The 284440-nt window shown below is 48.8% G+C and overlaps 1 protein-coding gene across 9 annotated transcripts; it reads left to right on the top strand.

Annotated features, from left to right (window-relative positions):
* Positions 1-115880: 115880 nt before the first annotated feature.
* Positions 115881-283898, top strand: CADM1 (cell adhesion molecule 1). 9 transcript variants are annotated; one of them, XM_080366920.1, is made up of 13 exons: positions 115882-116128; positions 230834-230980; positions 232072-232224; positions 235904-236041; positions 237914-238069; positions 248871-248970; positions 251950-252122; positions 256204-256275; positions 266787-266819; positions 272787-272840; positions 274821-274874; positions 281987-282118; positions 283540-283898. In XM_080366920.1, the coding sequence occupies exons 1-13, from the start codon at positions 116023-116025 to the stop codon at positions 283656-283658; spliced, it is 1437 nt and encodes a 478-aa protein (XP_080223046.1). In that variant the 5' UTR covers positions 115882-116022; the 3' UTR covers positions 283659-283898. The 9 variants fall into 9 exon arrangements, with proteins under 9 accessions (XP_080223047.1, XP_080223046.1, XP_080223045.1 ...); XM_080366919.1 differs by having other exon boundaries at positions 274821-274901; XM_080366921.1 differs by lacking the exon at positions 256204-256275 and having other exon boundaries at positions 115881-116128; positions 274821-274901.
* The last annotated feature ends 542 nt before the right edge of the window (positions 283899-284440 follow it).

Here is a 284440-nt window from a genome sequence, read left to right as displayed (position 1 = left end):
GAAGCGATAAGTTTGCTGGGGTCTGAAAATAGAAAACTTTTAAGTGTTTTTCTATCTTGCACTTTCAATGAAAAAGCAAATGCATTTCAAAGGTGATATGGAAGAATAAGAACAATTAAAAATTTATTTCCTGGGAGAAAAAGGAATGATTAGGACAATCAGAAAAAAGTTCACGTGCCTATTTTCAGACAAACTTCTCTTGGCTTTAAAGGTAGGTGATCGCATCTGGTATGAATAGAATTGCACAGGGTCCTTTTGTGTCATTTGAAGATGGAGAGGGGAGTCTGCCTAGGGATGCAGAAAGGCTTTGCTGGCACCTGACATTTGAGGCAATCTGCCCTTTTCCAAAGGCAAACGCCTTAGAAGTATTTTCATGAGCAGTAGTGATAATCAGGCTGAAATCCCAGCTCCCCTGAAATCAATGGGCTCTTTTGCAACCATCGTAATGGGGCCAGCATGTCTGTCTTAATCCTGGCCAGGGATGTGGGCAAGTGTCAGTGTGGGGCAGGGCTCTTGGAGGGAAAGACTGTGGCGATGCCTGGAGATGCTTCGTGCTCCTCAGCCCTTTGGCAAGCAGCCCCCAAATCTGCGGGCAGAAAATGCAAAGGAAGGAGTGGGGAGAGGGACCAGGGAGAAAAAGGAACACACTGAAGGGAAAGAGGTAAAATGATTACAACAAAATAATTTCATGTGCTACAGAGGACCAGAAAGAAAACGCGGGCATGTGGAGTAGGACAAAGCAAGCAAGGCAAAGTCCAGGCTTGAAAGACCAAAAGGAAAGGCAGACCTTGACCTTATCAAAATTCAAGGAAAGCTGGAGCAAAAGGCAGCCTTGAAGCCGAGATGCTGTTGAGGATGGAGGGGCAGAGCCTCCCCAGCAATGAGGGATGCTGCGTGAGGGGGAAAAGCCCCAGGAAAGGGCACGTCACACTTCAAACAACCTGCCACCTGGGTATCCACCCCGAATTTCATGATGCTTATTTTACACCCATTAAAAGCAAACATAGCTTCTGGCTGTCTTCAGTACCTAGGAATCCACTAAAGCTGCATGCCTGCCATGTAATTAAGCAAAAGATTTAAGGGCAGACCATGACCTCTCTCCAGGACTAAGACAAGTCAGAGCAAACCTCGGGCAGTGCAGCCCATGTTGGGCGAGGGGATCTCTTCTGCCCACGTTGCCTGCAAGCATTCAGCCTTCTGCCCACTGTGTCAAGCATCGGGAGCCTGGGGCAGGACCAAACACAGCTCTGGCTCCTGCCTGGCCTGCTGGGGGCTGTCTCTGCCTGCCTGGGCTCAGCCCAGAGCAGCAGCTGCTTTTGGAAGTGCCTGGGTCTGTGTGTGCGTGCAGAGCTGATGGGAAGGGCTCCCCCAGCACCCTTTTGCTCGTGCACCACCCATCCCTGTGCTGGTGTGATGCCTTCTCTCCAGGATCTGCTTTTTCATCCTCTCTGCTAACCAAGCATGACCAGTGTCAACCATCCCTTGCAGCTCGGCAAAAGACACCTCTTGATCCCCCTCTGGTTTTCTGGCCAACAAAGTAGAAAATTGCTAGTCAGCGTGCAGCTCTCTGCCAGTGATCTGCTCTTGGGTGAGGGTCCTGGTGTAACTGGCACTGCCAACTCACAAATTCCTCTCCTGCGGTGGGCTCTGACCATCCTTGTGTGCAGGAGAGTAGCCCCTCTGCCCTGCACCCACCAGGTGTGGGACGGCAGGTTCCCATGGGAATGCAGCCTCCCTTTGTCACTGGAGAGCTCTCCTGTGGCCCTTCCCTCTGGGAAAAATTCAGCATCTTGCTAAAAATGCAACATCTTTCATCCAGGCAGGCAGCAATTATGCTTCAGCCAGTGAGAATGGCTTTGCTGGGGGAGCAGGATCCATGCTTTGCCATGACTGGGTAGAAATCTCTTTCTTCTACTTGGTGAGCGCTCTGGTTTTCATCTTGTTTCCAAGGGATGCTAATCGGCAGGGCATAAGGTCACTCTCAACTCCAGTTCAGTTGAGAGGGATGAAGAGGAGACGTATGGCAGCTCTGTGCTTTGCTGTTATCCCAGCCCAGAGCCCAGGGTGGCTTTGCTGGCACCACCCGTGCCGAGCCCGCAGCTCCCAGTGTGTCCCTGAACCCAGCGTTGGGAGCACAGTGCAGTGAGGAACAGCAGTGGGATCTGGGGGACTGGGATGTGTGGTCTGGCCAGAGCCTTGACGGATCTTGCTAACAAAAGAAATCAGCATTTAAAATGAGACAAAACTGAACGGCCCTTTGCAAAGCAGGAGCAGCTGGCTCAACTAATTAAATGTTAAAAAATCCAGCAAGATGAGCCTACTAGAAAACAAACAGGCACAACAGCCAGGATGGGGAAAGCATTAGAAAGAATCCGTGCAGTTCCCTGTATCTCCCATATGTGTCTGTATAGACAGCGGCAACTGTGCATCCATGTGTTCACATGCCCGTGTTTATGTGCTTAAATGTGCATTTTTCCATATTGCTCTGGGGTGATCGGAAGCTGTAGGGTCGTGCACCCCCACGTCACCTCACACCTTCTGTGCCTGCGTTCACATATGCAGCTGGCTATAGAGACGTGTGGCGCTCACCTTCCTGAGCCGGCCGCGCTGCCCGGGTGGGATGCTCTGCCTTGCCTGCCTGTGCTGGGAGGCATCTCCATCAGTCTTTATTTAATGGCTTGGGGGAGGAGGGTAAATATTTGTTAGCAGTGGTTTTGCAAATCGCCACTTTGCGGAGAGGAAATAAGAGCCATCCATTTGTGCTAGCGCTATTAAAGATTTTCTATAAAGTGCCTACATTTCCAGTACAGCTGAATGGATTTCACTGCAGAAAACTGCTAGGACAGAGAGGCACAGTGGAGGAAAATATCATATACAATGATTCACAAACACATAAAAATACCCTTCCCAGCTTGTCTATTCTTCCACCGCACAACAAACACCTTGTGACTCATTCTAGAATGTACGGACGTGTTTGAAAATGAAAGTTGGATTTGAACATTATTCATTAAGACCTGGGATTAGTTCACTTCTCCATTTAGCCTCTAAAAGCTAGCATGCCAAGTCAGGCTAAAACTCATTTTAAGGCTGTCTTGGTCACAAGACAGCTCTAACAGCCATGGTATTTTTCTACATTGATGTTTCTGTATTCAGCTTTAAAAAAAAAAGGCTTAATTCCTTGCTCCTTGCATTGAATTAATCAGATATCTAAAGGTAGGTGGAGGAAAAAAAAATCAACATTTTTCTTGGCAGGCACATTTAACTTGAAGGGCCGTAGCTCTTCCTGTGGATGACAAGATCACAGTGTGTAGAAGATAAAGAAAGGGGATGGAGGGCATCCATGGAGTGACAGCCATTTGAACACCCTGCCGCCGGTAATGGCAAAAATCAAGATATTAGTAGAGAGCCAGCAGAATGATTTACAATCACACATTGATGCAGCACTTTTTACAAACGCGTTAACTCCCACCTTGGAAGAACCGTTAATGAAAAGTTGCATCAGCTATTCCAACACCTGTCATACGTCAAGACACTGCTGAAGGCTGCTGGACGTCGTAGTTGGAGCTAAGGCTGGGAACAGCACAGGGCAACGCTGCCACCTGTGACAGCGATGGCGCTTTACTCGGTGCTGCTGTGCCCCAGGGACCCTGCTGTGCGTGAGGGCCGGCGCATAAGGACCTTCTCGTGGGCACACAAGGGCACTGGAGAGGAGTGTGGCACAGGGAATGGCTGAAAGGATCTGAGTCGCCCAGCGAAAGTGGCCTGAAGCAGACGCCGATGTAGTTCGCAGCTTCAACGTCGGAATTTCAGGCAAGTGTAACTGGCCCTGCGGTTGTGTGTGAGGCTGCAGCATCCTCTCCTTCCTCTGCCAGCGGGGAAAAACAGCACAGCTGTGCTTACTGCTGCTCCTAGGCATATTTAGCCTCATTTAATGACAGTATGGGGCAGTTTGATACAAACACGTGGATGATGTGACCAGATTTCGACAATTACTCAGCTAACTGGTTGTTGTACCTATCCTTCTGATGCCCAGTTTTGCCTTGGGGACTGGGAACAGCCTTCCTAGGCATGCGGGTAAGGTCTCTATTGACAATGCTCTGCCCGTAGGAGATGCCCTCAAAGGTTAGATTTCTCCCAGGCTATCAGCAGAAGAAATACCATGTGAGCGAGGCACCTAATGGAAAGCAAGCAAGCAGCCAGCATTGCAATGCTCGGAGTGTTGAAAGCTCGCTGCCAGCCGGCTGAATGAGCTCGAGGCCAAGGCGGCAGTTCCCCTGCATAATTTCACAGGGCCAATACCTTTGTGAGAAGCACAAGCTGCTTGTGGGCAAAGAATCAAAATTCATAGAATAAATTATATGTGCTAAATTATTTGCCCAGCTTTGTTGATTATCTGCAGTTAAGTTGGAGAGAGCTGAGCTCCTCCATGCACAAACACCAGGCAGATACTTGTAGGCAGGAGGGGCCTGGGTCTGGCATAGAGAAGAAACTGCAGCCCCGGAGAGGAGCAGGCTGCCTACAGACCCCCTCTGAGGTCAGGATTGGTGACAGCCCTGTCACACAGGCAAATGTGAAGCTGTAGTGAATGGCCTGGTGGGGTTTACTACAGCATTACTCAGCTAGCTGCAGTTTGATGGTGATGCTCCTGTGTGTGAGAGGGATTTACTGTTTGCTAACTGAGTGAGATGAGGGTTATGATGTTGTCTGTATGTTACGGAGCATTTAATGGCATAAATATGCTTACGCTGAACAGAGCAAGCACTCAGGTTGCTGTGCGCTGCCTTTCCAGCCCTTATCCCTAGAAATAGTGCCCATCCTGTGAGAGAGGTTGCAGGAGAGGGGCAGAGGCCCATGGGAGCGAGGCAAGGATTTCAGAGATACTGAAGTTTGATCTATCTATTTCCAACTGAGCTGCAAGGGCAAGGGTGATCAGGCAACTACTTGTGGAAAACTGGTTCGTGCTTCAACTCTGCTGATAGACAAACGCTGTGAAGATGCCTGAATATCCTCCAATACACCGGCAATTCTCCAAGCTCCGTGTAAGGCACCAAACGTGGTTTTAATTGTACCAAAAGCATGCCCTGGGTTTTCAGAGCAAGCCTCAGATGCCCCGTGCAGAGAGGTGAAGGGTCCTGGTCCTCGTGTGCCTGGCCAAACTCCGACTCTCTCCGCGAAGTGGAGGCAGCATGCGGTGGGTCAGTCTATCGAAGGTCTTTGATTGAACCCGATGATGAATCGCAACTTGATGACTTCCTCTACATCAATGGAGCTGAACTGGCTTGAGGAAACTGTTTGATGTAAGAAGAATAGGCCTAATTTTGGAAGTGCTTCACACCCATCAATCTAAGTGAAATTCATTTATCTGAGGCACAGCTGATACGTCTCCCATTTACATAGTACTAAGTGCCTCACAACCCGTGATATATTGAAGCTCACGGCAGGGGAACAGGATAGCATCGCTATCCCCCTTTTGCAGATGGAAAAGAGAATTTGCAACGTAATCAAATGAGTCACAGGAGTCAAACCAGCGCTCTGCCCTGGACCCAGCAACGGCATCCACCTCCCGGGTACACTGCAGCTCCAAGGCTCTGAGCTGGTGCAGGCAAAGCAGCTACGTATACGTTTGGGTGTGACACACATGGGGGAATGGACAGAAGGAGGCTTCAAAGCATTTTCCATCTCCGATCTGACACGGTTTTATGAAGTGTTTGCAATAGTGTCTCAAAGGCAGGATTGGAAGGGAGACTGGGGATCACAGCGGTATCTGATGGAAGAGGTATTTAGAGGGAAGAGACATATGGCATCTTAAATAAAAAGAACCTACTCAGTGGTTAATCTCCACTTGAAAAACATCCAGGACAGGCTCGTCCATCTACCGTTGCACACCCCACCACGCAGCCTGCTGTCCAAAGATGCAGTCACCGCTGTGAATGCCGTGGCTCTTCCCTAGCACCGCCTGGCTGGTCCAGCTCCTTCCAAAAGCTGCCCCAGCAGCCCAGAAGCACTTTCCTTATGGGAGGGCTGAGTACCCTGGCAAGCCCCCTCGGCCCCACCACCCAGCTCCCCGGGCAGCTCTCCAGCCTGCTGCTATGATGCAGTGGCAGGTGGAGGATGCTGGCCTCTCTGGCCCCAGCCTGGTGATCCTGGCCACGCACTGAATGGTGTTACGCTTGGGAGGGAGTGGGACAAGTGATGATCTGGTGCTCACCGCAAAGTGCTGCAGTTTCACCGGCTGGTGTTCCCCCAATGCTGGCTGCTTGCTGCGTGCACTAATTTACAGTCTGGCTTGAAACGAGCGATGCTGCTGTACATCAGTGGCGAGGTGGGGGTCTGTCTCCACGTTCTGCCAGCCAAGGAGCAGGTTATTGATGCATGCCCATCTGCAGGTCTGATGTGAAAAGAAAAAGCCAGGTCACCCGACAAAGGAAATTCCCAGGAACCCTCAGCCTGAGGGTTGGAGGAGCAGGGCTGGGGTTTGCATGGGAACTGAAACTCCTTTCCCAGCTCTCAGTGGGTCCTGCCTGGGCACCTCTGGCAACTCCAACCTGAGCCAGCAGATCAAGGCAGGGAGGCTGGGGGGCTGGCAGGGGCAAGAGGATGGGGACCCTCCTCAGCAGCCTCAATTTGTCAGCCTCCTTTATGGCTGTCTCGTTGGTGGCCTGAAAACAGAAGCAGGCAGGAAAAACAAGTGCCTCCTTCCCACAACTCTCCATGGGCACTTAGGACAATGATGAAATACTTGGGCAATCGCACAATGTTTATTTAATGCCAAAACTATCCCAGCCGCTTTATAAACAAGCATGAGTAATGGGAGAGCAGGGGGTGGGGGGGCAGAAGTTTCTCTCTCTTCCTCTCAGATCTTCTAAGTATGCATTTCTGCTGTGATTTATCCTTGTTGCAACCTTATCGACTCACTGGGGATGTAAATCAAGCAACCCAACATTTTACCCGGAATTCCAGTTATTTATACATAGATTGAAAGGGTATAATTATGGCTGCTAAATATGGCCCGGCAGAGAGGAGAGACACAGGTGCCCATCTTCTCGGAGGTTAGGGATGGAAAAGTCCATGCTGGCTCCCTGCCCGTCTCTGCGGATTAGAGGCTCTCTTGCACTTTTGCTGCTCTGCTGACGTGGAGGATGGGGGAGCAGAAGCCCTGGGATGACATGTGGAGCGGGGATATATTTAGAGTTTGGCAATTAGTCTGTCGGTCTTTTGGAAAGGACCTGACAGTGGCTCTTTCCCTTTTTTCCATCTCATATGTCCAACCTGTTCCGGGAAGAGGTCTGGAGAGGAGAAATTGATGAATCCTAGTGTGATTCTCTTCATCTCTCCTCCGGGAGCCAGTGTTTCTCGGAAGAGGTAGTCGTTCTGTGCACTTGCTGTCACTGGGTGTTTGTTAGCACGCACAGGGTTTGTGGACAGCATCCGTATGTGCTGCATCCCTGCTCCTCACCGCTTCCAGCACCTGGGACTGAGCTCACTGCCCTTGAGCTCTCCGTGCAGAGCCCATGTGAAGACATGCAGAGGGGCCTGGGGAAGCTGCCACAGTCTGCAAATACCTTGTGCCCCTGTGGGGTCTGCCCTGGGGAGGTGGTGGGTCTGCCCTGGCCACCGCAGGATCCTCAGTGCAGCATCACAGGTGACAGCATTGCTGGTGACGGCTCTTCCTCAGCTGGGTCTCCTGGTGGAAGCTCAGGGAGGTCCTGCATCCCTGGGCACAGGCAGGATCCCTCCCAGATCATCTCATCTGAATGTAGCATCCCAACCTGATTTCCCTGTGGATTTAATTTGTGGTTGGAAAAGGAGAGCAAACAAGGGCATGAGTGGTGTTTTGCTTCCCAGAGGAGGACCCAAGGTTATCAGGGAAGCAGCAGCAGCCACCATGGCCAGTCTGTCAGCGCTCCTGAAAATCCACATGCCATCACCTTCATTAGCTGATTTGCTCCGGCTGGTGGGAAAAAGCTCCTGACAAGTGATTTAGCATCCTGATGGAAGCATGATGCAGTGGGAGACATCCCCAGCCGCTGGTGCCTGGCTGCCAAGCAAACTTTCCTTGCTCCTCTTCTGGGTGTTAAACTAGTCTCTCCCCGCAGAACAGCAATCTGTTAATTAAAGGATACCCAGAGGTGACACCAACAGCCTGGGTGGAAAGTAAAACATGTGAACGCTTTTTCCTCATTGTTTGTTTCACCTTGTTGGCTCACCCCACCTTGCCCCCATCCTGCACCCCAAATTCAAGTTCCCCTGGCTGGGGCTTGTAGCAGGGAGGCAGGAGAAAGCCGGTGTGTGGGCCGCCCATGCTGCTCCTGACTGCGTGCCGGTGGGACAGCACATTAAAATAAAACTGTTACATGCTCGAAGGGGTTTCAGCTATGGCTGGGATGGTCGGAAAGAGATTAACGGCGCTGCTTCCCCCCTGGCACCAGCTTGACTGGCAGCTTGGGTAAAGAAGAGCCCACTCTAAACGCTCCCAGGGGTCCCGGGAGAAACTCATTACGTCTAGACCGGCAGTAGCCGGCAGTTCTGCTTTGTGAGCTGTGAAACTAATGTTTATCCACCACTCAGATTCAGAGCCATTTAAGGAGTCCAGGGTATGAAGCAGGAGGAACGAGAAGTACATTACCCAGTGTGCTACTGAAGCAGACTGCGGTGCGGAGGAAGGGAGAGGGACCCCGTCCCAACAGCCCGGCGCAAGGAGTGACAGGGAGGTCTGCAGGGTCTCCCATCCCGCCCACGCTTTGGCAAGGCTCATTCCCTGACAGCATTCCTGCACAAACCCACTGCCAAATTGGCCTTCAGCTCGAGGCAGCCGCTGCCTGTTTCATCTGTAAGTTGCCATGTACTTTAACAGCATCTCTCTGATCCCTTGTAATCTCATTTTTTCCCACCACTCTGTCATCTCTCCCTCTCCTTCCCTCTCTCCTCCTGGCAGCCGTAGAGCCAGCAGCAGCCACACATGCCTATTAAAGGCTGGAGAGCATCGTGGCAGCACCCAGGGTGCCCAAGCATCCCATGGCTGGGTGAGCTCTGATGGTCCAGCAGACAGGCTGAAGCTACGTCCCTACGGGATGTCCCTTGTACAGCTTCACCAGGAGGCGCAGCACAGTGCAGGGGCCACCACACATTTCTCCAAGACACCCTTCAGAGGCCCAGCGTGAAAGACATCTAAAATTCATAAATGTCAAGGAGGAAAGGAAGTGAGGACAACTAAATATAGATATCTAAACACCTCCTTTAAGGCTACAAAAGCAATATGATAGATGCAGCCTAAAAGCCTCCGTAGACTGGAGCCTGGCAAAGCATTTAAGGGCAGCCTGGGCCCCCTGCCGTTTTGCGGGGGTAGGCAGCTGCTGTGCGCCCACTGACCCACCCTCGCCCCTCTCCCCCATGCGCTGTGCGGTGCCTTGTCCCAGCAGCAGCATGCAGGGCTGGGGAAGGGCTGCTCGGGCCGATCCAGACATCGCTGTCCCAAGGGTCTTGCAGGGCTGCGCTTCCAAATAGGACTTCAGAGTCAGACCCCGCCGGCTGCCAGCGCAGCCAAGGAGTGCTGCCGACAGGTTTTCTTCGCAGACTGGGGCTTAAAGCAGGTTTCAGGGATTGCTCACAGCAGCGTGTCTGGGGGAGAAAGCCTGAGGCCGGCTGTGTTGGGAAGCAGTGGCGGGAGAGCCAAGATGTGCACCCAAAGAGATGATTTGAACTTCTTTCCAAATCTTTTAAAGAAGGGAAAAATGGCAAATGCGGAGGGGTATGGCTGGTGTGCTGGCTCAGGAGCCATAGGGAGAGGCTTGCTACATCCCATGCCTTCTTCCTAAGCACAGGGGCTGCCTGGAGCTTCCTCACCGAAACGTGTTCCTGCTGGAAACCAGGGTCTCACCAACACTGGGTTTGCATGGAAAGGTGGAAGTGAAACCCCCTCAATGTTTCTGAATTGAAAAAGTCTTTTCTTTCCCTTTCACAGGAAACATTGCTCTTTACTTCTCCATTCTGCTTTAAGGGGAACAAAACCAGGTCCTGAAATGTCTGGGTTTCCTATGGAAAGGAGATGGTGATTTTTTGAACGGGAACAGCATAGCAGAAATAGCTGAAACCAGAAAAGAAATCCAGGGTTGTCAGGGTCTTCAGTATCTGTTTTAATTATTACTCTGGTGGGATTTTCTCAGAGATTATATTTCCACAGTGAAAACTGTTATCGCTTTATTTTATAGCCTCGGCAATTTGCAAGCCAGGAACAAGTGGGATTGGTGTTGAGAAGAGTTTCCAGGACATGTTCAACAGCAGAAAGTGCTAGCTTTCCTCTGCCCTGCTTAGAAGGAGAACGATGGCATCCTCCGTGCTGGCGTCCTGGGCCTGGATCCCCGCAGCCTGACGGCTGTCCCTTGCAAAGGCTGAAGCCGAGCATGTGCCAAAGCCAGCCAGGCACCGGACACGCTTCATGCTTGAATGCCGTGCTGGGGCAGTGCCTGGGAGCTGCAGAGCTGGCTGCCTCGCACTGCGTGCAGGATCCGGCCCTTGTAAGTTATATGCCAATAGAGCGGGAGAAATGGGATGCCAGGGACAGCTCGCTGCAAAGCACAGCCCGCGTCTCCTTAGTCCCATAATTTTTGTTGGGAAGTTTTATCTTTTTAATTTGTTACATATCATGCATCGTCTGATTAATTATTGCTTCTCTGCAGGGAGGACTAGAGTTTATAGAGCAATATAGCATTAGTGTTAGCTTTATACACCCTCAAAGCCCAGAGGAAGCTCAGCAGAGTACTTATGTGATGTTCTGTCGATAATAATGACTCAGCATTTGGCCGGTTTGTGGGTATATCAGAAGCGCTTTATTAAAACGTACACAGTATGTGCATCGAACATAAATACAGCCAAGAGATGCGGAGCATGCGGTGCCGCATACATATCAGTCGGCGCTACGCTGGGACGGCCTCTCCAGGAGAGCTCTGGGCTGGAGCTGCTCACAGGCAGAGCCCTGCCTGCCTCTGCCTTTCCCTGCCTGCTCTGTGACTCCCTGGCAATGCAGGAGTTTAATTGCCACAGTGGCCTGGGATGCATTGAGCTGCTTGGCATGTCCTTCAGCTCTGCGAATGCAGAAATAGCCACAATAAAATTCCCTTTACAGCCACATCTCTCCATCGGCTGAGCGAGAGCCGTCTCCCTGAAGAAGCCTTCCTATCCAGCAAACGATATTAAGGAGGTTGTAGAACTGATTGGGGAAGGTACTGCGGCAGGACTAACAGCAATGAAATGCAGTTGAACATTTCCAGCGCTGAGTAAACCATATGTCTTCATAATTTGATTGTGCCCCAGTTCCCCAGGTACCTCCCAGCTCTATTGAACACCGATGGAGTTATTTAGAATCATAAATAATATTATCAAAGAGGGTCTGCTGGGTAAACAGAGTCAGTGTATAAATTGTCGGCGCGTGATATTGATTGTTCTGAGCTGACTAATGAATTATTCTCTTTAAAAGCCCATGGAAATAATGCTCAGTGTATTCAAGGCAAGGGCACTTCAGCTATTTCTCCCCCTGGTGCTGCTGGGCTTTGTTGTCCCAGCTGCCAGCAGCTGCCCCAGCACCAGCCCCCGTGGCCAGTGCACCCCAGGTGGCGTGCGGCGGGGGCAGGCAGGGATGTATTCATGATGGGACCTTGTCATGGGCAATTCACAAAACATTTCCCTAACCTTTGATCCCACTAGCTTCATTTTTTTCCTCCTCATTTATCATCTTCCTTTCTTCCTTCTGTCTTTATTTACACCGTGCCTTGCCAGGAAGGGACCCGATGCAAGATTCGGGCTGCTCTCAGGGGTGCACCAGAAGCCTCGCCACTGCCCTGACCCCATCCTGGCCACCTGAAGCTTCATCTCACCGCCTTGCCAGACCTGGATGCTTTTTCCCTGTGTGGGGGGAACTTGGGTGCTTCTCCCACCTGTTGGTATTTCTTAGCTTTTTGGCCTTGCTTCTGTTTAAATTGTTTTGTTTTTTTTTTTTTTTCCCCCCCCAGAGGCATATTAGCTGCCTTAAGCCCTGCCCCAGAAAAAGAAGAAATGAGTTGTTCTTTTTAACAGAACTTGCTTTTTTTTTCCTCGCCTGCATAATACATTGTTAAATTTATAGTTTTTCCATCCCTTTGATGTAAGGGACTCAAAACACTTCCCTGCTAATCTCACACAGCGGTACCTGAAACGCTGAAGGCGCTGGCTGGGGATATGGCAGGGAACCAGACAACAATTATTGGCATTTTGGGGGCTGGGGCAGCATTTAAAGACAGCTAATTTTGAAATAAATAATGCCATTTAAAAGCTTCTGTTCTTTTTCCCTGCTTCTTGGCTACAGGCTCACCAGAGAAGAGGCAAAGCTGGAGCATCCTGGTGGAGCGACCGTGCTGGGTACAGAGGAGTACACCGAGTGTTTGTGGGCAGGAGGAAGAGGAGGGCAGCTTTGTCTGGCAGCAAGCCTCTGCGCTGGGCAAATGCCCCTGCCCACCAGCCATACCAAATATTTGTACAATGATTGATCCATTCAAGCGGGTCACACAAACCTCCCTCGCAAGGTGCTTCCTATTTAGTAACTGATAATTTGCACATTCCAAACCTTGCTTCCCTCTTACATTTGGTGTGGAATTGTTGTAAGTTATTCAAAGTTGAAAGCAAAGGAAAACAGTACTATAATTCTGCCTGCCACGAATTCAAAGATTTGAGGCTTTTGCCAGAGGAAGAGGAGTAATGAGAATGTACATGTTGTAGAGCTCCACATCTTGAAGGCACATTAGAGCTTTACAAAGAGGCTTTGCACAGAGTGTAATTTGCTGTTATTCAAAAGCTGAATGGTAGAATAACATTTTCCTGCCACCAGCCCTTCCAGAGCTGGTACCCAGATGAGTGCCATGCTTTGGGGAGGAGCAGTGGCAGCCGCCTTCCCTTCTGAAGGGGAATGCTAACTGAGACATCAACCTGTCGCCAGCCACAGCCCTTTCCCTGGGAATGGGGCTGCGGCTGCTGTTCCGAGGGCAGAACTTCGGCTCCCTGTAATTAATACCGATTTTGCCATAATACCTGATCTTTTAGTGCATTATCTTTCCTCCTTTCCACCCTTTGAGCTGTGATTGCTACTCCACATTATAAAGGAAGCCCCACTGTTTTCCCTCACAAATAGAGCAGGGTCAATTTTCATAGCCCCTTTGCCAGCCCATTAAGCATTACTGAATTCACCATTTCTCACTGATATGATAGTATTTCTGTCTCTGCTCGCTTTTCCTTTCTTCCCAAAGCTCAGGAAGAAATTTGCTCATAACCATGGGTTTAACACCTAAAAACCCCAAGCATTTGATTAAACTTAAGCAAAAATGTTAATGTTTCCACATTTTTGCCAATGGACAGGATTAGCCGGAGCCCTGGCTTAGTGTCTTCTCAGAAGTGAGCTTGTTCTCTGGATGCAAAGTATTTCGTTAATGAAGGTCTTAGGGGCTCCTTAAGGATGCTCACCCATTAGCTGGGATCAGCGAATGCAGTTCTTTCCTACGAGAGGCTTTGCCCTGTGGAAACATGTGCACGACAGGCTCTGGAGCAGGATGGAGCAGGATGTCGGGGACTGCAGGAGCACGTCCTCGTGTCCTCGTGGGAGCCTGGCTGGACGAGCATGCATGTTTACTCTGGGTGTGCAAGGGCAGGAAGGAGTTAATCCAAGGCACCCCAGGACCTTAATGTCCAGCATGATTCAGGCCATTTAATTAGTGTCCCATGCTTGGGATGTTCGATAGTGTTTTCCCCCCAGGGAGAAGCGCACCAGCTCACATATATTGCCTGTTATCTTTCAAGTACTCGGAGCAGAATGCTTTTTCAGTAACCTCATCAAAGGATAAGCCAGGATTCAGATAAGCTTTTCAAGGAGGAAGTCAGGGTTATAATTTTCAGAGACTTCTGAATGTCACCTCCAATTTTCGGCTCTGCCGTTGGAGCGGCCGTTTTTGGAAGCCACCCAGCCTCAGATATTGAAATGGGTGACCTGTGGACACAGGCCTCCTCAGTTCCTGGTCATCGTCAGTCTGGCAGATCCTGGAGTTGAAAGTGCTTGAGATTTCTGACTTTATAATAACGCGGTTTCTCAGAAGTGCAAATTACAGAGGAATTGGTGCTAAACTCCCCATTAACTATAGAGCCCAAGAAACCCTCAGTGTCCCAAATTACCTGTCACTTTCTCTGTAACATGGCATAATTCTGTCACTTAAAAAAAAAAGAAAAAAAAAGGCCGTAATTTGAAATTTCAGTGAAATTCCTAATGGACTGCACAGCTCGCTTCTCAAGTGTGCCATTCCCCACTCCCAGCTGTAGGGCAGCATGTGCTTGGCATGCCAACACCGACAGTTTCTCCCCTTGGCGTTGTGATGCTCCCACATGGGACCCTGCTGGGGATGCTACCTTCTGGGGTCTCTCTAGGGTGCTGGGAACCCTTCTGCAGCACTCAGCTTCCAGAGAGCGTGGGGATAAGGGTGTTTTCAAGGATGCCTGGGAGTATGGGCACAAGCTTGAAGCTAAACACACCAGAGGGAGGGGGTGGCAGGAAAACTCCTGCTAAGGCTAATTTCAGGGTTAAACCAGCTGCTGTGCCTATAATATACCCACATCTCAAGGGAGAAATTAACTTATTAGAAAGGATTTGAATATAGGAAGGTGGGTGGTTTTCCAGAGTAGGAGACAGGACAGATACAGTTGGTGGCATTGACAAGTGTGTAAGGAATTAGACTCCTAACTGTTTTTTTGAGGGGGATGTTTTGTTGTGAATTAGAAATGGATTTTGGCCATGTTTCCAAGAGCACATTTTTAGCTTTCATTCATGACCACAAGATTTTCACAAAAGATTACCTAGATCAATTAAAAAGGACTTTTACACAAATATGGAGGGAGAAAACACAGGAAAATATAATGACCAAAATGTTTTCTTCTTTGAACAAGCATCTTCTGGGAGCATCAGCAAGCCATTACCAGAGCTGGCATTAGACTTGTGATTTCAGCCTTAAGCTTTGGGGTTTGCTGCACGCCGTGGGCAGGCTGGCGGGACACCTGGCCAGCCCTGGGCTGGGGCTCTGCTGGTCCCATGCCCCACCGTGACCACCACAGGGGGACTGTCCTCCCCCCCGGCAGCTTTGTGCTCATCTGCAGCCACAGCTGTCTCTCCCCTCTTTGTTTTTCTGATGCAATTCCCATGACTTCAGTATAGCTGGTTTGGAATTATCCCAGCAGCGGAAGGAAAACTGGGTCCCTGGAGTCCATTTGCAAATGCACTCCAGCTTTGGTTTTTCTCCCCACAGATGACAGCACTGTTACACTGCTTTCTCTGAGAGATTTTCAGTCCCACCTAAGTGCATAAACCCAGTTCATCTACACTCAAAATTTCACTCCTGCTGCAGTTAGCAGCAGCAATCCCAAGCCTAATTGCTCTCTCTGGTCTTAACTTGTCATCAGTTTCTTATTTTCCATCTCCTTCCCCTGCTTTCTGCAGAGGTTTCCCTGCTATGGCTAGGAGCACAGGTGTGCTCAGTTAGCCCCGTTAGCCACGTCACCCCGACTCCTGGCCCCAGCTGCTCCTGCTTCTCTATAAATGCCTGGCGTGGAGCATTAGCCCAGTTTGGCTCTGCTGGGGACAGGGTTCCTTTGGTGTTGCTGGTCTTGAGGATGGCAATGGGGACAGCCAGGTGAGTCACTCCCTATCCCCCACGTTTGGCTGCGTGACGGTGGGCTGGTGAGAGGCGTCGAAGGCAGGGCCCCTCCATGAGGGCATGTAACCCAGACTGTGAACTGTTGGCCTGATAAGATTAATTGCCAGTGTCCGGCTGTGGTGGCTGCTGTCACCCTCTGTGCTGTCTCATCGGAGGACTGGCTGCTGCCATTCCAGTGCATCTGCCCTGCGTGGAGCTGGCTCCGCAGTCCGGGCAGTGGTGGGGAGCCTTGGTGGTCCCTTTGAAGGGGTGAGCTGGAAGTCAGGGGATTGACTCAGCCGGGTTTTACTCTTGGCGGTGGCTGGTGTCAGACCTCTGCAAGGGTGCTGGCAGGCACCAAGGCTCTTTACCCTAACGCACTGCTCAGCTTTTAGCCCCTGAGGAAGCGTTTCTGATTGTAAAAATATGTAAGCTAAACTCTCAGCCAAATATTCCAAGCAGCTCAGGTGATCCCTGGCTAGGCAGGGCGGAGGGGACAGGGTGAGTGAGCATCCTGATGGCTCTGTGCGTCGCTGCAGTGGTGCTGTGCCTGGCTCCCCTGGCAGCCCGCTTGGCACATGGCTGGAGTCCGGCTGGGGCAGCTGGCGTCGTCCCTTCGCATCCTACCTCATCTCCTGCCCTCGCCCCCGTGCTCGGGCTGCAGGCAGCTGCCTTCCCCTGGGAGACAGGGTGGGAAGCTGCACGGGTTTCACTCTGCAGCTCCAGGACTGAGGATTTGGTGATGGCTCGATGCCTTTTCTTCCCCTCTTTTTTTTTTTTTCTTTTCCTTTTTCCCTCCTGGCTGAATCAATAATTAAGCATATTCTAAGTAGTGCAGTTTTGCTTGAAATTTTCCATTTGGCTTGTGCATCAGTTGGAAATGAAATATTTAGAGGACAGAATATAGTAATAAAGCCAAGACACATTTTCTGCTGGTATATTTTATTTATTTTGTTTAATAATGAGGTTCTGTGTCTGTCTCTACCCCCCTCTGTATCAGTGGCTTTCTCCTCTTCCCCTTTCCTTTGGAGGCAGAAGATAATATCCCCCTTTTAAAAAAATAATAGTCTGGCTTGTCTAACAAATCAGGTCCTATGCTCTGATGTTGTAAGTGTTCAAAGGAGTTTCCCAGAAGGCTTAGGGAGAGGAGTAACCCAGCATCTCTACGCTGATGCTCCTGCTAACTGGTGATTTGTCTGTAAGGGCAAAGCAAAAGGGATTCCTTGACTTAAAATTATTTGTTCCCCAGTGTGAAACCTTTAATAATTCCCTGGGAAGAGAATGGATCCTTTCCACATAGGAAAGCACCCCTCTCACCCCCCATCCCCCCCACCCCCTGCTGTCTCCTCCTCTGTGTCTCTTCATTTCTGCTTGCAACATATATACTGACGCGTTCAGGGCCTTTTTCTTACCTCTGTCTGCAGTGTCGAGATGTTTGCAAGAATTTATTCCCCGGGGAATTTCATGAATATATTAGCAAAGCTAATGGTGGAGCAGGGAGAGAGGGCTGAATGCCAAGTAATTGGCCTGGGGAAGGCTTTGGGACCCGGTGCAGCTCCCAGCCCTTTACGTGCCGCTGTGTTCCTGTCCCGTCCCAGTTCCCTCAGCTGATGTAGGTGGGAAATGGTTGCGTCGTCCTAAGAAATTCTGTGCCGCTTCAACCTTTTTTTCCTGTTCTGCTTTTGGATGTAAAAGCAAATGTAAATCCTTCAAATAGAAATTACTCGAAGGAAATTCCTATCATGTACAGTGAAGTGCTTCATCCCAACAGCTTCAAAATATTTCACTGTGATTTTGATCTTTTCTTCAAAACCTGTTTACGGTTTAAAAAAAAGTAAAAAAAAGTGTGTATGTGTTTGAAATTATGTATGTATTTGAAATGGAGTATTTCTCAGAAGCAGCCTCGGTGTGTAGAAGCTCTTCTTGTCTGAAAAGCAAATGAAGTTTTCCAGCAAAGAAATCCAGAGCTTCCCTGGCTCAGAGTGGGACTGGGGGGAGGCAACTGGCTGCGCTGGAGGTCTGCACATGTTTTCTTGTGCATGAATTTCTCTGTCTGGGCCATGGTCCTTGCCTTGTTTGGTTTTGTCAGGGCTAGGTAGGGTTTGGTGGCGGCTGAGCTGTGTCATGGCTGTGGGGCTGCTTCTGCCTTTGGGGCTGCTGGTGTTGCCTCCTCCACAAGAAGGGTCCCTGGTCCCATGTGGATTTAAGCTGGTGTCAAAAAGGCTTTTTCTGCTGGTAATACTGATCCCCAAAGTTTTTTGGTCATCACTTCTGCTCTGTAAAGGTGTGATTAAATTAAATTAAAAAAAAGCAACCCCCCAAAAAACCTCCAGCCTTCTGTTTTAGTTGTGAAGGTGCTTAGGATAACTAATTATTTGCACAGCTTGCCTCTCTAAGCTTTCTGCACTTCAGATAAACATTTTGTATACTTTTGAACTTGGAAATTAAGAAGAAAGCTGAGCTGTGTTGATCTGTTCAGGATCTCACCATGTTTGAGGAGTCAATCCATTCATCTTCAGCAAATTAGGGGTGCTGAAAACTGATATTTTTCTAATATTTGCTCAGGGTAGTGTCTTGTGCCGTGTACTCCTGGAATGAAAGGCTTTTGCAGGAATTCAATCACTGGCTCTTACAACTTCCTTGACTTAGCAGCTGTGGAGCATGTGAAATAAAGTGGGCATTGAAAGAAATTCACAGGGCCTGAATCTTGCATTACCCTGCAGGGATGCTGTCCCATGGGCCGCTGTCTGTCCTCCCACAGCTGCCGTGTGCCTTCCTGCAGCCCCTGGCAGCCTTACCTTATGATTTCCCTGGCTGGTCTGAATCTCAACCCTATTTCGGACAGCCCAGGGTGAGTTTGGATTTCCCTTCCCGTACTGGTACTGCCAAAGCTGTCCTGCAGACAGAAATGCTGGTTTTAACTCTCCAAGCAAGTTTTGAGCTTGAGTTAAGCAAGGGGGAGGACGGGGGAGCAGATGTCTCTGTTAATGGGTCTCCCTGGTGGGCAGGAGAAACCCTTTCTAGCTGGCTCATAGTTAGTGGTTAGTAGTAGTTCTCACATTGTTAATACTGTTGTTGAACTCCTGCATTCTCGCTGAGTGAGAGCTAACTATAATTAACTAACAGAGAACTTATGAACTTGTCAAACTAATAATAAGCCACAGGGACTTTTATCATTGAGATGCCATTCGGGAGAGGGGGGTGCAAAGCCTTTCTTGATGAGATCTGTGCCTGTGGTGAGCCTTGCCTCTGCCCAGCGCCTTCCCTCACGGGACAGGATTGCACTGCTCCAGCCACTGCAAAGCCCAGCTTTGCCATGCCCTGGCAAAGCAGGTTGCTGGCACTGCAGTTTCTAAAACAAACATGCAACAAAGGCAAACACTTGCCTGCAAATCCACAGGCAGGGCTGCTGCCTGCACATGTGCTTCAGGCACTGCCTGGGCTTTGGCGGTGTGTGAGGATGCTTAGCCTGAGCTTTTCTCCATTCAGCTTTCCTTCCTTTTTCTGGCTGTGTTCTTCCATGGAGGACCACAAGGTCTGTAACGTTCCTGTGAGCTTCCCGCTCCCATCTTCCCTTGGCAGGGAGGTGGGCAGTAGCCTGTCCATAGAAAAGCTTCTTTTCATGTCAATTGTCCCTTCCTTGTCCCAAGAAGACAGGATAATCCAGTGCACCTTGCTGCTGAATCAGCACCAGCATCTCTTGCAGCTTGGTCTCCAGACCAAAGAACTGCACGGTCTCAGAACCTGGTCCTGCAGCTCCCCAATGTGCTGGTCCCCAGGGCTCGAGCCACAGGGGAATGGCCAAGTGCCCTCTGCAGCGCTGGGACCCAGACAGCTGCCACAGAGCGAGGGAGGACAAAGGGCATCTCTGTATTGCCCTGCTGCAAGGGGCAACCTGGCTATGAGCACAGGACAAAGCCAAAAGTGTAGGGTGCATCTCCCCACTTGCAGCTACAAAACCAGCTTGACTTTTCCCTTCCATGTGCTTCAGGCTGCTCATCTCAATCTCCCTGATATGCCCTGAGGTTTGCCTCGAGGGTCCTGGATGCGTTATTCAGAGGCAAGAGCCATTTCCTTAGAGGAGCTATTTATACAGTTGCTAGAATAATTTATATGTTTTGTTCCATGTGTGATACACTTTAGCTCCATGTGCGCATTTATATGTGCACAATTCTTAATGAAACAAGGAATAACAGTGCACTCTTGACTTTATTAAAAGCACAAAGCTTGAAATATTTAAGTGAAATGGAGTTCTGGAGGTCTGACTCTCTCTAGGAGGCGGCTCCAGCAGAGCCTACATTTGGGGCATGGCAGGGATGAATGGAGGAGATGATTTCAGATCAACCCATGAACCTCTGCCATGCAGTCTTCTGGCAAGCAGCCTGCTCACCTGCGGCAGGAGAGAAAGCAGGTGCAGGAGGCACCCCTCATCCTGCAATGCATGATGTTGCCCGTTTTTGGACCAAATGATGCCAGTGAGAAAGTAAGCACTCCTCATGATAATTTCATTTGTGGCCGGGCAGGTTTTGGCTGGCTCCCCTTGAAGAGGAATGCTCACAAGTTGTTGCAGTGACTGCTGTGGCAGGATCTCCTGCTGTATCCTTGCCCATCACTTGCTCAGTGGAAACTGATGATAGTTTCTGGGGAAGATTTTGTTCCTCTGGAAGCTGCCTGTGCTGCCTTTGCTAGGACAGCATCCCCTCCCTGCGCTGACCCCCGGTGTGGCAGTGTGCCTCTCCAGGGAAGCCCTGCGCTAGTCAGCAGCATCGCTCCTTCCTCATTCTGCTTTGCACATCACCTGGCAAGTTTTGCTCAGATATTCTCAAAGTTTCCTCTTGTGCCTATTGTGAGCTTTTTCTCCCGGACAGCAAACAACAAATGGTTCTTTTCACCCAGGAGATAAGATTGTTCATCTTCCAAAGTCACCGGCACTTGTGACGCTGGGTCTGGAGCAGTTTGAATAATGAGCCTTCGGGAGAACTCGTGTTTCTCTTCGTGTCCTTTTCTTAACAAAGACCTGAGGCTCCCAAGGCAGCGGCGGCTCTGCCAGGCACTGAACACGACAGGGGCTGCTTCTGAAGGGCACAAGTTACAGAGAAGATTTTCTTTTCTTCCTTTTTCTTTTTCTCCTCCACTTTTCCAATTGTATTTTTGTCAGATGCTGTTGCCGAACAATCTGTCCTTTATAGAAAAATTCCCACCAGGAGTGACACGAAAGCTGCTGCGCGGATCCCCTCCTCCCTTACAACCACCATCTTTCAGTGCCTCGCATACACATTTCAATCTAAAAAGTGGACCAGAAGTTCCCTATGTCCTTAAAGCCTTGTTTTTGTCGCTCTTGTGTTGTTTCCCACCATCCCTCTGCCTCCCTCCTCTTTTGCATCCCCCAGCTTCTTGGCCCCTGCATCCTGCTTCCCTCTCCCTGCTTCGTCTGTGTCCCTGCCCCATTTCTTCTCAGTCCGCTGGGTGCCTGCCCTCCCGCATCCCTGGGGAAGGACACATTTCTTGTGTGCCTTGGTGGAGTGGTACCCAGGCACTGGTGAAGGCAGAAGTGGGTAAGGTTCCCAGCAGAGAGATGCCTTAGTAAGGAGAAAAAACATCTGTAGCCAGGGTGGAGCGTGCAGCAGCTGGGAGGGTGGCTGTTGTCGGCCACTCCAGTGTCCTCCCCAGCCATGTCGAGAGCCAAGTGACACACTGAAAATGTGGGAGCTACCAAATGTGGTGGCAGTGTTGTGGTGTGGGGAAAGCTCTTCAGTGCTTGCTTGAGACCATCCATTTCAGGGCTCTGTTTGAGCGCCTGCTTGGTGCTAAGCTTGTGCAAGGTCCCCTCTTAGCTGGGTGCGCTGCGGTCCTCTCCCACCTCCTCCTCCATCCCCACCAGTTCTGTCTTGTCCTTTCCCTGTGTGGTCTCATCTCTCAGCCCCTTCCTATTTTGCTGCTTTGCCCTCTTTCCTCTGACCAAAAGGAGTGTAATAAGAAAAATCCATTCTTACAGTGTCTGCATTAAGCTTTGGAGGGGGAAAAAGCATCACGAACTAGGGAGGTTATCCTGCTGTGACTGCGGGGCTTTGGGCTGGGTCCCTGCACCGGGCAAACCCGAGCAGATGTGTCCATTGCCCAGCCACGCTGCTACTTGCTCCTCCCAGAGAGCTGGGGCTGGAGGAGGCCACCACGCTGGGCTTCATCCTCCCTCCTGCTGGCTACTGCTTTCCCAAAGGAGGAGCACAACTGCAAACTGCTTTTTTGACTGCTGGCTAAATGTGCCTCTCAAAAGTCTGCTGGAAAAACTCCTACCAGAGCTACGTGGCCTTTTGCATTGACTACTTCTGAACTGGCACCTGCCGTCACCCTTAAAATGAAGACACATGAAAATATGCAAAGTACAAATAGAGGAAGGCTTTCTCAGCAGTGAGGCCGTGAAAATGAAATTCATTTTCCCCGCTTCCTGGTGTGTCCACAGAAAAGGCAGAAACGCTTTGTTTCCCAGCCACTGAACTTGCAAAGGTGGATCTGAAAACTCAAGCTGGGTTTTTCTTCCTTACATGCCTTCCAGAACCTGTCAGCCACCAAATTCCCCAATTTCTTGAGCAATGTGGCCCAGTCTGACATGTGCTCCCCCCAGGTGACTGACAGGACCATGGGAGTGATGCAGGCGATGTGCAGCACCAGTGCCATCACGCCCAGTGCCGGGATCAGGGAACAAGTAGGAGGAAAAAAAAATCAGCACGGCTGCTGAACTCGCTGGATCATCCTGGATGCCACAAAATCTGCTGCTGGCGGAGATTCCTTTCTCCAGCTGCACCAAGGAAGGGCTCACTGGGACATGCTCAGTGCGCTGTGCGTGCCACTCTGGGGACAGCAGGTCCTGTTTGGAGGCTGTGGAGAGGAGGGGAGCGAGGGGCCACACTGCCCTTGCCAGCTTGGTGCATGGAGGCATTGGGTGGCACATGTGAGCATTTAAAATACATTAAAGGAGCCCTCCCTTTGAAGTGGGAAACTATCTCTATTTAATCAGAGAGAAACAACTTTTCAAAAGAGTGTGAGGGTTTTTTTTCCCTCCTCTTTACCTTCAGCTGTCTGGCTTCTCCTGTGGATAGTACCATGAATAAAACATGCATATCCCAATTAAATCTTGATTTAATTTCTCTTCTTTGCAAAGCTGATGAACTCGAGTGCTTTCATAAAGACATGAACATTAGCATTCTTTTGTGATGCGCAAGCCAGTCTGAGGAACAAGGGACTAAAATAACCATCCACCTCTCTCTTGGCCTTGCCAAGCTCTGTGCTGGCTTGGAGAATAAACCCTGGGCTGGTCCGGTCCTCTGGAGCAGCGCCTTTGTCCAGCTGTACTGGGCTGGGATACAGACAGCCCGGCTGCTTCATCTGAATGAAAACAACAGCTCGCCCAAACCACCTGTAACAGTCATGAGCGTACAGTGAGTGTGGGTCCCGTACAGCCCACCCTGTCCTGGAGAAGCTCCTGAGGTGTCCCTGAGCGCTTGGCACTGTCTGCAGTGGCGGCATGTGTGTGTCCCGCAGAGCTAATTCTTCAGGAAAGAGCTTTAATGTGCCCGTAAAGATGATCAGCAATATCAAAACAGAAGCAATGCAATTGCAAGTATATGCACTGTCAGCTCTCTTACAGCTAGTCTATACCTTCCAATTTATATTTTTATGGAAAAAACAGGTTAGTTGGAGCAAAAAAGGTTTATCATAACTTTTCTCACATATGCAACCTCCAAAATAATGCTGTTCATGTTTATGTAGTCCTGCCCATCGTTTCAGGCTTTTGGCATTAATCGACTCTCTCTAACATTAGTGGATTGAATATAATACTTCAAATTACCTGTTTTTTGTGCTACAGCACATTTGTGTTTTTTCCTGCTGTCTTGGGGCCCCATCATATGAAAATACCACCCTTGTTTATTTTTGCATGGTGAAAGCATTTCCATTGTATCCAATGACCTTATATTGCAGCCAAATACAAAATGCTTCTCTCAGGAAAAAAAAATGGTAAATGGCTCAAAAAAGTTTAATTGCTGCACAAAAACCACACACAAAAATCCCTCTCAAAGGTCCATTCTTAAAGAAACGAAACTCCAAAGACCAGGACACTTCAAACTTTCTTTGTTGGAGACCTTTTTCCTTAGAAAAGTCTATAAACTCTCTCAGAACAAGTTTCCACCAGAAAATTGTTTTTGCCCTTCCATTTTTAATAGGGATTTTTAAAATTCATTTCCTGCGTAGCTCTATATGGAGCTGCTGAAATGTCACCATGGTGATTGTCCTTGTGACATTTCCATTCAGGACTTACAGCAGGAAAACAAATATACCCGCCTGCCTGGAGCAAGGGCTGTCTGGGAGCGACGTGGGAGCTGGGGAAGGGCGGCAGGAGGGGGCTGGACCTGGTGTGGCCATGGGTTCAGGAGGGCTGGGCTCGTCAGCTGCCTGTGGCTCAGTTTCCCTACCTGCATGATGCTGACGGGTACGGTGCAGAGTGCCCAGTTGGGGTGATGCTTGTAATGAAAAGAAATAACTTGGTGGAAGCTGGGGTAAAGGAAAGCTAAATGGGAAACCACAAGGCTCAGGTGGCTGCAGGGTTTTCCAGGCCAGCTGGAGGGGATGCTGGGGGCTGTGGGGGCTCTGTGGCTGGGCTCAGGGACCCCCAGGCAGGGAGGCACAGAGCAGCCACTGCAATGAGGTGCCAGCACCTGCTGGTTCATCAGCCCACAGAGCTGCCCCACAGCCAGCCCTCTGTGCAGTGCATGCATGGTGTATGTTCCCTGTGCCTCCCCTCCTCTTGCGGCTGCTTGCACCAGTCTGATTTACCCACCCTGCTTATCAATGAGTATTCCAGGCACCTAATTTATTTTGTAAAAATAGTGATTTATTTACACCCAAAAAAAGTTTTGCTCAGAGTTCCTTCTGATTTACGGGTGTGCTGTTGTGTATATGCAGCCTTGTAAATATTCGATTTATTGGCTGCGCCAGAGCCAAGTGTGCACTGGCCTTGGCGGCACAAGCACGTATTTTCCCTGGCAGCCAGAGAACCTCAGCCGCACTGTCACTGGCAGGTGGAAAGAGTTTCCTTTGCTTCCCAACTCCTTGTCTGTGTTATGGAACGTGGCAGCCTGTCCCTCCTCTCGCCCTGTAAAGAGCTGCAGTGGTGCCGGCTGCTCCCATGCCCCGGGTTGTGGCAGCAGGGAAGGGCAGGGCGCTGTGGGCATCACAGCCTCCTCCGCTGGAAAGCAAAGGGCTGCAGAAGGAGCCCCCCAGTTAATTGCAAGCAAAGATGGTCTGTGCAGGGGGAGAAAGCAGGGAGGAAAGTGCTTTTACCTGTTCAACTGGATAATTAAAAGCTGCCCGAAGCACCACTAACCTTTTTTTCATCACGGCGTTGTTCATTATAAAACCAGAAAGAATTAGCTATGCTGCATTATCAGATAGAGGAAAATATTAATAGCAGAAATGGGAAAGAGAAAGGAGGAATTTTGGGTAAGTTAATTAAACTGCACATCCTCAATGACTTATTAGGTAGCTGGACAGGCTTCCTTGGGCTTAGCTGACCCCCAAGAGTGTGAGATACTGTCTTTGAGGAAGAAACTTGTCAGCTCAAGCAACTTTTCCATCTGAGAACCAGTGTGTGTGCAGTCTTCCCAGCTCCTGAGGTGGGGTGAGAGCTTCCAAGAGCAGTGCTGATTTTTATCCTGACGCTTTACCTTTTGCATGAGGCAAGCACAGGCGGTTGGAGCCAGAGCACATCTCCACTGGGTGAGGATCTGGCTGTCAAGGACTGCGTTCGTAACACAACTCGCCAGTAACAACACTTGACAGTTCCATCCCATAAACAACCACCGACGGACTCTGCAGCTCCTCCTCGTGCTCTACAGCCTCACAATTTCATATCCAGGACTGCTGCAAACAAACGGGGATGTTTCTCCCAGTGACAGCTGAGCTCTCAAACCCTGATAAATCATGTCACGTAGGTATCGGCTCTCAAACTAACCTTTGGGTATGTGTGTAAGCAGTGGTAAAACACTCTGCAGCCTGCATGGGGTTAATTAAGAGAGGCACCCTTGTGCTGAGTTACAGGGCAGAGCTCAATTAAGTTGGGAACTGAAATGGATAATTCCATTAAAATGGATTTATTCACTGTGCTGCTGCCAATACGCGTCATGCTGAGAAATATTTTCAATGAAAGTTTGCATTTTACCAACTTCGCATTGCTGTCCTTGTTGTCCCCGAATGCTTGCAGAAAGCGAGGAGCCATTAGTATGGCATTAGCCACCAGCGGCAGAGCCACAGCCACCATCCTCCCCTCGCTGGAGCTGGGAGCCTCGGTGGTCCCCAGCCTGGCTGGGGCTTGGCTGTTCCCGTTACAGCAGGCACAAGTCCAGGAGCTGGCACCGGGGCTGGTTTGTCTAGATGCACATGGTGCCTCAAGGTCCCTACTGAGGAGGAGAGATGCAAGAAGCTGATCCTTGGTCTGGAAGGAGGCAAAGCTCACTGCACGAGCTACCCCTAAACAGGGTCAATGCAGCTCTCACTCTACCTTTGATTCACGTCGTTGGATTGCTGCTCACCCTACCTTTGCACTACATTGTTGGATTGCTGTGAGGTTTCCACCCTACAGCCCTGAGCTCAGGTTGTAAAGTGCCGGGGCGGTTTTCCTTCTCCTGCTGGTGCGGTGGTTATAGCCTTGCTGGAGCCCTTTCCCAGTCCCCCAGCTGCCTGCTGCGATGACGCACTGGCTCAGCATGGGAGAGGGACCCAGCGCTGACCGTGCCACTTGCCCAGCAGACAAGCACATCCAGACGGTGGTAATTAATAGGCAATCACAGAGTTAAGCAAATATGGACTGACAGCAGCCCTGTCTCACTTCTAACCTGTGCCTTTGCTAACACTAGTTCTACAGCTAGATCCGCTGTCTGTTGACATGTTGTTTCTCCTCATTAATAAATAACTGCCTGAAACAATTATCCTGCAAGAGACCAGCCTTATTATTTTTACCTATTCTTTTATTTGTTTGTTTGGCCTGGGAAAGGTACAGGAGAAATTACCAGCTCAGGCTACCTTTGTGCACGAGAGCATAGCTGTCCCTGTGCCAGTCGCTGCTGCACAGGCACAGCTTCAGAAAATCTCCAGAAATCATGTTTCAAGCCATGAAGCAGAAGGTATCGCCCCTGCCTGCCGCAGCCCTCTCCTCCCAGCTCCCCCTGCCGAAGTCAGCCTGGAGCAGATGCCTCGGACCCGTGCTGCAGGCTGCCGTGGGTACGGGCTCTGCAGGCAACGCCAGCTCCCGGGAACGGGCAGGTGAGGGCTCTGAGTGCCGGGATGTGCTGGGCACCTTCCTCTGGCCAGCCCGGGCCCCACAGAGGAGCTGCAACAGCCTCTCACCGTCGTCTTGGCTCAGCCTCAGTGCATGGGCTCAGCTGCCCTGGGACCTGGGAAGTGCAAAAAGGTTCACCTTGTCCTCCTTGTGTCCATCTGCATCACCCAGTACCTGAACCCAGCTCCTGAGGCACTGCTGGTCTGGCCAGCACACCCATTCATCCAAGAAACATCAGGCTGCAAAGGAGGAAATAAAAACAAGCCTTGAACATTTAAGAAATGGAATAGTTTCATTCTTTCCAAAGGTCAGTTGCTTTAAACTCAGTTCAAGCCACTGGGGCACCTTTCAGTTCCATTTCTTCTGTTTAATTCTCACCAGTTCGTTAAAGTCTGACCTTCCGTGCTCTTAGCAACTGCTTACGATGGCCAGCAAGAGACAAGCCCTTCTGCTTTCGAGGCTGTTAAAATGCCAAGGATATTTTAGGTTCTTTTCTTAATATTTCTGATAGCAACTCATCAGTCACTATCGGAAACCTTAGCACGCAGCAGAGAGTAGAAGCAGCAGAAGATAATACAAAAGAATAGAAGAGCAAAGCCACTGAATGCTGTTTCTTGTGTGCTGAGGAAAGGTCAGGTGAGATTCTGGACAGTTATCTCCTTGCCGTCACTGATAAAGCACGGGAGAGCTCATAGCCACCAGCGGCTGCCTTCAAACAAAGAGATATTTAATTAAAGCCTGCGAAAAGAAAAGGAAGGATAAGTGACTTCTAGATAAATTCCTAGAACCTAGCCAGGCTTGAAGATATGTGAAAGTTGAGATTTAATCGTCCTGTAACGGCTCGGTGGGGTGCCTGGGCATCAGCTGTGTACTCTGTGCCTGGGTATGACCCGAAGATGTCCCAGGACAGGTTGGTGAGGTCTGGGGGGGATCAGGAGAAAACCTGGTGCTCCCTTGGGGGGTGCACGCTTGTGCTGTTTGTACCATGGGCAGAAGCAGAGCTGGTGTGAGCCAGAGCCCCGGGCTCAGTTCAGAGCTTACACGGGCAGCTCCTGCCTGTGTGAGTGCAGGGGAGCTCCAGGCTTGCAGAAGTGTTACCACGATATCAGTGTCAGAGGCAATATTAATAACTGGTGAAATATTAATATTAAATAGTATTAATAACTGGGGAAAGGGCTGTGAGGATTGTATCCAGCCAGAAGATGCCATGGGAGGAGGCAGCCCTATCCCTGCCTGTGGCTGCCTGGAGACACGTGGGTCTCCAAAGCAAAAGTTAAAGCTGCAATGGGCAGAAAAAGTTCTTTTCTGCATGGTTTTGGAGCTACTCAAGCCTCTGCTTTGGAGCTGGTTGGGGCTCAGCTGCAAGCAGGCTGGGCTGGCTGGGAGCTGGGACCTTCAAGCTCACCATGCTGCACCATGCCGAACACAGCTCTGCCAGCATCAGGGGCAAAGGTAAGAGGATGCTCCGCAGCACCCACCCCCATGCCTGCAGCAACACCAGAGCCTTTCCGAGCATCCTGCAGTGCAAAGTGGTCCTTTGCAAAGGTGGGGGGATTCAACTGCTGGCAGAGTGGAGGCCAGCCGCATCTGGGCATCATTTTATTTATTTGTCTAATTAAGAGGTAGATCTGGCTCTTCCTTGCCCAAGTGTCCAGTGCCGTTCTGTGGAAAGTGTTATTGTACCACTGCAGCTTGCAGTGGAAATTTGTGGAGATCCAGGTCCCATAAGAGTTGCCATTTATTAAAAATACTAGCCTGCATGATTTATCATCTCCCATGCTAAGGGAGCAGTCTCTTTCTCCAGGTAAAAAACACCCTCTGGATCTGCTCTCTTAATTTGCATAGGTAATGGTCATATCATTAACAGCTCATTAGGAACAGAGCCATGTGACAAAACAAAAATTCAGAAACACTGAGCTAGAGAGTATCCGGGTCCCCTGCCTGGCAAGGAAATGCAAGCATACTCCAAACTGTGGGTTAAAAAAGTGAGAGCCGTGTCTGGGAGACAGGAAAATGTAAAGGGAAGAACCACGGGTCATTTAGATCTTATGAAATGTAACGTATGAGGAGTGATTTGCAGAATGAAGGGTAATATTGTCCTGTTGTGGCCATTGCAGCCCTAAACTGCTTGTGACGGGGAGCTTGTGTGCTGCCTTCAAGGTGAAACGGATGGGGAGGAGATAATTGAATTGTAGCAGAGTGGGATGAAGCCAGTGCACAGATGCTGCCAGGCAATTCCCGGCTCTTGCCTTTTCTGGGCTGAGCCAGGGATGCTGTGCCAGGGTCCCTACTAGGGACCGGCAGCGATCTGCCTGCAAGCCATGGAGTGATGCTGCCTGCGGGGCTGGGGCAGCTGGTGACAAGCTCAGTTGTGACTTCGGTTGGGCACTGCTGGTGCCCTGCTTCTCTAAGTGCCCTACGAATTGCCTGGACAATTTAAAGAATTGGAGAAAATAATAAGTTGAATATGAACCAACCTTGGTGAGCAGAGGCTTTTGTCAGGATGGAAAGCCCTGGACCCCTCCGATGAAGGGGTGGGGGGAAGGTAGAAAAAATTATTGGGTAAAAAATAAACTAAAAGAGAATAGAGCTGGTTTCAATCAATAACCCTTGAATTATTGACTGCTGTTCCCATTACAGCCTTGTCCCCCAGCAATCTCATGGAGCTTGGTCAGGGCAGGTGGTGACTGCCGTTGGGAGCTGTGACTCCTTCCAGACCCAAGTGATGGGCACTGCACGTGGATTTGGGGTTTTGTTCCAGAAGTGTCTGGTGTCATGGCAAAACCCATGACATCATTATATCAAAGCCATATTAAACATTATCAAAAGAGTTATCTTGCATGCCGGGGTGAGCTGTGACTGCAGGCAGGAGGGCTTGTTTGAGCAGGGATGTTTGCTTTCCCTTTTGTCAACTCCGGCTCGACAGCTCTCCGTCTCACCCAACTTGCTACAGTGGCAGAGTTTTTCTGATTGAGAAGGGAGTTGAGGGGAACTGCATGCAGTTAGATAAAAAATAAATAAATTAAACCCCCCACAAACCTGTCTTTCAAACATGTGAAGTGCTGACTTTTGTATGAAGGTATTTTGGATGCAAAGTGTGGACTAAATTCCCTGACGCCCTGGGGAACACAGCGCAGGGCTCCGGGGTGCTGCCTGCTGGGGGATTAGATGCTCCCCTACACAAGGGGCTCTTTAGCCACTGCCAGAGCTCGTGGTACGGATCAGGAAATACATCTTACTGCCTACAGAAACTTCTGAGGCAAAGACAAATTTCTGTTTGGGAAGAAAACTTTGCTTAAAGCAGTTTAGGGTATTTTTTTCCCCAAAACTCAACCTCATATTTTGGTTAAAAAAACAACAAAAAAACCCACACGCATCACACACTGCTGATAATGTGTGAACAGCCGTTTTTTTTGTGGAGAATTTCCCTCTATTTCATGGAGGCTGAGAAACAGGCACCTTGTGTTTAGCATCTTGGGTCATAACTGCCTTAGGACAGATGCAAACTTGTGAGATGGCAGTGGAAGCTTCCAGCCTGTCAGTTGAAAAGAAAATAGCAGGTTTTGGATGTCTGAGTGGGAATGCTTCATAGGTGGGAATCTGCAAGAGGGATTGACCAGCTCCTTTGCCTCCTGCAAGGCTAGGTGAGGCTCTAGCAGCACGCGGCTTTCTCTAGGGCATTGTGTCTAAGTAGAAAAGCAAAGGTCTGCTGATTTTTAATGTTAAGATTTACAGCTAGGAGTTATTTTCCTTGGCAGTGCTGTCCGCTGCCTTTATGAACAGCAATTATAAAGGACTGGGTATCCTGGAAAGCAACAGGATAGAGGTGAAACTTTCAATGAATCGCTCAGAGGAGCGCAGGCAGTAAGAAATAGTGGTGTTCATGAGGGTGAAACATGGGGCGCTGTCCTCCTTTGGAACCCTTCATCCCCTGCGCATCCCCCTTGCTGCAGCCCCAAGGGTGCTCGTTTCTTTCAGCAAGGAAGGAATGCCATAAAATCAGGACAGACCGCAGCAGCCCTGGCCAACGGAGACGCCATTGTTCCAACGCAGCCCTCACGACAAAGGCTGTGACCATTTTTATAGCGGTCACACCAAAAGCATCTGCTGGGATTTCCACATTAGCCTCTCAGAGTGTGTTATTAAGGTAATACTTTACCATGAGCTGAAGTAGCTGAGGGGCTGCTCGCTTAATGCATTGCATGAAGATTTCTCCCATTTATAAGCAATAATTCCTTCCCTTTGCCTAACCACAGGCAGAGACAGGGAAATAATCAACAAATGTGGAGGCAACATTTTTGTTATGTCCTTACAAATGAAAAAATGAATTAGACTTTGAGAAATAAAAGATCTTGGGGCCCCCATAATTCTTAAAGCTTGTATTTAAAAATAACCCTGTCAGGGTGCCACTGCTGTTGTCGTGCCTTTGCTCCAGCCTCCATGCAACTCAATATTTATACATGAGAAAGTAAACGTTCAGAAGATAAAAAATAAATCAGGTTAAAGTCCCGCTGCAGGAGCTGGGATTTAGTAGAGGAGGAGGAGGAGAATTTAGGAGCCTTGTTGCTGGGGGAAGCATCTGTGCTGTTCCTTGGTACCCAGAAAGGGCTTTTTGTTTGTTGTTTTTACCAGAGTTGAAACAAATGAGCCATATTCCTTCCCGCTGGTCACCTGGGATGGAGCAAAATAATGGGCAGGCCTTGCCTACCCCCTGTTCCGTGCACGGTCTGAGCCGCGCCGCTCAAAGAGCCCCGGGAGCCTGGTGCCAGCTGTGCCACTGTGGGGACAACCAGGGAGCTTGAGTCTGGCTTGCAAAGCACCCGGGGGGCCTCCAGGGAGGCAGGTCCAGGCCAGCCCTGGGGTGACCTCCCCGGGCTGCAGCCCCTGGGCAGCCCTGCCTGCCTGTAGCTGGCAGCGATGTGCAGAAGCCACTGGTTTGGTTCGTCCTATTCTGCGCTCATAAATTAATCTCCCAGGATTAGACTCCATGTGCCTGTAATACTCCTGGGGCATTTTATTTACACATTAATAATCAGAAGAATAATAAGAAAAGAAAAACAGGGCAAGTTCTGACAACTTTCGATAGTGGTCTGAAATAAAGGCAGGAACCGGCTCCTCACTGTCCCAACGTGATAATTCTCTGCACAGGGGGTTGGTCTCTCTCCTTTCCAGGTACTCTTTTAAGACAATGTTTTCTTTCAGGAAAACACCATCAACCAAGAGGGTGTCTGGCTGCGTCACCCATATCAATGCTTTGATTTATTTCTGTTCATTGTCATTGCTGCTCTTCTCTCCTTTAATTATTGTGTTATTTTAGGACTGAAATGCAGTTGGGGGATTTATTATTTATTGCCGTGTTGCCTATCGGGCAATTCTCTCAAGCTGTTAAGCATAAACCCAATTCTTTTTTGCAGAGATATGTTGCAAACGTAGTATAAAGCTGTCAAACTTGAACTGCTCCCCAGCCCTCACCCCATCAAAGTGGAGATGTTCTCTCACCCTGCCCTTCCTAGGGATGGGTGAGGAGCATCCATCGCTTCTGCAGCACACCCTGGGAAGTCCCTGGGGATCGATGCCCCCAGCGTCTTGCATGCAGAGGGTCTGGGACTTCTCCAGCCTCCCCTCTCCTCTCCTTCTGGCGTTGCTCTGCTCACCTACACAGACCCAGGAGCACCACCTCTTTGGCGTTTGGAAATCCACTTCACCCACCAGCAGAGCACTGGCAGCTCGAAAAGGTTCGGGAGAGTTGGCAGTGGCAAGGAGGTGTCCGGCTGGTGCTTCGCTTTCTGCTTTCCTGCATGCATGTTTCTTCCCAAAGCGGGAATGTTTGAACACCTCCGAAGGCAGAGGAATAATAACAGGCAGGAAAGTTGTACTCCATTGACTGGCTTGCGAAAAAACAGGACTATTAATGCTAAGCTCCAGCCTGTGGAACACTGAAAATGGTATTAAAGGATTTGCTTTTCATGACCATAATTCAGAGTTAATGTACATTTGATGTTTAATGTATGAACCACAGGTGATTTCAAACTGGCATGGCCTTTTCTAAATAGTGTTTTAATCTTAGGGGTTTTTTTTTGGTTTTTTAAGGTTCAGCTACTCAGCCTGTCAGACAAGAGGAGAACAAAACCATGGCAAAGCTAAGTATGAGAATCCAATGTGGGTAGAGGCTTTTGTTCCGTCTTTTATTGAGGTTTTACCTCTAATCTCTGCCTTTTTGATGCAATTTAAGATTAAGGAAATGAAAGGCAAGGCTGCCTGCAAACGGTTATACAAACAGGACAGCCGAGGGGCGCTTAAAGGCGGTTTTGTAAGAGGCTTTGGGCGGCTTTCCCCTGAAGGGAGAAGCCAGAGGCTTGACAGCAGCTGGCTCGAGGTCCTGGGGAGTGGGAACCAGGCACTTCCCACTCACCACCCAACCTCCGCACACAGCATCCCTGGCCCCATCCAGCGGGAAGTGATTCCAGGGCAGAGCAGGCATTGGGGCGCTGAGCTCAAGGGACCTGTGTTCTGACCCGGTGTGGTGCCGCTTGTGAGCCGCAGTCGAGTCCCCGTGGGTTTCTGCAGGTATTGCACACACTCTTTATCATGATAAAAGGCGATGTTTCGGGCTTTGTGGGGAACAGAATAGGCTGAACACAGGTACAGCTGGCTCATGCCCCAGCAGGGTCCCAGCAGCTCAGCTGATGTGTGCTGGAACAAACCCACCTTTCTCTCACCTGCACCATCTCCAGTGGAAATTCCTCTGTGATGTCTTTCCTGGGATGCCCCCATCCCCAGGCAAAAATGCATTGTGATCATGTTTGTATTCACAGAGGGTGGGTGGATCCCTGAAAGGCTCAGAAAACAGGGGGGAAAATACAAGTCCCTGCCAGGAAAAACATCTCAAATAATCAAGACCCTTCGCATGGCACTGGTGATAAATTGGCACTACTTATCTTGACGAGCTGAAAGGTCATGAGCAGACCTTCCAAAATAATTATTAAATAAGTTTGCCATTTGTTCAGGATCAGTTGCAACCTCATTACTGGGACCGGGAGATGATATCTCTGCATCCTGGGCACAGATCCAAAGAGGTCATTAGTAACAATCGTCCCAAATTTTGCTAGGGGAGGGAAGATTTATCTTCAATTAACACATGTAACTTTCCAGGCTTTTGTCTTCCTGGTAAACAATCTGTGAGGACCTGGGAGATCTATCTTCTCTCTTTCTATCATATATATTTCAGTAGCCTTGAAGGGGGCGAAGGGCAGAGTTGGAAAGAAATGTTCTGTCATTGCAAAGCTTTAAGCTCAGCAAAGAATCAAGAACCATAAATTAAAACCTCTTTAGTCCACAGGACTTTTTGCTTTGCCTACCGTGTGCGGCATTGACCGTAGCTGCTCATTTATATCCATACAGATGGAGTCTTCGGGCAGCACGCTGGGGGGACTGCTGTGTCCCCTGTCCTCTGTGCCCAAGACCCGTGGAAGCTGCGTTTCCTCCTGCCTGCTGCTGCCCATTGGGTGCTGCCGGCGGCACCAGCATCGCCTGCACCCTGCTCCACTGCTGGAGCCGTGGGGCAGTGTTGCTAGCGGCATTATCAGCCGGACATGGGATGTCTCTTTAAACCTGGAATGGGTTTCTTGATCAAACGTAGGAGCGAGTTGAGCAAAGGTGGCTTCTTTCAAGTGGAACAAAGATTCCTACAGCCCAGTGTGAGCTCATTCATATTTCTAGTCAAATTAAACACTATTTGGGGCTTTTGTAAGAAAAAAAGAGAAGATAACGCTTCCATGAAGCCTTCCCTCCTCAGCTTGTCAACCAGCCCTCATTAGTCAGGCAACTACAGGTAAAACCCAGCTAGCCCATCCTTATTCCTTGTTTGCAGCTGGTCAGAATTAGGTGGAGAGTGACCGCCGTCCCATTGAGACAGCTTGAACTGAATTTGCTCTTTTTGCAGCTGTTTCCCCCAGTAGATTCCTCCCCTGCTTTACCAGGGTCACACGTCACCGTGCAAGAGCAAGTGAAAGCCCTTTGCAAACCGCACCACAGTGACCATTTTAAAGAAGCCTGCAAATGATAAAGAAATGAAAATGATAAGTTCAGGCTGCAGCTGAAGGAGGCTTTATGTCTGAAGGCATGTGTATCAATAACCCAGTGTCTGTGCGCTCTGTCTCACTTTCAGCCCAATTCCCCAGACTTTGCTGTGCCTTTCTGCGGCTCCTTGGCTGTCTGGATGTCTCCAGCATCCCCCCTTGGAGCCCTGGCAGTGGCGAGGCCAGCGCAGCATCACCGATACTGGGATCAGCCAAGTGAGAGCCTTACTCAAACAGTTTGTCCTTCATTTTTATTGCGCTGAAAATTTAATTGGCTGCTGATTCAAAGAAGAGAAATCCTTCCTTTTTACTTTAACCTGCCAGTCGCTTCTGTCCTCCAGGGATTCCAGCATCGGCCACTGATTCCTCGAGGACAACCAAAACAGTATTAGAAGAACTTCTGATACCTTACATGCCTGATTCGCTTCATTAGAAAGCGTAAGTCACATGCAGCTAGCTGACAGCAGAGCTCCCATCCCAGCGTTCGGCTCCCAGCAGAGCAGAGAGCAGTTCGATAGCTCACCCTTATCGTTATCCAAGTGGATTGTAAGCAGATTGAAAAAGCACGTCCCCACCAACCGCTCGGGGTTTGAGCTTGGCTCCTGCCGTCATGTGTCTGCCCGCCCTGCTGTCTGGTGCTGCCTGTGCGTGGCCCCAGCGTGTGCTTTTGGGCTGAGAGGTGTGGAGGGCCAGGCTCCAGCAGTGCTGGGCTGCTCGATGCTCCCACTGCAGTTCCAGTGCTTGAGGGAGCAGAGGAAGGAGAAACCATTGAGCCTTGCACCCTCCTGTGTTCCAGGGGTCAGATCCAACCCAGCTGAAGTAACTGAGAGCATCTATTGTTTAATGCCCATGTGGTGCCCTGTGCAAAATGTGATGCCCTGCATCTATTTCTGATACACAATTGTTGTCAAGTCGCGGTATCTCAGCAATAGTAAGAAAAACCAAGGCAGGCTCTTGAAATGTCAGTTTAGCACCAAGTTTTTAATGTGTTCCCAGCCTGGTGTCCTGAGCTGACGTGTCTCCTACTGGCTGCATTCAAACCGATATTGCAAAAGATGGGGTTGGGCAATCATCCTGCGAGGTCTTCTAATCTGTCCCTGGCTCCAGGGCTCTATCATCCCACCTAACCGCTCCTGACAGCTGTTTGCCCAGTCTGTCCCCAGAAAAGGGTTTTCACACCCTCCCCAGGCTGCCCATCCCAGGGCTTACCCAGCCATGCCATTAACCGCGTTCAAGGGGTGCTCGTTCTCCTCAAAGCCTTGCCTTGCCATTGGAAGTGCGTTTCTGATATCGAACATGAATACTTCTTGCTGCAGTTTATGTTTATCTTGTCATCCTCATAGCGAAACATGAAAACCTGTTTATTCTCTTTTCTGAGCTTCTCTTTAAATGTTTGAAGACTGCACATCTCCCCTCATCTTTCTTCCCTAGAATAAGGAAATCAAATTTTCCTCCACTTTTATCATGCATCAGTGTTTTAAACTCCCTGTCTTTTCTGGCTGCTCTCCCCCAAACCATCCCCAGTAGATTCCCATTCTTGTGAGCAGCATCCTCTCTGGGCAGCAGTGTGGACAGGGGCAGTAGGATGGGAAGGGGCCTGAGAGGCACTGGGAAGTTTTGGTGTATTCCTGAGAAAAAAGCACCTTTTGTTCCCGCTGATTCTGCCTTTTTCTTGCCCAACTGACAAAAAAGTAGGAGGGTCTCCCCCTTGCTGGTCATCGCAGTGGCTGATGGTGCTTTCCCTGTGGAGCTGCTCGTCACTTCAGGGGAGGAGAGCAAACGAAACCTCTCCAGCTTGTTGCCGGTACAGAGAAAAGCTGTTTGACTTGCTGGAGCCTTTCCCCTGGAGCAGCTCAGTGTGTGGGGAAAGAGGCAGTGGGGAGCGCAGAGGAAGAGAGGGCGGCTCGGGGAGGTGGCAGGGAAAACACACCACCGGAGCTCTCATTTAAATAAAGAGCAAAGTAACATTGTGCTCCATTGATTACACATTTTTTTCTGACTGTTGTGACATTTGCAGGAAGGCTAATTTATTCAAGCATGGAAATCTTTAAAAACTTAATTAAGTTATTTCTGCTATTTCCATGCTCTATTGTTTTGACTTCACATTTAACTTTTATTTCGGGTTAATGTCTTTAAAATAAAAAATAGTAATAATAAAAAAAAACCCAAAAACCCAGAACAAAACCAAACCCAAAAACCTAGAAGGAGGGAAAAAAAATTACAGATCCAATGGAAACCCTTTTTGTAGGTTTATACCTTTTGTGAGTGCTGTTTTGGGGAGCCTGGCTCCCAAGCCCTGGTCCCTGGTTTCGGCTGGCATGTGGGCGCGTGTGCGGGTGTGCAGTCACAGCACGGAGCTGGGTGTCAGTGGGTGACCTTGGCCTTCCCCCTGTGCCCACTTGTTGCAGGCAGATTCTGGGTGCTGCTGGGGCAGCAGCACCGTTTGGACATGGATGAAGAGGGTGGTGTCAGGGAACCCGGAGGAGCTGGTGGGCTGTGCAGTGCCTTCCATCTCCAGGCTCTCCACAGCATCCCAGACAGCAATGGTTTCATCCCTCCTTGGCCGGTTGGGGATGGAGGGGGGGGTACCAACGGCTTGCCTGGTGTGTTTTACTGCTCTCCCCACTACTTGTGTATTCCCTGGGCAGTCGTGCAACCCTGGCTCCTCCCTGCCTTCACCTGGAAACAGCAAGAAGAGGGGAGCAACATTTGTTCTTTGGCTCCGGAGCAGCCGCCTCCACGTTTCCTGATGGCAAAGCTGCCTCTCTCCTCACTAGGGACCTGCCCTGGATGATGTGCCTCGCAATGGCCGTGGTGTTTTAGTTTCCCGTGGATCAGGAGCAGCCATTTGCCCCTCCTGGCTCGCCCTGGGCAGGATGTTGTCCCCATCCCTGGTCTGTGCTGTCCTTGCCTGACCATCTGCCAAACCCCCTGCCTCAAACTGGGCAGAGGTGGGTGCTCCTGGACCCCAGGCAGGCAAAGTAACGGCAGAAAAACACCCCCAGGCCAGCTCTGCCAAGCACCACTGCTGCCTTCACAGGAGCCCGGCTGCCCCGGGAGCCGGTGTTTTGCTGAACAGGAATGTTCTGAAGGGCGCAAGACGCTGCCAGCAGAGCTAAATGCTGCGTTAATAAAGTTTCTGTCAGTAAATTCACTAATTAAGGCTCACAGATGGAGCTAGAAGGAATGCTTGCGGTGAAACCCAAGAAGTGTGAAAATTGCCTGCTTTTGGAGGCATGCAGCAAGTTTGGGAAAAAAAATGGGGGAAAAAGGAAAACCTTCAGGAGTTTCAGAAAGCATCATGTGCACCTCAGGAAAGCGGGGTGAGACCAAAGGTTGGGTAAGGTGGCTGTGAGCGCGGTTGGCCTCAGCAGGCTGGGGCTTGGCCAGACAACACGGCCGTGGTTTTATAGCAAAGCTGCCCAGCAGCAGAGGTTTGAACCGAGTTCAAGTTCCTCAAGTCGCAGGTTAGTACCCTAGCACCAGATCTCCTTTTCTGCAACAACAAAGACACATGCAAGGAGGAACTGCTACTGCTATCAAAGCCCCCAGAGCCGTAAAGAGATCCAGCTGTAAAAGACAAAGTGCTATAAACTCTCCCGGCGGCAGCAGCCGGGGCTGGGGGAAGAGTAATCTCCTTGCTGTCCAACATTTGCCGAGCATTAGGCTAATTTCCCTTGGGCTTGCCAACCAGACGTTCTGTATTCTTGCTGTATTTCTGTGTATTATTTTTCAAGTCATTAGCCTCTACCTCCTACTCCGACTTGAGAACTTTTACAGGATAAATTTATGGCACGTTTCCTCTGAACAGCGTAGTAATTCACAGCAGTGGCAAACACCCGCGTTAATGGATATTGCTCTTGGCTCTTTTTTTCCCCCTCCCATGCTGGAAGGTGCTGGTCAGAGGGGGAATGCTCAGCCCCCTGGGGCTGGAGGTGGCTGAGGAGTGGGGGCTCCCTTGCCTTGTTCCAGTCTCTTCCCAACTGCCGAGGTACGTAGGCAGGAAACAGGACTAGCAGCTGCATGTCGCGGTGCCGCAGGAATTGTTGCGTGCTGCTCCTGGCCGGGAGAGCAGGAGAGCAAAGGGAGCCACGGGTGCCGGGGAGCTGCGCCACGCTCGGCGGGGAGTACGTCTGCTTTCTCCGCTGCAGCATTTCTGTGTTTTCTCCCTCTGTAGCTAAGGCAACATTTGTATTTGTCAGCCTATGGCGATCCTTTGCATATGGAATACATTTGCTTTGGGTGTTTGCCATTAACATTTTCATTTCTGTTTAGCGTCAGGAGTTTTCGATTACTGGCCTCGCAGAGCAGCGAGCTGTTGTTTTCATGCTCTCTTTGTTTTCATTTCCACAAACCACCCGAGTAAATTACAGGACGGGAGCCCTGCCCTGGGGAATGCAGGGAGAAATCCAGTTACTGCACTGTACTTGGGGCTGGCTGCTCTCACGCGGCCATCGGCTTGCAGGGCCTGGCTTTATCCGGACTGCACCATACTTAAGTGAACGAGCAGGGACTGACAAACAGGTTATCCTCTGCCACCAGCCTCCACGCCTGCCTGTGCTCCCCTCCTCTGGGGCTGAGAACTGGGAGAAGCTCAGTGCAGGTGTGTCCCCCTGGCCTGGCAGGAGAGGGATGCCAGGGCTGCGGATGCTCCATGGCAGCCTCCAGCAGGAGATCCTCCTCCTCTCCCTTGACCCAGCCATGCTTTGCTCTTCCTCCACTGTGCCTTTATGTCTCCACTTTATAACTTAACTCCGCGAAGTCAAGTAAAGATAAAATTGCTTTAGCCAGTAAAGAAATGAAGGCCGAGTAAATGCACATCCTGACTGAGACAGCAAGCTCCATATTTCTGAAGTGCCGCTTTCCGAAAATATAATTAAGCCATAATGTTTAGAAGCAAGCAGTTGAAAGAGCAATAAATGACTGCCAGGTCAGGTAAACACCAGAGCAGCAGCAAAGTGTTTAGCAAAGCTGAAAGCCCTTTCTTGTGAGCATACGATGTGCTCGTAAGTGTTATTGCATTACCCGTGCTGGCACCAGACAGTGAGCAGTAAATCACTGGGGACCATGGCAGAGGGTGCTGCAGTCCCCGCACCAGCCCCCGTGGCCACGGGTGGGTGCGTGATGGGCTGAGGGTGGGTTCCCAGCTGAGCTGTGGACTGGAGTGGGAGGAATAGATGCTTAAGTCGAGAACTTCTAGAAAGGTTCTCCTAGTCGTCGTATGAGTAATTAATTCCCCTGTGATCAAGGAGACCTTTCCTGCTGCTTATAGCTGGGGAACAAAAATTCATTTAGCATTTCCCACCGGCCTGCAGATCTGCTTGCAGCATCTCCGGGTCCCCGATTGCTCCGCCGCGCCCGAGCAGCTGTCGGCCGAGGCGCTGGCTGCTGCTGGCTGGCTCTGCTCCGGCTCAGCCACGCTGCACAGCCCATCGCTGCTCTCCCGCCTCCGCGCCTGCCGCGGCAATGTCTGTAATGATACAAAGGGTGCTCGTAGCACAAGTGAACAGGCCAGAATCTGTGCTGAGACTTCTAGAAAAACCTCAGAGGTGGAATGAAAGCTGGTTTCCTTCTTCAGTTTAGAGGCCACTGCCAGAGAGCATGTCTTTGAGGGCACCCCAGGGATGCTCTGGCTGCCCCAGCAAACCCAGCTGGGCTTCCAAGGGCAAGTGGTGCAGGGCACAGCATCCCACTCCCTGCTCTGGAGCTGCTGTGGGACCAGAGAGGCCCTCCAGGGCCATTCCAGTTCCTGTACAGCTCAGGGCTGAGGCAGGAGCCAGGGCAGAGCTGCAGTTTATCCCTGGCCTTGTTTAGGCGCATCAGTGTGGCTGTTATTTATGAAAGATGAGTGACTGGAAGTCAGTCTGTAGGCGGTGGAATATATTGCACTACGCCATTGATATCAAATGCAGTAAAATTTGACTCCTTTCATATAGATCTAAATATTTTGTAAGTAATGCAACATCTCTTTTTAAATCAGCGTGACAAATATTTTATAGCACACGTACTGCAGGCATGGGGAAATATACTGTCTTGTAGCTAAATTTCAGAAGGCAGTGGGCAAACTCCAGCTCAGCGAAGTGAGGGAAATAAATTCAGCAACTACTTAATAACTCTGCATGTGTCACCTCGAACACGCATACCACCTCATACATACAACGGCTGGGCAGTCCCCACGGCCAAACGCACCTACCAACACACCCAGCCTAATGCTCCATGCACAAAAACTCACCGTGTGCCTTACAGGTACAAATTGTTCATTTCCTACCAAAAATCTCAGCACGCTGTGCCCCACTGCACCCTCCGCAGAGCGTACCTCCATCTCAGCAGCACGGTGCAAGGTGCAGCCCCCACCCTAGGATGGATGGAGACAGTATAAGGAAAGGAGACCTTCTTGAGACCTGTCAGCTTTCTGGAACCATTGGGGAAATCCAGGGAAAAGCATGAAAATCACTCTCTGATGATCACTAGCACACATGGGGTGCAAAGGAGATGTTGCAGGATTCCGAGGCTCTAGAGTTTTGTAACTACACCAAATGCTGTTAACCTCAGATTAAGTCTACCTTTCCTTTGACTTAAAATGATTTTAAAGTTTGCTGCACTCCAGCTATCTAATTATCCAAAAGATTTCTGTTAGATTTTTCCCCCCTCTCTCTCCCTTTGTTTCTAAAGCGGGCTTTCTAAGAATGCCACTAGGTTAGAGTCATTATGGCGCATAACGCAAACAGGGCCATTTATTGCATTTTTATGAGGGTAATGCTGCACCATCTAATAAATTTTACAGGAAGAATTCAATACAGAAAGTGCTGAGATTCAGGCACAGCAGGGTCAGCCAACGTGAGCTCTAATTTCAGATGAAAGTAGTTAAGGGGGGAAAATATGTAATTTTTATTCTCGTGTTTTGGAAAGGGCAGGGAACGATGGAAGCTAAGGAAAAGCAAATGGATATAAAGACAGATGAGAGAGCAGATACAAACGAACTAGTTCAAACAGAATGAGAAGGTCCCAAGCTGCCAGTGTAAAAGCTACATCTTAATAGATGTTGTAACAATTGGCTTTTTCCCCCATCAGTTTGCATGTCTTTGTGAGGTCTGAAAGGGCTGTCTTCTGCTTGGCTGTGGGACCGGAATTTTTTGCCAGGAAGGAATGCATGCTTGGTGGGAGACAGGCATAAAAATCCCCAATGCTCATGTAGGAAATCTGCGTCGGAGGCCATCGCCCAAGCATGGTCTGGGAGCCCCTGCCAACCCTGCTGTAACACGCGCCTGGACCGGCGAGCCTCGCTTGTCTGAGCGAGCCGGCTGCTGCCCTTCTGCCCCCACAGAAAGCAGCAGGCCAGACGCGCTCCGTTTTGTAGCTGTGTTTCTCTTAATCAGTTCATTACCGCAAGCAGGGGAATCAATGAGAACAGGTTATTGATCAGAAATTCATAACCTAAAATTGTGCTGCTGGTGCGAGTTCATTTCTCAATGGCAGAGACAAATCTATACCTCCCCTTCCCCGCCAAAACCTCAGCCAGTGCCATTGGCAGTAGCTCTCTCCCAGCACAGCTCACGCATCCTTGCCATCAGAAAGATGTGGAGATGCTGCAATTCAGCATGTGCCTGGGCCCGTGGCTGTGATGAAGACCCCTTGCACTGTTTCTGTCCTCTCAGTTTGGAAAAAGGCTGCTTGGAGCACGTCCACCATGCCTCCGCTCCCTCCCCTCCCTCCCAGCTGGGGGGACGGTGCGATGCCAGTGCACAAACTGCCCTCCGTCCAGGGAGCCACGGGGACAAAGGGGAGGATGCACAATGATGCCAGGCTCCTGCTTCAGCTCGGGCTGCCTGCTGGCACCGTGGCCATGCCATGCCCCTCCTCATGCTGGCTGGTGCTCACGGGGCTGCCGGGAGCTGGGGGTCCCAGAGCCAGCCATGGAGAGCCGCAGCAGTGCTGGGGTGCCTGTCCAGATGTGCACAACCTCTGGAAGTGTGTGGCGTTGAGCTTGTCAGGGAGCACGTGCACGGTGTTGAGTGGTCCCTTCCACGCAGAAGCAGGCGCAGATCTGGCCTGCCGGTGTGACAGCCCAAGCAGGCTGCTGCACGGTGCTGCTGCGGCGGGAGCGAGTGGAGGGTTGACAGCTACGCTGATCTTTCATGCTTCTCTTGTTCTCCTCGCTCGCAACTGATAGATCAAAATTCCCTGCAAATGACCATTTTCATGGGCTGTTTCCTCTGCTGTCAATACAAGGAACTAAGAACTGTCCTCGCCATCCCTCCCCCTGAAAGTGAGAGTTCAATTATTTATCACTGCCTCTTAGAAAACTAATTGTATTGCTAATTGTTTTTTTCCTGGGAGGAATGTTACTTTTCTTTTTTCCAGGTGAATGCCTTCAGGCAGTTTAAGGGTTTATAAAGAGTATTTCATCAAACATGTGATTCAGGAGTGAACTCACCGAGATGACATTTCCTTTCCAATTTTCTGTTTATATTATCGAAGTGGGGATTGCTGGAAGCCTAGGGCTGTAGCTGCTAACCTGATTCATTCCCTACACAGGCACGGGACTCTACGCAGATGAATTTTACCAAATTGGCCAGTGTTTATATGTAATAGTAACAATAATACATTTTATCTATCTCCTGTTGAACTTGAGAGGAGTTTTCCCAGTAAGTTCAGCAGAAAGAGGATCAAGCTGCAACTTAAATTTGTCACTGGAGGACCTTGGGGTAACCTTCTTCCACCACTTCAGGCTCTTGGAAGGGCCGGGAGCAGCACCTTGGATCCTCATGCATCCCTTACACAGGGGAGAAGGGAAAGGTGGTGGGATGCTCCCCCCAGGCACCCGGGGCTGTCTGCCCCAATCAGCCTGATGGGGAGGAGAAGGCAGAACTGGAAATAGGATGAGAGGTGAACAGCTTTGCAGGGTGACAGCTCTCAGGGTGAGCCTCCAGAGAGATGACAGTAGAGGATGGTATTACCAGTGGCCCGTCTAAGGCTTCCTGCAAGTTGAAAGTTAAATTTGAGGGCTTTATTCTTCATGTCCTTTTAACTCTTTTGCTCACTCTGCCAGTCAGAGAACAGAGGAGCAGAATGCTGACGGCCTGATTGGCGTGGAAGACACGGCTGTGGAGCTCTCATGGCAATACGGTGTTTGTTAGCAGTGCAGCCAGCAACATCTTTAAAAGGGGAATTAGAATCAGCTGTTAACACAGCTGAGAGCCAGGGTCCTTGGGGCTGTAAAGCAGTGTCCTGCGGTGAGGCCACAGCTCCGACTGCAGGGAGGGCTTCGGCTCGCCCACCACAATGTACATGAAGGAGCGTGGGGATGCTTGCCCTGGGAGGCACCAGGGACAGGAATATCAAATCCATCCTGCACGAATACATCAGGGTTTAAACGCTTCCTTTTGCAGCAGCTTTCCCACCATATCTTCTGGCTTTTCAGAACCACAATAAATCTTCCCGCTTAAAATACATCCCAAAGAATGACAGCATCAATCATTTATCAGCTGGCATTAGTTTATAACCTTTCTAACCCCTTCCGTGCTCGGAGTGCCTGCTGGCTGCCAGAGAAGAGGTGCATCTATGGAGCCTCGGCGCTGCTTGTCCACGTGCCCATCTCCAGCTCGTCCTGCAGCAAGCCCCAATCCCCCAGGCTGCCTCTTCCTCCCGATGCCTGGCTGGAGCTTCCCGGGGGCCCTCAGAGCTCCCAGGACCAAACCACCCCTTTCCCCAGCCTGGAAAGAAAAGGAGGTATGCAATTCTGTTCTCGTTTTCACAGCGTTAGGAGTAAAGCGGCAGCTTGTGTCAGGCCAATTCCCTTTCCTGATTCTGTACAATGAAATGCAGCAACGAGGGAAACATAACACTTCATTATGCTGCAATACAGCCAGCAATTTACATGCTGCTCCTTTTTTTTTAATGGTGCCGGTGCACCTGAAGATCGCAGTGAGCTGTAAAAACAAACAAACACATACTTATCCCCAAGTCCTTCTGCTCCAAGCCATCACAGCCCCTGCGGTCCCCTGTAGTACCTGCTGGTGAGGAGAAGAAGCTGCTGCAGAGTGGTGCGAGGCACAGAGAAGCCTCTGTTCCTCTCCCAGGGACAGAGGAGCTGGCTGAGGATGCCCAGATTTGGTTGAGGATGCTGAGATTTAGCTGAGAATGCGATCATGGCCCATTTCAGCACAGGTCCTTTACCCTGCCTCTCCTCCACTCCCTCCTTTCCATAGGATGCTCCAGTCCTGATGCACTGTCAGTGCCTGACCGGGCTCTGCCAATCTGAGAAGAACTGCTCCTTATCCGGAATGGGAGCACGCCTGGGGATTCAACGGCAGCAGCATGATCCCACATCTTACAGTAAATCAATGAAACTTCCGCGCATTGACAAGCCCTCACCACTTTAAATAGACAAGAAACAGGTAGGGATGGATACTGTGGGCTCCTGCAGATCATGAAGCATAAATCTCAAGTGAACAGCAGCAGAAAGGTAAAACGCTGTTAGAAACACAGGATAAGATTCAGGATTTGCTTAGAGTTTTTCCTTTTGACAGTAAGGAAAAAACAGTAGCAGCATTTTTTCTGGTGAGGGTTAGCAATCTGTATGGCAGCAGGGAAAGGTAATTTAATGGTGAGCATGGCAGAAACCTCACTACACGTGCCTTCATGCTTCTAAGTTGGGAACTTGCAACAGCATCTTTGACAACCTGCATCTTCGCAACAGCGTCTTTGTCACCCTGGCAATTATTTCAGATTTGCTTAAATAAGAGCCAGGCAGGGATCTCCCCCACCTCCCTGAAGCGGTCCGCTGCTTGGTGTGCTGCTCCTCTGTGGCAGGCAAGGTGCCACTTCAGCTTGCCACACCGTAGGAAAGTTTGTAAGCGTGCTGGTGACAGTATGAAAATGGTTACAGGGCATCAGATGCTAAAATAATGAGCTTGGTGTAATTAGCCTCGATGGATAGGTAAGGAGATAGAGAAGTATAAATGGGAATTAATAGATTGAACAGCCAGATTAGCTACTACTATTTAACCAGTGACTCCTGACCCAGGCTTCCAGCTGCAAGCGATCTGTCTTTGCTAGCTCCGCTATAAAGCAGCAAGGCAGAGCCAGCCGGCCCTTCGCATCATGAGTCGGTTCTGTCTTTGGCAGAACAAATGCTTCTTGTTTGGAAGAACAAATGCTAAAGCCATTACGTCCCTTTCCTTCCCATTCAGAGGGGAGCCAGGCTGTGCGGCTGTAAGTAGAAATGTCATTTCTGAAATGTAATTTGGCTGGAGCCCGCTGCAAGACAGCAGCGGCTGCAGAGGCAAATCCAAATAACACTCAGCACTGTAATTGCGTATGTAAAAAAGAATGAAAAAGAGCGAGTGAAAGCGGTCTCCTCTCCGCTACTGGGTATTACAGATGTAGTTGTCATCCTCTTTCCCTCATGGAGTGGTTGGAGGTGTTCAGCCCTGGTACTCCACTGGGTGTTGTAGAGAGATTGGAATATAATTTCCGAAGCGCAGAGGTCAAGCCATGAGGCTGTACAGGTGCACTGGGGCTCCAACAAGGACTTACCCAGCTTAGGGCTTGATCCAAAGCCCCTCTGCAAGGACGGCCGACCCAGAGGGGATGCGCTGCGCATGCCACAGGAGCTGGTGTAGGGCAGCGGGGTCAGCGGCAGCACAGGACCCCCCTGACCACCCCCTCGGGAGGCTCCTGCCCGTCTTCTCAGCTTTGCCAGCATTTTGGCATCATCCCTCTCACTGTCCTCTGTGGCCTTCCCCAGTGTGTTTGGGATCAGGTGCCTGAGAGGTGCTGGAACCAGGCTTTCACAGGTCCCCTGTTCTTCCCCTCTGGGAAGAGCAGCAACGGATGGGTGTGCAGATCCATTCTCGCACCCGCTGCCCCCCTGACATGACCTGCCTCCTCTCCGTGGTCCACTACACCAACTACATTGCCTGTGAACAACCGGTGCTTGCTTTACGCTAAAATTCTATATTGAATCCCTTAAGGTGCTTTGCAGAAGAAATATAATGTTGTTTTACTGTGTCCTAAATTAGATGGTATGCTTTATATAGACATTAATCAATATATGAAGGAGACACCATTAGGGAAGACAGAGTTCTTTGCTTTCAGATGAACTCTTTGCCGTGTTACATTCTGGATTGTGAGAATTGAAATCAATTTATCAATCTAATTTTCTGTTTGCAATTTATGCGTTTATTTTTCAACTCACTCTAATCAGGCAGCAGAGCTAAAGAAAGCAGTTTCTTCTGTGTACGGTCAATGTCCTCCTCCCAATTTGCCATGAATTCACACTACACCATTCGTGCTTGTGGTGGGGGATGTGCTCTGCTAGATGGGATACAGAATTAACATTTCAACCTACGGGATCATTAGAGTTTCTGTGTTGGGTTTTTTTGTGATGTTAAGTTAACCTGCTCTGGTAATTTCATCCAGCTTCCCTAAATTATTCATCTTTTTCAATAGGCGATGGGTGCCTTCTGCTCCCTCTCCTGTGTGATTTTACAGCAAACAGAGAGTGACTGCAGCGGCGGCTGTGTCCCAGCAGCAGAGGAAGATCTCTGTAGATCTTCTTATCCATTGTGGGGGGTATTTTGAGGCTCGGTTAACTCCCGCTGGCAGCCAGAGAGCCTCCCAAGGACAGTGCTGCCATCCAGAAATATCAAGTGTTGCTGTGATGGACTGAATACTTCTTTCCAAAGGTATTAGCCAGGTAATCCCTGATGGCGCTTTGCTGTTCTACGCGATTCCAGCTCTCAGTTTCTTCAGGTAGTAAATATTTTCTATTTCTAACAAGCTGTGAACCTGATGAAAGCACAGAAAAACCACAACCAGGCAGCAGAAGAAACAAACTGTGCAGCACAAGGTATATTGCTCCTACAGGGTATCTTCAGGTTTGCCTCGTAATGATCCGGCAGCTGTGAATCTATACAAACTAGCACTGTTGCAAAGGGCTGTAATTATTAATCTGCTAACGCAGACACAATACACTCAGCCTTCCCCTCATCCTCTCCTAGGAATGGAAAATAATGCTGTAGTGGCAATTACCTTAATGCAATTATCTCAAATGTGAAATTTCATAACAGTGCTTCGTGTCCTTGTTTTCCGAGAGCAGGGGGTCTCCTGGAGCGCTCACACCCCCGGGTCAGGGCTTTGAGCCCCACTCCCGGTGCCAGCAGGAGCTTGTGTCCCTAGCTGGCTGGGTTGTTTAACACCAGGCCAGAGGCAGAAGCCAGGCACTGCCACATTCCATGGTGCGGTGGCCGAGGAAGGAGGCCTGTGCCTGCACAGAGCATTGCTGCGCTCAACCGATGTGTGGGAATGTCTTTGTGCATCTGCCTGATCACTGCTCTCGCCTCTTCCAGCCAGCGCTTTGGTTCCTAAGTGATGGTTAATGCCGCAGATGTTAGTGGAGTGGTGTCCTGAATAAGGATTCCTGCAATCAGATGGCGTCGTAGGAGCAGTGAAGGCAGCCCTCACCCCAAAGACTGACTAGAAGGAGCTTAGATTAATTTGTCTTGTTTAGACATAGCTTTCTGTAGCCCTTACCAAGGATAAAGGAAATATAGGAAGCCATACTTACAGTAATCCCTGGGTTAATGGTACGCATTAACAACATGATTCCTCCAGCTTGCAGAACCCATAGCAACGCGTCATTAAGGACACTCAGCAGGAAGATCTAAGCTGAAGAAAGTTCCTTGAAACATTTGTGCACACACATAACCAATCGGACAAGAAAATGCTATGCAGTTTTTTCAAGACGGACTTGAAGACTATTTCAGCGTTCTCATCTCCAAGGAAGGAAGAAACTAATTGCAAAGGATTTTTAAAAGAAAGATTGTAACTAGCCCAAAAGAGCAAATGGATTTTACTTCCTCTTCTCTGATAAATATTTAATTATCAAATGTAGTGCAGGGATTGGGTTGTGTTCTTGGTTGTTCTGATAGGCTTTTGTTTGGTTTTACACATAGGTATTTATTTATATTCTATACTTCCATTGTAACTGGTGTCCTTGTGTGGCATCTTCAAGGTGATATCTTTTACAATTAGATGGAACCATCCTTTCATACTGCTAATCTGAACTAATTACTCAATGAATATTTAGCTCCTTGCATAGGCAGAGACGTGAAGCGGGGAAGCAGTCTTCACCGCCTGCCCGATGTGGGGCTGGTTCCGTGTGGGAGCAAAGGGGGGGGTGGGGGTGGGCAGCAGGCTGAGTGGGCCCCATCGCGCAGGAGGGTGCTGAGCTGGTGGGGTCTGCAAGGAGCTGCTTTGCTGCTTTGGGGTCCTGACTGCCAGCTACCTGGAAGCTGTCCTTACTTCAGTACAGCCAAAGCGGCAGTGTGTTGAAGGAACTGCAGGAAAGTGGCTTTCCACTGAACTCCAGAAACCAAAGAGAAAAATCCCTGATGGAGATCCTGAGGCACGCAGGCACAGCTCTGGGCTGAAGGGCTGAACAGCCTGCCAGCCTTCTCAGTACAGTTCCTGTCTCCTGGAGCAGCGGTCTGAAAATATACCGCCTCCCTGCAGAGCCTGCCATCTCCCCAGTCCCATTTCTCCAAGGGCCACTTTTCCCAGTTTGTTTTGTTTTTTCCCCCTTGTATTCTGGTGTAATCCTACATAATTCTTAACATTTGATTTTTCAAAATCTCAACCCGATAAAGTAATCGCTTGAAAACGTTTATGCACTTAAGGGACTCTTTACTGAAAACTCCAGGCTCTTGACTACTAATATCATACATTTACGTAATTGTGCAATTAGAAATCAAATGACAAATGTTTATTTAGGCTCCATGTTTCACTTGTGCCTCCAGTTCGCCCCGCTCTGAGCACAGCGCATCGGGCTCATTTCTGCGAGCCCCTGCACTGGAGCACATGGCCCCGTGCCACGTCACCCCCTCTCCAGCACAGCGACCTCGCAAATGCCCACACTTGGTTTCTCCCCAGCCTGTACTCAAGGCCGATGGATTATTACTCATGCAAAATCTCATTAAAATCTCGGAGAATTTGCACAAATGAAGCACCCCAGGATCTGGCAGAACAATCCTGCTCTGTCTTGCAGAGTCAATACTGGAGCCACATCCTTGGCTGATGTACATCGCCATCGATATGCGCTGCTGGCTCCCAACGACTAACCCCTGCTATATCCCACATACACTGCAGCCTTCCTGTATCTCATTTCGTGCAGCAGGAATTTTCCCAGCAGGATTGATAACAATACAGCCTCGTAAATAATGTTCCCCAATGGGATGCTGTATTGGTGGCTGGCTATTAATGGTCGTGTATTTTTCTTCATAATGTTCAACTGCCTTATTTATGATTAACGGGACTCACTGTCTTTCTAAGAAGTAGTCGAATGGCTATTACTGGCAAGATTGGTGGTTTTTAATGTATTTTTTTTCAAATCAAAGCTGTTGTTGCTGTTAAAGGTCTCTACACATCCTTAAAGCCAACTGGGAATGCCTGTTTTTCCACTCCCTGGCCAGGTGTGAAGTTTATTCCTGCAAAGGTGAGTCTCTCCTGCCATGTGTCTGCAGCACCCTAGGTGCTCCCCTGCTTGGACATGCAGAATATTCCCAAGCAGCACTGGCGTGGAGGGAGCCCAGCTGCGATAAAGCTTCAGTCTTGGCTCCAGTCTCAGCTTTGCTTCTCACTGCATAAAGGTCTCTGAATCTGGCATTTGATGGCCTCAGCCTTATAAGTAGCCATAAAAATGTAAGGGCAACTACACCTTAAGGTATTGTTTCCCCATCTTCTCCCCTTGAGACAGGCAAGCGCCTTGCTATGTGTTACCAGCCGCTCCTGGCTAGGGAGAAATGATGCAGATTGCTTACGAGCAGTGTTACAGGAGGCAGATTTAAAGGTCTTTTCCTCTTTACTCTTCATTAGAAGCCACTTGGATAAGCAACCTTGCTCACATCATTCTGTGTAGCTGAGCTGAGGCGTCAGCAGTTGGAAACCTGTTGGATACAAGTGATGGCACATGGGTCGGCTGCTGCCCAGGCACCCTCCGACACCAAAAGGGAAGGGAGGCAGGTCCCTGGGTACGTACAAAACACGCCATGTCCCTGAGGAGCCACTGGGAGAGGCTTAAAGCTGGTGGGTATGTTTGATGTCAGCTTTCATCGTTTCACAAATCCCACTGCACCTACATCCATCAGTTAGAGACTTTCAAAGTGCAGGGGAATGAAACTCCTCATTTATAATGGCCCCAAAAATGTCTTTTGGCAGCTTTATTGCCTGTCACGTGCAGGGAAAGGAGCAGATGCAGTTTAAGAACCAGAAAGCACTTTGATAATTCCATTAATAACCAGCCAAAGGTAAGGCGAGGGGAGCTTTGTTTTCAGCAAGGAAGCAAGAACAACACAGGCTGCTGGAGCTTGCTGGAGGAGCCTGGCTTGGATCTCAGGGCCACTGCTGAGAGCCACATGTGCTGCTGATGGGAGCCCGGTGAGTAGAAGAGATTCGTACAAGCTGGGTAAACTAGCCCCACGCGCACCCATGGCAGACATCTCCAGAGCTTGCACACTAGTCCCAGGAGGGAGGTGTTAGACCACAGGTGTGACAGCCCGATCAGCGCCGTACGAACTTTACTGCCAGCCTTCAGGGACACAGCAAAGTGCCCCTGGGTCTGTCCGGGCAGTGGTCACAGACTGGGGGCAGCGCAGCAGATCTCTGCCGGACCTGCCCATGCCATCGGTATGAGATGGCATCGAATCCAGCCCCAATGCCTGGCCTCATCCACTGGCTTATCCGCTTCATTGCTGCCAGCGGCACAAGGCTACAGACAGGTCCCTTTCCACCTCTCCTTACGGACGAGTCCATGTCTCATTGCAATTCCCAAAAGCCCCGTGAAACAAGGCAGGGAACTCAAGCCTCAGAAGTGCAGTTTGGCATGCAGGCTGCCGGCGGCGTGGACCCCACTGACCCCCTGGGGGCTGCCATCCCCTGGCTCCAGCAGCAGCCACATCCCCCTGCCCGCTGCGGGACTGTGCCAGCAGATGGGCTCCTGGCGTCCAGATGTTGTCACCGGGAAGTCCTGTCAGAGGTTGCTGGCCGGGGTCTCGTTCTCGCCTGTCAGACTTGACATCTTCAGCGTATAATTAAATGCCAGGACGTGAGCAGCAGAGCAGGTGCATGCTAATGAGGAGATCAATTTTAATTATGATTTTAATTAAACACCCAATCCGGTAGGAAATATGACAAGCAGGCTAGAAATGCAAAATTTGTAATGGGGAAAAAGAGTGGTGAGAGACAGGGAAGATAGAAACGAGGTATGGACACAAGTAGAGCAATGGGGAAACCACTTCGTTAAGCCTAAGTGGTTAATGGGCAGGGACGAGGGGCAGGCAGCTTGTTCCCAGAAGCCCTGCTGGGAATGGGAGGTTGTAACTCATTCTCCAGTCAATGGGGCATGGGCAAAACCCCTTGGGGTCTCCATTCCCCCCCTGCAAAGCATTTGCAGCGACCCTCCCCTGCTCCCTGCAAGCCACCTGAACACCAACTAATTATCAGGGGCGGGGTCGAGGGAACAAGCACAAAACACACGTCAGGTGGCAGGATGGGCAGTGTGGGGGTGATGCACCAGGGCTGAGATGGAGGGCAGCTCGGCTGACTCCTTGGCTCCCACAGCTGCTGCCTGTGTTGCCCTGCCTGTGCCGCTGCAGAGGAGGGTCTGGGCACCTCAGCTCAGCCGCCTTGCCCCCCAGCCATGGGGGCTGCAGGCTCCACAGGCTGCGTGGTGGCTGGCAGTGAATCACTCTGCTCAGCGGGATGCTCTCAGCACAATCAGAAGACAAAAAAAGAAGCTGAAAATTTCTTCTTGTTGCCATAACTTGATGAAAAAAGCTCCCCCCCCCCACCTTTAACATTCTGTTGGTTTTTTTCCAACTCTCAGTTTTTGTAGGCCCTACGTGAACACCATGGTTGGGCCGGCTTGGCAGCGGAGAGAGTGCTCGGGCATTGCCTTTGCTGCTGCCTGACCCCTGCTGCAGCTGTGGCGGCTGGATGCCTCGTGCTGTATGCCAAAGACGATGCTACCACTCCTCTTCTTAAAAACAGATGTGTCCATTTAGACCGAGTGGCAAAACACAGGAGGAAGGGCAAACCAGCTCGATGGGAGCCAGCTGAGAAAGGAGCAAAACAAGGTGAGGAGAGGCTATCTGCCAGGGACTCGTATGCTCTTGTAAACCACAGGGTGTGCAACTGCATGGTAGAAATCAGCTATAAAAGGAATTACCACTAAATGGAGATCTTTGGCAAGAGGCTTTATAGCAGCCTGTGTCACAGGGGGGCTGCAGTTTTGGATCACGGATCAGAAGGAATCTTTGGGATCCCTCGGTGCGCAGCCTGGTACTTTCAGCTGCTCCAGAATGACTCCTGTGTGAACTCAGGCATGCTTCAGAAGAACAAATCCCTCCCTGAATTACAGTCTCCCCAGGACAGGAAACCTTCCACCACTCCTGCTGTGGGTAACTTGCACTGCGTTACTTATCCAAATCTGTCTGGCTCCAGCTCCTGAGCTCGTTACCTTTGCAGCGTTATGGGATACCTGTAACAGAGGGGTGCGTGAACCACTTAAATCAGATTTCTCTCTTCCTGGCACAGGTAGACCAGAGGCAGCTCGTGCCACCGCCATCTTCTTGCTGTCTGTGTCCCTGAACCTCGGGGTCTGGAGGGGACAGCCTGAGGCATCATGTCCCCTCCCGGGTAGCCGGCCCCACAGGAACCGTGGAATGATGCTCTGCTGGTCTGACCCCCCCGGAGACGATTGGGAGCAGTGCGTGCAGGCTGTCTTACTAGAACTGAATGCTGGTAAGCATGTATATAACAAGTCCTGGTGCCAGGAGCAGGGTTTTTAAGCTCATCTGTTATCTGAACTCGCCCCTGGGCCCCCTCCCTCCCCTCAGTCTCCCCCTGACTCTGCAGAGTTATTGATTTTGCTGTTTTTCACTATTACATATTATAAATTGACTTCAGCAACCCTTTTCCCTAACTAATGAGGCCATTAGTGATAGGGCGTGGGCGGACAGGCAGCTCACCCAAGATCAATCAAACAAGGGATCTGCTCGCACGAAGAGACAGCGAGGAGGTGCAGACCCCTGCCGAAATTCAGCACATCCCATGCCTACAGCCTTTGTCATCCACCCATAGCAGGGGGCCAGCCCCAGGAGTCACTGCCACTGGGTCCCGGTCCCCTGGCTGATGCTGCCGGCAGCAGGGCAGAGCCCCGGGGCAACGGGGCCAGTACCAGCATGAGGACACGGAGCCCCGGTGCCAGCGAGCCAGGGCAGAAACCAGCAGGCTCCACAGGTAAACAGGGACTCAGAGGCGGGTGTCGGGGCTGTGCCGCTTGTCGTGCAGTTCTGCCATCGATCGCACCTTTCTGCATGTGCGGTTTGGCTCCTGGCCTCGGTGCTTTGAATTAGGGTGAATTATTAGGGGCTGTGAACAGAGCCGTTTGGTTGCAATACGCCTCGCTCCCCACCTTTCCCTGAAAGAAAGAGGCTCAAAGGAGAAAAGCCAGTGTCCTTCCCGCAGCCCCCCTGCTCCCCCACTGGGCCAGGCTTTTATTTGCTGGCTTGAGGTTTGCTTTGTGGATTTGTCCCTCCCGTTTAATTAGCCGCCTTGAGAGCTCTGGCAGAAACCGAAAAGCCCTGGCCTGTGTTTTTTATATAGCATGAGATCCTTCCTGTGTTTTTACCTTTCACCCTTTGGAAATGTCAGAGCAGCAGGGAAGCTGCACCGCTTTGTTGCCTCTACTGTTTTAATAACTTTACGGCTTGCAGTCCTGCCGTGGCCCCTTCTGCCCACCTCCCTCTCGGAAGAGGAGAGCGCGCAGGGAGATAACAGCCCATCTGATGTAGAGGAGGCAGTGAACAAGAGCACCGCATATATCTTTAACCCTGGGCATCGGCAGGGTCATTTCATTTAGGCAGCACGGTATTTTCTGCCGCCTGAGCAGCAGAGTCGCAGGCACTTTCACACAGCGGCCCAGTAAATCATTCTGGCCAGATAAAAATGAAAAGGATGGTTAGTTACTTATCCGGGGCTCAATTTAAAAGGCGGTGGTTGGGGGGGTGAGAGCGGCTGGTGAGCGCGGGGGCACCTCGGCTCACCTCCGGGAGCGGGCGGTTGTTAGAGCTGAGGCACCTCTGGCTGCAGGAAGCAATTTGTCTCCCAGAGGCTGACAGGGGCTCCTTTCTTCTCCACTTACTCCTCACTCAGAAATAAAAGGGGCATCCGCTCACATGAAAAGCAGGGAAGGCTCCAGGTTTCCCTTGTAAGGTCTCTCCCAAGCTGGCACGGATGGGCAATTTGTACAAATGACACTTCCCCGGGAGGGGAAAAAAGAAGAAGAAGAAGAAAGAGCCACCCCAGCTTCCAATTTGTGCCTCATCAGTCTGCTCCAGTTCCTCTTCCCCCCCTGCTTTCAACCTCATTTGTGATGCTCTGGCTCCGGTCCCCATCTCCCCCGTGGCTGGCCACTCTCAAAACTGGCCAGTCCTCCTTCCTGGGCAAGTGGCTGCAATCACAGGGATAAGCAGAGCTGCCGGGGTTGCACTTTATTCTGCATCGTGCCATGGCCATGCTCCTGTCGGTCCTCCTGCTTGGCAGTGCCCGCTCGGAGCAGACATCCCAGTCCAGCCTCAGCATCGGCGCTTGGCTGGGTAGAGGTGCAGGCCAATGTGTCCACATTACCTTTCAAAGTGGTTTAGTTAAACCTTTGCAGACTCCTTGGTGGGCATTTTTATTCAGTATTAGAGTGGTTCTGATTCGATTTATCTTAATTCACTTACAATTTGCTTATAATTAAACTACAGTGAACCAAGGGATCTGATTTACCCAGCGCACTGAAATCTGATGAGGATTGTGAATCAGCCATCTCAGTTCACTGCACAGTGTATTAATATAAATTGAAATCAATGGTGTTTTACATTAATGCTTTCTTGAATGTCCATATACGTGCACGTCTGGGAGAGGGCAGAGAAGGCATTTGTCTTTGGGGAAAAACACCATCTCCTGGGCTTTGTGCTCATCCACAGCACCCAGGACCAGCTCCTGGGCTTCCCATCCTGCCTCCCTATTCCCCCGCATCTTCTCAGAGAATGCGCAATCCCAAATTATCCTACGTTGCAACAAGAGCTCCCACTGGGCTGTCACGCTGCTAGGGAAGGGTTAAGATGGAGAAACTTGAACCCAGGTGGAAAAATGCTCCAGGTATCACCCCAAAAACCACTTCTAAATCTAGCATTACCAGTTACAGAGTGATAGGTGTGATTTGCATTTTGATGACCTCTGCACTCATCCTGCCAAAGCCAAGCACCTCTTGCAGCAAGTGCAATAGTTTTAACGCATAGCAGAAACAACCCAGCAGAGCAGGAGCAAGGAAAAGTGTGTTGCTGAAATGGAATAGCATCCTTTCCCTGCAAATGACTTCGGATACTTTTGCCTGCAGGCAGCTGGCTGAAGGGTTAAGTGCGGCATCCCATCCCACCCTGGCTCATCCCATCCGTCCCTCCTGCAGGCGGAGAAGCTGCTGCCACAGCCCTGCCCATTGTTTCCACCAGCCCTCGAGGATGCAAACACTGAACACTGGTTTGATTTGTAAGGTAGCTGGTGTAATTGGACAAAAGTGTTAAGGGGAAGAATTTATTCCCCCAAAAGTCTCTCTTAATGGCCCCACCACCTGACAAAAGGGGGTCATTATGACGAGATAATGGACCTTGTCAACATTAAGCTCTCTTAGGACCCTATTCAACGCAGTCAATTATCTCCTAATCAGGGCTATTTTGTCAGAGGTTATTGCCCTAAGGAATCAATTAATTATATATACGTGAGTAATATTTTATGGGAAAATAATTCACATGAAAGTGTTAAACACCTTCACAAACTTCCTGTTCCCCCCCCGCCCCGTCCCCATCCCTAGGGGAAACATGCCTTGAAATTACCTGTGGGCAGCCGGGTCTGCAGAGCAGCTCACCAGGGACACGTGGCTGGCTCCTTTCCTGCCACCACCTGCTGCTGCTCCACTGCATCCCACAATGGGCCATGGATGCCTCCGACTCCTACCTGGCCCCGGGAAAACATCTTCATCCCACAGCAGCTGAGATACCCCTATGAAAGGATGCTCTGGCTTCATCCTGATATTTAATGAGCAGGTTGGCAGCACCTGAGCAGGGTGAGGCCCCTCTCTTGAGAATATATTCCTTGCCTGCCCACAGAGGTGATATGCAGCATCAGCGTGGCTGGAGCTGACACATCTTGTGAGTGAACTTCATCCACGTGTCAGGGAAGCGGCTGTGCTGCCTGCAGCAGGTCCCCATCTCGAGCTCCAGGAAGGAGGTGAGCATTGGAGCTGTTCTTACAAACCCATACCCTGTCACCTCCCTGTACATCTACTCTGAAGTTATTTTCATGCTCCTAGTTATATTTAACTCAAGCCATAATAGTCTGGCACTTAGAAACCTCTCTGTTTTATTAAGTAAGGCATTTGGATACTTGCAAGTAGAGCTGATTGGAAAATGGAACTGCAGAAAATTTCAGAAAAAATGATTTATTGTCATTACCATTTATTTCCAGAAAAAAGTTGGTCCATGCCACCTGGATGTTACCCTCTTCATCCAGGACACCTTATCTTCTGGACTGGAAGCTGGTGGACGCGATGCTCATTGTGTACGGGCATATCACCTGCTGTGATGGGGCTGTGGCTGGGTAAAGGCTTTTAAAATATTGCTTCCATGGACCCGTAACCATATTATAATGGTTGTACAGAGTGCCAAATGTCCCGAACAGCCACACAGTTCAGCTCTTGAGCAACAGCCATTAAAATTAATGTCTTTGGGAGCCTTTATCTAAACATTTCTTTGGTGGGCTTGTGCTGTTGCCATTCTCTCAGATGGACTTCTGTGCTGGTAAGAAGGCAATGAAAAGAATGAACTTCATAGAGGAAAAATGCATATAAAAAGCTAGTAATGCTACAAAATGGTGTGATATTCCTGCATCTTCTGAGATTTCTGTGTGCAAATAAAGAATCTGGCTTTGGTCCCTCTGAAAGACTTGTCAGGAGCACTTCTGAAAGCAATAAAGCTCTTCACAAAACAGTGATGTGGTCTAAGGATGTGAGGTCTCTGAGATGCTTTCACGGATCCTTGGGGTGTCATGGTGCAGAGGCTTCTCCAGGGCTTGGAGGCGCAGAGCAGTCCCTCCGCAGCTATTCGGATCTCCCATCCTTGCAGCCAACGCACAAGGCAAGTGTTTCACATTAATGGGGATTGACATATGGTAGGGTTGTGGTTTTTATTTTTTATTTTTTTTTTAAAAAAAAAGTTCTCCTTGTTCCCTAGGCAGTTTTGATGTGAATATTAATATTAACATAATTTCATGATGATTAGAGAACACAATTAGGGGCTATTAATAATGACACAAATAATGACATTTAAGGCCTCATTTTCATGTGAGTAATACTCTGTCTGGTGGTATTTAAACAGCTCTGTCTAGCACAATTACTGCGGTGCCAAGGTGCAATCGCATAATCGCAGTATCAATCATGCAGCTCCTTGCCTGCGCCTGCCTCCTGCAAAAGGAACCGGCAGCGCGGGGTCTCCTGTTGCCCGCATGGGAGTGGGAAGGGAAGGGGCTGCAGCAAGCCGGGATGCTGGCGTGGAGGAGTCTGGAGGAAGTCCAAGAGCACCATGAAGTCAGCGAGCTGGTTCAGCGAGCTGCTGCTGAGGGAATCGCCAGCTCAATGCATCGATAAGTGTTATCGTCAACCTCCGCTCTCCCGAGAGCCCAGCTGAAACATGAGCGACCTGGCAGCTGGTGGCAGGTCACAACTGGAGCAGCGAGGAGAAATTGCAGGGCAGCGCTGAGGGCTGCCAGAATGATGGGGATGCTCACGGAAGGGCTGGGTGGCTGTTTCCCTGCTCCAGGAGCTGATTCCCATTTGCAGGGCAGCCTCCAGCCAGTCCGTCATCTCCTCGTGCTCAGGGTTCCTCAGCTGTGGGGCTGCTGGAGGAAAAAGCTGCCGTAATCTTAGCAGAGCACTGTCCTGGCGACTGGCTGATCTTCTCCAGGCTCTCCAGAGGCCAGCTCCCACGCCCCACAGTAAAAGCAGCTTAATGGGGCTGTTCCAGCTTAACTCTGCTGAAGTCGGGCATTGAAAACGCCCCATTTCTTTTACAATACGCTCACTGCCAAGCTCGGCCCTTCAAAGTGGCCGTGCTGTGCTAATGTGACTTAATGGAAACCTCTGAATCAATTTTTTCGCTCCCTGAAGAAAATCCCCCTGGTTTATGCAGCAAAAGCTGTAATACTGAAAATGGCCTCAGATTTTTGTGAAAAAAGAGGGAGAAGAGAAGAAAGGTGCATTGTAGTGCCACAAAAAGGGGGTCAGGTGGAACGTTGCCTGGTAAGTGACCGGTCTGTGCGCATTGTCCCCAGGGCGGTACGGGGCTCTGCTGGACTGTGGCACGTCCCCACAGCTACAGAATGGGGAGCTCTGTGGTACCACTCACCCTCCCAGTTACAAACTCCCCTTTACCTGAAACCCCCAAAAATGTGGTGAGCCACCTTGTGCCATGGAGAGGGGGGTGGCAAGGCAGCAGTGGGGTGTCTGCTATCCCAGACAGGGACACACGTAGCGCCTAGCCTGCAAACTGTCACCCCCAGCCACCTAAGGGGATCTCTGTGGCACACAGAACATCCCTCCTAGATGCTGTAATTCGTTTTACACAGAGGAGGTGGGCAGCTGCACAACCCAAGCCCTCCTTATTCAAAGCTGCACACTGATGGTCTCACAGGAACAGCTAGAAGAAAGTCTCATGATCCTGAGGCTTGCCTCCAGCAACCGGCGATTCATGCGCTGCTGGAGTTTGGGCTGTGTTTTACCTGCCTCCCATCTCTACTGTCAGTGCTACCACTACACGAGCAGGAATCCCCCAGGCAGCGGACACGGAAGGGTGCCCCATTTTTTAGGCATTATGTACACCGATAATTCACACATACAACACACTGCAATAAACTAAGCATTTTCATTAAATTCCTAAGACAAACAGCTTCGGGCCGTTCTGCATCTCAATGCACATGCAGACACCTCAGTAACATTCTGCTCATTCAGACTTAGCGTTTAATTTCACAGAGAGCATTTCCATGCAATTGGGCAGCCCATTCTGCATGCACGGCCTGGCACCCGCAGCTGCTGTGCAAGTGTGAAGGCTCACGTAGGTACGTGGGAAGGAGGTGCTCTTGCCTGCCGGCAGCCCGATTTGCAGGCAGAACTGGGTAGGGTTACAGCGGCCACAAAGAATGGAAAGAACTTTGCGGGCAGGGCTTTCAGAGCTCTTGCAATTTGCAGGAGAGCATGTCCAGACACCGATTACCATGGCTTTGTCCACTTGGAAGGTTCTTGATGGAGCCAGGGGGTGTTTGGGCAAAAGGTTGAGCATGATGCTTCCCAAGAAAGCCACCTGGAGCTGGTGTGGGCAAACAGGCAGGAGAGCATCCTGAGAAGGGCAGCCCCTGGGGGGTCCAGAGCCCTCCTCTGCAAACAGCCACTCCTGACCACCAGTCCCCCAAGGCTGCCTGCCCCCGCAGCGAACACAGGGCTGCCAGCAGGAGCGGGCAAGGCTCCACAGTAGGCAGAAAAAGCCACCAAACAAGTTTTTAAATATTAATCAATCAATGCAGAAGGCTACAGAGATAATACGAAAATTTAATGAGCCAGCCTCGTTGGCTTCCCAGCAGAACCGCGTTACAGTAGAAGTGTGGCTCCTGAAAGGTGCCTGGCTTCCAGGTATTACCCACAAACCCTCCTCACTCTGCCTTGTGAAGTAGTTCATTAGGGCTGGTGAAATGAGGGTTTGGTTTTTTTCCCCCTCATCCCACAAGCCAGATACTGATTTATTTTTTTTTCTTTTGCTTTCTCATCTTGACACAATTTATGTGTTCTGGAATTTTGTCTCTTTCTTCAGAGCACAGAAGCAGAAAGGCCTTGCAGCGCAGCGTAATTGCAGACCCTCTGAATAACAGGGACGTTTCATTGATCAAGCAGCCCCCTTCCCCCTCGCCAGTGCATTTGCCTCCATTCTCCCCCAAACAGGGCTGGGGTCCCTGGAGGCAGGCCACAGAGCCCAGCATCCTCCTGCCACAGTGCAACAAGTGGCACTGCGGAGGTCCTGGACTGGCAGAAAGCAGAAACCAAACCAAGACTCTTTTTTTTTTCAGCCCAGAAGATGCTCCACCTCCCAGTTTAGGATGCAGGCAGCATAGCATCCAGAACTGCCCAGCTGCATGGAGCAATTCAAAAATTGTCTTGTTGGACTACAATGTGCCAATTTCTCACATTTACAGCCATTTTCAGTATTACAGCTTGTGGCACTGAAGCCAGGAGGCTTTTCTTCAGGGAGCAAGAATTGATGTGGAGGTTACCATTACTGCGTGCTACCACAGCACGGCCTCTCCTCCAGCTGCTGTAGGGTGGGTGTACAGTGAGGAGGAGATGGGGGAGGCTTTAGCGACCAAATTCCATCAGACCTTGGAGCAGTGGGATAATACCTGGCTACTATAGGAAACGGGATTGCAACGTGCCAGGTCAGAGCACCCTGTCTAGACGGGGAGCAGGGGGGGCTGGCAGTGGTTCCTGCACCATTTTAATATGCCTGGTTGCACTCCAGGCTTAGGAAAGCAAATTAGCCCTTGGGCTGGAGCCAGGGCCCTGGTGCCGGTGTGCTCTGCTTGCAGCTCACAGGAACACAGTTAATTGAGGGACTGATTGCAGTGATGCTTCAGGGTGCTAGGAGGGGGGGTGCCGGTGAGGTGGGGTCCCAGGGGGCACATGTGGTGGCTGCGGCTCAGAGCACCGCAGCCTCATTGCTCCAAGCGAGTTCAGGCGGGGGTGTTCTGGCTACAGCAACGCATGCGGCAGTTTCCCTTGCATCTCTGGCGTAGGTTTATTTATGTGATAGGAAAATGCCATTCACTGCTAAGGCGGGCTTTCCCAAAAATCCCCTAGGAAAGCTTTTCCGGGTACTACCTGGCCCAGCTCTCAGCTGCTGTCATTACCAGCAACACCCACCACAGCAAATAGCTGCGTCTGGCAGAAAGAAACACGGTGGCAGCTCCTTTCACTGCCAGGCTGCGAAACCTGCTGCTCCAGTGGGGTTTTTGTGCCTTCCCCAGCCGGTCCCGTCCCCCTGCTCCACAAGTCACCCACAGCCTCACTTCGCCTTTAGTACTAATTTTTTAGCAAGGATTTATTTTTATTTGCAAACTTAATAATAACAACAATAACAATAACAATAATAATAATTATTATTATTATTACAAAAAAGAGCTCTGCTCTTGCTGCAGGGCAGCTTTGCATGTACTTCAGGGAAATTGGGGGGGGGCAGCTGGGCAGGGAGCAGCGGGTAGGCAGGGCAGGCTGGTGGCAATGGCTGGGAGGTGTGGGACCGGGGCGCTACATAAAGGGATGCACGGGGAGGGGGGACAGCTCTTCCTCGCAGAGGCAGGAGCTGCAGGGAGCGGGGCGGCAGCGGGGGTCACGGCGGGGCCGGGGGCATGGCGGGCAGTGCCTGTGCCCGCCCGGGTGGGCGACTGGACGGGGGGGGAGGGGGAGCTTGTACTGCTAAGTACTGACAGGACGTCGCTGTCAACACAATGTTCCGCCTTGATGAACCTTCATCTATGAAGATACTTAATGAATTAGTTAATTAATGAGCGGCGTTTGATTGATGGATCATACGGAGTTCTCAGCAGGGTGAGCCTGACCCTGGGATATTGCTGCTGTTGCTTAAATGCATCCCCTCGCTGGTCCGAGGCGCTCTGTGTTCTGGCAATTTGCATGCATTAAATGTAGCTCCTTAATAGGATGTAATGTTAGCGAAAAGCCAAAAGCATAGCAGCTGTAACTTAAAAGACAGCCCCATTACTGCAAGCCTTATAATTAGGGTAAGAGGGAGACTTGCGCTGCCATATGTTAAACTCCTTTGAGGTTAATAGCTCTGTAAGATTTTGCAATTTAAAAAAATTAGTCTTGAGGAACGATGACAAGGCTCGTCAATGAGACTGTTCAAATGGGGGTCCAGGGATGCTCTGCCCTGCCCTGCCGCAGCCTCCCTGTGTGACTTGCCAAGCCTGGGAGACGGAGATGCTCTCAGGCATCCTGTACCCTGGGTTACTGCTGTCCTGCCCTCCTTTTCCCCAGCTTTTCTGTAAAAATCCTCATTTATGTCCTCTCTTCCCCTCGCCTGCCCTCCGTGCTGCCCTGGCTGTACCCAGGAGGGGCTGGGCTGTACCGGCAGCGGACAATCTGTGTGAGCAGCCCTTCTCTCCCTGCCCTGCTCTCTTGAAGCCAGCTTGTTTAAATTACAAGTAACAGCTGATGCCTCTAGGTCCCTCGTCCAGCATCTGGCTGATACACTGGTGCAGGGAAAAAATAACCCTTGTGCAATGCTTGTTCAATAAAGCACTTTTCCCAGGTAATCACTGCAAAGTGCCCTCTGCTTCATGTAACTCAAACCCTCGGTGCGCAAGGGCTCTGTGAAGACTGGTGAGTGTTTAGAGCTGGTGTTGGCTTGGGTTTGGAGCGGGTGGTCTCCATTTTTTGCCTAGCCCTGGCAGGGAGGCTGCTGCCCAGAGCCTGAGAGACAGTGCTTGGATTTTTCCTTCGTAACTGCTGCTGCTGCTTTTCTTCCCTTCCCCTGTCACATGGGCAAATTATTCTACCTTAGTAACCTCAATTTCCTCATCCATAAAACTGAAACTAAAAATGTACTCGTTAAGGGTGTCACAGGGCCTTTGGAATCTACAAGGGCTTTGAAGTCCTCTGTTAAAAGTACCGTGGAAGTACAAGTCATTTATTATTATCATTACGTGAGATGGGTGGCTATCAGGTGGCTGCTCAGCTCCTAGGGAGGTCTGCGATGGGCTGGGCACAGGGACCCTCGGGCGATGCTGGAGGTTTGTGTATGCCGCGCTGCAGCCCGCTGTGGCTGCCCAGGTAGGGGACTGTTTGGGTACCAGCTTGTGTTCTCCTGTTGCCAAATGATGGGTGAATTGTCTTTCGAAGTAGCCGGGAGGAAGCGGGTAGGAGTAGTCAGTTTGGGGAAGGTTGTGTGTGCAGCTCTGTGGCAGAGACCGTAGCAAGGCTGCTGTGCCCTGCTGCCCCTGGGCTCTGCTCAGCTGTGTAAGGGTGCGGTGGGTGCACCAGGTGCCGTGTGGGGATGGATGCTGGTGCTCTGATTGAGTCAGCCAGACTTGCTAAGTATTAATGTTCTCAGCTACAATAGTGGAAGGTTTTAAGGTCATCCAGAAATCACTTTAATAATTTCCTTCCTGCTCCCCCCCCACCTTATTAAAGTGTTTAATTGCTTTCTTATTTAAATGCATCAAGATTTCCTGATATGCTAGTCCATTTGGCACACTTGTTCTCTTCAGGGAAGCTGGGGAAATTGAAAAGAGAAAATTATCTGGGAACTCTAGTTATTGGGGGAGATAGGGGACTGTTAAATCCTTTCCATCAGAGTTGGAGTATCATGAAGTATGGGGACTATTTTGATATTGGACTGTGTTTCATCTTTGCAAGTTCGTGATTTGCTCTTGTGCTACGTGGAGAAAGAGGCCTCAGCTCTGAGTGGTTTCAGCTGCCCCATTACTATTGCTTCTGGGACAGCTGTCAAGTGCTTTCTGAGGAGCCTGGGAGCAACAGCTGTGGGTTTGTGCTTGAGAGATGTAGTTTCAGGTATGTCTGCCCCGAAGTGGTCCAACACGGTCAGGCAGGGGTTGTTTCAGTTTTGTGCAGTACTGGGCATGGCAGAGCCCAGGTCTGTTGGGTTGTAGCGGCACCTGTGAACCCACACGTAGCGACTGATAGACATGGTACTCAGCAGCCTACCCCTCGGGAACAGGCTGCGGGCTGCCTTTTTCCTCTTCCCATTGCATGCTCCAATGTCAAAGGCAAAATCACCATCTCTGGATCAATAACAAAGCCATTAAAGTGCATCTTCAATTTCTGTGCGTGACGCTGCTGTGTTCATCACTGCATTGGCAACTGTTTTATAACAAGTTCATGTCTTCTAGTAGAGAGAAATACCTCACTGTCCCTTCTGCGGGCTGGCCATGAGGTGGTTGATCCCTTAGCAGGGAAAAGGGGGCTTAGGGTGATTTTTGAAGCAGAGTAACTATGTGGCTGCAGATTTCCAACATGGAGAAGGAGCTGCCAGCTTACAGCTTGCTCACATGTCAAAATACAGCTGCACTCGGGGCATGAGCACTGCCAAAGCATGCATAACTTGCTTAGACTCCTTTTGCTCAAGGGGACTTAGACATTTGCAAGCATATTCTAAAGCATGACTCTCCTACATGGGAGCATGGAAAACCCTTCACTGTCCTCTTTTGCATTCCTCTCTGAGATCTGTCTAGCCTGTCGTGCTTACAGAGAGCTAGCTGGACTGGCAGGTCCCTTAGAACCACTCTGCTACTGTTCCCCATTTGTTGTTCATCACGTGCCGATGCAAAACATAGGTTCAATGCCTGGACAGAAACTGTTGTATTATGAGATGCTCAGGGTATTATTGGCTTGAGTGCCACAGTGCTGATGCTTTTCAGCATTGTATTGAGAGCCATGACTGCTCACCTGTATGTGTAAACCTTCTCCATCTTCCTATGCTCCCCTTGTCTCCTCTTGCTGGGAACAAAGCTGACCCAGCAGCTCATTTGGGTTTCCATCTGTTTCTTCCACGTTGGAGGAGAATGGTATCTTAGTTGTCTGAGGAGAGACTACTTTTTAATCATTTCTGGTCTGCCTGGGGTTTGGGCCTGGTTGCCAGCTAGTAGAAAAAATCAATAATGTTTGAATTATTCAATGCAAAGCGCTGGCTGCCAGTTCCTCTCCCTCCGAGGCAGCTGGCTCCTGCTGGAGGAAAGGTCTGCTGCCGGGCTGTTCTGGGGAGCCGTACCCCTTCCCACTGGGGCACTGGCAGGGGGCCCTGAAGACAGCCATCTGCTGAAGCAGCATCTGTCCACCAGTGCTGACTTGTCCCACATGAGGTTTTCTTTGGGCTGCAGGAGCGCTGCAGTAGATGCAGAGAGCTGGGTTCCTGGCAAACTTCTGGGGAAAGGTGCTTCTGTATGAGGGTGCCTTGGTCATGCCAATTCTCCCTCCGATGAAGACATTTTGGAGGGATTTGCATGTGAGCTGAGCTTCTACTAAGACTAGTCAAAGACAGTGGAGCTGGGGTATGGGGTACCCATCTGCTGCTGATGCTGGCACATGCCAGCCATGTCCTCAGTGCTGCCCTTCGGGGTCTGGTTTAACAGCCAGTCACGGGGGGCATACAGATCTTAACCTGACCTGCTCTGACAGATGGGGAAACTCACTTCGGGAGCCTGGGAGCGAGGGGCTGACTGGTGTGTGATGAGTGAGGACAGTGAGCGTAACAGGAGGAAACAAAATGGAAATCCATCTTCTGGCGCTGGTTAAATAATGATGGTGTTCTTCGGACAGCAAAGAAATATCCTTTGGACAGCATGACAGAAAACCTTATGGATGCTGTCAAACATGCCCTTAGCTCCTCTGAGCACATCGTTGATCTAGTCTCTCTGCGAGGCGAGACAAATAGCCTCTGCAGCTCTGCAAGTTCCAGTATCCTGTGTCCCCCCTCTAGCTCCATGGCAGGTGCTGAAGCAAATGGGCCTTGCAGAACTCCCATTGGGAATCAGGAATAGCCCAGGTCAGAAGGGTCCTGAGCAGCTGCTGAGGTCCTGAGCTCTTTTTACAGAGATGGGTGTTCTTATCCCAGCTGCCCCATCACCCCGTGACCTCTTGTGTGCTCCTTAATCTCCTCTGTGTTCCTTTTTAAAAATAGAGGATGGTGACACTCAGCGAAGCTGCTCTGAGCAGCACAGGGGCTGCGCAGCCAGCGATGGCCAGGGAACAGACAGGGAGCAGGGGCAAGCTGCACAGGGTTTTTACCAGCTTTTGGTAACTCTTGCTTGCTGTTTTTCCTTCACCCCTGCAACCAGCTCTGTCCTAGCATTGCTGAATGCTGATGAGGTGTAAATCCTGGTCTGACCTCAAATTTCATCTACATTTCCTACGTTGTTCTGAGCGGCGGCTGAGCTCTCAGTTCGCCCAGCAAGCTCTGTGTGTGTGTGTGTGTGCACATAATGCTTTTCACTATTTTACACCTCTTTGCACCAGAAGGTTTCCAAGCCCTTTGCAAATAGTAATGAAGGCAGCAGGTGAGGATTAGTGTTTCTGTTTAACAGACATAAACCAAAAGCTGTGCAGAAGCCAATCCAAGGCCATGCAGCGCCTGAGCTCCAGGATGCGGGCTCTGCAGCCCTGCTTCCCGGACCTCTGGCTCCGGGGGCTGGCTCCATCGGTGCCAGGTTTTTGGGAAGCGTGTTGCCTGGTGCTGGTCCTGTAAGCACTTACTGGGACTTGCTGCTCCTCAGCACTTTCAGGTGTCCTGGAGGATAGGAGTGCCAGAGCAATTAGCTTGCAGGCAAGCCAAGTGTCCTAGATATCTCCTGCCTCTCGGAGCAAAGCATCAGAATTGAGAATCCTAAATACAGAACAACCTGTCATGTTGTGTTCCCCGAGGTTTCATTTCACTTGTTAAATTATTTAATTCATGAGCCCTTTCTTTTTATACATCCACGTTGAGCTCGTTTCCACAGTAACAACCAAACCTGGAACCCAAAGCTTGGAGTCCTATCTGAGTAAATAATGCCAAAACCAATCTTTGAATATTTAATTAAATTCACTGTCATGCCCCTTTTATCTTTATTTTCTGTGGATCTTCTGTAAACAGATTTCATGGAAACATGGACTTTAAAGGAAAGAGTGGAGGATGCCCTTCAGGGGAGATGCCCAGAAGTAGGCACAGGCTCCCTCAGGTCCAACAACAACGTCGTTCCAGGGCAGAACAGCTCCTTCATGCCTTGTAAAGCACGCGTCAGTAAATGCATCCTGCCACGATGCCTTTGTGCAGTGCTGTGGTGCTGTGGACTCATATTCAGTTTGTGACCCTCAGTAATCCCAGACTCATTCCGCAGTCTTGTTTTTTCTAGAGATACCTTAAAAGTTCCTTACCTTCCCCTGGTTTTTAGACCGTATTTCCATTTTCAGGATCGCTATCAATCCTGAACTTATTCTCCAATGTATTGCCACTCCGAGCACAGTGTCATCTGCGAATCTCATAATTCTTCCTATTCCATCATTTTTGGTCAGGAATGAAAATACTAAGTAGTGCTAGACCTCAGACCCCAGCGGTGTCCCCAGCAAATACATCCTTTGGGTTTGACAGCAGACCATTAATAAGTCCTCCTTGCATGCAGTAATTCATCCCATGACGTAATTGCGCTCTCGGGAAACAGTTTGAATGACGTTCTTTTGTACCTGGAGTTTGGTTCCAAAATGTCGTTCCTCCTCAGATGCACTTGGAAGTGGTGGGCAGCCCTGCAAAGCTGTTCAGCAGGAGCTGCCCAGCTCCCGGGCTGCTGGCTGACTTGTGGGGGTGTCTCCCACTGAGGAACCCCTCTGTGGGACTCAGTCCCGGGGGGGATCTGACCTCTCTGGGCTTTCTGATGCTAGTCCTGTGCTCTCCCCAGGATTCGCCAGGCATCTACCTGGCAGTCACGTGGAGCAAACTGGAGCATTGCTGCTGCAGGGTCTGGCTGCAGTGGCTAGAGCCAAAGAGAGCTCCCCCCACTGAACCCTCCTCCCTAGGGAAGAAGAGGATGGCAAGACCTCTGCATTTGGAGGGGGAGGCTTAGGGAACCGCGTGGTGTGTTCTGCCCTGAGTTTACCTTCCCACGCACAGGACAGTGGATGCTGTTGCAGATGCGACGTCAGGGCAAAAAATGGTGATTTGATTTGGTTGCTTGGGGCTAGATTTTCAAAGATCCTGGTAGGCATGTAAATACCTGATACAAATCTGGCCCCAAAGTAAAGGCCGTTAGTCCCAGCACCTGGCCCTGTGGGTGTGATTTGCAGCCAGCTGAAGCAGCATGATTTGTTCTGCCCCCACCCCCAAAATCAAAATTGTTGCAGGGATTTCTTGTCAGAGAAACCCAACTCAGCTTTTCCTGAATGGAACTTTGAGGAGCAGGATGTAAGGGCCCTTTCTGAGAAAAGGCTTTGTCTGTTGCCTGGGTGCCGGGCTGCAGAGTGATTATCCCTTAAAATGTAGTGAGGAAACAACTAAGGCTGACCCTGGCTCCCTGAGCTCACCTGCATGCCGGTTCCGTGCACACCTGCCTGCAATGAGGGCTGCCCACAGCCCCCCAACGAGGGGCCTGCCCACAGCCCCCACAGCTTAAGTACCAGGGGAGAAGAGATCTCCCCAGAGGAGCATAGGGGAACTAAGCAGTTTGGTGGGGTGTGAGCTAGCTATGAAGGTGTGTATTCTGGGGTAGAACTTGGGTGGCTACGTGATTGTATACAACCAGCATTTATGTATGTGGTAAAGGATCTCACCTGGGGTCCGTGCCTTCATATGCTACAGCAGGAAAGGTTTGGGGATGGGGGAGTGTGTCAGTGAGCACTGAGTGGTTTTATTTGAAGTCAGATGAATGGGGAGGTTGTTTTGATAGAGCCAAGGAACGAGTCAGAAATGCAGGGTTGTCCAGGGGCAGGGGTTTAGCCTCTTTTTTTTTTTCTCCCCCAATGCTGCTGCGTGGAGCAAGATGCTTAGCATCGACAGTATTGTCAACTCACGATAATTATCTTGGTTAACCTCTAGGCAGATCAATTATCCCTTCTGACAAGGAATATAATATTAATACCCAGTTGTGTTGGTTTACTTACAATAGCTCTTTGGTGTTCTTCCATGGTATCACAACACATCTTAATCAGATGGTGAGTGGGCTTAATTAGCCAAAGTATAGGTTTTATTTTTTATTTCTATGACTACTTAATCTAATGGAAACACATTATCTGCTCCAAGGTCTGCAGTTTTCCATTTGTAATTATTGCTGCTCCTAATTGATAGTGCATCAGGGGTTGTGGTGGCAATATGGGAGTTGAAATATGTCGCCTTTCTTGAGTATGGCTCCTAATATGTTACTACAAAAGGATCTGTTCTCCTATGTGCTTAAGCAGATGGACTCCTGAGTTTGAGTTGCTGGATACCTGGCTTCTGTCAGAGGAAGGAGGAAATTCTTTGGAACTGTGAAATACTGAGCGTCTGTGGTGCGGGAGCTGCGTATTGTGAAGTTTATCATGCCATTTCGTGGTGGAGTTCAGAGAATTAAAATGCCTGGATGCAGTAGCTGGAAGCTGTTCAGGTAATGGAAGCAAAACAGCTTATAAATTTCCAAAACGAGGCCTGGCATTTATGACTAAAACCTCACATTTCAGGACATGCAGATGGTTGGGAAGGAACAGCTTGGAGGGATGGGCTAATATCAATTTATTAATTGTAGCGATTTTGGTGCCTTTTTTATCAAACAAGGGCTACGGGTGCCTGTTGCAATAGGTGGCAGTTTGATGCAGTGGAGGAAGGGCTGGGGGGCCTGGGGGCACAGTGGCACTAGCTCCATCTCGAGGAGCCACGCGAGCTGTTCCATACGCTTCTTGTGGCTGGGGCTCGCGTGGCGTAGGCACCCGCGTGTCCCTCGGAGGGTAGAAGCCAGGCTGTGCTGCCTGCCGGGGCCGACGCGCTGTAACCTGCTGTGCCGTTTGACAGGTATATGAATGTATATATTTTTAGGTGCGCTTCACAAGTCTTACCATCTTCATGAGGTTTTTGGGTGTTGCCTTATCCAGCTTCTGCCAGCAGAGGGAAAATACAGGAACGTGCCAGACTCTGTTCTCCTCTATTTGCTTCCACTAAGCGGACCCTGCCTAGTTGGAGAGCAGGCAGCAGGGCAGGCAGATACTCTCACCTTGATCTTCCTCTTCGGGCTGGCTGCACCTTGTTCTGGCTCATGCCACCTTGTACTCAGGACCCTAGCGAGGGCCTTCCCGTGCTTACTGGGAGGCAGTTTGTTTCAGTAAAATATTTGCATGGACTCCCTTGTGCCCAGCCTACTGTAGTGACAGGGAGAAGCTGAAGCCTCTTCCCCAGCCTCTCGCAGGGTGACTGATCAGGTAATGTTTTCTAAGCAAATGCACAAATAACATGAATTGGGGTTGGCACTGAGCAGTGAGGTGTAAAAAAAGCAATTTGAGGTGTTCTACGAAAATGCCAGAGTCTCTAAGATGTGATTGCTTGTCAGAAAGCCGTGCCCACGGTGCAGAACTGCAGCGGGCGCTGGGAGTGCTGCTGGTGAGGCATCAGCCCCGGGGGGAGCAGGAGGGCGAGTGTGCGGAGAAGGCACTAGAGCTGGCTTGGGAGACTGAGTTTACAGATCCCCTCTGCAATCCTGAGCTCATCACTTAATCTTTGGCTGCAGTGCCTTGGCCGTGGCAATGTGTTGCTCAATATTGTAAACCACTCGGGGCAGGGAAAGCCTCTGCTGCAGCCGCGTGCGGTGCCCGCACCGGGGAGAGCCGCTGCGGGCAGGGAGGTGGGTGCAGGCAGGGCTTGAGGGCAGCTGATGGCTGAGCCTGGGTGAGAGCTGCATTTCTTCCCCCTTAGCAGAGGCTGAACAAAAAGCACAGAGGCAGAGTTCAGCAGGGCTGGTATCGTCCTCTTATTTTCCACTTGCAAGTGTGACTTTTTGCCAATCAGATTGCTCCACACAAGGTGCAAGATGGCATATGCATGCATAGCTTTGAGCCTGGGACCCATCCCTTGCTGATGCCCGCTCCGGTCGGTTCCTCCTTTGCCCCCTGCTGTGGTGAGTGCTGCTGTGCCTTCGTTTCCGTGTGAGCCTGTCTGGAAAGAGGCAGATGATATCTGAGATGGCAGCCTTGCATTTCTGCTCCATTTCCCTCCAGCCTCTGCCTCCTCCCTCTCCTCCTGTAACATTCATTAGCTGCGGAGAAAGGCAAGGCTGAAGCACTGAACAGAGGCTGTGTGCAACCTCTGAGTAACCTCGCTGCCAAAGCCTGTGCCTTTGCAGCCCTGCCATCTCTTCTCCCTGGAGTAATAAGTCCTCACCTCTGTGCCCCAGCTGCTCCGTGTAATATCGGTGTTCCTCGTTAGCACGGCAGAATCAACATCTGTCTCCTTTATAGTGTCTGTTTACACTGGGAAACTTCTGGGGGAAGCTCTATATTGTTACAAATAAAAGCAGCGTTGTAAGAGGCCTGGGAATTCCATGTTGTTTAGGAATTGCGCATCTTTCAGGTTTAATAGATGAGCTGCTTGCAGCCTTCAGGGTGGCACGGCCACCTGAATGGCCATTAAGGTAAGTGGCCATGTTATGTGGGGTCTCACTGGGTGCAGAGTGCTGGGCTGGTTTGGGACAGCCTCCCAGCTCCAGGAGGGTCCCACGACTCAGATGTGTTACTGGTTAGCCTGCTGCTCTCCGAGGCACTTTAAGGAGAGCCAGTATGTGCAGCCTGTGAAACTGGTCCAGCTCTATATGAAGGATCTATTCCTCACCAGAACGTTCATGCTCGCTTTGCTACCAAGCTGGCATCCCTGCTCCTGTGTCTCTTCTCCCCTGCTCTTCCCTGCCTGGCAGGAGAAAGGGCACTTCAATGTGAGGGGCAATGGTGGAGGTCGGAGCTGGTTTGTATCTGTCGCAGAGAAAGGGGGGGAGCGGGAGGGCTGATGGCACGAGGCTGTGACAAATGAGACCCAAGAGCATTGTGACCCATGTGGAGGGTCACGCTCCCAGACAATCAGGGGAGAACACCGCCCCCCCCCCCCCCCTCCCCCCCCCCGTTCTCTGCAACTAGTCGGACTGGTTAGTGCAGCTGGGTCTGCCGTGAGGGTTTGGCAGGTGGGCTGTTGATGTGATGCACACTGTTCTGCAGGTGAAACCAAAGGTGCCATCGAGGTTTCAGGAGAGCAGCTGGAGAGCTGCCATCCTTTCCAGCCCCTCCTGAATGCTCCTGGTGCTTTCCTTGCACGTCTTGAGTGCTGCTTGAGCGCAATGCCAGGACAGGAGCTAAAATACTCTTGCAGATAAGGAGGCAAGGGAGTTATCTGGAAGCCTGCAGATACTCTATGTGAGGAGGAAGGTCACTGAAAAGAGGGAGGTGGTGGAGATGGAGATTAGGTGATTTGGAGATGGCTTGAGGGATTTAGTGGAGAGGCAGAGCTCCCGTGGAGCATGAATGGGCAGTAGCACCTCTGATGGATTATAGGGAGCCTTGTTCAGAGCCTTTCCATGTCAGTGCAGACACCAGCAGGGAAGAGACAGGGAAATCCTGCGCTGAGAGGAGGCTGCAGAGCTCCAGATAGTGACATCCCTTGTCATTTCGCTCCCCACCCAGAAAGCATGCTGTCACGCAGGCAGAGCTGAAGCGGCCGCCTCGCAGCATGCCAATGGGTGCTGCGCCTGCCTGCCCGTTCAGCACGGCAAAGCCCCGAGGCAGAAGTGTGGCCGCAGGAGGCAGGTGGGGGATAAAAGGCCTTTTCTGCATCTCATGGTGAGATGCTTTTCCCACGGCAGGGTCTCTGCAGGGAAATTTCTGCCTGTCCTTCAGAGCCCCAGTCATCTGTGCCTCGTTGTGTTCATCTCCAGCTTGCGTGAGCTTGTTCTCAGCTCCATGGAGAAAATGCATCCCCAGACCTCCTTTGGCAGTGGCTGCATTGGGGATTTTCCCCTTTGTCCTGTTACAAACACTCTTCTTTTAGCAAAATCATGGCTTACAGTCTTGCCCCTACAGGCCATGTCTTGCTTATATTGTACTGGGGCTTTTCTGCGCCCCTTGGCTGCCACAGAAAATGCACGGTGAGCTGATACTGCTGTGAAATTGCTGTCAAGGATGTGAACCCCAGGTAATCAGCAACGAGATCATATCTTTTCAGCTGGACGTAAGGGGTGAGATCCCTCCATCACAACTGGACAAACTACATCAGACTTTATCCGCTATTGTTAAGGACAAAGAACAGGCATTTGTGTCCCAGACTTAAGCCTTCTCAAATCTCCAAGTATATTCCCCAAAGGCTTTTTCCTGGCTGTGTTTGCAGGGCCTTGTTGTTTTTTTTTTCTCCCAATTACCTTTGTTTTCGATCAGTGTTGCACTTTGTAATATGTGTTTAGTAAACATGAGGGGTATTTACTGCAAACTGGCAACTATGTTTCTCTTTCAAGTTGAGTGATTCCTCTGGGATGCTCCTGCCTCCCCCTCTGCTGGGCAGGGGTTGCCTGGCCAGCCCAGGGCCCAGATACAGCCCGTTCCCCTGGCAGCAAGGCTCTCGGATGCTGCTGGCATCAGTTTGTGCCTCCTCTGACATGCGGGAGGTGCCTGTATCCTGGAGAGAGTGTTAACGTTTAGATCAGCGCAATGGTCTGGGAATAGCATTGAGTTAAAAGGACCTCTCCTGAAAAGAGCACAGCAGGGACTTGACTGAAGAGTTCTCTTATCCCTTCAAGCGTACGCGGCTGCACGGATTTTCATCAGCAGCCAGCTTCATGGTAGCCCATTAGGGCTTGATTTAGCCACCTTTGGGGAGGGGAGGAATGGGCATCTGCCCCGTGGAAGAGCCGCTGGGTCTCTTCTCCTTTCCCCTCCTGGAAGCTTGCCTGGGCCGTGCTCTTGGGGTCCTCGCCATGCCAGAGAATCATGTGAGCAGGTTCCAATGGGGTTTGTGCTGCTTTTGTAGTCACTATTTACGTTTCCCTCGTGAAACTTGAGGCCAAGTTAATACATGTGTAATTACCTGCCCTATGCACGAGGCTGCATCCTAGTCTCTTAATAGTCCAAGGTGCTCTTCAGCTTGAAAGATGAGGTTTAAAATGTTTCTCAGGAACGTTTCACCATGTGTTTCAACAAGCCTGGTAGCTGTGTGAGCACACGGACCCATCTGGAGTCCTGCTAAGCTTTTGTCCTCATTTCTTGTGGCAATAACTTCAGCAACTTAATTACTGTGCTGGAGAAGTATTTCTTTTTATCACCCCGGACTGTCTTCCTACCTGATTTTATTGAAAGCCCCAGTTGTCACATCTTATGAGATGGTGAAGTCCCAGTTTACCTCTTAGGGGTCATCCATTGCCTTTTTGTTGCCTCTTCCTACCAGTTGCCATTCCACAGCTGGAGTCTCATTTTTTTTAATCTGTGAAGGTCTTGGGCAACTCTGAAATAAAGACACCGCTTTCTTCTGAACTCCCCTGTCTCTTTGGTCCCCATTTTGTGGTGGGGAGAACAGATGGGGTGTGGTACCCAGGGTGGGATGTGGGATACAGGAGCTGCCCTTGCAGTGGTGCTGTCCCAGCCTAAGGACTCTTCCTGCCTTTCACTGCTGAGCAAGAGCTTTCAGCAAGCTGTCTGTAACGTTGGCAGCCCCTTTAGCTGAGCTGACAGGATTAATTTAAAATCCCATATGGTAGAAGAGTTGGCTTTTCCCTCCCAGATTGCTCCCGGCATGGATAGCGAGCCGCATTTGGCAGCTTGTTGCCACCTTACCTGATTTCGCTGCTGATCTCTGGAGCTCCTTGGTCTCCCCTGGACCCATTGAACCGCAGCAGCTGTCCTGCCCACATGGTGTTGTCATTCTTGCCTCTTTCTGGGCTAAAAAAGTGCATCAAAGCCTGTAATCGGACACCCCAAGTAAGTATGGGTTTTCAAGATCCTCCGTGTAATGGTCTGAGTGATTTAGGGATCTTGAAGGAAGGGAGAAGCTTCCATCTTTGGCCTGAGTTCTGACAGCAGCAGTTAAAAATAAATAATCCAGTTGCTGGGTGAAAAGTGCAGGGAAATGCTCTGCTGTTGGCAGGGAGGCAGCTGCGGCCCCAAGGTATCGGGGCAGTGCCCCAGTGACTGTGCTGCGTTCCCGGCAGGGCGATGGAAGCTGGATTCTCCAGGGCTGGCAAAACTGGGGCAGTAGCACGGGAACCGATTTGCCTTGCAACAGGGGAGCAGAGACCCAGGTTCTGCTCAGGAGTTTGCCTTGATTTAATATAACTTCAGGCAAGTCAATTAATCTTTCTGCATTTGTTGCTTTTGCAGCTCCCAGCACTGAGGTTTTGTTGGTTAATGTTTAGAAAGTCTTTTGAAATGTGGCTGTTGGCGTCTGGGTCCAACAAAGAGAAGCAATTGTGAACAATAAAAGAATATTTTTCCAAAATACAGCATAGCAAAAGCAGCTGAGATAAGGTCTGCTCTCATTAATTTAAAAAATGATATTTTTCCTTCTTCTTTCAATAAAAACAGTCTGCATGATAAACTGACATCTTTAACAATTGTTTAAGCTGCACAGGTTTAAATATATACTTCCTGCATAGGCTGCTGATGAGTCACTAGTCAAAATTATTTATCAGAAGTGATCGCTCTGCACTAGAAAGCAGAAGACAGAGCTCTTTTCTTGCCAGAGCTACGCAGTTACTGTGAACAATTACAGGGGCTCTAAAGTTCTGCCCATGATTAAATGATTTTCAGTTAGTTTTAACATCTTTGGGAAGCTGGACAAGTTTTCTTAGAAGGGCATCTATGGCACTGAAAATGCAATATTTTCCATAGTTGGAAGGAATAAATGGAGCTTAAGTTGTTCTCGGGAAATGCAGTTAGAAATGCATTTTGGGAATCTCAGCTGCTCAGAGCTCCGCTGTCAATTTTTGAGTGCTTAGGATCCTATTTCTTTTGATTGCAAACACATATACATTCTTCAGCGAATGTGAGAGTAACTCGCTGTGCAGAGCAGAGAACAGACTATACCAAGGGCTGATGGCGAGAAAACTGGTTTAATAAATGTATATAGACATGCACGGACCCAACGAGCTTTTACTTGTGTCAACACGGGATGGTATGTGACAAGGATAAGCATTTTGAGGAAGGAGGCTTGTAACAGATGTACCAAAAGCTGCCTCTGAAGCATTGCTGTGTTGATCTAGAGACTTCATGGGACCAGAGTTGTTGGCATTTGTGATTTGACTTCACGGGGGCCAATATCGGTAATTACAGTGAATCTGGGAGGATGTTCACTTCAGAACAAAAATAGGCTCTGTTTGTGGACTGTTCGTGGGCAAAAGGCTTAAAGGCGCCCTGGGCAAACCTGGATGAGGCAGCAGAAATAACAGAGAGGATGCTCAGTCATTAGAAATTGTTTATGAGCGTTGCTTGGCTGAGCCCAAAGAGGAGCCATGGCACTCAGGGGGCGCAAAGACAAATGTGGTGGGTTTGGGAGGGCAGCTGAACCCGCTGGTCCCTGGCAAAGCCTGCGTCTCTTTGAAGCCCCACTTGCCTCTTGTCGCTGGTATCTGGTGGCAGTGAGCTTTGCGGCAAAATCCATGCCCTTGCCTGCTGAGGCACAGGGTCTCTTTCTTCTGGTGTTCACAGGGCTGCTCTCCTGTGCAAAACACCTTTATTTTCTTTTAATCAAATTGTCACCGGGAGACACATCTGTTCCTGCTTGCCTTGCTGCTTTCATCAGGGGCGAGGATGGAGCGTCCCTTTGAGCATGCCGATACTTATGCAAACGCACTTCAGCCAGGCAGGGCTACTCGGATATCAAAGGCAGAGCCTGAAGAGGTGGCCTGCTGGAATTTGCATATAAAATTGCAAGCTGAAATCCAAACAACAGAAAGATGTGAAGATCAGTGGGAAGGGTGAGCACGAAAAACACTGGCAGGCCTGTGGAAGAGTAGGAGTGAGGGCAGGTGGGGAGGATAGAGGCAGTGAGATATGAAAGAGCAGGAAAAGGAACACACAGAAAGCTTTAACTAACAGAAAAGTTTCTTGTACTGCAGACAGATGATGAAAGAGAGACAGTGAGGAATTATTAGGACAGAAGATAAGGAAACAGCAGAGATAGGAAATAATTATTTTGTATCTGTCTTTATAAATGAAAATGAAGGGCATTAACTTAAATAGGATTTAGATTTTCAGGGACAGAAGGGGATGAATTAGGAAGTGTTCAGATAACAGCAGAAATGATTATTAAAGGTCGGGGGCTCTTGAAACCGACACTGCTCCACAGCCCCCACTCAGGATGTGCGGGAGCATCCCTGGGGCTGCAGAGGTACACCCCGGGGGGGGGGGGGGGGGGCTGCTGTCCCAGAGGCAGTGCCTGGTGTTTGGTCCACTGGCTGGGGCAGCTGGAGTGGGTGCTGAGTGCTGGTGGAGCTGACAGGCCACCCGACTTGCCCAGGGAGGGATGAAGGAATATCCCTGGTGTTGGCACTTGGAGAAAAACTGTAGATTGTATCTCCCTGTTCTTGTGCCAGTCACCCGGGGAGCGGGCATCGCCAGCGTGCCTGTGCTGCTTCAGCAGGCAACCGAGCAGCCTGCCTGCTTACACTGAACTGCTCCAAGAAGAGTATGTGCGGGGTCCATTCTCCCCCTCACACCCCTCGACTGCAGCACGCAGTTCCCCAACAAAGATGATGGTGTTTATCGTAATGATAATTAGGCACTATGTCTAATATCGCTGGGGGCGGGCGAGAAAACCCCAGCCCCTGTAAGAACTTCCTAGAGGTGTGTTTTTATCCCGCTTGCATACATAGAGCAAAACTCAGCAAGTCAAGCATTTTTGTGAAGTTAAGTCAAACAGCCCTCGTCCGTATTACATTTTCATGCATTTAGAAGAGCACTTGCAAATTTCTTTTCATTTTGTACTTAGTTTAATTTCAGATGATGCTTCCCTTCTTTGCATGCATAGCTTTGTACCTGTTGTTATTTGCAAGCGTAAAACCTCATGTATGTAATTGTTTGCCTGGTTTAAGAGAACAAATGGTTCGACTTGAATGCGCCAGTAGTTGCAGATGTGGAGGTTACGCTGAATGATTCATTTGAAACTACAGGTCAAGATTTTCCAAACAAGACCAGCGACACCAGGTTCAATGTCCGAAACTGAGCTATTTGAGCAAAGCCTGACCTTTGGAGGCTGCGTGCTAACTGCTTTCCAGAAATGCTGTTGGAAGAGCTTTAGTTTTCATGTTGAACCTCATGAGCTGCTTCTGAAAACCCCTGCCGCTCCTGTGGCACTGGCTTCCCAACCTGATAGGAACTTTTAACTTTTACCCTGATAAACAACACATAATAGGCTTTAAATAAACCAAATAACAGTAATTTCTCTTAACCTCAGGCTCTTAATATTTCTCTCGTGTGGTGCTCTGATATACTGAACTTCACTGGTAATGGATTTGATGTCGATGCCACCATCGTCCTCATGGGACGAGAAGGCTCCTTTCAGCGATTCTGTGGGGTGGGTTTAAAAAGGTCCTGCCAGTGGGTCCACACACTCTGTCTCCTCCAGGGAGACTGGGGGCTGGGTTTGGTGTGGGCTTTGGGAGCAGCATTGGACTGAGTTGAAGCTCGTCTGCTGACAGCATCAGATAACTTCCTACTACCTTGGTCTGCCACAGCTGGAGGATTGAGGGATGCATAGCAATGCAGCTCACTGCCTGTTTGAGCCCTGTGGGAACTGCACCAAGCTTCTGGCCACGCAGACAGCAAAGGGACGTCTGTGTGATCCTCCTGTTACAATCCTGCATGGGAAGAGCTAGAGGAATTCCATATGTCTGTTGCCGAAAAGAGGAGCAGGATCAGCCTCTTGAGTAGGCGAGTCACTTATTTATAACTCTCCCACCGAGTGTGAGTTTGTTTAATTTTCTGGAGCAGCACAGCACCGGTGAATGTGGCTGTACAAATTTGCTAACAATAGTGCCTGTGCCTATATATAAACCTGAAGAAGACACTGCAGTCCACGGTGCTTTCCAGTTAGCAGGATGATGCATGATATATGGCATGCCATAGGTAATCTGCGACCTTACGTTGCAGCTGGTTTTATCAGTCCTGAAACTCTCTGAAAGCAATAGTTATGCTTCCCTCCTTTATATAGCTTCAGAAAATTTTTAATACCACCTAGTCTTGTCCTCTGCTGTTGCATTTTAGTGTTACCCGATGTGTTTAGACCCGTGCATTGTGGGTGCCCTGGGGTCTTTTAATGCTGGCTCTTGCATGCCATTCGCTCTTACGCCCTGTGAGCCATTGTGGTAAGTCTGCGTGGGATGTCTGTGTTGGTTTGTGCAGCCCTTGATGACGGCGGTGGCTCGTGCTACCAAGCAGAGGACGGTAGGCAGTGGAAAGAAGGGATGCAGGGGAAGGGTGAGATGACATTGCAGTGTGAAAGGCAGCAGTTTCAGCACATCAACAAGCAAGCTGCTCAGGGTTTTTAAATAGACATCACTGGAAAGAGGTTAGTTGTGGTGGGGCTTTTTTAGAGATGTCCATTATACTGTTAATTGCTAATTGATAAAATCTGATACAGAGTGAAGGCCAGAATCTGCATGAGGGAAGCTAAGCTTGTCCTGTAAATTACCCAAACAGAGCTCGAGTTTCTGCCTTGGCTATTCTGTCAGCAAGAATAGGTCTATTCACCTGTTAAAGTGGAAAACCATGATTGAAATGAGATTTACAGCACGGTTGTGGGAAATAATCAAAATGAGAGCCTGCCTTTTCAAACCGCTGCCTACATGCAGAGAGGCGACCACACAAGCACGGTCGCAGGAGCGGTGCGTGGGGCATGTGGGGCCATTGCTGCTGGAGCACGTGGGAGGGCTGGGATGCGGAGCAAGTGCTCCAGGTGCATCTGCTCAGGTGGTTCCCGGTGAATCAATACCCACCAAACTTCGGGCAAAGGGAGCGCTGAGCTGTGGCTGTGGCATAGAAATGTCTGAAGAGCAGCAGAAACACCCACATGGGTGAAGTACCTGTAATTGCACTATTGCTCCAAAAAGGCTTTATAAAAATCAAATCAGTAATAAGCACTCGATATAAAGGATGCTTTCTCTAGGGCGGTGTGGCATTCCTCTTTGTGGAGGAGCTGGTTTGAAATGTAACCTGGGCCTTAGCGAAGGCATTTGAAAGCTCAAAAGAGCAGTCTTGCCTATTACATGGTCTAAGGACAATTTATACCCTGAATAAGCTTACTGGGTGCACGCACAGCCTCTGTTCAGAGTGGCTGTGCTCGCTTGCTGCTTGACATGCAGCAGCCATAGCAAGTTATGCACTGTCTTAATGGAGCAAAGTAAATTCCATCAGCTCCAGAGGCTGCAGACTGGACCTGGGGAGGGGCCGCTCCAACCTCCCGATAAACCCAGTCACAATATCGCCATTTCATGTCATGCAAAAACAAAAGGTGCAATTTAAAATACCATCCTTCAGGTGCATTGAGCAGCGTTTGGTTGTCAGGACTGGATTTCTTTAAGCCAGTGGTCCAGAATAAACTGGTAATGAAGAGTCATTTGACAGCAGGCGAGCTGGAAACATGTATATGAAAATAATACATGAGTTTCTAGTTTATCATGCATTTAGCTTTTTTTTTTTTTTTTAACTTGCAGCTACATACCACAGATGGTAATTCTTCAAAAGTAAGTTGCACACATGTAAGGAGAATAAAAGGATATTCCAGCAGCAGGACATGTGTGTGTGTAAGGAAATGCCTGTGCTTGGTGGACTGCAGTGCTGCCAGGCTTGTCGAGCCACTTCTGTGCATAACTGACTCCTTGGCTTGTTTTGTTGCAGTTGTAGAGCTTGAAAACAAAAGTGTTTTCTTCATACACAGCTGTGTTTGCAGCACAAGTGTTACAGGAGTGACTGGTATCCTCTTGGCCAGGGGGCAGGCGGGACATCTTCCTTGCAGAGCCAGTGTTTGTATTCAGAAATTGCATCTCCTAGCTAGCTAGCACAGAGGATAAATGCCCCATTCCTTGATTTTATTTTTTTATGTCGTTCCCTTGCAGTCTGGAAGAAATGGCTGACAAGACCTATTATTTTTCCGGTTATCCAAACTGTCCACATCTTAACAGCTTCCTACTTCAGCTGAGACAGTCTGAAAAGTTTAATATCATTTCAAATCAGAGCACCAATAAAACTTGACATTATTAATATGATGTCAAGGGGTTTTCCAACTGCTTAGGGAAAAACAACGTGTCCCATTAAACAAAGCTCCCTGCATTGTGAAATATTAAGTGACTTTTCAACGAGTGCCAGCTGGAGCTATTAGTTTTCCTTTGGTGCCGTTGATGTGGAGAGGAGGTCTGGCTGAGAGCCTTTTATGAAGACATTAGCTGAATCCATGCAGTCGGAGAGGCTTTTGCTCTCCAAGGGACTGCGCTCTATCTGGGGCTGCATATGCAACGATGAATTATTAAAGGTGGTAAATACGTTTGGTGGGCTGTGCTTTCTTCCCCTGCCCTTAATGCACTTGTTGCGCTGGGGAGTCTGGATGACCTACTGGGAATTGGATCTGAGATTGTAATAAACTGAACCCGCTTCTTAATCTTCTCCCGCATCTTCCAGTGGGAGCTGAAGAACGGGAGTGTTGCAGGCACCGCCTCCCGCAGCCTGACTCACGGCCGGACCGTGGCAGTTTGTTCTGGGTCTCGCTGGCAGGTATTGCCTAATCGCTGTCCTGCACCTTGACCTACAAAGCCTGGCTTGGTGCTGGACGTTAATTTCTCAGAAAGGGCTTCCAGCAGCCGAACCTGCTGCTGCTTTCCCAGCCAGCTTGTTTTTCTTGTTGGTGCTTGAGCAGATTTCAGCAGGCAGGAGGCCTGATGTTTCTGCAATCTTCCCTTTACCTCCCAGTTGCTGTAAAAGAAAATCACTTCATCTCTTTGTCCAGACTAAACATGTTCTGCAGAAAAAAGTTGAAACATATTTTTTCAGAATGCCTTTGGTAACACACCCGGGATCGAGCAGGTATTTAGTGTGCTTAAGGCTTTGTACAGCACATTAAAGCCTTGTCTCTACTAGATGTTTATAATGGGCATGTGTTGGTGCATGTTCTTAAACATACCTCTGAATTCTGGTCTTGGCTCTGCCTCCGCCTCTGGTTTCCCCACTGGTACAGTAACTATCTCTTTGATGTCTCACAGGGGAAGTGTAAGTATTTAATTTAACTTTTATGAAGTTCTTTTTGACAATGTAAAGAGCACCGCATGTAAAGCAGAGTTTCAGGGAAGTTGAGGCAGTGATGTCCCACTTTTATCTCCAAGAGAGAGTTCCCACATCTGAGCACAAAGCCCTCCAAGCCCCAGGGCTTCCAGCTAACCGCGCTGTTGCCTTAAGGCCATAACTATTTTTGACACTTTTAGCCAATAAAACCGCAAACCCTCTTTTTGCATCCTAATGCACCAGCCCCGCCCTATTATCCTAGCTGTTCATCCTGTCCCACCAGGCACCTCAGCGATGCTCAGGGCTGGAAAAGAGCTGACCCTGGGATCCCTTCCCTGGAGTACCAGCATCTCTGCACAGAGCTGGGGTCTGTCCTGGAGCATGCCTTGGGCCACTGCCCTGGGGGGCTGCTCCCCCCAGCTGGGAGCAGCTCACTGCCCTGGGCCCTGGAGGGCTTCTGGGGTCCCTCTGGGCAGGAGCATGAGGCTCTGCCAGCCAGGTGCTGCTTCTGTTCCCAAATAAGCCAAGCTCCTTGAAGGAAAGCAGTTATGCAGCCTTCGAGGAGGAGGAAGCCTCTCACTGCTTTTTTTCCTGCTGCACAACCTTCCTTCACCTTCCTTCTTTTAATGTCTTAATCAAGTGGCTAATAAGAGAAGTGATCCATGAAAAGGACGGGTATCTTGATAAGGCACGGAAGCTTGTGGCAGCACTTTCCCCACAGATCAGCATCCTCCAGGAGAGGGAGAGACAAAAAAAGGCAGATTTTTGTACCCTTAAGCTTCCAACACTGCAGTTCAAAAGACCAATCTTTACAGAAAATAAATTTAAAGGAGAATTTTTGATGTATATGATGGTCTCTTGTGGTTGACAGCAGTGCTGCTGGCAGTATATGGAGTTATGCAAAGCCAGGGTTGGGATTACTTAAAAGTGTCTGTAGTTCTTTGATTAACCAGTGTGTATTTTATTTTTTATATGGCACAATCACAGCCCTACATTGATAATATCTTGCTATTATTGTTCGATATGCTAAACTCCTCCTTTTCCTGCAGCGTGCAGCTGCTTGTTAGGGCACTTTTTAAAGAATTCACTCTCCGCATATTAAATATGCAGTTTTAAAGGAGGGTTTGTGCACTCGGGTGTAATTTTGGCGTGATGTTGTGCCATCACAAAGGGTGGTCTGTAGGTGTGGGAGCACAGAAAGGGATGGGTCCATCTTGCGAAAACCCTGACGCTTGCTGGGGGGAAAATGCTGGACTGAGAGACTCAGAGCATCATCCTCCCCCACATGAGGGTAGGTATAATAGGTGTAGCACTGTCGCAGCAGGAGCTGTGCTGATAATTTTTGGTGCTCGCTCTTGGCATGATCCTCTGCTGGCTTTAGAAGAAAGGCAGGTGAAGCACCGAGCAGGGATGACTCGCCTGAGATGATGCATCAGGTCACCAGCACAGCCAGGAACAGATGTGAGGCCTCTGTTCTCCTAAATGACTGCATTTTCTTTGTACCCCCTCTCATCAGCTGCCTTGTTCAGCTGTTTCCTGGGTCGGGGCTAAAGGCATGTGAGACGGTTGCAAAACACAGAGATAATAATAGCAAACTCCAAGAAGGCAGAAGTGAGCAATCTGGGACTGGGGTTGCTGGAAGGGGAAGTTCAGCAGCTGAAGTGAAACAAAGAAGGAAAACCTCTGCTCAGAGGGGCAGCTTAGGGGTTCAGGATTGCTGCCACCCTCTGCTTTGTACTGCGCTCTGGCCAGGGAGCCTTCAGCCTCTGGAGATTGCCACTGCTCGGGGGCAGGGGAGGAAAGCAGCAGGTGGAAGAGGCGAGACTTGCCGTGCATCATGTGTGTGCAATTAGTTTGTCCCTGCCCGTAAGCCCTTCCCACCTTTGCAGCAAATGCAAAACTGGAAGCAAGGCTGCAAAAGCAAGCTGAAATCTGAGTCAAGCTTGTTGCTTCTGCCTTTATCCCATTATATATTTTTTTTTTTTTTACTTTTTGTTTCTGGCCTCTCCAGTGCCTGCAATACCAGTTTCTGAATCAGAACTGAGCTGGTGTGGCGTTAATCCGTATGATCCTCTGTGATCAATGTATTCTGTATGATTCAACGAGGCTCTGGCTCTCCCCTCTGCGGCTGCATTGCCTTTGCGTTGCCGAGGGCCCTAATGGCTTGTTCTTGTCAGTTGGCTGAGCAGACAGGACTCCTGGGGTACACACGTAGCCAGAGATGAGCTACATGAAGGTGTCTTATTTCCCCTACAGACTTATCTCCACCTCCCTTTGGAAAGAGGACGGAAAAAAGAAAACCTGGATGAGGATTATTTAGCTTGTTCTTGGGAACCAGAGTGCTCGGCATCACTTCGGCTTCCCTAGCGGAAAGGGCATCTGTTTCCGTGCACTGAGATTACGTGGGGACCGTGATGGCATTAAAAAGCGCTGTATAACAGCCTTGGGCCACAGCCCCTGGAGTGGTCCTGGAATAGATGAGCGCTGCTGGGAGCGAGACCCTGCCCATGGAGACTCTGAGATGGAAAAGGTGGCTGCGGGCTGTGGGATCTGGACAGGTGCAGTTTGTTCGGTGCTGTAGGATCAGAAATGAAGGGGAAAGGGATGCTCAGCCCTTTGATTATTTTACTCCTTTTATAATGCTCTCACTTTAAATAGAAGGTAGAGAGTAAATTTCACATCCAAAGATGGGTGTCTGCTCCTGAATAGGATTGATTTAGGGTCAGCACTTCAACAGCGTGCAGGATTTGGGTTTCAAAAGTTCCCAGCCATTACTGCAGTCAGATTTTTCTAAAGGGCCCAGCATGATGACATTTACAGCCAGATTTTTCAAAAACAGCATAGTACTTCAGATGCTGAACTCCTGAAAATCTAGTCATTTAATTTGTTAAATGAGAGCGAAGGTCTCTTCAGATAATCTCCCAGTCATTGTAAGAGTCGAGCTCTTCTGCAGGAAAAGCAGCCTGTTCCTAACTGAAGTTCCTTTCAGGTTTGGAACACATTAGCCCGGAGTCCCTTTAAAGTACATTTTTAAAGGCAGAGAGGAACCTAAAGAGCACAAAATGTGACCTAATATCAATTAGCTGGAATTTGCATGGCTCGTCACTTAGAGTTGGAGATGTTCGGTCTGTGACAGTGACGTCAGAGGCATCTTGCTGAAGTTAAGCGTGGCATTTTCCATGTGCATGTCCCTGCTGGAACGGGGAAGGGTACTGCAGAAGGCTGCACGAGTGAGTGATGAGTCTCCAAAGGCGAAGAAAAATACTTCTGTGACAATTCACTCTGAAGATTTCAGGCGCATCTTTTCCTTAAGAGACTCCAGTGGGCTTGAGTGCTGTCTGGGGATATGCAACGCTGAATTCATTACTCCCTCCAGCCGCAAACTGCGTGTGAGGAGGGCAAGGCACTTCATCTGCCCGCCCGGCTCCGCAGCTCCCGGAGCCGTCTGCAGTCAGCCCTGGGAGCCTGCAAGGCGCTGGAATTCCTGCTCTGGTCCGTGGTTTGGGTCAGATCCCAACCTCACAGCCCAGCTGCGGGGCGGAGGTTCATCGCTTCTGCCAGCCGGATTGTTCCCTCCGTAGCTGTAACAGTCCTGCAGCGGTGCAGTAATGTCTGGTCGATACCTCGTCCCTTCCGTCCCAGTTTGCACCGAGAGCAGGAGCACCCACGCGCAAACCCAGGCATGACCACAGCAAGATGCTGTCGCCTCTCTGTATGTGCAGAGCAATTCGGGAAGATGCTTCTCTGAACACCGTGTGTAGGTGTAGAGTGTGTGTAAATACCAACTGATGAGCTAAACCTCTGATTGACCTTTAACTACTTGGTAACTGATTCTCTCCGGTAATAAATATCTTCCGCAATTAATAGTCAATTGGTACTTAATTAATGAAGCAATAACAGTGGAACAGAACATTGTCACAGGATAATGGTCTCCCGCAGCCATTATACTGTAGCTGTCCTACTAAATCAAAATTAAGTGCGGTATTATGCGGGGAACGCGGAGCCTTGTCGTGCTGGCTGTCTTCCTGCTGCTGGCCCCAGCCCATCGCTGCCGCAGGGTGCTCCCAGCACTCGTGTCCTCAGGCAGGCAAGGCAAAGAAGAGGCTCTGGTGTGAAACAGGCGGGTAATTGCAGCGAAGGTTAAGAGTACAGAACAAATGGAAGCTTTAAATAATCTTCCCCAAAGGTCTTGAGTAGCCACTCGGTACAGCTGCAGCTGCAAGGGGGGTGGATGCTGGGAGCCGTGGCTGTTAGCTACATGGGGAGCAAAAGCTCAGCTCACACTAAGCCGTTTAATAGCACAGACAGCATGGATCCTGTCTGCTCCTCTGTTCCCTCCTTCCTCATGTTGACCTTCTGCTCTGGCTGGCCAGAATGATGCATACTTCTCTGGCAAGTAGGGTTTTAAAGAGGGATGGAAAAGCCTTTTCCTCCAGGGAAGGGCTTTCTGGGAAGTGAGCGCGAGTCAGCTGTGCTGTAAAACATCCCCTCACTTGGTGCTGTGCCCTGTCCTTTCCTGAAGTGCAGGCTGTTGCATTAGAGGTGACTCCAAGCATGCGAACACTAGATTCCTTTTTTTTTAAAAAAAAAAGTCCCATTTTTCTGTCTTGTCAGGTCTATTTAAGCATTTAATGAGGTGAGATAGTACCAATAAATTTATCACAGAACAATAACTCTGATGTGGGCCACAGCCTAATAAGCTTACATCCTTGGGATGGGAGGGCGATCCAGCTGGTGCTAGATTGCATCTGGTGTGATTGCTTTGCTCAGGTATTCCCGAGGTTGAACAAGGACTTTGGAGGTGCTGAGAGTGTTCACCGAGGCAGGCTGGAGCGGGTTTCCTGAATGTAAAGCTGGTGGCTGTCACCAGGCAGCAGGGGCACAGGGGACAAGACTCGTTCCTCCCATTTCCAGCCCCGCTTTGTCCCATACCCCCTGTGCTGCTGCTCACTTGGAGCTTCCAGGAGGTCTCTGAGGATGCCTCAGCTGAAACACTCAGTGCTGACTTTCAGCTTGAGCTGATTTCTCCCTGGGGCACCATAGGAGTGGTGTCCTCTTCACTCAGCAAGTGACATGTTCAGGCAGGCTCAGCGTGTAGGCTGTCATTTCACCTGGCTCCTTTTGATGCCCAAGTTGCACTGCAGCTCGGTGGCTTGTGGGTGCCCCTGCCTGCACGCTGGAAGGTGGTGTGGGTGTACAACTGTACCCTGCGGTTCACTGTGACTGACCCCAAGAGTGATGGTTTTGGTAGCCGAGCCCTGTGATGGAGCTGAGGATCCCTGGGCAGCTAGCTCAGACATTGTGGTCCTGATGGTTCTGCTGCATCCAGCCTCAGACGAGATTTTTACAGTGTGTTGCAAAGTGTAGAGAGGTTTTGTACTTTGGCTGTGTTGAATGTCTCCTGAATGAATAACCTGACAGATTTTTTTTTTTTTTTTAATCCCACTCACTACTTGCAAATCTGTTTGCAAGCAGCTTGGTTTCTCGGAGGAGGACTTGGAACCATCAGCTGGCTCCTGCATCCCATTTGCTGAAGCATCCCTTCCCGTGACTGGCTTTGGCAATGCCTTTTCTCTTGATCAGAATGGGCTTTTTTGGGTGGAGAGAGCAGGAAAAGCTGAGTTTAAAGCCACTTCATTCAGGGGCATCTGCAAGCTTAAGGCTTATGCTGACTCTGCGGCACACACATTCATGGCTGAAGCAAAAGTTGTGTTGAAGTTAGAAATAATCACCTCTGCCTTTGCATCTGTCTCAGGATTTTAATTGCATGTGTAATCGGATATTGCCCGTTCAGCAGGGGCAAGAACAAAGTAGTAGCTAAATCATCTATCTTTACATGGGTCCTATATATTATAGTGCTATACAGGAGGAAATTATAGGGAGTCTATCATGCTCCTGCTTTTTTTCCTAAGGCTGCGTATAATACGTAAGACATAAACTAAAAGTTGTCTGGTGCTGACACCCTCCGTGCTGGGGGAGAGGCGAGATTGGCATCCATGCTGCCCGTCAGCAGAATCTGGGCACGACAGCGGGCTCTGCTTACGCGGATCCCCTACAAATTCACTTTGTGTTCTTCTCTATTTATAGCTTTCCAATGCCAGCCCATCCTAAAACCCATCATACTTTTTTATAACTGGCCAGACACAAATCTAATTATCCCGAAAAGGGAGGGAGCAGAATGGAGAAAGCACACAGAAATTTCATCATCCAGCCTTGTGGAAATGTGCGTGATTCAGAGCCCCAGAGCCCTTGCTTTGCAGAGCACAGCTCGCCTTCAGAAGCGCGGCTTCCTTAAGGACACGTTTGTTGAGCCGCTTTTTTTTTCCCTGCTGTGTGCACTGTGCTGAGGAACATACTGCAAGTAGTTTATTACAGCTTTCTGTTTAGTTCTGCTGCAGTACAGTAGAAATAATGCAATCATGCCTTAGCTCCATATGGTCTCGGAGGCTGAGAAGCAGAACAACCTTTTGCTTTGCTTGTGTTCTCGCTGCCGGTGCTGGGGAATGCGATGGGGATCATGGAATCTATCGTTCCCACCCCACCCTCCGCTGTGCCCGCTCCCCAAAGCGCCGAGGCACGCTGGTGGCATCCACTGGTGTGGCTGGAGAAGAAACACTGTGCTTGGAAAACAGCCACCATTCAGCTAAATATTTGTGTTTGTGTGTGTGGGCTCCATATTGAAGAGAGCAGGCGCGATGCTGTAGCCTCTCTAGCGCAGCAGGTCAGAGCATCCGAGCCAAGGATGCCTGCCTGGTCCAAAACACGCGAGTGCCTTCCCTCGTGCTGCAGAAAATAACCTCATGCTGCTTGTTAGCTTTAATCGCTGTGGCCTTTGAAGGTGCTTTTACCCTGTGATCTCATCTAGGACTGTGCGAAATTAGGGGTTGTCTCCTGGACTTGGGAGTCGTGGGTGTGATGGGACCTTCGCAAGGAGCAGCGTGGTGGTAGCTGCCAAGGGTCACCATGCCGGGTGGCGAATGAGTTGGGCGTGAGGACAGCAGGCTACAGAAATTCCATGCAGGGTGCTGGGTGCTAGCTCTACCCAGAGCATCCTGGCGTGCATCTGATGCTTGGGTTTATTATTAGAGCAAGCTGCTCCAAATAAGTCCAGGGATAACTCACTCCTCAGCCCAGGGAATCTGTGTTTCAGCTAAATAAAGAATTTAACAGTTCTTTGAACAAAGGGTTGAAAAATGCGAGTCCAGTCAGGTAAGAAGTGATTCAGTATGCAAAAATGCCTGAAATGCTGGGTTTACTGGGCTGTAGAGGTCATGAACTCTGCTAAATTCTTCCAGCCTCTGGTTCTGGAGTTCCATGAAGCAAACCTGGGGGAGAAGGAAAACATTCCCAGTGCCCCTGTGGCTCCGCAGAGCTGCAGCAGCAAATGTTTCCAATTACTACATGGAGTTTGCATACACTGGGTTATTCCACCCAGCGCCGGAGGGTCTGAATTTCCTCACTACTGTGGATAGAGTCTGTCAGCCAACATCTACATTCATATAAAAACATAAAATCCAGCTTTGTCTTTCATCATAAAAAATAAACTCTATCCTGCAGAAGAGATGAACAGAGGGAAAGTGAGTGGTGCAGGGGGGCAGGGATGCGGGGCATGCTCAGGACAGCAACCCCTCTGTGGGGAGCTGGGGGGGGGGGCAGGGGGAGGGGGGAGGCATGGCACTGCACAGCCAGGGACGGGTGCAGGGAGCTGTTCCATGCATATAAAACAGCTTGTCTGACTTGCTGCCTTTGAGAGAAAAATGGGACAGAACAGCTCTAACGGTTTCTAAAAGCTACTGAAGCCCAACTCCGCACCATGCCGTTTTCCCCGAGAGGACAGAGCAGTAAACGGTGTGTGGTAGGTGTCCGTCGCACTGTTTAAATACAGCGCTGTGAGGCATGGGCGGTGTTTAGAGAGACCTTGAGGAAAGGCATGGGGGAACAGCTTGAAATACCAGGAAAGCTTTTGCACAAAGATGGAAAGCAGCATGAGAAAGTGACCGTTGCCCATGGAGCTGTGCAGATGGACGAGACCAATCAGCCCAGCTACGACAATGGTATCGTGCACGTGAAAAATCAGCGAGCTTCGCCTGGGACATGTCGGAGGTGGGGGAGTCTATCCAAGCATTTGAGCAGAGCAGTCCAGCCCTTGGGATGCTGCTTGTCTAAACTCTCTGCAACCCACAGCTATAATTAGGCTGCACGGCGGGTATTTATAACCCTTCCTGAGTGCTCCGATCATGTTTAAAATGTCTAAGTGCAGAGTCATCAGTGAGGAGCATAGAAACTGGTGTCAGAGAGGTAAAGCTCGCCAAAGTAGCTGGTGTGGTGCAGCAGGGTGCCTGGTGCACACAAGTCTGACCTGGCTGTCCTGGGCTGGGGGAAGATATGCTGCAGCCCTCGGGCGCTGATCACCACTCTTGCAAGCTTGAGGCAGGATTGGACCCGATACGTGCTTAGATGGAGACTTGCAAGGGAAAGCGGGCGCACTTGAGGGAACGATGTCGCTTGCGGAGTAGGAAGCGTGGTGCCGGTGATTAACCAGCATTTTGCGTGGTGCCTGGGTGCAGGACTGACTTTGTGACGGTGTCCCTCAGCAGAGTAGCAAAATTTGGGATGTCAGTACTGAAGTTCCTTAAATCTATGGCTTCTTGATACCCAAGAGGAGTCCACTGCTTAGAAAACACTCGTGCTGTCGGCATCACAGCGGTTTTCACCCTCCTGAAGGGGCTTGTGCTTGATTTCCATTCCGCTTTCCACCAAAGCCTGTGAAGTCGGGAGCAGGAGGGTCTCGAGGGGAGTCTGTCTCTAGTTAGGGAATGGAAAAAGTGCTGATAGATGGGGAAAGGGGCTGAATGATCCTTCACGAGACAGAGAAGCTTTGGGAGGCTGTCAGACTGCTGACTCCATTTTCCTCGCTTTGCTACTCAGCAGAGCAGGAGAGTGGGCTGTTGAGAGCTGGCTTAATAGGAGAAGTAAGTTACTAGCAACTTTAGGAGCCTAAAAAATAAACGCCAAAAAACCTGTAGGATGCTTATTTGCCTCCAGTAAGGGTTTTCTGGTAGGCACATTGACAAAACGCATGTAGACAATATTCAGTTTTTTACTGAAAAGTGGGAAGGTAGGGGTGAGCAATGGCGAAAGGAATGCCACCTGGCCCAGAAAGTGGGCAGGCACTCGTGCTGGGGGGACGGTGAAGCCAGCTGTGGGGTGGCAGCCCCCGCTCTGCTGGCACAGCCTGTCTGTGGGATGGGAGCACCCTTCGGGGACCGACTGCTCGGTGATGCTCAGGCGAGGGCCGGCGGCTGGCGGGCGCTCCTCAAGGCACACTCCCTGCTGCGCTGCTAAATGCCCTGCGTATGGATGAGTGTTTCTTTAAAACCTCTAAGAGTAAGCAGCAGCAGAAGAGATCCTTGGCTGCTTGACAACCTAAATGTGGTAGAAATGCCATATGTTTCTGGCTTTAAGCCTCTACAGAATGCCCCATTTTCTCCATGTTTTGATTTTATTTCATTTTTTTTCCACATCAGACTTAAGCAACTCTTCCCATCAGCCCCGTGGCTGGTGGGGAGTGCTCTCCTCTCTAGCCTTTTGTTGCCGAAGCAAATTAAGCAGTGTCTCGGCTCCCTTGCCTTCCCACTTGCTGCCAAGTAAATCCCACAACTTTCTTGGGTGACGACATACATTTGCAATGGTGTTCTACAAAAGCTCCCCACCAAACCAGAGCTGTCTGGCATCCGTAACAAGCTTATCAAAGGGTTTCTTTGCAGGGAGATCTGAGCCCTCCAGGTTTTGATTCATAGCAGGTGAAGGCAGAATGTGCTGAAGCCTGATTGAAATGTGCGAGGTCAACAAAATAGAGCAGAGAGTGCACAATAATTGGGGAAGAAGCAGCAGCCTTGCTTTCTGCATGTGTTCCTGTGATCCCTCAACTGTAATCTCCCATTTCCAAAGGGAAGCCTGTCTTGCATACTTTATTGTAGTGTTCATTTGCACAGGAGGTCTCTTTTTGCAGAAAAGGGAGAAAACACAGAACTAAAACCATCACTGACTTTATTCTCCTGTGTCCTTACATATCCAAAAAGGGAGGCATCTCAAGAAAGATGGTGGGCAGAGGTATGGTACCTGGCTTTCATTTTAAGGCATCTTGCTTCTCCCAGAGTTTGAACATTTTTGCTTACCAAAGTGCTGGTATTTACTGCAGATCAGCAGATCCATGAATGAGGAAGGAAGGGGTTTTCTGTGCTCTTTTGGAAGTTAAAAATCCCTTGAAGGATGAGGCAACAGGGCTGAAATAGCTGGGTTCCCTACGGCAAAACAGATTCTTAGCTTGGCTTGGGAGAATTTACAATTTTGGGCATCTCTGGCCTTTCTCAGAGATTTGGGGAAGAGGTAGAAGGAGTTTAAGTACACCTTTTCCCCAAAGGCTGTAACACTGTTGGAAGCGCTCTGTTCCCTAACATCTGCGCGAATTAAAACCTTCCTTTGCTTTTGAGTGTGTGTTTGGGGGGTTTCCCTTCTCTTCTGCATTCTGTCTCTGAAAGGGGAATAGATTTTTTAAAAAAAAAAAGTATGGAAGGGGGAAGAAATCTGTCCCCTTTTCCCTCCTTCCCATCTGTTCTTTAATCACCAGCTGTTTGTCCTTAAGCTTGGATTACAACCTCTCCATCAGCCTGTTCAGTACACCACCCTGTGCAGTGGGGCCTTTGCATCCCACATGCCGCATTACACGTGCATTGCCAGCCAAAGGGCCACGTCAATGAAAATCTGGGAGAGATTTCGAGCCCATTGCTGTGTCTCCTGCAGAAATGTTAGTTTCTTCTCTCTGCATGCTCCTGCTTGAGATGCCTCTGCTGGAAATGCCCATGTCATGGGGTGCAGGTCTATGCATCTCGCCCCAGGATGCAAGTGTTGGAGGTCACTGTCTTTCCTTCTTGCAGTAAGAGTGATAAGCTGTCAGCCCTTACACACATGTAGTAAATACTGGCTGTTATGGCAGTGCATTATTTACTCCGCACCAGGGAGCAGATAAATAAGGCTAAGTTTCAGGCCCACGGCTGTGAGTGATGCCCGGCCAGGAGCCCGAGAGCCGGCATCCCCTCGCCTGCCTTCCCAGGGCTGGGCTGCGGAGGCTGAGAGGGGCTTTGTGCCGCACAGCTGCTCCCCGTGCGCCTTCCCATCTGGGGTGTCTGACTCGCGAACGGAGCTGTGACAAGCAAAGGAGCTAATGGTGCCTGATGGAGTAAGAAGCCAAGAGTGACGCTGGGTTTTTAGGACGGGTGCCAGCTCTGCCTCCATCTAGAAGAGCTGTAGGAGAAGTCAGCATAAAACCTAGGGATTGCTTAACAAGCTCTTTAGTGCTACTGAATGTGCTGAGCTCATCCAGGGAAGCTGTGGGTGCCAAGTCTTTCTTACTGATGGACTTAATGCTGTAGGATGGGGAGCCATTGGTGCACTCCTTCTGCTTCCTGTCTTACTCTGGGGAAAAGCTTGCTGGCCTAGCGGCCAGCCTTGTGCTGACAGAATGGCTACCCTAGACTGGGGAAGCGGCATTACTTTGCTTCCCATCTCCCTGGATGCTTGCTGCTTGCAGACCAGCTCTGAGTGCAGGGACGAAGCAACTCCATCCTTGGCACCACCTGCGCTCTGCCAGGTTTATGGTTCAGACCCCTGGCCGGTGATGGCAGCAGCAACAAGAAGGATGCAGCTGCCTGAAGACATAGCTACTGGAACCTAATTATCACCAAATCGGATCACTACCTCACTGCAGCCACCAGCCTGATTAACAAACATCCCCTGCCAGATGAGAGCTCCCTCCGTAACCCACACGGAGAGCCTCTGTGCTCCACAACAAAGGAGGTGGAGGTTTAAAGAGGTGATGTCTCTCTGTGCATGTGGCGAATAAGCGCCTGCTAGATCATCATTAGTGATACCAGTATCAAATGTAAACTATTCTTAGACACCTGTGTCAATCGGGGAGGACAAGAAACCAGCAGAAATCCAGGGCTGCCAAACAGAGCATCCAAAATATTTTTATAGATTAGTCTGACTTCTTTTTTCAGAGCAGGGAAAGTTCAAAGGAAAGCAGGGCATGGTAAGCAGCCTGGTACAGAAAGTGGGGAATTGATTGATATAGCTCCGAGTTCATACTTGTACAATAAAAAAAAAAAAAAAAAAAAAAAATCAAGGGGGAAGATGGGACTAAGGTTTTTGGGGCACAGCTTGCAGCAGAAGCATGGTGGGGTTCTTGCTGGTACAGCTGCTGGAGGTGGGATAGACATTACTCCTGTGTGGGACACCTGGGCAGGTGCTGGACATGGTATTGGATATGTTCAGGTGTGAGAAGGGGAGGAGAGGAGAAATGGGCTCCCCTCATCTAAATCAAACCAGAAAGGAGTGGTTAGAGGTGGTGGCCAGGGTTGGTTAGTTCTGCTGGACTGAATGCTGGCGAGCTTGGTGTGTGGCTTTAGGCAGGGCAGGGTCTGATACAGCCCCGTCCAGCTCTGATGCTGAAGTGAATCTCTGGAATAAGGGAAAATCCTTGTTATCTGAGGCATGCTTACAGCTTGCGCCGTGACCACAGGGTCACCTGCCTCCCTGAGCTTCAGGCAAAGTCTGTGAACAGTGGCTTTAAAATGGGGTCTTTTCATCTCAGATTTCCTGGGAAACCCAACCATGCAAGTGCAAGGAGCTGTTTGGAGTCAGGAGGGCCCTATGTACATTGGTTAATGCATCACCAGCAAACGGAAGCCTCATTACACAAGAGCTAATAATTTACAAGCTATACATTTAGATGTGTGGCTTTAAGTTCCTTACTTCATGCCCCAGGTATGTGCATGGGTTTCCTGGCTCTAGCATGGTGTTGCTGGTTCAGTCTTTGTCCCCCTTCGCAGAAGAGATTGGCCGTGCAGTGTGTGGCAAAGCGTTGCATAGGCTCACTGCCTCTTTGGTGGTAGACATCAGTGTCCATCTCTGGAAAGAAAAATCATATTGCAGTGCAGCTGCAAGCATGGTGAATCTCCAGGTGCTTCAGCTTTTAAAAGCATCTGTCCTTCTGCATATGTGAAAAAGGAGTGAATGAGTAGAAACCTCAGCCTTTGACCTGGAGCAGGGCTTTCAGATGTGATGCAGCAGAAGCCGAAAGCCTTAAACTCAACTTAAAGTGTGTGCTTGACCACCAAACTCATTGCTTCAAGGTGCAGGTTTTGCTCCTGACTCCTAAATCTTTGGGTTTAGGTATGCGGCAATGGGTCTGTTTGCCTTTGTGGGGCCAGAGTCGATGGCTGTGGCATTTCAGTGCCGCAGGCTCGGTCTCACCACCGTTAACGTTGCGGTGGGGCACGGCATGCCACCACTGCGCACGGTGCACGCTCCGCTCTGCCAAGGGTGGCCAGTGCCCTGCAGGAGGGGCTCAGCAGACCCTCTGCCCTGCCAGCTCCCCTGGCCTCCTCCTTCCTTCCCTGCTCCTCTCCTGTGCCTCTGAGCTCAGGCCCTGGGTTCCCCTCTGAATTTCCCCTTCGAAGCAGCTATTGATTTTCCTGACTAATGCACTGGGCTCCATTGTGCACCACACACCAAACAAAACAAAGAGAACTCAATCAGCCACTTAAAAAAAAAAAAAAAAATCAAACAAAACCCACTGGCTTCCCATTACAGGCTGGGCAGATCATGCAGTTATAACTTGAAAGGGTTCCCATTGACCCACAGCACTCAGTTAAAATGAAGGTAGCAGTGCAAATACAGGCTGGCGATGCAGGCTCAGGAGAGTTCTTTCCTTACATAAGAAATTTTGCTTTTTCTTTCTTGTTACCTGAACAAAATGCTGCTCTCCTCCACTCTGTGTAGCGTTATTCCAAGCGTACCAACTTTCAGCTCCCTTTTCCCTTAGCTAATAAGTAATCGTGAGGAGGTTTGTGGCCTTGTTTGTTTATATTTGGCCCAGAAAATGTTTTTTTTCCCCTCTCCTCCTCCCCCTTCTTCTTTCAGTGAAATGCTTTCTGAGATTTATTTGTAAGCCTGTAAATACAGAGTAAATAGCTTTAATTTAATTTACTGGGCTACTGTAAGAAACTGTATCTGCAAGCAGGAATTCCATCAGCCTCTGCTCGGGAGAGAAGTGTGGATGCTGGATGCATAAATCTTCCCCCCCTCCCCAAAGGAAGAAGCTGTTTCCTTGCCTTCTGCTGCTCTCTTCTAGGGGCTGCAGGAGCTTTGCTCGCAGGATGCTCTGAGCGCAGGTCAGATGCTCGGTGCCAAATGTGACACACGGCCTCTTTGACCCTGAGAAATGGAAGCTCGTGAGCTGGTCCTTCATGAGGCCCATGCAGTCGCCGCCCCGGCTTGCTTTTTGATGACAGAGGCAGGGAGGGCATTTTCTGCCTCCTGCCAGCCTGCTCTCCAAAAGACGTTGTTTCCCCATTTTCTCACAACTCTTGGAGGCTTCCTGGTTTCTGGAAAGTACTTGGCAGACAGTGCTCGGTGCCTGACTATTGCTGTAAACGGTGTCTCTACAGAGATGTGACTGAGGTGCAGTTTTATGAATGGGGAATATCAGTGGCATATGGGAAGAAATGCTGAGCCTAAAAATGTTCATGAGAAAAAAAGGGATAGGATGCGAGCTGACATTCAGCAATGGCTGGAATGAGCGAGGCTCCTGCCTTACCTTCGGTCTGGATGGGTGCCTGGGTGCTTACAGAGCCTGGCTTTAAGGGACGGCTCTTTTGGTCTGTAGCTTACTACTGCTGCTACATAACAGAGATGCTCCCCAAAGCTGTCTAAAGCTCGTGGTTTGCCAAAGGAGGGGGTCGGTACCAGGAATCGGGGTAGCAGCACACCTTCCCAGCCCTCGAGCCTGGGGCAGGTGCTTTGCTGGCTTCCCCAGCCCTCCACCCCGGGGCTGTGGCAGGTAAAACTGACACCGCAGCCATGTGCATCGCCCCCTGCTCATCTCAAGCAACATAACAGGGAATTGCAACCAAGGTATATAATTTTTTTTAATCCACATTCCCAGGACCAACATATGCAATAGCTGGTGGTGGGGGTTCCGTGTGACCTGAACAGCTGCCTGTCCTGTAGGCAGGAGCAGCAGCAACACAATCCCAGCTGCTTTTGGAAAGATGGGGCCCATGATGGAATGAGACAGCTATGCCGCTTCATCTCCCAATTTCCAGCTCTGTCCTGTCTACTTCCCCTCCCTCCCAGCCCTGGGTCCGTGGGGAGAAGCTGCTCATCCCAGCGGACCTCTGTAAGGTCAGAGTGCTCCATGGCCAGGAGCCCAGGGCAGAATGGGTGGGAATGCAGGCAAAGCTGTCAGCCTCAGCATGTTAGCCGAGATAAATCCTGGATAAATGAGTCACTGATGCAGGAGGCTTGTCACGCCTCTGTTTTGCCCCCGTAACAGGGGTTGGCACTCTCCCAGTTATTCCAGTGCTGCTTGTGCTCCCTGGCTCATGTGCAGGACTGAAGCGCTGCTCCCAGCTTGCTCATCACCCAGAGCTGAGGGGGCGGCTGCGCTGCCTGAGCGCATACGCGTGGCTTTACACTTCCAGTGATGAGATTTGCTAGCTGAGATTTCTTATTTTGCATCAATTTGTGAGGAGGTTACCCCTGCACACACCTCTTTTATTTTGTTAGCTGCCTCAGTTAAGTCTGACAGCTTATTTAGAAGGGGCTGGTGGCCGGAGGTAGAATTCAAACCAAATAACTTTCACCTGACATGACGGTGCAAGAGATTGCGCAAATCCTAGGCGATGCTCGCTGACGTGACAGTGGCAATAGGAGTTTTGTCCTCATTAGTTTTTCCTAACACAAAGATTTCTAGCTCTGCCCAGCCCTTGCCGTGCAGCAGTGGGAACAGCCTTCACAGCACCTTGCTGCTCTGCACCCGGCCGCTGCTGTTGGGGGGGTCTCAGGAGCGCAGGCACCATTCTGCCCCCAGCCCTCCCCTCCCCAGCCAGCTGCGCTGGTGCTGGCCTACATCAGCCTTGTTTCTGCATCTACAGGAGGGGTTTTGCCCCTGTGTTGCAAGCAATTAGCATGAGGATGAACCCACGTCTGGTCTGGGGAGAGAGGAGGAAGGGATGGCGGTTGTCTTGCCTTTTTGCTGCTTAGCATAGGTCTAAGAGTTATGGTGAGTGTTGTTCTCTTCTGTGCTCATAGCAACTTCTAAATTAATTTTACTTCCTTTTAATCTGAGGTATTTGCAGTTCCCATGTGAGTTTTTCTCTCCAGCTCTGATCTCAATTACCTTGTTATGATCGGAGTGTGTGTGGTGGCGGGGGAAGAGGAGGAGTAAATCCTGCCACTGCGGAAGCTGTGCTGTGGGCTGGGCTTTATGGCAATGGGAGCGCAGAGGCTGATCCGCCTGGGCTCTGGAGGGGGTTAAGGGGGGCGCCCCTATCTCATACAGCTCATCTCTTGGGCAGTCCATCTGACGATGCATCTGCCTGCTTATGACCACTTACCTGACTTAAAATGAAGTCATTTTGCAAATTCCATCTCCCTCCCTTATTTAAACCTTGGGATATGGAACTCTCAGGGAATGGAGGAACCCCTTTCTCCATCCTTTCCCTCTCCCAGGCTGCAGCAAACAAATGCCTTGGGGCAGCTGCTGAAGGTCCATGGAGAAAAACCACCTGCCTCCCTGGGAGCTGAAGCTGATGACACACTTCTCCTGCCGGGGTGCAAGCGGGCTCCCATTTTTCCTAATTAGTCATGATGTCTTGCCCATCACAGGAATAAATAGCAAGCTTTCCCTAAGGATGTGAGATGAGAAGCACTATTTATCGTTGCTCTCAGAGGAAGCTGACAACATGACAGGTGAAATATCAGGAATAATTAAGAAAAATAAGGGCTTATGTACTTTATTGCACCAACAGCAGGGATGTATTGCCAGTGACTGGTGCATCCTTATGTATGCCCCCATCTTGCCATCAGCATTAGAAAATACAAAATGTTGTATTTTCTGGGCCATGCTCCTGTGCTTGTGCAGTGCCTCTTGCCCGGGGCCCTTGGTGGCTGCCGACCATCCCAGCGGGCACCCGGGGTGCTCGTTGCTCCCGGGCTTAGGGGCTTCAATGAACCAGAAACACCTGCCTGGTGCCTCGGTGGCGGGGTTCTACCTGCAGGCAGCGGTCCTGGCCCTGAGACACGAATGTGTGCTTGGTAACTACTATTGTCAGTGAGATCTTTGTCTAGGAGAGAGGAAGGAAAAAAACCCATCAGAACAGACAGTAACCTGTTGGGGATTTTAGATTTTTTTTGCATTGCTGACCTCAGGAAGGTGGTTGGGAAGCAGACCCCACTGAGATGTGCTGTCTGAAGGGGCTGTGGCTGGGCTTGCCACCCACCGTCTGCCTGGGTGGTGTGAGCTCTTGGCTACATCAGGGAGAGCATCCCCTGGCTTCGACCCAGAGCTTGTGGTACCACCCCTGCTGGAATCGATGATGGATGACGCACCAGGGAAGGGGAGCAGCTCCGGTGCCGTGGTTTTCCATTATAGCCTTAGCCATGCTCCTGTGTCTGCTTAGGCTAGTGCTGGGTTCTGTAGCCTTGTTGGGAATTAAGGAAAAGCTCTGGCCCGCCTGCACTGGGAGATGTGTTTGCTTATGAAGCAGGACAGCTGGGGAGCTCAGGAACTGTATCTACTCAAACAATGTGAAGATCTGATTACAGCAAGTGTCACTGGGCATCACTTAACTCTTCCTCTGCAACCCCAGCCTTGCCTGACAGGCATAATAGATCTCCTGGATACATCTTGTGCTGAAAGAAAATGCCTGGTCAAAAGCGCTTAAAATCCCTCAAGTTTCAAGTTTGCTAATCGTGTCTCTCGTTCACTGGCTCCGTGTGCTTTTGGGGCCGGCCAGCCGACATTAAGCCTCATTAAGACTGTGCTGAAGTGTTGCCAGACATAGTAAAATGCTTTTTTTTTTTTTTTTTTTTTTTTAAGGCATTGAGGAGAAAAGCAATTGTACGTCGCGGCCCTCATCTCGTCCCCTTTGACCATGTGCTCTGAGTGCTCGCTGGCACTTTCTAGGAGGCTTGTGAAAAGGACCCTTTGTCAGGGGGAGGAGGAAGCCAGCAGCAAACAACTCCCTAACCATGAAATGCTGCTCTTGGGGCACTTATATTTAGCTCCCTTGCAGCACTGTCCCTTGAATTTATACTCATCCTTTTGTTCCTTTTAGCTACCAGAGCTGAGGGTCTACTAGGAAAGGATAGCAGTGAGGAGCAGGCAGCTGCTTCTTGCAGAGGTGAAGGTATTTTTAACACAATGCCTGAGAAAAGGGAATTTGTTTCTTCCAACCTTCAGTCAAAATCAGTGCTGTGAAGGACCGCTGAAGGAAAGCAAAGCCCCTGCACTTGTACCTGTAAAAGCATTGCATGCAGCAGTGGAAGCAAAATCACACACAAAAGCTGGAAAGATGGTTGGGAAACAAATGTAGGAGTTCATCCTGGCTTGGTGGCCTGCGATGACTCACTCCCAAAGGCAAGGTGCTGCGAGGGAGGCAGGTGAGCCACGTGCATTAACGTAAAACATGCAGGGTGGCCAGGATCCCAGCCCAGCGAAAGGAGAGGATGAGGGCTGAGTCACAACGAGAGCCAGGTCCCTGCCAAAATTAAGACTAGGGTGTTTTTTTTTTTTTTTTCTTTTAAATATTTATAGAGCGTTGGAGTACATTGTGCATTCTCTGAGGCTTTGGAATAGGAAAAAAATGTCCAGAGCAGGTGTTGCATCTTCTGCGAGATGCTACTACAGAGCCTGACCTTGAGGATTTCTCACCTTCGCTTTCTTTTGACTCATGGACCCATCGGTGTCAGCTCTGTGGCACATTCCCCGTGAATGGGGCTGGCAGGGAGGCAATGATCATCAGTGGTCTCTGCTCAGCCCGGGGTCTTACTGTTGAGCACAGGTGGGGAGCGGGGTCTGCAAGGTGTGGGACGTGCCAGGTAAAGGGCAGTAGCAGGGACCCAGCAATCATGCTCCCGATGGAGCAGATGTAGCTCTTGGGATGCTGGCTTTGCCCCCCCACTCCTGGTCCTGCACAAGCAGCTCCCGGAGCATCGCCATGAGAAGCATTGCTCGCCAGCCCTTCTTCACCAGTGCGGTCCTGCTGCTGGGTATGTTCTCACAACTTACCTGTCCTGAGAAGGAAAAGCTTTTTTTTTTCTCCCCCTTCTCTATCTTTAAAACATTTGCTTTCTTTATCAATAGCCAGCTGGTATCAAGTCCAACAAGTCTTGAGTTTAACTGTGCGATTCCTCAATTCTCCAAGCAAATACACCCAGATAAGACCCAGACCTTTGAAGCCAATTGTAATTTAGTACAGCTTAAACTGTAAACATCAAAGAATGGCAAAGGAAATATGATCAAAGCCATTGATTTTTTCGTAGTGGCACAGTGTCTTTTTGAATAATTCCCAATAATGAGAAAACGTGAGAAAACTGAAACCTGTTTGCAGATATTGTAAGCATAAATGGTCAAATAAATAATTAGCAAGCTATTTGTTTAAGCTCTGCATGTGAAAAAGCAAGAAGATCCTTGACTTCAAGTAAAAATGCTAGACTAAGCTTCTTGAGTAAAATGGGGGTGGGAAATACAATCACTCTGGACAAAGTGGAAGATGGATTTCTTCCACTGGAAGAGCAGGATGCTTACTGTGGAGAACAAACAACTTTTTCCAAACTCCATCAGTTTAGCCCTATGCATTTTCCATTGTGCAGCTTGCATTTCTTTTCTGGTCTGTGGATTAATTTTAGAGCAGTAATGAGCTGGCCTGATGTCACATTTAGATCCTGGAGAGGGACTAAGGTGTTGCTGAGAGCAGTTGCACATCCAGTGCTTGTTTAAAGTTGTAGAAAAGTTGTTTCTACTGGCGGGAGCCTGACCTCGGTAGCACCGATGGTTTCCAGATGTCCTGCTGTTACATTAATCCTGCCCCAAGACCCTTCCCCCTGTGCCGTGGCGAAAGGGAGGTGGAGGCGTGAAGGAGCGCGGCGTTCTGCGTGCCTGCCCCTGGTGCCGTGCGCTCGGGCAGCAGCGGCTGGCTGACCCTCTGGTGCAGGTGGCGTGGGAAGCAAAAGCCAGCACAATGTTAGTGGTAAGCAGTGCTCTTTGAAATACTTCTTCCTAATGAGAGCATCCTAGGAAGCGAGGATTTGGCCGTTTGTGTTTGTAGTTGGATTTGTTTAATATGGGCTGTCTGTGGTGCCATAACAGAAGATACTTTTAAGGCACCGTTAAGTGTTGTGCTGACTCTCTCTTTACATTTTGAAAGGGCAAAGTACACCAGTGAAGAGGTTTCAAGAAATAGAAGCAATTTGTTGCCGCTTCCCTGTGAGTGCATGGAGATGAGATGCTCCTGTTCGTGCTGAGCTAAGCACGGCATGTCTCGCACTGTCCCTTCACTTTCCTATGCGAGCTGGAAGCGGCCAGTGGCTGCCAGCTTTGCTCCCACCAGCCAGCTGTATGGACACACCACCTACCCCGTGGAGCAAGCCTTGCCCCTGCCCTGTCCTCCGAATTATGCCTTGCTGTGCTTCTGCCGAAGGAAATCTGTTCCAATGTGCACTGCAAGGTTCTGATTGTCTGCCTTTGTGCGTAGTCTAATCTTTGGGTTTGTTAAGGAAAAAGGCTCTGCCCTGGGGTCTTACCTGGGCTGTGTGAGGGCACACAGACCCCAGCCCCTGCATGCTTGCTTCCCTCCTGGCCACCGCTGTTGTGTGCTGCTCCGTGTTACTGGCTCCCCCAGCACAGCAGCTCCTGCTCCGTGGTCGAGAGCACAGATCCTACCTGTGGGTTTCACAGGAAGAGTGAAGCTTCTGTTTTAATTTCTGTCAGGCCCAGGAGAATGACTTTTGCTTCTAACCTAGAAACCGGCAGCGTAGGGCATCAGGCTTGTGTCACTCATGGTGCGATGCTCTGCAACACTGCAGCTGTGGCAGATGTAGGAATTAAGCGGTGCATGTGGGAATTATATACTGGAGGGCAAGAAAATGAGGTTTCTAGTTTCCCCAGTACATGGGATACCTGCCTGGTTACAAACCCTGCAAAGGCTTCTAGACTTTCAAATCTGCGTCCCTCCTGACAGGCACGCTCAGTGGGATGCTTGCCTACCCCCTGCAGAGACACCCTGCTCTCAAAATCCAGGTTTGTCTGGATTTTCTCATGCAGCTCCTCTGGCTTTCAGATGTTTGCATTTCAGTTGGGTCTCGTGGCTGCTGTTCAAAGTGCAAAAATAAGGTGGCCAAAAAATCAGGATGCAGTAGATAATGCTGCCTGTCACGTCGAGGCAATGCTGCCACTCAGGGCAGGAAGCCACCAGTTATTGTTAATGCCAGGAGCAGGCTCAAAGTGGATGTCCTCAAAACACAGCCGCGCTCTTCCCCGGCCCTTCAGACAGAAATGAAAAGGCTTTCATGTTCTGCAGGGGTGGAGAGCACAGTTTGTGATGACCTGGCTCCGGCTGGTATTTGAAAGGTCACTTTGAGTACGACGCTATCTGAGCCCATTGATTTTAAAAAAAAAAAAAAAAAAAGCCCCAGTGCTGTACGGAGGGGGAAAGGAAAGCGGGGGAGAGGAAGCGAAAATAGCTCTGGCGACAGTCATTGTTTAAAACCAACAAAGAGGCACTGAAAGGCTCCCCGCTCGCCGCTGTCAATAGCCACGGCAAGGGCACCGGCTGGCACGGCTGCGGCTGCTCTGTGCTGGGACAGGAGCCCAGTGGAGGCTCCTGCTGCTGTGGGCCAGCTCATGGCAGAGCTGGGAGGATGGAGAGGGCATGGCAGGATCAGCAGCGCCCGGCGATGGGGAGGGCCGGGTACTCAGGGCCCCTCTGGAGAGCTGTGGCTGTCCCATGGGCCAGGGCTGGCCCCATCTAAACCGAAAGGGACGTATCCAGAAGGGACGTGTGCCTGGATGGGCAGCACCCGCCAGCACCTGTCTAATGCTGCTGCTCCTGCTGGCGGGGTGCCGGGAGCCCAGCAGGTTCTCTGGGGTGAGGTGGGACCCAAACCAAAATGTAGTCTGAGGGGCTTCACCCCCCAGCCACAGCCGAATCGTTACCTTGAGAGCATCCAAGGCCAGGAAAGAAATGATTTGCCCTAAAGAGCTCAGCCCACTGTCAGCTGGTTTGTGAGCATTAGTGAATAATGAGGAGCAGAAGCAGCATTAGCCCTGCATCCGTGCAGTCATCTGTCACGTAACAAGGAAAGTATTGGCACATTGTCGTGTTTCAAACGCTGCTGATCAATGGTTTTTTTTAAACAATAATAAAACCTCGCCCCGTGCGTGCCCAGAGGCACCACGCTGGCTGTGTGGTGGGGACCTGGCAGTGGCTGGGGCTGAGCAGCACCGCACGGCAGGGGGTGGCAGGAGGGGCAGAGACCCTGCTCCTCTCCAGAGCCTTTGGAGTGCGTGGAACATGCATCACTGTCATTTTAAGAAGTCTGGCAGAGGAGCAAACTGCAAGCGTACCCTGTTAAAGGGTTGGTCTATCGCCTATGTGTTGGTTCAGTCCTGGAAGGGCCATTTCTGCTCCCATCACAGAGTGCAGGAGCGACTGCCTCTTTGTCCCCATGAGCATCGGGGCTGGTCTTAAAGGGGAGGACAACGCTGCATCAGATAGATCGCTCCTCATCGGAGGTTACAGCCTTTGCAGCAGAAAGAAGTGGACAAAGCTGAGGGGAAAAGGGGGGGCTGCTCATGAGCAGGGAAAGTTCCAGGTGCAATGCCTTGTGTTGTCTTCATTTCTGTGAGGGACTGAACAAATTGCTCCCCAGCTCAGCACCCTCTCTGCAAGAGGGGGACAGCATCCTCTCGGAGATGCTCCATGGGTGGTAAAGGTGTGGAACATCGCGGGTTGCTCTGCCGCCACTGCCATCGTGGGAATGGTTTGTGCACAGTGGGTGGGAGAAACTGAGCAACCGCCGTCTCCTTTGTTTGTAGCTTCATGATTAATTGCAGCGCCCAGCGGTAGATGATTCGGTGGTTGAGAGGGGAAAGGGAGAACTCAGACTAGGTTAGTCAGGAGGGAAAAAGTGAATTTTGCCCTGCCCAGTGGTGAGAAAAGGCAAGCTGCGTGGGGAAGGCGGAGGCAGTATCTCCTGGCTGGGGTACCCACGGGTAGCAGAGGTGGTTCTTCGAGAGGCCTCATGCCAACAGGCGTTTTGGAAAATGGGATTTTCTTACTGGCTCGGTAGGGGAGAGAACAAAAGGATCTCCGCTGCTAAAGCAAGTGGTGGGAACCCCTTTGCTCCAGGCACAAGCCCAGACAGGTCCCGGTCAGTGGGATGCACCTAAGGAGGCAAAGCTCCACGCTGGCTGAAGGGGACCCAGCAAAATCACCTAATGGATTTATTCTTCCAATTTCCCTCAGCTCTTCCAAGCTTTGGATATAAGCAAGGAGAGCAAGTTAAGGCTCAGATTATAAAAGTGATGGATCTACAGAAAAAGGAGGGGTTTGAAGGGTTGAAATTTACTGCAAAGCCTGGCCCAGAAATGACCCTCTTCCTCCTCCTCTGGATTTTTTCCGTCTTGTGCAGAAAAATGCAGCTGGTCAGCTTGACAAGTGGAAACTGTAGCTTTGTCATTAATGTGCAATGCTGAAACAATGATGTATGGCTGGCGATAGATCATGTTGGGTTTCCGGAGAGCAGGGAAGATGAAGGCATGAGACTAATTCATGATGCATGAACGCATTGATCTTCCTGGCTCTGAAAATACAATGTAATGAACCCCCGCTAACAGATCATTTTTATGCCACTGCACTTCACTAATATCTAATGATTTCACCTTGCTCTGAGATAAAATATAATTGTATGGGAGTTCCAGCTTTGTTCTTTAATACTCATGTAGAGTTAACGAATTATGTTTTCCTCTGTAGCTGTCAGCAAGTTGAGACAAGCTTACAAAAGCCCCACAATTATTAGGCCGAGATGCACATTGAAAACGCTGCGTGTGTGTGTGCACGTGCGTGTGTGTATGTGTGTAGTTACGTCTGCCGGGGACATAATGACTCGACGCATGGAGCTGGTGCATGTGTGCTGCTGGGACTGAAGCGGGTGATGAAGGACTCTGTCAGAATGCTGAGGAGCAGGTGGCCGTGCCCGGGGATTTCTGGATCTTGTCTGTCCAGCCGGCACCGGGGGAACAGCAGTAACTTTGCGATGGAGGTTACCTGCAAATGCTGTCGATTGCAGCGTTCCAGCTGGTGACTTGAAAGCACAGCAAGCCTTCTGCTATTTCCAAAGTCCGCGGTCCTGCTGAAGATCCAGTTTGCCCTTGCAAAGCCCCAGCTGGGCCATGTTTCTTCCCCAACGAGACAAAGCATTTTGCTTAAGAAGATAAGTTTGGGGCCCTTTTGATAACACTCTCCCGAGCTCTTTGTACTTTACCCCAATGAAGTTGTGCATTGCGATTTTTCCTGCTGGTTGTTTGTCCGTAAACAAATGGTGTCTGCCTTCCAAGCCTGCTCTGGTGCCCGCAGTCTGTGGCCGTTTCTGATGATAAATGAGAAGGATGCTTCTCTGTGAAAAGTAGGGCAGGCAGAAAGGAGAGGACAGGTAAGGTAACCACTGTGAGTCTTGATGGAGTTGTGTGGTTCTGGTTGGAGGGGGCTGCTAAAACCCGTGTGCATCTCTGGATCAGCAACGGGGTCACTTCTGACCGCTCCAGTCCCGGGCTGTCAAAACCTTGCCAGCAGTGCGACAGCCCGGGGCCAGCTGTGTCTCCCTCCGACCGGCAGCGTTTGTCTTGGCATCTTATCTGCAGTCACCTGTCTCCTCTTGTTTTGTTTAGTGACGGGAAGCTCTTTTGGGGGCCAGCAAGTGGCAAACTCCTGTTTGTTGCGTGGTGTCTGCTGCAGCTGGGGTCCTGGCCCCTGACTGCGGCTTTTAAGTGCTATTGCAGTGCGAAAAATGAGCAGGAGCTAGCAAATGTGAGTTGAAGGTGAAGATGTTTGTGGATTCTTCAAAGGCAAGCCTTACTGTTACAGAAGAAGTCAATGAAAATCTAACCACTCTTGACAGTGAAAGCTGAAGTAATGCTGTACCTAATTTGAAATTCCCTCTAGGCTGAGTAAGACTTCTCCTTTCATGTGCAATGTTTGTATTCCTTCTGGGAGACCTTTCCTCTGTACCGTGCTTGGTTACATGCGGTGTTGACAGATGATTAAGACATGAAGTCTCTTAAATCAGAGGAACAGCTAAAGTTTTGCATTGTGTGCTCAGGTGCTTGCCCACAACATTTTAATTGTCTCAGCCTGACTTTGAGGTTCAGGACTTGCTGCCTCTTGCAGCTTGAGGTGTCCCTAGCAAAGGAGATGCTGAAGGGAATAACAAACCAGATTGTGCAAGCAAGACACCGGAGGGGAAACCAGTCCTTTGCTGGTAGCAGTATGTTTACGGTGGATGATCTTACTGGATTTTCTGGTGTCTTTAGAAGTTGTCTTATGAAGTTTGCTTTGTGGAGACAAGGAGCAGAAGCTTCTACGAGACTCCGCTCCCTGTGCCTGCCAAGCAGACCTTGCAAGGTGACTTGGGAAAACCGTCATCAGTGCCTCTGCATCTTCTGCATGTTTCCAAAACCCACGGTTACACAGCACTGCAATGGTGGGCTGCCACCCTGAGCCTGGTCACCCGGGTCCTCACTGGTTTCGGGGAATTCAGGTGGGATGGACGACACCCGCCAGGCATCTTGTGGCAGGGAATATATGGCCTTTGATGAGATCAAAAGGGTTTGTGGATTTTTTTTCCCCCCAGCAGCCTGTATAAAGCAAGCAAACAAACGAAAAGCCGCAAGTAATTTGCCACAGTGCGTCTGGAGCTTTGCCAGCCACCTCCCAGCAGATGCTAAAAGCGAGACCTGCCTCTGACCATGCTGGGATGGTGGGTCAGCCTTACTGGACTCCACCATGGGCCAGAGAGCTCGAGCATCACGAGCAGACCGAGCGAAACACACGGCAGCAGCGCTCTGTCAGCCCCAGAGCCGTCTCCTTACGGCAGGGCTGTAGGTTCCCCTGGGACGTATTTTGATGGCTTCCTTCCTCCCCCTGCCCGTGATCTCCATGTCTTGACTTTTCCAGGCACTTTTCTCCTATAAGAATATTAAACACATTTAAAAAACACTTAAATGCTAATGTGAAACCTGAAAAGAGGATGTCAAATGCAAGAGGCGCTCTGAAGACATGATGTCTCTGTAGAAGGGTTTGACCCCAGTAATCTAATTTGCTTTACATTTAAAATGATACTTCATTCTCTTATTATAAGGCTCTGTGTCATTGGCTCATAAAGATTACAATTTCTTGTCTTCCAATTGTAATAAATCCAATTCAAGCACCCTCTTGATTTGAAATTTGTCACAACAACATGCAGAGGGCACAGTTCCTGAGTTTTATGGCGTGGGTGCATTAGAGACTCATCTGCAGGAAAGATGATGCAAGACTATAAAATGACTTGTCCCTCTTCTTTCTCAATTAGATCTGTGTTTAAAAAAAATAATAAATAAAACCCACCTAAATTATAGCTTATTCCTCATTATCCAGTACTAAAAAGGTTATACCGGCAGGGGAGCCAGACTGGCTAGATTTTTCGTGCTTTATCCTTACGCTAGGGAATAATCTGGTTTCTTTAAAACCATCTGAAAATATTTCATCTTGTTTCAGCAGACTGAGGAGCTTAACCTTTCTGGTTATACTTATTGGAGATGATAGAAAACCGATCGGTGTTTTGTGCATACATCTTATCAGGCACTAAATAATATAGTTGTAGCGGCTGATGTGCATAGCTGCTCCGTGCCAGCACATGAGCCTGTTGGCTGGGCTGGGGCATCGTAACGGGCAGGCAGAAGCTGGCTCTTGGGTCAAAATAAGGTTTGTATTTGTACGGCAGGCGCACGAGGTGCTGTGGAGGCTGCTAGCTTTGCCGGCTGCCACACTGAGCATGGAGCAATTTTTTTGGTCTGTGTCCATGGTGCGTTTTCGGCAATAGCAGTGTGCTTGGTGTCCTCTGGGAAGGAGAAGCTGGTGTTGGTGCCTCGCTGACACTGCTGCCCAAGGCAGGGGAGGGCGTACCGGCGGGCTTGCTTTTGTCCCGTCAATGTATAACCATGTGCCGCTTTGGGCTGGGCTCTAAACACGAGGACCTGAAGCGTTCAGACCCAGGAGGACTCCAGGCCTTGACGTGGCAGCTGCCCAGCCGATAACTGCAGCTGTCCTACAGCTTGAGCCAGAAGTGCCGCTGCCCAGCACTGGGCAAAGCTGCGGTGGGGGTGCTTGGATGAAGCATCTTTTGCCCCTTGGCTCGAGCACCAGCTTCCACGTGGAACTGGAGCCAGCTCCGTCGGAGGTGGCATGCTGCAAAATCCCGGTGCGTTTGTGGGTTGGTCCCGCTTGCTCGTGGCAAGAAACAGAAGCAGGGCTGGGTGGTGATGGTGATGCGTCAGCCATTAGTGGTATGGAAATGCTTTTTTCTTTCTTTTTTTTTTTTTTTTTTTTTTTTTTTACAGTCTCGAATAAATACATGCAAGAGACTTTGCTCAGAAAGAACTTTTATACTTTTAGTGTCTGTTGTTCCTTAGGGGTTTTTTTTTGGGGGGGGGTTTTGTTGTTTTTTTTTTTTTTTTTACAAAGGTTTTAGCCGAGCAAAAAATCCCATCTGTATGGCTTTTTTATTAAAAGATAAAAAGCTGGAGTTCATAGGAGTTAGCATTAAGTCACAGTCCACAGCTATCTAAGGTATTCACTGGCTGGGGACTCTCTCTGTTTATTTCAAATACCCCTTTATCATTTTGTTGAAAGAGCGGTGTTCTCTGTAAAGCTCTGCCAATTGAAAAAAGAATCAGATAATGAAGACTGATGCTGCACTGATGACAGCCCTTCAGATCCTCAATAGGATTTCTCCAAAATCAAAAGACTTTTTTGTTTTATTGTCACACTTGTGGCTTAAAATAATTAAATTTAATCTTTCAGCTTTAGAAACAAAAATGAAAATTCAAAACCAGCCCCTCCACATGCAGGAAAAAGACAAAGCAAATGCAAATATCCAGTGGGTGTTGGTGAAAAATTTGTAAATTATAAATGAAAATATTGTATTTACAGTGGGTGCCCAGCATATGTGCTTTACAAAGAGTACATTATCGCTCTCAGCAAGCGTGACTGGTCTTTGTGTGTGCCTGCAGTGTTTGTCCCGAGGGAATTGAAGTCAACATACTATACGCTCGTATGACTGTTGCTTCCATTTATTAATTTGGCACCAGTGTTTTTTGGAATCATTTTGAAACGTGCCATATTTTCAGTACAAATCCAAAATGCCTGGACACGTCCATAGGCTGCGCCAACACCTCCGGGATGCACGTGCTGTCAGTTCATCCTGTGCTTGCGCACATGCCGCACGGGAGCTGCAGTTCCCTCATAGGAGCGAGGGCAGGGTCCCCGGGCTGGCAGCACGCTGCCTCTGCGGCCGCGCGAGCTGCAGCACTTGCTTCGCCGTGCTCGGGAATTGGGAGTTCGAAGCAGCCCCTGCCCAAAATGCGTCAGTACACCTGAGGGCCATGTGCACCGGTGCTCGGTCGAGCTCTGCACATCAGCAAATGCTTGCAACTCAACTTTGCCATCCACACAGCGACAGCAGGCAGGTACCTGCCCCAGGGTGGCTGGGGATGGAGGGTGCTGGCCATTCAGTAGCCCGTGCAGCTTTGTGATAGAGCAAACTGTGAAAGGCCTTGGAGTTTTGCTGTGTTTGGTTACGGGCTTATCAGGGTCATGGTGCATGGTGCGGCTGGGAAATGCGTGGCTGTATGTCCCTGGGAGTGCTCGGTACGCACCAAACGCGTATTTTGTGGGCAGTTTGGTGCCTGGTGCTTCATGTGTCCCTGCATGGAGCGAGGGCTGGGTTAGTCCTCAGATCAGCTGCCTTGCATGTTGCACATCACCCAAAATACACAATGAGAACTGGGTTGCTGTGCTCAGGCTCCGGTCCGAGTGGGGTGTGGACACTGGCCGTGCAGAGCTCCCAGCCCTGATGGAGCTGGACAACAAAACATTTCCTCTTGCCTTGGTGGCAGTGGTGAGTGGCAGTTCTGCACGGGGCTTTGGCGTTCGTCTTACACCTTTTTAAAATTTTGAAACCAATTTGTTGTTCATCACAGTGGGAAGCAGATAAATAAAATATATTGGGAGCTATTTGTACTGTAACTAAAGTCCTAAATTTATAGAGTGAGAGCGTAGCAAATGGCAACTTTGTCACAGTACATGAAAGACTGGAAATTAGGCTTTGCATTTTTACCTGGTCTTTAAAGAGGCTGCACCAGGTCCCCCAGGCTGGGGACAGGTAAGAGGAGATGCTCAGTGGCTCTGCTGGGGAGCCCAGCTGGCTGAGGGGAACGTGACCCACCCGGGACGCGCTGAAATGTCTTTTAGGCAAGCTGTTAAATCTGAAATGCTATAACTTGATTATTCCTCTTCCAGATTCCTTTTGACAAACTCCTCCATTTTCAAAGAGTTACACAGGATTTAGCCCCATGCTGGCTTTAATGTGAATTGTGTGGCTAAAATTGCATGCAGTTCTTTGAAAATTTCAGAGCAGGCGCTTTTCCTGAGATCGACAACTGTTTTATTTCTCTTGACAGAATATGTAGAACGAACAAACACTGCCATTCGTGGAGGAATCTTTTTGGTCTCAGTCTCTGTAGCACCTTTAATCTGAGACACAAAGAGCTGCGCAAGAATGGCAAGTCCCACAGTACCTGCAGAAGTTAAATGCTTTCCGTGTTGTTCTTTTCTAGAGGGGAAAGCTTGGACTTCTTGAGGATCTTTTTCCCTCTTTAGCTTCGTGGAGGGAACAAATGGCAAAGGGACTCAGTGACAAGCCTTTGGGCTAGTGAGTGATCACGGTTCCCTTTGCCCATCGGTGTGAAACTAAGAAAAGGTAATTGATCGTTGGTTTTGCAAACCCTTCTGAAAACAGCTTCCACCGTAACCTCTGCTGCTAGGGCTACAATTCATGTCGTTACTTAGGGTGAGCTGCCAGTCGGATGATGCCATATCCGCCAAGGCCATTCCCAAGGGTGGCAATGGTGGGGCTAGCACTGGTCGGCTGCGGGACTGGCTCAATCTCTGGCCCGATGCATCAGCAGCACCCGCAACACATCCACACACCCACAGCTTGTGTCTGCTACCCAGTGCCGTTCAAGGCAGGTAAGAATGCCCCATCCAAACGCCAGAGTTACAGGAAGGCGGAGTACAAATTTGCTTTACTGATTGTCTTTTGCCTTTCCCTGTAAGCACCTTTAAGACTGTGGGGCTCGGCTCCGTCTCTGGAAGTATACCACAGGTTGGAGTTCTCATTTCTGAGCTCGTTTCTGCCCCCGATTTAAAAGCTGAACTCACAAACAATTGATTATTAGTTTTAAAATGGAAACCCACCATCTGATCTTTGCGATGCATTCGATTGCGGCTGGCAAGGAGCAGGAGGGACACATCTGAAGGATCTTCTCAAGTGGCACAGGCGAGGCTCCCGGGGGAGGTTCCTTGCCACTTGTAAGCCCTCTCAAAGCTGGTGAGAAAACGTGGTTTTTCACATGGTGTGCCTCTAAGTCTGCAGCTCGGCCCTTGGACGGGCTGGCTCGCAGCCTGCCCTGGTGTTTCGGCTCATGCCCCCAGCAGCACCGGGGCCCAAGCACAGGGTCCGGCACAGGCTCCTCTCTTCCTCCTGGCACAGGTGCCGGAGAGGTGCCTGCAGGTCATGGTAGCCCCCAGGTTTTCAAGGGCCACAGCCTGCCTCGAGCCTCGCCTCTGGAGCGGGCACAGAGCAGTTTTGCTGCCAGCTTCCCTTGAGAGACAGGTCAGGGCGAGTCTGGGGAATGAGTGGCTGCTTGTCAGTGGGACGTGTCGCTTGGGGTGCAACCTTGTCATGTAATGCCTGCGATTATATCAGCTGTATGTGTGGGTGAGGTCAGCCTCCATCAGCCCTTTCTGCCGCCAGCCCCTTGTTCCGACCACCACTCCCCTATTAGCTGCTGTCCCCAGCTGCCCGTGACTTGATTTAATACAGCTTTCAATCACTGCCAATGGGGCTCGTGCTTCAATATCATAACTGCTAAACACACTGTGACAAATAATCTGAGGCTAAGCTTCCAGGACAGAGGAAATCATTTTCCTCTTGAAATTAAAGTTGATGCATAATGGAACGCAGTAAGATGTTTCCAGCAGGAACATAGCCAGTTTCAGTACATCTCAAGTCCCTTTTTGTCTGCCGAACGAGACGCAGGAGGTTAGGGAAGTCATTTCCTAGAGTTCAGGATTTGCAATTTGCATTCTATAATCTCCTGGTCATTTAGCAGCAGATAATTTGTCATGGTTTGTTTTAGCTGTTGTGATATTGATATTTATTATGCAAATTGTATTTCAGCTACTTATTGTTTCGCACCCTATGAATACTTAAATTATTATAAACCTTTTTAGTTAATACGGGTTGCTTTTCAATTTGATGTTTGAGCCGCGGTGGGTCATAATGCACGATATTGTACAAAAGGGTCTAAACCGTGTAATTAAACTCCGGCAAACAGGGTAGCCGGGCGCCTAATGACACGGAGGCAGATGGAGCCGCCGCTCAGCCGTGCCCACATCCTCCCGGAGAGGAGGGAACTGGGCATCCGGGCAAAGACAAGCACGTTCTTAGGAACTGGGGGATACACCTGGCTCTGTTATGGAACGACGGTGGTGGTGGTGGCCCAAAGACCCTGCGGCCGCGGCACTGGTTGAGCAGGAAGGAGTCATCCGGCGCGTCTGCGGGGCAGAAAGGTTTGCTTTGGGACCCGAGCTGAGCTGAGGGAGCAACGCTGGGTGCTCTCTTGTGATCCAGAGCTGTGAAACCGGCCTGGTTTTGCAATCTGGTGAGTGAAAGCCCTTCCCAAGCCTACAATGTGACTCAGCGCTTGCCCTGAGCGGTTTTAACTCCAGGCTCGGCAGAAGGCAGGGTGATAAAGTTAAACTGACAACTCACCTGCCTCAGGTTAACTTGGAATAACCTAATTAATAAAGTTAGAAATGTTTGCCATCCTCTGCGTTCACTCTGCTAGCGCTTGTGCTGGCCTGTGGTATTCCTGGGATCTGGGGGAGGGGCAGGATCGGGCCCGTTCCCAGGTGAGTGAAACCGAGTCACAATTCATTAAGGCGGGCGTAGCAGGTGGGGGGAGCAGTTGTGGTTTACTTGTTAATTTACTCAATTTAAACCCTGTCAAAACGGTTGCACGGATGAAAAACCTGCCGAGAAAGGTTGATTTTTGCCGGGCTGCGGTTAATGAGCTGCCGGTGCCCCCACCGCTGGGGGGGTCGCTGGGCTCCGTCCGCTCTCCCCGCGCCCCCGCAGCCGGGAAGGCTCAACACCGCCTCCAGCGGCCCGGGGGGCGGGGGGTCCGGGGTGCTGGAGGGGGGACCCCGAGGGAGGATGCTGGGGGGGTGGGGTGGGGGGGTGGAGGGCGGGAGGGGGGATGGTGGAGGGACCCCGAGGGAGGATGCTGGGGGGCTGGCGCGGGGTAAGGCTCCGGGCGGTTGATGCGCGCAGCCCCTCCGCCCGTCGCCTCGTCGCCAGGAGTCGCGATAGGTGGCCGCGGGTTAGAGCAGCTGTATAAAATGTGCGGTTTTCGGGGGTGCGGGAGGGGAGTGTTCACGTCTTTTTTTTTTCTAGGGTTTTTTTGTTTAATTTACTTATTGTTCTAGCCTGCCTTTCTGTGAGTCGGAGCGCTGCCACGGGGCTCCGCGCCTGTCGAACGCCGCCTCCCCGCTGACCCTCCATCCCCCTCGCTCCGCCGCGGCGGGGCCCGGCTGGGTGGGCCCGGGGGTGGGAGCCAGCCCCCCGCAGCGCCGCGCCCCTCCGCCCCGCGCCGCGCCCGGCACTTTGCCCCCGGCCCCTGGCGCTGGGCGTGGCCTGGCGGCGGCTCCGCCCCCTCGGCGCAGTGACGTGCGGGCATCTCATTAGCGGCGCGCGCGGCGGCGAGGTGCCGGCGCGGCGGGCAGAGCGAAGCAGGTGCTGGAGATGGCGGGTCGCGCCCAGCCCAGCGGCCCCGCGGCGTGCGGCGGCGCCCCGGGCCTCCTCCCGCTCCTCCTGCTGCTGCTTTCCGCCGCCGCCATCATCCCCAGAGGTAGGACGCGGCTGGCCCTGGGCTGCCCCGCCCGCGGGGGGGCGCCGGCAGGGTGGGTGCGTGCGTGCGTGTGTGTGTGTGTGTGTGCGCGTGTGTCTGGGGGGAGGGCCGCCGCCGGGGGGGTGTTTCGGGGGGGGGGAGCGCCGCGTAGGGGGGGCGCTGGGGCGGGGGGGTGCCCGGGTGACCCCCCTTCCCACACATACCCCGGAACGTCGCGGTGTGTTGGCCCCTGCAGCGTCGGCGGGAAGGGCCCCCCCGTGCGGGGACCCCCGGCGCGGGCTCAGCCACGCGTGTCGGGGCGGCGCGGGCAGCCGGTTGCCATGGAAGCAGCTTCTCCCCGCTGCCCGCGGGCTCATCAAGCGGCCTCCCAATTAAAAAGTAATTGCCGCGCGCGCCCCCCCCGGTGCTCGACGGGGGGAGGGGGTGCCGCGCCGCCACCGCCGCCCGCGGGAGCGGGGACCTGTTGCGATGCTGGTGCGAGTTGCGGGCGCGTTTCGCTCCCCTCGTCCCGCCCTGGGGACCCGGCCGGTAGCGCCGAGCTCGGTGACCCCCCGGGGGGGCTTGTAGGCGACCGTCCCGCCGGGGCCGGGGCTCGCCGCCGGGGGGGCTCCCCGTGCCGGCCGTGCTCCCCTGGCCCAGCCCGCGGTGGCCGGCGGCCTCCCCGGCGCGGCAGCCGCTGCACCGCTCCTGCACTGAGCCGAGTAGCCGCAGGAGGGACTTGCACTTGTGCCTGATGGCTGTGATAAAATATTCCTCCTTAATGCCACTTTATATTTACAGTGTGTCACTGGAGAGGCACAAGGCTTCCTTTGGGGCTCGCGCCGGAGCAGCGGCATTGTCTGCCCGGGACGTTTCGGGAGGAACAAGGGGCCCATTGAGCCGCGGTTGGATTTAACTGGTGGGGAAAGGGGGGCGAGGGGCGCAGGCGGCTCGGCTGAACAAAGAGCTTTATTCACGGGCGTGTTGTACATGCTGCCCCCGGTCTCCCCCAGTGGCCTCGCTGGTAGGATGGGGAGGAAAAGCCGGTGGTTTTCGGCTCCGTTCACCGAGGTACCAGCATCCTCCCGACGGGGCCGGGGGCTTCTGCCCCATTTTCCACGGTGGAAGAGGTTCCGTTTCTCGAGCGTGCGTGCGCCCTGTTCCCCGAGACCCGAAGGGTGGCTCTGTTCTCCGAATTTGGCCGTTCTGCAGCCCGTGCGTCCGCCGAGGGCAGCCGGGAGCGATGGAAACAAGCCGTCGGTGTCGGCTCTTTTCACTGCAAGACGGGGAAACACTCGCGTCGCTTCAGCACGACTCGGCTGCGCCTAGCAGCAGACGCCCAGATGTTTATGTAGTTGATGCGTAGTCGTCGTCCTCCTCCTCCTCTTAGCTTTTCAGATGTTTTTTTCACAAGGTGCTTCTTGTGGCATGTACACTTGGTTGGGCTCGATGCGGAGCTAATTGCCCGCTGGTTTGACCTGGAGACCCTCTCGCGGAGACGCCCGCTTTAAAAACACGAGCCTGGTTGCAGGACAGCCGCGGCGGCTCTTTGTTTTGCTGTCTGGCTCTCGATACCTCACTGGGGTTTTGAATCCTGTTTTTTAAGAGCAGTTTTTAACTCGAGGCTGGTATGATCCTCCCATAGGGTAAGCCTCTTAATCGCTGCCCAGCAAACGGGCACAACGATGTGATGTAGAATAGTGAAGCAGCTGAAGAGAAACAAAAGCAGGGCTGGATGTGGAATTGAAATGGCTGTGCCTGACCTATATGGTTGGGGTTTTCCAGCGGTGAAAGGCACTGTGCAACGTGAATTGAGGTTGCGATGCTGCTAGTAGAAGAGAAGTGCCTTGCCATTTTGGTGCTCTGTCATGAGTCGCAGGATTGAATCCGAGACCTCCTGCTTTAACGCCTTTTAGGCATAATTTCTTTAAGGCCGAAGAACTCCAATCTTTTTTTTTTTCTTCGTTTGTTTTTCCTTTTTTCACCCCCCACCCTGTTTCCCCCTACCTTCCGAAAGCTATCGATTTGTTAGCTTCCATAGACTTGGAAGAGAACACGACTGTGGTGGCAGTAACGTCTGGTGCTGATTGCAGAGTGCTGCCATCACGCCTCCTGCGCCAGTTGCTACCTGAGGCTCGGCGGTGCGAGTGCCGTGTCACCACCATGATGGCATCCTGTCATCCGGAGCGTGTCCTGATGGCTTTGCTGCCTGTGTTAAGCAGGGGCGGTTGGAACAGGGAAGGGCAACACTCGGACTTGGTTTAAATTAAGCTGGTAACTCGAGATGAATCTGTGCGTTTCCGTGGCGCCTTTCTGCCTGCTCTCAATGCTGTACAGCCAACTAAACTTCGTAACGCCCCTGTGCAGTAGGGAGAGAGTCGAGGAATGATTTTGGCTTGTACGGAGAGGCAGTCAGCGCTGGGGTGGAACACAGCATCTGTGATGGTGCAGAGCAACGTTGCACGGCAGTTTAGCAACAATAACTTTTCAGCTGAAGCTGTGGGAAGCGTTTTGAGGCAGCGTCAGCACCGAGCAGCAACCTGGCCGTGGCACGAAGGTGCAATGTGCCGGACAAGAGGCGGTCACAGCAGTATCTGCCGACAGCAAACGAGCCCTGTACGTGGCAGGCCAGAAGAGGACCCTGGCGAAGGCACCGAGCGCTCCCACCGAGGCAGCGTTAAGCCGGGCTCCTTTGTAAATATGGAGTGAGTTTCTAAGGAGCCTTTGTACGCAAGCAAGGCGCGTCCGCTGATCTGCAGCAGCTTTGCTCGGGCTTGGCTGAGCTCTGGTGCTGAAAAACCATGGTTGCGTTCTGCATGCGATGCAAACGCTGCAGGACGGTTGCAAGGAAGGGGCTGGTAAATAAAGTAATCCATCTGGGTTGCAGCTTGGGCTCATTTGTCTTGCATGTAGGCAGTTGAGCGCAGGTTTATAAGCATGACAATCTGGCTTGGAAACCGCTGCCAAGGAGGCTCCAGAGGATGGGAAGATGAGGGAAGGGCTCAGCTCCACGCGTGTCCTGCGTGGAGGAGGGGGCAGCTGTCTGCTCCCTTGGCTGTATGAGTGCTGTCCGTGTTCCCGGGCTGATGGGATGCTCATCGGCTTGGGTGGCCGCTGCTGTTGTCGGCCTCGTGAAGGCGGCTGTGCGGGCAGGAGGCCAGTGAAGAGTTACGCTCCTCCAGGGACCCCCAGGCCTTATCAGCAGCTGCTTTGCTGATGCTGCCTTGCTGTTGTCTTTGTCTTCTGCTGTCTTTCCTGGGTGTCTTCGTAACCAAACAGCTCTGACTCGGTAAGCCCCGGTGGCTTGGCATGCCCACCTCTGCCAGTGCCAGAACCGGAGACACGCTCGTTCGGTGGGGCAATGGCACGCAGTGGTCTCTGCCCCATCGCTGGGCTGAAAATGGGTCAGCTCCTTAACCCTGTGTCTGCCCGAGGCCATCTGGAATAAAAGGCTTGCTTCAGCCTGGATATGCCCTCTGCTTAAACGGACCGTGCACATGCTCCTAAGAATGAATTTGCTCAAACAAAACCCACTTTCTGATATTGCATGCAGGCAGGTTTTTCTGGATGTTTTCTGTTTAATGCATGTTTTTCTAGGGACTGTTGTCATACTTTTAAAAGGGGTTTGGACAACCTCTACCTCTTCTGGGTTTTGGTAGCACCTGGCAGTGCTCCTGTCTTGAAGGCAGGGGCTCCCTGTATCCCGAAAGTTAGGCTGCCTTCTTCTTCTTCTGCCATCTAGGTGGTTCGGGGATTTTAGCAGACCCCAGAGGCCACGAGTGTAGCACAGGCGGCGAGTCTGCAGCGTTTGCTGTAGCTGGAACCTGGCCAGTAAGTAAATACTTTATGCAGTGGTTTAAGAGCACAAGCAAAGCTGGATGTGCAATCTGTATCTTTTCTGAGAAATTGGGTGCTGCGGGAGGAGTGGAAATAAATTTGTGTTTGTTTCTCTGGGGAATACTGTGCGCTGTTCTCTGGTGGTGCAAACCCACCAGCGCTAAATAAAGAGACTCTGTTTGGAAACATGTAATGAAGGAGAAGACCCTGGGTGGAATGTTGTAATTATGAGTGGTATGTACTTGTTTAAGTTTCATAAATCAGTTGCTTTCTTGGGGTTTTAATTGCATGCTGCAGCTAGCAGCTGCTGTTGTGGATAATGGGGAGCTCCACCACAGAACGCTTTGAAGGTTGTCCAGCGTGGGCTTGGGTGCTTTGGTGCGCTTGGCTTCAAGGGGAGCGTGCTGGTGAAAAAGGGTATTTTTTGCATGTGTGGCAGGCGTTTTTTGAAGGAAAATACCATGAGGCTTCAATAAAAACTTGGGTAATTGGAACACGGGGGAGCTTGTCGGCTGGGGCACACATCAGTGGTGCGTGGTGGCTGGCCCACAGTGCTCTGAGATGACCTGGCATTTGTGGCTGAGCCATGGGCTGATTTTAGATGCTCCAGCTTTTTAATTTGCAAGTGGAGAAAGAGCCCCAGCTGCAAGTAGCGTGGGCGCAGCCTGACTGCTCTGGAGACCCTTGTCTGCATCTGACTAGTGTCCGCCTGGTTTCCCTTGGCCTTTCTTGCCATCTTTTCCACTTCCTAGTGTGCTTGTTGCCTGTTGAACTTGCTGATTTTCCTGCTCTGTTGCACATCAGGCTCTCTCCTTAAGTCTCTGTGTGGCGCTGAGCTAGGTGTGGGGAGCCCCACAAACGGCTGTACGGGACCCCTGACAACCCGACTTTCAGGTCTGTCCTGTTCACCCGTTCCAATGTATTCTGGTGAGCGACAGAAATACACGGGGAGCAGCGATGGTTCTTGTAGTTGGTGCTGAACTCCCACCACATGCTCGCCTGCTGCGTGTGGTCGGTGGCTTGCTTGTTGTGTTTGAAATGCTTGACTAGATTGCCTGCACACCCAGTTATTTTAAGTTGCCAGTGTCCCTTTGTAGGGTTGGGACAGCGTGCTATTTATACCCTATGGTGTGGTTTTAATTGATTGTGTTCTAATGTGGTTTAAAAACTTGAGCATTAAAAACATTCTGACCTTACTGAATTCTCAAAGTGAATCTGTTGGAAGACTTGAGACCCTATTAAGATGCCAGTGTGAAGGATCAAAGTGATACTTAAGCACATTGCTTTACTCAGAACTATAAAACTTTTGTAGGCTGCAGCTGAACTGAAAAATCTCTTCAGTTTTGTTTTTGGGTTTTTTTGGGTGTGTTTTCTGTCACTGGAAATGCTGGCAGCTTCTTGGTGTTGTCCGTTTGCCGACAGTTGCACATGTAGGTGCTGCATTCTGGCAGGTTCACAATGGGTTTTCTTTCTGAAGTAGCACTGCCTTTTATTTATTTATTTTTTCTTTTTAATGGGTCCTGCCTGAGCAACAAAGGCTGTCTTGTCCCCCCCCTCTCTTTCTCAGTGGCAGCATCAGTCAGGTCTGAGTGTTGAAAAAAGAAGAGGTTTTTCGCAGTGTGCAGTGCTGAGCGCTTTTTAAAACCCAGGTGTGTGTTTGGCAGTGAGAAATAGTTGCATTAGAAACTCAGCGTCTCTGCCAAGGCCAGCTGTGAAGTTTGCCCTCAGCAGTTATGTTGCTGGCTGGATTCTTCAGTGGGACGGCAAAACTGTGGTCCTTGTGTTGCCTCTTGTGGAGCTCTTGGCTGAGCGGTGGTCTCTGCCTGCAGAGCGGAGGGCGGGGAGGGGGGGGAATGCACGTGTTGCTGTGAGAGCCAGGGCTGCCCCCCGGGCCGGCATTGCTCCTAAAGGTGCACTTGGGCTTGGCGAGCCTGGGATGTACAAACCCTGGGTTCAGGTTACGGCTGCCAGTGGGCCTCTGATCTTGTTGTGTCCTTTTTCAGCAGTGTTAGTCAGTGGGTGAATCTGACTTATAGTCTCTTCAAAGGTCTGCTTCCAGAACGGAAATGTCACTGTGTTCCCCAAGCCATCGGCAGGTCCCTCAAGTCGGTCTTCTCCGGGGTGGGCTCTGGCAGCTGTGGTCTTCCATGCACAAAGCTGCACTCAAGTGCCAGTCTAGAACGTGATGGCTCTTGTGAGCCTGGACCCAAGATACCTCGAAACCTGATGCGGCAGCGCACCTTTTTGCTAGTGCAGTGATGCTATTTATAGGCATGAACTTTTCATGGACAGCATGAGGCCAAATTGGGGCTTGGCAAGCTGTGGCAAGAGGTGGCAAGCTGTGGGCACCATCACTGATGGCTGGATGGGGCCCCCTGGTACTGCCAGCCTGCACGACGTCTCCAGCTGGGAGGTGGGTACATCCCAGACCCCTCTGCCGCTTTATTCCAGCACTTAGCAGTGCAAATCCCTTCTCCCCAGTCTGACAGGGAAGAAGGAAATACAGAGCAGCGAAGCAATGTTCCCCTCCCTCTCCTGCTCCCCCTGTGCAGTAATAGAAATAGGAGTCTGAGTCTGCAGCATCAAAAGAGAGATCAGAGTAATCGGATCAAGCATGAGAAACTGCTTGTTGCCGCTTTTCTGTTTTTAAATGAGGCTGCCTGGCAGCTTCCCTCGCAGAACACTTTAAATATTAGTGATGTTAAGCTTTGGAGCTAGAGTTGCAGTAAAGTAGGGCTCTGCCAAAATGGGGCTAGAAAGCAAACTTTCTTTGCACAGCCTGAGCAAGCCTCTGGGCTAATATATAAAAATAAAGGCGTCCCATACTCTCCTGGCCCTTATTTTGTGGCTGAGAAGAGGGATGTTTGTCCCTAACTAAATGCAGGGTGTGCGCTCCCACTTCATGCCTTGTATTGCAGTCGCCCTTCGCTGAGATGCGGTCCATGTGCTGGTGTATCTGTGACCTTGAGAAAGCACGGTGACTTTCCTGCAAGCCATTCCCCCTGCTGCTGCCCTGGTGTGGCACAGGATGGCTTTGGGGCAACAGCTGCCCTCTGTCCATTGAAAGGCGTTGGAATCTGGCTGGGTCAGACATGGCGGGGGAAGCTGCTGGGTCTGGTTTGTGGTCAACTGCGAAGGCTTGTTCTCCTTACGCTGGCTGGAGGCACATGGATGTCCAGCCCGGTCCTTAGTGTTTGTGGTGCTCCACAGCAGCAGAGCACTCGCTTACCCGTGCGGTTGCAAAGCTGCAGCGCCTTTGGTTACACAGTTGTGTTTGCTCAGGCATTTTGCATGGATTAGCTCAATTGGTCGAGGTCCGCAGAAGAGCGGCGGGTATTGTTTTCTGTGCTTCCCTAAAGCAGAACGCGATGCTGAGCTCCTTGCTGGACGTTGCGGATAAGATGGCTTGCTTTCAGGAGCGCTGCTCGAAAAGATGCTAATCGGGTCTTTTACAACACCGCTTCAGGTAAGGGTTTTTGTTACGCCACAGATAATCCATTGGTGCAGTGAGGTTGGTGCTGGACAAACCCAAGTCACTTAAGCGTACATGACAAACGCAGAAACGCTGTGTCGCTCCATGGAGTTAGGTTATGAGGTTGGCCAGCTAATTCTAATTGGTTTTGTTGTAATGAAGACCCGAAATAGTTGCATTCGGAGGACTGTTGCTATAGCTTGGTTTGCATTCACATTCTAAGCTATTTGGCTTGGAAACATGATTTGCACTGGCTGTTTGTGCTCCCGTTACTTGCCTCATTGATACCTTTATTCACGTCAGCCAGCGTGGATGTAGGTTATGGCATTAGCAGCTCAGTGGAAGCGAGGAAGCTCCTAAGGGGGGTGCCTCTCCTGCTTTCCCTGGTCTGCACAAAGCGAAGTGCCCAGTGTAGCTGACTTGAGGATAGGCACTGCCAGGCGCTGCACGAGCTCCTCATAACAGAGTGTGCTGCGTTGCTTTAGGTATCAGCAGCTCTTTAGAAGCGTTCTTGCCTCAGTTGCTTTTCCTGACTTACTCGGGGGAAGGCTGGTGGGTAACTCGGTAACGTTGCTCAGTGCCGGCATCCTCAGCGACCCCGGTCTTCGTTATTGTTTCCTGATGACAGTCTGGCTGGGCTTTGTGGCCTGAGGTGGAAAGCTGGTGGACAAATACCAAAGCCCTGAATGCTTGTCCTCACGTGAGCATCGGCTTTCTCAAATGGAGCTTCTGGAGGATGGTTTGGGTTCGTTAGGGCTGCTCGGAGAAAGCCTGCTTTTTCAGGATGGGTACAGCAGGAATGAAACAAAGCGAAATCCTTGCTTGCCATGCGAAGCGCTTCCATGATGCTGGGGAGAATGTAGGTTGGCTTGACAGCAACTCCGGCTCTCCAGGCAGATTAATTTTTTTGCCACCCTTGTTTTTTACCATGCTGTGCAGTCTCCGGAGAAACCACACACGGTTCCCTGGCGCATACCGGCCGATGGGGCCTCAAATTAAATTGATGTGCCAGGAGCATTCGATTTGCAGTTGAGCAGGGGGTGTTGTTTGCTGTAGCAAGGCTCCCTGCCGAGCCAGGTGGTGTTTCGTGGCTGCTTTGTGAACTGTCATCGCCGCTCCTGGGTGAAGGAGGGGCAGACAGCTGGGTCCCTGCCCGGAGCAGGGGGCTGTGGTGGGCAGCGTGCCATCCCTGTCCCTGTCAGACGTGCACAGTGACGTGTGGTAGGCATCAGGCAGGACCCATTTCACCTGCTCCTGCTTCCTGTCCCTAGCTACTGTTGGAACATGGGTGCAGAAGGTTCTTCTCGGTGTGTAGGAACCGAGTGTGATTTCTCCATTCTCACGTCACTTCTCACTTCTGACCTTCATTTTCTGCCAGTTTACCAACTGCTTGAAACGAGGGCTTGTGCTGCGTCATTAGGAGAGTGTTTCTGTCGGGTCACAACACACGACTGCGTTTGCTGTCGTTAAGGACCGTTCTTCCCCCTCCTTGCCCAGCTTCTGGTCTGGAAGCAGCTCCGAGGGAGGCATTGCTTCTTAACCTAGCAGGCAGAACTGTTGGAAGTGAGTCCTGCGTGGAGGTTTTGGAGCTCTGTCCACATCAACGGTTTCTTGTTCGATTTAAAGGTCTTATACGCTCAATCATTCCATATAATCTTCAACAGAACGTACACGTTTAATCAACCTCCCTGAATCCATAACTGCCAGGTATTGCTGCTTCAGCATGTGAAGTGCGGTTGCGTCGTTTCTCGGTAAGAGCAAAGATTAAAGTGGGATAGCTAGGAGATTAACACTGTTCCCCTCGGACATCTTCAGGGAAAAAGGGAGAAACTTGTTGACAAGAAATAAAGAAAACACTTGGAGGCAAATCATTTATTGCTATATAGGAATATATAGAGCCTTGTAAACAGAGCCTTTATAGCAAACCCAATGATGTAGCTCTTAAATCACTCTGGGAGAATTTCAGATGCACGATTATAGGATGACTTGCTCCTCCGGGCTCTCTTTGGTAAATTGGATCTCAGATTTTGAAGTATGTTAACACAACGTGATGTATGAAGAATGCAGCTCTGGAAGGTGCGCACAATATGTCACATAAAGCTCTTTTTTCTTTCTTTTTTTTTTTTTTTGGTGGTGGTGGTGTGTTGTATTTTTTTAATTCGTGTTGAAGTCTGATAGGTCTACTGATCTCATTCCTGTTTGAGATGGGGGAGGCTGTCTTTAAGTGAGAGCTCCCATAAATGTGATTTCAGTGCTGCCTATGGAACGATTTTTTTTTTTTTTTTTCTTATTAAATTCCTTGCAAGGAATATCTTGTGGGCTATCTGTTGTATTAAGAAGCCACCATTTCTTCTCCTTCCCACCCCTCAGAAATCTCACTTCTTTGGGTTTATGTACAAGGCTGCACAGGCAGGAGAAGAGATTGAAGGCAGCTGCCCATGGGTGGTGGGGATGGGAACCTGGTGTTTTTATCTGGAATTAACCTGGAATTACCTCCTGGAATTAACCCTCAGGGATGGCACAGCCATGTGCAGTGAGGTGGTGTCGGTAGGACAGCGTTGCGCATCCAGAGGGTAGAACATCGAGAGCAGTTCAAAGAAGCCTGTGGTATGTGCAAATAATGGGCCTTAAACTGGAGTGTTATCTTCTGGGTGTTGCTACACCGTGTAGATTTTCAGTAGGAAATGTCTCAGCGGTGGTAGCTGACCCTTTGAACGGTCTGTGACGTGGCTCTGCCTCAGTTTCCCATGATGGCCAGGGCTGCTCGGAGGGGGCTGCCAGGGAGGAGGGGGGCTGGCAGGGCTGGGGTCTGTGATGTCGTGGGCTAAACAAGTGGTACCTATTCCTCCCGTTGTTATGTACAAATCCCATCCTAAAGTAGGGAGCAGCTTGAATTATCCTGCAGTAAATAAATAAGGATTACTAAGCTATTTTAAGCCTGGTCATCTGCCTGCCTTGCTGGGGAGAGCCTAGCGGGCTGGTCCATCGAGTGGGTATTCTCCCCGGGTCGGGATGAAAGGATTTTGCGCCAGGATTAACGGAGGAGATGTTGGCGGGTGTGCACAGACGAGGGGATGTTGGTGAAAAATGGTGTGGATTGCTCCCCGCTTCTCCTGGATTTCACTGCCCAAAGAACAAACCTCGCGCTGCAAACTGTCACTGAATCCACCGGGGAAACCTTCGGAGGCGCAGCTCGTCTTTGCTTTAAATAAAATGTCTTTGTAGCAGTCGAAGAAGCTGGGGTCTGTTAGAGATGCAATCCAAAACAATGTGAAAGTTTTAATAACTTGGTATTTTTGTTGTGCCAAAAAATCAGATTACTTACAGAATAACTTTTCCTTGCTCAGCTGATTTATAAACATCTAGGAAATCATTTGCCTAAACCTCCATGGAAGTTTGGATGTAGCAGCTAAAGAGTAATTTTTGTCAGTTTAATAAGCATAATAAAATGGTAAGTCCTGGTGGAGGAATGGGGAGAAGAGCACCCCTGAAATTGTATCTTTTTGTTTTAAATGGGTTCCTAGGATTTAGAAGGAATTGGAAGGCAGATAGAGGGAAGAACTCTGGGCTGGTATTGAAGCAACTTGTCCCTGTTTTTGTGGAAAACATAGGGGTCCTGTGGCAGAGACGCTGGGCTCTGAGGAAGCGTTGGGTGGGAATTGCAGCCTGTGTGGGGCTGGTTGGGGTAGCCCTGGGCGCTTCCTTGGGCTCAGTGGCCAGGGCACAGCGAGCTGTCCCCGTTTCTTGTTGCCCTCAGCAGTTTTGGAGTGCTGTCAGTATGAGTTTCTCACCCTGTGTGATTTTTGTATGTTTAGTCTCCTCTTGGAGTGGCTTTTTTCAGCCTTCATTTGTCCGGATTATCAGCATGCAGAGGAGAGCTGACTTGTATTTACATGATTTAGTTGTAAATATGGTAAGTGTTGATAGATATTGTTGTCATAAGTGCTTACAGCTACTGGACTGATTACTGAATTTCTTATGTGAAAATCTGTACAAGCTATGCGTACTAGCAGCTTCCCAAGGGAAGTGCGTGAAATGAGCTTGTGCTTTCCGTGTAGAAATCAAACCCTAGATGTGGCTGGAGCGGGTGAATTTATTGGGGAAGCAATGTCGAGTATTGTCTGGCAACAGCTGAGGTTCCCAGGCTGTAACAAAGGAAAAACAAAAGGTTCTTGGGGTTTTTTTGGTTTGGTTTTGGGTTGTTTTTTTTTTTTTTTTTTGGTTTTTTTTTTTTTTGGTGGGAACAGATGCCATTATGTGGAATAGCTATTGCGGGATGATGCACACAGGAGACATCTGCAGGGTTGTGGACAGGGGGCTTGGGATGAGTGATGTTAATTGTTGCACTGGGGTTGAAGGAACAAATGCGTTATTTGCTGGTAGTTTCTTTTTAACTGACTAATATGCTCTGCTTGAACTACAGTTGTTTAACAGTATTACTTCCAGAATGCTTTGCATACCTACCTAGATCCCTTGCATTTGCAAACAGATATTTCTGGGAAATGTCTCTCCAGATGCAAAAAGCCTGGATTTAGCAAAATCCTCTCTAGGGGGTGTGGATTGCAGAGGGCTCTCTGCAGCCTTAAGTCATGTCTTCACATTGCTGAAAATCTTTGTTTCTTGTGCGTTTGACCAACGGGAATGAAAATTTGGGAGGTGTAATTTGAAGTAATTTAGGGTGGTAGTGGTTATTTTGTTAAAAAACATGCAGGGAGGGAGGAGCAGGTCATGTTGTGTGTGGAGAGAATGTAGAGGTGTGACGGGTTTGCACAGCTGTGGACCCCCTTCCCAAGCTTGCTGGTGCTGGGAGCAGGGCCTGGATTCCAGGCGGGGATGTGCCTGGCGTGGGTTTGCATTGCCAGGGGATGGAAACCCTGGACCTCAGGGCAGTGACTTGCACTTTGCAGGCTCCTGAGCAGTTTGCAGTCTGCAAGCTGCCTCATGGCGATGGCTGGAGGTGCCGTTGGTCTGGTAGCTGCTCGTAATGTGCTCGATGCTGAATTTAGAGCATAGCTAAAAATCTCTCCCTGCCCCGGTGTGCTTTTCTCTGTAATACTAACGCTTAAGTCTTGTGTATCTCGCTACAGCTTAGGCCGTGTGAAGAAAACCTGGGAGCTGCATCCCAGTTCTCACGGCACTGTTTTTTAACAGCACTGTACGTGTGAAGCGAGAAGCAGCGCTTCCGTGCCCACTGCTCGGTGGATGCATTTTTCAGTTTAGAGCTGTTTCCTTGGGAGTACAGACAAGTTGGAAGGAATATCTTTTCCCTCCCAGGCAAAACCTGTCCCTTTGGTCCGAGATGGAGGGGCTTGTCTGGATCCATAGTGGAGTTTGGCAGTTGGTTGGCCTTTCAGCCCCTCGATTCAGGACTGTCTTGCCTTAAGGGTGGGGGTGTGGGGGGGAAACAACAAGAAAAGTTCTACACTTGTGGGGTCAGGAGAAAAGGGAAAATAGGAGTCCTGAGTACTTAGTATGGGCAGTGTAAGCTTTGCAGAGTCACACATCCAGATGGATTACATGAGGAACTTGACATCTTGTTTAAAAACAAATCATTCATTATGTAGCAATGAATAATCAAGCATTACAGTTTCATCTCTGGAGGTTCCTTTTTTGGTTGGAATTTTGATAGTTCAGTAATTAAAAGCTGAAAGCTATTACGCTGTCTACATGTTGATCAATTGGTAATTAAAAAGTTGATGATAGATACGATATTTCATGGGACTGGTTTGTTACGATCAGATTTCCTTAGTGTGTTTTGAAAATTGTCATTTAACTTGGCACTTAAGCATTTTTCAATATTCATGGACTATTTTACTTGAATTTTATAAATGCTTTTAAATTGTCATTATTTGCATACAGTAATTTAGAATCAAAAAAATGTTTTAGTTTTGAAAAGACCTTTAAGATCAGAGTCTAACTGTTAACCCAGCACGGCCAAGCCCACCACTAACCTGTAGTGCTAAGTGCCACATCTACATGTCTGTTAAATGCCTCCAGGGACGGTGACACCGTCACTTCCCCCAGCGGCCTGGTCCGGTGCTTGACAGCCCTTTCAGTGAAGAAATTTTTCAGGACCTGGCACTGAGCCTTGTTGAGCCTCGTACAGTTGGCCCTGGGCCACTGATCCAGCCTGCCCAGCTCCCTCTGCAGAGCCTTCCTGCTCTCAAGTGGATCAACAGTTCCACCCAACTTGGTGTCATCTGCAAACTTACTGAGGGTGCACTCCATCTCCTCAGCCAGACCACAACAGCCTCCCACCGCGATACCTGCTTTGTTGGACTCTGCCCCGTTTCTTGCCATAAATGCTCAACCCGGTTATTACCATCATTAAGCTGCAGACAGTCAATTCCCTCCCTGACATACAGAGCTACCCTGCTGCCTCTCCTTCCTTGTTTTTCCCTCCTGAAGAATTTACTGCCATCCATCCCACCAGTCATCCCACCGTGTTTCCGTGATGGTGACTGTGCTGTAGTTTTCCTGCTGCGTGGTGGCAGCCAGCTCCCCCTGCACGTTGCCCATGCTGTGTGCGTTGCTGCAGATGCCCTTCAGTTGGGCTATTGCTCCCACCACTTTTTCCTACGTGACCGTTCTCGGGCGCTTCTGTGGTTTCTAACACATCAATAACCCTTGTGTCTTTGCTGCCCCATGGATCTCGATCCCGTACCTCCACCGAGGTGACAGGCCAAAGGACCTCGCTCCCTCAAACAATGGTGTGCCACCCTGGGGCTGCTCTCCAGCGAGCCTGGTTTTATCCCTTTCTCCTGTCAAATCTGGTTTAAAGCTCTTTTGATGAGCCCTGTGAACTCCTACACAAAGATCCCTTTCCCCCTTTGAGGCAGGTGGATCCCCTCTGTTGCCAGCAGGGCTGCTGTCATTTAGACCAACCCATGATCCAAACCCGCAAAGTTCTGCCAGGGTTGCCAGGCATGGAGCCAGATGTTGATCTGCTGGCTCCTCCTGTTCCTTCCCTCATCACTCCCTGTGGCTGGAGGGATAGAGGGAAAGGCAACGTGTGCTCCTGATCCCTGAACCAGTTGTCCCAAGGCCCTTGAAGTTGTTCTTGATTGCCCTCAGACCTCTTGTTGCAACTTCATCACTGCTGACCTGGAAAATGAGTATTGGATGGACGAATGAATGGATGGGGGGCTGTACCGGGGTGGGAAGCTTTCTCCTCGCATCATGAACCCGGGCCCCAGGGAGGCAGCAGGCTTCCCGAAGACGTGGGTCTAGTCGGCATATCGGGCTTTCTGTTCCCATCAGAAGGGAGTCTTCTATGGAGGTTCTTTGGTTGGTTTGTTTTGGGTTTTTTTTTTTTTTTTCCCCCTGTATGGAAGTGGTTTTGTGGCAGGGCTCCTGGCAGGTCTCTCTGCTCCCCGGAGGTTCCCTGGTTTGGGAACCCCCCATGCACCCCGCCGGAGCTCTGGGCTGCCCTTTGTGCCAGCACTGGAGCCACTCACCACGGTGGCTGAGCGCTAGTTTTGGTTATATCGTGTTTAAATCTCCTGCTGTTGCTCCTGGGCTCGACTGGGATTGTAGGACTTTAATCCTTTGGTAATACGTTGATCCAAAAGGCTGGTTTTCTCCCCACCAACTGTAGCGTGTTTCAAGCCTGTGTCCATGCCCCGCCTCTGGTTACTACATAATTCTTGCGCTGTTGCAGCATTAATTTGCTGTGGCACATTGCTGTGGCTGGCTTAATCAACCTGAATCTAAGGCAAATAGCAAAGCGTTCTTGAGCTATGACCCTTGCTGCAAGATTCATTCCTTGTAGGAGTCATTCAGCTCTCCTGCCAGCTTCTTAGTCTGCACCTGATGGCTGAATGCTAATTGGGACAGAAGGGACTTGGGCTTTGGGCTGCTGTGTTGGCTGCACCGCCTGCATCCCCCTGAGCCCTCCGGCCGGGCACGGTTTGGGTTGTGGCACCAGCATCATGACTCAAGCACGGCCCCGATGCCGTGTCATCTTCGGGGTGGTCCTGTCAAACGCACGGGTGAGATTCTGGAGGGATTCAGGGATATTAAGTGGAAGAATATCAAAGGACAGCGTAATTTAAATCTGAGAGTTTTGTCAAATTGATTAGTAAGGGGGCAAATGATACTGATAAGGAACTTGGCTAAAAAGCAGAGCACTGCGGTGCAGCGTCCGGCAGCGGTGGTGGTGTAGGACAGCCTGCCCTGCCGCAGCAGCTCCTGCTTTTTGAGCTTTTGGCTTCTCTGGTCGATGAATACCTGAAAAGCCTATGGGTCTGCTGAGCCCCTTGCAGCCAAGGGAAGGTTGAAGCTAAGTTTGATAATACAATCAGGGGTAAAGCAGTCCAAAATGAGGGAAAACTGTGTTGGTAATGGCCTCTGTGATGGAAGATTCATTGCTTCAGGAGTCTAATCTGAGACCAAAATGAAGCCCGGAGCTGACACTCTTCAGAGCATAATGTAAGATTTACTGCTCTGCCACACTCCAGAGATTTAAAAAAAAACCAAACAGCCACCCTCCAACCCACCCTTCCTTTGCCTGCTGAACTTAGGGAAAACCAGTGTTGGTTTCTTGGGGGTTTTTTGTGTCTTGTGAGTAAAAAAGCAATATGGTTTTGCCATGTTTTTGCAAAGGTGTGCAGGGTCCTCCTTTTTCTTCTGCTTGTGGCCCTGCTGCTGGCAGGGAGCTGGTGGGGTTGGACTGTCCGGGGGTGGTCCCGGCAGCAGAGGTGGGTGATGCTGTGGCAGAGGATCAGTCTTCACCCTGCTGACTCTGCGGGCTGTACCAGCATTGGATGAGCTTGCCTGGAGGCTGCGGCTGGGTGGCTTTTGCTGGGTTAGAAATGCTTCTCGAGCAGGGGTGGGCGGGTGCGGGGCTGGCAACGTGCCCTACCTGAGCTGCAGCCCTGGCACCGGCTTGCTGCGTTTGGCTTGGAGGTAGAGAGCCGTTCCATATCCCTGCCAACCTGATCTAGTGGAAAATACCTTTCCATCACTTAATCTGTCAGTCTCAAATAAGCCTAGAATGGCAGGCAAGGCTTCCCTACCTGGATGCCTGTGAAGATGCTCGATTCGGGTTGTGAGCCTCTCCACCATGCTGTGTTCTCAGCACTGGGTCGCTTCTGGGGAGCCAGAAAGGGAAAGCCCAGGTGCTGGATCCCGCAGAAGGGCAAACCCCTTCCCAGCTCTGTCCTCTGACCGTCAGGATGTCCTTCTGTGGTCCAGGGCAGAACGCTCTGCGTCCTCCTGGTGGTGTAAAAGCCTGTAATTGCTTCACCTGCTCCGCTGGGATACGGACAGCATTTGATATGACTGATTCCTGCAGGAGGTGAAGACGTGACATCGGTATTGACAGTAACGCCTTAGACACGTTCTGGAAAGCCCTAGGTTTAAAAAGCACTCTGTCCTTAGACACTTGTTGCTTGGTGACAGCTGGTTCCAGTAGTTTGTTTTTATAGGGCAGTTTGTAGTAAATGAATGACACGTTGAATATTTTACTGAGATTTTTAGATTATCTAAAGAATACTTTCTGGTTTACTAATTGGTAGATAATGCCAAATACATTGATGTTGACATGAGCAAATGGATTTAAAATGATTTTGAAGTGAGCCTCATTAAAAGATGCTCTAATTCAGTCAACAGGAAATGTCAACTAACGTGGCCGTGCGCGCGCTCTTGGACCAGATTGTGGCAGCGCTGGAGTTTTTATGGGCCTGTGTTAGTTACAGGCAAATACACCACTGCGTGCGGCTCCTGGTAAGTCTCGTTAAATTCTGGATGGCTGATTCTACGAGCTGCGTTTGTTAGAATCATGGAAGCTGAGAAATGAGTGATTTTACAGTGTTCCGTTTGTGGAAGCCTCTTTTCATCAGCCTTTTTCTGAAAAATGCCAGAGAGAAATAAAAGCATTTGTAACTGGAGGTGATTGGAAGGTGTGCTCAGGTTGACGCGATGCCCAGTTGAGTTTTCTGAAGTTCTGGAGGGAGGCAGCGATTTCGGAAGGTTTTCTGATTCTGTGAGCTGTGTCTCTGCGGGCTGGCTGGCTGCAGCTGTGTGGAGCGGCCCTGGCTGAGCTGGGGATGAAGCTCCCTGTTGCAGCCCGAGCTGCTGCCGAAACGGTGTGTGCCGCCCTGCGTGTGCAACGTTGATCCGTAGGAGTCAGAAAAGAAAGTAGAAATCCTGTGCGAGGGCCAGCGAGAGTATTTATTTTTGCCGCGATGTGCAGGGCTTTTGTTGGGAAAGGTGATCAGATCGAGTAGATTCTAATGAGCAGTGACAGTCCGAGAGCATTCCGGTTTTAATCCTGAGGAAGGAGGTGGATTTGGATGTCTCCTCAGGTTTGTAATAAATCACTGTAGCGCCTGGTGCTCCAGGTCCCATTTGTTGCGGATAGGGGGAGATTTTTGTGCTCGCCCAGATTAGGATCTGCCTTTTTTGGGCCTTCCATCAATAAAATTAATTTTTCCTTTTCTCTGTGAATCTCTGAGGGATGTTGCTTCGCTGTCGTGCGAGTAGTGTCTGAAGTTTTGAATTCATAAAACTGGATTTACTTAAATCTCTTGTTTTCATTTCCTCAAGACAAATGGGGGAATTAGTGCATGTGCAGCTCTGGCCCAGCGTTAACCCTTTTCTCTTTCAGGGAAAATGAGCTTCTCCGAGGCTTAAGAAATGAAGGAGAGAATGCTTTGGAGACATGACTAACATATCAAATATGTGCTATGTTGCATAAACCTATTATGGGTGTAATGTAATGTTCTCTCTAAAGAGATTCATGGCCGTCGGGGGGAGTGGGGAAGCAATCCTTTTCAGTAAATTGCAGCTGGATGAATATATTTTTAAAGTAAAACAGAGAAACTTAAATATCTCTTCCAGCTTTGTTGTGCCACTCTGCCATCGAGTCTCTCTAGTTGGAGCCGCCTGGCCTGCTTAGGGAGCGCGGTGTTCACTGAAACAAGACTAATGGGTGAGATATTTGACTTTGCTAATTGGTACAGTGTAAAGGAAAAGCTTGTCTGTAGCCTTGGTCAGCAGTCTTTAAATCTTGGAGACAGGGCAGCGGTGCGCTGTGGGTGGCTCGAAGTCGCAGTTCCTTCAGAGGCGCAGGAGGCGCGTCGGAGCCTTGCTCGTTGTGTGTGCATCAGCGCGGCTTGTCAGCTGGGTTTAAAACCACCATGCCGCCAGAAACAAGCTCCTGTGCTCCCTGCGCGGTCTGTATTGCTGTAGTTCCAAAGTCTGAGGCTCATGTCTCATGTTTTCAGTGTATTTACCGTGCACGTGGATGGCGCGGTTGCGTGTCGGGAAAGCAGCACGGGCAGAGGGGCGGCTGGCTATCCAGCCCTCCTTTGTATTGATGTCGCAAACACTGACAGTCTTTGCTTCTGTTTCCCTTCTGTCCTCCTGTTTCCCAGATAGTTGTGCGTGTCAGTGACTTCTGCACCATGTGCGTTGCGCAGAGCCTAGTGCAACGCAGCAGTCGGGTTTGCTGAGCCTTCTGCTTGCTGGTCTCTTCCAGGTCAGCAAAATCACGGCTAATGTTGGAGGAAGATGTTCCCTACCAAACCTGAGGATAGAGTAATGGTATAAAAAGGGACGGGATGAAGCTAGCTGCCTTGTTGTTCCTGTGATTCTTGACTCCTTTCTGACACCTGTGGGGCCAGCTGCTGGGGAATTATGGTGGTGGGGGTGGGGGCTGTCAGAGGATATAAAAATACATTTGTATGCCAGATGCTACATCTTGGCTATGAGAGACCATGGGGAAGGTTTAGCAAAGATGCTAAACCTCTGGGGTGGGGGGTTGAATCTGCCTCAGCTCTGGTGTATTTGGAAGTACTCAGAAGTTAAGGGATTCCCGTAAGGTGATTCATTCTCAAAATATATTGAACGCAGCAAAAGATAGGCATCAGGATTAGGGGAGCCATAAGAATATTTGACAAAAAAAGCCAAACTGACCCATAAGGTACGTCTTACCCTTTGAAGGGGAAAGGGAGCAGGTTTGGGTTAACTTCTTTGGGAGTGACTCTTGTATTGTCCTAAGGCTGATTTCTGCAGGAAGGAGATGAGGTAGAGGAGTCCTTCACTAAAATTGCTTTCCCAGGTGAGGGGTGATCATGAAGAGCATCTTTAAAAGGGGGAGAAAGCCTCCAAAAAATCCCAGGAGAGCAGGTTTCAGCTTTCTCTTGTCGTCGTGGGCTTGCCAGGGTGTTCAGAAGATGACCTGAGCCCCTCTAAACTTTCATTAATGTCTAAAATTAATAAATACGAACGCTATCCTTTTAGTGCATAATCCCTTCTTTAGATTGCATGTAGGCATAATCAAAGGATGCTTAATGTATTACATTACCTGGGATATTTGGGGATATTTTTATTATACTCAAAGTAATCTGCAAGATCTGATACGAAGAGACACAAAAGGTTAGTTGAAAGCAGACAAGAACTGAATCATTGAATTGAGTAGGAACTGCATTGTGCAAGCTGTAATGCTCCTTTCTATTAATTACTGCAATTATAATTATGGAACCCAAAGTATTTAATTGGCCTCACAGACTCTTCGCACTGAATAGATTGCATTGTTACCATTAAAAAAAAATAATATCCTCTTATGCATTGCAAATACATGTACGTGTTGCTCTCTGGTTCTCAAGAGGTTTCTTTGTTTATGTGATGAGTGATTAACGGAATTATGGATCTTTCCTGTGTTGTGTCAAACTAAAATCAAATGAAAGAAGAATTCTTCCCATGCATCAGAAGAAATTAGACAGAAGCTTTAAAAATATAGCTTCACGCATTAAAAACACCAAAATCCAGCATAATCAGGGCCACGAAAACAGTTTTCAAACATGTGGAAGTCTCTAGAATGAAGCCAGCGCTTGGAGCTGGGTCGCCCTTGCTGCGGGTCTCGTGGCAGCGCAGCGTGGGGCTGGGCTGCTGGCCCCGGCACACATCCTGCTAACTGAACGTGTCTGTCAAACAGCGCTCGGAGCTGTGGTGGGAGAGGGTTGGGTGTTCATCTCGCGTTATCCTGCCATGTTCAACTTTGCTCTTGGTGTACCGTGCGTGAGACGAGCAGGCAGGTTTAATTACAAAGCAGTAATTCCATCAGCAGGGCTCTAGTGAGCTCTTCAAACAGAGGGAAAGCCCATTTGTTCTCCATTAACAGCAGAAAGGTGCGGAAAGGTTTGTTTTTCCGCCCTTACTCCAGCATCCCTGTTTGCCGCTCAGGCAGTATTTATTGCCCTTTCCTGATCTTTTAATGTTTCCGCAAATGGAAGGGCAGCGGGTTCCGATATACCCAGATCATAACTTCCCATTGAAATGGCTTTTTAAATGGAGCGTTCTTTCTGAATTGCTGTTTCTTCTTGTTGGCTAATCTTCGCTGAGGGGCGGTGGGGGACGAGGGCTGAAATCGTCATACACAAAGATGCTGTGTGTAACACTTGGCAGGAGGACTTGAAATTGGATTACAAGCTACTATTCCAGCAAGTAAATGTCCGTGGTGTTTTTATGGCTTATCCCTATTCATCTATGTTTGCAGGGCTTTGCTTGCCAAGCGTTAATGTAAACACTCTATTTTGAGACATCAGTCCATTTGCCTTCTGGAAATCCTTCTTTTATAAGGTGGTAGTAAACCTCTGTACATAAAAACAAAATAGCCCTGTGGTCATAACTGCGCGCAGACTGGTGCTGCTGATGCACGGTGTCTGACAGCGCCTGCCACCTGTGTCAGCAGTCCAGTAGCTCCAACTGGGGACTGGTTTCAGTGAAATGCTCTCGCTCTAGGCACCAGCACTCGCCACCGTGGCTGAGCAGCATCTTCTGGCCACGGACTCACTGCCAAAACAAGTCATTATGCGAGCAGCGCAGCTAGCAAAGCTAACGAAGGGTTTCTGGGCTTTCAACCTCACGAGTGGGTTCCCCACAGCGAAGCTTGAAGTTCCATTTGTGACGTGCCTGTCGGTACGTGCACAGCAATTGCTCCTCCGTAGGTTCTTCCATGCTGCTGGGCAGGCGCTGGTGCCGCAGCCTTCATCCAAGATGCTCCTGCCCGGCTGCTCTGGTGACTGTCTCTTCGAACGTTTAAAGTTCTTATCTTTGCTTCTAGCTCGAGCCTGACCAGTGAGTTTACAGGCTGTATAGACGTTGCTGTTTGGTCTTACTAACTGGCCATCGTCTACCGAACACAGGTCACAGCTTTGGCCTCAGTGCTACCCGGGGTTCGTCTGGGTTGAAGACGGAGCTCCTTTGAAACAGGAGTAACCTGGGGGTGGAAACATATGTATGTATATATATGATTCTGCCCCTGTGTGTGCGTGTGTATATGTGTGTATATATATATGTTTGTGATTCCCCCCAGTGAGGCTGTACTTCTTATAATTGCATTTGGAAGAATTAAGCTGACCTTCAACAGAGTTGTGCGTCTGGTAGACTCTCCTAGAACAGGTTTTCTAGAGTTGATGCTCAGTGTGAAATGGATAATCATTCCATCTCTTTAGGGGATTTAAGAAATGATTTTACTATACTGTTGGTTTGGATGAAAAAATTGCATAGGAACATCACCTGAAACTTGGGCTGAAAAAAGAAAATGAGCAAATCTTGTGTGTCCAGCCAAGCAGTTAGTATTTCAGTGGTGTAATATTTTGCACAATATTTTGGAAGAAACTGTGCAAACTTGCGGAAATACGGCCTGGAAAATGTGCGAAGAATTGCAGTATTCTGTGAATGTGCAATCTGTGTAGTTCTTAGAGGGAACTTGGTGTCAAGTACTTAAGAATATTTTGTGGTTCAGAGCCTTCTCGTGTTTATTTTGGGATGCTTTGTGACTGGGGGAAAAAAAAAAGTAGTAAGTATTTATCATACTTCCTTGCCTCCTTTGAGAGCGCACACAGAAGCGAATGAAAAGATAAAGGCATAACTTCCCGGTGGAGAGCTGTTGCTGGCGTTTTTGTATGGGAACGAAAAGAAAATGTGGCTTCATAGCACAGGGAAATCTGCAGAAATGAGGGAAATCTGTAAATAAGAACTGGTGCATTTTCTCCCCTCTACTCCAGTTCCCTGAACACTTGTTTACATATTAAATGTTGTTAAAGTACCTTCCTTGGTGGCGGGTCTTATTTAAAGGTGGGCTCAAGTGATGGGGATGAAAGCCTTAAATCCCATCTTTGGATAACGAGGCTGGCCTTGTGCAAGTCTCGGAATCCATTTAGCAGGAAAAAGAAAAGACTCTTCCGATTTTCTGGCATTGCCCCGAGGTCGGGGAAGGAAGGAAGAGGACAAACTTCCTACGCCCCGTGTTGAGCGTGAGGGCCACCGTGGCTCAGGGCACCTTCCTGCTGCCGCGTGCTTGGCAGAGCTCGCCCAGGCGAGGGTTTCAGGTTGTTACTGATGTTGGTATAACAACAGTGGTGTTCTGTTCTGTTTCAAAAATGCTTGTTCTCTTCTAAAAGTGGAATTGCCCCCTGCTGACCACAAGAAAAGAGGGTTGAGAGGAGCGACACGGTAAAGCCACAGAATGGCATTAAGCTTGAGAAACTATTTTGGTGCCTTCTGAAAAGGCTAATGGTCAGGCAACAGCCCATAACTGAACTGTGTTAAGGTGATGTTAAGGGTGGAAAGCAAAATGCAAAGCTCCATAATACTTTATTAAACAAAGATGTTCGTACTGCTATATAATAACATGCTTTTATACTACGTTATACTTAAAATTAAAATGTTTATTCTGCAGCACCTCTTTGCTATCTTCTAACAGGGGAGGCCAAGGATCAGCCGCGCTCTGCGTGATTGTATGAGCAATGTGTGTGATCAGCTTCTGTAGTGACAAATGGCAACTGTCACTTAATTTTTATCCCCATTTATGTAGCTCCAGGACCCATTTTTCAGGTGGAATGTTGAAGCCATTAAAAAGAAATAAGTAAACTATACTGTATTCCATCATTTTTGGCAGCTACCCAGTGGTCTGGAGCCTTAATGTGTGCGTTTCTATACAGGTATTTTTCATAAGGCTTCTGCAAGGCAACCGTTTTATACTTTGCTTGTTGACTTGACTTACGGAAGATGAAAGTGTTAAGTAAATCTTGAGCCAGGCTCTTGCTAGCACAGAGCCATGGCTGGCTCTGCATTTATTCCCAGAGTCTGTAGGTAAATCGGTAGTGGGTATGTTTAATGCTTTCAGCTGCATTATTTTTAGCCTCAAGTAAGGCAAACTCTTCTCTGAACCATAAATGTTGAAGGCAAAGTGACATTGTGTTGCTCTACTTGTTTTACTTATCGGATTAGAGCTAGATAGACTGGTTTGGGCTTTTCACTTTTTGGCAGCACGGTGGTTTCTGCCACACAGCTGTAATTTAAAGGCTGGCGGAACCTTCGTTTCATTGGGAGCATTAATATACCATACAGAGGCTTAAGCATTATCGAGCTTTGCCAGTTGCTCTTAGTATTTTCTTTAAAAAGCAGTAAAGATCATAGCTTTGGGTCGCTGTAGCATTCGGCTAAGGGTTCAGTTGTAAGCATCCTTGCCCCCTCTGTTAGGGGGGACAAAAGCCCTGCGTCACCTGGCGATGTAGGATTTCCAAGCCGTTAGTTTAATTTCTAATAAAAAGCGTTATGGTGTGTTGCAGATGATGTGACATTTGTAAAGGTCATTCGAGGGAAGCTGGGTTACCTTAGGGGAAGTTGACAAAGTCTGTTCTTGGCGTGGGCTCCGTGCTCCCTTGGGGCTGCTCCTGGAGGTTCTGGTAGGGGCACCTTTCCCTTCCCTTTGCTGGGAGACCTGCCCTCCTGCAGGCGTAGTCTGTTTTCTTACAGAGCTGCTCAATACCGTAAAAGCATGTGATTTGTGAGTACAGTAATCTCGTGCTTCTGACATCTGCCTTGTTTTCCTCGGACGGTTCATCAGACATTTTAGGAAGGGAGTTCAGGTATTTTTATTGTGAGTGACTTAAGCTTTATATTCGGTATGCTGCACTTCAGTGGCGCGTATACATATATATATTTTTTTTTTTTATGACCTTACTAAGTTGCCAGAACAACCTACCAGTTTATCTGTTTCCTTAGCAGACTGATGTGTGTGTATGCGTGTAAATACATATAAACCCAAAAGCTGCTTAGCAGCTGCAGTGCTGGGTATGTGCTAGGCTGCTTGGGCACGTGTTCCTTGCTTGCTGCCCTTGATGTGGTGAAGATGCTCCAGTTGGTTAAGGCATTCCTTCAGAGGGAACAGTGGAGATTAGCATGCATTAAATTTTGTTTCCAGAGGGGATTTTTTGACAAACTTGTTATCTTTAAAGCAGAGTGAATATTCTTGGCACACTAACTGTTCGGAATTGTACGTGTCCCTGTGCATGCATCTGCCCAGGCCAGCGACCCGGCTTGCCCCTGCTTGTGCACAGGGGAGGAGAAGAAGAAACGCAGGGCTGGGAGTCCGTCTCAGAGTGCAGTCGTTCCCGTGCATCCTCTAGCTTTGCAGATCTCTGTTCTCCCCCACGCCCTCCTAGAAGGTGGAGTTTCCTTAATTTCAGTGGGAGAGCTGGTGCTGTGATACCTCTTCAACAGCTTTCTGCGTGATTGATAAACAGATGGGTAAACTAAGTGGGGGGACATACAACCCACTGCAAAATACACATCCCATGTGTGCCATCCTCATTCACAAATCATCTTGTATCACACAATTGAGGTGTGCATCCCATCTAGGAGTTTGGGGTTGAATAGCTTCAGCTACTCAGTAGCAGCAGGGAGGAGAAAGGCCGGTGGGATGCAAAGGCTGGTGCTGTCAGTGCTGCGTTGTGCTCGCTGTGCACCAGGGAAGCTCTGGAAGAGCTGCTCCAGCCTCTGGCTCCTCACAGCGAGGGCTGGCTGCCTGCACGAGGCGGTGAGCCCTGTGGTCGGGGGATGTCAAGTTACTAACCTGGGGTTTTCCAAGTGTATCCAGCTGCTTCCAGTCTTGCCTTGGTATGGGTTGATCCTTGCTTTGCAAAACACAAGCATTACCGATGTCAGATTTCAATTGCAATTGTTGAGCTAGTATTTACGTATAAAGTTTCATGTGAAGAAAGCCCTTGATGTCCTCCTCAAAAGTTATTTTTCTGTATAATGGGATTGGAATGAATGAGAAATGGCATCTAATTGCAGGCTGCATTATTTAATTTTTTTTTTGCAAGGGAGTTCACACCTGGTTCTGTTTTCTAGTCCCACTGTTAATCTTTGCCGTTCTAGGTTCAGGATTATTATATCTACAATTCCTGAAGCTGCTAAAATTACTATTTAAGAGAAAGCCCTGGCACGAAGGTGTGGGAGGATTATTAAAATATATGCACCTTTCAATAAAGGTCTCTCGGAGACTTATTTCAGTGCATCAAATTTTACTTAGTGCGTGTTAGTCACCACTGTGAAAAGAGGTGCCTGTTGGTACCATTATGTGAAAGGTGAGGATGCTCTGAAGCACAAGGCAGGCCCGTGTTGGTAGGTGTTTAGTACAGCTTAACAGCCAGCGTCTCTCTAGGCAGCAGCGTAACGCTTCCCTTCTGTAGGAAAGTTGAACCCCTTGAGAAATGGCAGAAAAAAAATGATCAAAACACTTGCAAGGTTAATATCAGTTATAAAACACGCTTTTTAAAACTGGGCAAGCTTAAAAGGTGGCATTTTTCGGAATAAAGCATACTTCTACCTTTTAAAAAAAGCATCCATCTGAGGAAATAAAATTCTTCCTGGTATAAGTACCCAAGGTAATAGAAAGGGAGCTGAAAGAGATTATCTTTATTTCTGAGATAGGATCAGATGTATTAGATAATTTCTAATTTAGTTTTGAAAATCCTCCATTTACAGGGATCCTGTAATGTTCCTCGCCAGCCTTTGCACATGCTTATCTGTCTTACAGTTTTCGTATTTTTTAGTTTTCTGACTATTAGGTTTAAATCTTCTTTGCAAAGAGGTGTCTGCTGTAAAATTGCTGAATGGGATTTAAGCACATGTGCAGCAAATTGCTGGGGGCTGGAGCACAGGTGCACTGGCTACGGAGTGTTTTTTCCTTTCACCGACCTTAGCCAGGGAAGCAAAAGAATTCAGCAAATATCATTCAAGATAATGTGATTTGCTGAAAAAGTGTATATTTTTAGGATGTTTACTACAGGGGCCTAAAATTATATGGACAATTCGCCACCCTCGAGAAGAAAAAGAAAAAAAAATGTATCTCCGGTTAAATTTCATACTAAAAGCAATCTTTTAATAGACCTCCTCCTTAAAAGCCCAGGTATTGTAATGGCACTGGCGTCACCATAAATCAAACAGCTTATTGCTCTGTAACCACAGAGTCTGACTCGGGGCTGGTGAGTTTTTATCCACTTTTATCTTGGTGAGCAGTTCTGACACTGCTCATCCAACTTGTTTTTTTTTTATTGTGTGGGGTTTTTTTTGTTTGTTTGTTTGTTTGAGTAAAGCATGTTGTCTATTGAAAATAGTTTTTACACCATCAGTGTACGGGTTTGGCAGCAATCCCACCCTTATGCTCGTGCTTGGTGTCGGCACCACAGGACCCAGGGAGGCTGTGCTTATCCTCTGCCAAATAACGAGGGATGCGCTTGCAGCCCTGGTCCCGGTGTCCTCGGCACCCTGTGCAGCAGCAGCAGTGGCCCCGTGACCAGCGTGGTGCGCTCCACAGCGTGGCCCGGGTGCATTGTCACTGTCCCTGTGCCCGCACCGTGCTTCCCCTGCCCTGGCCGTGCCTGTGGCCGCGCTGGGGGCTGGCGGATTGATGGCCATTTTGTTACGGGCCGGGTGTCGGAGCACAGAAATAAGCTTTCAGATCTAAGGTCTTGCTGCGACAGCTAGTGTGCTAAAAGACATTTGCTTGGCAATCAAAGGCATTAATAGTGTTTTTTGTTGACCACCTGTTCAGGGGGAGGTTTTTAATTACCTTTTTGGTCGCTGGCCAGTGTGATAATGCCTGTACATGTTTCTTTTCCTCTGTTTGGTTCCCCCAGCTTGAACACAAAGCGAGCATTAAATTGCCTTTTCAAAAGTGTTGCAGCCTTTGGAAGGGGGTAGCATGCTTTCCCCGTATCTCAGTTGTATCTCACAGTGAGGGGTGCCAGGAAGCTGAATTTCAAGGGAGAAAGCTCAGAAAAGACTCTGGGAGCAGTTGGTGGCCTTGGCACTGCTGGCAGTATTCAGAATGTCTGCAGGCTGGAGGGTGGCTTGGGACAGGTGCTCCCCTGCCACTGGTCGGGACTGGAGGGAGAAAGGGCTGCTGGTGCCTGCTGCAATTTTTGGACGCACTTTTCTAATCTGAAAGCTGGGAAACGCGGAGCCCGACACCTGAAGTGTGTCTATTCCAGTGTGGACTATCAACCTGCAGACTCCTGCGAGGAGACCTCTGTCCCTGGAGCTAATGGAGAAGCCTGGTGGTAAGCTGTTATTTTCGGTGTGAGGCAGCCAACAGCCGAGGGATGAAATGTGCGCTGCTGAGAGGGTTTATAGAGATTTGTTGACAGCAGCAGAGGATTGCGGCGTTCCGGACTTGCTCTCAACAGCACTCACTCTGCTTAGAGATTTATTTTTTTTTTTCCCATGCTCTTACCCCAGGCTCTCTTGTTTCTTATTCCATTGACTTCTGGGTATCCACCAGCTTGTGTAGGCTCCCGTTCCTCTGCCCCCTGGTCCGGCAGTCGCACGTATGGCTCCTCGTGTGCGCCTTTAGGAAGATCTGCACCCAGCCTGTGCAGCCGTGGGGTGGAGGTGGGTGGGTGGGAGCTGTGTGGGAAGGGGCTGGGCACTGGTGCGGAGCCTTCAGCTGCTTCACTTGCCAAAGCTGCTGCATCTCTCCTGAGCGTGTGCCCTCAGGCTGGACCTGGTCTGCCTCGCAGAAGGTTTTCACCTGCAAAACTAAAGGTAAACGGCAGTCGCAAAGGTGACAAACTCTCTGCTCCGACCCCTCCTTCCCCCCCCCAGCTTCGTTGTTGAGTACATTTGCTCGAGATGCTTAGGGCTGGAGCCGATGGCAAAAATCCGCCAGCAAGGATGTGATGGCTGCTACTATCTGGCTCCAAAGGGAAGGCAAAAGGAGTTTGCCGGAGATCCCATTCTCACCCACGTGCATGGGTTCCCCTTCTCTTGACTCCTTTCTGCCTTAGGAAAAAGAAACCAGCTCCCCCAGCTCAGCCAGCCAAGCACCCGGAGCTGCAGCCCGTCAGCTGTGCTGTCTGGTCTTGGCTGCGTTTTCAGGGAGTTGGTCTGGGCGCTGTTAGTAGAGGTTTGTTTTCCTGCGTGAGAGTGGTGGTCTTTAAAATGGGGGTGTTCAAGGGGAAGTAGCAAGGTAAGGGGATACAGCTAGGGCTGATGAGCTGGAGTAGAGTACAGCGAGTCGGCGGGGGCTGGAGCTGCTGCAGCCACTGCTAAAGACTTCTTTGATGTGGAAAGAGGATAACTGACCTTCCTCTGAGGGCTGTTAAGGATTAATGTTTGCACAGGGCTTTGAGTATGTCAAGCTTTATGTAAATATCACTTATGACTTTTTTATTAATTCCCTCCCCCCTCAAGTAAATAACCTACACCATGCATGCCTGATGCTTGCTGCAAGCTGGTGCAGGGGAAGGCAGCGAGGCAGGGTGTCGGGGTGGTGCAGGAGGGTGCCACCTCCCAGGGTGTTTTGCTGCCTGCAGCTGTTGCGCTGGGAGCCCGGGCAGAGGGGCTGCCTTGCCTGCCCACCGCTGCCCTCCTCCCGCTCCCTCCTCCAGACTCTGCGACTCCCTGCTTGTCCTCGGCTTCTGCAAGTGGGCAGGGAAGGAGGTTTGTGAGCCAGGTCATTGGGGATGAACCATGGGATAGGAATGCAGCCCCCTGGCAGGAGGCATTCAAATACGTGGGCTGTAGCCCCTCGGGGCAGGATGCCCTGCAAGTTCTGTTGTGACTCTGCAGAAATGGGTGCGTTCCTCTGAAATGCCAGTTCTGGCTTCAAATCTACTGCTGCTTCGTGCCATATAGTATTTGTAGTACAGAAGAAGAGCTGGATTAGTCCGTGTCGTTTTGGGCTCTTAAGTTCCCTTAATTTATGATTTGGTTTACTCTTGACATGGGACCCTTATAGAAGAAGGATTAGTCCGTGGGTTTTAGCTCCTCTGCCCTTATATATATATATATATATATATATATACACACACGTGTATACCAACAGGCAGAAGCGTCGTTAGAAGAAAGATGCAGGAAGGGTTAGGTGTGTGCAAGGCTGTGTTAGGCATTTTCCCGCTGAGTTCGGGAAGGCATTTCCAAACCTTCGTGTTGTGCCTGAAACTATGGAGGGTGGGAATTGACTCTTTGCCAGTTAGTTACTTAAACTTAAGAGATCTGTGCGTTCAAATTACTTATCTGGAGTGCTGGCAGGATAATAAATTCAAGGGACCGTTCTAACTGTTGTCAGTCTCAAATGTAATCCTATTAAAATAATTGAGTATTTCCAGGGTAAAGAATTCCCTCATCCCCTGTCCCCAGCACGCAGAGGGAAACATGAAAGGCGGCGCAGAGTGTCCTCGGCGCATCATTGAGCAGACCCGGCCGCTGCTGCGGGTTTCAGGCAGCCGGGACTTGGCCAGCTGCAGCACGTCGGAGAGCTGGGAAGGTTGTAACGGAGGGTTGGTCTGCAGTGGTCCCCATGTCCACTTTGTGCCTTTCTTGTGGAGGCCAGTGGTTTTTGTCCTTGCTCCCCGTCTGAATTGGGCTAGTGCACCTTGATTACCATGGGAGGTTGCTCTTACCCTCTGGGATCTGTACCTGGAATGCAAGGGATACCAGGCTGAAGGGGACCTGCTCTGCTCTACCCAGGGTGTCCTGTGACACTCCCAGGTGCAACCTTGTGCATTTAAGGCAGATAGGAGGCTGCTGAGCCCATAGCAAATGTCTTTTTTTGTTGTTGTTGTTTTCTTTTTTTTTCTGGTTTTTTTTTTTCTTTTTTTTTTTTTTTTTTTCTTCTTTTCTTTGGATCCTCACAGGCATTTTTATTTTGGAATAGCAGTCCCCACTGGCAGTGGTTTTTCCCCCAGTTTAAGACAAAGATCAGTTCTCTGGTTTGAGTTGTTTCAGCAGAGATGGGGCAACAGTCTCCTGGTGGTGGTGCTGCCAGTGAAGCCCCCAGGACATCAAAGCGCAGCCTCTGCTACTTTTTGAGAGAAGACAGTTTCTCCAGTTTGCCTTTTGATAAACTTCAAGTGCAGGCGTGACCTGAATTTACAACACAGAGAAAGAAAACAAGAGGAAAAATATCTCTCAAAGCTTTTAAGGTGTCTTTGACAGCAGTAAACTAGAGAAGAGAAGCACAAGTTCTTCCCTCTCCCCTTTGCTTTTGTAGGTCACTTCAGGGGAAATCTGAGCAAATCGGGCAACTTCAAAACCAGCCTCCAGCCCGACCGCTTCCACCCGCTAACCAAAAAAATCTCCTGCTGCGCAACCCACAAACCTCAAATTCTCTTTGGCAAGCTCATGTGAAAACCATCTTTGAATAACTCGCCGCAAAGAGGACATGAAGTTCCTTTGATTTGGGAAAGTAAACAGGTTTATTTCTGTGTGCAGAAGCTTTTACATGGTGCAGGCGCCCTGGCGAAGGCAGCTGACCTGTATCTTTCCCTGCTTGGGTTTACCCTCGGACCCAATGATCTTGAAGGACAAGGTCACTTGGCAGGGGAGGAAGGGTGGGCTGTGTGGGTGGCTCCCGTTACCCCTACCCTTGTGACCATAAGTTGCGATATCGTTCACACCCGTTTTGTTCTGCAGAGCGCAATCGATAACGCGCCCACCTCGCTTGGAAGCTCGCACGTGCTCCATTCCACCCGTGAGCTTGGGTTACCTTGAATTGAATTGGTTTATGGCTTGCTGTTCTCGGTAAAGCAGGAGAAGAAACGGTCACATAACTCAGTGGGGCTTGCCCTTGGAGTGATTTAGTTAGGCTGGATGATGGCCGAGGAGCCGTATTGATTTGGAGCTCCCGCTGGAGCTGAATTCGGAAAGCGCTGCGGCACCTGCAAGACGTTCGCCTGAATAGAGGCACTGAGAAAAGCATTTCAGCTATTGGCATCGCTCCTAATGCGTTTTGTGTGTGTCTATACCACAGGGAGTGATGTGTGGTTATTGTTGAAGTATTATCTACATGGGTTTTCAGAAGATGAAGAAAAGGCACTTTGCTGCAATAACTGTTGTGGACATGCTATTGTGATAATGCTTTGGTGGTGGTATGTGGAGATGTGGCTCAGTATATTTCCCCCTCGCTGTATACGTTTTTAACAACAGCCCAGCAGATATATCTGATAAATGATGCTTTGAAGGCTGCTTTCAGGTGTCCAGTAATTTTGGCTTGAAATGTTTATTTGCTTGGATCATTATTTAGTTTAATCTATTTGGATCTAGACGGTAATGCCTATCAGCTGTTCTAGTAGCTGCCCCATGTATTAAGCATGAAATAGTGTTGGTCATAGGAATACGAAGAAATAAATGAACCTCTCCAAATTGCTTTAAATCTGTATGTTTGTTGAGGTGAACTTGTGGGAGCAGATTTTATTTTGTCGTGGCTTTGCCAGCGTACGTTTCAGTCTGCTGGAAATAGCTCTAAATGACCATCTTGTCGTAGCTACCCTGTTTGTCATAGGAGGTGGTACCCTTTGCGCGCGATAACTTTGCGGGAAGGTTTTGTAATGATCCTCTGTAACAGCACAAATCCCGTGGCTTTTTCTCAAAGCCATTTTCAATGCTTCTCAAAAACTCCTTTAATGGGGAGGGGGCGCTTTGTGTGATGAGTAGCCAGGCACCGTTGGCCTCCGGGTGGGTGATGCACGGTGTGGAAAAACCTGAAGGTAAAAATAGGGAACGGGCGCTGTATCTCAACCTTTCTGTCTCGTTTGCTCAGCTTCCCATGTCTTTTGTCCTTACAAAGCAAAATGGAGTTTATTGTCTAATCACCAAAGTTGCAGAGTAAGTACTTGTGTCCAGAGTGATAGTTGTCAGTGCCAAGAAATAGAATGGAGCAAAATTAAACCCAAACCTGATTAGTGACCTACTTATGGGATGCAGAAGGTGCTGGGATTCTAGCTTAAGCAAATTCCAATACCCTAGTTAATTGTTTTTTCCCTTGATTAATAATGTGTAACTGAAATATCAGTCAGGATTTTTAAAACAAGGAGGCAACTTTAAAACATTAGATGTATTTTGCCTTGGGAGAACTTAATTAGCTGTCAACAGCACAACACATGAATGGTGACTTTTGAATGAAATTATGAAATCTCTGCTCCTGAGGCATTTTTCTCCCTCCTTCCATGGCAGAGGGAAAACCGACAGATTTGTTTAGATAGAAGCTAAGTAATTTTTGGAAAACGCTTTTGCCTGTGCAGTTTTCTTGTGTTAATTACAGAAGCGTATAACCCTTTGGTTCTTACTTGGAAGTGAGTGCCTAACACCACGGGGGTATTCAAGCAGGTTGGAAGCGCGCTCGCAGGCGAATCGGAGACTGTGGTCTTGTGGTTCTCTGTTTAATGGGCTAATTTCTTAAGTGATTGAACTTCTATCATTCTACTGGATAGCATGGTAATTTCCATACTTGACAAATGCAATAAATAAAACACAGCCAGCAAATCACTTCAGTGGTACTAATTTAGAGCTCCTTGCCTTTGCTGACACATGATGGAAGTGTGGCATGGTTATCGGGGAAATCGATGCATTGGTTGAGCGCAGCGGAGAGCGCTGAGGACACAACAGTGAAGCGAAGGAGAGCAAGGCAGTTTGAAGTATGAAAATATCTTAATGTTTTGATGGCTTTGCAGTGATGTGAGTTGGTGAGAGTGTGTGCCAGTATAAACAGCTTTGCTGGAGCGTTAATGTTGGGTGAAACAGGCAAGTTATATTTAAGGTTGTCTCATGATAGAACCTTAAAAAACAAATCGAACCAAACCCAAACAAGAAACCTCATTGTTAAAATGGGGATTGCTGCGTCTCCTTGGGAAATGTGGTGTACACCTGCCTTGATAATCAGACCTCCAGTTATGCCTTAATTTGAGGCAAGGTTTTTCCCAGGAGCCTGGAATGAAGAAAGGTAGATGAGGAGATAGAGGTAGATACAGTAGGTAGATGAAGATACAGAAGACATCTACTAAGAGAACAGTCAGATGATTTGTGTAACTCTCTTGTAGTGCTCTGTTAAGCTTGGGCTTCGTAAAGACTCAAGGTGACTTGGCAGTCTGTTGTGGCTTTTTTTTTTTTTTTAAGTTCAGGAATACGCCTTGAGGTGTGTTCTGCTGGTCAGGCACCCTGAGACGTTCCGCACGCGGTGTTCTCAGTGTGCATGAAATATTTTCTGTCACGGCGATGTCTTCGGGTTTTGCTTGGCACTGCTGCAATCCATCCATTTGCAGCGATGCATATGTTTTGCGCAACGGCTCTAGTTTCTCTAATCATTCTCGTGGAAGCGTGGCTCTGTCAGGTGGTGAGTGATGTGCGGGGAAGGCTGGCGAGACGGGGGAGCCAGCACAGCGTGAGCTGGAAACGCTCCCGCTCCGCCGCCGCGATGGTGCTCAGCCCATAGCATCGTGCGCCCTGACAGATGAAGCCAGTGCCGCGAACGGCACCGATAAAACCAAATTCTGGCTCGACTGAGTGGCTGCAGGAAATGGCCTGGACCAGCTGAGGCTCTCACTGGATTTTTGCCCCAGGTGGGTGTTAACTGGGTGACAGGCAGTCACGGGAGCTGGTGGCTCTGCAGGTAGCTGGTGTTTCACCATAACTCCTATTCTTAAAGCTTCAGCTTCTTAAATCGTTTGAATATACCTGAGCCTGCGATTCCGAAAGGGGGTGGGGGGAATAGGTAGAGCAGTACCCTGATGTTATGATCCTTGGGAAAAATCTTGAGAAGTGCCTGACCAAGTCTTGAAGAAGACATTGTTTGTATTGGAGTGACAATGAAAGTGGTGCCGAAGGGTGGGAATGGCCGTGGGTTGTTACATAGTTGCCAGATAAAACATCAACACACTTTAGAAAACCTAAACGAAATTGACGTATCTGGTATCTCTCTGGCCCAGCAGCAGCTCAAGTGGCGTCGGTGGGACAGGGATCCACTAGAAGGTCTATTTGCCGGTTTGCTGCTCTAGTATCTATGCCATTTTTTTTGAATCTGTAAAAAGTGATTGCATCTTGGATAGGATTTGTAAAAACACATTTTTGAATGACTACCAAAGTCTTAACATACGTGTTAGTCCTCCCTGTGACTTGTTCCAGAGACTGGTTATCTGACTCTGAGGATATGAAACTGCACTTCCTGAATATAAGATTTTTAAAATTTTTTTTTAAAAAAAAACCAAGAAGCAAACACTTTAATTATGAGCTTATGGGTATTGTGCAAAGCTGGTGTTTAATGCCCAGCGAAGGCCTTGCTCAAGGCAGCAGCTGCGCAGGGCAGCTGGCCCTCAGCGGAGCCGCTCTGGCAGCGGGTGCTCATGGTCCTGTGGACCTGGGTACGAGCAGCGCCAGATGGGTGGGGTTTGGGTTTTTTGTTAAAATTTGGGTTCACTCGAAAGCGAGTGGGCTGCAGTAGCAGTACTTCTCGTTGGGATGGGATCGGGGGACTGCAGGGAGGAATGGCTCCGGCAGGGCGGGTTGGCCTGGCCGTGACCTGAGGTTTCCGAGTGGGTGCCGGGGGTCCTCGCTTGTGGCTCTGTGTTTTTCGGGAACAGGCGGCTATCTCCGTTTCGGTGTGGTCCAGTCTGCCAACCCAGCCGTTCCTGGGAGCATCACACAGTGATGGGGCAGCTTCGTTTGTAGCAAGGCTTAATCAGTGCGGTGTGTCTTGTGCCATCTGTGCCACGCTGTCGTTTCACCTGAGTGTACCAACACCTTGGGACACCCTGTCCCTTCTCCTGTGGCCGAAGCCCTCCTGTGCGTCTGTGGGGACACACATGTGCTAAACCTGCTTGGAAACGGGGACATGTGAGAGAAACCAAAGGATTGTCCCGGTGATGTATGATATTGAGTTGCTTTTTCAGTCAGATCTAACCTTGAGCTTCCCTGTCACGAGTCACTGTCGACCTTCTGATTGAGATTCCCTGCTTTCCAAGGCGACGCGGAGAGAAATGGTGAGGTGCTCCCCACATATCTGTGGCAACTTGTGACAAACAATTTCAAATTTGGCAGATGCAACGAAATTGTTAGCTGTATCCTGACACTACTTTTGGGGCTCAGGAATGTGTTTTTGTAGCAGATGGAGCTATTAGTTAGCTGTGCTATCTTGAAGAATTGCTTTCCCAGGTAATCAGCTCTGCTCATTTAGGATGTCGTTTCCCCACCTCGATATGTCAGCCAAGGAAGCAGGAATGATTAATCACTGCGGCTTGGACACCGCGCAAGAATAACTGCGTGGAGGGAATCGTTCTGCGGAGCACCAATGCCACAGGGAGTTTAAAGTGCTCTGATGCAAAGCAAACAAGATGGAAAAGATGACCGTGATGCTTCCTGATGGCTGTGTGTCAGCACAGAGAGTTTCTGTGGCAACCTGAAGATTTGCAATTCATGGGAAGCCTGGAGTGAGACAAAACTTTTAAGCCCCGGCTGTTGCTGCTGTGGAAGGGTTAGCACCAACACCTGGCAGCCTCCTTCCGCTGCTTGCTTTTCATGCTCGGCAGAATAAATCATATGAGAGTAACACGCACAGTAAACCCTGCCTAAAATACATACGCCTTCCACATTTCCAATAAATTTGTGCTAGAGGAAGTTAAAGGTTTATGAAAGGTATGTTAAAAATTCCCTGTTGATCCTGGCTGCAGACTTTTTCTCTAAAAGGCTGGGGTTTGGTGGACAGGGTGACAAAAATACTGTTAAAGAAGCATGTTTTTATTCCTCTTGGGTCAAAGACAGAAAATGAGATTTTGTTTTTTTCAATTACTAATATTCTTAAGTTGCCAACAAGGAAGGTTAATCCTTTTTTTTTCTTTCTTTTTTTTTTTTTTTTTTCCCTTCTCCTCTGGCACATCTCAGGCTTAAGTCTTCTGATGACTGCCTCTCTTTTCATCACCCTTTTGAAAGTAATTTGGAATATTTTGCAAGACTTAGTGTTGCCATGTACCATACAAACATAAGGTGCAAAATAGAAGCCTGGGATTTGTGATATGAAAGGGTATCGACTTTAGCTCTGAAGTACGGCCAAGTAATTCAAACTTGTTAGGCAGCCTCATCTTATGATGAACATGCAGGATTTTCAGCCTCATCCCTTCTTCTAAGAGCCTTGTACTGCTTGCTTCCCCCTTTGGGCTGCACAGTTCTTGGCGTTGTGCTGTGTAGGACTTTCAGCCACGGGTGGGGAGTCTCCAGAGCTTGGACATCTGATATTGAAGGAGGAAGCCAAAGGGACTTGTGGTGCACAAGAGGCTCATGCGTGAGAAAATAACTGCAAAGGGGTTTTTGTGTTCTGCTGGAGCAAATTAGAGCAGCTTCAAGTAGGTGGGAACCAGTAAGCCAGAGCTGTAGTAGCTGGTAATGGAAAGCCCAGCTTTGCAACTCAAGACACGGATGTTATTAGCAGGGCTGCTTTTTTTCAGCTGTTCGGGCTAATCTTTGTTTCAGATGGGGTTGTACAGCAACTAGAGAGCTTTGAATATAAAAAATTATAGCAGCATTAAACCTTATGTCGTGAATTTTATGGTAGATCATGGAATCACAGAATCAGTTAGGTTGGAGAAGACCTTTAAGATCATGGAGTCCCACCATTAACCCAGCGCTGCCAAGTCCACCGAATAGTCCTACAGGACTGTATCGTCAAAGCCCATCAGTGGTGTTTTGTGTAAGTGAGCGTACGGCGTATCGGCCAAGATACCTCTGCTACACCATCGCTTTTGGTCAAAACTGTGCTGGAAAGTCACCTCACAGCAGGTGCTTCCCAACTTCATCTCAAAATCACTGCAGTGTGGGAAGAACCTCGTGTGCCTTGGCGATTTCTGCAGTCTCTGCGCCTTGTCCCAGGTGCTTCCAAAGCCAAACATAAGGTCGTGCGTACCTTCATACCTCTGACGTAACCATGTCTTTCCATGTGTATGTAAAACCAGCTGGAGTGGGAAGCGGCACCGTTGCCCCGGTGGGTTGTCTCCTAGAGCCTGTGCTGGCCTCGTCAGGGAATTAAAAGGTGTGATTGGCAGGGTGGTGAGGATATTTACCTTTGAGTCTGTCTGTGAACTTGTCTTCTCCTTACCTACCTTCCTTATGTCTGTTCTTGAAAATGTTTTTGTTTATTTTCAAAGCATTTCATGCCTGTGGCAAAATTTTGAAGTTAATTGCCTGGATGCATACGGCAAGGAAGGCAAAGCACATTGAGAGGATACTGTAGGTAGAGACTGAGAGAATAACCTTGGGGCATCTGCCTGTGAGCAGGCATGTAAAAATATTAGGTTTTGAACTTTTGACTTCAAATGGTTTGTGTATAAAAAAAAAATAATATTTTTTTTTACCTATCAGATTTGATCCTTTTGAGTCACAAGACCTTTTTTGTGGTTGGCAGGACTGTGGTAACATATTTCTTTTTAAGCGATCTCTGAAATTGTAGAGTACTTTGGTATGAAAGTGCTTGATGGAAAGCTGTACAATTTGTTCAGGCGGTAGCACAGAATGAGGGTTTTTTTCAGTGGAAACCGAATTGGCTTTTTGAAGCTGTCCTCTTCATGTTTCAGAGGCAGTTCGGCATGCGAGGGCGCGCAGGGATGGCGGCACAGCTGCCGTTTGCTCTCCCCAGCGAGCGTCTGCACGCTCGGAGTATGTGCTTTCGGTACAATTTGAGGCAGCAGACTTGTTTCTTGGAACGGGAGAGTCTGTCCTAAAATACAAAATAAAAAAAACCAGGGATGTGAGCCTCGTTGTTGAAAATGTTTCCATGTCAGCTTTAATAATCTGTCTGTGCCCCCCCATCTGCTGTCATAGAGACGGACAAGTTTCTTGGCTACTGGCTCCCTACTTGTTTTGACTGAGTAGGAGCATCCTGACACACGGCACCGTAGCAGGCTGCAGCCGAGTCAGAAATGGTTGAACTAGTTGGATCATCACTTCCTACGCACGCACTGAGAAATTGTCCCCAGAATCCAAATGAAGGGAACTTCTACCAGCGGGGGAAGAGCTTTGAAGGCTGTTAGGCAAATATATAAATAAATAATAATAATAGTTAAAAAAAAAAAAAAAAAAAAAAAAGGCTTGCTGCCCATTCTTTCTAAATGCCAGGGAAGTGAGCCCCCCAGCCAGGCGGGCGCCCAGTGGAGGTGAGCTTGCGAACCTGCCGCGGGCTGCAGGGCTCGTGCTCCCTGAGCGCTGAAGGTGACTTTGACGACCGCGCGCTTCTGGCTGTGACTCCAGCGTTGTCTTGAAACAGGTAGTGAAATGCTGCTCTAACATCAGCCTGCCAACAGGCAAGCAGCGTTCTTCATCACGATTAATGATTTCAGTGTAAATAACTCTGCGCTAAGAAACACAGCATTAAGAGAAGTAGAACGCTTCTGGCATATATCATAAATCGAGAGGGACTGGACCACTTCTGTGAGACGCCTGTGTTTCGGTCTTGAGGCAGTGTTCCCTGGGAAATAGTAATGTATGCTGAAAGATTTATTTATTTATTTATTTATTATTTTCCCCCCAGTCCCCTTGCCGCCCATAGTCTCGAGTCTGCTTTGACCCTAATAAGGTAAATGGACAAGGAGAAAAGAGCGCAGGGATGTGTCATCTGAAAAATTAAATGTTTTGAAATGGCTGATGCTCTGTAGAAGCACAGTAGTCTTTCTGGTAGGAAGCTGTAAACAAAACAGATTGGATCAATTATCTCTTTCTTTGCAGAAGCCATTGCAATTAGTGAGCATCTGAAGTGCAAAACATGTTTCCCAGGTGGCGTCAGAGGGAAATGCTGGGCAACCCGGGCCATGCGCTGGCACTGCCCATGGGCAGGATGGGCAGGATGCTGGCCCAGGCGCCTCCTCCCCAGCGAAGCAAGAGGCAGGCGTGCTCACCGGTTGCCGTGCAGCTCTGGGACTCCTTCTACACGTAATAGCAGCGTGCCAGCACTACGCTGCCCGCTCGGGATGTGTGGATGGAAAACAAGGTGGGCTTTTGTGTGTACAGGGATCTGCAGGCTCCCCTCGGTGACGGAGGTCCCATCCTTGATGCGTTTGTGCAGGGTTTGCCAGGCTCTCGTGGTTAAAGCCAAGCACATGGCAAAATGTTTTGCTCAGTCTAGGAATTAATGAGGTGCCATGTTGGGAATAGAGTTATGCTCACAGACTGGAGTTCATGGTGAAGCGTACCTTTAATGTGAAGTGACACTTGTCAAAATAAATGAGCAAGATTTTTATTGCATGTTCACTCGCTTGTAAAATTTGCTAGTCTGCAGTGGCTCTTAATCATTGATGTGAATTAGCCAGGTTCTCCTGTAGTTTAATTACTAGTATGTCATGTTTAAATTCTCCCTTGATGAACTAATGGTTAGATTATATGCACAGTTTCATAATGGGTAACGGGCAAAATACAAACACATGAGGTGTGAGTGTAGATGGTGTAAAATGCTTAATCTGCAGAAGACTGGTGCGGTGGCTGTTAGGAGCAGAAGGTTGGGTGGGAGCTCTGGGTCACCACGGCTAGTCCTGCCAACTGTCCATGTCATATTTAGGGCAGGGATCGATCCTAGTCCAGGACACACGTTGCCCTTCTCTGGGAATTGCATGTTGGTATGGCAGAAGGGATGGATTGTGCTGGTGCTGCCATGGGCAGCGTGCCTTCAGGTCACCTCTGTTCTCCAGTAACATTCGTCACTGGCTTTAGACCCTTCTTTCTGTTGACTTCATGCTGCTTCGTGGTGGTGTTTGATGGTGTTCATTCCATATTCTTAGCCAGCTTCATAGCAAGGTTTAATTATTTTGCTCAGCAGAAGTAGGAATGCTTTGTGTTGTTTCATACATCCTTGTTCCTGGGGATTAATGAGGAGATAGGCAGAGCATTGACCAAAGATGCAGACTTTGAAGAAGATATTTTTTTTTTCTTTCTGTGCCATTACTTACAGCTTTTCAATAACTGAGAGCACTTCCCAGCTCTGTCACGCCACAGAGATGTCACGTGCTAATTGTTTGACTGGGTTCTCAGAAGATGACTGAGCTACCGTATTGAAGCAGAATGGCAGGTGGAGCAATAGACAGCATGAAACTGAAATTCGCTGTGAGAGATGTACTCCTACAGATTGCCTGAAATGCAGCAGTGGCTTCTCTTCTTGCCGTAGCAGGGCTGGGCACGCAGCAAATGCTGCGGAGCTGGTCTCTTGTGGAAGTGCAGCCAGAGTGAGGTTTGCAGGCAGCTGCTAACTCACCCTCCTGATAGCAGTAATGGCACCTCCCTTGTCTTGACCTCTTGCTCAAAATGAAATTCTTAATTACTAAGGAACCTGGTGACTGAGTCATACTGCATGTTGTCAAGGAGACAAATAAAGCCTGTTGAACTCACAGAAATTGTCTTGGAGAAACTGGCATGTTTCCTCTTAATTCTAGAAGCACGTTGAGGCAGTGAAGTTTTCTAGATGCTAGGTGCAGCTGTTGCCTTTGCAATATAGATTTCAAAATTACATACCTGAATACAAAAAGGCAAACTCATTCTCCCACCTCTTATCTGTGCTCCTAGGAAATTCTCTGTTTACCTTGATAATGCAGTTTTCTAAGTAGCCACACTTGTTAATGACTAGGTAAGATGAGACAAGATGTGCAGAGGTTGTAATTGGAAAGGAAATAACATTTAAGAAGTGAGAAATTGAAGATGCTTTCCATATGGAATAATATATAATCAGCCTTTTAAATCCAAGGTTCACCTAACTGCTTTTTTTTTTTTTTTTTTTTTTTTTTTTTTTTTTTTTGAGGAGGAGGAGGGGAGGGATCATCTGCAAATTGCCAGCAGCTCTGCTGAGCAGGAGCTCTTGGTATAACTACAGGGGAAATTGCGCTTAACTTCCAGCGTTTATTTACTGCTTTTACCTTTTCCTTTATGTTGTTTGTTTACCTGCAGCTGAGAGGATACAGGAAAATTAGGAAATGGTGGCGTGCGAACTCTTGTGTGCCACTTCCCCCTGCCGCAAGGAGGAGCAGAGCCCCGTGGCTGCAGTGGTGCTCGCGGGAGTGGGGTGCCGCAGTGGTCCCCAGCCAGGCGCAGCGAGGCTGCTGGCATGGGCACTGTGAAAGACTGGCGGTCCTCCTGAGTGTTTTTTTTCTCGATCTCCTTGCCCGAATGGATCTAAGTGATTTCCGTAACGTTGCCTTTGGAAATTCCAGCCCTTGAGCAACTCTTACCGCTCCTCAGTGGGAGAGGCCATGGTGTAAAAGCAGATGATGGTAAAGCAGCCCCTGGCCCCGGCTGCCCTTTGCAGCAGGGTGCTGCTACCCTCGCTTTGCTCTTGGGAGAGTGCCACTTTCTTCTGTAGAAAATTGAAATTAAGGTCGTTAATTCCAGGGCCTCAAACCTCACACACAGCCGTCGAAAGTAACGCGAATCCCAGGGTTTGGGCGCCTGTTGCCTGTGTCTCTGAGCAAAGGGTGGCCAAGCTGCTGGAGGGTTAGCCCTTCTGCTGCGGGCTGCGGGGGTGACATGGGAGGTGCCGTCCTAGGCAGGTACCTGCCTCCTGACCTGGGGCTTGGAGGGATCCAGATGCATGCCCATCAGCATGTCTGCTTAAACTAGAGGTGACAAATTATTGATAATTAGTGTGGCTTTTTGTTTTACCATTGCAAAAAGCGAATTTATAAAAGCCAATTTATTTTTATCTGTGGCCTCAGGAACTCCGAAGCAGTTGTACTTATTCTTAATTGCTTGTTTTATGGGTGAAAATTAAGCTGTAATGTAAACGGCGGTGCGAGGAGGCTGGGGTAGAACCGCTGTGGTGTTCGAACAGCAAGGAGAAAAATGGGCACTGAGGATTGCCTAATACTTCACAAATTCCAATTTTTATTAAGTTTAACAATGCAACCATTTCCCACCATTCTATAACTAAATATAGTAATGAAATTTTATTTGAAGTCAAGAACATTATCCAGATACGACTTGATGTGTGTAAGATACTGCACATCAACGGAGTGGTACAGATTGTGTTAAATGGGCCTGAAATAATCTTCAGGAAAGAAAATCGTTTTCTATTCTTCTTGACACAAAGTGTTTGTCACAGATATGCATTCTTATCCACGTCTTGTTAGTGAAATCATTATACTTTTCATTACAACTTTTATGCAAATACGCTGGTTTTCCTTGATTAGGTTTACATGAATAAGCTGTAATTACAGGCTGAGGTGATATTAATGTGCAACAATTAAATGTGTAATTACTATGTGTAATTACGGCTTGAAAAATGTGTTGTCGCAGCCGGTGTGCCACGCTGCCGTAGGGGCTCGCGGTGCCGGGCAGGGCTGGGGCAGGAGAAGCTTCGTGCTGGGAGACGCAGGGATGCTGCTGGCGGCGTGCGGGAGCCCTTGCAGAGCCTTCTTCACCGCTTAAAAGCCTCGTGCGACGTGGAGCGTTGCTGAAGAGGGTGGCTCCAGGCTACCTCCTCAGCCGCGGCGTGGGGTGTGCAGAGGCGCCTTAACTCCCTGGCTCCGAGGACGGCTGGGGTTGGTTGGTAGGGGTGTCTAGAGATGAGATCTGTCTTCCTTTTGGTGTGTTTTTACTCTGATGCTGTGAGGATGATTTTGCTTTAGCTCCTTTCCATTGAAGTGGAGGCCAGGAAACAAGAATGCCTGGGGGGAACGTCTTGAAGAGGGCTACCATGAAGCAGATAAAACGGTAATACTCTTTCTGCTGGAAGCATACCAATGAGGGACTTGAGGAACCTCCTCAACTTAGGTTTTCCCTGTACTAAAGAAGGAACTGGGGAAGGATGCAGATCTAGCGGAGTTACATGAAACCCGCTGTCTGCGTAGCAGCGAGGACGCAGGCTCTGATGCCCACAGCATCCACAGTGCAAGATGGAGGAAAGAGGGAGGCCACAGAGTGCTCTTGTAGCATCCTGATGCTGCCTGGTGCGAAGGTGTGTAGGGGAGCGCCAGCGGAGCTGCTGGGTGGCTGGGCGGGGGGGGTGGGTGCCCCCTGGGCAGCTGGCATTAGAACTGACCTCGGGGTGGTTTTTCTTAACAGGGAAAGTGAGAAGCACCAGCACCCCCGTGGCTGTCTTCCCCAAAGTGTTAGCAGGTTAGACCCTTCCCTTCAGTGCCTGGGACTCCACGCGTATTCAGCCTTCTCGTTATTAGAAGACTGAAAATATTGTGTATGATTCAGTTCATGGGATGCACGCGTGCCCTTCCTTACCACCCGCGTGTCCTTAACGAACGGCAGCGTCTTCAGTTCTGGGGTACCCTTGGTTTGCTCTCCTAGCCAGATGATTTTCAATCTTCCTACTTGCATTCCTCCTCAACACAGTCCGCCACAACACAGGTAGCCTTTGAAGTATAAGGAAACTTTTTTTTCCAGGGAACTTATTCTGTCTGTTTCAATTTCTGTTAATCTCTTTGTGCACACAGCTCATAACATTTAAGCAATGGGAATTTTTCCTCTGTGTGACGCATTCTGCTGCATTTTCAGTTGGTACTGCAGAAAGACTGAAAAAAAAAACAAAAAAACAACAAACCCAAACCAACCCCCCCCAGAATAGGAGCTTAAAAGGGGAATCACTGACCTCAAGGTACCTGCCAAAATTGTCCTCTTGGTAAAAGGTCATCTGAGCTGTCCTAATGGATGTGGCTCTGAGATATTTTCCGATACGGAGGATATCAGAGTCTTGCTCTGGGAGCGTGTTGAAGTGTTTGTTACTGTTTGTCAGAGTCCCCGTGGTGGGAGAAGGTTTTCAATGTCACCAGTCACAGAAACGTGCTTTTAGAGGTGACTGTGAGCAATGAAAAGTTGTGTTGGCAAAGGCATGTATTTATACGTCTTTGTTTATTCCACAATACCCTTATTCAAGAGTTGCCATAACTGTAATTCCTTTATTTTTGGTTTTGAGTGGATTTTTCCGTTGGCTGATAAGGTGGCGAGACCTCCTCTGGTGCCTCCTCATCGGCGGAGGGGGGCACAGCATCTCCTCATTGCCTTCCCGCTGATCTGCATCCCAGAGCTTGCATCATACTGGGATTCCAAATGCCAGAGCACAACTCGCTATCTGTAGCTTGAAGAATGAGTTATTGTGCCGGTAAGAATTGTTTGAAGAATTAAAAGTGACCCATTTCCTTCAGGCACAGAGAAGTTAATACTCCAGAGTGTTAACATTGTAGGAGTGATTTGAGAAGTATTATTCATCAAATCCCTATGCTAATATGTATGTAGGTATAAATAAAAAGGCCTCAAAGGTTGTTTCAGTATTTATTAACCTCTCCTCTTCTTCAGGGGCGTAACTTGGCTGCAGAGCTCGGTCGGGCTGTAAGTGCTAGCTGTCTGCTTCCCCACCTGTGGAACGGGAGAAGCGGAGGAAGGGCCACAAAACCCTCTTGCCACCGTGACCGCCGTTGCTCACCGTGCCCTTCTCTCATTAAAAGGTGTCCTGGCCTTCCCCAGTGCAGCTGGAGGAGTCGCTTCCCGGCCTTTGGGGTTGTGAGGATCCATAGTCCCTGCTGCTTCACCGCGGGGAAGCTGTAGGCACCGTTCCTCCGGCGCCAGCAGCGCGGCGCGCGCGGCCGGCCCTAGCTGAGGGGCTGCCCGCTTGGAGTGACCAACAGCGCCTAGAGGTGCAGCTCGGAGTTGGGGGCTGTGTTTGTTCCATTTTAATATTCATGGTAAAAGCATGGAATGAAGCTTGTCTGCCCAGGTTTTTGTATCTGAGTTGCTACACTTGTGTTAATGTTACATCTCCCCCACTTTCTGTAGGTAAGTGAATACGTTCAGACACATGATTTAAACAATGATGTTCTGCATCGGGCAGCTACCGGGTGCGGACACTGGAAATTGTAAGCCAGTTGTCAGCCGAGAGATGCTTAGTTAGCAAGTCCAGAAAGGATGGACTGTGCCAGCCCCAGGGGTGCCAGGGAGATGTTGGGCCCTTGAGCACCCACCTGCTGGACGGCAGGGGTGCCCCTGGCCCGGTGGGGCAGGCAGCAGCCTTTCCTCCCGCTTGCAAAGGGCTGATAACCTCACGTGGCCCACTATCATGTAAAATAAACAATTTAAAAAAAAAAAAAAAAAAAAAAAGGAAAAAAAATGCTTCAGTAGTTTCAGGAGGCTTTCTGGAGTTTCCTGCTTGGGTTAGGAAAGGAGGACTGGAAGCGCTTCCTCTCCCAGCCCTGTGCTGCAGACCCGTACAGCCTTTCCCGTTCTGTGATTTTTATTTCTGATTTTCCCATAGTGTATTTAGGAGCGTTACTCTTCAAAGAGTGATTTTTAAATACTTGGTTTGGGAGCGTTCTCCAGTTTCAAGGTAGCAGGCAGGAAGTTGTTGGGGTTTTTTTAGTGTGTTTTTTCTTTCTTTCTTTTTTTTTTTTTTTTTTAAATAATGCTTAATCTAGAATTAAATTCAGAGGAGTGCCTGGAGAAAATAAGATCTCTCTGATCAGATTCTCCAAATACTTTTTGTCTTCTCTAATAAGGAAGAGAAGCTAGTAGAGGGATTTATATGCTGGAAGGGGAATTTTAATAGCAACAGATATGCAAAGAGGAAGGTATCTCAAGTGAATAAAGAATGCAGGCTGGTGAGCGATGGATCATTTCTGTGCATGAAAAACGCAACTTTTTTGTGGCACAGGCACAAAACCTGGCCTTCCCCAGCGAAGCTGGAGGAATCTGCTCCCTTGAGCTTTTGGGGTGGTGAGGGTTCATAGTCCGTGCCTGCTGGTGTGAGAGCCTCCCACCAGGAACAAACGGGATGAAGCAGTAGTGCCCACACCTCTCTGCAGCAGCCTCTCCTCCGATGGCGCAGGCTGCGACTGCGTAAACAGATTTGTTTTGCATCTCCACCTCCAAGTACCAGACTCCTTTAATTACAGAGCCTCCATGACCGAGGAGAACATCCGAACTCCAGGAGTGTCCTGTGTTTGACATACTTCCCTAACTGCAGCTAGTCCTTAGAGAGGCTGCTGCATTTTAATGGAGATGCAATCATGATCGGCCATCTGAATGCAGAGCTGCTATCCTCCTTTTGCTGAGGAGGCTCGGGCACACTACAGGAAATCTTGTACTGGGTGCCAGATGCCCTCAGTATCTTTTTTGTTTGTTTGGTTGGTTGGTTGGGTTTTTTTGTCTGTTTAAACCTAGCTAAATAACACCGGGTTCTGTTGCGGGTGCATTTGAGGTCAGTGATTTGGTGGCGCTGTCGCTAATCCCGATTACGGCAGAAAGCTTTTCTCTGTTTTAACAAAAATGAAATTATTAAAAACTTTAATTTACGGCAGTGCACTGCGGCACACTCGTGGGCTGTGCTGGGCAGACTGGTCCAGAGTGCCAGGAGTGTTCCCGAAGGGAGCAGTACCCTCCCCAGCTGGGCAGCCCAGGAGCGCCGGTGCCCGGGTGCCCTTTTTCGGCCACTGCGTCCCCAAGGAGCCGGGGCGTGAGCCTCAGCGGGTGTTGGGCACCTGCCTTTCTCACAAGGAGCCAGACCTACAGGGAGTCTGCGAGGGAGAAGGGAGGAATGCGAATGGGAGCAAGATAAATTGCTGTTCCAAGTAGGACCCGTTTAGTCAAAAATACTTGTGTGATGTGTTAGAATCCCATTTCTGAGCTGTAACACCCTCTCCGTTGTATTCAAACACTGAGATAAATGCATCAATCTAAATTCATGATTTTGAATTTTTTTGTATAGTTGCTAATTATTGAACATAACTAGCTTATTCATAATTTCTCTTCTCCTTCTGCTTGATAGCCATAATCCTGTATTTGTGCGGCTGTCATTCCCATGGTAACAGACTAGTGTCTGAAGCAGAAGATTATTAAATACCGAAGAGTACATTAAAATAATGTTAAGGTTCTGACTTAGAGACTTTCACATGGGGGCAAACTTCAAAAAAAGAGAACATTTTTTACAAAAAGCAATTTACTTTGCCAGTAATGTTCTCTATTCCCACAGCTATTACTGAAGAGATTTCTTTGAGTAGCAGCCCCGCTCCCTCGCAACCCATCTCCTGCTTTGCAGAGAAATCCTAATCTTATGTTTATGTCGTCAGTCTGTTGCCATGGAAACTTTGTCACAAATGTATCATGACCTCACAACGGGATGGCAAAGGGGGAAGATGTAGGCTGAAAGGCGATGTTAGAAATGCTTATCAAAAGAAGGAAAACAACACCCAGCCTTAGCAGATGTAGCACAACAGGGACGGGGAGAGGGGCTGTAGTGTGTTTATCCGACGGCTGGTGCATGGGTGTGCTTGCACATGCATGCTCGTGAGCTAGGGCCATGCTTGCTTTGCCTCCTCATCTCAGTTTGCAGAAACTTGATGAAACAGCTGGGTTAAAGCTTGAACTTTGTTGTTTACCCCGGCAGGTTCAGGGCAGCGTCAGGGCTCTGAGGCGGCAGCAGCACATCTGAAGGAGGAACGGATCCTTGCCTTCAGCTTGTGATTTGAATGGCAGGCCTGAGAGCTGGGTGGTCACGCCACCTCTTCAGTGTCAAACGTTTGTCCTTTTAGCTTCTGGAATCTTTTCTCTGCCATGTGTCATAGACGGATGAGGATAAAGCAGTAACTCCATGGTTTTGCTGCAGCACCATTACTCTGTAAAAGGCGACTTCACGGTGATCTGGAGGAATGGATTTCAAAATGATGGTTTTTTATGCGTTTAAGAAATCAGACTTTCATTAGTGAAAGCTGCAGCTAAAATTTCAAAGAGGATTAAGCAAGGATTAATAAAGGAAAGGTAGTGAAGAGGTTTGATTATCTGTCACAGGGATATCAGCTGACTAATGTCACGGCAATGAGATGAAACAGAAAATTTTTGCATAGCTGGGATACTGATCAGTAAATGTTGCAGCTTATGGTGATGATGCTGGCTGTTTGTTTGTGCTGACCAGACTGACACAATACATTTCCCAAGGCGAGGAATTTCCCCTGTAAGTGCTGGTGCCCTTCCCCGTGCCTGGGAGCTTTGCTGTAGGTGTAACACCAGCTGCATCAGGACCGCTGCCTGCCTGGGCAGACTGGTGTCTCCCTTTTGAGGACAAAAAGGTGGCATTTGGGGCTTTGGTGAACTGCTTGCCCGAGGGGTTCAGAAGATGTGAAAGCATCTTCCAAGTGCTTTCCTCTGGCAGACAGTGGCAGATGAGGGTGCCTGCTGCTGCTGGGCTGTGTTGCCTTCCCCTGGCCACTTCCTTGAAGTGAGCACGTCCCATGATGGCAGGAGCACAGAAAAGGTCTTTGGATTTTGATGCATCTTTCCCTGTTCCCAATGCCATGCCTTAATCAAAAAGGAATTTGGTGTCTGTTGAGTAAGTGTGGCTAGCAGCCTTGAGGACGAGCCTCCAAAGGGAGGTTCTGGTTCCCGTGCCGGTGCTGTGCGTGTGCCGGAGGCTGACCAAGGCTCCGTGGGAAGGGCTGCGAGGGACCGAGGTGTGCTGCCATGGATCTGCTGGAGTGGAACTCGGAGCAGGTGCTTGTATTACACCGCCTCTGAGCTTGACCGTTGCCTAAACATCAAGCCTGCAGCAAGCCAAATGATAAAAATAGAGAACCGTGTATGGACAGGTGCTGCTGCTCGACTGTTATCTCCCTTTGCGGGTGCTTAAAGCAGCGAAGCCGCCTAGAAAAAGTGTGCCTGTCTGTGTATTTCATGTGTTTTTAATACAATCCTTTATAGTACTAATAAGATCTTTGTGCACCTTGAACTTCAGCGAGTGCTGGCGGCCGTAGCAATATACGAAGGGATGTGTGTGGCTCATGCGTGGCCAGCAGCCGCGGACAGGTTCTGCACACGCTCCATGCTGGCGCTGCAGGCGGGCGATGCCTTGGCTCGAGGCATGACCCCTGGAGGGGCTGGTAGGGGAGGCGGAGGGTGGGCAGGCGACGGTCCCTTCAGAGCCGGCCGGCCCAGCAGGCGCAGGGTGAGCTCGCCAGCAGACGCCCTGCTGAGGACTTCTCCTGCGGTGTGCGGGATGGTGCTCGCAAGGGCGGTGTCCCCTTGCTGGTTTACCCTGTTGGTTTTTTGCTGGGAATAAAACCAGGGGCTCCAGTGGTTTGTAGCGTGTGTCTCAGCGTTCTCTTTCTCTCTTAAGCAGTTTCCCTGTTCTCTCGCCTCTGAAGAGCTTAAGCATCATTTTCCTCTTGCGGTTGGTAATACTAGAAGAGATGAGTAAGTACAGATTTCTGCGATCCATAAACCATAAAGAGTCCTGCCTGCAACTTAAGCCTTCGCTTCTTTATTTGCTTTGTTGTGGCTTTTCACATGTGTTAGGTTTTAACAAACAAGAGTTTTTCCTCTAGAGAGAGACTTAAAAAAGAGGCTATAAGGAAAAGTATTGTTATCAGTATCTTGTCTCCTGCTTAGCCTTAAGAAATCTGTGACTTCAAAAGAAAAACAGCAGTAGGTCTGCTAGGTTTTTTCCTACTCCTCCTTTGTTCCATTTGCAATGTGTGCTGTCTAAGTTTGTTTTAGACTGCAGCCTACAGTGACTTCACAAGACAGCTTTGTAAAATTATAGCGCCGTAACGCTTTCTGCGAGGGATTTGGATATTTCTTCCCGCGGCTGCCGAAGCGGGTTCCCGCGGTTTGAAAACTTCGCTCACTTGTTGCGGGGGTGTGCGTCCGCTTTGAGGAGCCTTCACAGGTGCGTTGCAGCCGAGGGAAATGATGCAGTTAGTAGAAAAATATCCTTTGAAAGTAGGGCATCCTCGCTTCTGCTGCTGTTGTGTAACTGCAGCCTTCCCTCTCCCTCCCCAGCCAGCCCTCTGCCTGCTGGGGAATTTATGACTGAGTTCAGTGCGATTCTATATTTGGCTGATATATTGAAAAATGCATTTGTTATCAATGGCTTGCTTTAATATAAAAGGAAGTAGATCTTTGGGAAGAGGAGTGCTGGCATCACAAGTACCCTTTGTCTTTCCTCCTTTAGTCAGTTCTCTCCTACCCTCTATCTGTTTGAACCAGGCGTGTTGTTCAGGAAGATTAGGATTTGCAACTGTAAGCATACCTCGGATTTCCACCTCCTGGGAGACAGCCGGAGGGCATGGGGTTGCAGTTACATAAAACATCGAGGTGTATTCCTTTTTGTGCTCAGCCCATTTTTAATCTTGTCTTGAGCTTTTCCAACTGAAGATGGAAGGGGGGGAGAAATATGAACTGGGAAGCAATGATTTTTACTTTTAACTTTACTCTCTTTCTGCTTGTGTCCAAAAATGTGACAGTGCCTCAAAATGATGCAGTAACTGCCTTTTAAGGGTGCAATCCAAAGTCAGTGAAATTCACGGTTACAACCTCTGAATAGAAAATTTTTTCAGAAGTCGGTTTAGATCTGCAGCGCGTGGGTAAGGTGTTGCGACAAGCGGTTGCTGAACTCAAGGCACCAAAGCTGTAGAAGAGACGAGGCTGTTGGGGGCAATGGGCTGAGCGCAGCCACTGAAATCATGTCGCTGCTGTGGCAGCTGTGGGTTTAGCACCCGTCAACAAATGATCTTCAGGTTATCTTCCCTGCCTCCCCTTTCAGTTCGGTAGTTTTGCCGGGGTGCTAACCCCCGGGCTCCTGGCAAAGCGAAGGAGCTCTCTGGAGCAGCGAGCAGGGCAAAATTAAGTTGGTGCTTGGGTTGCCTGGTGAAGGAGGCTGTGGAGATACACCGTGTTTGCTCCATGTTGTTTGACTTCTAGAGCAAACTGGTTGTAGGTAGAAACCTTTCTAGAAACAAGGGGTAGAAAAGCAATGAGGTTTGCAGCGGAGCACTCGGTCTAAAGTTATCGTAGTGGGTTTTGTGGAGAGGTCGCTTCCAGTGGTAGATGACATGCATTTTTGCTTGAAAAGGATATGGATCCTAAGTGCACGATGAGGCTGGCTTTCAAGTCACTCAAAGAGCTGGTTTTGGGTATTTTCCAAAGTCCAAGAAGCACAGAGGTGAGGTAGTTGCTGGTGAGACGAAACGTCCCTGCTGAAGTGTGTCCAGGCAAAGTGACCTAGGACTGTCCCCTGGAGAGCTGGGGATACTGCAGATGGATGGGTGGTGGGCTGCAGGCGCCGGGGGGGGCAGCAATAAGCTGGGCGTGTTATGGCTTCCTGGATGTGTTAAGACTTACTGGGTAAAGAAACCTGGTCTGAGCTGATGCGCTGGGCTGCCATGTCGATTTGTTTCTAAAGAATATGAGGCCTGGTGTTTCTGTGTGAAAAGGGCTTTTTGAACTGTATCTTGACCCAGGTTTGTGTTTGGGCTGGATTCCTGAGGCTCTTACGATGAAAACATCCAGGGAACGGCCGACAACAGCGATGAATCATTACGTGCCAATCTTGTTTTAAGTGGGGGTTAGTCAGCTGCTTGCTGGTGTGTGTCCACACGGTTCCTGACGTCTAGCTTGGGAAGCTGCATTTCAAAATCATGGATCTGTGACAGAGGCCAGTGGTCGACCCGTCTTTGTGAAGGGTGTCGAGGAGGGTCGACGATGCGCGGGGAGCTGGTGTTCCGCACGCGCCGCTGGGCTCGTGGTCCTTGGTGAGCCTTTGCTGATGGATGTGAGAGCAGGAGGGAGATGCTGAAGCACAAGGCTGCGGTAAAGGCAGCGTACTTCTGAAAAGGAGTGAGAATCTAATGGAAAATGTCTTTTTGTTCATTTTGCTGAATGGTATGTCTAATTGTGCTCAATTATTACAGCCTAGCGCAGATAGGTTAATAGTTTCTAGGCAGTGATGTACATTGATTTCTTTCACAGGCTTTGAGACAATAGTCAATTTATAAAGGACGACTAACTTTGGTTTACTGTCAATTGCGGGGGGGTTTGCATTTGTGCTGCTGTATTATTGGCAGCCTTTAAATTGGTTCAATTTTAAAACTGAATGAGAAATTAGTGTGTTCTCATGTGGACACATTTCAACTAAATTATTAAATGAAGTGCTTGACTCTTCTATCTGAATTATACCAGTAGAAAAACTATAATTAACTATTTCATTGACTGTGGAGAAGCTGCGAAACTGATGCAAGGCACTGACCTCCTTAGACTTTTCTTCCCTATTGTATGGAAGCAAGGATGAGCTGTAGGGGGATGAGAGAGGAGAGCAGCGTTGTCTGCTCTGTTCCCAGAAATGAAAAATGCTTTCCTTTCATTCTTGCAGTTCTCTCTTGCTGTATTTCTCCTTCCCCTGGGAAGCGTTATCTGGCAGGTTCCGACGCGTGCCGGTGCAATGATCCTCGCTGCTCGGCGCTGTATCGCTGCCCTCCTAAAGACGTGCCGTTGGATGTCCCCAAGGCGCAGGCTTCTTGTGAGACCGCGCAGCACGCTGGCCATGGAGAACGTGACTTTAATTGCGGCTCGGAGGGATTGGGGATAGAGGGGCTTCTTTCCATTCACGGGAAGGACATGGAGCTGCCTCAGCCTTCCCTGTCTCTGCCCTGAGGTTGCCCGGCTTTGTACGCTACTAGGGCTTAGGCTCCCTACAGCAGCCTGGCTGTCTTGGCTCTTGGCAGTCCTTGCTGCCCGCTCTTTAAGCGGAGCGACAGCACATGCAGCGTGGCGCTGCCTTTGCTTTGGCTGTGTGTCATACAAACCTCAAGTGCCGCTTAAATTTTCACATAATCAACTTTTCCAGAAAGATTCCAGCAAATCTCAAATACTAGCAAAGGTTACTTCGTTAAAGTCTCCAGGATGCTAGCAGATGTTTTATCACCATCCATGGAGGTGTGTAAAAAAATGTGTCGATGTGGTGTTTGGGGATGTGGGTTAGTGATGGACTTGGCAGCGCTGGGTTAACGGTTGGGCTTGATGATCTCAAAGGTCGTTTCCAGCCTAGACGAGTCTGATTCTGTGACTCCATGTCCCACACCCCATGTTAGGCCAAGGTTCACAGCTGCTCTGCTGCCAGATACGTTAAGGATGACGGATAGATGCTTACTTGGCACAGCTGCCCAGCCCTGGTGAAACGCTGGAAGAGGCATCACGTGAGCGTCTTGTCTGCGAGCGCCCAAGCTCACAAAGCGGCATGCAGTGAGTTCCCAGCCAGCGTGTGGCAGCAGGCGCTGCAGCCCCCTCCCCAGCTCTGCAGGGTGCCTAGCCCTGTCCTACCCATAAAGCAGCGTGTCCCGGGAAGATGGAAGTTTGTGGCAGAAGCCACTCTTCCAGGTGTTGCATATTTCAGCCTCAGGTCTGCCCATCTGCAGGAGGATGGTGATGCTGGCCGGGGCGGTGTGCCCGATGCCTGACGCCGTCACTAGGGCAGCAGCAACCGCGGCCCACGCCTCGTGTTCTCCAGCATGACGGGGCTGTAATCTCCGTGCTTTGGGCACAAGGGTGCGGCGGGTATTAACCAGCGATTAGGTAGTAAATCCGTGGGATATGGAGTACCACCAGCTGTTTACTCCAGAAGATGATGTTGTCGTGGTCTGAAGAGCAGGCGGTTTGCTTTGCGGTTTTGCATGCAGAATAACACGTGTGTTTTTGAAAGCTGGGAACATGTGGTTCTGTACAATGCTACAAACTGAGAAGTGTGGGGTGGCATTTCCCTGGTGATACGTGCAGTGACATTGTGGTACTCTGAGCCCCTTGGAGACACGAGAATACGTGCTTTTTATCCAGAATATCCAAGTTCCTCTCAGAATACCAGATTATATTGACTATGTAAAAGTGCACTTTTTGGCACTGTGCAGCATTAGTAATGGATTTTGTTGGTTGAAATGTAACACTTTTTGCTATGCAAATTTTGCATCTAAATACATAGAACAGTGTCGTCACCTCTACTAGCTTCGCACTTAAGGTTTTGTTAGGAATTGCTTGGAACTTTGTGGGGTGTGTTGTGTTCTGTTACAAGGTAGGTGAGAGGTATGTTTCTATTTGCCTTATTTGAGAAGTAAGTGGAGAATGTTTTGGGGTTTTTTTCCTTCCTTCCCCTTTTAAGCCCTTTAAGCTGAAGGTCCTTTGCCATAATGAGAACTACTGCCGGTACCGAGTGGGTGACCTGGGGGAGCAGTGAGTTCAGTTCTTCAGCCTGGAATTCGTAAAAGTCTTATATGACACTGTGAGTCTGTTCAGCATGTTCACATGTCTCTGTCTTGTAAATGGTAGCTCCTTGAACCATATCATTTTTTAATCGTGCCGTACTGTAATAAGTATATACGATAGCTGGCTTAGGAGAGGCTGCGATCGCTGTGAATGCAGGTTTTCTGTAAGGTTTCTGAGAGCAATACTAGGACGCACTTAAGGCATACTGTTGGAAGAAGGTGGGCTATCCATCAAATGCACAATCTTGGATTTGAGTCTTCTATTTAGATTAAGCATGTTAAGAAAGATGGATGGTGAATGTATTTCAGCAGCATTGTCCCCAAACCAGAATGGAATATAAAGGCTCTTGAAGAAGGATTCAATTACGTTGGCAAATAGCTTGAACAAGAACTGGGTAAAAAGGGAGCTCATAAGGCAGCGGGTTGCCGCTTGGGGATTTATATAGTTTTTAAGATAAAAACATTGTGTTCGTTAAACCCGCCCTTTCACATAACATCCTACAGGCTGCTTGCTTGTGTGGTGCATTTTATAGAGACATACCTGTAAGATACTTTAGTGGGTTTTATGCTGCTTTACATGTGTTGATACGCGTGCAATAGCTTACATACATGGCACACCTAATTAATGCTTGTACGAAACTGGAGATTTTTTTTTTGAGCATATTTTGGTTGGGGTTTGCGTCTGTTGCCGGTGCCTTTTGGGCGATATCCCAGCATTTGCCATTGTGGTTGAGGAAAGGCAGAGGAAAGTTGCCATTTGGTTTTGAACCTTTGTGCTTTTAAAGTTCTTACCGTGATCATAGACACTGTAATCTTTTTTTTTAACTAAGGCTTCTGTGAGGAGCAGGGGGTTGGACCAGACAGTCCTCGTGTGTCCCTTCCAGCTGGAGATACGATTCAATGGGGATCGCGGAGTGGGAACGCGCGTCCTGCTCAGCTTTGCTTGTGTTGTACCTGAAACCCTCTGGCATTTGCTCTGCTGACCTGACCGGCAAGTGCAGCACCAAGTAGTCTGGGTTGCAGGCAAATCTTTCTAGTGCTTGGCTTTGCTTAAATAACAAAAACATCTGTCCTCTTAAAACAAATGCCTCTCCTTCTTTTGCTTCTGAATATTCTCTTCCTAAAGCAAGATCATGTCAGCGGTGGGGACGGTGGTGTAACGGGTGGCTGAAAGGTGATGTTGGCGTTCTGTATCTCGTAAGGTGCACAGAAGCAGGAGAGCCAGACACCTGACTAAACCCTTGGGCGATCTCAGCACTCACTCGGGGGGGTGTCTCTGAAATGCTTTAATGCAGCTGGAGCGGGGCGGGTGGTGGTGCTGGTTGTGCCCTGGAAGCATGGGAAGAGAGTCGTGTTCTCGATGTGTAAAGGACGTGCTTTAAAAGGTAAAGGCAGGAGAAGCAGCTGTGTTATATTGCTTCTTTGTAAAATTAATTAGTGCCTAAGACAAATGTTAACAAGGAACAGTATAGTCTGCCACAATATGAAGTTCAGAGGGAGTGAGAGCAGGACGTGCCGGCGGCGCAGCGCTGTGAGCTCCCTTTCCTACAGCTGTACTTGGGGATTGTCGTTACAGCTGGTGCTCACTGCTGAGCTGTTTTCTTGCACTTGACGTAACGACAGTAGCTGAAACTTTGTTCTTTTCCTCCCAGTCTAGCACTTGGCAATTAAGGAAGCCATATGATGCTTGCCCTTTGATCTTTACCTGTTTCTGAAATCTCGGTGTTTCTGTGATTCAGGGAAGGGGAAGTATTAACCACTGCTAAGACCGAAAGCTGGTATGGCATTGCCTTGTCAGGAAGGTGTTTTCCAGTGGTGCTGTGTGTTGCTTTGACTGCTTATGTGCCAAATTTGCAAAAATAAATAACCCCCAAAACCTACTCAGGTGAAATTCCCATCTTCAGAAGACTTGATTTTTCCACTAATGCACCTCCTGGGGGGGAATTACAGTGCACCGAAGGGTTAATGTGTTTGTTTTCTCAGTTGTGGTTGTTTTAATTGAAGATTAATGATATTTTTTTTTCTTTCCAAATTCTGGTTGCTATTCTATGTGTTCAGTTATTTAGTTCTCATTTTGGCAGATATGAAAAGCTCAGTATTGAATGCTGAATGAGATTAGGATTAAGTGAAATAAGGTGTATGTGAAGGGGTAAGTGGCTGGGGCGGCTGTGACTCGTTCCGTAAGGCATCTGTAGGTTGTGCTGTGCTCAGGTCCTCTCCGTGGTGCACATACCTTCTGTTGGGACAAGTGCTGTTGGAGGAGAGGCCCCACTGGTGATGGCTGAGACCTGTGCGCTCGTTCTGGGGCATGCTTTCTGGTTTTGCACTTGTGTGTTTAACAAAAAAAAACAAACCAAAAACAAACACCCCAAAACGAAACACAAAAACCCACCCCAACCCACACAGGCATTTACCTGAGATTTCTCCCCTTCCAGAATTTCTCTGCATGTGCTGCCTCACCAGTTTATCTTGTCTGTGTGTCTGTCCGTACACGTGCCTAGTTTGGCAGGTTTTGTGCAAGATTTTTTTGTCCAGAGGTGGTGGTTTCTGTTTCATTTCCATATAGCTCTGAGTGACCTGTGTCAGCGGATGATGCCTTGGGGTGCTTGTGTTTCCAGAAGCCTTCCCGACTTCCTTAGGGTCCTTGGGATTTCCCAAGGCAGCAACATGAATATAGTCACTTTCAAGAAGAAGTTTTAATTCTGCTGTGTGGATTTGATTTTTATTTTTATTTTTTCTTCTGGTTTTCCAACCTGTTTTTTTGGTCCTTGTTACCGTGCAAGTTGCAGAATCACAGAGGGTGGAATGGACCTCTCGAAATCCAGTCCTGCAACTCAAGAGAGAGTGTTTTAGCCTCTCAGCAGAAGGCAAGCTAGATGATTTTGTAGCAGTAGGAACTCACAGAACCTAGGAACCTAGATTTTTTTTTTTTTTTTTTTTTTTTTTTTTTTTTAATCAGTGGCTCATCAACTCTTCAGATTCTTCCTCTTTCTACTGGTTCAGTGGCCGGCTAATGCTTAAGGTATATATTTTTTTTTTTCTTTTCATTGCACAAATCTTTTTTCTTTGATACTGTTCCCCATGTCATTTTGGGATGTTTGAGGGTGCACAATGCTTCTGCTGTTGAGACACGGTCACGGTGCTGTGAGCCAGGTCCCAAGCCTTCCCTTCTGGTTCTTGGAGGTGGTAGAGAAAGTTGTGTAGGTCAGCTTGGAATCATCATGCTTGCAAGGGAAAAAATTAAAACTGACTTCAAAGGACAACTCTGACACGGTCAATTAATAATTAAAACAGTTTTTTTAATGAGCTATGCAATTACCTGTGTGTCCCTGGAGACGATAGTTTATGGTATTATTGCTCGGTGCCCTTTCTTTAGTCATGGCAGATGACATCTGTAATTTAAAGCAGGCTAGACATTAAAGTGACAGAACTTTCATTAACCTTGTCTAAAGTTTGTTAATGACAAATGTCTCATAAAAAAAGCACCAAAACACCAGCTTAGCGAAAAGTGGAGCCTCTCATCCTGCAGCTTTTTGGCTGATACACGTGCATGAGGCCTCCCGATGCCCAGAGGGTACGTGGTGTTGAGGAGACATTTGTTTCCCTTCCCATCTCAAAATCTTCCCGTTTTTATTTGGAATACCCGCATCCACGGCGGTCAGGGGGATGTAATCGCGGGAACGTTTTTGGTTCGAGTTCTGTACTCAGGGGGCTGTGAATGAGTTCAAGCATTAAGTGGGACATGTAACTGTGGCTTTGAATTTTGTTTGTGGAATTTATAAACACGATGGCCTGAGCGCAGTTGAGAGACCCCTTAAAAAGCAGGGTGCTGGGAGGGGGCGGGAGGTGCAGACCCCAGGCTCCGTGCTGAGCCCAGCTGCTGATCCTGCTCGGGTTTCTGCGTCTCTTTCCCGGCCGTGGAAGGCATCAGTCTCTGGCCATTCATAGCCCTGGTTTCTCGCAGGGATTTTCTTTCTCCGTGGCATGTGTGGAGCAGAGTTGCCAACGCATCATCTGTCCGAGCCTCTGAATTCACCGGTGGGCAACTGGGAAGCTGCCCGCTGAGCTGCTTGTAGCTTGTTTGCTGTGCGGAAGAGCACGTGTGGTTTTATTTTTCTTGGCAGATTCAGCACTTTCGTGGCTTTTGGGGGCTGATGTCTGTGTAGGAAGGTGGGGTAGGATGGGAGAACCGCACAGGTTTGCCTGTGCGCCTGTTGGGTACCCCAGCTGAGCGGGCTGGGTGCTTCCGTAAATGCCTTCTTATAGTACACTGGCAAATCTGACAACCTTAACTCCTCAGATGCAAGTTCTCTGATGCAGTGCTTTCTATTTGAGGCACTGAGAAGTTAATTTAGTTTCCACTGGAGTCTAGATTAAAGACAGAAATTATCTGCTTGAATCATGAGCAACTTTGTAGGAAGGGGATCAGCCACAGGGAAGGCTGGTGGGGAGAGATGCATTAGCAAGGAGATTGCTTTGAAAGGGATAAGTCAGATCTTAACATCTCAGTATTGAATATCGGGCTGCTTGGAAATGGAATTTTTGTAGCAGCATGTCAGTGAAGATACTACAGGAAAAAAAACCAACCCACTTTGTCTGGCGTCCTTGTAGTCTCCAGTGCGGAAGAGGTAGGAAGTGCCTTGTAAAATTATTGATTACCTTCAGATGAACTTCGAAGACCTTATAGCAGCACCCAACAGCCTCAGACTTTGTTAAACTGGATTCATGTTTGCTTCCGGTCCTGTGAGACTTAAAGACCTATTAATATCGACTGCAGCATTTAGGAAGCATCTTTCAGGCGGAACACCTCTACTTCTAATGTATTTCAGGATCACAAGATCTCAGTTTCATCTGCCGGAAAGAAATGTTGTTCCCCTTTTTAAATTAACAATAAGGAATGTAAATGATGTGTAAGGGTAACAACTTGTTTCATGCCTTTGTTTGTTGTGGCAAATTGGATTTAAAAAACTTACTCCTGCAAGAGGGTTTTATTTGCCCCGAAGAAAGGATTTGCTATACTTCCCAGGGCCCTCCGCTGCTAACGTAAACACCTGTGCATATATGTGTGCATAAATACACATGTATATATATAAGTCTGCTTGTGTATACAGATAAGAAGGCACGTGCAAGATTTGCTTGTTATGTCTCGGCTTTGTCAGAATTGGAGATGTGGGTTGCTTTGGCAGAAGTTGTTGCTGATGCCAGTTCCTCCTGCTGATCTCCTGAATGAAAGTCTCCAGTTAGTCTTTCACTGGCATGAGAGTGATATCGAACCTAATTTGGGAAGCTAACAAAACATCTTGATATTAATGATGTTGTTGTAACAGATGTAGACTCTTTCTATAGTCTCTCCAGTTTTACTGTGAACAGTGGTCTGAGAGAAAAAGCGTATTTCTGGGATGAAGGGCATTCTCTTACGAGGATGCTTACTGTATGGCTTTTCACGAATTTCCCTGTTCTAGTGCAATCTGTGGATACCTAAGGATTGCCGTAGAAATGCAAGTTGCTCCTGAAAACCACTACTTCTTAATAAAGACAAGACAAAACAGAATAGATCCTCTGGATTACTGTCATCGAAATGCAGAGGAAAAAGGGCAGCAGGGATGCTGCCAGCAGCATTATTATTAGTGGATTTTGGAGGCAACTTAGATCATTTACAGCCTTGTACGTGTGTCTGGTGATCCCTGAAACACTGTTGAAAGTCTGTGTATGCTGAAGTCGGAACGCCATTCCCCACGTGGGAGGTCTGACCTTCCTCTCTGCGAAGGCAGCAAACCTTTGTGGTTATTAGTCAATTCAACTGGTAATAGAGGTGCTGAAAAGAGACGGGGAATAGCTATTGTGTATGTTTATCTAAGTAAGACATAATGTGTATTCCCTGGGTAAATGTATCATGTTGCCAAAATTTTGTCTACAAATTGCTAAAACCGGTTATGCAAGCATGCTTGCAAATGCACATGACTCTAGGGAGCGTGCTTTTGTATTAAATATCCCATTAATTTGAACAAAATATTTTAAATACTTTTATTTACTTCTGAAAGCTCGCTTGCTCTGTAACAAGTGCCAGATGAGCTCATGTGCCGGCGCTTGTTCTCGCGTGCGATGGATGGGCTTGAGAGGAGCCTGGGCTCGTACTGCAGCTGTAATTCTGCATCCCGTTGCTCTCCTGGAGCAGATACGGAGCCGCGCGGCAGGAGCGCGCCGCGGCAGGCTTGCCAGCACGTTGAATTGCTCATTTGCTGGCGATGTGCACAAAGGTTGGAGAAGGGCTATCGCTCGCTCGTTGGGATTGCTCAGCCTGTTTGTGTGACCGAATAGCATACGATACGCAAACACGCGTGCTCTTAGCTGGGGCACAGTCCAGCAGCGTTCCGTGTTCGTTGGGGCTCTGGGAGTCGCTTGGCTTTGGGTGCGGATGGCAGCTACTGCTGGGCAGTTTTGAAGCTTGAAGCTGCATAAGCTGGAAGATTCACGGGCTGCACGACGCTGGCTCCCAACCTCTGGTTTGGAGTGAGGCTGGGTGGGTGCTGTACTGAACTGGAGATGATTTTTTGGTCTCTTGAGTCACCTGGTCACTGCTCTCACTACCTGGGCTGGGATCCAGCATACCCAGTCCATTCCTGACAGGCAGTCATCAGCTTCTCTTAAAACAGCCGCAACTGCCTTAAACGATATATTTCGGTGTTTAACTTCTTTATATTCACATAAACCTTCCAGGCTGTGGTTTAACCTGTTGCAGCTTGCCAGGTCCGTAATGGGCAGAACAGTGTATTTTCTTTTCCTTTGCAGCTGCCTCTTCCAGCTTTGAAGAGCGTTATCTTCTCCGTGTCTTCTCCAGAGCAAGCAAGCTCGGTTTGCTTAGTCTTTCTGCGCAGGTGGTGTCGTTTCAGAGAGCACACGGCTGGAGCGAGCTGAGCCAAGGCACTGATCCAGCTGAAGGGAGATGCTTGGTTGTGACAGCTCTCGAGGTTTTCAGCCCGCGATGCCGATTCCCTGTACAGTCCCTCCGGCACATTTACCGCGGCATGGGCAGGAGGGGGGGGGCACCATTTCTCACTGGTTCAGCAGATCCCCTGACCTGTGGGTAAAGTCGAAATGGCTGTTCCAGGACCCCTTGGTTAATGATGATGGCTTAATATGAGGGGTGAAGAAGTAGCTGCTATGGCTCGGCTTTGCTTTCCAGGGTGGTGGGTTGCTTGCTGGGTACCTCCTTTTAATCGCAGCTGGCTGTTGCATGCTTTTATTGCAGACGGTTCAGCTTTTGCTGATCTTGAAGGTGGCTAAAATAGGAACAAGTTTGGTTTTAAAGATAACAAAATAACAGGTGCTTAGCTAACTTATGATTACTGCTGTGTTTCTTGGTGGTTTATAACCACAAAAATATTAAATGCCGTGCAGTTCGAGACTTACGATGTTGGGGGGAAGCAAGGTTAAATAGCATCTCACACCTTCCACTTCACATCTCATTATTCATTGCTAATAGAAGCCTAGACCATCTGTCTCTGCAGAGAACATTTGGATGTGACAGGCATAGTAGATATTACAAAACTTTCTCTCGGAGATGTTTATTTCTGGCGCATTCTGCTGTCAGTGTCCCTGCGCCTCCTGCAGCTCCCTGGCTCTTGGGGACAAATAAACCATAGGCTCGGCTGCCACTGCAGTGAGCTAGCTGGGATGCCGTGGCTTCGCTGGAGGCTCTCGGGGCTATCAAGGGCTGTGAACGTTCCTTTCCTCTTAGATTTTGTTGCCTTGTAAATGGCCTCCCAGAAAGCCCTGGGAGTTTTTGCCATGTATTAGAAATATGTGCCAGGCCAGGAACTGTGTATTTCATCAGTGTCCAGCAGGTAGTGCGGTTTTGCCGCGTGAAGGAGTTTCATCCATCGGTGCTGGGCGTCTGCCTGAGGCTTCGGGATAAGAAGCAGAACATCCTAGCAAGGCTGCAGTCATGTCACAATCGTTAACTTCCATTAAGAACTTGCTGCAGTTCCCGCTCCTGTGCTGGCCCCCGCCTTTCCGTTTGTTGGGACCGTGTTGCCTGGATGCTTGTATCGGCTGAGGAGATGGGGCAGAGGGTGCTTTCCTCTGCTGTGTAGCACATGCAGCCCCCCTGAGAATGCCGCATTTTTGTTTTCCTACACTTTTGCTGTTGGAGTACTTAATATATCAAATACCCACGTTCCCTGGAGGGAAAGAACCACTCTGATTTTTTTAATTTTTTTTTTATTCTTTTATGTTTTATTTCTGCAGTGGAGAGGAAAAATATCTGCTTGTTTCCATCAGTTAAATTGATGCTTTTAAAAGATTTAACAAATATCTTTTTCCCATAGTTTATCATGATTGCAAATTTAAGCAATCATCAGAAAACAAACCACAAAGGGCTGCACAGAGTAACAAACCAACAACCCCTTTTGTATCAGAAGCGAACCCGCCGAGTACAAATGGTGAGCAGGTGGGGGCCGGCCGCACGCACAGCACGATGAGGTGCGCAGGTGGGTACCAGCATCGTGCAGTGGAGCCTCTGGCCCAAAGTGCCCCTGCTGCCGTAACGCCCACGGAGCAGCGGGCAGACCTGAGCTTCACCCCCTGCATCCACGGCGATGTGTGCTGTGTATCGCGACGTGAGCAGCTGTCACAGAGGGCAGGGATCAATTTAAATGCTGAATAATTTAAGGCAAGAGTGCAGCGGGCTAGATGCTAAGGCAGGCTACTTAAGTAGGAGATGGATTCCTGCAGAATCCCTTTTTCTCTACTTTTTGAAGGTGTTTTAGGGAGACGGTCTTCTTCCTAAGGGGATTGAGGTCATCGCTCCTTCCTTTTTAAGTCCTGGTGAATTGCCTCTCGGACACTTTATCTTATGAATGACATGGTGTTCAGTCAAGGGGTTCTGCTGACGGCATGAACCACACGAGCATGGTTCTGTTTGTGAACATCAGCAGAATCTGAGATTGAAATACCACCGTGGCGTTTATGATTTAGTCATGGAATGTAAAGGATTTTCAACAGTAAATGCATCGGGTTTTGAAGTATTTTTATCCTCTGCAGAGTTTTGACTTAGATGGCAATGGGATATCAGTATTCATTTTATAGAATTTTCCCCAGAAGATATTTTTCCTAATTTTGCCAGTCTGATGTTGTTTGCATTCAGTTTTTCTGTTAGCAATAACTCTAGAAGCGATCCTAGCAGAGTTTGCAGAAATTGCGTTGTCTGTGCTTTGCTCTTCCATTATTTATTGGTTGACACTATAATGTGATTATTTTTCCTGTGTCCCTGGTAAAGATACAGCTTTGAAAGATACCGTCCCAAGATGCAAAATCTGCACTTTTCATCTACCGATGAATTTGCAGAAGAAACAACTGTTTTTATTGTAGGTAGCTGATTTGAAAATTATTCCTTTGGAAGCTGAAGATTAAGGAGTGTTGAGTATTATTTTTTTTATATATTTATGAAAGGTAGGTCTCAGATCTGTGATGAAATAGTAGTGATGTTTCCTTTGGGGTAATATATGCAATCGACACAGTTTCTTTTATAAAAAGGGAGAGGTTAGGGAGGGAAGGGAGAGCCCATCTAACCCGATGCTGAAAATAAAACCTTTTGAGCTCTTGCAAGAGGAGTGGCTGGAAGTTTTCTGCCTCCTGAGATGTACTAGGTGCGGGCATAATCTGGATGCTTTTCAGACCCCTTAATGATACAAGCCTTCCGCTGAGGTTGAGGGCAGTGGGGCTGCGGCTCATGGAGGGGGACCTCCCCATCAGGGTGGCTCCTCTTGGTCTTTTTCCCTTGGACTTTGGCGAAACGGGAGAGGAGCCAGTGTTGGGTTCCAACTTCTCAAACAACGGTTTTGTCAGCATAGGGATCTTTCCCAGATGAGTGTTTCTTCATAAACCTAGTGCTGCTGTTTTGCCGGCCCGGTTCTGGGTGGGAGTGGGCTGGGATGAGTAGTTTCTCTTGGCATTGCTTCCCACAGCGGGGAAGGCAGGGTGTCCGTGTGGGCAGCAGGAGGATGCCCCATCTGCTTGGGAAGGGGTTGCTTCTGAGGAGAGTAATGAGGTGGATTGTTGGATCGGGTGAAGGTCCAGAGTAGGCTTCCAGGTGGGACTTGAAAGTCTGGAGTGATTTAATGTGGTTACACTCACTGAAGGAGGTAGGGGAGGGAAGTTTTAACAGGACAAGAAACAAGTTACTTAACTTGCCATCTGCAATGAATCTCTATTGGCAGTACATGCCTTTGAGCAGTATATTTGGCCACTGAGCTGGAAAATTGTTATCATTTGTGGAAAGGCTATTTTTAGTCAGTAACATCTGTGGAACACCATTTCCTCAAACTTTCACTATCTTTTGACAAGTCAGCCAGATGTGACTCACTTGAGCATATTGGATGGAAAGGAAAAAACAAAGTGTTGTGTTTATCAGAAATGCAAACATGACCTTTTTCGGATGAAGGCAGCCTTTATTCCCATCCCATGGAAGAGGCAATAAGAAAAGATTGATTTTCATCATCAGTATTAAACATCTTTACCATTCAGTATTTTGGTATAACGCTTTGGTGGAAGTAATCTTTGACAGAGCTCTGCAAAAATCCTGTTTTCTTTCTCCTAATTCAGAAGCCGAAAGGGAAGGTGGCTGCCAGCTACCCTCCTGTTCTTACCCCTTGTGTCACCTTCTGTAACCAGGCTGGCTTGAGCCGTGGTGTTGGCTCTGCCGTGGGAAGCCATTCTCACCTCGGCAATAGGTTGGTCCTTTTCCGCAGCATCCAGCCTTGGGGGCAGACCCCCATGCTTAAATCAGGTGTAGGCTTTGGTTTTCTACCTGTGTTGTGGATGACTTGCTACGGAGAGTCTCCTCTCCTAGCAATAGAATGGGTTTGGAGGCTGTTGAGCATTTTATTGCCATTTTATGAATGATGAACGCATCTTTGCTGAAGCTGTTGGGTGTCTCCAGTTTGGAGGTTGTCGCAGTTTCAGTCATCATTTCATGTCATTGTTTGGTGAAGTTGGTGCTTGGCTGGGAAGCTGCAGCTCTTCAGCTCTGCACCCTCTTGCAGCACAGACACCCGCGTCGCCGTGCGGCGTGTTGGAGAGCCCTGCTGCCGAGGTGGCTTGCACCTTGAGGTGCTGCCAGGTAGGAGTGGGACCTCGACTGGAGGTCTCCAGAACAGGTCTGGCTTGAAATCGGTTGCCAGTAGCTATAATCATAAGCGGATTTGCTTGAGTAACTTTTAAAATTCAATAGCATTGAGTTAATTTACAGTAATATATTAATCACTGGCTTCCCGCCCTCGTACCAGTGCCCACAGAGGAGAAGGGACCCTTTGAGAGCTCTTGAGAGCGTTTGGTGCAGTTCCTGTAGTCCCAGTATCCCTGTGAACCATTGCAGTGGAATAACCATAGTAGATTACATGAACTAAATGGTGCATTTTACTGCATGGAAGAACTTGCTGAATTAAGGGCATCTTATCCTCTAACACAGCTTAGTCAAAGCAAATAAGCCACAAGAAAATATTACCTGCCAGGCTTCAGCTGGGTGTTAGAACAGGAGTCAGACCTTGACATTTGATGTCTCTGAAACAGGTTTTGGCTTAAATTCATTTGTTTACTACTGCAGTCAGGAGCAGATTTGTTAGACAGGGCTAATTATATGTGCATGTTCCAAAATCATTTGGAAACTGTAACATTTGTTGCTTTTCAGATGCTTTAAAATATGCAAATATTTCACGCAATGAAGAGAACTGATTTTTGCAAGAACCCACAAATGGCGTTAAAGCCAGACATGATTTCAGAGGTAGCCCAAAGCAAATCCGTTGGGCCCTCTGAGAAGGGAGGGCGGGAGGACTGGATTGGGAGGCTTCCCTGTCTGCACCGTCTGCTGCAAATGCACGTAATCCCAGATGAAAACCGAGCAGGTGGAGCATTTGTTTATTCTCCTCGGTAGGAGTTTGTTAAACAAGTAATGGGAGGATTACCAAGAAATATTTCCAATTACAGATTAATTGATGCACGGTGGTTATTGCTCGGGGTGGTCTGGCCGCTTTGCGGTCCCGTGCATCAGCTGCAAGGGTTTGCATCCATGCAGGGAGCCGAGGTCGGTACCACCGCTAGTGCCTATGAGCACTCGCCTCTCAAATCGGAATTCTTCAAATCACAGTATTTTAAATCTTGGTGGGCTTCTAATTACTAAGCATTTAGCTCGTGCCGCTTGACATCACGGGTTGAGCGGAGCCGCAGGTAGCTTTTCCAGCAGGTGGGAGCACCCAGCTGAGCTTCCCCTTCTCCTGCCTCTCATGTGGGTTACGGGAAACCTGCCTGGTTTGTAGCTGCAGGTCCAGCCTCCCCAGACCACACCACTAGAAGAGACTGGTTTTGCGGCACGGGTGCTGGGATCCACAAGCGTTGCCTTCAGGGCAAAAGGTATGGCAGGAGAAAACTTCCTGAAGAGCTGCTGGTGCAGCTGGCCTTGCATATTGTAAGTCTGGATAATTTTTTTAAAAGCCTACTCATTTTATTTGTTTCTTTGCTGGAAACCACGTCTATCTGCCAACCTTTCCGAAATGTCATGATGTAATTATTTTAACAGGCAGTCTGTGCTCCTTTTATTTGGGGGATATTAACCTTTCTAAACAAAAGAAACGTTAATATACATTGGAGACGCAGCTAATGGGATTTCATTTTTCTTATTAGAACAGACTTGAGTTCGCTTTTTAAATTATTGTAAAAGAATTCGGCAAGTCAAGTAATTGCCTTCAGCTAATCCATGATAGCAATTTTGAACGTGAATATCCAGATCATTCTGTGCGGATTGGAAAAAGTAATGTGATTTTCTTGGTTTTTATTTGCTTTGGCTAAACAGTGTTGAAGGATGATATAAATTCATTGAATTCGAAACAAAGGAAATGCTAATTATTAATGCGCAAATTTCTGATATTCTATAAAATGCACTGTTTAATTTGCAAAGCCTGTTGTGGCCTATTTATATTTCATTGCATATTGATTCAGAGTTCGTATTTGTGTTAGGTTCAGTATCTTTCCCCAATAGCCTTGAAATTCCAGCTGGGTTTGGTGGGCTCTTCCCTGGCTTTTGCCTCTGCTGGGGAGATGCTCGGCAAGAACAGGTGGATGGCTCTTAGGTTCAGAGGATAAGACATAATTTTTTCCCCATTCCTCAGACGCCACGAGCCAGCCTCTGGGGAGCTATGTGTTGCCTCCAGGATGGGGGAACAGAAGCCCTGGCAGGGCGCGCGGGGCTCGTAGGCTCGGCAGGTCTGGCTGTATTTGTATGCGTTCGGGTAATAATTTATAGAGCTTGGCTCAAGCTGACTGTATTAATTAAAAGTTTATATATGTGCAATCTATACTTAAAGCTGTTTGCTGCTTACCAAACAGCCATTTGGCTTGCAGTGTTATTTTCGGTGCAAACACTATTGCTTTTATGAGCTGATGCTGCATTTAAAGTCATTCTTGTTTCCCCACAGTGCCTTGCGGTTGGAATGCATCGAGATAAATATCCCAGCCTCTAAAGGATTTATCTTTCAATCTTGATTTTAAATGAATATTTCCAAGCGCTCTAATCGCCTTGTTTTATCTGCAGTGAACCTAGAGTATTTTGCAGTGCTGTAACTGCTTCAGCACCTCCGTTGATGTTATAAAGGACCAATGCTTACAGTTAACAAATACATAATAGAATTCAATATAACCCCTTGATGCATAAAGGAGGATAAGTGGAAAGCAAAGTTGATTGCATGTCTGGAAGAATATTTGCGCCTGATTTATGTTCTAATTTTAGTATTGGGTTTTCTTTCGCGATAGCAAAATGTCACATTAGCATGGCCCTTTTCATCTAATGCACTGAAAACAAATGCCGGTGCTGAGACCGTAGTTCGGGCTTTCCTGAACTTTGCAATCTGATGACTTTTTTTACAACAGTCTTGGTTAAAGCTATCTTTCTTTATACTATTTTTTTTTTTTTTCAAAGAAATACTTGGGTAGTAGTTTCCTTCCTCCTTCCTCCCCAGCCTCAGGAATGCCCATGAGTAGCTGCTCAGGGAGACCTGTCTGTGAGAGTTACTCCTGGCATTACAACACTGGCTTGCTCAGGAGAGGCTGAAGTAAAACAGCCTCCAAAGCTTGAAGACTTCTGAGCTGTCAGATGCATGGCGCTGTTGAAATATGCAGGCAGGGGTATTTCTTCTCGGCGCTTGGTCTTTTTGCTGTAGATCAAACCGAACCATTAAAGTCAGCACTGCGGGCTGCTCAGTGCCATGACCTGTGGTTTTTTTAACACCGGGGCTGGCCCAGAAGTTTGGCCGCTGTGGCTGCCCCTGTGAGAGCTGCCGAGGGTGAGCTCCGAGATCCAATTCCTGCAGCGCTGGAGACCGCTCCTGAAATACCGGAATTGGTAATTCCTCTTGTGTCTGTAGGAAGAAAATGAGTATTGAATGTGATGAGTGAATCATAGAATCATTTAGGTTGGAAAAGACCTTTGTGATCGAGCCCAGCCGTTAACGCAGCACTGCTGAGCCCACCACTAGCCCATGTCCCCACACACCGCATCTGCGCATTTATTTTAAACGCCCCCAGGGGTGGTGACTCCCACCTCCCTGGACAATGTCAAGGGCAGGTTTTGCCTATCTGCAGTCCTTATTGACCAACTTGTAAACTTAGTAGAAGCCTCTCTCTTTGGGCAACTTAGTAGCAGCTGGTATTGTTTATCCCCCCCTCCTCCCAGGAAAAAAAGTGCTGGTGTTCATGTCTGCAGTGAAACTTGTTAAGGCTGTGGGATCCATTTCACTTTTACCAGTGCCTTTCTCTAGTTATATGCCACAGATGACTCACGAGCCTGTTTCAGTTCCTGGTAGTTCTGTGTGTGCTTTGCCAAATCCCCCAAGATTTCTTTTTGAGACAATACGCGGTGGTGAACCACGACTTAAAGCCTGTCCACAGATTTTATGTGGGATTTCTGGGTTTCTATCAGGCGGTGGTATGAAACACGCTGCGCAGAAAATAGTAGCCATATGTAGCATACTCTTGTCAAAAAGTTGGGAGAAGCCGTGGAGCGAAGCTTTCTGAAGACTCGTTGGAGTTGACTTGGATCTGCAGTGCTGATGTGCTGGAAGCCAGTTACAGGGGCTTGGCTGCCCCGTGGTGTGCGGCTGGGGGAGCTGGTCCTGGGGTCACTGGGGAGCTGGTCCTGGGGTCAGCGGCTGCCTTTAGGCTGTGCTGGGAGGTCACGAAACCGACTGCTGCCGGACATGTAATTCTCTTGGTTAAGGCATCGGGAGGATTTTACAGAGGAAGAAATTGCTGGTGATACAGGGGGCACGAGCGGGGGGCTGTGGGCTGCTGAGGCCCTGCCGAGGCACACCCTGAGCGGCGAGCGGAACGATTTATTATGCAAATTTGCAGTTTAGAGTTGCATCGCACTCGCTTGGGATGATGCTGTTAAAAGTTGTGCTGCTTTTGTAGATAAACACGAAGACATCCGCTTTTCAACTTCACATTCTTTAACCTTGTTTTGTTCCTTGCTGAGTGCTGGCACTTTCAAGGCAGATGAAAATCAGACTAAATTTAGCAGGGAGCGAAGCCCCCTATTCCTCCTCCCCCCATGCTACCCGTTCCAGGCGTAGCGTCTGTATCCTTTTCATTAGTTTTGCCCTTGGTTTCCACTTCAGATGTGAAGTTTTGCAAAGCGATGCTGACAAGAAGCCTAATTTTTTTTTTTTTTTTTGGATTAGGTGAGCCCTTAGCACAAGTGCAGCGCAGCTGCCTGACCGGCGACCTAGTGCCAGCCTGGGAAGCCACGGTGCGTCCAGCTCCACACCGAGGGCTCGCTGTGGCACGGCCGAGGAGGCAGCAGAGCGCCTGGTGGGAGGGTTACGGCTATGGTCTGCTTTAGGTGCTCATCTATGGGTTAACCATGTCTCGGTATTTGTTAGTGGGGAAGGGTGCCAGATGTGGAGGGGACTTGAGGTTGTTTTCAGTCCTTTCCAGATGTGCATCTGCAGAGAAACTGCTTCTTCTCCTCAGGCTGCACCCCAGTCTCCACTCGTCTGTCGTCCTACTTAAGACCCCCAGTGTGTTTGGAGATGAGGGGCTTTTTCTGGGACAGGGCGCAGCTGCTGACCTCGGGAGCTTTCCTAACTAGTAACCACAAGCACCCAGTGCTTCGTCACAGGACGGGCAGACTGTGTGCGTGCTGGTCCTCACTGCTCCTCCGAGAACCTTCTCGGGTGGTTTCCAGCCAACGCAGTCCATGGTTGGCTGGCTGGTTGAGCAGAGATCAGTTATTTTGCTGTGCTGTGATGGCTTTTCAAACTTGAGCCCTCAGTGGAAGGAATCTTTTAAGGTAGTTGAGCCTCAAGATTAGATTTAAACTCTTGTACTTGCATTTGGACAAGCAAATTAATTGACCTTTGATGGTTCCAAGCTCTGCTCCAAATAAAGAGATCACGGCTGCTTCCACCGCCCCTGGAAATGGGCGGATAAATGGATGGGGTGTGCGGAGCGGGATGCCCAAACCTCCCCCTTGTACCACTGAAAAGGGAAACTCAAGCATCTTGAGATGATGTGCATGTCTTTGGCCATCTCGTTCTGTCCCAGGGAGGATTGTGAAGGATTTTGTGCAGCTGGTCCTTTCCAAAAGAGACCCTGCTGAACTGTCCCTGCAGCTGACCGGCACGGTGGGGCCAGTGAAGAGCCAGCGTCTGCTCATCGGCCCTCCTGTCTCTCTGCTGTGACTTGATTGTTCATTGTTCTCCAGCCTTTCATCTCGCACCAGTTGGTTTGCATTTCTAATAAGGAGAAATTGGTGACATCTCAGGATTAAATAACCCCCATCGGTTGTGAAATTAAGCCCTCTTGAGTGTTAAAATGCTGCTTCGATGGCAAGTGTGCGTTTCTATTATTAGGCTTAAATATGCAGCTGAAAAATGAGACTGCTGTCCTGTTATCTCCTTCTGTAGCCACTTGAACTTGCACGCATCTGTCTTGGAATAAAATGCACCTGTGTAAATACCGTAACTTTTATGTGCGGTGCAAAGCGAAGGCGAGGCCAGCCCTGAGCTGCCGTCGAGGCTGGCACGGAGCCATTCCCCTGCGAAGTGGGACGTGCTGGCTGCCAGCCGGTTCCTTGGACGAGCCAGAAATGCTCCCAGTGGCCGCTGGAACAGACGGGAGAGCCCGAGGGGCGGCGGGCTGTGTCTGCAGGGGTGCAGGGGGCGAGTTCCTCTGCCATCCGGGGAAACGCTGCGTGGCTGCTGAAAGCCTGGCTGAAAAGTTTCAGGTGTCAGGGCTGAGAGATGCGCTGGGCATTTTCTTGTTGAATAATGGCAATTTCAGTGGGCCATTAAGCTTTTTGCTTTTTTTTCTTTTTTAAAAAAAACCCAACTACCTGTGCTCCTTGCTTTTGAAACAAAAGGGGGAATACATGTAGTATTTCGAATTAGGATTGAAACTCTTGATTTCCCCGAGCCAGATCTCGTTGCCTTTTTACTTACTATTCAGAAGAAAATTACGGCTTCTCTGAATTCTCTTACACAACTGATATGTTTTGTAGCTACTGCACTGATAACATTCTTGAGCAAAACATAGCCGTGGCTCTCCAGCATGATGAATGGCACTGTTTTTTAGGTTCTCTATTAACTTTGTTCCCAAGTAATCAAATTAAAGTGATCTTCTATTATAGCATGGTAGAACCTGCACATACAGCTGTTTTTTATGGTAGCCGTAGTTCTTAAGGTAAGTTATTTCAATTGTTACTTATCTTTGGAATGACGGTAACGACAAATGGCTGGTGTAATTTCTTTCCTTAGTGGATGGCTATAAAGTGAAGATATTACATGGGCTTCCCACCGAATTCATAAATTTTTAGATTGGGAACACAGAGTTAGGTATTGAAACATTTAACCTGACAAGAAGACGGAGAATTTGTTTCTGATGTTGTTGGTGCTGTAAAGTGAAACTCGGCTGACAAACTTTGTCAGCAGCTTTTTGTTGCTGTGGGCTTAGATAGGAGGAGCAAATCATCCAAGAGCTAAAGATTGCCTTTTTTTTTTTTATTGCCTTTCCTTTTTTTTTATTGCCGTCTGAGCTCGCTGCGGATGAAGCTGCAGGATCTGGTGGGTGCAGTGGAGAGGGGTCGATCCCCCAGCATGGCCCCAGCGGGGCGGATGGGCTGGTGGAGCAGGGAGCCGCGGGGATGGATGGTCCCCACGCTGGGCATCGCGCTGTGCCCACCTTGAGGCGTCGGCTTTGGTAGCACTCGCAAAGCGGCTCTGGGGCAAGGTGTGCGCTGGCGCAGGCGGGCCGTGGGGATGCCTGGTTAGATAAAGCAAATAGCAGAATGTTATTTGAGTATCTTTTCAAGCAATATCTTTTTTAGCCACGTGTCTGCTAAGGATAATGGTGTTTGGTTTAAAGCACAAGCCACACGAAGAGCTGAGCCTTCCTTGGCTGATCCAGATAGAAGCAGCAGAGAGGACATTCAGAAACAGAAATGAGTCGGTGTAGAGCAATGCCTTAAGTGTTGCCAGCTGTGGTGGTGGGAATAACCCCTTCCCTGAATCCTGGCTGGCTCCATGCTCCCCAGGCTGGCTCCTTTCCTCTTTTGCCAAGGTTCTAGTGGATGTGGTCAGCGCAGAGGTGAGGGTACCGGTCCAGCTTCTTCCCATGGTATCACTGTTTGTATTCTTCTGGCTTGATTTAAGCCAGGCAACACCGGTGTGAGGTCCGTGGGGTTTGCTGATGTGTGCTTTTTTTCTGCATGAAATGAAGTGTTATTTAGCACAATGTTAATTGGGTATTGCCCTTCAAAGTACATGGTATGATCCTTTCAGTTGGCGAAATGGAGTGACTCTGTTGAAATGCAGAACTGACACTCGTAGCTCCCCGACTACAGTGCTTATACTTTTGTTTGTAAGAGGGAAGGGAAATTTGGCTTTGGATTTTGCCAGCTATAAAGAAAATATTTTGATAGGAGCTCGTGAGTCATCGGAGATAAAAGGGAGGAAGCCTGAGCACCAGAGCTGCACGCGGTTTCCTGAGTAGTGGAGAGAGAAGCTGAATCTGAAATACGGCGTGATGGGGCCGAGGTCTGAGGGGCGGCTCAGCCAGTGCTGTGATGCCGGTACCCCCAGGCCTGGGCAGGCGAGGTACCTGCGGGGGTCCCCTGTGCTGTTCCCAATAAGTGGGGCTGCAGCATCTGCCGGGGGCTGCCATCATGCTGTCTGGATCGATCCTGAGCATCCCTCAGTTGTAATCCAGTACAGACTCCCTTCCTGTGCAAAGACATGATAAACGCATGGTCTCTGTAACGGATGAGTGCCCTCCCTGCGGTCCCCTCCTCTGTCTGTGCAGGCGTCACGTTCAGAAAACACATAAAACGTAAGTTCTTCCATCATAAGTGATGCTTCCCAAGTGATGGCATATCTAAACTCAAGTAAAACTTGGTGGGTTTATCCCATAATACTCCAAATTGGCTAGAGACTGGATCTTATTACAAAGACTGGCACGCAGGTTGGCATAATACTAAATCAGAATTTATGATACCTGGAGGAAAGAGCCCGCGAGGTGCTGTGGAGATTGGCGCTCAACTTGCCGATAAAGGCTCTGTAAATAAAGAGGGGAGTGGGGGGAGCAGCTCGTTAGTCCTCTGTGAGGTGTTGGGGGGGTGCTGTGTGTGCGGGAGAGCAGCAGAATGACGCAGTGTACCAGAACTGCTTAACAACCAGAAAGGAAATTACATTACCTGGAAATATTTTAATAGCTCCAGCCAGGGAATACTGACCGACCCTTTTTCCAAGGGAGACTGGGAGGGGGATCTGGGAAGGCAAACAGAGGTCGGAGAGAGTGAGAAGGCTCTTCCAGTTGTCGTCCTTGATCTACCAGGTTTTTAAACGGTACTAATTTACTGTTCTTCTTTCATTTGTTGGATAGCTGTTCAAAAAAGATATTTATGTATTTATTTATTTTATTCATTTCCTTCCTTACTTCCTTACTTCCTTACTTCCTTACTTCCTTACTTCCTTACTTCCTTACTTCCTTACTTCCTTACTTCCTTACTTCCTTACTTCCTTACTTCCTTACTTCCTTACTTCCTTACTTCCTTACTTCCTTACTTCCTTACTTCCTTACTTCCTTACTTCCTTACTTCCTTACTTCCTTACTTCCTTACTTCCTTACTTCCTTACTTCCTTACTTCCTTACTTCCCCCTGTGGTTCTGGATGGTTACCATCACAAAAATAAGCTGTGTGTCTTGAGAGATGGCTGCAGGAAAAGTGGCTCTTGGAATAAATAAAATCAGTGTGTGTCAATCGGAGGTAGTGCGGTAGAAGAGGAGAGAAGAGGGAAGGCTGTCGCGTGGAAGCCAGGTACTATGCATCTCTTAATGTATCCCTTAAAGGTTATACCTAACACACACAGCAGCGCCAACACATCCACACCCGTGCATAACACCATTTATTTTCTTCAGTACAGAATTCTGAATATTAATTAGAAACCGTATCACTGTGCTAGTTAGGTGGTGACATGCAAATGAATAGAATACTTTGGTCTTCTAGGGACTGTTTGTTCAGTATAATTGCAGCTTTAAACAAATTCAGTGGCCAGAAAGCTGTAAAACATTTGCAGGCAAGAGCATGCTTTGAATATTCATCTTCTTTGGGTGTCACTGAGTGACATCTAAGACTAACTGGGCAGATACGGGTGCCAGGCAAAATAGAGAGCCGGGAATCTTGCTAATTTGTATTCTAGATGTAAATCTTAAATTAGTTTGAGATTTTAAAATGGATTTTTAAATGCCAAGCACAGAAGAGGCGGAATTGATATTAATATTAATGGGCTTAAGAAGATATTTAGTGAAATATTTGTATAATTTAATGTGCTTCATAATCCAGTCAAAAGAGTATTGACTGACCACGGGGCCCAGGAAGCGCCCGTTGCTCAGCCTGCCCGGCGTGCCTCAGTGTACTGAATGCTAACACAGATGACTTGCCTTGGTTTCACTTGGATGACCTGCACTCAACAGGCATATTGGTGTCCTGCACCTCAAATGTAACATGAGGATACCTGCTGAGGCACCGATGCTGTGTTGGTCCCACTGGTTTTGGGGCAGGAGTCTTCCCCATGCTGGAAAACGGAGGCAGCGCCGGGAGGGAAGCAGTTCCTCCCCGAAATTCGGGGCGATGCACCAGCCCGGGTGGCTGAGGCTGAAGGAGTAGGCGAGCTCAAATGCTGTGCTGATCGGTAGTGCACCTCTTAATGGGGTGGGGAGCAATTAGTGCAGCTTACCCCAGTTCAAGGGGGAGGGCTTGCTTCATCGAGAGTGTGCACTCCCATGGCGGGGAGTGTTTTTCCAAGCAAACAAGAACTCTGAAGAACTAAGAGTGGTATCCTGCAGATATAAATAAAACGAGGGCAGTTGCAGAAGGAGGAGGAGGAGGAGATGGGAGAAACTGAAATATTAATGAAGATATAAAGCACTGCACCTACACTGAGAGCAGTGTGATGTTCTTGCTCATCTATTCATGTTGAGCTAGCTGGAGCTTTAAATTTTAAAGCCTGGGTGGAGAAGAGGGGCAAGGTTAGGCAGCTCATTAGGGTGCTGTAGTTGTGCTCACAGCCATCTTAATGGGCTTTAAGGGGAAAGAAGCCTTCAGCGTCAGGGATTCGGCAATACCTATGCTTCAGAGCCTTGTCTGTTAAGCATCAGTCCGTGGTCCCCGGGTGCTGCAGCTCTGCCTGGGCAGAGGATGGGGCTGGTGGAGGGGACGTCTGTGCTGCCGAGAGCCCGTCTGTGCCAGGTGCCGTGGGAGCAAGGGCAGGACGCCCTGAATGGGATGGCAGTGCTCAGGGAGGCAGAATGGTACTGGCCACGGCGTGAGTGGGTAAACAGCATCTGCCCAGGTGCCATGATGATCCACGGGCTTATGAGGTTGAAACACCACGTGAGGTCTTCTGCAGCGAGCGCTTTGGGTAACCGCCTCGTTGGGGTCTGTTAATCATCGTGCGTGGGGCCGGGGCGAGCTCCTGCGCTGGGGTGTTGCTGCAGAGCTGGCACGGTGTGGCCGCGGCACCAGCGAGGTGCTCTCCTTCAGGAGAAGCCGTCAGTGCAAGAAGGATGCGCTGGCACTTCCCTGGCAGCTGCTGCAGGTACCTTTCAGCTCTGTTGTCTGTACATCCTCCTCTTTTCAGCAAGGAGTTTGCCTCCACCTACAGGAAGCAGAAAGCAAGAAAAAAACCACACCAACAACTCTGTAATCACACGATACTGTCTGTTAGTCCTCATCTTTCAGAGGAGCTCCGTGAAGCATCTCATCAGTCTCCATTGCTGCGTAAAGGACTTGGACGTGCTCCTGAAAGGTGCCACAGCAGTCTGAAGACTTCTTACCCATTAGACAGGTTTTAATTCACCTTTTCTTGTAACCCAAGCCTCGAAAAGAAAACATGCAAAAGTGACAAGCTAGTAATTGAATTTTGGCTGGCATGAGTGAGGCTTCTGCTGGGGTTCGTGGCTGAAAGGCCAAGCACATAGTTCTTAGGGGAACAGTTGTGGTGCTGGAGGGTTTGGGGAAAGAGCGGCTTTGGGGAAGGTGGGGTGTTGAGCGTGGTCCGGCTGGAGCAGTTGGCAGGTGAGTGGCACAGAAGCAGGCTCAGTCTGCTGCCCGTGCAAGGGAAAAGTGGACTGGGGTCGATTGTTCACATCGGTCACGCCAGGCAGGGGCTTCAGAGGAGCAAAAGTGCTTGGAAATCCCTTATAGATTACTGACGGGACGCATGGGAAGGCCCTGTCTGTCCTGGAGCCAGCACTGGGGAAGCTGAACTGGGCGAGGTGAGGTGATGGTGCTGGTCAGGCTCAGGTCAGGTTAAGTTGTGCCGGTTCCATCATGTTCCGTATTTACAGTTATGTTCCCCTTTCCTCTGCATGTGAATGCAGAAGAGAAAGGTAACAAAGGGCAGATGACTCCTCTGCCTTCTCTGCAGGGAACCTCTTGGTTCCTGCTTCATTTCCAAAACTGAGCAGCTCCGCTTAGTTTCCACCCGCCTCCACCGCTGTCTTGGACCAGTCACTCCTGTTGGGGTGCACATAAGTTGTTCCAACAGGAACACCAGGATAACTTCAATATAACAGTTCTCTGTTGGGGATGGCCCCATACGGAGGGCTTGTAGGGTGTAGTGTACTGGAGCATTGGGCAACTTCCAAATATCGGAGTTGCAGTCGCATGCAAATCGACGGGGTGACAACCAGCTGGGTAGCCTGGGGAAAAGCTTTTTGTCAGGATATTGTGGACAGGCACGGCCTTTGGTCCTGATGTTCCAGGTCTCTGGACGGGTGTTTGCCAGGTGCTCGGAGCCTGAGAGAGAGACCGGCGGCGGCGGGATGCCCACCATGGCTGTGTCGAGGCTCGCTGGCTGCACACACGTGCCGGAGGAGCGGACAATGTCTTGAGCTTTACCGTCTGCTCGCTCCAGCTGCCAGTCCAAAAGTCACGCCATTGATCCGGCATTGCGCTGCTGGAGTCACGTTTCTGCATGTCGGGGGGACGGCGCCGTGTTTGAGTGATGTCTGGGTGAAAGAAATTGCAACCTCCGCATTTTATGTACAGGCTACCTGACACTAAAGCTGTGTGATGACCTTTATCTTTATGAGCTGTGAGAATTAAGGAGTTCTGTATTTTAGTTTAATTAAGCAATAAGGCATAACAGATGGTGCTTTTCTGGGTGATTATTGAATGTCTCTGGTTTGACTGAAAGTGCAGGAACACCACGGTCGTAAGCGTATTGTAACTTGAAATATCTGAGATCTCGGAGAACATGTGTCTGCGGCTAGGTGTCTGTCATCGGTTGTGCTATTAACTGGCATCTGCGCCTCTGCACTTTCTGCGGTGTTTCATGGAGTGGGTGCCAATGTGTTGGTCCTGTTTGGCCAAGGTGTTTGGGCGATGCTGGACAAACTGCTACCTTGTACGGCCCAGCTGCCCATATGCAAGAGTGGAGTCATCTGCTTCCTCTTCACGTGCCTCAGCAATGTTTGAGTAGGAAATTCTGCAGGGAAATATTCTTGTTCTATTAACTGCCCTGGGCGGAGGTGAGTCTTTGATGCATTCTTCTAATAAAATTGACAAATAAATTACTCTAGAATTTCCACAACGGTACAGATTAAAAAAAAAAAAAATACCCCAGCTTTCACTGTTTAGAAAGGTCTTGCTGTAGGAATTACTGGTCTGACGAGACTGCGTTGTTCCCAGCGCAGCGAGGAGAGGCAGAGGAGCGCAGCGGCCGGGGGACGCACACCAACGGCCAGCTGCCGCTCTGCGGATCCAGCACGACCAAACCATCAGAGCTTGTGTCATTCCAGTATTTGCGTGCATGAAGCAGGGTCAGACATTAAATATGCGTTGTAACACAGGTTTGCATGTAGGCACTCGGACGCGGGAAACGAAAAGCTGCCAAATTCATGGCAGGTTCATTTGCTGTTTGATTCCTTCCCCCACTGACTACACGAGAACTTTGTGTGACATTTTCTACATTCCGGTGTTTCTCACTTGCAACTACCATGTTTAATCCAGAGGATGTTAGAAAGCAGCAGAAGCAAGTAAGAGCGTGGAATTAATTGAGCAAATCTGGCCAGTCTGTGGCTCTTGGAGCAGAGTGCCAGGCGATGGACTTGACTTGCAGTTTCTCCCGCTGGCGTGTCAGAACCTTCCCCTTTCTTGCCCCTGGCACAGTCAGAGATGTGAATCGCTCGCAGCCTGGCACTGAACTTGCACAGTATTTTAGATCGCTGACTAATACGCCTCAATTTTTCTCATTAATGGAGTATTTGAAATGATCAAAATGAAATAGATTCACTTACTGGCTGTAGAGTTGTTATAAGGATGATCTATGAGAAGTTTTTAACATAGCTATAGTCTTTGCGGGGAAAATCACCCGTTTGTCTCTATCTGTCAAAACCCCAAGATCCAGGATCGTACTTCAAATCTGAACTTTGAAAAATCAACAGTTAGGCAAGAAAGCACGGCGTTCGGTTTTTGAAGGACCTTTGTCCCTGCTTGACCTTTTGGTTCACTTAACGAGCAGTTTCCCGTTACCACTGGTCACGGGGTGGTCGCCTGAGGCGGGACGCGGTCCCCCGCTGGCGCTGGATCCCTGGTGCCCGTGGGGAGCTTCCCCCGGCTGCTGCTCCAGCTGCACCGTCTCGGAGCTGTGCAACACAATGCACGTTCGTGGCTGTAGATGAGTTGGCTTGATGCCATTTGCAGAGACAATGTCCCACTTAACTAGCCTGGATTGGGCTGAGAAGAATAATTGCTGCTATAAAATAATTTTGCAATTACCGCTGTAATTAAGGGCAGTTTGTTAATGAAAGTGCTTGGTGAATAATGACTGCAGGGCACTCCATCCTGCAGCTTCGCACCAGACAATTGGTTTGGGTGGTGGAGATGGTTGGGGACTCGGTGACACAGCTGTCACGCTCGCAGGATGGATGTAAATACCCGCTGCTGCTTGTGATGAAGTGCCATCATTAGCCTTCTGCCCTATGGGAACTGGTCAGACAAGGAAAAATAAACTTAAAATATGATGGTGAACGCTATTGCTTATGGCTGCTGAAGGCCCCTTTTTTTCTCCAACCATGTTAATTTGATATGCAGATGCCCTTACCCGGCTGATTCATGGTTCAGCTGTGAACCTCGGAATCCATTTTTCAGGAATATGAGCTTTTTCAGGCTATATTTTTGTAGCTTGTTTCAAGCTTGCTTTTCTGCATTGGGTTTTCCTTTGAGAACACAAGCCATTACAGGTTCTTCTGTTGTACAGGATTAAAAAAAAAAAAAAAAAAAAAAGTGGAAAACGTTGACGTGTTTGCATGTTTTAGTGTACACGTAGCTGTTGACCGTGAAGTCTGGCATGGGGTGTTTGTAGGTAAGCAGTCTTGAAAATATATTTGTGTGTTCAGGGGCAAAAGTTAGGCTACCCAAGCCTTTTAAAGCTCTGGATGAGGCAGCCAGCGATAGGCGCGTTGTCTGTGGGCTGAGGATCGCCAAGGGCTCTGCTGAAGGCAGTACAGCAATGATGCCAACGCTGGCATTAACTAGGCAAGTTGTTTTCAGGAACCTTCCATGTTTTCTGTGTGACCCAATGCCCTGTTATTTATTATTCTTGGCTCTTTGTGGGACTCGGGAGCAGATTTTCTGGCTGAGAGAAGGACTGGGGTTGGGGGGGTCTCGTTTTCCCTACAGTGGGAGTGGCTTTCCCAAGAATTCTGGGGACCAGGTCACTCTTCCAGCGTTTCAGTGTCATGTTAGCCACAAGAAAGCCAGGTTCCCAGGTGATGCTTCTTTATGGATAGCTGTTACAGTGCTTCCACCCAGGACATGGGGATCGTTGCCTTCTCCTGGTGGGAGCAACGGTGAGGGAGCTGGTGGGAGAGGTGGGAGCGGGGCGGATCGCGGATCTAACAAAGCCGAGCTGCAAGGGGGGGGTGCTTGGCCTGGCGGGTGAGGTCCCGGGTACCAGTTGGAAACCAAACTGCATCGAGTGTGCCATTCTGTATTTCACAGAGTTGTCATTTAGGTTGGAAAAACCTTAAAGATCGTTATTGTAGGAGGAAAAGCAGCACTTCTTCCAATTCCTTTACTCCACAGCAGTCTGGGCAGGACAGGGCTTCCACGTTAAAAGCAGTCTTGTTGCTGAACGAGGAAACGTTGTTTGTTGCTGTGTCGTTTTAGAGATCGAAGGATGTTATCTGATGGGTGTTTTTACCAACTGCATGGCTAGGTAGCTATGCCTTTTGTTTTAATTGCGTTTGCACACGTACTGAAAAGGCACAATCTGCTTAAATATGCACAGCAAAGTCTTTGCCACTGCTGAGGCATTTGTTTGACCATCAGCGTGAAATAATTCGGGTCCTGTACGTTCTGTTTGCTCAAAAACACGTTCTGTGAAGCGTGTGGGGAGGGGGAGAGGCAGGGCAGGGCTCGCGGGGCTGCGCTCTGCTGGTGCTATTTTCAGAGCTGCCGTGGTTCGTGCCGTCCTGTGCAGAAGCGCCGGTGTAAATGCGGGGAAGCAGCCTGTCTGCCTTTTATACGAGGCTTGTCAAAGGTTTTATAGATCTCCATAATGAAGATGGATCAGGTTCATTCTTATTGCCAGTTGCTCTATCAAAACAGTACTAATTACCGCAGTTGCATGTGTTGCACGCTACCATCTTCTTCCTTAAAGCTTAAAAGCACGTTTTGCACCACTCACAAAGGATAAAATTGAGGCAACTTTTTCCCGATCTATTTTTGGAAAAGTAGTTAGTAAAGGAGAAGGAAATTGATTTTGGTGTCAGAAAGGACATTTCTGACAGGAGCATACTTTGAAATGATTCAAGGCATCTGTTTCTGTTGCAGACACCCAACGCTGCTAAGAGCTGTACCTAAATTAAACTGTTTAAGATGTCAGCTCCGAGTATGAATGCAATTTACATCCTGGTAGCATGGCTGGAATTTTTATCATTTAATGAACTTTCTCACTCAATTTATGAATGACATCTCTCCCACAGCAACTATCTTTGTAGCACCTATAGATCCTCAGGTGCAGATTTGATGCCACTCGTGGGAGCAGATGGGGCAGGGTTTGAGGGCATGGTCAGGCTTGTAGGAGCTTCAGGTGGCTGGCTTTGGGATGTTGATTTTTGTCGCCTTTCTGTTATAATCTTGATTATCATGCAGTTAAGCATTGGGGAAAAGCATTCTGCCTTCCTGAAGGTGGTCTCCCTCGTCCTCCGCGCTCTGTCGAGGGTCTGAAAAAGCTCACTTTTCAAGGTGAACGTTAAATTAATATGAAAGACTTCTAGAGCTCTACAATTAAAAGGTCTTTTACTTTCCCCACTTCAGAACAGATCTGATGGCTTATTGCTGGAGCCTTGGCACTGAGCCTGGCTGACCTTGGATCGGTGCCTTTTAAGTATCAGCAGGGTTTCTTGTGTGCTGTTGTGGCCTTTTAGGCGAAGAACAAGCTGCTATTGTGGCTACCGGCTTTGCAAAAGAATTCGTGATGCTCGGTGGATGTTGGAGAAGGCAGGGATACTTGATTTTGCCTTTCACATGCATCTCACAGTTGGCACTTACTGTGCCAGTGAGGTGTTGTGAATGTAGATATGTTTTCTATTTAGGTACTTATCTTTTTTAAGCAGTCCTAAAAGGCTTAAGGCAGATGAGGAGCATGAGAAATCGCAGGCTTCGTTTGCCTCTTACAAGTTTGGAAGTTCAGTGTCAGGTAGCTACAACGCCTTTTGTGTTTCCAGCTCTGACACACTTTGGGCAAGCGCTCTGTAACTGGTGGCAAAGCTGGTCCGATCCCCTTGAAATCGGCTCCCCGTGTTCCTGCTCTACATGCCTGAGTTCCAGCCTGGGCTGTTAAAGCAAAGTGTTCGTTTCTGTCAGATCCTGGCATATCGTCTTAAAAAGGGGCATTAAACGTGCCTCTGTTCTTGTGGAGGACTGCACTAATGCCATGTAGGTATTCCTTTGCCCAAAGTAAATTTTCACTCAACTTGAGTCATCTGCTTGAAGGGGAGAATAAACATTAAACTACTAACATAAGGAGCGTGTTTAAGAGGTCATGGGTGACATGTCATTACCATTCGTATTAGTTGATATTGGCTGAAAGGATGAAAGGGGAAACGGGAATATTGACTTATGTTACTTAATATTGAATTAACGTCCCTTTGCAAAGGGCTCCTGGCTTAGGTCGTAGCTGTACATGGTTTCCATTCCAACAGGGATTGGGAAGTTTCAGAGCAGGGACGAATCCGTCCCCTTCCGACCGCATCTTCCTGCCTTTCACCGTTGCACTGAGCATCTTGAAATTTGTAAGACCTCACAGTGCTGTAACTGAAGTGGAGTTTGTTTAAGCTTTGACTTCAAACAGTAGATTACCTTTTATTATATTATATAATGAATTATTGATCTGCCGATTTTGAATATTTCAGTAAAGGCACGCCGAGGAAGGCTGGCGCTGGCAGATCCCCGCCGGCTCTGCCTGTGTGCCCAGGAGCCAGCGAGCAGAGCCTCGCTAGGTCCCGGCCGTGCCTCCTCCAGCCCAGGTCACCCTCGTCTCGCACTGGAGGCAGGTTATTGCATGCCGTCCCTGCGGACATGGCTCCATGTGCACAGATCCTCAGCCACCTGAAACACAACGTTGCCTCTGTTACGGGGAAGGGAAAGATAAGGTGGCCAGACCCTGCAGCTGATGAAGATGTCAGGGGGCAGGATTTCAGTCCAGAGAGGGGGGGATCTCTCTGCAGAACGGCACCCTCGGTTGGCCCTAGAGCTTCCCGGGGCATTCTCTCCTTGCAAATGCAGCTTTTGTCTGCATTCACTTTGTCAAGGGAACCAAGGTTCGCATTTATTGAGTTGATGACTTGGAGGCAGGGCTGGTGCAGTCGTGCGCTGTTCTAAACCTCGGCTTTCCCAGGTGTGCAGAGGGCAACGGCGCTCTTGAGGGACCAGTTCTGGTTTCAGCACATGTGTCCTGGGGGACCGAGGGAGCCAGCAGGGGACTGGGATGCACATCTCCGTTGCCCTCCCTATAGCAGTATGGAGGAAGAAGATAAAACAAAAATCGTACTGACTTTGGGCTTGAAGCTGCCCAGACAAGATGTTCAGGAGCTGTTTGCACGGCGGCTAAGATGTATGGTGCATGCAAAAGGAATTCTGGAGTCTGCTCCCCATCTGTAAATGCAGGAAATGGTATTGGAAAGGATTTTAAGTCTTTGAGAGGAGTTCCCGATTGTTTTGCTTCACACATACTCCCCAAGTCTTTCAGTGCAACAGCGTGGTGCTGCTGCCGGTCTTTGGCATTCCAGCTGCATTGCTCTCACTGCATCAATCGATCACAGCCGCTGCCCTGCGTGCCGTATTGACAGACAACTTAAATAGTTCTCATTTTAAGAAGTGCAGCATGGATAATTAAGCAATGCACTCTGCAAGTTGGTGATCAGCTTCTTGTGGAGGACCAATAATGAATAAAAAGTACATTAACTAAATTAAACTCTTGATGCCTGTAGGTCTGTAACTGTAGAGTTGCCTTTATGAAATTCATTACAGTTTATAAGAGTTCTGTTAATCAAAAGACTCCTGCAGAAAACATTCTGGGAATTAAAGTTTATTTTATTTCCGTATTGTTTAGGACAGAGATGAGCATTGTTGTTGCTGCCACTCTGAATACTTAACTATGCTCTGACTCTGGGACCATCGACTGCAGAAGAATCAAATTTAAACAATTAAATGATCTCCCCCTCCTCCCCCCCAATCTGCATAATGAGACTTTCTGCTGTTTCCTAATGACGTCTTGTCTTTGAACACAAGTGCTGTACTCGGTTGCGTGTTTAGCGCAACTAAACAGATACCCAGGCTGGCTGGCTTGGCATCCGTAAGCCAGCATACGTGCGCGATGAGATCTGTGTTCCTTGACGCGTGGTGCTTGAATGTAGGGGCTCTGGTAAACGTCTGAAATTCATTCCTGTGCTTGATGGACATCTGTTTATTTTGTGGTTTCTTTTGCTTTCTGTCTCTGGAGCACTGGATTTGTGTTGCTTTCTGTGTGTTAAACACAGAGGTTGGGTCACCTCTGAGCAGGGGCCAGGCATGCGTCTGCTTACCTGGCTGATGGGGTGCTGAGCCTGGGGCTGGACCGCCTGGCAACTAATTGCATTTCAGGGATTCTTCTTCCTCATGCTTGAGAAAGCAGCTGTATAATTCCCCAACATTTTTTATATATATTTTTTTTTTTTAATCTACATAAACCCGTCAGGGTACAGGAGATAACAAGCTGAATTGGAAGGTCTGCTTAGGTAACTCTGCAGCTGAGGTTTTATATATTAAAGGTGACAAAGAGCAGGGACACGTGCAGGATTTACCCTTTTTCACAGCTTCTTCGCTCATCTGTGTGCACAGCAAAGCTTTCCCCAGCTCCAGCCCTGCCTGCCCCATGGTGATGCTGTTCGGACTCAGCACCTGCTCCCTCCGGCTGTAGCCCTGGCTGCAAATGGGATGATTTGCTTATGTGTAATTGCACTGTCGGTTATAATAGCCTAATTATCGTTGCACGCAAACTCGTGCTTAGGGTCACCTTATCGGTCCCTGTGGAAGCTCTTGACCTGCAGACCTCTCAGCCAGGCAGATGCTGCTCTTGCTGTCCAGATGTAGCAATGTTTTTGACCACCATGAACATACTGCAAAATCCGTGTTTGCTTTACCAACTTTTTTTGGCGAGAAGGCTGCCAACTGCAAACTTGGATGGGAGCCATTTATTTGTAGCACAGTCAATCTTCCCTTAAAGAAAACCACCAGTGAATTAGCTTTTGCATAGTGTTTCAATCAAAGCATTTGATCCTTGTTTCTGCGAGATAATCCTAAGAACTTCTTATTTGGAGAATAGAAGACCGTGATGGATTTAATTCATAAAGGGAAGCAGCCGTAAGGAATGTAAATGTAAGAGGCTGATAAGGTAGGATTTCCTAGTTGCTATGACAACCCCTGGGTCATGAGCCTGAGAAAATATAAAGTAAGTCCTGGAGCTGTGAAGATGATTATAAAATTTAACTGTCATTCTTCATTTGGAGTTGATGGCAAACATTATTTACTTAAGTTTATCTCCAGGCAGGCAAGGATCCTTTCTTTCTCCTTTAAATCGGAGGCTTGGATCACAAATGAACGCGTTGTGCGCATCTGGCATTATAAAGCGAACCTGCTATTTATTATTCTAACCAGACAATTTGCACGTAATACGCCTGCAGATTCGGTCAGCCTCCTATAGAAAGCAAAGGTTTCACCCAGTGTATCCCTTATGAAAGCCCTCCTGGTGCCGCTCGGCGTGGGGGGATGCTCACGACGGTGGGGCGGCTGCCCAGGGATGCCTGTACCCCTGTTTTCTCACCCTGGAATCCAATTTTTGGCTTCTGTAGGGGAAGGAAAGCTCAAGCCTAGTTCGGTGCTGTGCGTGCGTGGCCTGCCCGGCGGGCTCTGCCTGCGGGAAGGGGGGGAGGCGACAGCCTCCGCATCCCCCCTGCGGCGCTTCTACGTGGCTCAGCGCCGCACTTGCCTCGGCAGCTGAAAGTTGGGCTCGGTTTTTCGGTTTTGTTGTTGCCGTCCTCCAGTTCCAAACTGGTGGATGATTCCTTTTCCAGCTCGTCAGTGTTTTGCGGTGTTGAGGGCTGAAGGAGCAGTCCCGGCTGGAGTAGTAGAAAGCATGAAATATCCCTGCGGGAGTTGCTGGCGTTCCTGGTGCTGGCAGCTACGGGAGGGGGCCAGGGTCTGGGTGGGCAGCAGTGCCGGTACCGGCTGTCCCACGCGCCGGCTGCCGCATCCGTGCAGATGAGTGTTGTAAAAGCACATCTTGCCATTCTCCTTGAAAAAAATCGTAGAGTCCCTGGCCTTCGGAAGTACCTTCTAGACATACAGCTAGGTTCTGACTGTTTCTAGTGTCGTAAAATGTAAGAAATACGCGTGTTGTGAGCAGTTGAGGAGTGACAGGCGTGCCCCTCGGTGGTGGCCTTTGGCCTTTTCGGGAAGGTGGGAGCCGGTTCTGTGGGGAACGGGAAAACCCACAGGGAAAGTGCCGCCACCAGCAGGAGAGGAACGCGCCTGGACCGTGCCGGCATCGCTTGTTGCCCTGCCGTAACTCCGCGTGTGATTCCTGCAGGCACAGCGCTTTTAGACACAACTGTTATTTTTGTTGTTAAATTCTATTAAAGATACAGAAAGTAAATGGTCCTCGGTGTAAAGCTGCCTTGTACTGTTTGCGTGACTGCAGGGTTTCCACCTTTTCTTTTTAAAAAGGGAGGGAAAACTCTTGCAATTACTTCAGGGATGTTCCAGCTCCGGTATTGGAACATCTGACTCAAATGAAAAGCACTAAAAATCATCCAGAATCTCACTCTGAACTTTTATTTTACTGCATTTGAAAGATTTTTCTATTGCTATTCGGTCTTACTCGAGGTGATAAAACGTGAAGTCATTTGATTCAAAGAGTTCACATAAAGTAAATTCCTTTTAAGGCTTTTCACTGACTACCAGAGTTAACGCGATGCTATTTTTGAGGCTGGTCTCACAATTTCAGTTGGGAAACTCTTTTCACCTTTGCAGCTTTCATCCTGAAATGAAGCTGGTGCGGGCGAGCCGGCGAATTCTGGTAAGGATCAGAGTTTATAGCCGTTACTAAAGAGAAGTAGCTCTTGTGGAAATGGAGCAAAGAATTATTACTGTACTAAGAAAACCAGAATTCATTACTTTTCCTATGGTGGGAACTTTTTGAAGGCACTTGCTCAAGTGGAAATTGAAGGAATGTGAAATTCTACTTGCAGTGCTTGTGTTAGCCAGTCATCTGCACGGCCCCGGCGCTGCTAATGTCAACTCTCGCCTTGTATATGAAGGGGTGTTTGGTTTGGGGTTGGTTTTTTTTTAACATCTGTGGTGTTTGTTTTGCTGATGATGTCTGGTGACAACATGAGCACCCGTAAGGAAAGCGAGGGAAGGGACTGGGTCACTCCTGGGTGAGGAGGCAGCAGTGCCCGCACCAAGTCACTCTTGCTTTGGGGTCTCTTGCTATATTTGCTCAGCACTGCTGGTGGGACATGGTCAGGGACACCGGCACCTCGAGGCAGCGCATCACGTGCCGTTGCTTAGCTGTGCTGTCCCGGGGCTGCCTTGCCATCAGTGTCCCCAGGTCCCACAGCGCCAAGTGCCGCAGCTGGGGGTGGGTTTGGCAAGTGACACGTGCGCAGGGTCCTCGAAACAGGAGCCCTGCAGGGCAGCATGTCAGCCACGGGACTGAGCGCGGGTGGACACAAAGTTGGGCAAGCTCTGTAAAGTGGGGATCTGTTCTGAGGGTTTTTTCCTAGTTTTGTAACGTGGGCATCTTGGCCTTTTCAAGGTTGTATTTTTACTAATATTTAGCTGTAGGACAAAAAAATGCATCTTAACCCTTTCCATCATTAAAGGGTTGCACAGCATCCTGCGGGTGGGAGACTCCTTTGAGTACAAACTCTGCTAGCTCTGTAACTCCTGCCACGCTGTTTCTCCAAGGGAAACCCGTGGAAGTGATCACACAGCTCCTTCACGTTCCCAGCAGATGCCACCTTTCCTCGCAGCTCCCTGGCTGCCAGCTGTGACCGTTCTTAGCTGTAAGTCAGTGGTTAGCAAGGGTGGGGGCTGTTTTTTCCACCATCTATAATGGTGCGGCTGCTTCAAGCAAAGCCAGCTTTTTGCTGTGTAGCTCTTCCCCGGGCAGGCAGGCATCTAGCAGGGGCTGCTGTGCCTCCCCACCCGGCAGCTGGTGGTTTCACTGTAAATTTGCTCGGGAAAGTTTTAAGAGCAGCGCGGCCCTCAGGAGCCTGGCCTGCGTGCGCACACCGCATGCGGAGATACCGGCGCCCTGGCTGCCTTGAGGTCAGTGTTATGTTTGGGTGTCACCGGGTGTTTTAACAGGAGGAGTTTGCAGTCAGGCTGTCCCGGGCTGTGTGGTAGCCGGTATTGCAGTAAGGGCGAGGGTGGGCTTTGCGGCTGCAGAATGGTGATGGAGAGCAATGAGACACAGCAGAAGGAGCTCCTGTTTTCTTAGCTGTTGCTGTTCACGCTTTCAGCATTTGCTCTGGGGGCTGCAGACTCTTTTACTGAGCGTCAGAAAGGTTTTAAGTGATACCTAAACATAAAATAACGTCATCTGTTCTCATTTTGCGGTATTATAGTCCCTGGGAAAGCTGAGCCTTCGACGTGACCCTCACCTGGGCTGGCAGGGGCCAAGTCAGGCAGCATGTCGGTGCGCCCTGCTGCAGTGGTGGCTGAGCCCAGGGATGAGCCACAGTTCCAGCGTGGCCCTTTGGTCCTTGCAGGTGTCTGTTAGCCTCCTGCAGCAGGCAGAGCAGGAATTGCAAGCGTATTCCTTGTGCGTGAGCTCTTCGTTGTCTCCTAAGGCACTCCTGTCCTTGGGTCTGGGGTCTCTGGATCAGCACGTCTCCTGTGTACGTTAACATGTATCTGCCTCTTGACTGTTCTCCCCTGCATTAGCATCCCAAAGATGCATCGGTACAGTGTGCGGGGAGAGGAGAGCTGGGACTTCGCAGGTGCTGAACATGGCATCTTGTTAAGCAGCTCTCTTCAGTTAAATATCTCCTGTAGAAAGAAGCGATCACACGTAAACCAAGTGAACCATGCTTCTCTGCATGGAAAAATCTGTTCAGGCAGGGGAAAAAAACCCATCCTGTTGTGAGTGCTCCTGTTTCTGTTGGAGTCCAGTACAGCTTCCTGCAATAATTTATTTTCTGTTGATACAAAATTGGTACTTTTTTCCCTTAGATCAGTTGAGTTGTTAGTTGCCCTATTTGTAACCTAATTTAGGCGGGACAGAAGTAAAGCTGTTAGTTTGCATCTACCGTACACTTAAAATAGATGATCTGAAATCATGTTTTTCTGTCAGCAAGGAATTTTGCCCACTGCTATACAGAGGTAGCTTTAAAGCATTTTAAATTTTTGCCAGGTTTGATCCCTTCTGCGCTCTTTGCACACGCCGAAATACGAACCCAGATTTTCCCTTGGCTTGTTTTCCCTTTCCCTTGCGCTGTTTGCAGTAGATGGGTTCCTCTGCCGCCTTTGAACAGGCGTGGGTGAGCAGTTGTGGTTCACTGTGTGGTATTTAGCCATTCGAAGCCACGTTTCGGGAAGGTACATCAAAAAGTCTGGTCCAAAAAGCTTCCCCAGGACAGGCTGTTGTGCTGGAGCTCTGAAGTGCAAAAGAGAATCGCAGTGTCTGAGCACAAAAGAGCATTTTTATTTAGTTTCTCATCAGTTCTTATTCAGCGTTGCGGTGTCTCTAAATTGATTGGAGGTTTAGCTCTACCGCTCTTATTATCCCTAGTTTAAGATGGAAGATACCTTTTTGCAAGTGTGAAGACCAAAGCCTTTTGCGCTAATTAAATCTATGAAGAAATGAGCTGTGAGCCGAGCATTGTCGTTAGCCCTTTCCAACACAAGCCATGGGCACCCTGGTGCTGCCCGCTTGCTGTCAGCATTCAGGTAACATCAGATTCCTCTGTAAAATGGAGATTTCAAGCAATATGCAGAAGGCTGTGCATGTAAATCCAAGCCAGAAATAGCTGCTCTTACAAAGAGTGACAGGTACATGCCATTCTCTTCATCTGGCACATGCTGTCTGCGATACCACTATGGGAGCTGGCAACAGCCTTGCAGTGGTGGGTGGTGAACAAAGACTGTTCTCAGAAATATTTTCCAGACAAAGTTAGAATTAAAAGCACGGAGCTGATATAAAATAATGGGGATAACGATATGGATGAAGGGCGTTGGTGGAAATACACAACTAAACTGAAATTTGTCAGATGAGACACTTTGCTCGTACCGAGTTTTCCTGTGTTGCGTTCTCCTTTTTGCGGCGTGCGGATTGCCTGTGATCTGCTTTGCCTGCCTGTTATTGATACAGCGGCAGAGATCAATAATTCATGAACCCACGGAACGGAATTGGCTCTCGAGATGAGGTTGCTGGATGACTCGGGAAAGATGATGATGCTGGTCCAGCTCAGCTGAGCATGGTCACGCTCACTTCGGACCGGAGCCTTTGACTCAGTGGTGACTTGCCTCCAAAAGCCTGGGGGTGGAGGGAAGCGTAGTCACCTGTCAGATCTCTTTTGAGAGCTCGCAAAACTTGATGTAAATGCTAGCTACTCCCCTCCCACAGCCCTCTTACCTGCTGCCTTGAGCTTTAATCACATCACTCATAAACACTCAAATGGTGTTGGTCCTGATAGCTCAGCAGAACCCCCTCGCCGCCCTCCCCTGCGAGGATCGTCGAGGGAAGGCTGCTACAAGTTTCCCATTTTTGGCAATAGGAGGAATACGGGACGTTTTTGCAGAATCTGTTTGTTGGTAGAACTGGGAGGGACCGGGACTGTGCCAGCCCTGCGACCTGCCAGTCACGCTCTCGAGCGCAGCAGCTTCTCTGCCGGTTTTGTACGCATCGCCCTGCTTTTCTTGTATTAAACATTTACCAGAGACAGAAGCAGACAGAAGCAACCACGGATATGCTTAGGGCTCTGTCAACCTGCAAAGGGATCAAAGCGATCCTTTCGTGCCACCTTGTTCCTTATCATGGAACTGAACGTTTGTCTGTCTGTCTGTCTGTCTTCTGGTTGCTTCAGGCAGGTGCCTGTTGGTGTAGGGGTGCCTGGCCATGCCGGTGGGCTCCTTCGCCTTGTTGCTCGCAGGTACCACAGACCCTTGAGTGGGAGATGCCTGATGGAGGTCAGCTGTACTGCAAGAGACCTGGGGAAACGCATTCACTTGTTGTAACTCTGTTGGAGCACTCGGGAACTTCTTATTCTCACCAGTGCAGCGCTTCTGTTCTCATAGCAGGGACCCAGCAGAAGTGCAGTCAGCTCGCTCAAGCAAGTCTCAAGTTCCTGTAGCTTTGCAAAAGGTTTACATTAAAAAACATAAGCTGAGGGAGTCCTTCTGGAGGTTTGTATGGCAGGAAGGATCCGATTTGGCCAACGGGAAGCCAATTGACCTTGCGGCTGATAGTCAAATGCTGTTGTCACGCTTGTGGCAGTCGTCAGAAAGTCGGCAGCCCTGCGTGCTGCTCCTGCGATGCCTTACAAATTGGCAAATCACACCAGTATTAGTTGTGTGATGACAGTGCATGTCAGAGAGGAAAAAAGCGTGCAAAACATTCAGAGCACACCTGGGAGAGCATACAGGGTAGTGTGACAGGTACTTTTCACTTCGGTCCTCCTTATGAGCATGCAAGACGCACAGCCGGAGCTTTGCTTGGGGCGCTGTGCCGCTGCCAGCCTGCTACACGCTGAGCTGGAACACAAAGTTTGCCAGGGGATGGCAAAGGTTATCTCGTCCCTCGGAGCCCACCTTTGATCATCTCCATGCTGAAGGACGGGTGCTAGGACAGGGTGAGCTCTTCTTTAAGCTAATCTGTCATGCAGGAGAAACTGCGAAGCAGGGTGGAGACGTACGAGTGTTGCTGGCCAAAATGAAGTTGGGCAGCAGTGGGTGTGGGTGGAATCCCATGCTGACATTTCAGATACCTTCAGCTGAAAGAAGAGATAATTGCGAAGCAGCAGTGGTAAATGTCGTCTGTTCTGCTCCTGTAAAAGAGGCGAAGCAGTACAAACAAGTAGGCAAAGATCATGCAACCAATGGAGATCGTTATGAGTAAGTACAGAAGTGTAAGATCAACCTATATTGGCGTTGCCAACTTTTTTAGCTGCCAAATTGTAACTGTTACATTAAATATGTGGCTTTCCAAGCAAATCACGGTAAGCCTGTTTGTGGGTATACTATGTCGTAGGAGGTAGTAACTCTTTTCCTTTGCCTCCTTGGGTGGGAACACAGGTTAGCATCCCCACCCCGAAAGTGACTCTGGCTTTTTGGGGTTCCTCTGGTTGGGGTTTTGCAGTCAGGAGTAATTACAATGGGCTAAGATTAAAAAAAGGCATGCTGCCAGCTCCCATGAGGATTCCACAAACAGCTCTGTCCTCCAGACTGTACTCGGCTCCGCCTCCGCGTATTTGCCAACTCTACTCCAATTTTGATATTTTTTGTAGATGTTGAGAAACTGAAGGGTTTCAAGAGGACAGGTCTTGTGCTCATTGTCATGTTTTCTCGTTTTGTGTTGTCCCCGTATATATGCCAGGTAGCATGAAAAATTCCCGTTCCCAGTAGCCTGTATGATCCCAGTAACGTATTAACAAACGTGGGATGGTGATCGGATTCGCACCTAGGACTTCTGTAACAGACAGAAAAGTGCATATTTATGTCAAAGCACGTGCCTGTTGGCTCGTGCTGCGTGAAACCTCTGGGCGGTTCCTGGTCAGGTTTTTGCACCCACAAACTTCGTGCGTTGGCATTTTTCATCCAGGTTTTGTTTTTTTCTGTTTGCTCATGATTGTGTGGGCTCAAGACCCTCAGCAACACCAAAACTGAAACAGCTTGCGGAAACTTCAGGGGGATTGCTGGAAAAGCGTGTTATGATGGTATCGAGACTCTGTTTAATTTATGGAAGAGAAGGGAAGGTAACACATGAGAGACAGAAATCTGCTGTTCTCTTTGTAAGTGAAAGGTCATGTTACTGAGCACTGCAGGGTGGATTTGTGAAAAACGAGCTCCTGTTTGTAAGGAATTAGAATGAATCTTTGATTATTTTTTTTTTTTCCACTTGTGACCTTTAAAGATGCTGCTCTTAGATTGATAAGCAGACTGATGCTTTTAGCAGCCCAGTCCACAATTTCTTTCTCATAGAAAGACTATCTTTCAAACGCTATGGGTGTTCCTTCCAGAAAATATTCCTTTTTGTAACCCCCTGTGGGGGTGGAAGGGATACGATGTGATGGGATCTTAGCTGAAAAACAAGGAACATTCACATTTGTTTCAAATGATTAAAAACATGATTTTCCTGTGGTTTGCAGCCTCAGCCTGAGGACTTTCCATACATTCTTTTTTTCTGGTAATTCTACTTTATCCTTTTTTAATTTCGTTGCCAGGCTTGAAGCGCTCCTGCCCGGTGGGACAGTGGAGAAGGCTCAGGGAGGTTGGCTTTGCACTCTGACCCAGGAGAAGTTCTTTTACCTCCTGTGCTGCTGGGGAGGAGCATTTTGAGGCTGGTGAGAGGTGGCTTGGAGAGCCCATGCGTGTTGCAGCTGTGACGTGTCGGCACGCATTACATAAGTTGTGCTGGTTCATACTAGCTGACCAACAGCTTTGGTCCTTGCTGTGGGCATCTGTGTGTTTTTTCAGCTTCCTAAGCCTTGCAGTCCTACTGTGTGGTGGTTTTTTGGCAGTGTTTGGGGTTTTTTCCAAAACCAGAGCTGTACGTTGTTTTTTCTGCTCATCCGCGCCCCCCAGGCTGCCCCTTTGCAGCTCTGATGCACAGCGGGACTCCCAGGAGCCGGGGATTTTGGGAAGCTGCAACATGATTGGCAAAGAACAACAGCAGCAGCAGTTGTGCTGAACTAATAAAAATCTTCTTATTTGTGGTGGACAGTGGTTCCATTTTCTTCAGGTGTGCGGATGCATCGTGGGGGCGTGCTGGGGGAGCTACCTGGTCCTGCTTATATGGCTCCCTTAGTTAAATGGAGAGCTGGCTTTTCGAGCTTGGCAGACTCACTAAGAGGCTTTCACTGCATTTATTTTATGTTCCTGGAGTGCTTTTGGCACTGAAGCGATGTAACTGTAGACACCCTTAGTATTTAAATTCCCGTGGACTCTCCTAGGCTGTATGTTCTGCTGGTTGTATCATGATCTGCAGCCATCCTGGACGGTCAGGCGGGAGCATGTTTCTTGCGTGGTGAGAAACTGTTGCAGAGAAATAGGTGCTTTTCTGGTGACGCCTCCTCTCACTGCCCTTGGTCATCCCTTATCTTCCAGTTCAAGCAGAAACTGGAAGATGTGTGTGGCTTCGATCCAAACTTTGCTCTAAACCGCGTGCGAGCAGATAACGTGGATGAGTCCACTCTGTTGTTTCATTGATTGCGCTCCCCCCCCATAACACTGATGCACGGGTAATTCTCTTGCCATGGTTCTAAGACTTTCTGACCTGTTTCTCCATTTTGTGAAATGTGCCATTACTGATCTCTGTGATTGCGAAGTGCTTACCCGGAATATGGCCATCCTTTTTGTGACACACAGTGGCTTCCCCTGACGAACCACTGCCAGGCTGTCCTTTGGCTTCAGCGGCTCTGACCCCGGTGGAGGAGGAGGCATGCCGTGCCATGCCGTGCCATGCCATGCTGTCCAGTCTGCCCCAGTTTTGGCTCCATCTGGGTGTCACCCCTGACTGACAGCTGCCCCTCCGCGGGGCATTTGCTGACCCTCTCCAATTGTGAGATGCTCTGACCGCTCGCTCCTGTGGACAGAAGATGCTGTCACACCTGTGCTTGGGCAAAACTTCTTTCTGGCTTCTGTACTGATTATGGAATGACAAAGGCTGTGTGCAGAAATCTGAAAACGTTAAAAATACATTTGGAGATCAACGCTCAGAGCGTTGTCTCCAGCTAAACGGTGCACCAAGGTCTGATACATCAAAGCGACGTTATGAAGCGTGAGCCCGTGCATTATCTATACCCTTCCTTAAGAGGAATGGTCTCCCTTCTGCGGTGAGATGGCACAGCCTCACCTGCGGAAGGCTGCAGTGCTGGTAGAAGGCTCCTGCCGAAAACCAAAGGGCTTGTTTTCTGCGAGGAGGCTGGCAGGACGCAGTAGCGATTATGCACTTTGTTTACAGTGTTGGTCTGTGAATGCCGCCTTTACATAAGGGCTCTGGCAGCACAGCGGCAGCGCGGTGGAAATCTCGGGCCCGCCAAGTTCCCTGGTTTCGAGCCAGACATCTGGGTTCGGGGTTTTCATGGCATTCTTCAGTAGTATGAGGAGACCTCATAAAGCAGCCTCTCCGGGGTATTGTGCCGAGAACCGCATTCCCAACCAATTACAAAACTGGTCTCCATCAGTAATGAGCCCTTACTCTGGGAAGGGAACAGCGGGAAGACAAAAGCAAAACTTTCTTTGAAAGCTGCAAAGCCTTTTGACGTGAATAGATGTGGGCTTGTTAATTGGGATCACCATTTGAAAGGTTCCCTCTAGCTCTGGTCCTGGGCTGCAGCCTGGGGGGAGGGTGGTACTTAGCAAGGGGAGACGACTGAGAAGCTGCGGCTCTTTGGGTTTGCGCTGTTAATGATTTTTTGGCGGTGGGGATGCAGCACGGCTGAGTGTTTTTTTTCAGACCAGAGAAGTACTGCAAGTCGCTTTCTCAGTTGAGCAGGTCTTCATTATAGCAAAACAATCATGTGGTGCTTGGGAAGGTCTTAGCACCATCCTCATTAGTTACGGCATGGCAGGGGACAGAGGAGCTGCTCCGGCCGAGCTTTTTATTCCCCAAGCCTCCCACCCCAGTGGGTCTTTGGCGAGCAGCAGTTGGGATAACAAGCGCGGGCCAGACGCTGGCGATGGGCGCTGCGTCACGTAGGCTGGTGGCCGCCCTCCATGCCTCATGGCCAAGGTCCCGTCCACCTTGTTAGCGTGCACAAACCCAGCAGCTCCCACCCTGCCAGGAGGCACTGGGATGCATCCATCAGTCACGAGGCAGGGGCAGCCCGGCTGCCCCCCACGTGAGCTGTGCCTCGGATGCTGCTCACGGATGGAGGCCGCCGGTCCTGAAGCACCAAAACCTTCGTGTTTCCATCAGTGGGGACTGGCTGGAAAATCTGGCAGCTTGGAGTAACGCGGGAGCTTTGCAGACTGGGTGGGCTCACGGTCACGGGGCTTGAGCTCCTAGTCACAAATAATCCCGAACTAAAGTGCAAAGCTGATGCAAGCCTGTGGCTGGTGCGCTAGCAGGACGCTTCCAGAGGAGGAAGCGTATTACAACATACATTTTGTAAATAAGCAGCACTTACTGTTAGCATATACCTGTTGATGATCTGGGTTTGTACTTAAGTATTTTAAAGCTTGCTTCTGAATGTCGTCTGTAGAGTTTGGTAGGAACCAAACAAGAAATGAAATCTGAGTAAAAAGCCCCTTGGTTTCTGCAGTTAATGATTGCCAGGTCTGTTCAGAGGCAGGAGTACTTCTGTCTGTGCAGGTAACTTGCCTATCAGGGTACGTTTTGCCGATGTTTGTTTAGAAGAGAAAACAAAAAAAAAGTCGCTGAGCCAGCCTGAAAAGCTCATTCCTCTGGGAATTTGAGTGAGACAGCAGGTACAGCGTATATTGCGGCTCGGTCTGAAATACAGCAACAGTACTGCTTCCCTAATAACGCTGGGCATCCTCGTAGCTCCGCAGACCCCTGCAAAATCAGGGTTAAATGAATGCCAGCTGGCAGTTTCACATTGATATCTGCTGTGAGGTTTGGGGGATCAGTGTTTCCCACCACACGGACCACCACTCGCGGGTCATTGCGGCTCACACCCGAGCCGGCAGCAGTGAAGGGACCTGATGTCACCTGTGTCCCATGGCTTTGTCAGCCTCCGGTGGAATGAGAGGCAAGCTGAGTTCATTACATTGCGTTTTGGATTGAAACAGAGTATGGCGGCTGAATTTCCTGCTTTTCTAATGCCCTAGCCCCATTTGATTATGCTGTTGTTTCTTTGGGCATACTAAAACAGAATTTGACTTCACTCATTATCCACTGTCCCTCACACTACCTCTGTGTAATCGGCTTGCTGTGCACTCTCAAAATCCTTTGCTTTGTGCAGGCAGGTTTGCTAATGAGCAGAATGTAATTCAGTGGGTTTGGGGTTTTTTTAGGAAATTATACAAAACAGCATACCCATAAAACCTTATGATTCATGATGGTTTGTTTTGTTCTTGTAACACAACCCAAACTAAGAAGCCATTCATCAACCTGCAAAGGCTGCTCGTGGCTGCCTCTGGGTAGCAGGCGAAGGATAATTCATCCCCAACCAGAGAAAAGCACGTGCTCGCTGATCCATTTCCAGGCGCGCTGTTTAGATCTCCACGTTCAGGGTGGTGACAGGACGACGAGCTGCTCCCAAATTAAATATACGCGGTAGGAAAACGAAATTTTCCTGGTTGAAGTAACCTAGCTCATTTTCAGTGTTAAGCATATGGTGTCTGTGTCAAAGTGTTTTCCCACAAAACCAGAGTGCTTTATCTCATCAACCGAGTGTAATAAATTCCATTCACGCGATCGTTATTCCACGGTAATGAATTTTAAGCAGCAACCCAAGGAGGAGGCGAGCTGACGAGAGGAGCTGTGCTCGCACCTTGCACTTGTTGCAGAGAGAAGGATGCTGTTGCTCAGGTCTGGGTGAGTTATTAACGTAACTTCGGAGGTGGAACCCTGTGCAAGGATTCAGTGATTGATGATACCTTCAAACCGATGTAACTCTTCCAGCTAACAGCCAGCCTACCTTACTGAAAAATATTTTGGTAATATGCAGCTCTGGCAGGTTGAAAACAAAAAAAAAAAGGAATATAAACAACCCCGAAACAAAAGCACCTTCAGTACAGAAGCTGCCCAAGCAGCATTTCAGCAAAAGCTATTTTAAAGTTTATAAATGGCTTTTAAAAGCCAGATTGAGCCAGGCTGTAATTTTGGTGACTTACTGGAAAAATAACCACACTGAATCGTACCGAGTGTTTGTAGCTCCGGCGTACGGTGCGTCATACAGTTCATTGACAGCAGCGTTACTGAAAGGTCAGGGGTTCTGGGTTTTAGGGAAGGGTGTTCTTGGCAGACCTAACCATACGTGAGAGGAGTTTTTATAAAGTGTTTTCAAATGCCAGTGATTAAGGGGGGAGTTTTGCTTGCTCTCGGATGCAAGTGCAGCCTCTGAATAAAACAGACAACTGCTGAACGCTTAAACTTTCCCTGCTGCGCCGCTGAGTCATTTATTGCAGAGTACTTCCTTTGAAAATGGGTCTTGTTTTTCAGTGTTCTACCCTTGGCACACCCAGTACGAGGGGGCCCGTCTTCCAGTTCATTAAAAATTGGCAAAAGTAAGCAGGTCTCTTAAACTGTTGGGGTTTGAGAGAAGAACTGTGAAGAATGTGTATAATTTAAATTGTTCTTTCAAGAAATGCTAAGCAAATGTCTGGTAGATTTTCAGCTGCTGTTGGCAACATCTGTGAAAGGTCTCGTGTCTCTCCTGCGACGTGTCAGCAGAACGATCCGGGTGTGCTTAGCTCTGACAATAGGAACACAAGGATAAACCCCGAGAGGCTGTGATTTTTGGAATGCAGCTACCACATTTACAAATAGAAAGAGGTGAGGCCATTTATATACCAGCTGCCTGCTCGCTGCCTTTGAACAGCTGCTAGGCATTGCCCTCCCCAGCACAGGCGCCCTGGGGGGGACCCCTGCCACAGCAGCAATGCTTGGTGCAAGCCCTGCACCGCCTGGCCCTCACTGTTCAACCTGGGGGTTTGCAAAACCTGCGGTGCAAAGAGGCTCCTGCCTCCTCCGCAGTCCCGGCACCAGAGAGCAGTTTTGTGCCAAAACCGCAGCAAAAAAAGCAGTTTGATCAGATTCTTCTGGCTGCTGGCATTACCTGGGCTGGTGCCAAAGAAGGTGGGACTTTGCAGGGAGGAAGCAGGAGAGCAACAGTGAGGGGGAAGCAGGGGACCAGCGTGACCCCAGGTCGAAAAGCTGGTGTTTGAGTGTGCGTGACCGGTGAATCCGTCCAGCTGAGCATCCCTCTCCTGTGCCCACGCTGGGCTCTAGGGTGTTTCGGAGAGCTGACCTGCAGCGCTGGGCAGCTTTAGGTGGCACTGAGCACATGTGTGCATCTTGTCGCATCAAGCAACTTCATCGCTAATCCTTGCGATCATCTAATCCTGGCTAAAAGAAGTAAACCCTACCACGAAGCTGGGCGCGGCAAAAAACTGCAGGTTTTTGTGAGGTTGCTTTGTAATCCTGGCCACATCGGTGCTGCGTGCAGGGAAGAAGAGGCTTTATTTAATTCTAATAATGGTAGAGATAATGTTGGCTTTGTGATAGTCCTGGGCACAGCTGTTCTGTAATATCCGCGGTGGTACACGATATGAATGGCTAGCAAGGTATCAAGCCTCTAGGATGTTTTCCTTACTTTTCAGTGCTTGAATGGATTGCATTGGTTTATTGGAATAGTGCTGGCTTTCTGCTTGCAGTAATTAATTCCCTTTTCCGGGCTGGGGGGAAGGTTGGTTATAATTTCCTGCATTCTTTTATCGTAAGGCCAAAGGAGAAATTCAGAATAGCGAACAGATAGAAGCGCTGCATACATGCATTTTAAATTCAGTTTCAAGCAGTTAAGAGGATAGATTTTTAGTGGAGTGGTCTCTCTGTATTTGCGCACAGTTCTAAAACAAGGTGACCTGGAGGACTGGTGCTGGGATACAGCGTGCGTTTCTGAGATCCCTGGCTGTACTTCTGGCGAGCACTCACTGTAAGCCTGCACACACACACGCTCTCCCTCTCCTTTTTAAGGGCAGTTTAGTGGGCTGGCAGACAGGACGTGTATCTGCTGGTAATCCTCAGTGCTGCAGGGTGGGCAAGAGGAGGATTGTTGGGAGGGGGTACAAATGGACACCAACCACACTCCTTTCATCTCTGAAGCCTGGTCTGTGAGCTTAGAAATGTGGCAAATGAGTGGCACAACACGTGTCCTCCCTGGCTGTGCTGTACTTAGGGCAATCCTTGCAGGGACTGCCAGCCGAGGGCTTCCCGCAAGCATGGGAAAACACTGGGATCAGAGGGGGAAAAGACTTGCTTGCGAACCAGAAGGGCAAAAGACCTGGGGGAAGAACGAGTTTCTTGGAGGTTTTCACTGATTTGTGGGTTGTTTTCCTTTTCCCCAGAGATGGCAAGCGCCTCGTGGCTCTCGCTGTTCTTGGGTCCTCTCTAATATCGCTTTTGCTTCATGGCCGTTGCTCACCGCAGCATCCCATCAGAGGCGCTTGTCTAAGACCGGCAGCATGGGCAGATGCATGAGCAAAGTGGCTCGAGTCCTGGCAAAAACCTGATTAATACCAGTGTTTGTGGTTCCCTGTATGGGCTGCCAGCAGTTTCCCTTAGCTGCCGTGAACGGTTGCCGGCTTGTTCCTTGTAAGCATCGCAGCAGCCCCGTGCTGGGAATAGCTTCAGACCTTTCAGGAACGGTACAAACGCGAATCGAGACAATGCTAGGGCATTTGAAGCATTGCTTGGCTGCTGCGGTCCTTCCCTTCTCCTCTGTCGGGGCGCAGACGCGGGAGCGAGTTTCCCCAAGCCCTGCGATGCCTGTTGCCTTGCCAACACGGTGCGAGGGAGACGTTTGAGCAAAGAGAAGAGATGCGGCTGCTGCGGCAGAGCCGTAATGCCGGGCAGATCGGGGCAGCGGGAGGGAGGAGGAGGAGAACCTCACCCGCCTGGAAACGCTCCTTTACACAACTGCAGAAAAGGGAGAATTAATAAATACTGCAGGAACATTCAACATTCACTCCTTGCTGCTTCTGAAATTGTACAACAGCATAATTTTTTAATGACGGGTAATAATGAAACATCAATTTCAAATCTGGGGGTTTTTGCCTTTTCTTCTGTCTAAAGCTGTGAAGTCAGGGAGCTCGACACGGTTTACAGTCGACTGGGTGCCTGCGATCCTTATTGATGGAGCCGATACCTGCCGGTGTTTACCGTGTGAATATCAAGGAGGAGCAGTAAATTGAAAATTGCTTCTAATGGGCTCAGTTCGCATGTTTTAATGCTTCTCAGGAGAAAACAAGAAATGTTGAGATTTTAAAATAGAACAGGCACAGCGGTATCTGGTAACGGACGTTGCTTGTCTTCCTTTCTTTATAGTTCACTTCCCTTTTGCAGTAGCTCGAACGCACCCTTAACCTGAAAGTGGACGCAAAAATGTCCTTTTATCTTGGGGTTGCTGGCAGGAGCGCCGCACCAGCTGAAGCCCGTGGGGATGGCCACGTGTCCATTCCACGGCTCCTCTTGACCCAAGTGGGTGGCCCGATGCTGGGACGCATGTCACGCTGTCCCTGGGGAGGAGGTGGTGGCACGGTCCTGGCCATGGGCTTTGGTGTTAGACGTGCTCTGTGTTCGGCACTGCAGGTGCGTAGCTTGAGAGGATGGGAAAGCAGAAGGTGCCAGAACAAAACAGGATCCTAACAAGCAAAAGCAAAATGTGCTGGTTCTTGCTGGCACTCGTCGAGGTCCAGTAAATAATTTCTGCCTCTTTTCCTATGGGTTTCTGGAGCAGTGCTGCCTGTGCAGGCATTGGTCCGGCAGAAACACTGTCGATGGGGATAGCGTGAGGGACTGTGTCAGGATTTTGCATGAGGTGGCTCATCCTGCCCCTGCACTTGGGGCTTCACTGGGAGCCCCTTCCCCAGCGCTAGTGCATAGCATCTGTCCATCACCCACCCTGCCACGTGTGGGAACATAGCGCAAAATTAACATTTTGGTCAAAAAAGGTGAAGATATGAAACGCGAAGGCTTTTCTCGCCACAGTTGTGTCTTGGAGCACGCAGCTTCAAAGCCAGCAGCGAACTGAAGTCACTAGCTGTAGCTGTCTTGTTTGTTCTTCAGGCAGCATTTTGAAAAATGCTGGTGAGTTTACCTGTAAAACTAAATGTCGTTTATAGCACGATGTACGCTTTGCCCATTGTTTAATTATACCTAATGGTGTCGCATGTTAGAGGTGTTTATTGTTTTGCTTTTGTGGTTTAGATTGGATATTTAGGGAAGATGTCTTCACTGGAAGGGTGGTGGAGCATTGGACCAGGCTGACAGGGAGGTGGTGGGGTCACCATCCCCGGGGGTGTTTAAGGAACATGTGGATGCGGTGCTTGGCGATACAGGTTAGCAGTGGGCTTGGCAGCGCTGGGTTAACGGTTGGACTTGATAATCTCAAACATCTTTTCCAACTTAAATGGTTCTATGAGTCCATGAAAAATAACAATCTAAACCTAAAGGCCTATAGGTTTTAATTAGGTGGCCAACTTTGTACAAAGCCCTAAGTGTCATCTGTTTTTAAAAGGCAATGGCAACTTCAAGAAATCTGTGATCAAATTTACAAAGTGCCTGGTAATAGAGGAGTGGTTTGGCTTCAGCTGGGCTCTGGTTTGGGAAAGCTGGGCAAGGGCAACACAAAGCTGCTGCTCCCCACCCTGGGGCACCAGCCGCCGAGCTTGGGGTGCAAACTGCACCCGCTGATGTGGGGAAGGTGGGATGAGGGCTGCATCCAAAAACGTGTTCTGTCTCATCACTTACGTATTTATTTTACAGTCTCATTGCTGTAACTGCAGACAGTAAGGGGTATTGGGCTAAGGCACTTTATAAAATCTTTTTATAGAATGGAGGGGGGGTAATTTTAAAGTAAAATAAAAGCTTATATTTTCACACGCAGTAGACAATTTCCTTTCCCTTCCTTCCAACTTTGCCTTTGTCCCATTATCCAGTAAACAGACACAGATTCTCTATTGAAAACGAGCATGAAGAATGAGTATGTATCAGGCAAACTGCATCTTTAAAAATAAACACAGGATCAGAGCTTTGTGCCTTCCACTCAGCTGGCAAAGCACTGACAGCAGGCAGTAATGTGTTAGGGAGCAGCTGCCCTTTCTCTCAAAGCAAATCCCATAGATGAAGGGGAGTAAAAAAAGTATATCCAGAAATGCATTTTATTTCCCCTAGCCTGGAACAACTACTAGGCAGAGGCTGAAGGCGAGGGGACGTGCAGAATCTGTAGAGAGCAGATTAATGTTTAAAGACATTAGCACTGGTCTTTTACCAACATTTATAAATCCGATGGGTGGCAGATTGAGGGCCGATTCCACGTGTTTTTCTTCCTCTTCTATAAAATAATAAATATGGTAAAATAGCTCTCAGAACTGCCTTTATCGCGGGGATGAATCAGGACAGTTGGTGTTGCAGGAGACTTAAAACTTACAAATATGTTGCCCTTTAGGCTAGCATTCATCATCATGTCTGATCAGGGATCTAGGCGAAAGGCTTTTGTTACAGCATGCCTTTTTATGCCTTCTTGGAAGTACAGGTTGGAAGGAGTTCTCATGTTGGTTGTAACGTCACTGCTGAGATGTCCCCCATCACCACCCGTCTGGGTGTGTGTGTGGGGGGGGGGTGTGTGCATAACTGTCTTTGACAGAACTTGTCTCTGCTCCCTAAAAAATCTGAAGTAGCGGGGCGGGGGGGAGCCCTCTAAAGAATATAAAAATATAAAATCAACCTAATCCACAGAGAACTCATCCTTTTGCATTCAGTGTTTGACGGGTTTGTACACGGAAGGGTGGCGTAGATGTACAAGCTCTTGGTTGTTCAGACTGGTGAATATTTTACCTTCTCATTTTATGTGACGGTAAACACTTTGGATAAAAGTTCCGCAGGTGTTTTATTGAAGGCTTACAAAATAACTTCTGTGTATAATGCGGCAAGTAAAGTGTTGTAATTTAAAGCTGACTGCATGCTGTCTTAGCCAAAGAATGGGAATTGGCCAGAATACCCCAAGAAAAATATTGTATTCCAATTTATTATTTATTATCCCTTTGTGCTTCAGGACATTTTCTACAGGTTTGCACATTTGTTATTAATTTTGTCATTTACTTCTTGCCTATTGCAGTGGCGGAACTAAAGATTTCAGAAAGGCTTTAACTTACGTGTGCAGGCAGTTAAGGGAGATCCTTTCTTTAGGAAAGAGATCAGGCTGATGTTGATCAAAATTCATCTCGGGTGCATTATGGAAATAAAGATTTCTTGGATTTAAAAGAGATTATTAAGCGGCACGTTGTGACAGCTGCTACTGACAGTAAAAAATAAAAAAGGATGTTAAAAAGTCTGCAAGAAACGGGTTACAGGTATGGATATAAGACATATCTGCTCATTAGAGTAAAATGAAACCCATCATCTGACTTGCAGCAGTTTTCCTCGTTACTGGAAGAGCTCGTCACTCTGTCGTGTACCGGCGGGCGCTGGGGGCTGTGGGCGTTGTGCCTGGAGCAGGTGCTGCAGCATGTAAGCCGGCACCGAAGCAGACTGTAGTAGTGACGGCATCTGCACAAAGCGCTTGGAGATGACAGAGCATCTCGGAGGTGAGGGATGGGGGTGGCTGGTACCCCTGCAAGTGCTGCCGGCCGTGGGGGAGGCGCCGAGGGAAGGTGCCCCGCGCAGCCTGGTGCACGCCTGTGGCCGCACAGGTTTGGCGGCAGGGAAGGGTGGAGAGGGAGCAGGTGGGTGAGTTTCCTCCAAAGAAGCGCTTGCCAGGTCAGAGTGTGACCTTGCTAAGCCAGAAGCATATGGCTGCTGGCAGCCTGTATCATGCAAACACGGAGGTGGCAGTGGAGGTGACAAACCTGCAAACACGTGTGTCCTTCCCTCCCCGCCTCAGGGTTTTGGCAGAGGCTCCTGTGGCAGGGACAGAAACAAGCGTAAGGCAGCAGGGGCTGCTGAAGAATGTCGTTGTAGTAATGTAAATGTACCAAACGTGCTCATTGTCTGTGGAAACTGAATATTTCATCAATGCTTCCTCCTCTTAGCTGCAGCAACCTGCTGCACATCAGACTTCAGCTCCTAAAGGAACAAGTTATGACAGAGAGAGGAAATTCCACATGATTTTGAAATTCCAGATTAACAAAGGTCCCCTGCCTTAGATCTAGGTAGTGTGTGTGTCCTTGATAGTGATGTAGCTGGAAGATAAAATGCAGATAAGGAATTCTGTATTAGGGCAACATTAATAATAAATGAGTGTTGATCCTAATTGAGCGTTATTTAAACACGCTGAATGGAGGCAGCAGTCTGCTGGGACCATCTTATGTTGTCAAACGACTTCTCCTTCACCAACGCTGCTTCCAAGTAGTGGTAGGGAGACCGAAGTGTTGGATTTTAGGTGGTGTCCTTGATGGGTGATTGCTTGCAGTGATGGTTGAGTGTAAGGAGGAACAGGAGTGAAAGGTTCCTGCCTTGTATTTCTTCCAAGGCTGCGTTCAGCTTTGCCCTTCTCTGTGCTTTTTCTTGCTGCTCCACGCTTTTCCTCGCTTCTTCCTTTTGGTGTCCCCCTGACAGCCATCTCTCGGGGGGCGAGTTCCTCATCCTGCCTCCCTCCTTCAAACCCTTCCACAAAAAGATCTTCCTGCGTAGGGCTGCCAGGGAGTGGTACGCACACCAATGTCCTTCAGATGATGCTCTGACAAACCTCTGACCTTATGAGAGCAAGCCAAGTCTTTTAATAAGTGACCTTTTATTGTCTTGGCAATGGACTGTTGACTTCCAGAATAAAAGCAAGAGATCAGCTGTGTCTGTTTCTTGAAAGCTTTTCTTCTGGAAAGTTGAGTTAAACTCTTTGAGCATCCGTACACAGATAGGTATATATATGTATAAATAAAATAAAGAGCAGCAGTAGCATCATCTTTTATTTAAGAATTGCCCAATGGGTGAAGAAAATAGTTCGAAAACAGGCATACAGATTTCCAACTTAGCCGTGGCAGCAGAACGTGAGAATTGTGCTTTTAGACAAGAGAAGCTTCATTGTGGGGAGCATGACTCATAGGATTCTTACTTCAAATGGTCCAAACCCATTAACTTGAAACACGATTGTATTCTGAAAGACCAGATTTCTGGCAATTGTCATAAATTGCTTTCCATCTCAATGTTTGGTTAGTAATGCGGAATAAAAACCTGAGTTCTGCAGCACAACAGGCTTTGTTGCAAAACCCCGTACTAACGCTGCAAGCCATGCTGAATGCCTCCCCGCCTGGTTCCAGGGAGCATAGTTTGCTGTGTTCCCCTCCCCGCACCACCCCCAAGTCAGTGACAGATAAGATCGGTATTGATCCTCGGCATCCGCCAACGGTAACCTTTGAAGGGACAGGTAGTGTATGACTGTGGAATTTTATCTATCAATATCTGGGTAATAGAAAGACAAGCATGACATCTAATCCCAACCCGGGTGACAGATCATAAATCTGCGCTGGTGTGGTTACTGGCAGGGGCAGGGGCGCGAGGGGAGGGGGCGCCGATGGCCGCCAGGAACCACTGTGGGCTGAGAAACCTTTCAGCCAAAAGCTCTTACGTAGGTTTTCATCATAGAAAAAAAGGCTTTTATTCCTCAGATCAAAAGAAATGTTTTAATTCGATTGTTACGTGGGATGCAGGCTGACTGGCCAGCCCTTGCCAGGCTGTATGGCACACGCACGCGGAGCCCTCGTTAGCGCACTGTCTGTAACGAATGCGGTGAACGCCTGGATTTGGAGGGTTGCCTCTGCAGAGAGCTCCGTGGGATGTGGGGCACCCCCAGTGCCCAGCAGCCCCCGAGACCCCGACACCAAGCATTTTAACAATTCAGGGGGAGCACGGTGCAGCAGAGGAGCCGCTCTCCTCTGGGCTCGGTACCCGGCTGCCGCCTTCCGCAGCATGTCACAGCCGTTTTCCGTCTCTGTACCATCTTGGTTACAGGCCGGTAGCAGGAATTCCCTGATGCCATTTCATCACGCAGAAGTTCTTACACATGCAAAGCAAACACAGTCTCTGGTGTCAATTCAGAGCTGTTGTCATTTTTTATTCTTACTCTTTAAGCAACAAGAGCCATAAAAGAGGCTGTAGCATGTTTTTTTTTTCCTCCCGAAATTTAATAGCTGTGCACAACTTGCTGGAATTTGCAGTATATTTTTCTGAAGTGTGTGTTTCATAACATAAATGTGCTCCTCACAGTAAGTAATTTTTAGCACAACCTTGCATGTTCTCCCTGAAACACGGAGAGTAGTTCAGCAGGAAGCGTGAGCTGTTGCTCCGCGAGAGCTGGTGGAAGGAGTCATCTGCCTTGCGAGGTGCCCGGCTGCTGAAAGGTGCTGAAAGTGTTCACACGTGCGCACGCTTGCTAAAATATGTACTGAGAAAGAGGGGGAGGAGGTCCGTGCAGTTACAGAGGTCGCAATAAGGCCTGTGACAAGAAGATGAAATAGCTGGCACTGAGGATGCTGAGCGGCAGGGGTGGTTTCAACTCTTGATGTCGGGGAAGCTCACAGAAATTGGCTGTGAAGAGCAGAACCCCTGTGGCAGCCAGCCGGTCCTGCTCACGGGATCACCAGTGGGGATCCACTTGGATTGTGCAACCAGTCGTCCAGAAGCACATGCAAGTTCCTCACCCGAGGTGTGATGGTGAAGCTGGTGGGACAAGCAGCTGCCTTCAGGGGAGAGCATCTTCCAGCACCCCTGCTTCTGGGGACGTGTGGCGAGGGCATTGCTGATCTTTGCTGCTGTGGTCACATAGCATGAAGCTCTAATCTGGTGCCTCCATCTCTTTTTCCACTTCCTCTTTGGAGAAATGAGAAACTCTGCACAAAATTGTTCTCTGCTAGGAAAGCAGAAGCGTTCTGTGTTGCCAGGGAGTGGTTCTCGCCTTGGCAATGCGCTGCAGTGGTGGACAGCGATACCTGGATTTTTACAGATCCACGCTGTTAACATTTTGGGAATAGTTCCTGTGAATGTTAATTGCACCCAGCCCTCTTTTTTTTTTTTCTTTTCTTCTTTTGTGCCCCCCCCGTAAATGGGAACTGATGCTAACTAACATCATCAGGTGGTACCAACACTGGTAGCAGCAGAATCATCAGCAGTGTCCTTTCTCAAAGCAATTCCTTTAAACCTGGCTGCAGCGGTGAAGAAAGAGTAGCACACCTTAAATCTGAAAGTAAAAATACTAGTACAAGACGAGCGTTACCGTGTCAGTTTGCTGTGGTCTCTGCTTCAGAGTGAGAAGCAGAGCTGTGATACCCCCTGTGCTTTGTGGCGCTTGGGCAAGGGCTGCTCAGTCTGGCTCCGAGGCGGCACTGCCACCGCCTTGCTGGAAAGTAGCTGCCGCTCTTGGTACTCAGTAAATAGGGATTTTCATGGGCAAAACTCAAATAGCAGCGTACTAGAGGTTGCAGACTGCACAGCAGAACAAACTTGAAAAGGAGATTTTTCTAGAAGTCTGTTTGTTTGTCACAGTTGCTTCTTTTTGAAGAGCTTTCTGCCCTGGGAAGCGGAGTTGCATCTTGGCCACACTGAGTGTGTTGCTGGCCACGGAGATGATGCTGAAGAGGCAATAGGAGCTACTTGAATGCAGGAAGATCTTGGAGATGCTTGACTCGGGGGTCACAAAACCGGTAATTAGATCTTATTAAAGGAGAAAGTTGCCATTCCAAAGTGCTAGTCATAAATCTTGCGGAAAACAAAATTTTCCTCTTAAGGGTGAAGGATCAAATTAAAAGAAGACTTGTTCAGAGAGCTCACACGTGGCTCCTGACTCCATGGCATCGGGACGTTTCCGTTAGGAATTACGCATGGGTGTACGTAACAGCAGGCCACTTTTTCTCCTGCCTTCCCTTCGCCCAAAGGTTTTTGCAATAAGCGTTTTTTATGCAAACAGGTGACAACATCCCTATCTCTGTGTACTTGAAATACGTGCTGGTGAATGCAGACTGGTGTTTTTACTGTGTGTTTTTAAGCATTATGGTCTGGACCAGCTCCTTTCCATCGCTGCCGGTACAGGACCTGTTCAGCTGCAGCAGCGCTCGTCTGTGATGAAAGCCACGCTGTGTGCTTGCATGCTTACGTGTGTTTTGTAGGCAGCCGGATCTAAAATTGTTACCGTTCTTTTGCCTGTGAAAAGATGTCATGAAGTTAACTCCATAGGATGCGATTGCCTTTTCTTGCCAGAAAAATTAGCATGGATTGTCCATTCTTCTCAAAAGTTCAAGTGTGATGACTGTAGTTTTTTTGAAGTCTCAAGATTCCAAGACCAGATGCACCGAGCTCCAGCAGCTTCTTCCAGCGAGGCATTGTCAGTTCTCTTCTCCCTCCTTGTAGCAATTCTGCAGAGAAATTAGATGGCGATTTGATTTCCTCCTTTTCCCCACTCGAAAAGGTTCCTGTATCTGATCACAACAAAAAGTCTCTTTGGATCCTGTAGCCTTCCCAAAAAGACGGTTCGTGATGTTTATTTTAAAGGGATGTTATCTCCATGATGGATGGAGGGAGTGTATGAACTGCTCCGTGAGAGAAGTAACAACGAGAAAAGGTCCTGGAGTAGGTGGATTGGTAGGTGTTTGTAAAACCTGCTTGATGTTTATCTCAGCTTTGGCCGGTTATTTAAACATCACATTCCTCTTGGATAGCTGAAACTGATAGATGAGTTTTGACATTCAAATTGCATTAATTCTGTGGATTGATCATCATGTCAGGTTTTTCCTCGAGCACCTGGACAAATAGTTTGTGTATCTGTGTGGGTTGTTTCATTTGACTCAATTTATTAAGAGGGATTTTGTTGACATTTATGGGCTTACATAGTTCAGGTATACTGAAAATTACTCTTCCTTGGAAAACGTTTGTGTCAGTAGCCTGTGGACTGAGTCAGCAGTGCTGCTGCTTGTGATAGAGTACCTGTGGCTCGTGTTTAGTTAGAAATTGAAGGATCGTGCTCACGAGCACGTATTTTTAATCTTTCCCTCTTTCCTTCCTGACACTTAGCTCTATCCTGGTGTGCTACAAGCAGAGAAAGAATTGATTTTAAATGTGACCGCTGCATATAAGCCAAGGTCCCTGGGCTGTGTCCGGCGAAGGGGAACTTGTTTGAAACACAATTTACTTGTCTATGTCTGTCTTTGCAGTCCTGAAAGCAGTTAGACTAAGGCAGAAAGACAAGTGCAATAACCAACTGTATTGGTTCCAGCCAAAGCTGTTCCTCAGGCGTTGCATCCCACCACCTTACCCCTGGCTCCAGCAAGCATAAAATACAATGTCATTTGTTACACTGCACAGAGATATTCCCTAAATGAGGCCAGAGAATTGCTTTGGGAGACACACATTTTTTCCTTCCCCTAGCATTGCAGATCCTATTTGCAGCTGTTACACTTGCTCCCTGATGTTGTATACTTGCGTTGTGCACATACGGCAGTTCAGCCGGAGGCTGGCTGCGTTCATGTTCCTTTTCCCCTCCTTCGAATCAGTGCCTCATCCTCAAGGTCAGGATCATCAGGACTCTGAGTCAGGTGCTGGAGTCTGTCCGTGGTGCGTGTCCCACACTGGGCAGGGGGGTTGTGCTTTGTGTGGGATTTGCCAACAAAAACCTGTTGCCTAATACGAGGGCAGCGCACAGCGGCGATTACAGCCCGCTCACGTGTAATGGATGGAAGTCTGTCCTGTATCATTCTGTTGGGTTGTTTTTTCCCTGTTGCCTCTACTCATGCCCTGCCCCTCCCCCCCCCCCCCCAAAAAAAAAAAAAAAAAAAAAAAAAAGTATTGCTAATTGGCAGGTGATTTAAAGCTGGTTTTCGATAGTAGCTTTCCTTTGCTCCTCTCAACTTCTGCAATTGTACGTTGGGTCCATACCCACCCCTCGTCTTTCCTTTTCTGTTACAATATACTGTAATGCTATAAATGTGTCTACTTTAATGCTTCTCAAAATACTTACTGCCAGTAAATATTTACCAAGAAACTTCCTGAAATGTTGACATGAAGATGGGTCTAAAGAGTTCTCACTTCACGTTGCATTTTTATTTAATTTAGAGTTTGTAATTGATGCTGTTCATGGAAATAACTTTCTTGTCTTGGTATGGGAGCAGATATGAATACAGATACCCAAAAGCGTTAACATGTATGGTCTGGTGCTTTCAGTTAAGCAAGCAAATTTAGGTCAGCAGAGCAAGAGGAGCTTTGCAGACAACAGCTGGATCAGATGCCCTTTGATTCAGAATAAATACACAAAGTCCGTGAGGCTGGAGAGGTTGGGTGCTTTGGGCCAGAGATTCAGCGTGTCCTTAGGTGCACCCTGCCTGTCATTAACCCCAGGCCCTCGGGGAGAATAAATGCCGCCTTGAGAGGGATCCTGATGCCAGCCTGGACTGAGCTGCTGGACTTCTAAAGCCATCAGTCAGCGGGCTTAATGTAGCAGCATCCCAGCATGAAAAGCTTCAGTGGCTTGAACTTAAAATAATTTATTTCTAAATTACTTCTACTGTAATTCTTATTAATTCAAATAGGCTTCTAAGCTGATGTAAAATTCAGTAAATGCAAGGAACAGTTTAATGAATTGAAAATAGGATTGAGTCTTTTAAAGTAAATGTAAAAAAATATGCTAGCAATAATTGCTTAGATGGAAATCGAATCTTAATAGCTTTGTTAATGATTTGTAGTGAATATTGCGTTTATGAGAACATATCAAGCTGATCCTTGTGCAAGAACCTTGTTTTGAATGGTTTTGATAAAATTATTCCCCAGAAGCAGTTAGTAACATTTAATATTTTTGCTTCCACTGCTTTTGAGATATTTGAATGTCGTTTAAGCTGGAGCCTGACTGTGGCTGTTGCAGATCAGTTCCACGCTGTTCTGACGCGTCCGTCCATGGTTTTTCTTCAGCGAGGCGAGATGCGGCACAGGCGGTTGATGCGGCGCAGGCGTTGGTAGCGTTTGGGCTCTGCACCCTCACTCCGTGGGCGACGGGTCTGGGGACCTGTCCCTGAGTGCAGAAGGGCACATGCACGCCTGCGTCCTGGTGCTGCGGGGGGCATCAGGCAAGGCTGGAGTCGCTGGGTCCAGTGCTACCTAACGGGTACAACGATATATTGTCATTCTTTAATGGGTTGTCCTGTCTGCGGTTGTCTTCAGTCAGCTTTGGGTATGGGTCATACCCGGACTGGGTATGAAGTATTCCACCACTCAGACAGTGAGTTTGTTTGGATGAGTAACACGGTTGTGCTCCTCACCTTCCACAGAATCAGAGACTCCTTTAGGTTGGAAAAGACCTTTAAGATTGTCAAGGTCAACCGTTAACCCAGCACGGCCAAGCCCACCACTAGCCCATGGCCCCAAGGGCCACATCTACACATCTCCTGAATATCTCCAGAGATGGTGACTCCACCACCTCCTGGGGCAGCCTGGTCCAGTGCTTTGATCAAGTAGGTAACATTATTTGACAACCTTGTGTTGTTACTGCAGTTGGAAATGTTCAGGAACACTATGTTAAGGGTACTGGTAGTGTGGTGGGATGGCTGGATCCTCATCTGATCTGAGGGCTTTGAGCATGGTCAGCTTGCCGAGAGGAGAACAGGAGCCAGGCGGGTGTTGGTGATGGGCTTTTCGTACCTCTTGCAGTGAGCCTGGGAGCTCTTCTCTGGTACGGCTGTTAGCCTGTTTGATAAGAACTTTTCATGTTGCTGTTCAAAGTTCATCAATCTGGAGAAACAAAATTTGTACTAAGAGGGCAGAAAAACGTGCCCAGACTTCAAGTCAGTGCCGTGAGGTGTGGAAAGGTGCCTAACAATTTATCAATCTTTTTCTTTCCAAATGATGCAGACTTTCTGTCAAACATTCATTTCCAAAGCACATCAATTAATAAATGCAAGTCAGAAAGAAAGAAAAATGAAAAGAATGCAGGGCGAGAGAAAAGCTAGAGTATAAATAACATCCCTGGATTTATTGTTTGCAAACTTTCTATCAAAATCTTGTGGGTTTGTTTTTCACGGCTAGCTTGGGAGCTGGACTGCCTCCCTGCCGGCTGCTGTGCAAAGGCAGCAGAAGGCTTCTCCTGGCCACCCAGCCCTTGGCCAGCTGCCCACGCACCCTCGCCTCGCTTGGCAATTCCCAGTCAAGGTTTCAAAATCTCCCTCGCTTGGCTTTGCCCCCTGGTCCGTCAGACCTGTGTGGTTGGAAAGCAGACCCCAGCTGTGACCAGAAGGACTCGGGTTAGTGCTGCCCTGGCTGGGCTCCCTCGGGTGGGCTCCGCTGGTCTGGCCTTGGCTCCACGCTCCTCCAGCTCACTTCCCAACCTCGACGAGATTCCCGGTAGTTACGGGAAATCTGAAATGCAAAGCACTTTTCTCAGATTCCCCTCCTCTGCATTCTTTAACATGTGAAGCAAACTTCTCAGCGTGCATGTGATGTAACGATTCGATTCATTAGGAGGAGAGTTTTTGAGGTGATGACCTGTGAATGATTACAAGGCTCTCACAGCATAATTGCATCGAATTCTTTTTTTTTCCCGCCTCTGGACATTAGTAGCACCTACTGATTACACAGAGTGAGTAAAAACTGGTTCCCTAAAGTCTATCTGCACAAGTCAAAGGATAAGTGCTTCTTACAGCGAATTGTTCTTTCAAGGTAATTCAACAAAATTTGTCTGTTGAGAGAGGAAGTGAATTTCTGCCTTTTCCATGCACGTGGCGTGGAACTTGCTCCCCGAGGCTGCTATGAGTATTAAAGCATGGAGGGGCACGGGGCATCTGTCCCTCATCCTCCGCCTTCGGTCATGCTTTAAAGTGCAGCAGGGAGGACGTGCTGGGATTACGTGGCTGCTTTGCAATAAAAAGCGTGTTCCTTGGCGCAGCCGTACAGCGGGCGTTGTGCAAACAGTTGCCCGTGCAGTGGTTCTTGTTCCTCTGTTCCCATCGCAGAGCTCCATGCCAGTTACTCCCCTTTAAGTTCGTGGGTGGGCAGTAGTGGGGGCGTGGGGGGGGGGGGTGTTGTGTTCCCTGGCATGGCTGCTCACCCTGCAGGTAATCACACCCGTTCGGTGAGGTCCACAGCAGCTGCAGCGACAACCGGGTGTGGCTGTGCACAGTCTGTTCGCTTGGTTAGTGGGGTAAAAGGGTGGGGGTCCCGGTTCCATGTGACCCCGTCAGACTCGCCAGCGGGGATTCCTCCATTGCCTGCCTGAGGCTTGTTCCCCCTGCAGAAGACACGAGTCCTTCCTCAGTTAAGCTGGTCGGACAAAAATTCCAAGATCGTTTCTGCAGAGGGGCCACCGGGCATGTTGTACAGGAGCACTGGGTGTGTGGCTGTGGTGGAACTTTTCCTTTCCACGTGGACCATGCTGACGTTCCTTCTGTGTTTGCTCTCTCCTGAAGGTGATGGTCAGAATTTGGTGACAGAAGACGTGACGGTGGTGGAGGGAGACGTCGCCACCATCAGCTGCCGCGTCAAGAACAGCGATGACTCGGTGATTCAGCTCCTGAATCCCAACAGACAAACGATTTATTTCCGAGATTTCAGACGTAAGTTTTATCTTTCCTTGTTTGATAACTTTTCCTGTGCCTTGCTCGTGCTCAAGAGAAAGCATCTGCAGAGTTCTCTTCTTTTAATGTAATGCTAGACACTTAAAGCTTAGTCAGTTCTTTGGAGGGTAGATGAGACAGGCAATCATAATCTTTCTCCTTAATGGAAACCTTGACGGTCCCCTTTAAAAGTCAGACCATCTTACTTTGCAATAGGAATTGATTGTAGTAATTCAGGGTGAATTGCAATTGAGTGCCAAATATTTAGCTGACACAAACAAATTGAATAGGGCAACAGCGAGAAAGCACAATGTTCTCAGAGGTAATCTGTTTGGTTCAAAGACTGAAAATTTCAAGACAATCTATGCTTCTGTGTAACCAAAACAAACTCTCCCTTCACTGCCGTGTCCAGTGGATGAGCCTGGCTTTGTTTCCTGCTGCGACAGTGCCACAAAGCCTGGTGGCTGCAGTGAAATGCTTTAAACTGCGTCTGTGTTGCTGCGGAGACGGGACGCAGCGGTACGTTGTGCCCCACGCTGCAGACACGTGGCCAGCCATGATCTCTTCCAAGGTGTTGTCCGATCTAAGGGTGCAGGGCTGGCTCACCCTACTGGCATCACTGTCCACGGAACTTGTGTTCAGCTGGTGAGACTTTAAATGCTCTGTTTCCAAATATTTAACAGAATTTGGGCAGCTGTTACTGGCCGGGAAACAGATTTTGAACTGTACTTTTCCCAGTTCTTTTATCTTTCACACTGTCCCCAGTCCCCTGACCGCATATGGGTCAGTAGCGGGTCCGCATAGAGGTGAATTCTCCCAATAAGCGTTTTACCTGCGCATCCCTCAGCCATTTGATCTGATGCTGCGCCTGGTGATTTGCTTACATCGATTCTTTGTAATGACCTGAGAACAGCAGTATGTTAGAGGCCCCGACTCAAAGGTAAGGAGCAGGGTGGAGGCTGCAGGCAGGAGGCCGCCAGGTGCTTGTCTAGGTGCTGCTGCTGTTTTGTATAGACCTTTGGCTTTGCTGCGGTGTGATAGGGGACGCCGAGTCTCTCGCTGCAGTCACTAAGGCTGTGCTTGCTCCGCAGCGCTGAAGGACAGCAGGTTCCAGCTGGTGAACTTCTCCAACAGCGAGCTCCGAGTGTCCTTGACAAATGTCTCCATTTCCGATGAAGGAAGGTACTTCTGCCAGCTCTACACTGACCCCCCCCAGGAAATTTATACCACGATTACAGTGCTCGGTAAGGACCTGATAGGTGCTTGCGGTGAACATTGCGATCCCTGGCCACACAGGGTCAGCGGGTTGGGTCTCTGCATAGCATTCCGAGAGCTCCAGCCACCCAGAGACAGCTGCAGCTCTCCGGTGACGAAACGCAGCGAGGGTTTGACCATGGGGTGCTCTCCCGCTGGAGGCTGGCTCAGCTCTTCAGCAGCTCAGTGCAGCTCGGGGCTGGGACCTGCAGGCACAAGATTTCCAAGGGCTCCCAGCAGACACCAAGCAGGTTGTCCGGTGGCGTGCCGTGGCCCTCGCATCGCCAGGGATCCTGGTTGCACCTTGAGCCGCTCTTTGTAGGTAACGTCGTATTCAGTGTGATTCTTGGTTCTTCCCCTCCCCGTTTGCTAGCAGTTGTTGGCCTCAAAGTCTGAGCAGAGGTGTAAGCGTGAGGTGTCCCTGCTTCTAAGCCTCTCTTTTGCTCGGGCAGGTCACTTGGGAAAGCTGCAAGGAGTTTCCTGCCGTTTAGGAAGCGGGGTTTCATACTGGCCTTGGTCTGCAGGTAGCCCAAGCGTGAGGGTTTGTGCTGCAGTGCTCCGTAAGGGTGCCTCACGAACCCTTTTGCTTTTCAGCCAGTCTGGACCTGCTGGCATCCCAGAAGGAACGGCTGCCCGGCCCGAGGCTGGGCAGAACGGCATGAGCAGTGTGAGACCAGCCCTTCCCCGCCTCGTATCTATTTTCTTTGGGGCGAGAGAAGGTGTGTTTCCTAGGAAGAAGGGAAGATAACTTGCAGCGGTTGCGTTTTGCTTGGTGAAGAGAGCAAGAAGGTGTCCAGAAAGTAGAAGCTGTAGAAAATGTCTTTCAGTAGTCATCTGATATGCAGAGGGAAAATAAATCAACATGAATGCTTCGTAGCATGGTCAAACTGCTCACCTTACAAATTTTGTGTTTTCAGTAATCAGAAGACTCTGATCACATACTGAATCTTTTCTTCCAGAACTTGGGGATGTGAGAGATTACATTTTAATGACGAATGACAGCATCTTTGCCCATCTGTGATACTCCTTACAGGCAAATATTACCAATAGCATCGTGGCAAAGCTCCTGCCGTTGTGTAGATGCATACGTTTTTGCACGTTTGTCAGTTGACTTACGTATTTGGTGAGGTCTTGAGTTCACCTAATGGAAAGCGATGGCTTCCTATTAATTTCAGCAAAATTCTGTTTTTGCATGGGAAAGAACGCAAGGTCTCTCACTTGACATCCTAAGTTTGTTCATTCGCTTCGCAATCACTGTTTGCAGAGCTGAAGTGAATTCATCCTGCTCCGCTCTGCCCCCAGGTCCACGCAGGCGCGGTACCGCTGAGCTCTCGCCCCCGCTCCCTCGGGCGCTGTGCAGCCGCCAGACCGGTGCGGTTACCGGTAACGGCAGCTCGTGCTGCCAGAGCCATTCCTGATTGGCAGCAGCTTTTAAGACTATTAATAGGAGAACCTGGATCACAGAGGGCGACTTCATATAAGATCTCACTCACTGATTAGCTTAAATCTTCCTTTTTTTATTTAATGAGATTTCTTTCTTAGGTTTTATACGTTGTTTAATGATGTTCATAAGCAGTTCTGCTAGAGCTATTACATTTATCAACATCTTCAAAGTTTTAGTGCATGTCCCAGCATTCACAGGAGTAGGAAACTCTGCCAGCTCTTCTCTCTAATCATGCACATGTAAGAATAGTTTGTCTGATTTCATGTCCCTGCTAACAATGCTAAGAAGGTGTTTGAAATAACAGCTTCATTTATTCCCCTGTAAGCCAGCACTGCATGTCTTTCAAGTGGGAGACAAAATGCAGTCTTTTTGTCATTTTGTTTTGGTTTTTTTTGAAAACATGACCTGTGCTTCAGAATTCAGGGGGAAGTCTGTTTTCTTGCCTCGGACTTCAGCTCTTCTTGAGGAGGATTTTCAGCGTGGCCGGCGTGTGCCTGCCCTAAAGCAGCGGCTGTTTTCTCCGCCTTTATCACACGCTTGGGCCAAAGCTGAGTTCACAGAGCAGGCAGCGCAGGTGAATTTGGGTTATTAGAAGACTAAGGAGGGGACTTTTCATCATAGCTAGCCTTGGTGCAGAGAGATTGTGTACCGCAACGCTGCAGATGACATGTCTTTCCCATCTTCCATATTAGTGACTCCCTAATTAGGAGCAAAAATGAGCAGGGGCAGGGGAGTCAGTGTGCGGCTGCCCCCCCAGGAACACTTTCCCCACCACAGGTCTTGTGGTCATCACTTGGACTTCAATATATCATAAGTTCTGTCCAAGAGTAGTTTTGCTCGTCTGCTTCCAATGATGCTCGCTTGGGAGAGCCAAGGCAGAGCTGAGTTCCGAGGCATCATTTCTGTAGCCGGTATTCGGAGAGAGCTTTGTGCTTCCTTCTCCCCCGCCCTGGCAGCATGCTCCCCCCACCGCTCTCCCGTGTGCTTTAATGTCTTCTGTGACATGATATGTAGATTTATTCATGCTTAATTGGAACATGTGAAAATCTCAACTATGAGGCCCGTTCTGTTCTTTTTAGAGAAAAGCCACAAGTGACTAATTAGTCCATTTGATCATCTGGATGGTATTTATACATATTTGTTCTTCATTAGCTCAAAAACGTGTTAGTCACATTTGAACTATGCAGTTGCTTAATCATATTGATCAGAGCAAAGTTGAGGTTCCTTTGGAAGTTTTGGGTTTTTTCTGAAACTGCAGCTCTGTGCTGTACGGACTCTTGATGTTCATTTTTTTTCCCTGGTTTTTGCCTCATTACCGGTGCTTTCACAGGGAAGAGATTCCTTGTTCCTGTGTTGTGATTTTGAAGCTAGTTTGTCAGATTTCTGGATTGTGCTGCAGTGGTCGTTACCCCCTGAAGTTACAGCCTGTTTCTCAGTATTACTCAATTATTTTTCATTTAGCATAATCTTCCAGCTTGATGTCTTCTCCTGTAGAAGGTGCATGTCCAGGGAGGGGGGCAAGTCGCCATCCTGCAGGAATCGCCCTGCGCTGTGAGCGCCTGTCGCTGGCTGCAGAGCCAGCTCTTCTCTTGGGGATGCTTTTGCACTTGGTTTGTGGTGGGGTGATGGGGAGGCAGCATTGTTCCAAAGGTGGTGGCGTTCCACGTCGAGCTCGTGCTTGGCGGCTTTTGGAGCATCTTCAGTGAGCTTGATGTTTGCTGGCCTGCTTCCACTCCTTACGGCTGAGGCTTGAAGCTGAACAGCAGGAGAGAAAAATTGCCTTGCGAGGTTAGAGGCGCGGTAAGAAATTCACTTCCAAATGTCAGCTTTTGTGTTTCCTCTCCTTGTCAGAAGCAGTCAAGAAATGTGCACGGAGTCAAGCTGTATTTTTTAAATAGTAATGCACACAAATGCGTAGCGCAGAAGACTAAAGCTTTTCCTTGGAATGGTGCCTGCCTGGGAGAGAGAACAGAAAGTTACAAATTTGATAAGTAATAATTTGCGAAACTACAATGATTATTAGGTGGAGAGTGAAAGCGCTTAACGCCGATTACTGTGAAACTGCCTATCAAAGGATTTGATCAATTGAAAGATCAAATAAATCCTGGTTGCTAAGTTTTCTTTAGTAGATTTTATGGGTATTCCTGAAGGTTTTGTCTTGCATTAGTGATCAACAAATGGGTTTCTTCATCACATGTGTGTTGTGTTGTCTTTTCAATTTGTAGTCCCGCCACGCAATTTGGTAATTGATATCCAGAAAGAAATCGCCGTTGAGGGAGAAGAGATCGAGCTGAACTGCACTGCCATGGCCAGCAGACCAGCCACCACCATCAGATGGTTCAAAGGAAACAAAGAGCTAACCGGTAGACATATCCTCTCAGTCACTTGCTTTTCTAGCCGAGCTGAAATGATTTATGTAATGCTGGGTATTTGTTCTCTGTTGCCACTTTAAGGGAAGGGGTGGAAATATTATTTAAAAAAGAAAAGAAAAAAAAAAAGTAGAGTGAGCTGCTTTAAGTGTCAGCTCAAGAACAAAGGAATATGTGGGCAGACAGATTATTCCCTAACACAGAAGGGCTGAACTCCATTTGGTCCTCTGCCTACCTGCCAGGCTCCAGTACAGGGTTCTGGAGTTTTTTCTGTAAGTGCAGGTGACCTTGAGGAGCCCCAGCGCTGTGCGCTGAATTTATTTCTGCAGTGGTTTATGTAGCCTTCTGCCCTGCTTTAGGTACGAGTAGGATCATCTGCGCTTTGGGCTATAAAGATTTTCATTTCACCTTCATGTCTAGCTCTCTTGTTTATAGAGCGTTTTCTCTGTGTTCGCTTGAATATTCATGTAAGATGGGTTTCTGTGACTCCCTGAAGTCTGGTTGCTCCTGGTATTTGCACATTCAAGTCACTGACTCTGATTGCATGTGACGTGTTGTTAGTTTAAGTCTGCATGTAGATGTGAGCCCGGTTGACAACACTTTTTGTGCTTTACCCAGTCTGAGACACTGAAGGGCTCTCCGCAGAAGTCCAGACTCATTACTTCAAATCCACCCCCCTACAAGGGCAAGATGAAAACCTCCCTTTAAATCCAACACCTACGAGCATCCGAGTGGGGCGCATGCTGAGAGTATGCTGATAAAGGCGGAATGCAAACCTGCTGCCACGTGAAGTGGTACCCCGCTGGCTCCCAGCACCACTTGTCATCAGCATGGTGTGCAGATCTTCCAGTGATCATCCCTGTCGGGTTCCCTTCCCCGTTCTGGCAGGCAGCCCTGCAGTAGTACCTGACCCTTCATGCTTGACCTGTCCAGCTTCTTGATTGAGTTTTCTTGTGTTGGCAATTGAATCCCGGCTTTCCTTTCTCTTTGAAGACTGCTGAGCTGAGTAGTAGCTTCTTGCAGTACCCACTCACCCTGCTGATTCTTTGGATATTTTATTTTTTTTTCAGAGAAGTAGGGAAACTAAAATACTTGGTGGTAGGTTGTGAGTAGCAGGAACGTGCATCTTTGCCGACCAGAAAGCCTTTCCTCTAAATATCAAAGGGCATCACTTTCTGCATCGGTCCTCTGTTTTGCTTCAGTATATTATACAGAAATACCTCGTGTTTGAAAGACCTCTGCTAGAAAAGTTGCTATTAACGTTTTGACTGTGAATTCTTCAATAAAAAGCCACAGATAAGAGTATTTGAAAACGAAGCAGAGGTGCATTGTCAGCAAGCACTTGCTGAGTTCCTGAAAAAATCCTTTCTCTCCTGTCTTGCCTGTTCTCCCTCCTGGTTTCGGTGCCGTGTGTTAGGGCATCCTTCAGGCAGCCAGTCCCGGCTGTGCTTTGCTGCAGCCACCACTGTTCTCTCCTTCCGGTCCAGCACTGCTGAAATGCTTCAGCATATCAATACTACTTTTAGTTAAGTTAATCTGTGTAATCACTTTTCTAGCTAATTGTTGATGCGGAGGTGGATGGGGATTTGTAGCTCACTGATTTAAGAGTTTGGGATTTGGGGGCAGCGTAAGGGGATTGTTAATCGTTGCAGTGAGGCAGCGTGGACTGGAGTTGGCAGCAACCTCACAGAGGTGCGCTGCTTCATGCACACATACCCCCTTCCCCACAACCTCAGTGGCTGCCGAGCGGGGGCGGTTATTGAGGGGGGACCTCTCCACCCAGGCACAGAGACGGGGGAGGTGAGCTGGGTACCGTTGAGGCTCCCTCCCGTGACCACGTCCCGTGCTCTGCCCTCTCCCTGGCAGGCAAGTCAGAGGTGGAGCAGTGGTCCGACATGTACACGGTGACCAGCCAGCTGCTGCTGAAGGTGGGACGGGAAGACGACGGGGTCCCTGTCATCTGCTTAGTGGATCACCCTGCTGTCAAAGACTTGCAGACGCAGCGTTACCTAGAAGTCATGTGTGAGTAGCGGAACTTTTAAATTTCTTAACGTTATAAAATTGCTCACTTACGGGTTTGGGAACTGTTCGCCACACGATAAAACTACAACGTAAGTGAGGTTTATATCCTGTTATTTAAAAATTGCAAGTTTTGGGTACCACTTCATGGGCTAAGCCATGACTTTTCCTAGCCTTTCTGTGATGCGATAAATACACACCTTCATTCTCTGAAGAAGTAACTTTCTGTCCACAGAATGTGCGCTGTCAAAGGTTCCTGGCTGGGCTCTATAATTGTCAAAACAGATTAAATCTGAGTATTCTTCTTTTAGCAACCTACTTACCTGCTTGAAAAGTGCTTCACTACTGCCACATCAAAGCGACTGGCCACCATTGCGACTTTATGGGCAAAAACTTGGTGTTGCGCAAAGAAACTCAGTATTGTGAACATACAGCACCAGCTGCTTCTCTGCAGCAGAGTAACATGAATTATGTGAAATCTGTAGTAACACCGCTGATGAAAGCCAGCCTATTTTCTGTAATGCTTTGAGCATGTTCGGTGTTAACACATTTCACTTCGTTTAGGAACTGCGCTACTGTATGTGATGTTGGCAAGTTTTATGAGCAGAGACCTGAAAATACCTGTGGTGCCAAACACAGAGGTGCCTGACTTCCAGCTGGTGGAGGTGACAGAGCTGCTGTAGATGCGCACCTCTGCACAGCAAATGGCTTGCAAAAGCCAGGTCAGACAGTCCTCATGGTGAGGCTGGAGTGCCTCAGAAAACCGGGGTGCTAGGATGGTTCAGGGTGCTTGTTTTTGTAAGTGTGCTTCAACTACAACATTACGTTAAAAGGAGAAGAGGAAGTTTTGTATTAATTTCATTTCATCTGCTTCATTATGTAGTTTCATTATGAACATCTTGGTTACAATTCTTGTATCTCTGAAACTAGCGGGAAACGATGTTCCCATAATGAGGAAAACAGAAATGATCAGATACTACCTAAATTGGCAGATACTAGATTTCTTGCAACTGTGCTAATGCGTAATTCATTTATGCAAACTTAATGTCCATTAACATTTCTTGTAGAGCTCCATTAGCTTTAATAATACATTAGCACCTTTGTGAGGCTTGATCAAATACTTAACAGGGGGGAAGGAAAAAAAAATAATAATCCATCTCCCCTACCATGCAGAGGCATTGAAATCGCACCAGGTTTCTTCCCCTTCGGCGAAAGGGCTTCAGGTGGTCTTTAGGCTTCCTTTCAGAAATGCCTCTGAAATCCTGGTCATTTGATGGGGTAGGAGAGGGCCACTGTTTCCGCAAAAAAATTAACATTTTTGCCGTCCTTAAATAATCTGTAAATTTTTAAATCATTTTCTAAATTCCTCAAACCCCTTCTTGACTACTTTCGTTTGCAACCTTTACAAGGCTCCCCATGCAGTGAAGGCAAAGCAGGTAAAAAACTGCTGTTACTTGGGTGTCCCACGGGATGCATGCCATCTTCGGCTGAGGTGCTGGAGGCTGCTCTGGCGTCCCTTGGGCAGGTTTCTGCCCTTAGCGCTGATTTTAGCCTCCCCTTGGGTTGTTCTGGAGCTGCTTGTCGGAATGGAGCTAGCACAGAGCCTCCTCGGAAGGGAACGGGGATGAGTGGGAGAAAGGCTTTTGGACTGGGTTGGTTTTGTGTTCTGGTCTGAATTAAACTCCGAGCTTGTTAAAAGTAATTATGTTTATATATGGGGACTTGACCCACGGTAGTCCAGTCGGTTCCTTCGGTGGGCAGCAGCAGATGGCTTGAGAGAGGAGTACCAGCAGAAGAACATGTCGTGCATCATAACCTTGCGGCTCCCAGCAATTAGCAGCTTCGGGACTTCATGTGCTGGAATGCAGCCAGGCATTCGCATTTAATACCTGCTGTTGGACCTGAACTTAGGGTAGAAGAGGCAGTTGCAGAGCAAACTTTTACCCTTGAGCTTCTCCTGCTTTAAGCTGATGACTCGTTGGCTGATGGGAGAGCAGGAGCGGGAGGAAGGTCCTCTGCTCTTGGCAGACAGACAGATCAGAGCTCCCGTGGACATGGGCTTGGCCTCTCAGGGAACTTCGTCTCCTAGAATCAAGTTAACCGGTGCATTCTCAATCGCTTTTTAGATACAGGATTTGCAGCCAGAGGAAAGGACCCCACCTGACTGCTGTTTGTGCTCCCGCTGACGGTGATGGTACCCTGCAGGCACACCAGCTGCCCAGTCTCCAAGGTGGTAGCAGTCGTGGTGTTCATCCCACGCTCGCATGTGTGGATGCTGCTGCTCCTGTTGCAGCCGGAGAGGTGTTGCTCCAGATCACTTGGCGGTCTTGCTGGTCGAAGCCTCTGCTGTTAGGTTCTCTCCCCCTAAGTCCTGCGTGTTCCCACCAAGGGCACAGCAGATCTGCCTCTTTGGAACGTCAGTAAGGCACAGGAAAATATTTTTCTCAGTAAACTTTGTATTCCTCTGCACTTAACATATTCAACTCCAGCATGAAATGCGTTGGGGAAGGACAGGAGGAGGATGGATGGGGCCCTCTCAGATGAGGTGTTTCTGGTCTGACTAAATTTCAGAGTACAGAGAGATTAAATTTTCTAAGATGCAAACTCAGAAGTTGTGGGCTGGGGTGTTTTTTAGTTTGGTTGGTTTTGGTTTTTTCTTTTCAAGGATAAAAATAACCAGAAAACAAAAAACCTGTGTAGTTTGCGAAGTGGGGAAGGGAGGGGGTGGGACATTTGTCATCACAGAATATATTTTTTTCCGTCTTATTGAAGCTGTGACCTGCTGAAGAGAGCAGACCCTGAGCCACATGCCATTTGCGCCCTTCAGAGGAGAGTGAGGTGTTTCCTGAGGTGACTCCCACACAGTCCAGCCGTTTTCCAAGGACACACCACTGTGGTTCCTCACGTGCTGCTCGGGGGCTGCACCCCCGGGAGAGCTGGGGCAGGTGCGGGGTGGTGGATGGCAGGAAGGAGGAGGGAGGTGTTTCTTCCCCCAGGCTTCCTTCCTTCTCCTTTGTAAATATTTATCTTTTCTCTTTTTAAGGTGATTTTCTTAAAGCTAGGTATCTTAGCTGCCTTTTGGTAGATGAGGACCTTAAGGGTCATTGCCAATCCGGAGCGTTTAGACTTCGGCTTATTTGGAGGTGTCACCCGGAATGTGTGTTTTTTTTTGTTGAAACATTCTCCTCTGCAAAAAAGAAAGGAAGGTGCAGAACGTTAAGTCTACAAAGTGACCTACTTCCCTGTGGTTGAAAAAACCATTATTTTGAACATTTTCTTCTGTGTTTTAGTTCGAAGAAAATGGCAGGCTTTGGGGTTCTGGGTTAAGTGTTTCGGTAGCTTCAGGAGGACGTTTCCAAAGGGCTGTTGGCCACCTCGCCCCGGGCTGGGGCCACTCCAGGTGTCCTGTGCCGGGAGGAGGGAAGCAGATGGTGCTCATGGAGCGGGACAGGCAGTTTCCAACTCTGCGTGGGGTTCATTGTAACGGCTGGAGCAGCAGCCCCAGCATACCCCATGCGCCTGCAGCACCGAGCCCGCGGTCACCTGGGCCACCCTTTAGTGGGGCTGGTGTTGGCTGCGCTGCGCTGACCTGCCTGGCTGCCCCTTGTTCTCTCCCTGGTTGTTTCCAAGCATCTTCCTGTGTGCCGAGGCTGTGGCATCTCTGCGAGGGAGGACTGGGTCTCTCGCTCCTCCTCTCAAGCACAGCAGGGCTTCTGCTATGGCAAAATAACAGGCGTACCGCGCTGTCAGAGGAGCTGTCGTAGTACGGACCCGTCACTTGTTACTATACCCTCAGCTAAACTTTATAAATAAATAGCAAGTTCTCAGCACACATGCTGGGAGGAGAGACTGTTTTGCTGCAGTCAGCAAAACTGCGAGTAAGGCTGATTCGTGCTGAGCATTAGTTTGTCCTACTCATGGAGTAAGCTATTTGTTGCATATATAATGCAGCACAGCCTGGCCCTTTGTGAAGTTTGGAGAGAAATGCTTCCACACGAATGTAGGGTGTGTTGTTAAAATGAAATCTCTGCAGAGAAGCACTCAGCCGTGTGTCTGAAACCCTCCTGGTAAAGCTTCTCAAAAGCAAACGGAGTTAGACAAATGGTGCCATGTATTCACAGTGATGATAACACTTTCATGCTTGATTAATAGCCTAGCCAGTGAGCGTAGAACCCTGTGCAGTGGGCGGCCGCAGTGTGCTGCATCGTGTTGGCTTGGAAATATCCCCTGATTCTGGCTGGAGTCGCTTTCTTTTTGTGATTCAAATCCGTCAATGAGGGATGGAAGACGAGTGCGTTGAGTCTAATTTTAGAAAGGAAATGAAGCAACAAAATGCATTAAAATATCATTAAGGAATTGAATGGAACCAGATATTCTCAGAGACATTTAAGTTCAGCCTTTGTGGTACTTTTCCTTATCTCATTACGTGGTACTGTGAGTGAAAGTGTCGAAGTCTTGATTTGGCATTTTCTCTGGCTTGGGGTGGTGGTTTTTTTTCTGCTTTTCTGAAGTTCTAATTAATTGCACATTCATTTTTATAATATCTACACTTGTACTTTTAAAATATGCACTGATGGAATCTGTTACGGCCTCTGCTTTACAATGGAAGAATTTTTTGTGCCCAATTACGTTAAAAACTGGCCATATATATATCTATATGTGTGTGCACTGTCGCATCTCCAGTACTCCTTCTATTTCTGTCAAGCGAAAATATTAATTGCATAGTATGCATTGAAGTGATTAACATCAACGTAATTTATCATCTGGAGATTTCTAAAAATGAATGAAAGAGTTGTTTTGTTCAGTGAGGTGTTGACCCCTTCAGAAACTTTGATTTAAAGCTTTTTTTCTTTTATTTCTTTTTTTTTCTTTTTTTTTTTTGTTCTCTTAGTAAATATGAAAAGCACCACAATCAGCCAAGTGTTCAGTTATTTGATTTTCTGGGGCATTAGCCACTCTTGTTTGTGACATTTCCCAGTTGGGTGCTTGTTTGCAAGCTCATTAATAAGGTTTTCTCGGAGGAATGTTGTTGGGAGTGAGGAGCATACAGTACAACCAGGACTCTGCCTTTCGCAAGCATTAAGCAGCAGCGTACGCTTAAATTTATTTCAAACTGAAGTGTTTATGCCCAACTTACCTGTCTGGCTTTGGCTTCCCTTTTCCTACAAGCCAAGTGCTTCAGTTGAAGGCAGCAGCTACAAAGTTGTGTTTGGGGTCGAAAGGCTCATCCAGACGAATTGTGAACTGCCAGTCAGAGGCTTCTTGGTTATTTTAAGCACGGAATCTATTTATTTAATAGATTTCTGTATTTTGGCTGAACATCAGCAGTGCAGACTCTTGTCCTTGCCAAAGCTGAGGAGGAGATAGGGGATTGCCGAGTCTGGGCTGTCTCTGATGCAGACTGGTACCTGATAAGCAAACCTGCTTGATTGTAGAATGAAGGTGACAGTTGTATTTACACTTGCATATACAGTGCTTAATTCTTTTAATATTGAAGAAGATGCTACTCCTGCTCTTCCCCTAGCCTGCCAGCATGGGTAGGATACAGAAACCACACAAAGTCGGGTTTTGGGCCACGGACCAAAGCAGAGGCGAGGAGCTGGGTAAAATAGTGCCCATCTAAAGAAAGGTGTTTAAAGGATTATCTGGGAGATTTTGAAGCTGGAATTACCTAAAGTGGGCAGGAGCTCTGCTTGGCCCGTGGGATCCTTCTCCTGAGGATGCCATCTGTCACCACTTTTGCCAAGAGGTGCACATCATGAATTAATAGGGTAATTATTAAATGGATTTTAAACCTTGGATTTGGTACCTAATTTCACAGCACAGGAAAGAGCGTTTTCAGCTGAATCACTGAATCAATCAGTTTTATCACTTTCTCTGTCAGCAAATGGTCTGGCATTGCAAGAGGTGCCGAGCCACGTGCTGCAGCAGCCCTGCCCCAGACCCGCTGCAGGAGCGGGCCCTTGTCCCCTCGCCTCTGCCGTGAACAAACCGGCCATCGACAGTCACGTGCGATTCGCTTAATGTACGTGGTTAGCTGGAATTTGGAGCGGAGAGGGAGAAACCCCATGCTGAAACATGCCGAGGTCCCAGATGGCTCCTCTGGCTGCGTGTCCGCTCTGCCAAGCGTCTGTAGGCAACCGGAGCATCGAGGGAACCTCAGCGTTGTCGGACAGTGCCCGTTCCCGCTCCGTGTCGGAGCTCCGTGAGCCCCAGCCAGCTTTCAGGAGCTGGTCTTCCTCATCTGTAGCTTTGCATGGTTTCCCCCCGAAGCAGCATGTGGGAGGAAGGCTTTGGGCTGTCTTCTGACCTTAGCTGGGAGCGCGGCAGCCGCGAGGGGTTGACTGGTTTGTTGCTGGTGAGGGTTAGGAGTCACCTGGGCTTCAGGAGAGAAGTAGTGTTTCCCAGAATGTTTTTGACTGTGTTACTAGCGGCTGCCTCGGTGCAGGGTTGGTGCTTGGAGTGGACAGATTGCTGCATCGTAGGAGCCGATCACTTGCGCAGAGATGGCTGGAGGACCAGGAGCTGCTGTGGTGCTATGAGTCAACTCTGGTGTGGTTGGCGTGGCCCCAAAGAACACGTGCGTCAAGTGCAATGCAGGTTTTCTAGAGCAGCTGCTAGTATCTCTTGCGCACGGTGACGTTACTGGATATGACCACAGAGTTAAATTTATTGCATGTGGTTTCCTCGTTATGTATTTTCTGATTGCATTTCAGGGCAGAGGCATGAGGACGAGGGCGTAACACCCTTTCACGCCCCTTCTTGCCTTTCCCAAGAAAACCAGCCTTTTATTTAAGTATATGGTCACACTCCAGGGTAACAGTCAGGTCCGCGATGCGTTAGCATCCTGAGGATTGAGGCACGGGGTGGGCGGTTAGAGAAACCCATGTCACTGCTGCCTCCGGAGCGCTGCCTGCACACCTCCAGGAGCTCCAGAGGTCACACCAGCCGTTGGGAAAGAGGCACATAGGGAGAGGCTGGATGTTCGCCCTCGGCTCGGTTGTGTGCACAGCCCCGCTGGGGAGAGGGTGTGCAACGCAGGGTCCCAAGGTTGACCCAGCTGGAGCATCCTGGTCCTCCAGGCAGGCAAGGAGTTCAGGCTTGCCAAATCCACCTGGTTGACAGGATTTGAGACGGTGAGCTTGCCTGCCTTTGAGATCATAGGTTGTCCTGATGAAAGGAAACTGGTAGAAGTAATAGGCTTAGGCTTTTGTAAGGCACCGAACTCAGTATAACGTTTTATCTTGGCTGACTAATGAGATCTAAGCATTATCGATGGAGCGCACATTTAAATGGATTAAGAAATCACTAACTGGCAGATCTCAAAGGATAGTCATTAGGGAGTAATCAGCATACGATGGTATTTTTAGAGTGAATATGCTGGCTTGGGTGCTTGGCCCAGTGCTGTTCAGTGCTCCCGCGAAGCATTTGAAGTTTGTAAAAAGTCACTGTTAATAATCTTTGCTGATGGCGCAAAAGCTGCGAGACCAGCTAATAAGAGGAAGAACGAGGACAAATGCAGCTGCTCGGGAGTTTTGGTAACTTCCCAACGACGGAGCTTTAAAACTCGGGGCTTTCAGTGGGTGCAGCCGGGGATGGCCGGGAGAGCCGGAGGGAGCTCTGCTGCCGTGCTGCCAGCGGGGGCTGCCTCTGACCTGCGGAGCGCCGGCCGCTTCCGCACGGCGTCTCAGCTGGAGGACTCTGCAGCCTCTCCGTCACCTGAGAAATTAACGTAGGTTTTTTTGGTTGGGAGGTGGGGGGAAGGAGCATTTTTTTGGCACGGGGTCAGGCTGGCACACGCCGTACCTGACCGGCGGGGCGAGGAGCAGGACGTGCTGTCCCCTCCGGGCAGGCGGTGGTTCCTGCACTGGCAGGCACAGCGCGCGCCTGTTGTAAAAGAAATCTCATCAAATGCAGAATGGGTTTGTAATAAGTTTTTCAAATTGGTTGCTGCTACAGCGTAACCTTTAGACTACTGGTATTTAACCTTGTATATCACTCTTAGCTTTTGAATGAATTTAGCTTAATAAAGGTGCCTTATTAAATTACTAGGCTGGTTTTTTAAGCCGCTAGAAATAGGCGTACTAGGAAATAGCTTTGGGTTGTTAGATCTAATTGGCTGCCAGTGGAGTATGTAGTGGCTTGGATGCATAGATGCAAGCATTTATTTTTATGTAGTAATCCAGCGGTATGATATTACAAAGTTCCAAGTCGAGGATTTTGAGCTGCTGGAATGCACTTGTGGTAAAAACTCTGCTGCTTCTTGCCTTACATCCTAGGTCACCATCCGAGATAGTCATTGTCCCAGATTGCACAGCCACTGGGGCATGGCATTTTTAGGAAAGCAGGTAGTAGGTGGCAAACTGCTTCTCCAGGCAGTGAAAACCATCATAGCTTTACTGGCATAGGCTACTGAGTGTCATGATCCCGTGTAGGGATGGAGCTCAGGGTCCCAAAGCGCTCGGCATTTTAGAAAGCTTTGCTAACAGAGTCCGTAATCTGAAGGAAACACACTGACTCTGAGGTGAGGCACTTAGCACTGGAAATAGAATTTAAGATTGTCTAAAGGCATATCTTTAAAAAAAGGAAAGAGAGATGCACCCACCCCGAATTCTTGGTTGAAGCGAGTGAAATTTTTTTGTATGCTATGAGCCTAATTAAAATTCCGGTTCTCCTGAGTGCCCAGCCATCCTTCTGAATCCTTCAGAGCTGTGAAGCATTTTCATAAGTGCCCGCTGTAATTACTGGTGTGCTGGCAAGTCCTGCTTAGGAGAGATGTTCGCTGTGCTAACTCTATTGGGGGAATGCTGTCGTCTTCCCGAGTGCGTGCACCTGTGCTAAGAAAGCCCAGACTGCCATCGCAGGTGACACCTCTGCGGTGCCCAGAGAATGGTACGGGCGCGCTTTGCTGCTTCCGTTTGGTTAACGAAGACCGTGGGCTGGGAAGGGCTCCCCTCCCATGGCTCTGGAAGAGCTCACTTGGTTTGCAGTGCATTTGCAGTACAGCAAGCCTTCAGTGTGTTCCTCTTGATTTCCATAAGTAATTGTCAGCTGGTAAACAGCTCATTAGAAATACTGAAATTTATCTAATGAAAGCGGGATGGGAGCAACAGGGGAGGCAAGCTGCAGAAGATGTTGTGTGGAGCTTTCTCAGCACAGGGTGCTGTGATCTTTCTGTTCCCATGTAGATTGGCCTGTAAAGGTTTTCTGCTCTATGACACAGAGTATCACGGCATCCACCTTCCTGGCGTGGGCTCTTAGGTACTGCTGCAAAGCAAATAATAAATAGCCAGCAGATGGCTGGGGAAGTGGGAGTTGTGAATGAGAGCGGTGAGCATGAGCACAGCGTTTAAGATGCTGCTTGTGATTTACTTGCTGCATAATACTTGGTTTAACTCATCTCCCTACGTTTATGCATTGTGTAAGTGCTCATGGCACAGACCCGAGCGTCGCAGACCAGGCTCAATGCTGTCTTGTCAGCACCGCTTTTTGCTTTCCTGTGCTTTTCTGGCACGTGCTTGTGCCACGTCCCTTCCCCTGCGGGGGACCTTTCTTTCCTCAGCTCGCTCCCAGGACGTACCAGCTGGTTCCACATCTCCCTCACACGTGCAGGGCGGTGAGGATGCTCAGGCACGGCGGGGTGGCAGCACTCACGGTGCAGCAGGGGCTCCGCACCCTGGGCACGGGGCAACCTCAGAGCGTCACCATCCCCATGCAGCCACCGCCAGCCTGCAGACACCCGAGTTTTCATAGCTGCAAGAAGCGTCTGTAATGGGGATTAGTTTATAAAATGTTTGTGGTATAGTCATCTCGGGAGAGGATTTACTCGTGTAGCTTATTCCATTACTGAAAATTATGAGAGTTTAAATTGGTTAAATCCTGACGTGGATTCCTCCCCCGCCCCCCCAATCTCTATTATTCCATAGGAAGCATGTTAATGAGTTAAACACAGTTAATAAAATGCAGCAAGCCAATATTTTTGGTAGCAGTTACTCTCAAAGGAAATAGAAACATTTAAATGGTTTCAACCTTTATGCATACTGATTTTTTTGCCGCCTTTTGTTCCTAAGGAACAGTTGAGTAAAATCCTGAAAAATATATATGGCTTAATGGCATTTGTAGCATTGAATTGATTTCTTGCACTGATAACACTTTAGCTACAGCTTAGATTGCATTTTTAATCTGTGTTTCAGTTGTAGGAGGTAATGATTTTTTTTAATTGCGGACTCTGTGTTTGTGGTATGGCTTTTTTTTTTTTCCTTCTTCCTCCTGCAAAGTCTTACTAAAGTGTTTGTGAGTTGGCTCCCTAACTCTATAAATGCTTTAATTCTCTGTGTTTATTTTAGGATTTAGAAGAGCTTCATTTGGACGAAATAAAACCTTCTGTGGTTTAAACAAAAGCAGCGCAGCGGCTGTGACTTATTTCTGTGTTTCTAACAAGCATCTCTTGTAAAGCCCAAATATTAATATGCGTGGACGCCGAGTGTTGTCATACAGTAATATGTGATACACAATAAAACCTGTCAGTTCTGCGCACCACAGATATCTCTGGTTTCACCTCAGCATGAAAGCAAATGAATTCGTTTTAGCTCGAGAGAGTTCAGAGATCAAATGCCGGCACAGCAGAAGTGTCTGCCCTGGGACCATGGCGCTGGGGTTGGCACATGGAGCACTGCCAGCCTCGCCCTCCGGCCGGGAGCAGCAGCCGGCCCAGGGCAGAGCGGTGCCGGAGCCGCCTCGGGTGCGTGACGACCCGGGCCTCTCCAGCACCGCAATTCACCCAGTGACGTTTTTTGTCCTGCAGATAAGCCTCAAGTGCGGGTTTCTCAGAATTACCCGGTGCAAGGCCTCACGAGAGAAGGGGAGCCGCTGGAACTGACCTGCGCAGCTTTTGGAAAACCACAGTAAGTTGGACGCTTCCCCAGGACGGAGCAGGTGGCCCGGGGCTGGCGCGGCCGTGCTGCAGGAGCGCGCAAGCGTCGCTTGGCCTCTGCTGCTATTGCAGACACTCAGTGTGCTATTCTCCGCTGCGAAGACGATGTGACAGTGTGAGAGAGAGAGATGCTTTCTGCACCTGAGCATCTGCTGCGTCTATTCTGCTTTGTATTTATTCCCGTGTAACTAAGGGCTGCGGGATTTGCACCCGAAGGGCTCCTGGGAGGGCTCTGGCAGCCAGCGCAGCAAGCCCCCGGGTGCAGAAGCGAGAAGCCCCGCAGCCCCGCGCCTCTGCCCGGGGAATGGCGTGGGTGGCAGTCGGTGGCAGCTGATCCGCAAAAGCGAGGTCAGGGGCCTGCGTACTGGAGCCTCACGAGGTGCCGGTACGCAGAGGTAGGACTGGCACCGCAGAACTGAGCGGTTGTAAAGTGGAATGGATCCCCCAGGTAAGGCAGTCTGTCTTTCCGCTTGTATTGACTATGTGATGATTTTCCTCCCTTTTGGTGCCCTGTGTGCTTTTTACAAAACGCAGGTTTTATTCTTTCTCCTCTTCTTGCCATGCCCTTGAGGCTTCCTTACATAGTTGAAGAAATTTATGGATCAGGAAAATCCTGGCAAGGGAGGGTAGATTTTCCTCTACACTTTCATTGTTGTTCTAATTTTAAGTTTTGTCGACTTTATTTTTTTAAAATACTTTCTCTTCCACTTGGATTTATGGCTGTCAAGTATTTACTATCTTCTTTTATTTTCGTCATGTTCATAAGATTTCTGCAAACATCCCTGATGTCTGTCAGCGCCTCCTTGGTAGCGTGCCCAGAGCAGAGGAGCTATGCAGGTGCAGTCGAACTGGAAGCCATCCAGTCTGACAGTTCCGCCGCTGTGGGCAGTGACAGGCAGGGTGTCAGCACTCAACAGCGAGGGGGCTTGGGGTGCTGTCACCGCCCCCCCCCCCCCCCCCCCCAGCAGCAGTGTTCCTGCTCTCCCACATCGCTTTGGTGGCTCCTGCTTCCCAGTTCCTTCTGTTCCGCACGAGGCCGATTCCTTCCCCTTACGTCAGAGATTGGCGTGTCCCCTGCTGAATTCCATGTTATGATCTAATCCCCGCTCAGTCTGTCAGAGCCCCTTTGCATTCCTCCTCTCATGGGTAACTGCAGTTCCTCCCATTTGCCATCGTCTGGGAATTTAATGAATAGGCTTCTTTACTTTTTTTTTCCCCCCTCCTCCTTCCAGGCTATGAATAAGACATACACATGTTAAATAAAACAGACACATCTCCCCAGCAGCATGCCACTTAACGTTACAGTGATGCTAAGGATGTGCTAGGAATCGGCTTATGAAGGTCACTTCACCTGTGTGTCTCAAAGCGTAAGAAAATATACAGGAAAATAATGGGCTGTGTTTAGCTCTATGTTTTTAATACAAAGAGGCTTCATAAAACCCTTTCCAGAGGTTTAAGATGAAGGGGGATGTTTCTCCAGTTAAATGAAACCATTTCTCTGTGAAATTTGGCACTATAAACATCGAGGGAGGGAAGCTCAGAGGAAAACAAAAGAGCAGAGAATAGAAGTTTCCATTTTGATACCCGTACAGGTATTTTGTTAGATTAGATGCAACTTCTGTCGTCCCCCTCCCCACCCCAGAGGTGGGGGGATGCTGAACTGGCCCCTGCTAGGACAGGCAGGGGGAGACACGTCTCTGGAAGCAGGCTGCCACGTAGCGCACGTGGCATGTGAGACGCTGGGACTCAAAAACTGCAAACAGCCTCTTGATAACTGTAGCCAGGAGCATCCAAACTCTTCCCACCCTACCGAGGTTAAACTGCATTTCTGCTCTCCCAAGAGCTTCTGCTGCCTGTGCTGTGGCCCGCGTGCCTGACGGCAGGGAGGAGGGGGCCAAGCCCCTGCCCAGAACCAGCTCTCAGCTTCGCAGCCAATACCCAGGTGGCTGGGACATTGAAACTTCAGCAGCTTCTGCATCACAACAGGAGTCTCCCATTTGGATGCTAAGGAAAGTCTGAGCTGTGAGATGCCCCCAGCAGTATGAGCTCCTGGCGAAGTCTGACTTGCAGACTCTGGAACTGGGCAGGCTGAAAATTGTCATCCTGCGTGAAGCTCCCCTTTTAAGAGCTTGCTGTTGAGTCACCCTGAAAGATGCTATGGTTTTCTTGCTGGGAAGGCTGTCTCAGGAGTAGCTGATCTGTCCCCTTACTGCTGCTTAAAGACGATGATAAATCTAAAAATTTTTTTTCTAATTCTTTTAAAGTTAAAAAAAAAAAAGGCAAACCAAAAAAACCACACACACCCCGCAAGGCCTGCAGCGCTCGCCTTCTTTACTAGCTCTAACACAACAGGCTAATTTAATTCCCTAAATGATGCAAAGGTGATGCTCACTTTGGTTCCGCTAGCAAAGGGATGCAGGAGAGAGAGGCTGACAGTTGGCCAGGAGGGACTGGGGGAAGGAGGAAGGTGTTCCTCTCCTCCCACAGCTGAGATGCTCATAGCGAGCGGCACTGCCACCACCAAGGTTAAACAGGTCCATCGCATCGCTTTGTGGAAGGGTTCAAACCTTTTAAAATGTACCTGTTCTGCCACATGCTGTCCAGGTCTGCACTCAGAGCACCCTGTGGATGCACGTGTAGTCCATAGCCTCAAAGATTTCAGGTTTACTGAATAAGCAAATGATTAACCACTAATGAACTTTCTTCCTGCTTGCATTAGTGTTTTCAGAAAATTTAAGGTCTGGATACAGTTTCCTGTTGGGTTAAAATAAATTTAAATTGAGGAAGCCCGACAGCATCCGGGCTTGACTAGTGCAAAAAAAAGTATGTGTTATTTCTTTACAGTTTTTTCTTGGTTTGGGCTTTCTGTCTGTGGATGAACTATTGAAGATGCCATCTTTACCATAGGAAAATAGTAATGTGATTGTTTCTTTTTCTCCCTCCTCTGTAGGCCTACGGACATGAGGTGGTTAAGAGTAGATGATGAGATGCCTCAACACGTTGTAGTGTCTGGTTCAAACCTTCTCATTAGTAACCTAAACAAAACAGATAATGGTACATACCGCTGTGAGGCTTCAAACGCGGTGGGGAAATCACATGCGGATTACATGCTGTTTGTATACGGTACGTGAGAAAAACCACCGTTCTTCTAGACTCATTTACACATAATTGCAACATACCGCGCTCTGAAAGCTTTGACAGAAGTTAACATTTTGCTTGATGCGAGATTTACAGATAGCTCCTGACACACCTACCTTATACCGGGCTGGGGTAGGGGCTGGAAAACCTTTGGTTTTGCTTCTGTGGCTCTCGGTGTCGTGCATCAGGTGCAGAGCCTGTGCCAGGGTCCGGCAGGCTCCGGTCTCCGGAGCTGTCCCGGTGGGCTTGCCGCAGCACTCCTGTGCTGGCAGGGGAAGCCTGAGGAAAAACCAGAGCAGGGGCATGGGGAGAACTGCCAAGTTCTCTGGCCTGACAGAGTTCTCCTAGGGCTTCTCCAAGAATTCCTTTTCCTTTTTTTGTAATACCTTCTCCAGTGTCTTCAGCAATGGTCCAGGGCGGGAGGGTTCTAGGTCTTTCATTAGCAAGTTAAATTACCAAAGAATCAGCCAGCATCCCCAGATAATTACAAACCAGTAAATAAACTGGAGGAATTAGATGCCTTGAGCCTATATGTGGTGGCTGAGCAGGCACTAAAACATGCCCCAGCATCTTTTTAAAGTGCTGTTAAGTACCTACTTTAATTCTTCAGTTCCTCTGCATTATTTTGCTATTGCTTTAAACCCTGTGCTCCCGCCACAAGGCGTTGCTTATAATGAAGATTCAGTAGGCACTTGAAGAGTGATCCCCCAGTTTAATTATGAGCAATTCCCTTGGGCTGCATATTTGAAATCTATCTGTTAAGAGTGGTTGTTGTGTGGCTGGGCTACGCTTGTGGTGGGTGTTGGACTCTATGATCTTAAAGGTCTTTCCCAACCTAAACCATTCTGTGATTCTGCTCGGACCGGACCGTAACTTGCTTTGGTTGGAAGTTCATTCCATGCAACAGCTGCTTGAAGTTGTGCAGTCCGAATTCTCTTGTACTTGCTCTGATCCAAATCCATAGACAGGAATGTCACATCACCTGTCCAAATGCCACTTGCACGTGAGCAGTTTTAAGCCCAGTCTAAGAAACTTGTCTGAAGGCTGAAGAAAACACCAAAGCTACAGCTTTGAGCCGAAATTGAGCTCATCATCGGCCACATCATACAGGTGGTTCCAAAAGGCTTCAGTTCAAAAAATGAAGTCAGGTATGCATTTGCGATGGAATAATTTGTATGCTCATGGTGTGGAAAGGAAAAAAAAAATCCAAACTCATTCACTTGTTTCTTTAAACACCAATGTAATGTTGTGGAGAATAAAGAAGTTGAAATAGGACACAGGCAGTTCCCCATGAGATTCAAATGATGCAAAGCTGCTCCTGTACAGCACTTGTGGATGAGGCGCTTGCATTCTTTGCATGGTTTTACGTACTGGCTGGAGTGAGTGCCAGATGGACCCTCACCAATGTTACTGGCCTGGGATTTAGAGCTCAGTGTAACTCTCGCACTCCTTCATTACTCTGCCATTTGGATGTGGGCGAGAACTAGACTGCACGGGACTTCCTCAGTGTTGCTCCCCCTTGGGATTAAATCCACAGGAGGAGAGCCAAGGCCATATTGTTTTAAAGGAGATGCAGGGTCCCAGGGGCTGTGGTGGGTGTCCCAGGGGTGGACTCAAGTTCAGGCACCTGGGAGACGTTTTGGCCATGTAGGGGAGGGCTTCTCAGGGTCTGGCAGGAGCTCAAGGGCAGATAAGGGTTTTGCATCCCCATTGCGTTCAGTTTCTGCTCGTTTGGGAGCATGCCGCCAGGGTCCAGCACTTTGGATGGCATAAAGAATCCTTTTAACCCTGAATTTAAAAGGGGGAGATCCAGAGCTGCTGGTGTGGAGGAAGCTGTTGGGCTGTGGGCATCATCCGAAGCCTTCTGGTACAGGACCGAACTCCGACTGTCCCTGCGGGAAAGGGCTGCCACTGCCAGGGAGTGTGCTGCTTTTTCCCCCGCTTGTCCAGGGAAAGCCTTTACGTCTCCAGCCCTTGGCACCTTTCCCCGCTGTGAGACAGCCAATATTATAGCAGCGCTGGAATCTGCATCCTTGCAGACGTGTCTCTGTAGGCGTAGCATGAAAGTTGGTGGGAACGTGTTTCACTGCTCGTCCTCTGCCTTGCCGCTTGTCGGTGCAGGTCCCTCCCAGATCACCTTACCTTGGGAACGGGGGGATGCTGGGCACGGTCCCTTCGTGCCCGGGCTACTGTAGGGGAGTAGCCATAGCCTTAGCAGAGCCGCGGTCTGGTACACGTCCGCGAGAGCCGGGGTTGGCATAGCCCCCCTGCCAAAGGGTGCAAATGGCGCCTGGCAGCCAGGGCTGGCGAAGTGACCGCTGCCGTGTGTGCTTAACGCACCTTCCGCTGCTGTGCGCGTGGCGTGAGAGCTGTCCAGTCGCATTGACAAGCACCGAAAACATGTTGATTTGTAAAATGCGTTTCACGCTATCCTCCCCGTGGGAGTGGGCAGGCATATTTAGTAGAAAATTCTAGTGTGATTAGGTGCAATTTTTTTTTTTTAAAAAAAAACATTTTGTTTTTCCTTTTATGGAGGGAGAGCCTGCTGCATAGCATCGTCCCCGTGCAGTTGAGTGAAAGGCTGGGGACTTTCTTCCCCTCGTTCTGCTCTGCCTCAGCGGTTGCAGTCCCCACTGCTCCTGGGGAGACATTACATGTCATGAGCGAGCAAGGAGCGCCCCGTCAAAGCGTAGGGGATGCTTCAGCTGCAGGGGAAGGGCAGTAACTGCTCATGATAGAACCGTAAATAAGCGCTTGCAGTGAAGTGAACTCTGAGGTAATGTGTCTTAACTTTTGGGAAGTTGTATGGAAGATAATAAAGGTGCAGCATATAATTAAAGTTCAGATGTCTTAATTAGGGAATCTGAGAGAGCTCACTTGGAGATAAAAAGAGTAGCAGATGTGTTAGTGATGAAGAGTTGACATGCAGTAGAGGAAACCTACAATCAAAAGCCCATGAAACGTTTCATGCTCTATTATTGCCGAACGAATCCGTAGTTCAAAGTCTTCCCGACTACTTAGCGCGTTCAGTTTGATCATTTGATCATTTGGGCATTGATACATATTTTTTTCTTTTACATCTTCTCATATCTACCTTCTCCTGCCCAGTAATTTTGATGAGGATGTGCCCCTGTACATAACACAAATACTATGAAAAGCGGCGGCATTTGGAGTCTCAACAGGCCAAGTGTGTCTGAGCAGTGGTTATCCGTCCCGAAGAGAAACACACCCATTATCCGTGTTTCCCATTGACGATGCCCTAGTAGCCAAAACAAGAGCGTTCAACTGAAATTATCAGAAAAATACTGACTTTATTTATATTAAAAGATACCAGTGAAAATTCTCATACCTTGAAATTGATATTTATTAATGATGTTCTCGTTTCTTTGTATCTATTGCTATCTTTGAAGTAGTTCTTAACATCCTGCTGACGTGTATTCATAGAGGAAGAATAGTGAAGTTAATGGCCCTGGGAAGAAAGTGAGATGTATTCATGTGCTTGTTGATACTGAGCCTGTTAAGCGCAGCGGGGGCCCCTCACGCAGACCTCCCTCCTGGATGTTCAAATGTATATGTAGAAAAAAAACAGCAAAACACCACCATGTCTCTCTTTGTACATGTGAACTGTTCTTTTTGTTGTGGAAAGCGTGCCGTTGATTTTTTTTTTTTTTTTTCTTATGCCTCCCATTCCATTTCTCTCTTTCTCATTGACTAATTTATGCTGGGTTTTTTGGTTTGGTTTTTTTTTTTTTGGTTTTAGCATTGTAGAAGGCTAAAAGGGGGGAAGAGTTTGGGGGCCAGATTCTCCAGCGCGAGTGAGCCTGCGTGCAGCTCTGGCGGTGCAGGTTCAGCTCGAAGCCGTGCCTGGCTGCTGAGGATCTGGCCCACTGTCCTTAAAGCCAGCTGGGCAGCCCCCACCTGGCTTTAGAGGAGGACAGGTATCTGACAGCCGTGCTGCTTCTTAGCGTCCTTGTTTCTCTCTGATCACGATTGACCGCTGTTGTGTTCTGCTTGGTTTTTTTCTTAATTTGCTTTTTTATTATTTTCCTTTTTATATTTTATCCAGATCCCCCCACAACTATCCCTCCTCCCACAACAACCACCACCACTACCACCACCATCCCTACCACCATCACAGGTATGGTACCTTCATAACCATTGGAAATGTCCTGAATGTTTATTGTCTTTTATGTATATAAGCAGAGCATGAAGCCTGGGGAAAAACAACAAATTAATTACTTGCAGGTTTTTTGTTGGTTTTGTTTTTGGTTTTGTTTTCTCGAATACACCCACTGTACAGCGCAAGTCCTGGTCCAGCAGTTCAGTGGGTTGGACCGTCCTTACTGCAGGTGTTTCGGAAATGCGGGAACTGCTGTGGCAGGAAAAGCTGTTAATTCCATTACTGGTGGCTAATATTGGGTGCTTTCAAATGAAGGATACGCACAGCCTTAGAACTCATTTAGTACGGGCAGTTGTTTCAGCCTGGACCCCATTAGTATCAATTTGTGAGCAACTTTATAGTCGGAAGCAGAAAGTTTGGTCTTCAGTAACTTCATTCACCTCGTGTGACTCCAGGTGCTTTCTCATGCCTGGATGTTTGGTCTCTCTCTGTGTTAAGCCCTCTACCTCGCTCTCCCGGAAAAGGGAATACCACCAGTCATTTTTTTTATTGAGCCAAACACCACCTGTAGGACCCTTTTTGAGGAGCTGGCTGTTAGCGTTGTGAGTTTTTCCCTGTCTTGCAAGAAAATATTAATAAAAACAACCAGCTGATCACAAGTCACCTCTCTCTTTTACACACATCCATCATACTTCCTCACTAGACCTGACTGTCTCCACTCATAAGGAAGGCCCCTTCAGGTTTATTTGTAACCATTTGCATTGTCATTTTCTGATCTTTTCTATTTCAACTGCTGCTTTTGCTTTTGCTTGCTTGTTTTGGGGTTTTTTTTGTTGGTTTGTTTTTTTTTTGAGGTGGAGGTGACAAACCCAAGGTGAGAATGGACCATTGAATAGTTAATGGCATAACGTTTATTGTTGCTGTAAACCATCCCCTGTGTAAATGCCTTCACATTTTGTTTGCTTTTATGACGTTGCTCAGCTGACTCTAACTGTCCTGCTCAGGGTGTTTTGTGGCTTCTTTCCTTCTGAGGTTTTTGCAACCAAGTCAGACTCCGCTGGCATGGACAAGCAATTGAAGTCTTTCTCCCAACGTGCCTTAATGCGCACTGTGCGTGCGCCGTCTGCCATCCACCATCGTGTTGTCCAGACCTTGCCATTCTCTGTCTTCCTCTTTCCAGGTGGTTATCAGTAAAACCGAACTCCAGGCACCCAAGTTTGGATGCTTGAGACCCTACCGTGAACACTCTCCCGTTTTGCAATTTGGTCACTTTGTTTCAGTTCTGTTTTTTTAATTTCTTAACTTAACCAGCTTTCATTTCAGAGTAGGTTTAAACTTTATTAGAGTCTCCTTAAGAGCCGTTTGCAGAGAAACACAGTCCCATGTGTCTTGGTGTAAATGGACGTGCATACAGTTTGCTTTTGTTTTACGGTAATTTGTTAATGCTTTCAGTGAATTTGGGAAGGCTGAAAGGAAGAATTTGTCTTGACACTTGATTGACCCTGTTAAGTTAATTTTGGAGGCTGCAAATGTTAACGACTGTCCTTCTCCTGGGAAATGGATTGCTATCAGCCTGTCATCTCAGGGATCGCCCTGGGACTGGCTTCCAAAGCGCGTGCTAGCCTCACCTGCCATCTCGGGCTCTGAAGTAGTGCTTGTTCATAATAAATAGCAGATTTGTTGTTTGCTCTTCAACTCCAAGTGTTGCAGATTGATCATGAATTTTCAGTAGCCTCTGGGCTTCTAGGCTCTCCTCTGCAGTGGTTTTCTAGCTTTTTCATATTAAAGAAGGGGCTGTGGGTGGTTCTCAAAGTCAGAAAGGGCTGTTGCCAAGCCCCCTCCCCCAGCTGATTTCAAGCAATGATCTGGCTGCTGTGTCGTGCTGCCCAGGTTTGCTAGTGGATCCCACAGGGTTTCTGCCATACGACTGGGTCAGTGATGCTCAGCACCACCACAGCTACAGCTGAGTGGTGTGTCTCAAGCTGCAAGAAATGTCTCTTGAAATCCTCCAACATGGAGAAGGGGGGATGGCAGGCTTGCAGGAAGGCAGGACCCGCTGGCCTGACAGTTTTCCAGCCGTTGCTCCTCAGTCACTTCCCATCAGAGCCGAGCAAAGCCCTGGGCACTGCCCACTGTGAGGGTGCCGCTCCACGGGGAGGTACGGCTGCACTGGAAAAGGGTTAGATGCCCACACAGTGCAGTGACCAGCAGCTCTTGGTTTCCTGTACAAGCAGCGTTGGGGGTTGCTTTTCTCTCAGCCTTGCAGAAGTACCTTGGGGTCAGGCGCGTGCGGCCACCCGATGTTTTTCTCTCCCTTTTGTTTGCGATGATGAAGTATCTGAACTTCACAGCTTGCTGGCAGCCTGTTGGCAAGACCCAGGTGGGTCTCCACTGCCTCCTTCATGCTTTTCAGTATTGGCTTTGAACTGCTGAAGTGGCTAGAAATGTAATGAAAATGCAGTATTGTTCACTGGTTCCAACAGTTACTGCTTACTACAGCATACTTAGGCAGAAGATTAGTTAATGCTGATAAGAGAAATGTTTATATTCTTCCCTGACACCGATCTAACGCTGAGTCGTCTTGATGTGTGTTTTCACATCTGCCCGCAAGCTCCGTGTGCTTTTCCCACAAAGAACAACAGCTGAGGCTTCACCTCCCCTGTTTGGGCAGGGATGTGCATGCGTGTGTTTTCCAGCCAACAGCCAGGCAGCGTGAAGCTGCAGAAACTTCTGCTTCTCAGTAGTTAGAGACTTTGTAGCTGGAAAAAATTAGGTCAAATTAACATAATCTCTGGAATTACATAGCATAGTCATGTTGAAACACTTTTTAAAGCCTCAAGAGACAATTGATACCTTAATTCCCATCATCACCAAAATGCTGAAATACTCTTCTAGGGCGACATAAGCGCTTTGGTAGCAGACGGGGTGTTTCTTGTCTCTGCTGGCAGCTGGGCGCGAGTCGTCTGCCAGCCAGCTGGCTTGAAAACCCTTCTTTAGGATGAGAGGTCTTGGAATCTGGTTTATTTTGCCTTTTCCCCCGTGTCTTGTATTATACTGACCTGCTTTGTGTCCCCTGAAACCATAGAGTAGTTCCCAAAAGCAGCTGTCTTGCTTTAATTTGAAAATAATTTAAAAAATATTGAAAATTAAAAAATAAACAATATAAAATTTAAAACATTTTAAAAATTTAAAAATAAAAAAAGAAAGAGACCTGCACTGAAACAGTTTCTGTGTCCAAACCTTGGGTTGTAGGTGTGCTGTCACCTCTGGCGGCTGCCCTGAGAAAATGACATTCTTGGAAGTAGTCCTTTTGAGTTATTGGACAGAGCTTGTTCTGGATTCGTTTACTCCTACTAAAACTATCCAACAGAGGAATCTTGAAGGGCTGTACTTGCCACTGCCTGCGTGGCGAGTTACTCCTTTTGCACAGGTTCTGATGACAGGCATCTTTTTTACTTGCTTACACACGGTATTTCTACTCTAAACGTGTTCCGATATGACATGGAAACTCATCCGTGTCCTGAGGAGTTTGGCTGTGAGCGTGATGGGCGCTGCTCAGCACCTAGGAGCCAGGGGCCACAAGCAGGAGAGGACGCCAGAGCCACGTGCGGGGGTACAGTGGCCCTTGGCTGTTGGTCCCTGTGCCTGCAGAGTGCAGTGGGCTCCCCCACGTGCTCCTGGCCCTCTCGCGCCCACCCGGGTCCGTGCCCAGAGCAGAGGGTCCCTTTATCGGCCCCTCTTGCTTGACAGGTCCTAATCCTGCATCGCTGCTGCTGTAGGCTTGATCTACAAAGGCACACTGAGCCCATAGAGCAGTTTTATGGCAGGGAGGTTTGGGGCAGGAAAAGCTAACCTGCTGCTTTTTTCCAGGAGAAGGAAAAGCTGAGCAGCGGTAAAGTTTCCAAAACAGCGCGACCTTTAAAGCTTTTCCGCTGTCGCTTCAGTGTAGGTGCTTGAAAAGATTTCCTGCGTGACAGTTTGATCTTTTTCATATATCCTCCAACTGCATTGATATTCTGACCGTCCTTTGGTGTTTCAGCTGTTATCGCTGGCAAGCCCTTTTTTATCAGTTCAAATTGTCCTTGTGGCTTTGTTCATTAAGATGTACAATATGATACAGCGGAGCAAACTGCATAATTTGAATTACCCCTAGAGTCGTTCCTTGAAATGCTGGTTTTCGACAGCTGTTGTTTCCTGGGAGATAAAGGTTCTTCATAATAGCAAAGCCCTCATCTTCAGGCATGGTGCGAGCGGAGCGATTTAGCCTGCCTTTTCAAGCATCCTCTTGCTGCCTTCACATAACACCTCCGCACCCCGGGATCTGCAGCGTGATTTGTACCTGCAGATTGGCATTTATCGCGCTTCCTCTGCAGATGGATCAGGCAGGTGTCTTGGCAGTGGCTCGGTGGAGGCCTGGGGGTGCCGCATGCATGCACGTTCCTAGCATCTCCACCCTTGCAGTGGCTGCTACCGATTCTGCAGAGCCCCCGTGGTCCGTCTTGCGGCAGCACTGATGGCAGGCTGACAGGTCCCACAACGGCCTCTCCAACCCCACTGACCCCTTCGAGTAGACAGCAGCAGGTGCGTGTGTGTGTTCAGGGGGCTGAAACTTCGTGGGTGGTGGGTTTAGCTTCGGAATTACCCGCAGTGCTCAAGCCTGCCCGGTGGACTCAGCCGTGAGCACCGAGCCTGTGCTGTGGAAGCACTCCCGTGTCCCCTCTTGAGGCTGGAGGTTTCATAACCAGGGGTGAGCGAGCTCTGGTTGACTTGACAGTGCTCAGAAGTCAGCGAGCTCCAAAGCAGGAGCTGTTAATTGATGCTGAGTCTGAGCATCAGCCCTGGACCGGGGTCATGTCACCACTGAGGCTCTGTCTGCTTGGCAAGGGCACTCTCTTAAAAGATGCATTTTTGTGTCATCTCAGCCTCCTAAGAAATAATACATGGAAATCAAGTCTCCCAAGAAGAAAGAATGTAGCAGGTTTCCAAATTCATGTGCCAGAAAACTTCCTCCAAACGAGGAAAATGATGATTTTTATCCTCAGCAGAAGTTGTTTTTTTCCTTTTTCTGATTACAGCTGGTTGTGTGAAAAGCTACAGTTGCGTGGCGTTTATTCCAACAGTAATCCGAAAAGGTGGTGGGCGGGGAAAAGTGCAATAACAGTCATTCTTTGCTCAAATTACCTTACAGTAGGTTTGTGGGAGGTGAAGAGGCAGCGTGGGGATTACTGAAGCACGTATGTACCAGCAGAATCGCGGGCTTTGCATCTAAGCAGGTATGGTTGCTTGTGCTTGCTGCTACTGATGGTCACGTGGAATTTAGTCGTAAATAGGAAATGCCTTTCTTCCCCAGTCAAATCAAAGGCAGATGGCGGTGGTCCTGGCTGTCTCTCCCACTTTTCCAAGCGCCCCTTCCTTTGGAGATGCAGCAGGCAGGGAGGCGGGCAGGGAGCCGGAGGCGCTGGGCACTCCTGGTTTGCTGCCAGCTTGCCACGTGTCCAGGTGCTCGGTGCCACCGCAGGGACTCAGCCCCAGGAGTTGTTCCCCCAACTTATTTATTATTTAACTTTTGCTTTTTGCTGAAGCTTCTGCATGTCCCCGGTAAAATGTCAAGTTAATTTTAAAGATGATACTGCACTCTTCTGACATTTTCATCCAGGATGTGACCGCATTAAAGGGAATAAAAGAAGAGAGAGTAGCTGACAGGCCTGTTACAGAAAATAAAATGAAATCAAATTCAGTCTTTTAGTACCGTGTCCAGTCAGCAGCAGACAGGCTGCTGTCATGTCCAGTCTCACCAGTGGTGACATGGCGTCAGCGGTGCAGAAGCCATCGTTTTGCGGGGCAGAGAAGGCATGCCTTTAGGGGAGCTGGGCGGGGGGGACCTGTCCCCTCTCCAGCAATGTAAGCTGGCTGGGGCAGAGCACAAAAGAGGTCGGGGCTTGCACAGTGCCCGGCCGCGTGGCGGGATGCCTTCTGAACCTGAGGTCTTCCCAGTTTTGGCAGAGCGGTGGGAGCGAGCAGCCCTGCCTGCCCAGCAGGTTGTTGCGGCTCCTGCCTGAAACCGTGGGCCGCTCTGTCGTTCTGAAGGTTGGTATTGAAACAAAACCACAGTCCTCGCGGATCTTTATGGAAAAACATGCAAAGGCATAGCCAGAGCCGCAGCGCTAATTTGGGGATATTTTTGTTCTTGTCACACACAACTTCCATACGGATTGTGATTATTTTTGTGAAACATCTGGTCCGCAAATCAAACTGTCTCTGGGGTGCATTGCAACATGCCCATACACAAAAGCCTTCAGCAGCAAGCTGGAACCACTTTACAGAGCATCGTCACAGAGTATCGTAATGCAAAGTGCGTTGTCATCCATCCTCCCGAGGAGCTTCTAGCAAGGGAGAGGGTTGCTGTGCGTTGTCACTCGGGGGGTTCAAGCTCCTTTGCCCCTCAAACTGCTCTCTCGTGATGTTGAAATGGAACGTCTCTGCTTGTGTCCAACAGGGCTTTGTTCATTGGGAACGGCGGGGATTTTTGTAGGGCTTTGGAGTAGCCATAAGGACCTGAAAGAGAGTGGAGATCCTGTTGGTAATACTGCACACCGGTCCCTCAGGCCACTGTGAAGGCAGCGCCGGCAAGGAATTCCTGCTTGCCCTGGTCAGTCAGTGTGGAGTAGTCTGAAAAATACTAAGAATAAGAGCTCGGATGTAACAATAAGTCATCAGATTGGCTTTTCTTTTCAGTTCGGAGAGCAATGTGAAAAGCAGTAGATGGAATGGATATCTCTACTGGTTAATATGTCTTTAAATTTAAAAAAAATAAGGGTGTTGATGTGCTATTGTAATTCCCCTTACAATAGCTGTGTGTTTTGAAGCTCCAGTGTATCGTGTGCTTCTGTAAGGCTGCAGCATTGCAGCTCCAGCATTCAAGTTGGTGAGTTTAATTTTGCTGTGGGGGTTTTAATATTCCTCCATCGTGCTCGTTCTGTTTGAGGCTGTGGACTTATTATGGACGAGTTTGAAGGGCCCAGTCTGTCACACTCCGCAAACAGTTTGAGGTTGGAGAGAATCCATTTGAGAAAATGAGGAGGCTTAGCAGCAGAGCTCGTAACTCAACTAAATGTTGCCCAGATGCTTTCATGCAGTAATTTTATAAATGTGTGTGTATGTGTTATGCACGCTTGTGTAGCTACCTAATGAAGTAGCGAGTGCCTAAAACTTGGGCGTCATCTGAGTTGTCTTAGCTGGCAGGTTACACCGTCTGTGTCGCAGGGCGATGTGCGCTGGTGTCTTCGTTCCAGAGCCGGCCAGGCTGAAGTCTGTTCGTAGCACCAGTGCTAAAAAGAAACCACGATAAAGTGAAACATGCAGCTTTGTAGAGGCCAGTGGTTCCTTTCTCAGGTACCTTCTTTAATTATAAACCTGCCCTCTGGGGAATTCATGCACACGTAGATTTTGAAAGGCCGTTGCATTGTTTTACTTTTCCCCATACAGCACGTTTTGTTGTCTTCCTGATTAAAATCAGGAAGAGAAGGAAGCCTTTAACTTGAGATGGAAAGAACCACATTGAGCCTCTCTGTTTATCTGCTTTCAGCATCCTCTCTGCTTTGCCATATCTCATAACACAGCCCTTTTTTCAGCACCAGCTTACCATTTTAAATGATAAGCATCAGCTTCATACACTTGTGTGGTTGCTCCTCACACGTATGGCTCAAGACCAGAATGGTGCTTTTTGGTGATGGCAAAGCCATTCACTGGCTTCGTTCAACCTTAAGTTAAGGCAGAGACATATTGAGGACTTGCTTGGCTGTCCGTGTTTGGTGAGGAAAGGTGATTTTTCTTCTAGGACATGGGGCAGAAGCCTCATCTCTGGGGTTCTGTGTGCCTGGTCCGGTTTACAAATGAGGCTATTATTGAGGGTGAAGTAGAAGCCAATGGAACGTACCTGCAATTCGGGAAACCATGTTTAAAGTTCGCCAATCCATTTTAAAATTATAGGTTGTCTTAGCAGCAGCATTGCAGGGCTGGGGCTGTTCCTTCCTGCATAAGGCAGAACAGTGGTGGAGTTTGGTGTGCACACAGTTTTACCCGTATTCATTAATTTAATACCAAAGCAACAGTGACAATTTTTCTCTCCTTTGCTGTGCAACCACTGTAGTCGTGTGCCTGTGTCGGGGGGGGGGGGCATTCTGCGCTTTGCTTTAACATGAGATTAATTCCTCTTCGGCACACCGTGTGTATGCAATGCATCTTCTCAAAGAAGACTCTGGGATTGAAAAGGACTTCCAGAAAACTCGCTCTAAACTTCAACTGGTCTGTGTTTCTATTGCAACCATCCAACCCATTTGCTAATCATAACTTTGTCATTCCAGCTGCAGCCAACATGTTGTTTGACTTGGATATTTGTTCGCACTTACAACCGCTTGAGATCTTTATTTTTTGTAACCTGTTGGTCTCTGTCCCCAGATGGGGAAGCGAGATGCACTGTCCAGTTTGCACTGTTTCTTGACTAATATCTCTTCCAGCACGTGAATACAAGTTTGCTTTCAGCAGATTCTCTATTTAGTGTAAAAGCTGACGTAACTTTTTTTATTTCAGGAAGACAGTAAATTGAGACTATTTATAGATGCCATCTCAGGAATTAATACCCAGCTTTACAACCCTTTGTAAATGACAACCTTACCTCCCTCCCACCCTCACCACCATTTTCCCCTTCACCGTTTGCTTGGTTAAAACGGGGCATCGCTTGGGGGTTGCTACCCAAACACAAAGAGAAGCCCCACTCTTGTTCTCCCTTTCTGCTTTGGAGGGCTTCCCTTGCAGCCTCCACCAGAGCTCCCAGCCGGAGAACAAGAGCTAGCGTCTTTAAGCGTGTGTTAGATTTGATTGCCAAGACGAGAACAGTCAATGTTGGCAGTGGGAACAGGCTAATGACAGCTTGATAATCTGTTATGCAAATCTTGGTGCAGTTTGTTAAATTGTGCAGGGTTTATTTGTTTTGCTTTCATAATTAAAGCATGTAGACCTTGTATCTGTAAGTAATGTGTATTCCTTGTATGATTCTTGTCTTCACTGGTGCTTCAGAAATTCAGACCTGGGCTGTCCTCTGCTAAATTGCAAAGGAACGGGTCCTCTTTTTTTTTTTTTTTTTTTTTTTTTTAACCCCCCACTGCTGCCTCTGAACGTGCAGGAGGACTACCCGTCCTAGGGTTCTCCAGACAGCATGTCAATTAGGGGAAATGCCAATGTGAATTGTCTATTGTTGCTACAAAACTCAAGCTCGGGGCTGCTTTGCAGAACTAAACACAGTAGAGTGCTTCTCTACACTTACTCGTACCATTTGAGTCATTGAAGCATTGCCTACATCAAACTGAGTAGAGCTGTGTGAAACTGGGACTGTGCTGTCGGCTGGAGGGTGCCGGTAGGGGTCTGCAGAGTTCCAGCTCTGCTGGGGGGAGCCAGCCCGCTAAACCAAGCAACCGGCAGCACGTAGCACACAGAACCACGTGAACAGTAGATGACTTTTGACAACTTTAATAAGCCAGTAGTTTGGATAACATGGATAAATACAGTTTAGATCTATTGGCATAGAGAAGTAACACAGGACACAGTTAGAAAAAAACAGCAGATTTGGGTCACTCTTTAAAACTGCCTGTGGCAAACACCCGTGAAGGGATGAAGAGTCTCTGCGTTGGCAGGGCACCAACCCCCAAGAAATTTCCAGGGCTGTGCAATATGTACAGAGTAAAGTCATACTAACAGACTAACAACCAAAAAAATAAACCCCAGCATACTTTAATTACCAGTAGCTGCTAACCAGTTAGCTGTGGCAGCAGTGGTGCTGGTAACGTCCATCTGCCAGTTCTAGGGGAACATTTGTTGTGCTGAAAACCTTGCGCATCGTACAGGCACGTGGCTTGGTATAGCCAAGGCACAGGGCCACCTGTGCCTTCGGAACTGGGTGGGAGATTTCCAGCAGCCTCTTTGCTTCTGAACATTTACTTGCCACCTCCAGGACGGCCTGGGTTCTGAGGCTGTGGCACATACTGACGTGCTCGGGGGTTCCCGACATCAGACAGAGCAGAAGAAGAGGTGGGAGCATCTTGTCCCCTGGCCCTTAGGGCTTTGGTGAAGGCAATGTTTGAATGCATAAAAACTGTTTTCCAGGTGTCAGCTCTTTGTTCTGGTCTTGAGCTTCTGTTTTGGTCCCTACCAACTACAGTGTTGGTGTCGGTGTTCTCGCCTGTCTCCCGTTCCCCTGACTTTGCAACCACCAGTAATGTTCTGGCAAGGTCCTGGAAAAAGAGAAAAATTTACTGTTTTCCTCAGGCTCATAGCTTTTGAACTGGAGGCATGTCTTCTAAACAGTGCAACTCACTTCAAATGCTTTTTGCCTTTCATTTTATTATTGCTTGTCACGCAATGTTCTTTGAAAGCTTGCTCATATATTATCTGTTCCATTTTTTCCATTTTCCCTTTTTTTGCATGCTGTTCCTCCTGTTTCTTCCCTTCCTCCAATCCTCTGTTCCCGTGTGTAGACACAACGGCGACGACAGAACCTGCAGTTCACGGTTGGTATCACATTCCTGTTTATCTTATTTCTCAGCACTGCTGAGTGGCAAGACAAGCCTGGGAAGGGGAAGCAAAAAAGGGAAATGTGTAGTCTTCAAGGGAAAACCATGTTTCAGGTGGACTGATCTCATAAATATAACATCATTTTTAAGGCTGGAAAGTCTGTCTGGTCTTGTCATTTCTGTTGTGAGCTTTGCAGCCAGCTGCTCCAGTGCCAGGCAAGCACCAAGCCCCCAAGCCCCGCGGACACGGTGTACATGTCCGAGCAGCGCCAAGGAAGCGAGTGATTCTCCTCTCACCTCGATTACTGGAGTAATTGCTTCACGCACAAAGAAGAAATCCAGCTTCTGAAAATGGGAACATAAATCTCATTTTTTAAGAGCTGCTTGAAATCTTGAGGGTTCTTCTTTGCTTTTGAGTTTCTAAGGTCCAGGGGGTCTGCCAGTGTGGAGCAGCGTTGGGTATTCTGGGGATGCTCTGCAGAGGAGCGCTCGCCGCAGAGGTCAGCAGTGAAGCTTGCATTATTACACTGCAGAAGGAGGTTCAGAAAACAAATAGCAACACTTTCCTATCAGCATAGCAGTCTAGCAAACTAACCCTTCTCGTCTGCTCAAGGCAGTCTAGCTAACAGCTTGACAGCTTCCTTAGCTTCCTACAGTTTCAAAGCGAGCCTAGATTGTCATTTCAGACTGGAAGTTGAACATACCAGCTTTTGGCACAAGCTTGCTTTTCAGCTAAAGAACCAAAACCTCTGACGATTTTAATTAAGGCTAATCCATATTTGAGTTTGCTATTTTGGTTTCTTTTAACTCTGATAAATCGACTGTTTCTTTTACTGACAGACATTCGCAAGGCAGAACCGCCTCTTTTTCCTGCCTATGCCCAACGAGGCATTTCTTGGGCGGTGGCAAAGGGAGGACCAAGTAAAGGGGTGGTTAAGTGGTGATGCGCCGTATCAAGTGGAGGGATGTGCAGTTCTTGTCCCAAATAACTTACCTGCCTGGGTGCAGTTTCCCACCCAACCCGAAATCAGGAAGCAGTCAGGCATGTGTCTGCTTTCCGTACATTGCCCAGCTGCCTATGAATGTTTAACGTCAAGACTCAACATGGGTAATCTTGTAGCTACCGTGATGAAAGTCACAGCAAAGTAAAAGTCCAAGTGACATCTCATCCCGCACTACGCTAATGATTGTGGAAGTCAGATGAAGGCAAAATGTTAATCACCCGGTTGTTAAGCCCTGGGGAAAGCCTTGAAGAGCCGACAGAAGATGGCATCGCAGTTTAATCCCCTGCAGGTCTGCTCAGGTGCTGAGGGTCCAGCTGCTCCTCTGCAGTACCAGCCTGGCACTTCACTTTCTTCAAAGGATCTGAGAGCAGTCGGGAAAGTCGGGAGGGAGCCGGGGCTCAGCCTGGGGGGCAGCCAGGCTCCATCCACCTCCTGCTCTCTGGTCGCAGCCGGCGCTTCATACCGTGCGCTTGCAGGCTGTCCTGCCTTGGCAGTGTAGGAAGAGCGGCCAGTGCAGGGTCCTTCCGCACTACCCTGGATCAACCAGGGCACTCTGCCTTTAGTAATGGAATTTTCTGGGGAAAGCCAGGTGCACTCAGTGACGGGACAGTGGCCTGCGGTATCGGAAAACGTTACACCTTTGTCCTGTTTTCCTCAGGCAACCCTAGAAACAGGTGCAGATGTTGAGCCCTGCATTTGGGAAAGATCAGGGAGCTGTGCGCTAGCGTGACTTCTGATGGCATTTCTAGATTCTGGGCGAGCCTTTTCAGACACGCAGCTTGCATCGATCTCCGGCAGGGAGGCAAGCCGGGAAGGCTTAGCATCATTGCTGAAGGCAGGGCTGCAGCACAAGGTGGCCGATGCAGAAGGACACACGCAGCTGAGCAGCCCTTGCCCATTTGCTTAATGCAGTTTTCCATGGCTTTCATCATTTTTACTCTAATTGGGGAAAGTTGTTTAAAAATGTGGTTTTAACTCTGGGACGATCTCTGAATATTTCCACCTGCGTGGGGGAGGACTGCTGCTGCAAGGAGACTGACAGCCGAAATGACAAGCAATCCCAGGCAAATGAGCTGCCACAAACTTTCCTGCCTTAAAACCCAGCCGGTCTGTGCCAAACCCCCCTGCACTTGCCCTTGCGGCTGCTTTTCCCGTGAAGACTCTGGGGTTTCTTTCCAAGCTTGTGTTGCTGGAGTGTGTATGAAGTATACCAGGTGTTTCTGTATGTTGGCCATTTGTTCTTACCAATGTCCAATGGGAGTGAGCATGTCTGTGAATGACTAGAAATGCATGGGCATGAACTACAGCCAAATGGATTTTCTCCAAAAACAATTTTTAAATGAATTGGAGGGAGAAAAAATAAAACAAAAGAGAAAAAAAAAAAAGAGAAAAAAAAAGAGAGAGATTGATAGCAAAGAAAACAAAATGTAAGGCTAGTGTGGAACCAGCACAATAACTTCAATCGGGGAAAGGAATTTTGAGTCATCTAATTTTTTGGAGTGTATCCTAGAGGACTGGGTGGGGGAAGGAGTCCTGTATTGTGTGTGCATGTAAAAGCGGTAGCAAAGCCCCTGCCATTCCTGTTCCCTTCCGGAATGGAGTTGATGGCAGCAATGCATGAGTGACTTAAAGCACGAACATTGTTAACTCTTTTGTTGAAAAATGAGAGCTTAACTGTAAATTTTCTGATGCACTTTCTCCTTTCTCTGCACTGTTCATTGCCAGAGCTCCAATAACAGCATGGTCATGGCCGGCAGGAAGGCTTGTGCTTCTGCTGCACCGCACTAAGCCGGGTTTACCGAGCTTAAGGCCTCCTCCCCTCTCATTTGGCCCTCCGTGGTGCCCAGGGTGCTGGCGGGGCTGAGATCCAGTTCCCTGCTGCTTTGCAGCTGAACCATGGGCAGACCTTGGTGGTGCCGGGAGAGTCACGTCTCCGAGAGCCTGCCGCCGCTTGCTCTGGGAAGCCAGCACTTTTTCTGCCATGCCCTTTCTTTTCTTCTCCCCTGCCCCTCTTCCCCTATCCAAATCACCGGGCAAATTTTTAATTTCTTTGCCGATGGCAGGCCGGGGAGCTCAGCCTTCGCAGGGCTGCTGCCCTCGGGGGAGCCCCTCGGGCAAGGGGCTCGCCTCCCGTTTTGCCCCCTGCGCTAGCAGGACATGTATAAGCAGCCATGACCTTATACATGATGCTCCTTGGCTGCAGCGAGAGACACGACTGCACTTGGCCGCTTTTTCCCCAGATTTTTCCCGTTGCGAGCAAAGAGCTTAAAGAGCTCCCGAATGATTTTTCCAGGCGGCGGGCAGTGCCCATCGCAATGTCGCGCCCGCCGCGTGCAGCCCTGTACGTGCGTGCATACACTCGGTGACGGGGACGCTCAGAGCTGCTTTTCAGCTCCCCCGGCGAGGCAGAAACAAGGCGCTGCTGCCTCAGCGCAGCCGGGATTTCTGCTCATCCTGATGACAAGGTAGGGTGGAAAAAAAATCTCTTCCGAAGCTGGCAAAGCAGGAAGTCTGGAGCGAAGGTTAAAAAAACGAAAGCATCCCAATCGTGAATGAAGAGTGACGAGAAAATACCTTGCCCATAATATAGCAGGTAAATTATTTTACAAGCTGGAAATTCATCCCCGAAGGCCAGTATGAATTTTTAATCATGGCCTTAGCAGGGTTCTGTACAAGAGCATTTAACACTACTGTGTTCAGCTCTTGTTGCTTTTTCCTATAGCACTCAGTCTCCGAAAATGAGTTTTACTAGTCTGAAGCCAAAAGCCCAGCCGTGCCGGAGCACCAGCCAGTTCACACATCTTGCCGAATGCAACAGCATGCAAGGAAAAAGCCTCGGTACTTTCTGCATTAGCATTATCAATCGGCTCTGCCTGTCTAACTGCCTTTCTTCCTTTTGAAAATGCCCTACTTAAAAGTGTGACTAATAGTAAACACATTCCTCAATATATTTTACAGATCCAGTCCTTGGGGCAATTGAATAAAACATCACAAAGCTCTCTGCACATGTTAAGATCGCTGTGCGGGGCCACGGAGCGCAGCATGAAACAGAATCCCTAATTGCTTATTTACAGCTTGATACAAAAGAGAAATTGTCTCTTCCTCAAAAACAGGAGGTAGCTTAGGACGCTTAGGCACAAAGTGTTGCTCTGTCGATAGAAATCTGTAAATAACGGGTGTGCTGATGTCATTGTTTGGACACCTGGGTCAGGCTGCAGGAGATGTTACTCGGCTTGCCGGGTGCACCCTCCCGGGATGCATCATTCAGGAGGGAAACGGTAGCAGAGTGAAAACTTGGCTTTCATTTATTTAACAGGGGTTGCGGCAGACTTTGAGTTTGTTCTGGTCAGAAGTGAAAAGAAGGGGCTTTAATAGCTGATATGAAACTTTAATGAGAATAAAATCAAGAAGTAATTTACCACATATTTAAAATGCCTCACAACAGGTTTTAATACTGTTCAGTGGCATTTTTTCAGTATACCAGGTGCAGGTAGAAACTGAATTGTTAAATTTTCTTTAGAAAAATATTTTATTTTCTATTTTGCCTCATAAAAAATGCAGCATTGCTCTTTTTCATTATTGAGAACATGTAGTTCCTTTTAAGTGAAAGGGAAGACTCTACAGAAGCAATTTTGGAGAAAAGTTGAATGGCTCCTCTTCTGAGCCCAGGTTTGCACATCCAGTGCTTCTGTGAGTCAACTGTCATCATCTTTTTATATCATATCATGGTAAATAGAGGGCTCCCTAAATCATAGAGGGCTCCCCGAAATTCAGGAGCAGCACACAAATAAAACTCCTGCTATTAATCTAAACGACTTCCCCCTGTAGAAGGTAATTCCGACCATAGCTTCCAGGTGACCTGACATATTTAAAATGCAGTCACTGAAAATGAGTTTTATTTTTAATGAGCTCTATATATCTCTGTGTTGCTGGCTGCTATCCGATGGGGGACAGCCTGCGCATCGACTATACTGCATTAACGTCTTTGCTGTTTAAAAGAAAGTTAGCCTGTGTAGCAGCCTGCAAGCTTACGAAGCCAGGTTTCCAAGTGACCAGTGCTGGCGGTGTCTCTTCATGGGAAATACTGTATTTATTTCTTTTTCTTTGATAATGCATTTGCTTTACCAGCCAGCAGCGAGAGTAAGTTATCGCAAGTACCAGCCTTCAATGGTTCATGCTGTACTATTCCTCCTCTAAGTAGATCTCTGTGACCTCCAGACACTGGTTTGCCCTGTAACCTGTGCTGAGAAGTTCACTCCACTAGATGCCGTGCCCTCCCGTGGACCCCCCAACATTTTCTCAAACACTCAAACAAAACAGAAAATAACAGCTTTACGGCCAGTGTTAGCTGCCAGCTGTGGTCACAAGAGTGTGCCTCACCTACTGCTTTATCAGCTTTGAGGATAGATGCTTTTTCTGTAAGCACATCCAATTTGGGAAAACTAAAATGAGTTTTTGTCAGATTTTTTTGCAGAAGACACAGCCTGCGGTCTGCACGCGCAGATGCCTTACAGCTTTGAAATGCAGTCCGCAATACTCACTAATCGATAAATTGCCGGGCTTGTCAACATTCCCCCAAAATAGATTGTGGAAAATTGGAAGAAACTGTTACATTGCTCTATGTATACAGAACCAAAATTGAGCCACGCTAAATTGGGAAACTGCCCCCTGTGGTGACTAAATGGCAGAGTTTGGGGGTCTTTGCATGCTGTTATGAATGAGTGATTCTGATGCCATGTTTCATGTGCCAACAGTGTAGACTGAGGAATGTTTCTGTCCATAATAAAGGAAATTATTTCAATTCTATCATACGAGTTACTCTGCCCAAACCAGCAGAAGGTGGCAATGATTGACATATTATTTTTTTCCCCCCCAAGAAATTCATCCTCAGTTCTTAAGTGTGTTGTTTTTTTGTTGCTCAAGAAACACAGAGAAAAATGAGTTTGTTTTTACTTGTAAGGCTTTACTCAGTTGCCCAATTCGGCAGAGGAGCTGGACTATGGGGATCTCTCAGGTAAGGGCTAGTACGTAGGTAAACCGCTGCTCTTCTACGCTAGATACTGGTTCCACTCTGATTTCTGCATCTTGGCCATGTTGCATTGTATAGTTGCTGTGGTGTAGCTATTCCTCCAACACACGGTCTCGCAGCTTGGGTATGCACTGTTTTCTGTTGGGATTTTCCTTCCCTTTTCTTGGAGGGGTGTGGGGGGGTTTGGCACCCATTTCTGTGTGGCACCCCTGACACCAGGGCGGGAGGCATGCAGGGTGGTGAGACTTGCCATTGCAGGTTCCCTCCCACGCGTGGAATTTCCTAAATGCTGATTTGGAGACCGGTTGAGTTGAAACTTGGTTTGTAAAATGCTCAACTGTGCCGGACTGTGCGAAGCCGCCTGTAAAGCGGGCAGCCAGCACTAAACCTGGGCAGCTTGCTGATTTCTCGTCAGATGAGTATTAGACTGGGGATAAAAAGGAGGCGATGGCTTTACCAGCAGAGGCAAAACCAAGTAACTGGTTTGAACCTCTTTGTATCCATGCTGGACTGAAAGTTATGTAAATGCATCCTTATAGCTGGTCCTTGCGAATTAGCAGTAATCTAGATTAAGAAATAAAAGCATCTTCAGTGGATGCAGTCGGTATATTCAAAACAGAGGTCAGTCGTCCCAGCAGTACAGAGTCTAAGCCTCTGATTTTTGTGTTTTGCCAGAGTTTTTCTAGAGCATCTGTAGAAATTCATCCCATTTTTTTGCTCCTTCTTCCCAGAGCATATCTGTGGGCTGCCCCTGCCCGCTGCCCTCCTGCAGGGCAGCCCTGGTCAGGGGGGCTCTGCCCAGGAGGTTTGTGCTCCTGCAAGGGTGTGAGCACAGGGCAAAAGCTAATGCCAAAAAAAAAAAAAAAAAAAAGGAACGCCCCGGAGTCCTCGTCTCATCCTGTGAAATGCTTTCCTTTTATCCGATCAAATCGGCAGCATCTCTTCCTGTAAGCCACTATAGGTATGCTTTGGCCAAGAGGTTAGAAATGATTTGTTAATTCGGTATGTATTCTAACACCTGAGCGATACTAATAATTATTATTGCAGGCCTGGGCCCAGATCTCATAGGTAAGAAGCACTAGGTGTCTGTTAAATACCACTGTGTGGATGGGAGATCATTGTTTTGCTCTGAAAAGCTTTATGACTTTTTTTAATTTGTATTTTTTTAAAGAAAAATGCACTTGGTGATCCAAAGAGAAGAACGGGAAACAATTCCGCAAAGGAATTCCTCAAAATGGGTGTCTGCCTTTCCCTTGAGTGCCTGCATCCCCACGCGGTGCCAGCCACGGGCAGCACGTCCCAGCAAGGCTGCAGCTGCACGGCTGGCGCCTTTTCCTCAGAGTATAGCTCGCTGTTTCCGTTTTTCTGAATCTGAAACGTGAGTCAAAATTTCCCCAAAACTTTACAGAAAGCAGTGTGAGCACGGCTGCTGCCTGCAGCGAGCAGGTGAGCGAGCACCCTTTGTGCGCTACCGTACACCCATTTTGGAGCACCCGCTCTGACCACTGAGTCCCCCCCTGCCCCCCAAAGAGTTCCAAAATTTTGCTCGTTGCTCTCTCGGTTGCTTATGGACACCCAAAAGGTGATGGTACCAAGACAGATGTGCCGGTGTCACTAGAGAAGGAGCCCCAGGTTATCCTCTCCTGCAAACAAAACTCTGCCCTCCATCCCATAACCCGTGCCCAGATGCCCAGGAAACCAAAATAAGATCCCTTTTGCAGACTGGGGTCGCCAAATCTGGGCTGTCAGACGGGTGGTCCAGGTGAGTGCCGGAGCTGAGCTCTCCATCGGGAACACTGCCCTGCGCCCTGGTGGGACCAGGCGCTCAGAGCCTTGGGTACCGACGGGCGGGCGCGTGGGGATGCAGGAGTGCATGCCTGCACCTCCGCTCGCCCCAGGTGCGCCGCGCTGTGCCGGATGCGTCGGTGCTGCCATGGTGTTTGCTCAGTGTGCTGTTCCTTTCAGGTACCGCTGTCCCGCTAAATGCTTCAACGGAGGCTCTGCCAACTGTGCAATTAAGTAATGCATCCCTTGCCTTCCGTCCAGGTAGCTAGTTTCCAGAGCTGTATTTGCTTTTCCTGGTCAAGCTGTGTGTGTCCGCAAACCTCCTCTCGTTCCTACTGTGTAGGGAGCATAGGGTGCGGAAGGCGTCGGCCTTGCGCCCAGGCACACGGGGTTTCTTCCTCGGCTGCAGCATTTCTCTGTCTCACCGCAGCCTGGCGGACAGGACTGATGCAGCCCTGGCAGCACGTGGGCAAACTGCTTTCCATGTGCATGCATGTAGAATATATACGTACGATGTGCAGGCTGGTGCGTGCTCTGGTTGCAATCACACGCTCGCCCTAATTCGGCACGCAGGTACCGCAGCCCCCCTGGTGTGCAGCGGTCTTTCTGCTTTGCTCGAGGGCGTTGGGACACATCTTGTAAAATGGGGAGCAATCCAGAAGGACCTGTGTAGCCTTTGCATCAGGTCTGAACAACTAATCAAAACCTGATTAGCACCTTTGTTCAGGGGGGATGCTGATGAATCAATTGCTATCGATTGCAAGCGGGGCTCCATTTTCTAGCGGAGAGGAGTCTGAAGAAACAACCAAGAAACATTGAGCACCTGTCATAGTGATTAAATTTATTAAAACAATGCGCATTATTTTTTACGAGGCGATCTTGAAATGGGTCACTGAAGGGGAGCTTATTGATTCGGGAAGGATGAACTCCTCAAATTTCTCTGGCTTAAATTAGTCCAGATTCAATTACAATATGACAAACAGGTAAACGCTACTCTTGAACAGTCCATCAATAAATTAGAGCAGGGGTAGCACACTTAATGCCGTGCTAAGGTAATGCATAACGTTATTGCTCATCCCGTCATACACAGGCAGTGATTTCTGGCCTCCCACATCATGGCTGAGTGTTTTACAGCGTCCATGCAATTACAGCAGCCTGTTCTTCCCCCGGCCCTGCCCACCAGCACCCCCCACCAACCCCAGCTCCTAGCACTGCTCCATCACTTTGAAAACTCGGTTCCACAAAAGATCTGGCAGCAGATGCAGTGGGGAGATGTTAGCACTAGCTTTAAGTATCCTATCTCGCAGCAGAGGGGCTTACCAGGTTTTTGGAAGCACCCAAGTAGCTTGAGGCCATTAGCACCTCCATCGTGACCAGCTGTGATGTGGGAGCTGAAGTCATGTTGGTATGTTAATTATTTAATAAGCTAAACTTCACTAAGAGGAAGAGCGCTGAGTTTGGAATCCTTGGAAGACGTTGATTTAGATTTTATTTTCTCTGCCTTGATGCAGATGTTACATTAACATCTGGGAAGCACGGGAGCTGTTGATGGAGTTGGTGTATAAAGTTACAACTCAAATTCAACCCACATTGGCCTACATCAATAGTTTGGAATGAATTTTCACCCAGAAGCTGAAGATAAATTCCCAGAGGGGTGCAGTGATAAATTCAAATATGCCAAAATTAACATCTATGGTGTGTTTGCACAAAGATCTCCATCAGTTTCCTGCTTTTACAGCACAAATGTGCATAGGGCAAGGTGAGGGCTGTTCAGACGCCCCAAAATGTTACAAGGCATTGGTTGAGAGACAGTAAAGCAGGGAGGAAGGTGGGGAGCAAGGACGGGAGATTGGACCAGCTGCGCAGCAGGCGTCCGACCAAAACATGCACTTTCCCGAGTCAAATTAGGGTGGGTTCCGTCCCCAAGTGCTGCGTTTGCTTCAACACCGTTGGTATGGAGAGCGTTGATGGGGAGCGGTGCTGGAGCACACAGGGGAAGCATGGGAGATGCTGTTCGAAGTGGTAACAATCCTGGGAACGGCGCTAGCAGCACCGGGAAGGCTGGGTGCCCAGCGTGGTGCGGGCTCCGGGCCGCTCTGGCGCTGGTGGCCATGGGGGAGGTGCAGCTGCCTCCGGGCGCTTGAGGATGCTTGTGTGGGCAGGAGGGACCCTTCACAGGGGCATCCCAAACCTGGCACTTGGACCTTTCCAGGGCCCGGCTCTGAAGGCTCAGCAAGGACTGAAGGTAAAAATAAAATGGTTTGACCCTAATGGGTCTGAAGCTTTTAGAGTGGGTATAATTGGGATTTAAAATACTAGCTAGTCCAGTCAGCCAGGTCCAACCTAGTCTTTCTCTTAATCTTGAGATGCTGCCACTTGGGAAAAGAGCAGAAGCTGGAATGTACGTAGACATATATATATATATTTTAAAACCTCATTAAAACAGAATTGAGTGGAACCTTTTTATTGAGTAGCTGGGAGGAGAAAAGTCTTCCATCTGCTAAACCTTGCTGTAAGCATTGACCCATATTGTTAGGATACAGCCATTAAAATCTGCCAGCTTTTTTCACTCTTGAGACAGTCCACAGAAATCTGTTTTTAAGCCATTGTATCTGCAGAAATGTTAGAAAACTTAAGGTCATTAATGCATTTATGTTTTTTAAAAAGTGTCTCCCCCTGAAAAAAAAAAACCAACAAAAAACAAAAAACAAACAAACAAAAAAAAAACCAAAAAAAAATAACAAAAAAAAAACCAAAACGCATCACCAAGATCCTGCAGGTTTAAAATGCAGGTGTTAGTTTGTTAGTTGACAGTACTTGATGGGGAAGGTACCCAGCTCAGCGTCTGCTACATGTTGCTCCTGACTCTGGGAATTATCTTCTGTTAGTATGGTGCTGGGATGGTGCCGAGTAGGAGCCAGCCCAGAATACCTTTCCTCTCTGTCCACCTGCCATTTCACAAAGTCCACTTTTTGTTTAAAGGAAAACTTCAGCGTTCCTGTTCCACTGGTATAATCCCCTTTTTTGTTGTTGATTACGTGAGCAGCTGGTTAAAATAATACGCAAACCCCAAATGAAAGTTGCCAACGTCTGTTATTGGCCATCACTTGAGATGGGACGACAGTGCTCTCTGCTGCTGTACACAGATCTGCATCCGTGCAGGCAAGTTCGATGCTGCATCGGATAAAATGATGGCATCCCTTGAATGCGGGGCACAGCCATGCTATGCTCCCAGGGGAGGCATCACAGCAGTTTTAAAGAAAAATAGATTTCTTTTTTTTTCCTGCATATATTCCATTATTGCCGGTGGATTGTACCTTTATCGCTGCAGTTTTCCTTTAAGGTGCTTTGGTATCGAGCAAAGCACCACCCCACAAAACTAGGTTCAGCTGAGGTGTCAAGTAGCTGCAGAGTAGCCACGTAGGTGTGCATGTTGTTCGCAACATGCAGCAATGTCTGCGCCTTTCCTTCCTCCCTCCCTCCTTCCACTACACCCACAAAAAAACCCAGAAGCAACCCAGAAACAAAGCCGTAATAGAAAAATTTCTGACTGTTCGATTTAAAGGCCAGTGTGCTCCAATATATATTAACATCTTAATGGGAAAGCTCTGCATGTATACATTTACTACTCTCTGACAAGAGGGAATTAAATGTCAGAAGGATTTGTAGCATCTATAATTGAATTGGTGCTGAGAAAAGCAAATCTTAAGGAAGAATAACATATTAGGATTAGCAAATAATGTGGCATTTTGTCAGTTCCTGCCATCTCATCTGTTCCCTCTTCAGTAATAAAGTTGTGATTTCTTTTTTAATCATAGATATGAAGCGGGAATAGCTTTTGTGAATTGGAGACAGCTTTTTAACACAGATCCTAGTTTTTAAGGTCAAGTCTCTCTTTCTTGGCATGAATCTGGGGAATTATTCTTTCTTCCGTAGTCCCTAACAGGTTTAGGTTGTTTGGTGGGGTTTTTTTAATTGCTGGAGAAATAATGAGTGGCAGAAATTGGAATAGACCCTCTTGTGCTGTGGTGGCTTGGATTTGCTTGGAGCAGCGTCAGGAATTGCTGGAAGTGCCGGAATTGCTGGAAGTGCCGGAATTGCCTGTCGGGTGTCAGGCACGGCCCTCGCCTTTCCTTCTGTGCGGGAGGGTGCAGCTGGGCTGACACCGGGTAGTGACACGGGAGCGTGTGGAGTTTGATGAGGTGGAGAGATGTTGGAGGAGGAACAGCTAGCAGCAGGAACGGCGTCACGCTGGAGTAGCTTGTGTAGGGAAGGGCCCTCACTGGAGAGTTATTTGAGAGTCGGAGCAGGAAGGCAGTGTTAGCAGCGCTGCAGGCATCACTGGCTTTGCTGTGGGAATCGTGGTCCCTGGCCTTTCAGTTTTCACTTTCCTGTTTAAAAATAAATAAATAAATAAATTAAAAAAAAAAACGGGTGAAAGGCTTGCAAAATGTAGAAAAAGTTTATTTTTCTCTAAAAATTGTGAGTAGTTTAGAGGGTAAACTTACATGCTAATCTAAAAGAAATACTACCTTTTTACGTTAAGAGTACCTTGTCACCTGCCTCACAAGCTTGATTTTAGATGGTTTGCAACCACTAGACATCCTCAGAGGATACATAATTTTTACTCAGTGTGTGGGCTCGAAAATTAACTATTTAGTCACACACATAATAAAACAAACTTGCACTTCGCAGAGGTCTTTTTTAACAGAAATAATTAAGAAAAATGGCCCTGCGTGTCCCAGTAGACACAGTCATACTTAACAAACTGTTCCGGCCAGAACTGTTTGCCACGTTTTGTGCAAATGTCACTTCCTGGAGAAACACCGTCTCCTGCTCTGGTGCAGTTGCAGCTCGAAGGGGACCCGTGACAGATGCGTTGGGCTGAGGCTCTGGCACGGCACCGAGCGTCCCAGAGCCCGGCCCCGCAGCTGTGCCTTGGTGCTGTGGCACAGAGGCTACTGCTGCCAGGGCGAGTGCACCCAGGTTTCGTCTTTCCAGAACTTTAATTTATGGTGATTCAGAACAAATGCCTCTTGATGCAAAATCCTGCTTGAAGCACATTATAGAGCCATAACTCAGTGTGTTTATTCCCCTCAGCTGTTCTAGATGTCAACAAGACATTCATCCTCCCAGTCTGGGATGCTGCTGTCTCCTCCTTAGTGCAGCCGAGTGGAACTGGGTGCTCAGTTTCTTAAAAAAAAAAAAAAAAAAAAAAAAGAACTAAAATATGGAGTGGAACTTGTCTAAAGCAGCTGCTCCAGCAGCTGAGCCGGGTTTGGTTGCTTTACGGAGAGTAAGCCCTTCAGGGCCGGATTAGCCGAGCTAAATACCACAGTGAGAGGGCTGGATTTGAGTGGTAGCTACCTGGAGCACCCAGCATCGTTGATTTTTTCCCCAGCTGCTACCCTGGGCAGAAACAGAGTCTTTGCCTTGGCGAGGTGGTCTGTTTGGCACGCTGCTGTGCTTCTGTGGGCTCCTTTCCCACCGGTAGACAGGGATGTTGGGCCACTTGCCAAGTGGCAAATGCCGGGAAGCGCTCAGGGTAGCGGTCTGCTCCTGCTGGAGATGGTGCAGAGAGGGAGGGCCCTTTACCACGCGCTCGGCGTTCTCTGGCACGCTCTTACTGCAGCCAGATGGCTCGGGTTGAGTTGATGTGGCAGCAAGCACCTTTGGTTTACAAGGGGGTTTGTTTTGGGCCACGGTTGTTAGCTCCTCGGGTAAGCAGCTGAGGGGAGGGCACACGCCAGCCCAGTTCAGCCCGAGCATCCCACTGCGTCTGCCGGAGCTCCTGCTCTTGGAAGCTACTCGAAGGGTTGTTTCATGGGTTTTTTTTAAAAATTGTTTTAATTAAAAGGGCGCTTTATGGTGCTCTCAGTCACGAGTTATTTACTTATGTCCCTCAGTCCTTAATCTTGGAGCAGAATTGGAAATATCGATAGAATGCGTAAATCCCGGGCTGCAGCTCAAAAGCTTTGTATCAGGTTTCAGCTCAAAGGAGCACCATTACCTTTAGCTGTCAGGGACCTGTACGCTTGATCGATAAACTTCAAATATTATTAGAGGTGGAGGCTTCAGAGATTTGCTCTGTTCTTTGGAGGGAGACGGAGATAAATCTTTCTTAAAAATTGACTTGCATTTGCACTCTCAGTCTTCCTGGTAAAATGCATTTCTCTTAGGTGTCTGGGCAACTGCATGCAGGACAGATTTATAGGCCATGTGCTTCTTGTAGTGAAAGATTTAAATGGTAAATCCTTCACATATGACTTCACAAATCATGTAAAGTTAAAAGGTTTTTACCGTTTCTGTTGCTGCTGTGCTTAAATTGTAAGGTATGGCCAGTAAATCATTTTAATGGAGGTGTCGCGCTTGACTCAATTGAAAAAAAAAAAAAAAAAAAAAAAAGGAAAAAAAAAAAAAGAGACAATGGTTTAGCTTCTATTCCAAAATGTTAATGTATTAATCAACGGGAGAATAATTGTTTTTTACTATGTTATAAATCTCAGTTGCCATTAGGATTGCAGTGAGGGTTGATGTAGCTGCGTTCTTAAATTAAAACTGTTTACACTGCTATACATTCACTTTACATGGCCATAGCTCATTCCGGGTTCATTTCGGAGTTGTTCCTCTGCCAAATAAGTCATTCTTCTCCCGGGTGACGGCGTCCTAAGGGACACGCGCTTTAAAAGAAAACTAATTGTATGGTGAGGAGTTAAATAAATGAAATAAAGCCATTGGAGGCACGATACAATTATTGCTTTGTGTCTTTGAACCTCGTGGACTGCGTTGAACAGCAAGGGTTGTGTTCCATGACGTAACTTTGTCAGGCTGGGCGAGAGGATTATTGTATAAACGCATTTCCCATGCTGGGTTGGTTGGGTTTCAGTCAAGGAGTTCTTCGGGCTGAAGCTGAGATGTTTTCAGTGGGGCACTTGGTGTTCCCCCAAAGCTAACGATTAATAGTCCTGTACTGGACTGCTCTTGCCTGTGCCCCCATCCCCTGGGGAGCTTCAAGTTTGGGGAGCGTCCTAGGGAAAGTTCCCAAAATAGGTGCCCACCACCAACTCCATCTCTCCTCTCCCTCTCCCAGCTGTCTTCCACGTGCGTAGTTGTAGTGCTGCTGCTTCTAGCGGAAAACACCTCGCAAGTCGAGCGGCCAGATCAGTTCAGCTCTGGACAGAGTTCCTCTGCCCGAACTCATCTGCCTAGATAGCTCCCTGCTTTACCCTGTTTCCTTCCGAGAGCACAAGGGTGGCTTTTCCAATCCTCAGAGCAGCTGCAGCCAAGACCCTTCAGAGAGCATCATAATAAGTCCCAAATTCTTATTCCTCTTCTGATCTCAACAGATTCTCGTGCAGGTGAGGAAGGGGCAATACGGAGCGTGGACCATGCAGTGGTTGGTGGCGTCGTGGCCGTGGTCGTGTTTGCAATGCTTTGCCTGCTCATCATTTTAGGGCGATATTTTGCCAGACATAAAGGTAAGACAAAAAACAAAACTGGAAAATGAAAGGACATGGCACGTGTGTCCCTTTGCTCGTGATGTTGTCCTGTCCGTTGCAAGAGAACCCTTTGTTCCTCTGGAAGAAATGTCTCCTGAAAGCCCTGTGTGGTGGGAAAAGGAGGGAGGCTGGAGCAGCCCAGCCGTATTCTGTGCACCTGGGGCTTAAGGCAGGAGGACAGCGCTTTGCCCCAGGCACGGGCTTTGCCCACCATGCCACTTTACCCACCGTGCCGCTGCTGAGGCTTGCAGGTGTCGGCACCCCTGGAGGCACCTGGCAGCAGGATACCTGACAAACAAGGCAGACGGATTTTCTGGAGCAGCAGTGTTCACCATGGGGCACAATGAGCTCTTCATCAAGAGCTCCATCGCCCACTCCCTCCATTACATCCCCGGGTATTTCGGGCAGTTACCGCGTACGCTGCGCAGAGCGGCGCCAGCTCAGCGCACCCCCGCCGTGCACGGCCAGCATGGCGGCACGCAGCTGAAACCTCCAATGCCAAAGTCCCTCTACAAAACCTGGCTGACCAGAGCCGATACAGTCTGTGCCGCACCATCTCCATGTTGCCTGAAATGGTCCATTTGGGGAACTTGTTACGGCTTCCAGAGCAAATTGAAACCCACACACAGAATCATGACTGTGCCCCTGTCTGTGTGTTTGTACAAAAGAATTTAATGTTAACTGGGGTTTATTTAGTATATGGGGAAAAGCTGACGGAGGATGAGAGGCTCGTTACAACCGCAGCTGGGCCAGAGTGAATAATGTTGAGAAGAGAGGAGAAAGAGGGGAGAGAAACCTTAAAGCACATTAGGGGAGAGAGAAAGCAGAGGTGAAAGATTTGTTTCTTTTAATGAAGCGCGTGGAACACCATTTTACCAATATTTTTGTGCTTCTGAAAGGGGGAAGTAGCTGTGACCTAATTTCTTTCCCGAGCGAGACACTGCAGAGTGTGGCACACTGTCACATTCCAGAGCAGGGATGCCGGTGCCCAGTGTGTGGTCAGCCCCAGGCGTTTCCAGCAATGGAGCAGGGACCTCCGGCACTGGGCAGCACCAGCCATGCTTGTCGCTGGCAACTGGTTTTCCATGCCGCAGACTGGTATTTTCATGGTCTGCAGAAGCTAAAAGCCCAGCTCCCACTAAAACAGACGGGGATGGCTTATCCAAGGCAGGGCTGGAAGAGCCCCTGTCGCGGCGCCTTTGGGTTGGTGGCACACTTGCTGCTGAACAGCATCTCGGCTGCTCAGTCCCTTGCATTCAGCCTCTGTTTCTTTTCAGGAGGGGAGGGGGGGGTGGTGGTGTGTGTGTACGTCCCCTTTCTGCTTGCGGCTCCAGCATTCGCTGTCATAGCACCTTGCGGAGACCTGCTCCGAGTCACGCAGCCTCCCCCTTCCCTTTCAGGTACATACTTCACTCACGAAGCCAAAGGAGCAGATGATGCGGCCGATGCAGACACAGCCATCATCAATGCAGAAGGAGGACAAAACAACTCCGAAGAAAAGAAAGAGTACTTCATCTAGAGCAGCCTTGGTTTCTATGAGGTGTCCAACCGTGGACGGTTACTGCTGGCCCTATTTAAATGCTAAAGAGACGGTGATATTGGAAGTTGCAACCAGCTTGTGTCTTTTTTTTTTTTTTTTTTTTTAAGGAAAAAAAAAAATAAAAAGGCAAATGGGCGGAGAGTTGTGAGGCTGGGAGGGTCCGGGATTTGCTGTGTAAAAATATTCCTCGTAAAGTACACTCTGCTGTTTGACACCTCAGTTTGTTTGGGTTTTCTTTTTTTGGCCAAGTCCAGCTTGGATTTAGTTTAGTGAAGTCATTTGCAGAAGATTCTGTGCCTTGTTTAATTTCTGTTCGTTTGGGTCGGGGGGAGGCTGGGAAGAAGAGGGGCTTCTGTGCGTTAGTTCCCTTCAGGTTTCTGTGGCTCTTCGTTTCCCCTTTCCTGTTCTGTTCCTGGAGTTGCCTGCCGGGCCCCCTTGGAGTAGGCGCATTTCTTTGAAGGTGTCTCTCTTTCTTTTTCTCTTCACCATTTTCCGTTCAGAACTCGAGTTCATTGGAGGAGAACCAGCACATTTTAGATTTCGTAGTTTGCAGTTCAGTGTGCCCATGTCCCATTCCCTCTGTCGTTGTAAAGGCTTGGATGAACACGACGACAAGAACCCCTTTGTGGCTGCCCGTGCTTCAGGTGCTTTCGATGGTGGTGACTAGGAAATAGGCTGGAGCTTGGCAAAGGCGCTCGTTGGCCGCGGGGAAAAGCCGGACCTGGGGCGTATCCTCCTGGGGGGGATGCTGAGCCTGCCTG

Source organism: Falco punctatus (genome assembly GCF_963210335.1).
Source record: "Falco punctatus genome assembly, chromosome: 16".
Lineage (NCBI taxonomy): Eukaryota > Metazoa > Chordata > Aves > Falconiformes > Falconidae > Falco > Falco punctatus.
Note: the sequence above shows the minus strand (reverse complement) of the source record. Positions and strands in the feature narration are given on the sequence as shown.

Bases quoted from the DNA above. Each gene is read 5' to 3' on its own strand.
- CADM1 (XM_080366919.1), top strand. From the start codon at position 116,023: ATGGCGGGTCGCGCCCAGCCCAGCGGCCCCGCGGCGTGCGGCGGCGCC. The intron at 116,129-230,833 runs GTAGGACGCGGC...TCTCTCCTGAAG, and splicing joins CGCCGCCATCATCCCCAGAG to GTGATGGTCAGAATTTGGTG. The intron at 252,123-256,203 runs GTACGTGAGAAA...TATTTTATCCAG, and splicing joins TTACATGCTGTTTGTATACG to ATCCCCCCACAACTATCCCT.